At 30.3% G+C, this 288,358-nt stretch overlaps 3 protein-coding genes across 8 annotated transcripts in view; 2 read left to right on the forward strand and 1 right to left on the reverse strand.

Moving 5' to 3' along the window:
- The first annotated feature begins 8,091 nt into the window (after positions 1–8,091).
- Positions 8,092–119,836, forward strand: LOC107452224 (uncharacterized). The gene is made up of 5 exons (XM_071182492.2): positions 8,092–8,190; positions 39,133–40,495; positions 110,210–110,298; positions 114,829–115,021; positions 117,418–119,836. The coding sequence occupies exons 2-5, from the start codon at positions 39,598–39,600 to the stop codon at positions 117,717–117,719; spliced, it is 1,482 nt and encodes a 493-aa protein (XP_071038593.2). The 5' UTR covers positions 8,092–8,190; positions 39,133–39,597; the 3' UTR covers positions 117,720–119,836.
- Positions 119,837–188,839: 69,003 nt separating this feature from the next.
- On the forward strand, positions 188,840–248,812 carry LOC107452230 (sialin). Of its 5 annotated transcripts, XM_087161483.1 has the most exons (12): positions 188,840–188,975; positions 192,008–192,108; positions 224,034–224,109; positions 224,906–225,120; positions 226,162–226,395; positions 228,527–228,710; positions 235,327–235,454; positions 235,542–235,691; positions 238,580–238,712; positions 242,352–242,507; positions 244,560–244,645; positions 248,382–248,812. In XM_087161483.1, the coding sequence occupies exons 3-12, from the start codon at positions 224,076–224,078 to the stop codon at positions 248,589–248,591; spliced, it is 1,530 nt and encodes a 509-aa protein (XP_087017609.1). In that variant the 5' UTR covers positions 188,840–188,975; positions 192,008–192,108; positions 224,034–224,075; the 3' UTR covers positions 248,592–248,812. The 5 variants fall into 5 exon arrangements, with proteins under 5 accessions (XP_087017609.1, XP_042906680.2, XP_015924060.3 ...); XM_043050746.3 differs by lacking the exon at positions 192,008–192,108 and having other exon boundaries at positions 188,871–188,975; XM_016068574.5 differs by lacking the exon at positions 188,840–188,975 and having other exon boundaries at positions 191,552–192,108.
- Positions 248,813–272,909: 24,097 nt separating this feature from the next.
- The window catches only part of LOC107452228 (thyroglobulin), a 32,659-nt gene continuing 17,210 nt past the window's right edge, over positions 272,910–288,358 (reverse strand). For both annotated transcript variants that reach the window (XM_087160387.1, XM_087160388.1), the window contains exons 2-3: positions 276,068–276,201; positions 272,910–273,135 (exon numbers count right to left, since the gene is read on the reverse strand). In XM_087160387.1, coding sequence (XP_087016513.1) covers positions 272,987–273,135; positions 276,068–276,194 — 276 coding nt within the window. In that variant the 5' untranslated portion in view covers positions 276,195–276,201 and the 3' untranslated portion in view covers positions 272,910–272,986. The remainder of the gene's footprint in view (positions 273,136–276,067; positions 276,202–288,358) is intronic.

A 288,358-nucleotide genomic window follows, 5' to 3' on the forward strand; every position in this document is an offset into this window, starting at 1 on the left:
TCAATATTTCAACGCTTTTGAAGAAAATAGACTTCAATATATATTTACCTCGATCAATGGATAAAAGTCATTACAAGAGATAAAATAAAAATGCAAACGGGTTTTATAATTTACCTTATAAAATTCGAAATGCGTTAAAATGACGCGTCTCGTAAACCTAGTGTTAATAAAATTGCTCTACACCAGTGTAAAACCTATTTGTTATGTCTCGTAACACTTTCCTATATTTAACTCTTAACGGACCAATGCCGCCATTTAAAAACGCGTAAAACGTAAAAGGAAACTAATATGATTTTATTAATTTTATCACATTTTTTGTGATTATACATGCAATGGATTTCATTATAATTAATATTATAATTATAATTAATATTGTAATTAATCTTTATAATTATAACTGGTGGGAAAAAAACTTAAAGGTTAATAACCGTACCGTTAAAGGTTAAAATAAGATATGATGCATTTTTTGCAGTTTTGATCTAAAAAAACAAAAATAAATAATAGATGAAGCGGTTAATCATTCTTAACTGTCAACCTGAAAATCATCCTTCTGTACCTGAGACTCTTGTTTCATATTTGTATCTTTATCTGAAACATCACAAAAGTATATCCAATTTTTAATTTTATCCCTGTTTTGGTGAAACCTTGCATTAAATAATACATTAAAAATTAGTTTGAAATTGAATTTTTAAAAATAGGAACCTTATATAAATTTTTTATAATGTATAAGAATAATTTCAAAACAAACGAAGACAGACGAAGTGATGCAATCTCAAAACGTTTGGTAAATTCCTTCATTCAAATTGCAGAGAAGAAATATTGAACTAGATAGTATTTTCTATTTCCTTAAGTCATATCATAATTTAGCGCCTAAGGAAGAAATGCATATTCCAATAAATGTATTCTTGATATTCATCGGAAATTGAAAATTCAAGCATGTGATCATGTTTGGCAATCGACCAGAAGGAACTATAAGCGTGGAAGCGAACTAGCTGGGTTTTTTTAAAATCTAAAATTGAAGGGGAAGAAAATTTTACCTTGTTACGTTAAAATAAATATTTAATATTCTTATCGAAAATCACATGAAACCGATAATTTAATGCTGAGGGGATGAGATCTAACTTTCCAACTTTAAAACGCAATAACGCGAACATTATTTTGGACATAAAATATTTGTTGCTGCACGGTGTGCTTAATAACAACGGAATACCTGCTTTCTTAGCCCCTTGGGGACGGGTGATTCAGAAAAGCATTCGTACAAAATCAGAATCAGGATGTAATTAAATAAAAAACGGTAACTTAAATGTAGTCGTTGCTAATTTGACAGACTTACTTTGTTTTTACTTTAATTATTGTTAGTTTAATCAAATATATAATCAATGTTAGTACAAAGTATAACTAAATAATTTTATTTTGAACTAAAGTAATGGTGAATTAAATAAATCAAACAATTATAACTCCGCCCACAAATAAACTGCTAAAGAAATACTTTGCTTACCAGTTTTATCTTTTTACCCTGGTTGATACGGTTTTATGCTGGCACGTATTTGTGACAGTCGGCGCGAAAGGGTTAAGCAATGATTGGAATTTTGCGTACTAGTACAAGCTTAACATACTTAGTGTCAGCTACTATAATTTTAGCAAAATGTTTCATAATGTGGTTAAAAAAACTAAAGGTAATGTGTAGGTTGTGGGTATCTTGCATGTGGTGATGTATCCTAAAAGATACCTAGAGTCTGAAGAGGTTAAATATTGTGGTGAGCTCCCATTTTATTGTCACTGGTGTATCCAGGGAGCAACCCACCAGAAGCTATGGACAGCCTTGTATGTATCAAACAGCTGTGCACCTATATTACCATTGTTTTTTCTGCATTAATGTTTGTGCTATCAATTTACTATCCATGTACTGTATGTTATGTTACCTAGCTATGTCATTAACTGATCTTTTTGAGTCATGTCAGATCCGATAAATCAGCCAGAGCCCACCAGGGCTGGTACTGGAGTTACCAGAACAATTATAAGTCTAAGAATTGCTAAATTTAACACAGAGCTGTTTGCGCCCTAGAAAAGCTCGTAAAATCATTTCGTATCTAGTTCAGTTTAGTAAGAAAGAAAAAGCTTGGCTACTAAGATTAACTGAATGCTATTACGTACATATATAAAAATTTCTTAGGGCTTAGGGGTGATAGGGGCGTCAAAAATTGTAAAAAGGTGACAGAAGCTACTTTCATCTGTAATTATTTTATTTATTGTATAATTCAATCCTATATACCTCCATAACATACATTACGAAATTATTCATTTAAGAAGGGAAATTCGTTTATTCACTTTTAATTAGAAGTTGAAAGTAAACATAGTAGTAAAAATATTTTTCTCTTTTAATTGATTTTTGCTATTTATTATTCAATAATTTTAATATTTTTAGATGCCTGTCGCATCTCTGTAAGCTGAAAATTAATTGAAAGTTAATTCTCTGTAAGCTGAAAATTAATTAGCTGAAAATGTCTTTGTAATCATGGATATTTGTGCCTGGTAAACACCCGTCTCGCAAAGATCTCAGTGCTGACATAAAATATCCACAGTGGTAGACGAATCATGGGTTAGAGTCCCCTTGCCGTCAGGCTAACTGTTGTCGGCTTTCGCGGTTATCCTCTCCATATAACGCAAACGCTGGTTAGTTTCATAAAAAATACTTTCACGAAGGCAAATTGCTTCCACTACTTGATCCAATGGTTCCCTTGTCTTCTGGATTGGATTTAAAATTACAAGGCTACGGAGTAGAAAATAGGTAACTGTAAACTTAGAATTGGGACGGTAGTGCAACGACGGTAATAAAATAAAATAAAACTTATTTGCGACCTTCATATAGTCAAACAGAGATACACATGCTTAATCAAGCATGTGTACAGCAAAATTACTATATATAAAGCAGATAAAAATTGCACAATGGAATGACTGGGTTTTAAAATAATGGTATAAGTCCCTTTAGACTAGATTATAACTAAGTAGCTAATGAATTTCAGAAATTAAGAATTTATTTTTTCTTGTTTTTTATGAATTCTGTATTTTTCAAAAGTTCAGATTAAAGAATGTTATTCGGAATTTCTGAAAGTCAGATTTGTTTTTTTGTTTTTTTTGCTTATAATACTGCAGATTGATTAACATATATTGTTAAGGACCTGAACTGATAGAGTTTCTGAATTAAAAATGGTTTTTAAGTATTTCTTCTCATTGATAGTTTTTAAATTATATATTTAATATGAAGAGAAAAAGAAATCATTCTGGACCTGAGATAACTTTTAAATCTGAAATGAAAAATGATATGCAGATGCTATAATAATCTGCAGAATTCACTGCCGTGATGGATGATTTCTGTTTTTGGGCTTACGAATAATATTTGAATTAAATTTCTAAGTCTTTCTATGCTTTCTTGTTTATTTATGTTTCATTTCTCCACGCTGAAAAGAAATACCAAAGTGTAAACGAATCAAAATATTAAGCAATTTATAAGTCTTCATTTCTATTGCTTTAGATCAATAATGTATGCATAAACTATTAACTAATTCGATTTTAAATTTATTAATGTCTGAATAATCTTGTATATAATATATATTTGAATATTGATACGAAATTTTATATTTTCAAAGGATCAACAACAATTATTGAACCTAACATACGGCGTTCTTTAATATAGTGAGCTAAATCTAATATTTCCTCTCGAAATGATTTGAATAATGGATGCATCGAGTATCAAGGATTAGTTGTCACTGAATACACGTCAAATATAATCTTAGTTTAGAAACTTGTGGAATGCAAATCTAGCCTTAAACTAAGTTATTTGAAACTTCGCAGCAATTAGTATTGTTTGCAAATATCAGTGTACTGTAACATAAATACATAGGATGAATTATAATTCATCGTTAGCATGCTTTACGAGAATGGATTTTCCAACTGGTAGTAAATCAATTATAAATAAAACGATCTTATTCAAAATTGTATTTATATATTCAATTTAATATTAAGCTTTCATATATTTATTGTAATTATTTATATGTAGTGGTGGTCAAACTTATTTAAAATTATTATTCAAAAAATTTAATAGAAATTACACGAGATTCGCTACCACTTTAAATATAAAATGTTCGGCAAAAACTAAAACAGGTGTACCACCTATGTAACGACAGAGATGCATATATTTTAAAGTGGTAGTTTATCAATTATGATTCGTGGTTTAATAAATTCAATTTAGTAGATTTTTATCCACCACTATTTCTAAATAATTCATAGGCTTATATAATTCACCACTTTATAGAATTTACGTCATGCTATACCTTTTAGAAAGCAAGCAAAAATAGTCAAAAGTTTGCAAAATTTACTTTCTAGTTATTTACCGTTTTTTTTAATTATTTTGGCGTGTCCGGAGCAGTTGGCATCTCTGCTAATATGCTTTTATATATTTGTTGTAATTATTTATATGTAGTGGTGGTCAAACTGATTTAAAATTATTATTATAATTCAAAAAGCTTATTGAAATAACATGAATTTCGCTATCACTTTAACACGTTCACGCCGGGGTGACCCACCGATGGGTCACGCTAGATTGTCTCATCTTGGCCGCGCACCGGAGTAAAAACTGGTAACAATAAATTTCATTATTTAGATTTTTTCCGGGAATAATAAAAATCCATAACTACCAATTGTTTTTAACGGATGCAATTTTTATATTGAATTGCTTCTTCGCCGTGATAAATTTCCTTACAGTGAATTGTTATTGTGGAGAATAGATTAACTCCTCCCGAATATTATCTAATATTGAAATAGTTCTTTTACCTTCTACCAGTATTTTCTCTTTTCCCGTACCAGTATTTTCACTGGCGTGAACGTGTTAAATATGAAAATAAAATTGGCAGTTGTGTATACGTTTCAGAATTTCCACTTCAGTTCACTACCACCAAAGAAAGCATTTCTCACGAAGCTCAAATGAAGGGCATTTATACGTAATTTTGCTTTGTTAATCATTTTTTAAAGTAATGAAAAAATCTGTTAAGTTCGAAACCGTAATTTAATTTTTTCGCTTATAGGCTGATAAATTAAATACAATTTGTGCATGCATCACATTTGCAATGATTCTGATAGTTAACAACTCTCTTACACTGTGCATTATCGTAACGGTATTTTAATGTAATTTTACACCAAAATATAATAATTGTAAGACGGTCGATAAATTTCGACACTGACTTATATTATTTATATTTATATCTATTTATCCATAGATTATAAATTAATATTATAGAATGGGATACCTGCAAGTGACGTCCTAGATATCACAGATTGTCCAAGTGACGTCATAATAAAGTCACAACAGTCATAGTCAAAGGTTAAAAAATCAGTCAAGTCAAAAGTCTTCGAAAATTATCAAATTTGGACTATTGAATGCACTAATTTTCGTGACGGGTACTTATTGAATTGTGTTTACTAAAGTATTTTAATAATTGATTTTGTAATATCTCGCTGTGGTTACATTATTTTTAAACCATATTGGTAGCTGAATGAATAAACAAGTTAATTTAATATTAAACTAGTTTTTTCGCAAATGAGCTTTCCTTATTTCTACAAATTCCGAATACGGATGGTGTGAGTTAGGCTAACAGACTCCTCACAAGTTAGCTTAGGTGAAGTGACATGTAGTATACAAACTTTTGAATTATATGCGGGGAAAAAGATACTTTGAATATTTTGAATTTGTATGTTTTGAATTATATTATATGCAGAGCAGCTGTGGTTCAGGGGATAGGGCGTTCTCCTTCTAATGAGGTGAACCAGATTTGAATCTTAGCGTGGTGGTCGACACGAATTCTGATCAGAGTGCTGTCGTGAAATATCTTCAGTGGAGTGATTATGGGTTAGAGTCCCCTTGCCGTCAGGCTAATCGTAGGAGGTTTTCGTTGTTTTCCTCCCCATGTAATGCAAATTCGGAATTGTTTCATCAAAAAAAGTCCTCCGCGAAAGCAAATTTCTCCATATACTTGATCCAGGAGTCCCCTTGTTTTCTGGATTAGGTTAAAAATTACAAGGCTACGTAGTTGAACATAAGTAGTCGTTAACCCAAAATTGGGTCAGCTGTTCAAAGACGGTTAGAAAATAAAATAAAAATGTTAAGTGCTGAGCTGTCAGCTTTCTGCGCTTTTTGTAAAAATTTATTCTAGTGGTAGCTATGTTTATGTTTAAATGTATTATTCATTTATCCATTTAAACTTATTTTTCACATCACTACAAATAAAGGATTTAAAAGTTCTTTTGCAACTTTCATCCAGCCCTTTCATGATAAGGCTTTTATAATTTTGGTAAAATTACCAAAAATTCTAAAAGCTTTGATTTTATAATACCTACCACTCTTTAAAATATTTTGCTAAAAGCGTAGTTGTTTGCAGTTCTGTATATGTAGTGTTGGGCAAAATAGTTTATCAGATTTAGTAAAACCAATAATCATACATTGAAGCATAAGTTTAGCTACCACCATGAAAAATTTGTCTGCAAATTGAAACAGATTTCTGCTTCTACTGTTTAACGTGTTGAATGCCACGCTAATTTTACAGGGCTTGCTCGTCTGGCCACACAATAAATAACCACAAACAAAATTTGCAAATATAGACAGATTTTGCTAGTTTATAAAAGGCTTAGCATGACATATCTATTCTGTTTAGTCTAGCTGGGCTCCTGAGGCCAATAATGACTCTTTTCCCATTCATCCTGTAATGAGAACTTAAGCAAAAACAATAGGCATATTACATGAAATGCAACAACTAAATGACACATGTTAAGGTAGAGAAAAAAGAATGGCACTTTGCCATGGTAATAAGAAACAAATTATTGAATGTATAGAAAAATACAATATATATATTTACAAGTAAGGGAACAATATTTACTAGAAGAATAACTATTTACAAAATATGAAAAGAGTTAGCAAAATTCAAGATAGGAAACGACAAAATCATAAAAAGAATTCATTAACAAAAAAGTGCACCTCTGTTAAAGTAGAGACAAAAATCTACTAAACTGAGTTTATTAAACCAAGAATCACAATAATTAAGTAAATTTTGAATACATTTTCTGCAATTCCATAAAAGAGTGTAAATTTTATAGTTCTATATCATGTTATATGCTGTCAGCCAGCTGTTTTTCGCGGCCTATGTGAAAGGTCAGTGTCAGCAAGCGGTGGCAGACGCAGCCTAAATGTAATTTCAGTGTCAGCCACCGGTGGTTGACGCGGCCTAAATGGAAAGTCCAGTGTCAGCCACCGATGGCTGACGCGGCGCTCAACGTGTTAAGGCTTTCACATATTGTTTGCAGCGAATACCGTATTTAACCTCTTGGGGTCGGGCGAGTCATACATACATTCGACCAGAATCGAATCAGAGTCACTACAGAAAAAAAAATTAGCAGCTCAAATCATTTGGTGAGCATTTGGGGATGGGAATCCTTCAAAATGCACCAACTGTTTATATGTAAAATCTCTCAAAACATTTGTTGATAAAATACTGTTTTCATTAAGATTAGAATAGAAGTGCTTTTATATTTTTGTCCAACTGCTGCGTATGTCAGCTTTTGCCTGATCTGTGTTCAATACGTCGTTTTTAATTTACTTTTTTTTTACTGTGGAATATGAGTTAGTATATCGTATGTTAACTGAAAAGAAATTAAGTTTTGATTGATTTAACTGAACTTATTTTCGTAGAAAAGAAAAGAAATGTAGTTCACATCAAAGTGAGTACTCATGTTCCCCTATACCAAAACACAAAATTAAATTCAAAACATAATTTTTCAATGAAAAAAGTTTCACTTTTTTTTTCTCTTTGAATAACTTAAGTTTTCGAAAGAAAAGTTTCTTTCAAGTAATAATGTTTAGAAAATAATAAAAAAAGCGAAGCGAAGAGAAGCAATCCGAAGGAAAAAGTGATTGAAATTGTTCCAGACTCCTCTTTTTCATTCCAGAAATTCTTTAGCGATTTCGCGGATCGTGTGAGGGATGCGATGACGTCATATCACGTGACTTCAGGAGTCCGAGGCAAGGGTAAGCGAAGAGGGATTTGTTCAGAATATCATTTGTGCAGCACACGAGAAGTGTGTCAGCCCACGATCGGGATTAGCTATAGGATGTAATGCAAAATCAGTGCAACATTTTACAGAAATGTAAGTTATTTTAATTTCAGTCTATTGTTGCAATGTTTTCGAAAATGATTTGTGAGAGCGCAGAAATTAGCAATGCAACAGTTAGTTTAAATTAATTTTAATAAAGAGTGAAAAAGAGTTAATATGCAAGTAGGAAAAAAACTTAACAAATATGTAATTAAAAACTATTAAAAAAGTTTATTTTTTTTATGAAAAATTTAAGCATTTCATTGTACATTTCTCAAACTGTTTTACAAGAAGAAGGAAGGAATTTTTATTTCAAAATAATGATAAACCCAGCTTAAGGAAAGTTTAAAACAACGGCATACTAAAAATTACTCTTATTTTTATAAAAATATGTTTAACATTATTTTACTATAGTTTAAAGGTAGGAGGCGAATTTGTATTTTATCTTTGTGTTTTGAACTTGGGCAAGGCGTTAAGGTAGTTAAAATGTAGACAGACTTTTCATTTTTTATTAATTGATGAACAATCTGAGGAAAAAAATATAAAAAATAAAGATTATAACTTATGAATTGGTTGTAGGATCTTTGTTTAATAAAAGACTTTCAGTTATCATACTTAATAAAAAAAAACTATAACAATGTGCATACGTTGACTGCAACCTTGATGGAAAATACTTAGTTTGAAGTAAAGAAATATTTTTCCGAGGAAACGAAATATTTAAAAAAAAAATAAATGAATAAAATTTTTAAATAATCGAAATCGTATTTAAAATTTAAAAAATTAGGGATTCCTCACTGGGAGAGAAAATTAGGGAATTACTAATCATTTAAGCAAAGGTTTGTCATGTCAGCTTTTAAAGATTCTCCAGTTAATTCCACAGTGCGGAATAAAATAAGAGAATTACTAATCATTTAAACAAAGGTTTGTCATGTCAGCCTCTATGGATTAACCAGTTAATTCCACAGTGGGGGATAAAATAAGAGAATAACTAATCATTTAAACAAAGGTTTGTCATGTCAGCTTCTAAGGATTAACCACTTAATTCCACATTGGGGGATAAAATAAGAGAATAACTAATAATTTAAACAAAGGTTTGTTATGTCAGCTTCGAAGTATTAACCAGTTCATTCCACTGTGGGGAATGAAATGCAAGTCGCATACCTGCCAACATTTAATCCCTTCCATTATCATTTTTCCCAGTGGTATTAAAATGGAATTAAAACTTCAATTTTAAGCAAACAAATACGCTGCATTTGAAAAAACTTAAGTTGACAACCATGATAGTAACGTATATTATTATATGTGCTTCATTTTTGTAAGAATAGTGGTGCTCAAAATCATTCAAAAATTAAGTTTATAAAAGAAAAAAATAGTATATATTTACTACCACTTTAAATATGAAAATAAAATCTTCCGGAAAATCCAAAAGAGTTGGTAGGTATGAAATCGAACGTAGGGTGTGTGGCCCTGTTATAAATTTTGCGAAAAACATATAAACGATATTTTATTTTAACAATTACGAAATACATGCAGAACTGTCCCCTTACGAAAATTTTAAGGTGCTTTGATGTATTGCAAACATAACCTCATTTTCTACCTCAGTTGATATACCTGCGAACCTCAAAACATCTTATTATTTTGTAAGTTTTTTTTCTTCTTTTACCCAACATAAAGAAAATAGTGAAGTACCCGGTTGCACATAGCCTCCAGCATGGCAGCGGGTGCTGCAGCTTATTACAACATCTGCAAATTATTTTTCTTTCAAGTTTTCTTTTTATTGCTGAAAAAAAGAAAGAAAATTTTATAAAATGGGAAGAACTGCTGACACCCCTTTTATTTTTAAAAAAAATCTCCAAACTTGTTTTTGATAAAAAATTAAAAAAAAAAAATGAATTGTGAGAACACCTCAAAGAACAAAAAGCAAAGTCTTTTTTTCCATTACTTGATTACAAGCTTAATAGTTTAAGGACAGATTCCATTCAGAATCATTCAGTAAAATTCAACTTATATTATATAAAGTTTGTATGAGCAATTTTAGGACCTTATGTTTGCAAATTGAGCAACTTGCATACTTGCCAACTTTTACGCATTTGGCGTAAAATTTTATTTCTATGTTTAAAGTGGTAGTGAAATGTATGCTTTCTATATAGTCCTTGCATTTATGAACTTAATTTATAATATTTTCAATTCACCACTATTTTTAAAAAAATTAAGCATATACATTAATATGTAATACTGTTCTAGTATACCGCATAAGCTTGTTCATAATACAACAAATGATTCTGCCTAAAATTGTAATTTGCATTTCATTTTACTACCACTGGGGAATATCATCCTTGAAAGGATTAAAAGTTGGCAGGTATGAACTTGTATGTTAGATATAACTGAATTTTCATTTAGATAATCTCTGTCTGACTGCGTGCAGGTCAAAGAAGAATTTGAATTTTTGAAGATACTGCTGTAAGCTTTAGCAGTAAATTTTGCTAACGGGTAGATGAATAGTTAATATTTAAAATAGTAAGAATTTCTTTTTCTCCCTTCAAACAATAAATGAACTCGTTTTGCTACCATTTTTTCTTCTTTTTCGTTTTAAATTTCAACCCTGCTTCAAACATTTCAAAAGCGAGTAAAAGAAACCGAATTGGTATGTTTTTGTCACTTAACCCTTTCGCGCCGACTGTCACAAATACGTGACAGCAAAAAACCGTATCAATCAGGGAAAAAAGATAAAACTGGTAATCAAAGTAATTCTTTAGCAGTTTATTAGTGGGCGGAGTTATAATTTTTCGATTTATTTAATTCACCATTACTTTGTTCGAAATAAAACTATTTAGTTATACTTTGAATAAACATTGATTATATATATGATCAAACTAACAATAATTAAAATAAAAGCAAAGTAAGTCTGTCAAATTAGTAACGACTACATTTAAGTTACCGTTTTTTATTTAATTGCAACTTGATTCTGATTTTGTACGAATGCTTTTCTGAATCACCCGTCCCCAAGGGGTTAAAGCAGAAAACTACGTTTTGAACAATCCCTCTAGTATTTGAGGTTTGTGCAGAATATTTTTTGAGTTCTAGTAAACCAAAGCTAACATTTTAAAAAACAAAACGAACTTTAACAGAACTTTTTTTGAAACCTATGAATAAACTGTTTACATAGTAATTTCAATTGTTTATAGATGATTTATGAGCAAATGTTTTTTTAATTCTAATGTATTAAATTAATAATGTATCACTTCCACCACCAAGAAGAATATTTTCTGAAAGCACGGATATTCCGTAATTGCTGGTGGATACGGCATAAATCGTATTGTCCTTTTAAAATATTAAGCTGTGAGGCTTTTAAAATGTATAGAAGGCTGCGAGTGATCCAGAAAATAACATAAAACTGGTAGTAAAATCAGTTTATATCAGCCTCTTTTTCTGTTGGAATAAAATGTCCAGGGATGCCAAGACTCATTGCAAGTATAACATCCATGCAGGACTATTTCTTACTTGGAAAAAAGGAAATAGTGGTCGATAGTTCATAATTTAAAACAGGAATGCCAATTTTTTATGCTTTTTGGAAAAACTTCATCTAGTGTAGGCTAAGTTTATTTTTTAATCTATGATTCTTTGTTTAATAAATTTGATTTACATTTATTTTAAACATACCAGTAGATGTAAATGATGCATAAGTTTATATCTTACACCACGTTGCTAGTTTAATTATTCGATTTTCAGAGATGCCAACTTGCTCCGGACAGCAAACATATATTTTAAAGTGGTAGTTTATCAATCGTGATTCCTGGTTTAATAAATTCAATTCAGTAAATTTTTATCCACCACTATTTCTAAATAATTCGTAGGCTTATATAATTCACCACTTTTATGTAATTATGTCATGCTATACCTCTTAAAAAGCAAGCTAAAATAGTCAAATATTTTTAAAATTTACTTTGTAGTTATTTACCGTTTTTTTTTAATTATTTTGGCGTGTCCGGAGCAGTTGGCATCTCTGGATTTTGTGAATTCTCATTCAGTTGTAAATATATAAATGATAATTTTTTTGGTTTTGTAAATATATTATGTTATTCTTATGTTATACTGACTTTTCTCGTATTCGTACCTGTATTTTATCAATTCTTTTCTGGATCCTTTTGTTTTGTATATATCTTTCATATAAGTTTACTTTTACCCCCGATTGCATACTTCCGTTGCCGTTGGCAAATATTTTCAGATAGAGAGGCAAATGCCGCAAGGCAGGTACCTCGCTCAATACCCTCTCAATGAAGTATTAGTCCTCTATTGTGGTGGAGCATTTAAAATGTTGGCAAAATAACCAAATCAGTTTCTGATTGTGTCTACTACTTGATTAAGTATTTTGCACTAAGTATGGTAGTCAGCAGCAGTGCTATAAGTACTGTGACACACTGAGTGGCTTTATTTTTGAAGAGCTAAGTGTATATACCTGGTTACTGATCTTTTCAGAGTGGGTATAGTTTCCACACAACTACATGTAAATGATTCAAAAGTGTTTTAATTTAAAATTTCACGAATGTTTTACATTGCAAAAAAATATAAGGATGTAATTTATATTTAAAGAAATTATGAGATGTGCATCCAATATTTTAAAAAAAAGCCCCTTTCTTAGGATATTAAAATGAAACTGCAGCTAAAACAAGAAACTGTCTTTACATTGTCAGACAATGCAGGTTATCGCCTCGGAGCTTTAAATTAACTGTTAGATAAAAAGAATTGTAAAATTACTACTTTCCCTTAACAAAAACTAATAAAAGGCTTATTTAATACGAAAAGGGAGTTAAAAAAATCCAAAACTTCATTTCACCAGAGAAAGTAGGGATTATAATATCAAGTTTCTTATTTTTACTCTTCTTTCAGAAAAAGCATATAAAAAAAGGGAATTCAATAAGGGGAAAAAAGAACTCTACTCATACTATTTTTACGAAGAACATAATATTTTGTAATCTTTGCTTTTCGTTTTTTAAATGCAGCTCAAGTGCTTGAAAGCATATACCGAGGAAGTCTATTTTTCAATAAGTGTCAGTTTCCCAGTATCTTTTCACAGAATTTTTTCTCCGAGTTTTATAGGATCTAAGAGTTTGCATTTCAACTTCTATTTGTCTTCATCTATGTTTGAAGTCTGTTATGAAACTTTTTAAGTACCAAGAAACCGAAAAAAAGTAATATTTTCAAGTAACTTTTTCGCTATTCTAGAAATTGTTTAGTAGTAAAAAATATTTTATTTTATTCACCAATAGAAACGATGGGCGCAACATTTAAATGATATTTGTTAAGGTCATATTGCCTGTAATAAATAAAACATTTTTCTCATTAAATTGCGTATACGGTTCGTAAAATTCGACGTCTTTTTTTTTTTTTGCTTTTTCTTTGCTGTTATAAATCCACAGATGCCAACTTGATATGCTTTGTAAAAAAAAGTATTTTTTAGTGGTAGATTAATTTGAGTTATTTTTAATTTGGTAATTTTCATTTTAAATTTTTTCACCAATACACATCAAAAATTCGAAAAATCACATGGAATGCAACTTCACATTGGAACTTATGTGTGGTGATACTTTTAAAGAGTGAGCACAATTATACCAGGGATGCCAACTGCTCCGCTTTTTGGAAAAGTTTTAATAAATTGGTGGCGAATTAAATAGTTAAACTTGAAGAATAAGGATAATTAGACCTACTTTTTAAAAGAGTAGCCCTGAGATGAATGCTTTACTTGCTTTATTTCACGAAAACTGGGCTCCTGGGCCGCGCAGCGCCCATATCCCATACATCATGATAGTATAAAATACATTGGTTTAAAAACATATTGGGTTTAGCGACCTTGTGGTAGCTATGTAGGAATAAAAATACATTACTTAATAAATTTAAAATTGGAGGTTGAAGTTTACAAAATTACAGTATTTCTTATCAATTTACAAATCTGTTGAAAAGGTGTTTATATATTTATTAAGATAAATTTTAAGAGTTTTTTAGAGTTCAAATGAAAGTTCAGATGTTTGGTTTTGTTGGAGCTGTTTTTTAATCAGTTCTGAACTATGGTTAATATTCTGATGAAGATTCACATATGATACGATGATACACTGGTGGTAAATACACTGATCGATGATTCTCTTCTCGATGATTCACTGTGGATTCTCTGTGATATGCTCCGGATGATTCAGATGGTGTTTAGCAAAAGTGAGTTCTCAGTTGGGATCGAACCGGAGATCTGTGGGACTGCAGGTGGGTGTGCTATCCACCACACCATGGCACTGTACTACTATTTGTGTTGGTAGTGATGATAGGATGCGTCGGATGAGAAATGTGCTGCTATAGGTCTGTATTGTCGGTCTTTTTTGTGCTTTACAATCTACTGCTTGGTTGTAGAAATCTGCATTCAGCTTGTGGATATGTTCAGAGAGAAGAGGAATTTTGAGATCCTTATGTATGTTTGCCTTTCGAATAAACCATCTGGCTCGGGTGACTTTTCTTAACATTTTATTCTGACCTGAAATGAATGCAACAAAGATGCATTTCATATGATACTTTGAATTTTCGGTATGTAGTGGTGGAAAAATAATTGAAACTGAAAAAGACTGAACTAGAAATAAATTAAATTTCGTTACCACTAGAATTTTTTTTTTTTTTTTTACGAAGAATGGAAACTAATGGATGGAATGGAAAACATGATGCAAGTTTTTCTTGTAAGGAAGAAAAATATGCTTAATCCAATAACATAGTGCCAACTGTTTCGAATATGTCGAAATATTTTTGAAAAATGTGGAAAAGTAAAAACCAAAATTTGAAAATTTTCGGTTGAGTTTGCCAACTTTTTAAAAGGTTCAACACGGCTTTTCTGCAACATACTGACGTTTCACATAAACCTTTGAATTATTTAGAAGTAGTGGTGGGTAAAAACCCGAATTAACCATGCCAAAAATCATACAGTCAAGGACTACCACTGGAAAATATTCATGTGCAGTTCGAACATCACCTCCTACATCTGAAAGCCTCCACACGCTTACCTATAAGTAGTCTGCCAGAGAGTTTAAAAAGAGAATAAGTTGTGCGCATGAACCTAAATTCTGTTTTAAAAGTACTTGAGAGAAATTTATCATATATATTTGAGAATTGAATCTGTAGTGGTTGACAAGTAAATAAAACAAACCAATTATATTCTTAAATTAAAAAAATTTTTAGACATATATTTGCTACCACTTTCTAATTTTTAATAGATTTCATATTAAATAGTTCTTTCGGTGTGTAGAACTTCAAAGAGGACTGATAAGATTATCTACCAAAAACTGCGTGGAGGCTTTAAGTTATACTAGAGCTGCCAACTTTCTGTGCTTTTTGGTAAATTTTAATCCAATGGTCGCTAAGTTTATGTTTTGAAATATTATTCTTTGCTTTGTAAATTTTATTTAAAGTTGTTTTTCATACCACTACATGTGTCTTACACGCTCGGATGAAACATCATTTAGATCTCTAAAGACAAGGCTTATAAAATGTAAAAAGCTTTAGTTTTTAATCGTGTACCACTCTATAAGTTGTTTTGAAGAGAAAAGAGCGTTGTAGTTAGCAGCTTGTTATAATGACTAAATCCAAAACAACGTTACTTGCACTTTTTCTTCAAATTCGCTAGCAAGTCCCTTTAAACGGCTTAAAAATTCTTCTTAATTTTGTTATTAACATGATCACTTTTGGCAGTAAGCCCATGATTTAATAAAAACGCAAAAAACTAAATTGAACAAACGCTTAAATCGTATCATTTTTTTCAAAATTTCTATTTTGTAAAACTTTTTTAAAATTTACCGTATTAATATCCTTCTAAATTAGCTTGAATCAAACTTAAAAAAAACGCTTGTTTTTTCATACCTCCATTACCTATAACAGCTCGATTGATTACAACCATTGTAAATTATTGCAATGATCCTAAGAAGTGTTATAACGAAAAATGGAACAGTCGTTGGGAATAGACACTTTACCCGCAACTTTTTTTAGTTTTTTTTACATAAGTGTGGCGCTTTTATGTCGTATCGTATAGTTATTGTAATTAAATTAAATTAAGGAAACTTATTCGTCTTAAATTTAAACAAATAATATTTTATTTGTAATCAAACCATTTTATCAGTAGCATTTACAATTCAACCAATTTAGCATTATAACATAACTATTTTAGTGTTAGCCTTTACAATTAAACCAACTTAGCATTACAATATTAGTGTTAACATTCTTTTAGAATACAAGGAGAGATAGTTTACTCATGGTGATTTCCTTTCGGTATAAGCATAGGGGTAACATTGTAAGATTTTAGCCTAATTGTTTATTTGAATTACTCTATCAGTATTTCAGTTACTATTTGCCGATGGAGATTTCCCACGGTAGTTTTATTTAATCGAAAACTTTGACATGTTCTTGAAATCTAATTTTCGCCCTTTCTCTTGATTTTAATTTTGAGTGACGATAAGCGTCACATAAAATTTTTGACCGTATCTTAAATTTCTTCGCGTCTCTGATTTCTAATCTACACTCGGTTTCTCTCTGTAGGCTAAAATTTTTGTGCAATTTAATAATAATTTAATCATAAGAATTTTTTTAAATTCACTTGAGTGAATACCTTGTTTTACTATTCTCTGCTACGTAGGGAATGGTGGTAGATAAAAGGCAGTAATACATTTCCGTATATGAGACAGTACTGTAAGGTCATATGTTTTTTTTTGTCTTATATGTTATTTTCAGAGGAACAGTCAAGTATTTGTTTGTAAACCTATAATTTCTTTAAAAACTTAAATGCTCAAATGAAAAATGAACTAAACTACATTATTTTGAAAAACATCTGCGACTTTCCGAACAAAACTAATTTTAAAATTTAAAATGCCTTCACCCGAATTAAGTACGATCAAGTACTTGTAAAAGTGCAGCAAGGAATTTGCTTCCCAGTGTAATCTGCTTTTAGATTTTTATGAAAACCTTTTTTTCTAAGTTTCAGTGACGTAAAATAAGTTTTAAATTTTTTTTCAAAGTTTCTAGCACGTTTCTAAGTTTTTTTTCTAAGTTTACATTTTAAGTATCAATGTGGAAAGAAAATTATAATGAAAGGATTGGAAAAAAAAATTCTATACCTAACTTTTGACAAAAAATTTATAGATAAATAACTCTGCAAGACAAGAGTTAGGAATAAAATCAATTTATTGAAGTAAAATTTTTTTTATTAAGAAAAGATTCCAGTTATATTGAATCGATTCATTTCGGGGATTAATTCATTATCTTGTTACTGAGAGTAATAAAAGTATTGAAAAGTTAATTAAAAGTATTGAAAAGTTAATTAAAAGACGGATCATTTGCAAAGAGCGTTACTGAGAAGGAAAAAAAAGAGTAAAAAGTTATTGAAAAGAAAGTTCTAGCGAAAAACCCCTGAAACAAAACTCTCTTGTTCACTATCATAATAAAATTCATTCTCTTAAGTTAACTGTTAAAGCGAATCATTCGTAATGAGTAGTTGGCGTGTTAAAAGTTTTCCTAGAGCATTTTAATTAAAACTTTAGGAAACTATCTTGATGTTAGCGAAACTATTATAATTCTGTGTTCAAGTTTCTTAAATGTTATACTTAAAGCTCTAATTGGAATAAGGAATATATTAAAATCTTTAAATGTATAATCAAAACCTTAAACGAAATAATTAATATATGCAATATATTAAAATAATTTATGAAAATTCATATAATAAAATTAAGTACGATTTATTTTTAAAGAACCCAATACTGAATAAAATGGTTAATAAATAACTTACGAAACTGGGCTGCCAATTTTCTACCCTTTTTGTAAAAAATTATTCTAGTGGTTCTTAAATTTATGTTTTATATTTATTTTTTGAATTTATTTTCCACACCGCTGCACGTAAATGATCTAAAAGATTATACGCAACGCCACTTTTTTTTCAAGCTCGATCGTGGTAAAGTTTTTAAAATGTTGGCAAAATTACCAAAATTGTGAAAACTTTGGTTTTTAAATACCTACAACTCTATAAAATATTTAACAAAAAACTTAGTAGTTGACAGGTCTGATGAAATTGAAAATATTGTTTTTGGCTGTGCGGCGGAACGTAAAAATTCCTATTTCTGTCGCTATAAGAATTGTTTTTTTAAGCAAAGTGGAAGGATACTTAATTACCTAAGAGAGATTTGCCAATTCAGAAGTTCTAGCTCTCGAAATTGTTTTAAGTGTAAGGTGATCAGCAGTTATAAGCAACGGTTCTTCAACCCTTTTGGGACGGGCGAGTCATAAATGCGTAATGAATCAGTATCAGGACGGTAAAATATAAAAAGCGGTAGCTTAAATATGGGCATAGCTAATTTGACAAATTTAATTTTGTTTTCACTTTAAATCTAACACATCCACTGCAAGTCTGTTAAAAGTATAACTACGCAATTTTTAATTCGAACTAAGTAGTGGTGTGAGTTAAATAAAGCAAACAATCATTACCCCGCCCACAAATAAACTGCTATAAAATTGTTTTTATCTTTTTTTAAACCCTTATTGTAGCCACCCTGAGAATGCCTATATGATTCGCCCGTCTCGAAGAGGTTTAATTTTGCTATCACCTAACGCAGATATGCCAACTTGCTTTGCTTTGGGAGAAAAATATTTTCAAGTGGTAGCAAAGTTAAAATTAGTTTTAATTTGGTAAATTTCGATTTGTTTTGCCGCCACTGCGTATTAAAAATATTAATCTTCGTATAAAATACATTCTTGTAGCAATCACATGTGTGCCATTTTTATGGCCGTTAGAAATAAAATGTTTCTAAGAGATAGTAACATTTTGACTTTCTAAGACTTTATTTTAAAGTTTCCAGAAAGTATTTTTAACCTTCACGACGAATCAATAATTTGAAAAATATGAATATTTGATCGATTTGTTAGCTTGTTTAGCTCTTAACCTTTTCGGGACGGGCGAGTCATAAATGTAGTGGATCAGAATCAGGATAATCGAAAATAAAAGGCTGCAGCTTAAGTTTGGGCATAGCTAGTTAGACAGGCTTATATTTACTTTAAATTTAACACATATCCCTGTGTGTTAAAAGTGTAACTGTACAATTCTTAATTAGAACTAAGTAGTGGTGAATTAAATAAAGCAAACTATTATTACCACGCCAAATAAACTGCCATAAAAATAATTTGGCTACCAATTTCATCGTTTTTACCCTGATTATCGACACCCTAAAAATGCATAGATTACTAGCCCGTCTCGAAGATGTCAAAAGTTAAAAAAAAGTTCAGTCCTTAGAAAATATTTCCAATTTTATCCTTTTTTACTACCACTTTGTAATATTTTTTTCAGTGATCGTACAAGTTGGCAGGTAGGCAATTACCGGATGCCACTGGCGATTAAAAATGTAAACAGTGGTAAAAACTCAATTAATTTTTATGATAATATTTATTCAATCGTAACTACCGCTAGAACTTACGTTTTAGAACGAAAACAATCTTTGTTTTCACTTTCAAAAGTACAATACTGAAAATTGTATACTATGAAAAGTTACAAATTTTAATCTTTTTCAACAAAATTTTGAATTTTATTTGTAACGACTTTTAGCATTTTAAGCCATGCTATGCAATTATAGGGATACCAACTGTTTCGCTTTCTGCAAAAGTTTTATAAATCTGGCACCAAATATAATAGCAAAACTTGCAGCATAGGGATATCTACGCTAAATCTTTTAAAAGTTCACCATGAGATAAATGTTATTAAGTGGCATTTGATATGATATTTTGAAATTTGAAATGTAGTGGTGGAAAAATTAAAATTATCGAAATTTCAAAATGAAAAATATTAAACTAAAAATAAATTAAAGTTACCACTAGAAAATAATTTCAAGTCGGCATCTCTGCATTTTTCTCGCTGTCGTCTCCTTTATTCTACAAGTTTTTTTTAATCCACTAACAATTAATTAAAACTTTTGCATAAAGTGAAGCAGTTCAGAGATTCCAACTGCTCCGGACAAGACAAAATATTTTTAAAAACGATAGAGAACTAAAACCTAAATTTTGCAGGTTTTTGGTAAATTTTGCCGATTTTTTAAGATGCTCAACACGGTATAACTACTGCAAAGGGGCGTATAACTTAAACCCTTCAATTATTTTGAAGTGGCGGTATGTAAAAACCTATAAATCGAATTTATTAAACCAAGAGTCTAACATTAAAAGACTACCACTCGAAAATATTTATCCGCTGTCATGACAAGCTGGCATCTCGGGCTGTTGGTATCCCTGCTATTATACATTTTGTTGCATCCTCATCACGAAGATTTACCTGGGTGACTGAGGCCATCATGAAGTTTTCCCGCTAGGTGGTACATTTTGGTACTTGTTTTATTTGCATTTCCGACATTCATAACATACCTTTCTATTGTTTATCTATTGTGGTGGTCAAAATCTTTTCAAATCGATTTCTAAAACTAAAACCCAGCTTCCGTTTTAAATATTTTGGAAAAATCTCTATCTAAAAGTCGAAGTTGGCAGATCTGCTTAAGATTAACCTAAGAGAATATTTTGTTTGTGCTAGCTGCCATTTTGGTTTCTGAAATGTGCCTAAGCACATCCATAATTTAAAATAAAACAAATTTCGAAAGAAATGTATAATGCATTACAGGTCTGACAACAACTACGCTTTTCGTAAAATATTTTATTGAGTGGTGGATATTCAAAAACCATAGGTTGCAGAATTTATGGTTATTTCACTAACAATATAAGAGCCTCACCACAATTGAGCTGGAACAAAGTGGCGTTGCTTTTGCACTTTTAAATCATTTATTTGTAGTGGTGTGGAAAACAAGTTTGAATGGATAAAAAATACTACATTAAAACATTAACTCAACTACCACTAAAAATTTTTTTTACAAAAAGCGTAGAAAGTTGGCCGCCCTGGTATTAACTATAGAATTACTAGTCTTAATTTATTTATCTTAATTTTCTTTTTATTTATTTATTTTTTTTTCCAAAAAAGAAAGCCCCTTAAGTAGAAGCCTTGAAGTCCAATGGTTTTTCAATGTGTAAACATTAGTCGTACACGGATCTATCAAATTGTATTTTAATTTATTATCGCAATTTCTTGAATATTAATATTTTATTTTTCCATCTTTTTGAGGGAGAATCCCAAAATGAGTGTTGTGAAATATAGAATTTTTTTTTTAAAACTAATGTGTATACATTGGGGTACTAGCTTCTCTTTCCGTTTTTAAAAATCACAAATTTCTGATTTTTTTTTTTTTTTTTTTTAGAAAGAAAAAAAAAAGAATTGGTATATAAAAGCAATTAATTTATCATGAAAGATAAGATTATATCATTTGCACTAGATAATGCTATAGATAAAGGATAGTATATAATTTTTTCTTTTTTTTTGTGTGATGATTTCGTGTAAATGAATGAATGTGTATGAATGAATGCGTGTAAATAAATAAGTGAATGCTAAAGTGCAAAAATTTATTTATTATTCCGGGGCATAGATTGATCTGAAAATATAGTTTTTTTGTGTCCAATGCGCAAAGTAAAAATCGAAACTCCCGGAATAACTTTTGATCTAATGATCGGATATTCCCGCATTAGTATTCAACCTTAATATTGCGAATGCCTGACCTCAAATATTATCAAGTGCAGACGATATTTTAAGTTACGAGATCCGACTCAAAAAACGTATTTTCTCCGAATACCCCTTTTTTCGACAGAAATCGGACAAATAGTTCTCAAGAAATCAAGTTTCGAATGTACGTCTTTTTTAAAATTCGATAGATCTGAAATTATTCGACCAACTGCATTAAAATTTTGTATTTTGCCATTTTAAACTACATTCTCTACAATGACGCAAAAGTTTTTAAACGTTACTATTCAAAATGTTTTAGACTATTAATAAATAAAGTATCAAAAAGTTATAAGTATGTATTAAAAGTTATACTTGGCATGAAATTTTCTTTGACTAAACCGATTCTCCATTTGTATACAAAATTTCTTTGATTTGCTTAAAAATAGGCCTGTGTTTTCGAGATAGCAGTCCCCCCCCTCTATTTTGAAGGTCAAGAATACGAATCCAACGCGAAAAATTTATGTTTATTCATTGGAAGTAGGTTTTTCGTCTCATATTTCATAGCTGAAAATATCGCTAGTACTAATTAAGTGCCATATTTGATGTCGGTTCCTAGAACCATGAGGATTTTTTTTCTTCTAATGCCCGCCTGTGTTAACACCCGTCAATTCAGGCATCTATAGGGCGATTTTGTTGATCTCTGTTACAGGGACACCATAATAGGTGGGCCAACGTCGCTCCCTCAGTAAGGACAGATAGTACAGAGAAGGAAAGAACATCCATACCTTGGTCGGGATTCGAACCCAGAACCTTTCTGATGCAAGGACAGTTCCCTGCCCCCTACACAGGTCGGTCGGCTAGAACCATGAAGATGGAGTCCTAGAAAATGAAGATCCGATCATTAAATTAAAAGTAACACTGTTACTAAGCTATTAAAAAAAATACATAAATTCATTTCAAGTTTATAATTGGTTTCTTGAACTGCCGTGATTTTACGATTGAAAGACTGAATGATATAACTTCGATTTCCTAGCCAAATAATTGCGTCCGCAGAAGCACTATATAAAATTATTTCAGCCTTACCGAAGACAAGAATTCACAATTAATTAAATTAGATTAGATTCACCAGAGAGATAAATTACTTTCCTGAAATATTCCACGTCTCCTGCTTAGAGAGTGATTAAAATTTAATTTATAAAATCGAAATTGTTATCGAATTACATGTTGCACACTTACAGATTTATTACGATTTAGACAAAAGTTTTTTTTAAACTATGTTAACATTTTGAAGGAAACAGGAAACAATCTTTGTATTGGCTACAAAAGTTTTTGAAACTTTTACGCAGCTAAACTGTTAGTAAATTTTAAAAATTATGATCAAATCTTATAAAAATTAATGCCATTTCTTTCTATGCAAAAATTGCATCAACCGAATTAATGGAGAGAAATGTAAAGCTTGTCTCTCTTTAAAAAAGTAGATTTTCCGATTACTTTTTTCTAATTGTTACCTGCTACATTTAAATGTATAAGCTAGTGTGCTCATTTTGAAGTGCGGCTTATAAGCTCATGTCAAGACAACAACAAATAGAAGAAGTTAAAAGTATGTCACAAGGCAGGATTGCCAAAGGGAGCCTAAAATGAAAAAAGTGGTGACTGATAAAATTCAGCATTTTATTAATAAACATCAAAATTAGCTACTTTTTCTAGCACATTATTTTCAACTTACTATTGAAGGCGTACTTAACAACTCTCACTTCATCATCTAGTGATAACCTTTCGGTAGCTGGTACTACTGGTATACAATACTCAGCGATCTGGTCTGATCTGTTTGGTGAAGCTGGGCGCCTAAAACCTAAAAGGCCATTTTCCCATTCATCTTGTAATACAGATGCTTAAGATATAAAAAACTGTGTGGATGGCTGGAAACACAAATGGCACTAAATGAAACAAAAAAAAATGGCACGTGCCATGGTATTAATTAGAAAAGGACATAAATATACTGTTATAATTATATACAACAAAACAAATAGAATTATTTACCCTTATTTACAAAAGTATTTGTGAGTATTACGACTTGAGAATGCAAGTTGATCTTAAACTTGAGTTAAATCGAAATTCAAACTATTTATGGCTCCTTCAGTCTTTATAGGCATTCAACCTTGTTCAGTCTTTTTGGTGTTATTATTGTTATTACCCAACAATGTTTCAGTTTTTCAGTTGCTATATTATTTTATGATTTCGGTCAACAAAAGGCTCTTTGCTCCAATTTTTTAACATTTTAAAAATTGCTCATATTTTTCCTCAAAAATGTGGCGAACAATCAATTAATCTGGAAAACACCTTTAGAACTGGAATTTCATGACCTCATTTAATTGTACATTTGATTTTGTAACAAGCACTTTAATGTATTTTTAAATCCAATTAACTGCTAAATTGATATAATATTCATTTGTTTTAATCACGCCAGCGCCACCATTTTTTACTATAAATAAAAGCAGTACTTTGCTCACTATTAAAGATAACAAGTAACAAAGCAGATGAACAAAATGATATAAGGTGTTCGAAAATCGATTTATGTAATAGCTATGGTGTGCTTATCCCGAATTCTAGACACACTGTCTGCCTTCGCCACTACAGTTTATATTCCCATCTTTTGAAATGAATGGTGTCACGTGACCAGTTTGTCACAAAAACCTCCAGTGTGAACTATAAATCTAGTCCATACCTGCTAGTAGAGCAAGCTTTTTAGTTTAATGGAAATTCAAGATATACGTCCAATATGCAACAATGTATACAAAATTACGTGACTCCTTGCGGCTCTTATCTTTCAAAAATTACTCCATATATTATTCATTAAATCTGATTTTCAATGATTTTTATAAATCAAATGACGTTTTACGAAAATGAGATTTCATTTGACTCATTCATTATTAATGAACTAAAGTAAGCACTTTACGTCTTTTATGTTTTAAAACTCAATTACTGATGGGAATGCCAAATCCAAAACCCAAGATATTTATTCAATGATTGGGTAATGTAGACGATTAAGTGACTTTTCAGAGAGTGCACTGTCAAACAAAATAATAGCATTTCATGAATTAATATGTTTTTTTCAGTTGTAGAAAGTTTTTGGCTGTTAATAATGATAGTTTAGTAAAAGTAGCTTTTCAAAGATTTTAATTTTTAGCCACTGAGAAGTTCTGAGTGTTATTAATTTCTGTTTAGTTAAAATTGCTTTTCAACGATTTTATTTTCATACGGAATAACAACAGTCCTTGAATTAAAATGTCAGTGTTTAGCTGTTGAGGATCTGTGACTGTTATTAATATCTGTTACGTTAAAGTGCTTTGCAAAGACTTAATTCTCATTCGAAATGATAATATTGCATGAACTGATATGTAGCTAAATAATTAGTTGTTGAGAATCTGCGTCGGTTATCTATCTATTTGTCTATATCTAGCGTTTTGATGTATTTTTAAACCTAACTAATTTCTAAATGAATATGATATTCTTTTATTTTAACCCTCAATGTGCTACCATTTTTTACATATAAAAAAGCAGCACTTTTCTCACTAATGCAGATAGCAAATAACAAAACAGATAACACTTTCAGAACTGAAATGTCATGCCCTAATTAAATTATACATTTAATTCCACAAAAGCGTTTCGATTTATTTTTAAACCTAATTAATAAATTATTTTAATCATACTTGTGCTGGAATTATTGTATGTATACAAAGGAAGCACTTTGCTTACTATTACAGATAACAAAGCATCTAACAAGCAATAACAAATAACGAAACAAATGAAGTGATAACTTAAGCAGATAACAAATTTATGTAAGGTGTTCGAAAATCAATCCATGTAATAGCTATGGTGTGCTTATCCCGAATTCTAGACATACTCTTGCCTTGTCTACGACAGTTTATATTCCTATCTTTTGAAATGAATGAGGTCGCGTGACCAGCTTGTCACAAAAACCTCCAGTGTGAACTATAAATCTAGTCTACACATGCTAGTAGGTGTGGCCTCAGCAATCTTTTTAGTTCAATGGAAATTCAAGATATTCGTCCAATATGTAACAATGAATATAGAATTACGTGACTTCTTGCGGCTCTTATCTTTCTAAAATTACTCCATTTATTATTCAATAAGTCTGATTTTCCAATGATTTTTATAAATCAAATGACGTTTTAAGATAATGAGATTTCGTTTGACTCATTCATTATTATTGAGCTAAAGTAAGCACCTTACATCATATAAGTTTTAAAACTCAATTATTGGTGTGAAAGACAAACCCCAAACCCAATATAGTTATTGCATGGTTGGTGGAATGTAGACATTTAAGTGGATTTTCAAAGAAAGTATTATCAAACAAAATAAAAGCCTTTCACAAATGAATTTTAAAAAAAGAATTTGTAGAATATGTAGAATAGACTTGTAAAGAATATGTAGAATTTACAGCTGTAGTGAGCTTGTGGCTATTATTAATATTTTGTTAAATAAAAGTGACTCATCTCATATCAAATAACAATATTCCATGAATTAAAATGAAAAATTTTAGATGCTGAGAATTTGTGATTGCTATTTGTAACATTTTATGTATATTGTGGCAAATTAAATTATGTATTTGCTAAGATGGGATGATTAATTGCGGTAATTAAAGGGTTAAGAACTTAATGGTTCTGGAAATATATTGATGGGAACCCCAGAATAAAAATGAAAAAATTGAAATAGGATGGAATCGTATTTGCATATTGAATATACCAGTCATTGAATGGAGCAAAACAATTATCGATTTCAAAGTAAATAAAAAACAAAGCAAAAAATTAAGACCTAAAATAGAATCAAAAGGAAATTCGAAATTAAGGGGATCATGTATGTTTACGAAAAGTGGTAGTACAAGTCAGTAATGCTGTAACCCAATAGGTACGATGGTCACTCTAGGTAAGATTGTCATTGACCAGATTGGTATTTGAAATTTGGGAAAAGGTAGACGTAATAAAATAATCAAGATTAAAGGTTTACGATCATAAGAAAATGACTTGCCTTATCTAAATAAAAGCATAGCATTGGAAAAATCACTAAATGTTTCCAATTGAAAACAAACATATCCCCTCCCCCCTCAAAAAAATGTAGTCCCCACGTACAGGCGATATTGAAAAGAAAAATAATTTATTGCAGTTTGAAAGCTTCTTATTCACGTCTGACAAGGCTTATAAATGGGCGCCTATTTTTGAGAGCTTGAAACACTTCGCCTGTTATTTCCAACTTGTATTTTTTTCTTTTTTTTTGACGCGAATGAAGCTTTTCTTTTATCAAGTAACAATCATGACCAATTTGAAGAAAATTTGACGAATCATTTTTGATTTATCTTTCTTTTTATTTCAAAAATACTATATTTTACTGTCCTGATACTAAATACCCAATATTTATATTATTTATAATCAAAATCTGATCTTCTAATTATTGTCTTAATTCCCACATCACTATTTTTTTTTGATGTGCTGCAGGGATGCAAACTGTGCTTTAAGTAACATATTTTCTGAAGAGATACAGAATTAGAAACAGATTCTTGCAGATTTCATTTTCGTTTAATAATTCTGATACTTCTTTAAGAGCCTCACTCCGATATGACTGTAATACAATAGCACTTTGTATGAAAGTTTAAATTATTTATATGCAGTGTTGTGCAAAAATCACTGTAAACCAACTTTAAATAAAATGATAAAAATTTAATAAATTCTAAATTTTGCTACCACTATAAGAAGAAGCAAGTACTAATCGAGGTATGATGGCATCACGGAGGACCGTTCCATGACTACTGAATAAATGTTTTTTAGTCACAGAATGCGATAAAAGTGGTTGAAAGTTTATTGCAAATAATAAAGCTATTATTTGTTCCCGCAAAAAAATATTTTGTTTATTAAACTCCAATGATTTTTTATTAAAAAACTATAAGCCAAGTAAAAACTATATATTTTTAACATCATCATTAAAATTTCATTATTAGTGTTTGAATTTACTTGTGACGACGAAAATCCTAGTTTTCATTAATGATTTATATTTAATTAACGACTTTATGCACAGTTCTCTAGTTTTCTGTAAATATTTTAACACAGCTGGAATCGAATGAATCTCGGTTAATCCTATCGATAAACATTGAAAATTTTTTTTTTACTTAAGCAGCACGCTACACGACTGAGGTTGTATTATGTTGGGCACGATTCAAGCGCAACAATCTCATGTTCGTTTAAATATCCCATTAAGCACGTCTCAGGGATCAGGTAGATGAAACTTTTCTGAAACGTTTGGCTGACGGTCGGGGTTTTGAGGCGATTACAATCGACTTGATTGGCTCGTTTCCAAGTGAATCTGATATTCTTTATGCTGGGTAATTGAAGAGGCATAATTGTAATTGTAGTGCTTCACGAAAAGAAGAAAAATCTGTTGTCAGCTGAAAGTCAGATTTATTTTGTGTTTGGAAGAAACAAATTTTAAACGATGTCAAATATCTATCGTTTATTTAATACGAAAAAGTACAATTGAACGTTATATTTGTTTTGTGTTGGAAACTAACTTTAAACAATGCCAAACATCTATTGTTCATTTAATACGGAAAGAGCAGCTGAAAGTGAGATTGGTTTTGCGTCAATAATAAATAAATTTTAAACAATGCAAAGCATCTGTTGTTCATTTAATACGGTATGAACAGCTGAATATCAGATAGGTTTTGCGTCAACAAGAAATAAATTTTAAACAGTGGAAAACATCTGTTGTTCAAATAGTGCGGAGCGTCAAACAGGCTTGGTGTCAATAAGAAATAAATTTTAAACAACGCCAAACATCTATTGTGCTCTTAATACAGAAAGAACAGCTGAACATCAGGTAGGTTTTGTGTCAATAAGAAGTAAATTTTAAACAATGCAAAACATCTATTGTTCATTTAATACGGAAAGAACAGCTGAACACCAGATAGGTTTTGCGTCAATAAGAAATAAATTTTAAACAATGTCAAACATCTATTGTTCACTTAATATGGAAAGAACAGCTGAACATCTGATAGGTTTTGTGTCAATAAGAAATAAATTTTAAACAATGCCAAACATCTATTGTTCTCTTAATACGGAAGGAGCAGCTGAACATCAGGTAGGTTTTGCGTCAATAGGAAATAAATTTTAAACAATCCAAAACATCTATTGTTCATTTAATACGGAAAGAACAGCTGAACAGCAGATAGGTTTTGTGTTAATAAGAAATAAATTTTAAACAATGCCAAACATCTATTGTTCACTTAATATGGAAGGAACAGCTGAACATCGGACAGGTTTTGTGTCAATAAGAAATAAATTTTAAACAATGCAAAACATCTATTGTTCATTTAATACGGAAAGAACAACTGAATGTCAGATAGGTTTTGTGTCAATAAGAAATAAATTTAAATGATGTCAAATATGAATAGTTAATTTTTCATCGAAAGCACAGATCAGTGTCAGATTTATTTAATTTTAGTGAGAAACCGTGTTTAAATGTTGTCAAAATTCTGTAGTTTATCATGAGAAGTGCAACTAATTGTCATATTAATTTTGTGTTAGAAAAAAAAAACGATACCAAATATCTATTGTTTTTTAATACGGATAGAACAATCGAACGTCATATTTGTTTTGTGTCAGTGAAAGCAAAATTTTAAACGATATCAAATATCTATAGTTTGTTTCTTGGCCAAGGTTTGTTTATTACGCAAAGCGCAAACGAACGGCATATTTATTTTGTGTTACTAAGAGCTATATTTAAAATAATTTCTAATATCTATCGTTTATTTGTCAAAGAAACTACAAATAAACATCAAATTTATTTTGTGTTGGAAATCAGTTTTAAGCCAAACATTTGTTCAATTGATACGGAAAGAACAACTGAATGCCAAATAGGTTTTGCGTCAATAAGAAATAAATTTTAAACGATATCAAATATGAATAGTTAATTTTTCATAGAAAGCACAGCTGAGCATTAAATTTATTTAATTTTAGCAAGAAATAGTGTTTAGATGTTGTCAAATATCTATATTTTATTTATCACGAAAAGCGAAACTAATTGTCTCGTTAATTCTGTGTTAGAAAAAAGTATTAAATGATGTCAAATATCTATTCTTTTTCTTTTCACAAGAAGAACAGCTGGTCGTCAAATAGGCTTTGTGAATGTTAAAAACAAATTTCAAACGACGTCAAATATAATTAATTTGTTTATCATAAACAGCGCAGAGGAACGTCAGATTTATTTCATGTTAATAAGAAGCAATTTTTAGCAATGTCAAATATATTTTATTTATCATGAAAAGTGCACCTAAACATCCTTTTTTTGTGCTACTAAGGAAAAACTTTAAACAATGTCAAATATCTATTGTTCATTTAATAGGTCGTGTCAGCAAAAATCAAATTTCAAACGATGTCAAATACGATTAGCTTGTTTATCAGGGAAAGCGTAGCTGAACTTAAGATTTACTTTTAGATGTTAGTAAGAAACATTTTTAAACGATATCAAATGTAGATTTTTTGTTTATCACGGAAAGTGCAACGAAACGCTATATTTATACACTGTTTGTTAATAACAAATGTTTAGCTATGTCAAATATGAATAATTTGTTTATCAATGTAAAGCGCAGGTGAATGTCACATTTGTTTGATGTTGGAAACAGTTTGCAGCAATGTTAAATATTTGTTTTTGTTTCAAGAATGACAGCTTTGTTTTAGCACTCAGAATCAAATTATGAATGATGTCATATATCTAATATTAAATAAATACGGGAAGAACAACTGAACATCATATTTATTTTGTGATAGTAAGAAGCAAATTTTAAGCAGTGTCAAATATCTTTTGTTTTCTTATTTTCAAATGGGTATTCATAATATATACTCTCTCTCTCTCTCTCTCTCTCTCTCTCTCTCTCTCTATATATATATATATATATATATATATATATATATATATATATATATATATATATATATATATATATATATATATATATATATATATATATATATATATATACAGGGGTCTGTCTAGGTTTTTCTGACAGGTACCTATTTTGTGAAAATTTAGACGTAATTTGTGAAAAATTAAAAATTATATTAAAAAATCAACACAAAAATATGGATTTATCGTTTCTTAAGGGATACAAAAATGAAATTTTAAGAAAAAGTATTTTGTGAAACTACCGTTTATATATATATATATATATATATATATATATATATATATATATATATATATATATATATATATATATATATATATATATATATATATATATATATATATATATATATATAGAGAGAGAGAGAGAGAGAGAGAGAGAGAGAGAGAGAGAGAGAGAGAGAGAGAGAGAGAGTATATTTATATATATATATATATATTTTCCATAACGAAATTTCTTTTTGCTACGTCTTGGTAAAATTTAATTTATTTAGACAATTATCAGCGCCGAAATATGTCTTATTCTTGTAAAACGATTATGACGGATTTCTCAAACTCCGCCGTGTCACCTTCTGTCCAACACACCTTCTTCACTTCCTAGTTGGAAACTGACCCACCTTCTCCAAGAATGTCCGTGGTTGGTTCTTCCTTCTAGCTCATACTTGAAGATTTCGAGGTTTTCACTAAAAAATGGAAACATTTTGTTAAGTCCCTACTTTTTCTCGATTTTCATCCCCCAGGTCACAGTCTTTAATGTAGTTAATTGTTAATTGACTGATTGATACGGTTAATTGAGGCACTGAGAACATGGTTGTTAAAGATTTGGTTTAGAGTTGGCTATCGACTATTGTTGCATCCTTAGGACAAAAACATAAATATTAACAGTATTATTGACAAAACAAGCACCTCAAACAAGTTACACTATAGAATCGTTAGTCACAGCACAGTTTTTATTTATGAAAACACTTAACATCTATGGCCTCACGGACAGTTGTCAGTGCTGCCGGGCCAACTGGTTACTCCTAGTGACTGGTGAGCAGGTCAGTGGTGAGGCGTGTGTGGTAATCAGCCACGTTGGCTGCCATTGTGAGCCAGTCCGTGGTTGATTTCGGGGTGTGCATGTTTATTGTGTTAATGTTTATAGCATCCATCAGGGTTTATGACGTAAATGCTACGGTGATTACAATTACATAACAAACATGTGCAAATACAGGACAAAGGAAAAAATACATAGCCACATTACAGAACTTTTTTTTAAACTATACATATAACATTTATTACCCCACGGACAACACCTGGTGTTGCCGAGCTCACTACCTGGTATTTTTGAGCGGGTCAGCTGTGGGGCGTGTGAGTTAATTGAAAATTTGTGTTTGCGCAACCGTTCAGTATTTTGTGTGTGTGATATGTGACCCCATTAGTTCTCTAATTGGGTATAGTTAATAGTGTTATCTAAAGTTATAGCTAGTTTTAATTTAGCCTTTTTATCACTGTTGGAATTAGTTGTTATTGGTCCTGGTATTATTGTCAGATCGATAGTTTGAATTAGTTGTTAGCTGTTTTGTAGTCAAATAGTTAGTTTGAGTTCTGTTTTAGAATTGTTAACTATAGATAATTAGGCAGTAACGTTTTAAGTTCTCATATTATTGGTCATGTCTCTTGCTATGCCGAGAATGTTTATTAATTTCTGTTTGATTAGTTTGTTATTTAAGTTATCAGCAAATTTAGCTTTACTGATTGCGTTCGGTTCTTTTAGATGGAAAGTTTGGGTTAGTGAGCACTCACGTCCAGTCAAGATGTTGTGAGACTTAAAATGTTGGTAAAATTACCAATTATTCTGTAAGTTTCAGTTTTCAATTTTCTACCACTCAAGAAAATATTTTGCAAAAAGCTTAGTAGTTGGCAGTCCTGTGTACATACTTAATCAAACTTGAAACGGAAGAATCCACCAAAACTAATCGGTTACATCTATATATTTTGACCTGTCACTTTTTTTCATAAAGGCACCTTTTGCATCCTTGTATAATGGGGCGTATTTTCTCGCTTACCGAATTTTCCGGTTGGCCTAATCAGGACTACCAACTTTCTACGTTTTTTGAGAAAATTCCTTCCGTTGGAAGCTAAGTTTCTGTCTTAATGTATTTTTTGTTTTGTAAATTTGATTTAGTTATTTCCCAACCTTTACATGTAAATGAAACAAGAGTTTATGCTCCAGTTATCTTGTGGTATAGTTTTTAAAATATTTACAAAATTACCAAGAATTCTGAAAGCTTTATTTTTTAATTGCATACCACTTTGCAAAAAGCGTAGTAGAATGCAGCCCTGTTATATTAATAGAGGAATTAATATTACTGATCTTTTTAAAGTTCATTTTTTAGAGCTGTTAATAGAAAAAAATCCATTTAATTTGATGGTCCTCATTACGAAGACGATTATATAGGCGATTCATATTAAAGAACAGACATCAGGAAAATGTACTCTGTACAACGGTGGAATTCGAATCCTCTACCGTGATCACCATTCTAACATAACAAACGAATATTATACAGAACGAAAACTATTGAATAAGATATTATTGTGATTGTTGATAAATTGCATTGGAGAAACGAAAATAGTGACTGAAATAAAAAAAAATAAAAAATAGTTAACTTAGAAAAATATTGCCAAAGTACATTTAAGCAACTTTGGCAATAATTTTGGCAATCAATATTTTTTGAAACATTTATGTAAAGCAGGATCTTACTATTTAATTTAATTTACCATTAATCAAATGTTTTTTTTTTAGGAATTTTTTGTCTGAGAATAATTTGATTATACTCCTTACAAAGTTAACTTTTATCGTTACAATATCTATGACATACTGTTTTCCTTAATTTCTAACGGTTTTGCAAATTACGCTTTTTCGCTAAATTTGGCGACTTTTTTATGTTAAAAGTAGTACTTAATAAGAATGTACTTAACTAGATTATAACATAATCTATTATATATAATTCTCTTACGTGGCTCCCAAATTTTGGCTGTATTTCTTTCCGCCGGTGGCAACGTTTGCTTTGTTTTGAAAACACCAAAGCATTCTGCCTTTTAATGATGTGTTTATGATCTAATATATATAATTCTCTTACGTGGCTCTCCAATTTCGGTGGAAGTTCTTTGTACAACTAAATAAGATTCTTTTCACAACAGTTAAATATTTACTTTATTTTCTTCATTCATAGAGAAAACAGTCGGCAAAGAATTCTGTTAGGTTAAAAAACATTTCGCTAAAAAAATAACGAATTATAAAAGAAATAAAAATAAACAACTTAAAAAATAAAAATGCTGTTGCCAGCCATAGAATTTTTTGAAAGTTAACTTAGCAACATAAATCAAAATGACATATAAGCGCAACTAGATCAAAATTATGATACCTGAGCGCTTGACGTAACAAATTCTTCAATTCTATAAGTGTTGTATCGCCAAATGCCCAAATTAACAATTGTGTTCTTAAAGAAATTCTATAAAAAGTTTTAAATAAACAACCTACTTCTACAACTGCTTCTTGAAGAACTTGGCTCATTGATTAAAAATATTGTTTTAATTTTATAGTACTAACTTTACTTCTACTTTCATTATTGCTATGACCCTCTTTCATTACATTTTACAACTTCATGCTAATATTGAGGACTTTAAGTTGTTTTGTGGTTGAATGCTGAGATTTAGAAATGTGCACATAAAAAAAATAATATTTAGAGGTTAAGAGTTGCCGCAGTAAAATTTGAATTGTTGACATTGAACTTAACAATGGAAACAATCGTTTTTGTGAAAAATTGAATTGTATTGTTGGCATCAAAACTAAAAATATTGTGTTTCAACTTAACAATACAACCTTAATTTATATTTTAGAATTGCCTCGGAGAAATTTGAATTGTTAGCAATGACTTAAACAAAAAGTTTTATTTTAACTGACAAGTACTATATCATAATTTTAATTTTTTCTATGACTATACTCATTTTCTTACTCTTTTCTTTGTTTTTCATAAATTTTATTTTTTTGTGATAAAATGAAAAACTTATAGTTGTTCTGCTTCTGAACACTGATGAAAACAAGATGATGGGCTTCATGAAGAATCAAAAATATATACATTTATTTTACAAATTCCATATTATTAAGGTGGCTCCCTTCAGAGAATTAAAAATACAAAATTATCTTCATCAAAGCCGATGCTTTACATCCGGCGTTCAGTTCAGTGGCAGACTACTATTTCATATTGTTTTACAACACATGGCTTTAGCCCTCTGGTGGGAAAGACTTTAAAACAAAACTTACAACAGTTACTTTTCTCAACAACTGAAATTTAGAATAGTGTGATTAAGAAAAATATGTGAACTGTTTGCAATTTCAAATTAATATTGAAATGTACAGGTTTAGAATTTTCTACAGTGAAAAGTTTTCGGAACTTCAGTATTCAAAAAAGTATACAAAAACTAGACGTTACGTATCCAATGAGCGAGCAAAGCAAGCATTGGATTGCGAAGCAATCCGAAATGAACTGTGAAAGCAGTTCCGGGGGTTGGTGAGCGCCAGCGAGCAGGGGGCGAAGCCTCCTAGTTTTACTAAATAATTGTAAAATGTAAAACAATATTCTCTTCTCACATTTATTAATTTTTTTTTCTTTAGAAAATTTCCTTCAAGGCCGAAATGCTTTATTCATGTAATATTACCGAAAAATAATGACTTAACAAAATTCAGTGTTAACTCTAATATAATAAACATTTTATTTATTCAGTACCTCATGATTAATGGTTAAGAGCAAAGATATTTGATTGAACTTTTGCAATTATTTCTTCACCTCTTGCGATGCATAAAACTTTCATAAACTTGATCGAATAAGATATTTAAAGAAAAAGAAGAGTTATTGAGAGTTATTAATAGTACCGAAAAACCGTGGCTTAACAAAATTTGAAGATAGCGAGAATCTAACAAACATTTCATTTATTCAGTACCTCATTATTGATGGTAAAGAGCAAAGATATTTGATTCAACTTTTGCAATTTTTTCTTTACCGCTTGCGACACATAAAACTTTTATTAACTTGATTGAGTTAGGTATTTAAAGAAAAAGAAGAGTTATTGAGAGCTATTAATAGTACCGAAAAACCGTGGCTTAACAAAATTTGAAGATAGCGAGAATCTAACAAACATTTCATTTATTCAGTACCTCATTATTGATGGTAAAGAGCAAAGATATTTGATTCAACTTTTGCAATTTTTTCTTCACCTCTTGCGACACATGAAACTTTCATTAACTTGATTGAGTAAGATATTTAAAGAGAAAGAAGAGTTATTAATAGTACCAAAAAACCATGATTTAACAAAATTTGAAGAAAACGAAAATCTAACAAACATTTCATTTATTAAGTACCTTATTATTGATGGTTAAGAACAAAGATATTTGATTGAACTTTTGCAATTTTTTCTTCACCTCTTGCGACACATAAAACTTTCATAAACTTTATCGAATAAGATATTTAAAGAAAAAGAAGAGTTATTGAGAGTTATTAATAGTACCGAAAAACCGTGGCTTAAAAAAATTTGAAGATAGCGAGAATCTAACAAACATTTCATTTATTCAGTACCTCATTATTGATGGTAAAGAGCAGATATTTGATTCAACTTTTGCAATTTTTTCTTCACCTCTTGCGTCACATAAAACTTTCATAAACTTGATCGAGTTTATTTAAATAAAAAGAAGAGTTATCAATCAAATAAATTTACGACTTCCTTGTGATAGTGAAACTCATTTCAAACTTTACTTTGGTGGAATATAGGAATGATTAATGTTGGAGAAGGAAATAATCTGTTTTCTCTTCGGCTTTTATCTCCCTCGATAACTGCATATTGTGTTAAAGTGAAAGTTCAAAAAACTTTATGATCTGCGAGAGAGGAACACTTATGGTTCGCTAAACTGAAAATCAATATCGATTCGAAGAACTTTATTTGTATTGCCTTTTTTTTGCTTAGTTCCTGTCGTATCGTTATACTAAAAGTGGATAAAACTTTTTTCATCGCTTAATATGGTGTTTCTGCACCAGAGTTTGAAAGATCGCTATGTTGTGGTTGTCAGAATTACTAAGTGTAGTCTCAGAAAATTCTGCATTGTAAAAATAATCTTCGTCTTCATTGAAAACATTCATTTTGTTACTCAAAATAGAAAAGTTAATCGAAGAAAGAGGTATGCCAACTGCTCCGTTTTCAGAAAAGGTTTTACTAAATTTGCAGCGAATTGGATAGTTAAGGACCTTTTTCATAAAAATATTATCACTTCAGAGCAGAGGGGTGAAATAATGGCGTTAAAAAATTAGGAATACAGCAGAATTTTTTTTAAAACCATTTTTGTACCTGGCGATTATCTTTTGTTCATTAAATTCTTTAATCTATTATTTTATTGTAGAGCCTGTAACTCACTCTTGTAATCATTTAAAGGCGAAATTTGAATTATTAAAGAATCATCATTTCTCTATTTCCATGATTTCTTTTAGTTGTTAGATAGCTTTAGTTTAAACTTATCCTAGATTTTTATTTATTTTTAATTGGCCAAGTATGTATTGATAATATGATTAAAATGAGTATGTATCAGTATGAAATTTTAAAAATTTATTTATTATTATGCTGCGCAAGTCTTTAATGATAATATGATAAAAATGAGTAGGAATAAAAATGTAATGATATGTATTGATAAAAATTTATTTATAATATTTCGCAAGTGTTTAATGGTAATATGATTGAAACGAGTATGTATCAGTATGTAATGATATGTAATAATAATATGTAATGATAAAATTTTTAATATTTCTCAAGTATTTAATGATATGATAGAATAATAGTATGATAAAAATGAGTATGTAATTCAATCAAAAATAACTTTGTCAAACTAATTTTGTAAGCGTTGTAAGTAAAAATGCTGGTTTGATCAGTGTATTATTAAATTCAATATGCGCAATCAGTATGGGTCAATTGAATAAATATTTTAAGCAAATATTGTTTAATTTTTTTAATGAAAGTTTGTAATTTATTTTTAATTATAAAATTTTAACTAAAATGTTGAAATTTCTTTTAAATCACCTTATATGTAGTTGATATTACAACATTTATTAGATTTTATGAGTTAGGGTTCAATAAATTAGCTTATATTGTGAAATGGTAAAGAAGTTAAGACAATTAGATATCCCATCATCTGCTGCATCAGAAAGCCTCCACACGGTTTTCCATAAGTAGTCTGCGCAGACTATTTAAAAAGCAAACCAGTTGTGCTCATGAACCCAAATTCTTTTTTAAAAGTAATTGAGGGAAACTTATAATACATACTTGAGAATTACATTTGCGGTGATTGACAAGTAAATAAAACAAACCAGTCATATTCATAAATTAAAATTTTTTTTGAGATATAATTGCTACCACTTTTTTAATTTTACTAGATTTTATATCAAATGGCGTATCTCCATTTGTAAATTTCGTATTTGTCTGATAAAACTATCAATTACTGGGGTTTCCAACTTTATTGAAATTGTATGTGAGACTCATTTACGTTTGAAGGAACATAAGACATTAACACGATTGATTTTTTATTTGAATAAGTGAACAAATAGCCTAATTTCTCGGCAAGTAAAACCTGAGAAATAAATTTTTTGCACCCTTGGCATGTTAAATTTATACCACCAAACTATTCCGAATTTTCCCGAAGATTTTATTTTCATATTTAAAGTGGTAGTAATTATATACTATTTTTCTTTTATAATCTTAATTTTTAAATGATATTGATCACCACTATTCTTACAAAAATTAAGCACAGATATTAATATAGGTTACTATCATGGTTGTCAACTTAAGTTTTCTCAAATACAACGTATTTGTTTGCTTAAAATTGAAGTTTCAATTCCATTTTAATACCACTGGGAAAAATGATAATGGAAAGGATTAAAAGTTGGCAGGTATGTAAATTTTACAGAAACGGAAACATTAGGGGTATTTTAAACCCATCTATATTTCTTACGAAAATTGTCCGCAAAAAAATGACAACTGAAAAATTTTAGTTCTCGCGTCACAAAAAAAGGCTTCGCGGGCGGCCAGTTGGTAACCACTGATCTATAAGAAACAATTGTATGTACTTAAAAATCTAAAAATAAAGCTATCAAAAATTTCAAAAAGTGTAAATCGCTGTGTCAGTTTTCAAAGCTTATGAGAAATTTTGTTTATTTTGGTTTAGTTTTTTAAATATCTATTATAACCAGTGTTCTTTTTTCATTTGTTTACATATACCCTAGGTAAAACGGTTATTGATGCATCATGAAAACAAAAATTTTTTAATAAACATATTTCGGGCTCTTCTGATGCAAAAGTTTTTAATTGTTTAAAACGTGTTATAAATATAATTAGTGACTAATAAAATATTTTATTTTCAGATTCCTTTATAGATGTATCAATACAGCAAAAAAGGATTTTAAAATTATCCTACGCCTGATGGCTTTATTCTCCAAAGAAGATTTCTTTAGATATCTGATGCTTGACAAAAAATGTTGATTTAGAAATCTAAACTAAAATGTGACAAAAATATATAACTAGATGTTACAAAAAAATAAATAAACAATCTCTATAGGGATCAGTCTAGCAATGGGCACCTCCAAAGAGAAAACCTTTCGAGCATAATTCATTAAAATTTATTTATGTCTTGAATTTTTTTTTTAAAAATTAAATGTCAAAGATTAAGCAGTACAATTGTGTTTACTTTTGCCGCTGTTGAGGCGTGAATTAACAAGTCTTAAAATAAATCGAGTTGAAAGACCACTGTCGACTGTCAACTAAATATAGATTCGGGACATCCCGATATAGAACTTCCTCGTCAAGACATTAATTCAACGTACTACAAGATGTTGGATGATCAAGATATCCGAAACCTGGCACCAAGCCCATCCCACCACGGAGTTTGTCAAAAGATCTCTGACGCTGACAACAATGTGTTCGACGATGTGGGAGCCTGCACGCCGCCTGTGTCTCCCAGGACGGGCCCCATGCCAGGTATTATTCTCACAGTAGAAGGTGAAGCGGACTCTTCCCCAGATGTTGCCAGTGTTGTTGGGAGACACGGAAGTCGAAGTAAAACGCGCCAAAGCCGCAGAGTGCATCAACATCCAGCCAGAAGTCCATCTAGCAGCAGGATGGCGATGCAAAATGGACATAACAAGCTCAGAGAACCTAGCTATTTATCCAGCAGTGGGGTCAGCAGGTCACAGTCAATGAGAACAGCTAGAAGACCTCAATCTGTTGACCCTACGCACAGGTTCAGGCAAAGAATCCAAAGCATTCCCAATGAAATTATTGCTTCGGCAGATGGGTTCAGCGGTCAAAGGCTAGCTTCGAACCAGTCTTTACCATTACCTGGTGATGAGTCTGATTTTATGCGATTGAGAAATTTTGCAGTTACCAGTAAAGGACTTGTGAATCGAGGAGACTCTTTCAGGTCAAAATCCAGGTCATCGCATAGTGTAGCATCGATGGGTGGTAGTGGACAGTTACCGGTTGATACTAAGCAACAGCCAAAGGACGACTCAGTAATAAATTATCCGATTGCATCTACTTCTCAGGCTGATCCAGTTGTACCAGAGATGGCGAAAGAAGAAGTTGTTGAAGGTGCAACTGCCATGCCAGAAATACAGAAGTCAAATAGATATAAAGTGTTAGTTCTCGGTGCGCCAGATGTTGGGAAAACAGCTCTTATCAACCAATTCATGACGTCGGAATACATATGTGCATATGAAAATTCCCAGGGTAAGTTGTTATTGTTTATTTTTACAATTTACAATAAAAGGCACATGATCTTAATGTATTGCATTATAAACTGAAATGTATTATCGTCTTCTTCTTACCACTTCTTACCACTTACTTCTTCGTACCACTTTCCACGTAGCAAAGAAATGGAAACCCTTACAAAACTCTCTCACGTGAATTTAAAACAATTTTAGTAACATATTGTTGAATTGCATAAAAACTGTAGCTTGTATAAGGAAACGAATTGTAGATTTTAAATCAGTGACGTAAATGTTTTCAAGAATAGTACAGAAATCTCTTGAAACAGAAAAAAGAATTGTTCCTTAGTGTAATTATTATTATTATTATAGGACTTTGAGAAATACATGTCATAAAGACATTGTGTGAGCGAAATTTCTCTTTTACTGTTTATGAAACATTAAAGCAACTCTTTTAAATCACTGCCCATTTTATCCTCTTCAGACCTAAGGTACCCGTTTCATGCTTCACCAAATACAGGGTACTCACTGCATAAAGAGAATCAAAAAGTGTTGACGAACTTTTCTGAATATTGCCCAAAATTTCATAAAGTAAATCACCAAATATTGTTGTAAAATCAGTTTTGAAGTTTTTGCCCTATGATTAAAAAATATTTTTGACAGATAAAAATAATTGTCTAGCTAATAGATATGAAACCTTCAAAATATGCATATTTTTGAAAATTTAGCTACCACTTTATAACAATTTCCAGGCTGTGCTTGGTCGAAATATATTAGGTCTGACACAGTTTTAAGTTTAAAAACTTTTCTACGCACTTTTATGAAAAAAGGCCGTTATAACAATAAATATTTTTCCCCAAAAATTTTTTGTCTTTTAATGAATAATTTTATACCATTTAAAGTCATTTAATCTTTTTGCTTTGATACACATCTATAATTATGGCTTCATTTTCAAAAATCTACCTCATTGATACTTGATCCCCAATTAAAAACTTTTTTTGGGGGGTGGGGGTATAAGTTTGAAAACTTTTCTACTCACTTTTACAAAAAAGGCGATTATAACAATAAACATTTTTTCCCATTTTAAGTTTTTTAATATTTTTGCTATGATTCACTTCTAAAATCATGCCTCCAATTTTTAAAACATGTACCTAATGATCCAAGTTTCTCTTATTAAATACATTTTTTTTCCTAATTTCAACTTAAGCAACTTATTTGTAAAGTTTTTAAGTATACTCATATAACTTTGTTGCTTCAATTAAATTATTAGATATAAATTTTCTTACATACAAAATTGTGTTATTTTATGTTATTATTAGTAATGTTGTTTATTAGTGTTATCAGATAGATTGCGCAATCTATAGCTTGCATTTTTTTATTCAGCTAATGCTGAGTGAAATATATTTCGAAATAAATTCAGAGAATTATATTCTAGATTTGAGCGATAGGATATCCGATCTTAATTACATTTTAATAATATTTTTTTGAAATACTAAACAAAAGAAAAAAGACATAAACCAAACAAATATTAATAAACAATATATTTAATACTATACTAATATTAATAAACAATATATTTAATAGCTAAAATTTAGCGTAATGTGAACTGAAATTTAAATAATATAAAGTTCTCGAACAATAATTAAAAAACACATGTTCAATTAAGTTGTAAGGTATATCAGTTTATCAGCAAATGTTTGGGAAGATTACTTTAATGAAAAATAATTTACTGTAATTTAAAAATGTAAATAGTTCTTAGATACCAAATTAAAAACTTTATAAATTTTAATGCGTAATTAATGCTAATTTCTCATAAAATTTGCTATGGCCTAGATAATTGGTGCCCAAATTGTGTATTACGCGAGTGATTACGCGAGTTCTTTTCATAACAAGTGATTATTTTTGAAACCTCTGATTATATTCGGTTCCAACCTATAATTCTCAATTTATTTAATCTTTTGGTAACCTTTAAGAAATTATTTACAGGTAAAATGTAAATATGAAGGAAATAGCAATTTTTTTAAAAAAAAGGATATTTCTAATAATATATTTAGTAAATTATGAAAAGAGCAAGCATTTATTAAATATTGCATTATTATTACCCCTATCTCGCTTTTCAAATTAAAATAAAAGTTTTTAATTTAAAAAAAAAGTCTCCATAATGACCATTTTCAGCGCTTGTAGCAGATCATTTCTGTTTTCACATCGGAGTAAACCATAATTCGAATTTTTTATTCATTTTCGACACATTTTATTTTATTCAAACTCATAATTAGTCTACTCTAAAAATTTAAGAGCAAGGACAAAAAATATGACTGTCGGGTATATAACCTTATTTGAGATAATTATGAAGCGATGAAAAACCTTCATTCCTTTAATTTAAATGAATATTTTTCTCTGTATAAGTAGTATTTTATAGGTTAATGCGTTTGCAATAACTTTAATAAACTTTACTTATTAAGTCCGGGTTCCGCCGACGAAAGGTTGGTTATTTAGGGTTCCGAGGGAAAATAATCTAAACCTCCGTTTCAGATTATTCCTAACACCTCATGCATACCTGCCAACTTTTGATCCATTCTATTTTTTCCCAGTGGTAGGAAAATAAAATTAAAATTTCAATTGCAAGCAAAATATAACGTATTATTTGTCGTGATTATTAATCGCGAGATTAACACAGAGATGCCAACTGCTCCGGTCACGCCAAAATAATTATTAAAACAGTATACAACTACAAGTAGATTTTACAAACATTTGACTATTTTTGCTTGCTTCTTAAAAGGAATAGCATATCATAAGCATTATAAAGTGGTGAATTATATAAGCCTACGAATTATTTAGAAAGAGTGGTGAATAAAAATCTACTAAATTGACTTTATTAAGCCAAGAATCACAATTGATAAACTACCACTTTAAAATATAAATTTTCTGTCCGGAGCAAATTGGCATCTCTGTTAACACATATTAAGGTATATGCTTAATTTTTTTAGGAATAGTGGTGATCTAAATCATTTAAAAAAAATATAAAAGAAAAAAAATAGTATATATTTACTACCACTTTAAATATAAAAATACAATTTTACGCCAAATGCGTAAGCGTTGGCAGGTATAGTTAAATGTATCATAGTTAAATATTAGTTATAGTAATAGTTAAATGTATCATAAATAAGCAGAGATGCCAGCTGCTCCGGACACGCCGAAATAATTAAAAAAACGGTAATTAACTACAAAGTGAAATTTGCAAACATTTAACTATTTTTGCTTGTTTTTTAAAAGCTATTTAAATAGCAAGCACATTTTTATTGCTAATTTCTTTACCTTTAATGTGGTGAGCTGTATAACCCTATGAATTATTCAAAAATAGTGGTGGATAAAAATGTACTAAATTGAATTTATTAAATCAAGAATCACAATTGATAAACTACCACTTTAAAATGCATATTTGCTGTCCGGAGCAAGATGGCATCTCTGTATAAGTAGTAGGTACAATGCGACTAAAAAAAAAAAAAAAGCTGAAAACTGAATAAGGGTCAAATTAATTTTTTCACTATATTAGAATTAAAGTTTAAAAAATAATTTTGGCTCATTGTTTCAACAGAAAGGAAAATACGAGGAATAATTATAATATATAAGCTTTTTTAGAAGACAATACAATTATATTGAGGCACATAAATATTACCGAAAAAATGTTAAAAAAATATTTTAAAGTCAATTTTGTTATAGATAAATCATTTTTATCAATTTCATTATCAAAACCTCTCACTGTTTCGAATCAGTAAGTGATTATTAGAATTAGTAAATTATTCTGATTTGAATCAACAAGTGATTCAAATGAGTAACTGATTCCATTCAGTTAGTGATTCGAATTACCAAAGTGAGCTTAATCTATTAACCCGTTTTGTCCCGACTTTATATATTGAAATGATACAAGAAGTGGTTTTATGGAAAAGGAGGTATTATATATTATCGAAATTAATTGGTTTTTCTACTGTTAGGCATTCAAAAAGTCTTTGATAGATCAAAAAGTACTTGCTCTTTTTAATTCTAAATCTAGTCAGAAATAACTAAATCATTGTGGTATTTGAGAATCTTTTAATTCACCCCGATAAATGGCAATTCTGAAAAAAGTTTCCCACCACAATGAATGTGTTTGAAAAAAAGGAACTGTCCTATATATATGACGCTGGGCGTTAACCGGTTAATTCGAATCAAATTGACATACCTGCCAACTTTTAATCCTTCCCATTTTCATTTTTTCCAGTGGTACTAAAATGGAATTAAAACTTCAATTTTAAGCAAACAAATACGTGGTATTTGAGAAAACTTAAGTTGACAATCATGATAGTAACGCATATTAATATATGTGTTTAATTTTTGTAAGAATAGTGGTGATCAAAATCATCTAAAAAATAAGTTTATAAAAGGAAAAATAGTATATTCTTACTACCACTTTAAATATGAAAATAAAATCTTCCGGAAAATCCGGAAGAGTTGGCAGGTATGAATTGAGGTAGGAAAATTGTTTCACTATCATAATTTCTCTAGGTCAGTGATTCTCAACCACTGTGCCGCCAAATATTAGAAATGATACAATAAAAATTATAATGCTTTTTTTATTGCGAGTAAAGTTTAAAATTACGAAAAGTTTGCATATATATACTTTTTATAATTTTTCCAGACTTTAATCGAGTGAACATCTTTGTCGACGATTGTATTATCTCTGACAATCTTAAAATAAATTTAAGTAAGAAGGAAGCGTTTAAATTGTCTTTGGCAATTTTAAAAAATGTTGAAATAAGTAGAAAGTTTAATGACTATTAAAGTTATTAATTAACAAAAGAAAGAAAGCTAAATAATAACTTTCAAACGTAAATAAAAGCTAATCATTAAAGTAAGTTATGCAATTAATAGTTTTAAAGGAAGTTAACATAGGATAACTAACTTAAACTAACAGTTAATAACTGTAGAAAACAAGCTAACCATTAATAATTAGCAAAAAAAATAACAGTTATCTACTAATTAATAAAAAATGAGTCGAAAGAAATGATTAATCTCTTAATAAACGTGCTTTTGTAGTATACTTATTATTTTATTTCACTTTCAAAATTATTATCACAAACTATTTCACACAGTGGTATAGCATATATAGGTAAGTAAACAAATTTTAAAATTTTTTTTGTCATTGTGAGCCGTCTAATTTCGAAATCGTTAAAAGTGTGCCGCCACAAAAAAAAAGGTTGAGAATCACTGCTCTAGGTATTCGTGACTAGATTTGGTAAAAAATAAAATGAAATAAAATAATTACATACCTGCCAACTTTCACTCTTTCCGAGAATGGATTTTCAGAGTGGTTGTAAAACAATAAACAATCTAACTCAAAAATATATTTATGTTTTGATCCCGTTGAAACTCGCTTCCGCAAGGATTATGCTTTTATATATTTATTGTAATTATTCATATGTAGTGGTGGTCAAATTCATTTATAATTATCATTATAATTCAAAAAGTTAATAGGAATAACCTGAGTATTGCTATCACTTTAAATATGAAAATAAAATTTTACGGAAAATCCAGAAGAGTTGGCAGGTATTTCATTGTAATAACAGCAGAAAACATTCGTTCAATTTGAAAGCCTACATCATACCACTTTTTTTTATTAACTTACTTTTTGTGACAATTTAATATAAAAAGTCAGAAAATATAAAGACAAACAACAAAGGTATTATTGGCTTAATTTTAATTAAATATTTTTTTACAGAATTTTAATAATGTTCTACCCACAAGAAAAACATCCTGCAATTGAGTAGAGTACAATATTAAATGGATTTTAATAATAAATTTGAGTTTTTTTATTATCCTGTATTTTATATTCCTCGTGTAATTTTTTGAAAATAATTCTAAACGGTTTTAATAAATTTATCAAAAAGAAATAATCCCTTTTTTAAAGAATTATTTCTTAATTTGAGGTCATCTCTAGGGGAAATAAATTGAATTTATTATATTTTAAAGTTTGTTGACTTTTAATGACAGTAAATTTCGTAAATTAAAAAATGGTTGAAATGTCCTCTTTAAAGAGGGAGAAAGAGAAAGTTATTAAAAATTTCTTCTTTTAATGTCGACTCAGTTTTTACGTACAACTTATTAGTTGATCGTTTGCGGAGATTCAACAACACTTCTCGGATAGAAAGTGGTGCCAAAATTAATTTACTTGTAGTACGTTTTTTGAAGTTCTTGTGAGTTAATACTTCGGAAGTGGCCATTAATCTTATTTTGATTGCAGTAATGGCAACAATTTTTTAAGGACAAATTTCATTAGAGTAACGAAATTGATTTCTGGAGTAAACTTTATTTCTTCTGGAAACTTTAACTGTCAGAAAAATCGATGGCATAGTTAAGTCTAATTTTTAAACAGGTCTTTTCTAAGACTTATGAAGTCTTATTCAACATAATTAAATATCTGTCATTCATTTTAAATATTTTCTAGAACTGATCATGAAAAATTTCTTATTAATCTCGTCAATTGTATTTTGCTAGTCATTTACATATATTTTCTATAATCAAAATTTATATATTTACTTTTAAAATTTTTTAAAATATATACGATTTAAAAGGATTTAAACTACCACTGCATTTAAAAAATTTAAACATATATATTTTATACCTACATTTACTTTAATATCCATAATTAAAAAAATCATGATAATTTGTATCATGATAACCAATTAACCCTTTAACTTGTACGCTCGAGTTAATTCGAGTGCGGTAAACAGGCCAAACTGTGCTCACTCGAGATAATTCGAGCGGCGTTGTATTATATGCTGCTATAAGCTTTCGCACTCGAATATAATCGAGAATTGAAAATAAGAATGTGAAAGCTAAGAAAAGAAATCGTTTTATTGATATTTACATAGCATTGTAAGCTACAACACTTATTTATTCAAGAATAAAATATTATATAGCCTTTTTCTATGGAACAAAAGCGCAGTTTATCAAAATTGTCCACCAAAAGAAAAGACAATGTTATACAGTGTGTTTTTTACATTAAAAAAAATTCATTTTTTTCTTTGGCCGGTTTTTTTTCCAAAAAATCTGTGCGTTAAGGGGTTAAGGATGGAAAGATAAAAGGTGCCTTCGGGGCCGAAACTTCTTGAGAAAACTTCAAAGACGACATGCTTGTAAAAAAAAAAATTCTGTGATGTTTTTGACCTACTAATTCCCCGATATTCGTGCTGTCTTTATGGTTGTGTTGTCCTTTCTTTTTTACATTTACTTATAATTAACTACCAATTTCTCAACCACCTAATTTTAATTAGCTTTCGTTGATTTTAGAAATATTGCATGATGTACGGAGGTAGCCTCTTTGAACAAGGCACTCGCTGGTCTCTATTCCTAGTTTCCTCAGTTTTTGAGTGATGTTTAGATTTTTAAAAGAACCATCAGCTAACAATTTTAATTGAAATGGCATTTATTTGCCGTTATGACTGCATAAGATTGACTGGTATGAATTTATGTAGTTTATTTAATGGTGCAACATTGTAATGCCGATTCGAAAAGAAAACTTCGTAATAAAGAAATTCTTAAAAAAATATTAATAAAAAATTCAATATCACTGCTTTCAAGTTCTCAAATAGTAATAATCAACGTCTACATTTACGTTAAAATTGTAATTATATAATTGATACATATATATATAAGTATTCCTATTTACTCATAACAAGTCATACATCCCAAATCAAAGCACATATATTGTATTGCAATTTTCGAAATTATTTCTTTAAAAAATTAAAGTTGTATCAACTTTCATGTAGTAACATTTGTTTCCTTGTAATTTATTTTATTAAATTCGCAGATATGAAAACAAAATAAGTATGAAGTATTACATAAGGTCAACTTTAGCTAGATTATTCCAAAAATAAAATTCCAATTCCTCTATTCTAAGAGAAGGCTATTTTTGAATAGTAGTTTAACTACATCTAACTTTCGAGGGTATATTTAAAAATGGAGTTAACCCCACTTTCAAGTTCATCCAGTAATTTCTATCTCGTTTTAAAAACTATATGCTTGCAACTTAATTCTGTTTCTAAACCAGGGCTTTCCAACTCATATGATGCCCGGGCCCGCACTTAAAAACACCAGTCAAATGAAGGGCCGCAACTTTATCAAAGTTTTATATAGGACTCTTTTATGTTTAAAGGAACATTAAATATTACAGTCAGATTTTTATCAAATTGTACTTAACTCAAGTTGTAAAAAAGTATTTTTTTTTTTTTTTTAATTTAAACGACTTAAAACTCCTCATGTACCACAAAGTATAGCATGAGGCTTACAGTTGTAAGTAAAAAACAAAAGGAGAAAAATTTACAAATTTACATTAGAGACAAAATTCCGCAAGGCCGCAAGACTGTAAAAAAAAAAAAAAAAAAAAAAAAAAAAAAAAAAAAAAAAGTATAAAAGTAAAAAAGTATTGAATTACAAATTAAAATACGAAGTTGATTTTTAAAAATATTTTATTGCACATTAAAAAATTCTGGCCACATAATTTACAAATGCAAATAATTTTGTCCCAAATGAGTGGTTTCAAAAAGTTAAATGGGAGAATTTCTTCGAGAAAATTTCTGATTCGCATATGCTAAATTATATTCCCCAAATACAGAAAAAAAAGTAGAAAAAAAAAACGAAATAAAAAAGAGCAACACACATGATTATTTTTGTATTTGAACAAGTATTTTCTTGGATGCAAAACCTAAGAAATAACTTTTTTGGAACCGTTACTATGTTAAATTTCACAGAAACGAAGAAATTAGGTTTTTTTAAACGAATTAAAAGTATTTTAAACACATATAGAGAATTACGAGAATTGTACGTAAAAAATGACAAATAATATGTTTTATTTCGTGGGACACAAAAAAAAAGGCTTCGCTGGCCGGAAGTTGGTAACCACTGTTCTAGACCATAAATACAACAAATCAGTCAAAAAGGGAAAAATAATTATAAATAATTAAAGTTTTACGGCTCAGATTGAACAAATACGATGACCTAATATTGAAATTATATCTGTATAAAGTATGTGTAGCTAAAATGGCTGTTTAGTCAACAATTATAACAATATCAAATAATTGATGACTAATTCGTCAAGTACATAAATCAGAAGAACATTTCCCCGTGGGCACAATTCGTCTCGGCGACAATTCATAGTGAGCACAAATCGCCGTGTGATCAATTCTTCACAGGCCTAACCATCACCTCCTACATCAGAAAGCCTCCTCGCGGTATCTTATAAGTCAGGGGTTTCCAACTTACATGAGACCGCGGGCCACTATTAAAAACACAAATCAAATGGCGGGCCGCAACTTTATCAAAATTTTATGTAGGACTCTTTTATGTTTGAAGGAACATTGAATATTATTGTCAGATTTTTACCAAGTTGTACAAAACAAAAGTATTGAATTACAAATTAAAATAAGAAGTAGATTTTGAAAAATATTTAATTGCATATTAAAAAAATTCGAGCTACAATAACTTTAATGTGCACCCATGTATTAAACAATTAATGTGCAACAGATATCTAATTGTTAAGATATAAAACTTTAAAAAGGTTGGTATATTAAAACTTACATAGTAGCACACAAAATGTTCAATCACAAAATTGAGGTTTGTCTGCTGCAACCAATAGAGAATAGATATTTACATTTTAAATTTAAAATTTACAAATCTGTGTGTAAATATTTTCGTCCAAAATGAGTGGTTTCAAAAAGTTAAATCGGAGAATTTCTTCGAGAAAATTTCTGATACGCACATGCTAAATTATATTCACAAAACACCAGAAAAATGAAATAAAAAAGAGCAACATACAAGATTATTTTTGTATTTGAATAAATATTTTCTTGGGTGCAAAACCTGGGAAAATTTTTTTTGCACAGTTGGTATGATAAATTTCACAGAAACGAAGAAATTAGGTTTTTGTTAACGAGAAAAGTATTTTAAACCCATATAGATTTTTTACGAAAATTGTCCGCTAAAATATGACAACTAATATATTTTAGTTCGCGAGCCACAGAAAAAGGCTTCGCTGGCCGGATGCGGGCCCCGGGCCTCCAGTTGGAAACCACTGTTATAAGTAGTCCTAGCAGATTATTTAAAAAGCGAACCACTTGAGTGCATGAACCCAAATTCTATTTTAAAAGTACTTGAGAGAAATTTATTATATATATTTGAGATTTGAATCTGTAGTGGTTGACAAGTAAATCAAACTAATAATATTCAAAAATTTAAAAAAAATATATAGACTTATATTTGGTACCACTTTCTAAATTTTAATATATTTGATATTATGTATATAGTTCTTTAACTCTTTGGTCTACCTTTATAGTGATCTGATCGGACTACCTACAAAAAACCGTGTGGAGGCTTTCAGTTATAGGAGGCGATGGCCTAACTCGTCTTAACGACTATTCTCCATGAGCACAATTTTTGGGGGTTTCGACATTTACACTGGTTATCATAAATTAAGGAAAAATCACAAAAATAGCGATAACTCTTTCAAAAGTAAGCCAAACCGTGCAAAATTTGCATATGTTGTCCACTAAGAGTAGCTGAGTAAAATTGCAATATGCAAATTAGTGGCGCTGCACTCGGCTTACGTCATCTGCCTGGAGCATAAAAGTCCAAGTTTGAGAGAAAGCACACAAATTTTACTGTGATTGCGACATTGAAAATCTGAGATAGCCAATTCGTAATAATGACCTCTAGGCATCATTTGCCTGAAGAACTACGATGGAGAGCCATCGGGAGACTAGAGGCAGGGCAGAGTCAATCAGAAGTGGCCAGATGGCTAAATGTGAGTCCATCTGTGGTTCATAGACTTTGGAGGCAATTTCAAACCACAGATTCGGCATCTAGGAGGTTCAGTCAAGGACGGCCAACTGTTACGACCAGTGCCGATGACCGATGTTTGACATTAAGTGCACGCAGGAATAGAACCGCTACTCCGACACATCTTAGATCCTCTCTTGCTGCAGCCACCGGAAGGTTGGTGTCAACGTCAACTGTGCGCAGAAGGCTCCACGAAGGTGGTCTGTATGCGAGACGACCAGCCATTTGCGTGCCGCTCACATCACGCCATAGGAGAGACCGTTTGCAGTGGGCCCGACAACATGTCCACTGGACGTCAGATCAATGGAGGCCTGTTCTCTTTACGGATGAGTCCAGGTTTAGTCTAGAAAGTGACAGTAGACGTTATTTGATATGGAGAGAACCTGGGACCCGTTATCATCCATCAAACATCCGTGAAAGAGATGCATACGGAAGAGGCAGTGTCTGTGTTTGGGGAGGCATATCCTTAGGAGGGCGCACATACCTCCATGTCTTTCCAAGGGGAACCGTGAATGCTCAGGTTTATCGAGACAACATCCTTGATGCTTATGTGCGCCCATATGCCGGGGCAATTGGTGATTGCTTCCTGTTACAGGACGATAATGCAAGACCACACAGAGCTCGCATTGTTGATGATTATCTTCAACAGGAAACAATTACTCGCATGGAGTGGCCAGCTCGATCCCCGGACTTGAATCCTATCGAGCACGTTTGGGATGCTCTAGGGAGGCGTGTATCTGCCATCAATCCGCCCCCTCAGACCCTTGCCACGCTTGCAACTGCTTTACAAGAGCAATGGCTCTCACTTCCTATTGAACTGATAAACCGCATAATTGAAAGCATCACACATCGCTGTTTGTGCTGTATTGCTTCTAGAGGCAATCATATTCCATATTAAAGGTACTTTTTCTATTGCAAACCGATACTTCCAATTTGTTTATTTTATACATGTGCTAATTTCTATACTACTATTAATGTCTGATAATTTCTTTTTATGTTGTTTAATACCTTACTATGTGTTGTATATTGTGGGTAAGTTTCATAAAATTCCATGTGTAATTTCTTGAGTTATCGCGATTTTTGTGAATTTTCCTTAATTTATGATAACCAGTGTATTTACGAAGACAAACCTCTTGCAGTGTCAACGAAAGCTAACTAAATGATTGATTAGTTGGTTGCTCTAAAATTACGAACGTTGCTAAGAGACGAACATGTGATTTGTTAACAAAAGGGCGTGGCTGTATGCTTGTACAGGGTTCCCACGGTCCTTAAAAAATTTTGTAGTGGTAGTAAATTTTAATTACGGCTAGAAGATCTCTCTCACTTTGGTATACCATGGTCGTTAAGTGGTATAAAAGCTGGTATTTTCGTGCCTGTATACCTTCTTTGGAAAACAATTTTTTTAGTGATGGTCACTCAGAAATTAAATTATCTACGATTATTTAAATTTCAATACCTCTTTTTGAAAGTTACAAGGCCCGCGGGAAATATGTTGTATAAGGCAATAAACTGGAACTAATCGATGCGACTTTAATTTAGACTCCAGTTTAATAATATCGTGAAAAAGATATATATTTGATAGCAAAATAATTTTAAACTAGCATTTATCTTATCTATGCAAAATATTTGTATTGGTCGCAACATATTTGTCGCAACAAATATAATATTCTACCCATCGTCCTTGTTGTTCAAAATATTCTACACTGTCCTAGTAAATTATTTTTAAGAATAAAATTCACTAAAACTAATTTTTACTAATTATTTAATTCCAGGTTTTTGGAGTTTGAATTTTGTTTTATTTTTAAGAAAAGAAAAATGTACTAAATTTAAAAACAAAATTAAATTAAAGAAATATTTACTATTTAGCTACCACATACGAAAATTGAAGACTTTTACGATAGACAATATAAGCGTTAAATCGTTTTCGAATATGAGACCGATAAAAATTTCAAACAAAAACTTTCTTAAACAAAACGGGAAACAGAATATTCCAAATATTTATTTATTTTTGATTTAAAGATCGGATTTTTACGCACTGCGACGCTGTATCAATGATTCAAGAAGTAAACTTTACATTGAACTGATTGAACTCTGCAGCGATAAAGTATAAAATTTGCTTGAAAACATACAGTAAAAGCTCGATGTAACAAGTACGGTTTATTAACATAAATCATCACTTCCTACATCTGAAAGCATCCACACGGGTTTTCATAAGTAGTCTGCGCAGACTATTTAAAAAGGGAACCAGTTGCGCGCATGAAACTAAATTCTATTTTAAAAGTACATGAGAGAAATGTTTCATATACATTTGAGAATTGAATCTGTTGTGGTTGACAAGTAAACAAGACAAACCAATCTTAATCATAAATTAAATAAATTTTTAGACATATATTTGCTACCACTTTCTTATTTTTACTTGATTTTGTAATAAATGGCTCTTTCGTTAATTAGTTTACCTTCATAGTGGTCTTATCGGACCATCAACAAAAAACCGTGTTGAGGCTTTCAGTTATAGGAGGTGTTGCATAAATTCGCTATCCGATAAATGTTTCACAATAATGATACAAATATTGTATATTTATAACGAATTAAAAATTACTAACCTTCCGCTATTACGACGGAATTTTAAGGAAAATACATTTTCCTGTCGTTTTAGTGAGAAATATTTTGCGAAGAAGATTTTACTTGAAGTCCTTTTTATTTATTTCTGACATCAATACAGAAAAAAACGAAACCTTATAATTTCAAACCATTATTTAAATAAAGCAATGTTTAATAAATCATTTAACTCTTTCAAAGATTGTGATATAAGAACTGTTCCGCTTAAAATAAAAAAAAGTAAGGTGAATATTCATACGATGAACACAATTCAATTTAAATAAACACAATTAAAAATGTCTACCCCTGCGAAAATCTTCTAATCTGTAACATATTATATTATATTGATAGCATAACAACCTGGAATCTCTGAAAAATGTTCAAACTAAATCATAAAATCATTAGCATTTATGATCAGTTCGTAAGTATTCAAATGTAGCTACTAATTTTATTTTATAACCGTCGTTGAACAGCCGACCCAATTTCATGGGTTTACGACTACTTACGTTCAACTCCGTAGAGCCTTGTAATTTTGAACCAATCCAGAAGACAAGGAAACTCCTGGATCAGTACCCCTAGAGGTATTGATTTGTTGTGGGAACATGGAGGACTTTGAGACTCGACAGATTTAACGTGCATCAGTCACCATTTACTACACGGGGAGTCTTCGGCCGGCGAGGATCGAACCCACGACCTCTTGGATATGGGCCCAGCGCCCTACCGACCAGGCTATCTCGGCCCTAGCTACTAATTTGGAACAGATTAAGGATCATATAATATCATATCATGTTATTTTATATTATTAGGTCTACCAAAAAGAACTGACCTTGAAAGTATACGCAACATTTTGTAGTAATGCAAAGGGTTATTGGTATTTATGGTTATGGGGTATTTACACTTTAACTGAAAGGTAAAGGTTTAAAAAGACATAACATATATATTGAAAAAGAATACGAGCATATGTGGCGTAACTACCACTATAAATATTAAATACTAATTTACTAATATATAAGACATAAAAACTATTGTTAGCCGCCTCACTCAAATGAATGAGTTAATTAAAGCCCCTAACGGGGCCGAAAGTTAGTTAACCACCTCGCATAGGCATTTTAAGTACATTTCAATAGATGAAAATTGAAACTTAATGGTGATTTGCGGACGTGAGCACGAGAACGTGGTTCACATTAAACCGTTGATTAGCTTAAAATATAGCGTTCAAGAAGAAAAAATCTGGTGAAGTAAATATAAGCCTCCTGGTTAATAAAACAAAAATTGAAAAAATTAATATAATGAGGAAATATGGTATAAGGAAGAAAAAAACGGCATAAATCAACTAGCGATAACCGTTAATCGAATTCTACCACAGATAAAATTTTGGAAGGGGTGTAATAACTAGCACTATAAATATAACATACCAATTCACTAGTATATAAGTCATGTTAACTTGATTCAATCGTGAGGTACATTTTCATAGATGAATGTTGTCAAAGTCGAAAAATAAATCCCCACACATGCGTATTCGAAATTGTAATAAAAGTATCCGACAGAACAAATCAGTGAATCTGAAATATATATGGCACCGAACCACGCAAGTTGTAGTACTGAAGCGACAGTTTTTTTAAAAGTATAATGCTTATTTAAATTTCAGCAAAAAAGCTTGCATCATTTCAATTCTCGTAACAGTTTAGTACATTAAAACTTCAACCAAACATCAAATAGGATTACATCATTTCCATTTCCCGTAACGGGTCAGTACATACCATAAAATAAAATAAAAAAAAACCATCTTAGCAAGAATCTCAGACATTCCGAAATTGTCTGATACTTTTAATTTTTTTCTTGATCTCGTTGTACTGTTTTTCTATCACTGCTTATGTTAACTGCATACCTGCCAACTTTTAATCCTTTCGAGGATGATTTTCCTCAGTGGTAGTAAAATGAAATTTTAATTACAATTTTAGGTAGAAACATACACAGTATTTTGGAAAAGCTTAAGCAGACAACTAAGACAGTATTACATACTAATTTATACGTAATACTGTCTTAAAAATTTTTAAAAAATAATGGTGGTCAAAAAGATTATAAATCATTAAGTTTATAAATGCGAGAAATATATAGAAAGCATACATTTTACTACCACTTTAAATATAAAAAAATTTTTTTCCACCAAATGCGTAAAAGTTGGTAGGTATGCATATATGACTCACACTTCTCGAAAAGATAAATAATGTATGTGTAAACAAAATCATTTTACATCAAAAATTACATTCAAAAAGCATAAAAAATACCATTTTAAATATTAAACCAAAATTTATATAAAAATCAAAACACTGTGAAGTTATTTATATCTATTTTATCCAATTACAAAAATACCTAAATATATCCAGTTAAACCATTACCTCCTACATTCAAAAGCCTCCACACGGTCTTTTATAAGTAGTCCGCGCAGACTATTTAAAAAGTGAATCAGTTGTGCGCAGAACCCAAAACCTTTTATAAAAGTAGTTGAGAGATATTTATTATATATATTTGAGAATTGAATCTGTAGTGGTTGACAAAAGCGAATAACGCAAACCAATAACATTCATAAATAAAACACATTTTTAGTCATATATTTGCTACCACTTTCTTATTTTAACTAGATTTTGTATTAGATGACTCGTTCGGAAAGTGAATATCCTTCACAGTGGTCTGATCGGACTACCTATAAAAACCGTGTGGAGGCTTTCAGTTGTAGGAGGTGTTGGTTAAACTGGATATATTTATAGGGCTCTAATATTTAAGGGTAAATGTCGTACCATTTTATTTTTTAAAGGCACCTTTTATATCCTAGAACAAATGGGCGCGTTCCGTTGCGAACAGACTTTTCTAGTATACCTAATATATTATATAATATATTTTTATTACTTTCCAATATTTTACATTTATATTCGTAACTTGTTTTTAAGGGAACATTCCTATAACGAAATTATACATTCTCGTGATTTGTATGCTTACGTATAGTAACTATTAAAATTGTGTTGAGTTTTTTAAGGATGAAATATTATAGAGTTTACAAGCTGCACGAATTTTCCAAAACTTGAAACCCATTATTTGTTTTACAAGATCAGACAAAATAGTCCCTGACAAATGTGACAGTTTCAAATGAAACAACAGATGTTTATAAAACTTAGTTTCCGTCCGAAATGTTCCAAAAGGATCGTTACTATTCTTCTCATTATGTGCATTTCGAATAGGAGCATATCCTTTGCTTCATTTGCATGCGACACAGTTCTTTCCAGTCGAGAGGAAATAGCATTTATTGTATTCTTCTGCGCATTAATTCTTAGTTTTAAATATATGTTAGATAATGTTTGAAGTTGAGACAGATGCATACATTTTATTGATTTGTTTTCGAGTGTGGTTGTGGATCGTATATTTTATTGACTTGAATTGTCTTAAGATAAAGGTGATCACATCAACTGATGAAATAATTACGTATTTTACGTAACATAGTGCTAGAGGGAATGTTTATTGATTGGTGAAATACATTTGAATGAGAACATGTAAAGCATAGTTATAGCAAATATATTAATTTCGTTAGAGTATAGCGGCTGCTCGAAAACATGAGCACCAATTTGAAAAATCAATGTAATAAAAGGAGATAGAAGAAGAATTTTATAAAAAGATTTTCAGATCTAGTCAAATAAACAATTTATATTTAAGAATTATTTTATTTTATAGCGGGCGTTGAACAGCTGAACCAATTCAGAGTTTACGCCTACATATCGCTGGTTCAAAACTAAAACGACACATCTGCAAACGTATTATGCCAGCAGATGTGTCGTTTTAGTTTTGAACCAACGATATGTTCAATTCTGTATCTTGAAATTTTGAGCCCCATCCAGAAGACAAAGGAACTTCTGTATCAAACGTTTGAACAAACTAGCCATCGAGGGAGGACTTTTTGATGGCACTAACCCGCATTTACGTTACATGGAGAGGAAAACCCCGAAACATCTCACAGTTTGCCCCGTGACGACTTAGCCATGATCAGCGTACCACTTAGGATGCTTCACCGGTGAAAGCCGGATGCGAAATTCGTATCGACCTGACATCGCTGGTATTCGAACCCGGTTCACCTCATTGAAAGGCGAACGCTCTATCCCCTGAGCCAGCGTAAGCCACAGTGGGGAATTGGAAGCAATAGTGAGCTTAACCATCTAATTATATACACATATTTTTATGACTCCCCCGTCCCGAAAAGGATAATGTCCGATCCTAAACAGCGGTCTATATATGAAAAACACCAAAACGAAAAATGTCGTAATTTATATTTGTTTATACCAGGCAGATTTTTTATTCTATTACTTGCCACTTTTTATAACTATGTACTAAAGATAAATTAAATCAATAGATAAATTAAAATAATTGATTTCTTATCTTACTGGATCATAGATGTTAACTGCTCTGCTTTCGACAAAAGTTTTAACCCTTTCCATTAAAGAGGTGACTGTTAGTCACCACTGTCGCCTGTAAATTACCCACCACTCAAATTACGAAATTGTTTTCATGTTAATGTTTAGTTACCACTTAATTCAGTGATCTCCGGCTGTAATATGTTCAGTTTGTAAAAAATCTTTCAAACCGTTAGTGGTGGCGTCCATTTTTTTAACTGATGAAAGAGCTTCGAGGACAAAGGGTTAAAAGTGTCACTACGAAATAACTGTAATAAAGTTACATTTCTTATAATATTTTGAATTTTTGATAAGTAATGGTTGAACAATTACTTCAATTCAATAGAGTTAAGCTAAAATTAACTTGAAATTCGTTACCACAAGAAAATATTTTTTTTTAACTAAGTGCTGCAGGTTAACATCTCTGTAATCGATCAAAAAAAATATTTTATATATGAAAATCACCAATAGGAAAAAATTGGTATTGCATATTTTTTATACCAAGCGGATTTTTCGTTCGATTACTTACCACTTTAGCTTTTAAAAAGCTTTGATTTTCGATCTAAATTTAAATATTTATGTCTCTGATAAATTACCGCAGAGAGAACTACCTTGTTTTTGAAAAATATTTACTGTGAATAAAATTCGTGTTAAAAAAAGAAAAGTTTATACAAGGACGCTAGGCTAAACCAAATTAAATTACTTACTTGGCAAATCGCGATTTAAATAATTTTAAATCACAATTATTAAATTAAAAGATAATTGATAAATCTATTGGGTTGATGCATAAGTTCAAGCGCTTTTTCTTTTAATTTAAAAAAATTGAGTTGAAAATGAAATGTATTGGCATAACCTTTCGTGTTATTCGAAAGAGAAGTTTTCGCTCTATAAAATAATGTATTTCACTTTTTTGTTAAATTTTTGTTACTTTTTAGATCATTTAAATGGAGTGTCAAGTCGACAAAAACGAGCATTTCCGACACCACCCTCTTTTTGCGTTCAATCGAGGCGCCAAAGCTACAGAAGCTGCTATAGAGATATGTGCCGTGCGATTTCAAATGATTTACGCTGCGTTTTGTTCAATAATGACGTCAAATTACGGCCATGGTTGGACGTTTTTTTCGAGACGCTTCTGGGTGATTTCTACCGAAGAGGCATCGAAAAATTCGTTGAACGTAAGGAGAAAGTCGTAAACAACAACGGAGAATACATTATTGATTAAATTGTTGTTATTTTATGTCAAAAAATAAAGTTATAAAAATTTTTTAAAAAAAAGCAAAAAACGTGGGAACTTCTGCATGGTCCCAATATATTTCGGTTAAGAGTCGAAACAATTTTCTGGTTAATTGGGAAAATTGACTGCTATACACTTAGGGTAAATGACATCAATATGAAAATAAATATTAGCAATTTTTTGTAATACAGTATGATCCCAAAATAAAAAAATTTAAAGAGTGAAGAATGTTTTGTACGATTATTTTAATTTCTGCGAATTTTTTTATAAAGTTATATTTATAAACTCTTACGTCCCTCAAAATTTTCAACAAGATTTTAAATTTTTCAGAAAATGTGGCTACCCTGTGGTAGCTATTAAATGCTTATATTTAAATATAAAGTTGTGACAGCAAATATTCTTCACACGACACTGGGGGAAATAAAATCTGATAATGGCTTTCAAACTTTTTTATCCTAATCTCCTTTTTAAGTATTCAGCTTGAACACGTTCTTCAGCTGACAAGATCGTGGAATCTCTATGTTTATTCTAAAATTCAACCTCATTTTCTTTTTTTTCTTCTTCTCAAAATCGACCAACACTGCAACGACTGCTTATGGAAGTCCTTTTTCTACTATTTTCTTTCCAAAGACTTTTTACTTTCAACTAGATTTTTAGTGACGTAAAAAGTAAAAGGCTTTCGAAGCTGTTCGTAGAGAAAAAAGTTCGAAAAATCTCCTTCGAAGTAGAATAAGAAAGAAGTGAGAGTGAATGAAGAGTGAAAGACGACGTGATTTGAAAGCAAGTGAATTTGAAAGAAGCGGCAGGTGTGAAAGGACGGCAGCATCACTTTAAATTTGAAAGAAATCACCAGAAGATTGAACGATTTTTTTCGTTTTCTCTAAAGATATATATGTATGTAGTTGGATAATTGAAAAATCCGGTTCTTTCAAACTGTTGTCATTTGCTAGGCTTATCGAAAAGTTGCCTTCAAGCAAATAGCAAAGTAACGGTGAGTTTGTTAATAGTTATAGTGCTCTCTGGATAATTTTTTCAATCCATCGTAATTTCAAATTTTTTAACCCTTTAATGGGCCCTTTATTTCTAGTAAAGGTAAATTAAAGTTTTTTTGGAATTGAAATTGTTTTAAGAACAGTAACTGATATAAAAAAAACTTATTTAGTTTATAAAAATGCCGTTTTTTTGGTGGTAAATATATTTAACATGACATATTAGGAACTTACTGACTTTTATTTTTCTTTATTTATAAAATAAATTCCTTAAATGCTACAAACTTCAAAAAGAATTATGCATTTTATAATTTTATACGTTTTTTAAAAGTGACAAATGGTTACCAATTTTATTCAAACTCACTTCACAAAGCGGAAGTTATTGAAAAATGGAAACCAAAATTAAAAGTGGTAAAACCTGGTGGTAAGATACTTACCACGGCCTTCAAAAGAGTTAAGTCTTATAATTTTTGCGCAGAAAGACAAAATGTAACGTTAAGTTTAGCGACGAAAACAGGAGCTTCTGCAGAGCTTACGATTTTTCAATATATAAAGATGTATAGCAATAAATAGAACTGATATGTTAACACACTAGAATGACATAGGCAAAAAGATTTCAACATTATGTTTAATGAAAAAATTATATTAAATTTTACGATAATTAGTTTTGGTAGTAGTTGTAGTAATTGAAGTAATAATATTAGTTGTAGTAATTTTAATCATGAATGAAAAGAAATTAACTATTGTGTCCATAAAATGGTAACTCAACTTACCTGGCCTCAATAAAAACTAGTTGTAAGACCATTTCAAAGTCATTTGGTTATAGGCAGAAGCAGCTCTTATTTATTTTAGCACATCGCAATCAGGCAGTCTAACCAAAAAAAAAAAAAAAATTAATTATAGCTGTTATACATTAAATTTTTTAAAAATGGTAGAAAGGATTTCATGAAAGTTGGAACAAACAAGTCTTTATATAGTAACAATTTCAATTTTTAAAAAAAAATTATTACGAGCGATTGAAATACTGATTGCATATAAACGGAATCATTCATGTTTGTGGTAATCACGAATAGATAATTTATTTCTTTGATAAACAGAGCGGAAACCAAGTAGTTTTGCTATCAATTTTTAAACTTTTACATGGATTGCAGAAGTTTCAAAAACGTATTTTAATGTGACTCGCCAGCAATGTGTTAATAAAAATAATTTGTAAATATATTGAAAATCATAATTTGACCAATGATGAACATTTTGGCATCAAATTTTAACAACCAAAAAACAGATCACTTGATTATAGGGTGAGGCTAGCTACAAATTCTTAGATTTTAAATATCAAAATTCAACAACCGAATAACATAGAGATGCCAACTTACTATTTTTTTACTAATTTATTAAGACTTTCGTAGACTGTAGGAGCAGTTGGCATCCCTGGAATTTCAAGCCATTTTATTATGGTTTTAGACTAGATTCAAAATCTAAACATTTTAAACTTGAACGCCACGCTAATTTTACATGGCTTGCCTGTCTGGCCCAACGGTAAATAACTTCAAACTAAATTTACGAATATTAGACAGATTTTGCTTGTTTTTGAAAGGGTTTAGCAATTATGTGTTTCTAATACTCTTGGCTTCGCCGGCCACCGGTGACCCCCAATGACATTCAACGTGTTAACCCTTTGCACTCGAGAGGTGACTCTCTTCGCCAGTCACCACTGTCGCCTGCAACTTACTCCCCACTCTCAATGTGAAATTTTTTTCATCTTAATGTTTAGTTACCACTTCATTCAGTGATCTCCGGGTATTATACGGTAAGTTGTAAAAAAAACTTTTAAAATATTAGTGGTTGCGTCCAATTTTTTAACAGCTGAAAGTACTTCGAGTGCAAAGGGTTAAATATAAAAATTCGATAATCAAGAAACAGTTCCAGGGATGCTACGGGCGTATTAAAATGTAAAAAGGGATAGGAGCTCAATTCACGTTTGTTAAATTATTCATTCTTAACTTCCGCTATGACTTACATAGTAAATTATTGACATTTATTATGAAAATATTCTTTGTAATTATTGGTAATAGTAATCTGCTAAAAATATGCAAGAAAAAAATCCAAATTTTTTCTTTTATTATAAATTTTTGCTTTTTATTAGTCATCACTTCTTACATTTTTTATCCCCCTGTAGTTAATTTGATTACAGTTTTAAAATTACTACAAATACTAAACATTTTAAATATGAAAATTTGATAACCATTCATGCGATTATAGTTTGAGGTCAATTATAAATTCTAAACATTTTAAGCTAACTACAAATACTGAATATTTTTGACATCAAGTTAAAAAATATTATAAATGAAGAACTGAGAAAGAATATTGATTATATTTAAGCGAACTAATTTATGAATAATACGAATGTGCGATTGAATAACATTAGGCAATATTTGATTACTTCTTCATAAAAGGTAAGGAAATGATCTCGAAAATTCGCCCAACTGTTCTTTTTAATATAATGGTTACCTTGGTAACGGAAACTGCATCATTTACTTTCGATATCGATTAGATAATCACTTTTCTATTTTGTCATCGACATTTTTAGTATGGATGCTTTAAGATGCCAAATTATCACTAACAAAGAGAAATCAGTAAGCAAGTGTTTCTGATTCTAACAATTCGAAAAATATGTTTAACCTCTATGAGATTAAATGATAGTTAAACGCTATTGAATGCTCATGAAGTTGTTGAGCAAAGGTTCGTTTAAAAATATTATATTAGAATATATATATTGTGTATATATATATAAATATTTTTGAAACTTGGTGGCAATAAACAACTAAGTTTCCTCGACAGAAGGTTACAATGCATGCTTTTTTGTCTCTTTTCTTTTATTTTTAAATCATTTCACGTCGTTGATCATTTTTGTAACATTTCATGAGTATTAAAATAGGTATAATATATTCATTCTATTATTTTATACAATTATTGCAACATCTCAATATAATTAAGGAAAAATAACATAAAATTCCCAAAAGTATGTAGCGTACTTAAAATTCATTTAGAGCATTTAACAATAAAACTACAAAAATCGTCAATTTGTAACGGTTATCAAATTTATTCCTTAAAAATTGTATTTTTCTAATATTTTTTATGACTTTTATAACAGCTATATAGTATATTATAGCAGCTATATAGTATATTATAGCTGCTATAGTATAGTATAGCAGCTATGTAGTATATTATAGAAGCTATAGTATATTATAGCAGCTATATAGTATGTATAGCATATATATATAGCAGCTATATGTTCGAATCTAATATTCAAATTTTATTCAGTGATTTTTACTTTATGATCTCTATAACCTATACTTATTTGAAAAAAAAACTTCGATAATTTAACAGTTTATAATAATGTGTTGACGATCTATACCAACGCTGCTCATATTTTTTTCGTCTATGGACCCCTTATACGGCGCAGTTTCATTTGGAGAAATCCTGATAGCCGTTAATATGGTTCATTAGCAGCTGTGAATCTATACAAACCATAAAAATATTAATTACAGTAGAGTCCCGATAATCCGAGCCCCGGTAACCCGAGTTTCCGCTTTAACCGAGCTATCGAATATTTTAAGGATTTTTTTGTTTTAGTTCATTTTTAATAATAAATAGTTAAATAGTTTTAATAATAAAAGTTAAATACAGCCGAAAAACAAATCTGAATTTTATCTTCCAAGCACTCCGGAAAACAAATTCTAACAACTTGATCCGATGAAATAATCGTTAATATCGTCAATAATGAAACACATAAAAATCTCTCACACAGATGAACTTAAAGCTGTCGAAAATGCTACTGAATGCATAGAACAACAAAAAGAGGAGACAGCAGCCTTCCTGTTATCCCTAAAAAATGGCGAAACATTGCTGCAGAAAAGCACCAAAGTTATGTAAAACAAAAAACGATTAAGGATTTTTTTTAAGTAAAAACTCTTTAATTCTCGCATAGTGTACTTTTTCAAGTAAGCTTTTTAATAATAATAGGAATTATATGTGGTATACTAGTATAAATTTTATATTTTTTAAATAAATTACATTTATACCAACTCTTTTTCTTTCTTTTTTTATACTCTTCGCTTTAACCGAGTTTTTCAGTTATCCGAGTTAGTCGTGGTCCACATTAACTCGGATAATCGGGACTCTACTGTATTTTAATAAATATTTTATGTAGCGAATGAAGATTTTTCATTAAGCAGTTAAAAGTTTAAAAAATAGGTTTTCTGCTGAATTTAAAATCAGTGGAGCTGCCTCTAGTCTAGTTCTGAATTTGTTTTTGATGTATGCATGAGTTGAAAATGATAAAATAAATGAGTTGATGAGTTGAAAATGAATGAAATACTGAAAGAAATATGGTAGAAAAATTCCTAACTATGTTTTTTTTTTAATTTATAAAAAAAGCCATTAAAGAAACATATTTTTCTTGAATCTGATTATTTTATTTAGAATTGAAAAACTAGTGCAATTTTTAATGCATATCCTTTTCAAAATGCATTCTATACATTACACGTTTTTTAAATTTTTTTTAATAAAAATTTTGCCGTTTTTTTGTTATTTCGTTTATATTTTACTTAAGTAAGTGCACAAAACTAACTTAAATACTAAACAGATTATACATATTTGGTTGATATAAATAAAATTACAGGTTCCACGGGTTTTTACTGGTTTAATAAAAAGTCCTATCTCTAGGAATCCTAGGGTTCCGAGGAACACCCTTAGGGAACAGCTTATCTGTATAAGTATGGATGTATATAAAATTTAGATTTATTTATAATTCGCCTTCAAACATTATTGAAAGAAATGAAAATTAACTACTGTCATAGTCATTTGGTTGTACGAGACCTTTACGTCCTGTGGGAGGCCTTTTATCCCTCCATCATGTGATACTTTATCTTGTAGTAGTTTTATCATGAATTAAAGAAATTGTGTCCATTAGTCTTCAACAATCCTGGCCTTAATAAAAACAAGTAGTAAAACCATTTAGTTTTCGTGAGAAGTAATACGCTCTTATCTATTTTAACATATTGCATGCGGGGAACTTTTCAAACAAAATGTATTACTGTTGTTACAGATCACATTAAAAAAAAATTAGACTTCATTAAAGTAGGTACCAGTGTTGCCAGAACTTAAGATTAAAAAGTAGCGAATGTGAGCTCCAAAAGTAGCGGATTCGAACATTTTGTAGCCCAAAAATAAATCATATATATATATATATATATATATATATATATATATATATATATATATATATATATATATATATATATATATATATATATATATATATATATATATATATATATATATATATATATATATATATATATATATATATATATATATATATATATATATATATATATATATATATATATATATATATATATATATATATATATAAATTTATTTACTGCACTAATTTATTTGGCAATATTTCTGTAAAACAGCACCGCTTGCCAGAAAACACTAAAATTATAATAACATTGGCTAGCTCGTTTTTTTCCAGCTTTTTTAGGTGTAAAAATCAGTCGGAACTGTCTTCGATATTTTAATGTTGGTGCGGTCTTTGAGCTGCATAAGAATACTAAGAGGTTTCGACCTCAGCTCGCTTCGTTCCCCAACCTCAAGAACCTTAATTACTCGCACATAAAAATGTTCTCACTAGCTAATTTTTTTTAATAAAAATTATCTCGCGTTTCGAGGAAATTAAAAATAAGACCTAACTAGGACACAATCTCCAACAAGAAATTCAGAAAAGTTCAACTTCATGGGCCTACATCTGTGTGTATTTAAAAATAAAAGGCAAAAAATCTTTTTTTGATAAGCAAAATAATGTATTTAATCATTTCTGCTCTGAAGTTCGAAACAATACAAAGTGCAAACATTCAGCTCGCAGATGAGAAATATGACTTTGCTTTTCTTTGTAACAGCATCAATAATTGTTTCAAACTCGATTGAGAATAGTTTTGATAGTAATTTAGTGAACAAATGAATATTTTGATTTGGACCACGTATGAAACAGTATTTTAAAGCGTCTACGAAGCAACAAATATTTTTAACTAATTTTTTTTTCATTTATAGTAGCCGCAACATCTGTTGTAAAGTTTAAAAAAAAAAAAAACAATGATAAAAAGATAGATTTGCACTAAATGCTCGTAAATATTTTCTTTTCTCGCAGCTCGCCTTAGTTGCTGTGCTTACTTTACTTGCACAGTGAAACCTGTTTAAGTTGACTATCTCTATAAGTTAATCACCTATCTAAGATTTTGATGATCAAGTGCAAAACTGGTAAAAACAATTTATTATCATTTTTATAAGATGACTTCTCTTATAGAACCATCAAATTGTAGTTCCACTTCTGATCAGTTTACAATAGTTTCTCTGTAGTAGCTTTAATAATTTTCTAAACTCCTTTTATAACACGCAGCATATACATTACCGTGTTTATCATTTAAAGTAATTATCTTTCCTAGTTATTTTGCAATTACTATAAATGTTTCGAAAGGTTTAAAATGTTGACATTTTCGAATTAAAAAAATTGTCGTTATTCAGTTTTCCTGATCCCTAAGTGCATTATGTTTCAATTAACTTAGTCATTTATATTCATAATTTCATTGTTATAGTTAATTATTATTTGAAATTTCATAGTATATATTTTTGTTTTAAAAACAAAATCCATCTTTTGCGTTTCATCGTCATCATTGGGTGGGCCTTGGCCTTCTATGAAATATTTCTTCATGTCGTTCTCCTTGATGCCAATTATGATTATCATTTGCGTTTGGTAATACGAATTTTATTTTAATATGATTACTATCCAAAACTTAAATTTTTATTAGTTTCATTTATTTATTGCATATTTGGCAAAATGAGGTGAAAAATAATAACTGTAACCATAGCAATACATATTATAGCTTCCTTTAAAAAAATAATTTCATCATTTACAACGGGCAAATCTAAGCTCTAGAGCAGGGATGGGCAAACTTTTTTGGTCGAGGGCCAAAAATCGAGAAAAAAAATTTTTGGTGGGACAAATAAAACTTTCAAAATTTTAAAAAAAAAGCGATATACAAATTTTAATTTAAATATTTAGTGAGATGAATGAAATTGCGATTTCGTTTTTAAAAGTTCCTTATATTAAGGTTCGAAGCGAGATGTTTCTATTTTGCGGAACAAGGCTATATGCTTTTCTGTTAGTCCACTTCTGAAATGATTCTTTCTAAGGTTCGAAGTTGAAAACTCTTGTTCACATATATAAGATTAAGCAAACATAGAGCTGATTTTCTGGGCATGAAATATTAAATTTTGGAAACTAGCTTTTGGTAATGATTTGTAAAACTTTGGCATATTTAGAAACAACTGCTTCAGATAATTGTTAGATTGTCGCTCGTTGGATCTTAAAATGCGTAGTCTGCCAAATGTGAAGTACAATTTACCTATATTAGATTCCTCGAGAAAGACAAACGCTAGTTAGAGCCAATCTAAGACTATTCTAAGACTATTTCCATCAATTTATGTTTTGTAGAACAAAAATAGAGAAAGTAAAAAGGTCATCAGTACTTCGTTAAAAAAGGAAAAACAGAAATAATTTTAAATAGTTGACAAGAAAATGGATGTATATTGTTTATGTATATTGCCACTGATCGGCAAATTAAAATTATATCCGCGGGCCGGATAAAACCTTCCGGCGGGCCACATTTGGCCCGCGGGCCGTAGTTTGCCCATCCCTGCTCTAGAGAGATATTAAAATTTTCCTATTTTTCGTGCAACTGTGAATAGATCGTGATTTACAAAAGTGAAATGAATTCACTAAAAAGCATTTAACAGTACGATATTTTTTGGAAACTCATTGTCATTCACAACAACTATTTTCATTCATCAGGTAAAATGACTTTGGATTTAATTTTTCTGAGTTTCAAAGCGAGTAACGTGATTTTTTTTCTCCAGAAGATAAACGATTAATAATAGTTGGAGTTAAAAAACATTTTCCCCATCATACTCTCCGTGCATTTTTCCATATATATCTTTGCGATTTCCCGAGTCTACGATTTGAAACATAAACATGGAAAGATTATAGACTCCATCAGTAAAACATATCAAGAATCCAAAACTGAAGCGAGAACGTTTTCAACAACAACAACAAAAATGTCCTTTTTAAAAATGGTAAAGAAGCTGCAAACTTTCAGAATCATTTTATAATGGGAAGGGAAAAAATTAAAAAATACATATATATTTCAGTAAGGAAAAAAAGTAGCGCATATTTAAGATTTGTAGCGTTCGAAAAATAATAAGTAGCCCAAAAAGTAGCAAGTAGCGAAAATTCAATTTTCAGTAGCGGGGACTTTTAAAAGTAGCCCAATCCGCTACTTGTAGCCCAATCTGGCAACACTGGTAGGTACAAACTTGTCACTATAGTTACAACCTCCATTTTCATAAAAATTACGACGACCGATTGCATACCTGCCAACTCTTCCGGATTTTCCGGAAGATTTTATTTTCATATTTAAAGTGGTAGTAATTATATACTATTTTTTCTTTTACAATCTTAATTTTTAAATGATATTGATCACCAATATTCTTACAAAAATTAAGCACATATATTAATATGCGTTACTGTCATGGTTGTCAACTTAAGTTTTCTCAAATACAGCGTATTTGTTTGCTTAAAATTGAAGTTTTAATTCCATTTAAATACCACTGGGAAAAATAATAATGGAAGGGATTAAAAGTTGGCAGGTATGCGATTGTAATAACGATTACGTATACGGTCGGACTTCTATTTAACGAACTCCTATTTTGCGAATTTCTCTATTTTGATTTTTTTTTTCTGGAGCCAAGAGCATTTTGGCAATTTCATCGTAAAATAACTTCCAAACAGCGAAGTAAATTTTCTATTTAACGAAATTTTCGTCGAGATCCACTTCCCTATTTCCCAAAATATTTCGGAATATTTCAAACTTGTTAACGCATTTCATGGGGGAAATGACCTTGAATTGATTTCCGAAACCACTTAACTTTTAGAGAAAGCGGCAAAATTTCTTTCCCTTCACGTTTTCATTTCAAACGAAAAACTCAGAGAAAATTAACGGATTTTATCAGAAACAATTAAACTTAAGAACGCATGTGGTAATGTAGTTTAAAGTTACTTTTATAATAAATGCAGCTATATATAATTTTATACATAAATTTAGCTTTTTTCAGTTGAAAATGTATGTAGTATGATAGTGTAACACTGGATAATGTTTTGCTCTGTTCTTGCTTTCCATGCAGATTTCTTTTATGATTAAGATTTGTAAAATAAATAGTAGATACTAGTTTACAAGATAAAGTTGCATCAAATGCTTTTTCATTAATTTCGTCTGTATATGAACTAAATACGTGTTTTCTGTCGTTTAAGTATTTCAAAAGGTGATTTTCTACGTAACGAATTTTCCATATAACGAACTTACTATCGGGATTTAGCGAATTCGTTAAATAGAGGTTCGACTGTATAATGGATAATTTATGTTTGTGATAATCACGAATGGATAATTTCTTTAAAAAAACAGAGCAGAAACGAAGTAGTTTTGCTACAACTTTTTAAACTTCTGTATGCATTGCAGAAATTCCAGAAAAGTATTCTTACGTGACTCGGTTGCAATGTGTTAATTATGATTCATTTATTACATTTTAATAATTCTCAGGCAAAAAAAAATCTCATCTATGCGTTTTAACTCATAAAAAAATCTTGGTTTTCAGTGAAATTTTAATCTTTCCGAAAACAAGGTATAGTGAAATGATTTTCTGACCAGTTTTTGTTTTATTCCGTCTTTGCAGAAGTTAGAATTTTGCTATAAATTAAAGATCTAAGTGGATTAAGCATGTAAGTGGCATTTTCAGGGGCATTTATTAATTAAGAAAAATAATATAAAAGTGGTCGCATCAATGTAATTAATCTGTTTGATGTAACAGAATTGTTTTTTAATTTCACTTTATTTTTAATTTATCTTATCATTGTTAGTTTTGAGCACGATTGTGCGATTTTTATCTCAAATTAGGTGGCGGTAATTGAAATAAGGCATAGATTTGTTCGTCCCGCTTTCTTATAAGCCTATAATAAAACAGTTCAGATACTTCTGTTTCCGTTTTACCCTGATTATAGCCACTCTAAAAGTGTCACCTGGTTCATCCACTAAGCCAGGGGTAGCGAACCTTTATACATCAACGTGCCATTTTTCTAAAAAAATTTTTTAATGAGGTCATAGACGTGCCGTCAAATAATTTTGACTTCGTGATTTTAGGGAAAATAATAATACTAAACACTATCAACTCAAAACTCTTTATTTACATTGAAATAAAATACATTTTGCAATGTCTCAGTTATACGCATAATTCAACTTAAAGTAACATCAGTGTGACTTCTGTTGTTGCAGATTAGATGACAAATAACTTATATTAGGTTGTAAGATGTTAGTTTAAGCAGGACTCTTAAATTATTTTTTTTAGTTATTTATTGTTAGCTTGTTTTTTATGGTTATTAATTGTTTTTTTAGCATTAATTGTTAATTTTTTTTATTAATAATTGCTTATTATTTCGATTGTTTTTCGTGAATTTTAATTAAATTGTTACATATGCTTCAATTGTGATAGGTGGCGTGCCCAAAATATTGTGTCGAGTGCCATAAATGGCACGAGTGCCATTGTTTCGCCATCCCTGCACTAAGCTATGGAATTAATGAGTTGTTACATTTTTGCAGAATTTAACGCGATTTGATTAGATACATTTACTCATAAGTTGCAGGGACAGGAATGATTAAAAATCTGTCAATTTGACAGGTGTTGCGGAACTCGGTATATATTAAACGCAGATATGTTTAGTGCTAAACATACATGCCTTGCAAGTCAAGAGCGGTAGTTCCCAATTTTTTTTCGGGGGGGGGGGGCTATGGCTCCCTAAATATTCCAGCTTCAGTTGATGGAGCCCTGAACTTATAAGTTAAATTTGTTAGCAGATGTAAAAATACAAATCAAAGATTACTAATTGTTTTAAAACTATTTAAAGTGAAGAATCGAGTATGTTCATTATTAACCCGTTTTGTCCCGTATTTATAAATTGAAATGATACAAAAAGTGGTTTTATAGAAAAAGTGGTATAATATATGATCGAAATTAATTGGTTTTTCTACTGTTAAGGCATTCAAAAAGTCTTTGATGGATCAAAAAGTACTTGGTACTTATAATTCTAGATCTAATCAGAAATAACTAAATCATTGTGGTATCTGAGAATGTTTTAATTCACCCAGATAAATGAAAATACTGAAAAAAGTTTCCCACCACAATGAATGTCTTTGAAAAAAGGAACTGTCCTAAATATATGACGCTGGGCGTTAACCGGTCAAAGTAATAAATGTTTTAAAATTAGTTTTTTTTTGCCCTGAAAAGTTTTTTTCCCATCCTGTACAATTTACTGGGCTGTAGCTAGATTTCGTTATTGATGTATTCATAAAATGAAAATGAATAAGCAGAATTACGATTTATAATCTTTAAATAATGTTAAAACATTGAGAATGGTTATGAAAGAAAATATATTGAATTTCTTTTAATTTTAATTTGTATTAAAATTTTGAAGGAAAATACTATCACAATAATACATTTTTATAATTTATCTTTGGATTTTATTTTTTAAATTTTGGTATTTCTTTTTTTATTTGTCTTTTACTTTTCATAAAAAGCATTTACGATTTCTTAAAAATAACTATAATATTAAAAAAAATTATGGACTTTTGATAGGGTATAAATATAATTACAGGTTTCAAAACTTAGTATTGGTTAAAAAAAGAGTTTTAAGTCTGGGAACCCTTGTGACACTTTTTTGGATATTTAGAGTTCCGCAAAATACCGTTTGAAAACAGCTGGTCTAGATCTTTCCACGGAACATTAGGGTTCCGTGGAAAGATCACAGGAGTGCAGTGAGTAATGACTTCTTTTTAACCAGCTATGGTTTTTTTCTTGAAACCTGTATTAGGTTTGTATCTAACCAATAATTTATCACTTATTAAGGTTATTTTTCTGAAATTATTTATGTGAAAATTGCATTAAGATTGAATTGCTGAACAATATATTTACAAACTATTGCATAAGTATTTCTCATCAAACTTTGAAACTCAAAATAAAAGAAAAACAATATTCAAGAATAAAGTATATTTTCTCTCTGATAACCTTTCTCACAATTTACAACAGTTTTATTTCAAAAACTATAATTCATCTTACTTTGTTCAATTTCAACTAAAACGTCAAGAACTATTGGACTTAAATTATACAGCAAAAAACATATCCTCCGCAGACTTCCGAATTCGAATGCCTAACATAAAACCTAGTTTTAAAACTTATTGATGAAACATTGAAAAAATTTCAATCACATTAAATTTGTCTGAATAATTTTGAAGTTATTTTTTTCAAGTCTGCCTATTTACACCAGCTAATAATCTTTTTTTTAAAGCCTGTCTTTCACAAAAAAAAGTTCGATCGTTTTAGGGTACCGTGGCTAAAAAAAATTTGGGAACTACTGGCTAATGTAGTACTCTAAACCAGAAGTGTCTAAATTTTTTTCAACTTCAGAACCTTAAGTGATCAAACTTCTTTCGGCATAACCCCCATCTTTATAATTAATAAAGTATACAAAAACAATGTAAAATAAAGTATATAAAAACTATTGCGAGTTCATTAACCAATAAAAAGCTACCTTAATTTGAAAATATTTAATAATATTATGGATTGTTCATTGTTTTGTTCATTACTTAATAAGTTTTATATTCGACAGTTGATTTAGCATTCCTGGATCTCTATCTAAATTAGTTTTAACACGTCGAATGTCATGGAGGTCACCGGTGACAGCCACTGAGTTTGTTGCAGTGCCACGGGTGTCACCGGTGACCGTCGAAACCAAGATTATTAGAAACACATAATTCGAGGAAATTTTTCATTTTTTAATATTTTTATAGTTACTAAAATGGTTTGAAGAAACTGCAATATAGAACACACAAAAATAGTTTTATTTATATACACACAGAGAAGCCAACTTGCTCCGGACAGCGAATAAATATTTTCAAGTGGTAGTTTATTATTTGTTATTCTTGTTTTAATAAATTCAATTTAGTCGATTTTTATCCACCACTATCTCTAAACAATTCGTAGGTTTATATAATTCACCACTTTTTTCAGTTAGGTCATGTTAAGGCTCCTATACTATCAGAGCTGACCTATCAAGCAATATTGGAGCAAACAAGTTCGTAAATCAACGTTATTTTAGTATTCGTTATGTTAATACACAGATGCCAACTGCTGCAGACACGCCAAAATAATTTAAAAAAAGGTAAATAACTGCAAAGTAAATTTTGCAAATAATTGACAATATTTGCTTGCTTTTAAAAATGTAATCCATGTTATAAGTACTATAAAGTGGTGAGTTATATAAGCCTACGCATTGTTTAGAAATAGTGGTGGAAAAAAATCCACTAAATCGAACTTATGAAACCAAGAATTACAATTAATAAACTATCACTTGAAAATATTTATTCGCTGTGCTTATGTTAGCTCTTTGCTCCAACAATAAATGATAAGTCGGCCTGTCTAATTCAGGGGCTCTAGGTCATGCTAAACCTTTTACAAAACTCGAAACATCTGTCCAATATTTGCAAATTTAGTTTGTAGTTATTAATCGTTGGGCCAGACGGGCAAGCCATGCAAAATTTGCATGGCATTCAACGTGTTAACCCTTTAGTGGACCATTTACTTCTAGTAAAGATAAATTAAAGAATTTTTGGAATTGAAATTCATATAAGAATAGTAATTGATAAATATATAAGAAAATAAAAATTCATTCAGCTTATAAAAAATTAGTTTAAATCTTAATGGCATTTTTTTCGGTTGTAAGTATTATTATCACGACCTATCAGGAACTTATCGACTTTATTTTTCTTTATTTTTAAAATACATTTTATAAATGCTACAAACTTCAGAAAGAATTATGAATTTTATAACTTTTATACGTTTTCTTAGACTAAAAAATGGTTGCCAATTTTATTCAAACGCACTTCAAGAAAGCTGGAGTTATTAACAAATGGAAACCTGAATTATAAGTAGTAGAAAATTGGTGGTAAGTATACTTACCACGACTTTATAAAGGGTTAAAGGTGTTTTTGGTGTAAATAAGCTGATAATGAAATAAATAATCTGAGTTTTTGTTTTTGAAATAAAAGCTAAGAGAACTACTATGTTGGGAAACATATTTCTGTTTTAATCAATCTAGTGACTTTATTTTGATTAGAAAAGCGTGATGGGAAATACTAATGCAGTTTTTCATATCTGCAGTTCCTTTTCATAATTTATTCAAGACATTGTGGTTAGTAGAAAGGTAATTTTAAATAATTCTACTTCTTTTTCATTGGCATTTAACTTTAATTTGATGAAGAGAACCGAAATATTAAATAATAGATTATTAATTAGATATAATTATAAATACAGATTTCAAAAATGATTAATGTGCGGAAAAAACAAGAACTTGCTCTCGAAACCCCTTTTACCTTGTCACGAAACCCTAGGGTTCCGCTGAGCACCATTAGAGAAACCGCAGCTCTTAACTAAGCACATTTTGAGAAGAAACCCTTAGAAACATTTTATTTGAGGACGATTCTTTTAAGTACGGTTTTGATGTTTTCAAACAGTAGAAAGGGTTTGAAAAATTACTCCATTAATCTCAGAAAACATGTTCATCCTTAACCACAGTGATGAAATAAACATTTAATATTTGTATTTAAAACGAGGGATGCCGCATCTATATCGCAATTTTCATTCGAAAACATAAAAATCGGAAACTTAATTTTTTAAATTGTATTTTTCTTGAAGGACAATTATATTATCGTTTTCCTTTATTTACCTATTAATGTAATACCCCCCAAGATAATGTGATTGTTATATAGTAAGGATAATGCCTGTATAAACAAAGTGGTAGTTAGTACATATTTGTTTTTATCAAAGTGGATATTTTTTTCTCTTACCTATCATTTCATCGTTAAAAACACTGTGACTTCAGATAAAGAATAAGTATTTACATTATCATAGACTATGGTCAGCAGATTTAATTTGTTTACGCAAAATAAATCTTAATACTGAAACACATGTGTTACCACTTTTTTTTTCTTTCAAAAACAAAATCGTACTCCAAAGGCTGTGCAATGCGTGGAGGTTGCAGGTTCAAATCCAGCTGTTACCCTGGATTTATCTTGGTGCTGTCCTTCTAGGCTACTAAGGTTTATAAACCTAAAATGAGCGCACAATTCAAAAAACATCGTATGCGTGTAACGTCAGATTTTAGGGTAAATGGCTTGACAATCAAGATGGAATTTTAAAAAACTGATAAAAAAATTATTTTAAAATAAATCAGTAGCCTTATCATACGAAAATGCCAAATATATAAAAATCTCAATTTTGAATTTTTTGTCTCTTATTTTTCTATTGCACGGGAGTATATATATTACTCTATATATATACTCTATTACCATACATTATTCTAAAGCGTTATTTTAAATTTAAGGTATTCGACTGGGTTAAAATCGGCAATTTCAGTTTTTGTTATTGTCTAAATTTGATGATTTGTTTATTAGCTTTCTGAATCCTTTGACATTTAATGCTCCCTTATTTTTAGAATCGAAGTAATAGTTGTTTTTTTGCTGCTGAAAGACGGAACAGAATAGCAATTACATACTTTAAATGCAATTTAAGAAAACGTTCATTTTCAAAAAATGTCTTTACGCTAACAAACACAGTTAAATATGGAATGTTTTACAATTTTGTATGTAGAGTTTGGATAAGGTCAACTATGTTTTGAATTAAAAGCTAAGGTCTAAATGTGAATTTATTATTTTTATCTTACTTTAAGTAAGAATGTTTAGAATTTTCATTTAACACGGTCACGCTATATTGTCTCATCTTGACAGCACACCGGAGTAAAAACTGGTAACAATAAATTAAATTTTTTAGTTTTTTTCCGGAAATAATAAAAATCCATAACTACCTATTGTTTTTAACGGATGCAATTATTATATTGAATTGCTTCTTCGCCGTGATAAGTTTTCTTACAGTGAATTGTTATTGCTGAGAATAGATTTACTCCTCCCGAATATTATCTAATATTGAAATAGTTCTTCTACCAGTGTTTTCTCTTTTCCCGTACCAGTATTTTCTCTGCGTGAACGTGTTAATGTTTATCATACTTGCCTCTTTCCCTGAATTTCCGCAGAAATTTTATTAAAAAATCTAAATTATTAGCAATATTTATTATAACATGTTGCATGCGCTTTAGAAGTATCCGCCAAGGATGAAATTAATGTCTTTGAGCTCTTTTATTTAAAAAGTTTTTGAATTGCTTCTTAGCCGTGATAAATTTCCTTACAGTGAATTGTTATTGTTGAGAATAGATTAACTCCTCCCGAATATTATCTAATATTGAAATAGTTCTTCTGACAGTATTTTCTCTTTTCCCGTACCAGTATTTTCACTTTTCCCGGCGTGAACGTGTTAAAAAATCATTATTGAACTATATATTTAGTTCTATTTCATTGTATATTTTGAATTTTTTAAAGACTTTAGTTCTTAGACTTAGTAGAACTTGCAAGACAATTTGTTGTAGAGCTGTTGGCATGGTAGTTTTTATGCTCAAATTTGTCCATATTTTGAAAGAATATTTAAAAAATGTTTAATGTTTTCGTTAGATTTATAATGTTAGGACCCCTGCTTATCAAAATAAAAATTAAAATATTAATTAAGGCTATTTTCAACAAAATTTAGTGCCGAACGGATATTAAAAATTAGTGCCCATTACTCTAATCAACTAAGTAAAATCGCAATTTTCGTACCACTTTTCTTAAAGATATTTTATTCATGCAACATCTGAAAATATTAAAAACTGTAGAATATATCTGCATCTAATTAAAAAAATTTTAAAAATCAATATCTTTATTAAATCAGAAATTTTTTTACGTATGAACGTAACTTAATGTGTGTAACTGGCATCAAAACTTTCATACCACTTTTCTTAAAGATATTTTATTCTTGCTACATCTGAAAATATTAAAAACTGTAGAACATATCTGCATCTAATTAAAAAAATTTTAAAAATCAATATCTTTATTAAATCAGAATTTTTTTTACGTATGAACTAAACTTAATGTGTGTAACTGGCATCAAAATTTGTAACTGGCATCAAAATTTTCATACCACTTTTCTTAAAGATATTTTATTCTTGCTACATCTGAAAATATTAAAAACTGTAGAACATATCTGCATCTAATTAAAAAAATTTTAAAAATCAATATCTTTATTAAATCAGAAATTTTTTTACGCATGAACGTAACTTAATGTGTGTAACTGGCATCAAAATTTGGGTGTGTTTATTTCTAAGGTTCGCAATGCCATTTGAAATTTTAAAAAAAATTCACGTTCGGAAAGACTCAAGTTTCGAACAGTTTTCTAAAACTTAACTTCAAATATATTTCCAACTTTTTTCGATCGCATTTCTAAACAGCATTCTTTATATTCAAATCACAAATCATTTTACCTATTTCCATTGGAAATCCAATTACAAATTTTTAAATTAGTGTTGGACGAGCGTCTAATCTAATTATAGAAATCCAATTTGTCCATTTCTCATCATCAAAAAATGTACTTTTTTTTAAAGTCGTCGACAAATATTTTAAACTGAAAAAAGCATTTCACATTTCCTTATAACTTCATTAATGTCTCATTTACAGGTAAGCAAAGCGGAGACCTTGATGGTTTTTGTAAAAGCGAATTTATAAGTTTTTTCTTCATTAAATTAGTTTTATGCGTTTAAAGCGTGAAAAAAGTTAATAACTTTATGTAGAAGCGTGGAAGTTTTCTTGTTTGAGATTCAAGTTCATTTTAGGAAATTACTCCAAAAAGAACTCTAAAAAGATCAGAAAAAGAATCTTAAGAACTTTTTCAGCTCTGGAAAGTCTTTGTGTGGAGATAATGTAGACAAATTGATACATATATATATATATATATATATATATATATATATATATATATATATATATATATATATATATATATATATATATATATATATATATATATATATATATATATATATATATATATATATATATATATATATACAGCAAAATAAATAAATACAAGAAAACACGAAGAAAGTTAAGAAAAACAATAAGTTTCATTTATTACGCATAAGCTGCAAGTAAACAGAACTCATTAGATAAGTTCGAAATGAAGATAAAACAAAGGTAAATTATAGACATGAAAAAAGGGGGGAAATAATAATAAAGAAAATGACAAACAACTGATTAAAAAAAGGAAAAAAAAGGATTAAATTTTTTTAAAAAAACCGGAAAATAAGAGATATAATCTTTTCATCAGCCCACACGATTATATCCGCAAAAAAGAGTGCTTTCACGCACTCTCAGAGAAAGCACTCTTTTTTGCGGATATATCGTGTGGGCTGATAAAAAGATTATATCTCTTATTTTCCGTTTTTTTTTAAAAATTTCTTCCTTTTTTTTTCTTTTTTTTAATCAGTTTGTTATTTTTTTATTATTATTTCCCCCCTTTTTCATATGTCTGTAATTTACCTTTGTTTTATCTTCATTTTGAACTTTTTTAATGAGTTCTGTTTACTTGCAGCTTATGCTCAATAAATGAAACTTATTGTTTTTCTTAACTTTCTTATATATATATATATATATATATATATATATATATATATATATATATATATATATATATATATATATATATATATATATATGTGTGTGTGTGTGTGTGTGTCAGTACTTATTGACAGTTATACCATATATTTATAGATTATAAAATATATTTGCCATCATATGAGCCGGTTGAAGGCATAACAATTAAGAATACGATATAAAGTTTTGTACAAAAATAATGCAATTAAAAAAAGAGTTTAAAAAGATTAAACAGCTCTTTGGTTATGAGGCTACAGTGCACAATGTCGAAATTTTTAAATCGTATTACCTACTTCATTTTTTTATAGAATATAGATCTTTGAATTTTATAGCTTTAAAAAGAAGGTTCAAATCATGTGTTTAGCAAAATCGTGGCAAATAAAGTCGTAGTTGAAGAGAGCACGTTGCAATTTGCAATTTTCTCTTTGTCCATCAAAGCTTGTTTAGAGAAAAATCGCTGGCACTTCTAAAATTCGTAAAAATACTCTCCTTCATCTACATCTACTGCCAAGTGTTGTCCATGCCAAAAACATCGTTGTAATTTCATCTTCAATATGATTATCCCGTATAAGTGAAAGCGTGAGTATTACGTTTTGAAATGGAAAAATATAGGAAAATTTCAAAACTTAGTCACTGTAACTATAAGCACGGTTCGTGCTGTGCTTAAACAATTTAAAAAGTGCTGTGAAATTTTTAATAAAAGAAATATAAATTTCGTTTCATTAGCTTTCAATTTAATATTAAAAACTGACAAGTATACTTTGATATACTTTGAAATTTTCAGCGCAGTTGTGTACCAATTTCTTAAAATATAAGCTACTTTTAAAATTTTATTGTATCTTTTTAAAATTTTTAAGTACCGTGCGAATCCTGGGCAACTGTGAGTGTTGCATAATTTTTTACCACTTTTTTTAAGGCACACACCTTATAATTTCATAATACATAATTTTATTTTGTGCTTTCGAACATGAGAGTTTCTAGAGGTATGGTAATTTATTTTCCTACGTAGGAAAACAAAAATGTTAGCAAAACAAGAAAGAGGAAAATAAAAATTTTCCTCTCTTTTGTTTTGCTACCATTTTCGTTTTTAACCTTTTCTCTAGAAATCAAAATCTTGGTTAAGCCGTTCTACAGCAAATGTTGCTTGCAACATAACTTTGATTAGTTATTTCCATTGGTTTGATTCCTTTTTTGATTTCCAAATTTTCAAACTATTTTTTGGGGGATTTTATATTTTAGTACAAATATATTTCCAATAAGCTAACATATTTTTTTAAATAACTATTATACTGCTTTTCATCATTAAAAAATACGAAAATACATTGTTGCTTTTAATTAGAATGCCAGAAAAAATACATTTAAGGAACACCGGTATCCCATCAGCGTCTAATGGTTAGACATGCACTTTGAAGTACGAAGCAAAACGCCTAAAGTCATATGTTGTTGTTGTTTCTAATGCCACTTGCCACAGGGTCAAGCCTGCTTGATGAAACCGAGCAGATTTAAGGCAGAGTGCGCATTTCTTGTTTTTCAGTGGTGCCATCTATGGCCAAGAATTCGACTTCAGCCATAATCATACGTCGCACCCGTTTATAGGGCGGACCCATTCATACATCCATTCATTCATCCACAGATCGTAATTTTGACCTGAATCAGAGAATGATCGATCTCCAATCCAGTACCCCCAGAGGTATTGATTTGCTATGGGCAACTGCTATGGGCGACTTTTGCGACTCGACAGATTTAACGTGCATCAGTCACTTTACTATACGGGAGTCTTCGGCCGGCGGGGTTCGAACCCACTAACTCTCGGACATGAGTCCAGCGCCCTACCGACCAGGCTATCCCGGCCCAAAGTCGTATGTTTAACAAACAGTTTGTGGTAGAAAATGAAGTTAAATGAAGACATATAACCTCGAGTCAAATTGTCACATTTTATTCTGACGTAAAAATAATACGAATTAATACGAATTTAAAAAATTTTCTTGAGTTACATTTTCCTAAAAAATAGCTATCGACTACTAAGTAACTCTTTTCAGGTAAAATAAAAATTCTCTAAAAATGAAACAGAGGCTCTTCTGAAATAACATTTTTCTACTCATGTGGAATAACCCAGATACTTTCAATTCAGAGAACATATTTGAAGAAGCTCTCATGGCTACTGTGCATCAGCTAAAATAAAAAAGGAAGGGAAAAAAAAGTGTTTCAGAAAGTTTCATTCCAAAAAATAAAATAAGAGAAAAACGTGTTTCTTTCAAAAAGAAATCGCATTCTCACACCTCTTGAGGAAAAGAAAAGTACTTCATAGTCTCTGAAAAAGGACTTGTGTTCTGGAGAGAGAGAGAGTACTATTGAAATTTACTTACTTCACTTCGTGACAACTCTCTAAGGAGTCATCGCAAAAACTTTAGAGCGTTCATGCAAAAAAACGTTCGCTTTGGAAATTTCTTATTGAGTTTTTTACAGTTTCGAAAAGTTACAAACTTGTCTAGTAGGTTTTGTGTAACTAGAGAAATATATGTTAGTTTAATTTCTTTTTATTTATCTATGTCTAAGGATTAGGAAGTATTTTTTGTTTCGTTAGAATTTGCGTATCAGTAAATTTTGCTAAATTAAAGGTCACTACCAGCCACAGTTAGACTTAATGTAACAAAATGGCGTTTAAAAACGTTTGCCAATCGTCACGGGGCCACAGAGTCACCCTTAACAAAATGGCGATTTAAAAAGAATGTCAGCCAATCGTCACTCGACTGCCAGTTTATAGTCTAAAATGATTCCCAGGTGCATATTTTTATATATAAATTTGGGGAGTCGTGGTGGCTCAGGCGATAGAGCGATCGCCTTCCAATTAGATGAATCAACTTCAAATCTGAGCAATGGTTGGTCGATATGAACTCCTCACCCAGATCGCAAAGGCCACAGTGCTGGCATATATTATCCTCAGTTGGCATATACTATCCCCTATCGTTAGGCTAACCATGGAAGGTTTCCTTGGTCTTTCCTCTCCCTGCAGATGTGGGTTAGTTCCATCAAAAAGTCATTCACAATTTCTTCTAATACTGATACAGAAGGATTTGATACAGAAGTTTCCTTGTCTTCTGGAATGGATTCAAAATTGCAATGGTAATCGTAAACTCAAATAGGGCCAGCTGTTCGACGACGGTTATAAATATAAATAAATATATGCCATGGTTACCAAACTGTACCACTATTGCAAAATGGCACCACTGTTACCAAAAGGCTGACGCTGGCTAATTACGGAGCTCATAACGTACAAGAAATTTCCAATAATTGCGTGCGAGCTTTGGTGACTCAGGAAATAGAGAGCTATCTTCCCAATAAGATGGCCCGGGTTCAAATCCCAGCAACGGTTGGTCAATACAAATCCGTAAATCGGCTCGCACCGACCACAGTGCTGACATAAAGATATTCTCAATGGTAGACGGATCATGGGTTTGAGTCCCCTTGCCGCTAAGCTATCCTTGATAGAATTTCGTGGTTTGTCCTCTTGTAGCGTGCTCTATGTTCCCTCTTTAATTTAATTTCCAATCTCTTGTATATATATATTTGTTTTGTGGTGAGTGGCATCATGTCTTTGTTGCTGTTCCAAAAAGTGTATTAAAAAAAATTGTTAGTGTTTTTCTCTTATTCCTGTCGTTATTTATTTTACTATTTGTATTCTTGCTAAGGATTGAAAAATATTGAAGGGAAAATTATTCAGCCTAAAACTGCCCCTTCACTCTCTATATGACGCATATGAGTGCTAATTCCATCAAAACGTCGTCCACGAAGACAAATTTCTCCCAATACTTGATACTTGTTTTTTGTAAAACAGATTTAATTAAAAATTTAATTTTGGTAAGCATTCGTCCTAAAATTATAAATTTAAAGCAAATGTTTAAAATTTGTAAAATATTTTTCAAAATAATCACAATTTAAAGTTTAAAAATTATAAAATTTTCATGTCACGTTATCAGTTCTGCAACCATGTTTAAATTTCAAAAAGTTTTTTTTCTTGATCAATTATGTGATTACCTGAGCTTTTTAACAAAAATCTGAAAAAATCAAATATTCTTGCTTAAAGCTTGATAAAAGAACAAATTTACTCTTAGACCTTAGCTTTTAGTTCAAAAGATAAATAATATAATACAAAATCTATGTGTAAAGATTGAAAGATTTCTATAAAATAAAAAAAAAACTTTTTTATATACTGTGTGCTAGCATAAAAATTTTTACAAAATCAATGGTTTTTAAAAAATGTATTTGAAATGCATGATATTTAGAAATCTCATTTATACAAATAAAAAAGATTAAAATACCCAAAGCGTTACAAAAAACAATGTATGTCTGTTCAACGAGAACTGATAGTGAAAGTAAACAAACCAGGGTGCTATTTGGCGCAATACCGTTGTCTGCTTGGCGCTGGAATAATGACAAACAGCGCCTATCATTCAAGCAAAAACTCTGATTTCTTAAAGGGTTGTTTGTTACGCCGTGGTGTCTTTTTGCAGGTGTTTCATGAGGGATAGAGAAAATAAAGTGATGAATTTAAGTCTTCCTAAAAAATCTTACATAAGTAAAGCTGAGAAGGAAATAATATTAAAAAATTTATGAAACAGAAGTGTATTCAAAACCAGATGTTCCAATCATTGATGTGGCTGACCATGCAGCTTCTGCATCGGGAGTTAGCACAGCTTCTGTTTTCAGAATTATTAAAGACTATAAAAAAGATGGTATATTACATTCACCGAAGAGGACTAAATCTCGTAAAACTTTTTTGGATGACATTGATGATTTCGACAAAAATGCTGTCAGAAGAAAAGTTCATACTTCTTTCCGCCGTGAACCTATTTAATTCGAAGTTTACAAACTGCTTTTTTTTAATAGGTTAAGTGGGTATATTTTTCTTAACAAAAGATTTTGTGAGACATATAAAAAAGTTCCAAGTTTCTTTTAGTGTAATTATTTTCGTAGTACTTCCCTTAGAAAATAAAGATAACAGTTTATAAATACAAATAAATACAGTTCCTTCAAATATGTTTTTAAATCAATCGGTGAAGCATAAAATTATTTTAAATATTATTTAACTTTCAATAAATTTTAAAAAAAATTGTAATTATGAAAATAAAGAGTATTTTTTTAACATATTCTTTCAATTCTATAACACTTTTACGATGGAATTATAAAAGTTATGTTTTGCATAGATATTTGTGCAAAATATATTAAAACTAATGTAATTTAAACTTTTAAAAAAAAATGCATTAAAACTATTCTCAAAATAAAATTAGGTGTTTACTGAAACAATTAAAAACTTATTTTCCTGTAAATATATTAATTTTGCACTTTCTTATCTAATTTTAAGGTATTAAAAACCGAATATCGTTTTCGTTTTTCTATAAAAGCGAAAGCTCTGTTGATTCAAGCGAAACCGCCCATTCAGCGAAGAAACCGTTGAAGTGGCAAACGTTGGCGATCAGACAGTAACCCTTATGTTTACTTGCACTATCAGTTCCATAATCAGTTCCATGATCAGTTTCAACTCTATGATCAGTTCTCGTTGAACAGACTTTATAGTTCCGTTTCCGAAATTTTATTTCCGGTTTCTGTTTCGTTTTCCAGCCTACAAAAAAAAAGCATACCACTCTACATTTCCAGCATACCATTCTAAAAATGGGAGGACAAATATTTAAAGGATAATAGAAAGCTAGTTAACTAAAGTTGAAAAGCAGGTAATGAAATTTATAATAAAATTATAATAAATAAAAAAAAAATTATACAGTTTATTGTATGGTCAGCTGTACTCGAAGAAAAAAAAAACACTGAAAATCCCAACTGCTAATTCGAACAACAATCGCACTTAATTTGTCTACCTCTGGGTAGGAATTCCTGCCAATACACGATAAAAATTACTCAATAAAAGTAAATACAAATTTTCGTTGGAATGTTAATAAATATCAATTCGTACTTCGATACAAACATTTGATTTTCTAACAAATGTTATGTATGCGTAGTTATGCATGCGTTCTAACAAATATCATGCATGCTTTTTTTTTCCGGGAACCTTTCTTTTCTTTTTCTTCTTCTTTTTAGTAACTCCTTTTTTTTCGTAAAAATCCATTTTGTGAATAATAACAATAACATACCATTGTTGATTTAAAAAGAGATAATTTTTTTAGTACATTCCCAGTTAAATAGATGGCGTAAATAATGAGAAGATCGTTTTTTGTGTTCTCTTTTGTTTTATCCGTCATGTTAGTCAGTTGAATGAGTGATTTTATTATGAGAAAATATTCCGAAGGCATTAATAATTTAGCGAGTGCCTTGTTAATGGCTTTTATGACATTTTTTAATGCCTTTCTTACTTTTCAGTTTTTTTTTCATAACCAATTATTTCGAAAACTTGAAGTATCGATAACTTTATTTTAAAAACTCTATTTATTGTACTTAATAATGGGAGTTCATTTGAATAGCATCTCTTAGCTAAAACATTAGTCCTTAATATAAGTTTAAAAAATGATAATCCCTAGAGGCCTGATTTTTGATGATCGAAAAATAATTAAAAAAGTACTTTAAAGTAACAAAAATTGGCGATAAAAACTCCACAAAATATCTGTAAAATGAAATAAAAATATTACTTTGTTACTGAAAATTATAAACGTTGTTTAGATTATCTATATAAAAGTCATCTTCTCCCAGTAGTGATTGCTCAGACATAACATAAACAGTCATTTTTCTGTGTAGAAATGTGCTTCTCTGAAATTATTTCTTTCTTATATTTTTATTTTTTTTCTCGAAAGTTCGACTTTCTAGAGAAATATTTGGTAGATGTTACGCTTTAAATAGTGTAGCTTTGTTAAAGATGAGTGAAAGTTCTAAGAATGAGCTAGCACTTGCAAAGATTTAGAAAAAAAGGCCTAAAACTAGAAAATTAACTGAAAATCTTTAAAAAAAAGTTTTTTATCTGAAATTTAAAAAATAAGCCTATTAAGTAAATCTAATTAAAAAATTTTAATTGGTTAGTGAATTTTTCTAATTGGTGGTATTAGTGTTTATGTTAAATTGCGATATACGATTTTACTGAAATAGATTTATTCTGAATTCTCAGAAAATATTATTTTTCATGGTAAAAATTCTAAGCATACATAGCTCACAATTGACAATTTTAACAATGAACTAAAAAAAATTCTTGTTTTAAATAAAATGTAAGAATACAATTTTAATTGGTGACTAATACATTGATATACTAAATCCGTCTAATCATGGTGATGATTATATGAACACTTCATATTAGTTTTTTTTTCTGTCTCAATTAAGGATGTTCAAATAAATGTTTGTACTTGTATTGATCATATTTTCTTTCGTAACAACAGTCTACTTATTGAAAATGTCATTACTGCTCATTTAATCAATAATAGCTCTAATCACTACCCTACAATAAGTATTATTGTATCATTACAAATGAACATTAGATAAAAAAAAATTCATAACTTCAATCTAATTAAAACATTTTTTTATAAATTAACTTTTGATTTAAAGGGAGCTGATTCTGAGGTCGTAAATTTTCATTACAAATTATGACCTGACAAAAACAACTTTAATTTCAATCGAAAGGATTATAATAATAATAATATAACCAGATATAAATAGAATAGAAATAAATTATGTAATGGAAATAGAATTTTATAAATAGATTATAAATAGAAAGCAAGAAATCCATGGCAGAAATTAAATGTATAAGTATTTACGATATTCCAAAAATGTAACTTAAAATAATAATGTTAAATGAATTCCTATTGTACTTCACTCATTAGAACAATAATTTTAATATTGAAGTCATGTAAAAAATACTCTCTTTATAAAAATGTTTATATGTTTACATTTAAACTGCACTGGTGAAATAAATTAATAGAATTTGCATATTTTATCGAATTTCAGGAAAAGAACTGAACTGAATGTAAAAACGCTACTTCTAGACAAAAATGCAAATCTAGTACATCAAATACGCAATTGTGCACGTGTGTGTCGGCGGAGCCAGAAGAGAAAGATTCTTTATAAGTGTGTGTTAAGTTGCAGTTTGTTTGCGAGCACACATCGGAGAATTTCTTGGTGTTATTTTGGTGTTAAGTTAAATTCAAATTGTAACAGGGTACGATTGTAACAGAGCAAAAATTTCGAGTGTCGGGTTCTAGATTTGGTTCCTAGGTGGCGAACAAGGTGTATTTAATAAATTTACATGTACACCCCTGCTGGCAACAATTTTTATGTACTTTTGAAAGAGTTACATCACAAAGGATATTTTCACGCTACGTAAGCACTTTTTTTGGAGATTAGAGTATTATATTGTAACAAAGTAATTTCGTTTAAACAAATAAAAATTATTGACCGAATATGTAAGTGGACACCTTAATTAACATTTCAAAAAAAAAAAGAAGATTAGTTTTGTTAATCAACTAGCATTGTTTTTAACAAATGAAGCTGAAATGGCGTCTTGGGGACGATTGTAACAACTGAAAATAAATAATCTTATGTTTACAAACCATTACTTAACTCTTTAAGAACCAGCAATAGTTTCCTATATCATTTATATTATGTTGCATGTGCTTTATTTTATTTGTCACTTTTCACAGCATAAATTAAAATTTTTAACCCCTTAAAGTTAAAAGTTTAACACTTTAGGTCTCTGCTCATTATTATTTTTACCCCTAACATATCACTACTATTTCGATCAATAAAAAATATATCACAACTATGATAATATGTATAATTAACTATGTCTTAGTTGAATTTATGAACTGTTACAATTGACCCCGTAAGTGGGGACAATTGTAACAAGTGCACGACTGTCAAAAATTGTTAATAACTAATATAATAACATTTAAAATAAGGTACTTTTTATTTTTTTTTCTAGTAGAGGATAGTCTACTTTACTCGTCTGTCAATTAATACTAATAATATATTGGATTTTTTGTTAGTTAAAAATAGTTAGGTAAAAAATGTTACAATTGACCCCACTCTCCCCTAACAATGAGTAACCACCAATGTTTCGTTAGTGGAATGAGGTGGGAAGGCACAAAAGCAGGCCAATCTCAATTCCAGATTTGTAAAGAGTTTTATTTGACGCCGAGTGTCGTGTGTAACTTATGGAAACAGTTCCAGGATATCAAATCCATCAAGAGAAAGCATGAGCAAGGTCGTCCGAGAGCCCCGACGGCCAGAGAAGATTCCCATTTGTCCACTATAGCTAGGCGTAACAGAGGGGCTACAATTTCTGAGCTCTCTCGTGAATTGTATGCAACCATATCAAGGGTGACTGTTTCCAAACGACTTCATGGGAGAGGGTTGTTTGCAAGAAAACCTGCTGTTAGCGTCCAGCTCACTTCTACAAAGAGGAGATTCCGTTCAGCATGGAGCCAGAGAACATAGAGATTGGAGTATGGATCAACTGGCAACCGTTTTCTTCACTGATGAGTCTCGGTTCAACCTAAACACAAATTCTAGATGTACGTTCATTTGGAGAAAGTCAGCGACCTACCTACCCTCCTATGTCTGCGAAATCGACCACTATGGCGGAACAAGTTTAACGGTCTGGTGGAGGCATCATGTTTGATAGCCGCACACCTCTCCAAATATTTGAAAGAGGCTCTAATACTAGTTTAAGAGATAGGGATGAATTCTTTCGCTTTACAGAGGTGCAGTTGGTCCTGAGTTCATTTTAAAGGACGATAACGTGAGGCCACATAGAGCTCTTCTGGTCATCGAATTTCTAGAGAAAGAGGATATTCGCCGGATGGATTGGCCATCCAGATCTTCAGACCTCAATCCTATAGAACATGCCTGGGACTATCTGGGGAGGACAATTGCAACTCGCTGCCCCTCTCCGAGAACCATCCAGGGAATGAAAAGAGAGTTGCTGAACGAGTGGGACCGATTGCCACAGTAAATAATAAACTGCCTTATATCAAGTGTGAAATCACTCTGAATGGCTTGTATATCTGTAAGAAAGGACCCATTTTTTTAATTCTGCAACCGCTGTTTCATAGTTCCAACACGAGTGTTAAGCACGATCATGGGTGTGTATTACAATTGTTGAATGGTTATTCGTTTTGTATTGTATGTATGTACACATCAAATTTCATTAAAATTGGTCCAGTAGTTCTAGAGATAATCAACCAATTCTGAAAATCCTTTTAATTTCTTAAACCAGTGTAATTGAAATTCAGCTTCCATTTTGAATTTAAAAAAAAAAAAGAATTTCTTATCCGTATAAAAGTTTTTATTGTAAATATTTGATATAGAATATACAAATGAATTACGTAACTGAAATAAAATCGAAAACGAAAACCATGTTAATGCCACTAATTATCTTTTTATAAAAATACATACCGTCCTGAAAGGATGACTGGGCAACATCGAGTTAGTAGACATCTGGAAATAAAACTTTAAATCCACAAAAGATACCTACTAAAGATTTTTTATTGCAATGATTGAGAAAGTAATATATTAATCCTTTCGGGCCGACTGTCACAAATACGTGCCAGCATAAAACCGTATCAATCAGGGTAAAAAGATAAAACTGGTAATCAAAGTAATTCTTTAGCAGTTTATTTGTGGGCCGTGTTATAATTGTTTGATTTATTTAATTCACCATTACTTTGTTCAAAATAAAACTACTTAGTTATACTTTGAATTAACATTGATTATATATATGATTAAACTAACAATAATTAAAGTAAAGTAAGTCTGTCAAATTAGCAACTACTACATTTAAGTTACCGTTTTTTATTTAATTACATCTTGATTCTGATTTTGTACAAATGCTTTTTTGAATCAACCGTCCCCAATGGGTTAAAGAAACACTAGAATATAAATGTATATAATACTAAGTAGTTTTTTGTTATGTAAGCTTTAGTCTTTATAAATAACAATTACGGATAATTACAGTCCCACATAATTACAGTTCTGAATTTAAAAACTTATAATAATTAACTATCACCATGATCACATAATTATAATTTTGCTTTTCAACATTTTATATGATAAAAGCCAAACATTAAATAATCAGTCTACCAATTTTTTATCTTTTTAAATAAAAGAGCTCAAAGACATTAATTCCATCCTTGGCGGATACCTCCAAAGCACATGCAACGCGTTATAATAAATATTGCTAATAATTTAGATTTTTTAAAAGACATTTCTGCCGAAATTCAGGGAAAGAGGCAAGTATGATAAACATTAAGCAAGTTATTTTGAAGTAAATAATTGGAAAATTAATCTCATCCATTTATTATTTTATCTAGTGTTTAGAATTTACGAATATCAATGAATTTGTGAATAAAATTAAAAGCTAATTCGACATTTTGAATTTAATTAAAGGTATTTGTTTGGTATTATATGACTTTAGTGGAATTGATTATGCTCAGATATTAATGGTTCGAATTCGTCAGAGATAAATTTTTAATTTCCAAATTTGAAACCGAGTTTAAATTCGATTGTTAATTTTAGATTAAGAGCTTAACAATCGGCAGAACCTATAACTAGATTTCATGAGCCTATTAACACTATTCTAAATAGCTAGACAATTAAAAATATTTCGCTCAAATCTTTCGCCGCATTTATCGCATAAAATATATTCGAGAAAAAATAGAAAACTTTTGACAATTTGAAGCTTAATTAATTTCCATAAGGAATACAAAATAGACTAGAGACATAATTAGAAAATCGCAGTTAATTTATGTATTTTCAGCTTTTCAATCTTTTAGCAAATTGTTTGAAGTTAATAAATACGAATTCAATTTTCTGCTTTGAATAAACAGATCCTTCTAATCCAAAGGGTTTTACACAAAAGATTTTAATTAAGGCCAGATATTTGCGAGGATTTAATTGAAACATATTAAAATTGAAGTTATTCTTACCTTTCTTTAAATATAATGTGTGAATATGTCATATTTTTAATTAAATAAACATTGTAGTAATTGGATTAAATCAGATTTGCTGAAACGTGTTTTATTAATAAAAGTTAAATATACTGTATTATGAGTAATGATGTTACAGGATGTTCCTTGGATTACTAACATTTTCAAAATTAAAAATCTCGAATGGATAAATGAAAACAACCAGTTTGCTAGAAAATTATAAAAAAAGGTTATATAGAAATTTGTTCACAAAAGTTACAAAAAGGTGACACTGTGTACTGTTCTGAGTTCTTAAAAGGAATATAAATACCGTTGAACTGTAATCTAACTTGCCATATACCAATACCAGAATACCGTTTGATTCTAAAGTTAAAATCTCCTAATCCAGTAAGTCAACAAACTTTCACGTTTGAACGCTAGAGCTCTGCTCATCATTGACTTGCAACGGCACCAGTTAGCAACAAACGCACGATTTAAAATTTCCGATAATTTTTTTTCTCTTAAATCATGCGGCCTCAGGCCTCGTGCACCTTCCCTCTCACCGCGAAGATTGAGCTGGTATTATTTGCGACATTGTATGGCCTTAACATATCGTATCTTAAATTGAAGTCTATTATCGCCATCTTTTTTTAACGATCCTTACTTAGCAGAGAAGTAGGGGCAAGTAGAATTCCTTCAAAAAAAATTTTAAAAACATTGGTAGTCGTAAACTCAAAATTGGGTCTGCTTTCAACGGCAGTTATAAAATAAAATAACAGTAAGAATGTATTTAACACGTTGAATGACTCGCAAACTTTCGATATCTTGCCCGTCTGGCCACGACAGTAAGTAACAACAAACTAAATAGGCAAATATAAGACAGACTTTGCTAGTTTTTTAATAGGTTTAGCATGACGTATCCATACCCTCCAACTGCTACGGAATTTCCGCAGTTTCAGAAATCTTCTTTTCTGACGGTAGCAAAATTAATGTCTTAATATTTAAAAAAAATTAATTTTAGCGTAACTTGTCCACTATTACTTATAAAAGTGCAGGCCATATGGCTAGATTCTTAAGTTCTGATAAAAGTTTTATGAGAGATCCATTTGCTTTAAAAATTTCTACTTTGGTTCGCTACCACTAGAAAGAATTATTTTCAAAATCCTCATAAGTTGGAGGGTATGCGTATCAGAAAAAAGTGGCGCATTTTATAAAACTACGAATTGTTTAGAAATAGTGGTGGATAAAAATCTACTAAATTGAATTTATTAAACCAAGAATCACAATTAATAAACTACCACTTGACGATATTTATTCGCTGTTCGGAGCAAGTTGGCATCTCTGTGTATATAAATAAAACTATTTTTGTGTGTTCTATATTGCATTAATTTCTTCAAACCATTTTAGTAACAGTAATAATATAAAAAAATTAAAAATTTACTCAAAATGTGTGTTTCAAATAATCTTCGATTCGACGGTCACACCCGAGTTGCTACGAACAAACTCGGTGCCGGTCACCGGTGTCATGGACTATCATAAGTTGCAGTAGAACATAAGATACTCACGATAGTGTGAAAATTCGATCTCACCAGAAGCATATAGAAAAAATTAAAGCGTGGTAGTAATATTAATATAAAAATGAATTTTATTACGTTTTTCACTACCAGAAAGTGAAGTGAATTGATTGCAGTAGACGTGGGACTAGAAGCTATTCTATCCGAAGAGGATTATGGTGACCTATGGATCTTGTCTGACAGCCGTAGTTCACTCCACCATCTTAGTAATTGGCCTCTTGTGGGCGATAGGATCAGCACCTCTATCCTGCTTAAATTAAAGCTCATTTCCCTTAATCATGATGTTCATTTGCAATGGGTGTCTTCCCATGTGAATTTCCACGGGAATGAAATGGCCGATATTCTTGCTAAGGAGGGTTGCAGGATTGCAACAACTCCCCTTTCCACGCTTACTTTTTTGGAGTTATATTCTCTGGAAAAATCAAAACTCTCGGAGGAGTGGAAAACACCCCCAAACCATAATTGGTACAAGGGATCAAAACCGGGTGTGTCCCTTGACCTTCCGTGTGACAGACGTACCCGGACTGTTCCAACAAGGTTTGCCAGCGGTCACATCAGGTGTCTCACTTTCAACGAGGGCAGGAAAACCTTCGTCACTTGCACCAAGTGCCGAATTCATCAGTCTTCTCCTGAGCATCTCTTGGATTGCATGGGACTCTCTAAGGAGGATCTCTTTAGCATCCTCTCCTAGTCTTCGACTTCCTTTCAGTCAACGAACTCGTGGATCTTGTCTGACTCCGCCAGACAGTGAGGATAAGCAACAACAACAACTACCAGAAAGTATTTCAAAAAAAATTTGGTAGTAGCATTATTTTGCTACTCTCTGCGAGCTGAAGTTTTATTTCTTATTCCGAACTGAAATCTAAGAAACATTCAAGCGTAAGCATCAAATGTTCAAAGGACCTGGCTTCAAGTGTACAGTCATCTTAAGATTACCCTACACTGTAGTGACGGCAACTGGTATCTGGACCTGGTCCCGCGCTTCTGTTAACTTATAGTAAAAAGTAATTGTAAATTAATATTAGTATATTCTTACTTACTTGTTATTATCTTGTCGCTTATTTTATACCTTGAATCAAGATGGTATTTTTATTCGTATGTGGTAGCAACTACAGTTAATCAATTTATTTTTAAGAATAAATAACTTACCACTTTTTTCGCAGTGGGACTTTTTATATCAATCCTAAATGTTGCGTTTTCGCTACTGAGGACCCCAAAGAATAAAACATAATCCGTAATTTCTCTTCAACAAATTGAAAATCGCAAAACAAGTTGGACTTTCAACAACTGAAGTTATTCAGAGTCTTTTCAATATTTATTTAAACTTGTCAGCTAAGGGCACTCCAAGAGGAAAAAAAAGCATTGCCGTTAAATTAATATTTTTATTAGATTGCAATTATCTTTTTGAAGCAGATTAAGCAACGATATTTGGGAGAGAAAAAATCTTATATTTTTAAAACTTCATTGATTTTGGACTAAAAATACATTCTTTTTCTTCCAATATAAATGATGACGTTCACAAAACTAGCCAAAAAAACAAAAAACATCACTGATAAAAAAAAAAAGTATTAAGCCAGTCTGAAATGTCCTTAAGGCAACACGAGGAAAAAGAATGGAGTATTACTTATGAAGTCTTTATTTTTCTAAATGGGTTTCTACATTCATTCTATTCAGACAAAACTCTTGATAATATTCGAAAAAGAATTGAAGTTATTTTCATTAAGTATTCAGTCTTTTTTTTTAGTCACACGCATGGAATTTTTCACCTGCCAATTTCAACAAGAGTTTTTTGACACGTGACCGCCAACTATTATTTTTTTATGTGTGTTTTCGTACGAACTTATGATATGACAATTAAATTATATATTAAGTTGATTTTTTTGCAGACTTACGTCAATAATTTTCATAATTTTATATTTAATTATTTCTGATATAATTTACAAGTAGTGGTGTTCAAAATCATTCTAAATAAAATTTATCTATCTCAGAATTAAAGTATAATGCATATAGATAACTATCACTTTGAATATGAAATTAAAATTATACGAAATGTCCACAAGCGTTTGTAATTACAGAAGTTAATGGAGACACTTTTATACCAAGTCAATGTAAAAAAATGTCCTTTTACAAGCAAATGTTCAAAAAATTTTGCATGCAGTATTGGCAGTATTGTTGACATTATTTGAAAGATCGTGATTGAACATTTTCGAAAAAGTGTCACTTTTAAAAATAATGCAAAATTTTCATCGTTAAAAAGAGTTATGGATAGTTATAACTTTTTTTTGGCTTCATCTGAGGTATTTAAATAAGTAGAAAGTATTGTTGTATCATATTTATAATGATTTTTTTTTTAATTAGAGTGGTAGAAAAAAATTTAAATAATTCCCATGTTTATTTTCATCGATGTAAATTTTTCATAATTAAAAATGACACTAATCCTAAATCTTTAAACACAATCTTTCAAATTGTGTCAGCAGCTTGACCATGCAAAATCTTTCGAAACATTTGCTACTAAAAGAGGGCTTGTTTACATAAAGGTAGTATAAAAGTGTTTCCATTCTTTTCATCAATCCCTGTATGCATCTGGCCGATACGAATTCTATCCCCTGCTCGCACTAACCACGGTGCTGGAGTAAAATATCCTCTGTGGCAGACGGATTATGGGTTAGAGTACCATTGTTACCAGGATAACGGTGGTAGGTTTTTGTGATTTTCCACTCCACGTAAGCGCTTACGCTTGTTCCATCAGAAGGACCTCCATTAATTTAAATTACTTCCAAATACTTGATTTTGGAATTCCCTTGTCTTCTGAATTGGGTTCAAAATTAGAAGGCTGCAGAGTTGAACATTTGTAGTCGTAAACTCAGAATTGGGTCGGATGTTCAACGATGGTTATAAAATATACAATTATCTATGTGTGCGTGTTCGGCGTCACAAGGGATAGAGAGTTTGACTCTTATTGAGGTGATCTATGTTTAAATCCCAGCTGTGGTTGGTTGATGCGAATTCTGCGCCCTACTCGCACCGACCACAGTGCTGACGTAAAATACAGAGTTGTTAACTACTACGCTTTGTGCTGGGACATCACCTCCTACATCAAAAAGCCTCCACTCAGTCTTTTATAAGTAGTCCGCGCAGACTATTTAAAAAGTGAACCAGTTGTGCGCATGAACCCAAAACCTTTTATAAAAGTAATTGAGAGAAATTTATACTATATATTTGAGAATTGAATCTGTAGTAGTTGACAAGTGAATAAGACAAACCAATCATATTCATAAATAAAACAAATTTTTAGTCATATATTTGTTACCACTTTCTTATTTTAACTAGATTTTTAAATACATGACTCGTTCGGAAAGTGGATATCCTTCACAATGGTCTGATCTGACTACTTACAATAAACCGTGTGGAGGCTTTCAGTTATAGGAATTGAAAACTAAAGCTTTCAGAATTGAACTATTGGAATTACTGACTACCACAAGTGATTGACTAGTTGTATGGGTCATTTGACTTATGGTCAATTCTTTTTTACTTCTGATTTTGTATTTTTCCAACTTTTGCTGTTTACTGGCACTATTTGGCAACTGCTGCCGCCTGCCCTTATTTGTATTTTAGTATTTGATTTTAATAAATGCCAGGGGGGTATTTTGCCGGACCTCTCGGCCAGCACGTGCTGGTGTGGGCCAGTGCTTCCTCTCCTGGGGGAGACTGCTGCGGAAGTACCTCGAATACCCTTAGACCTGGGGGAGAACGGGAGAATTATTCCTTAGCACTCTCTACCTAGCAGAGAAATAGCGTCACTTAGTATTCAGTCTAGAAAATTTTATAGCATACTGGTTCTAGACTATATTATTAAATTGTATAAAAACTGTAGCTTGTTGAGAGAAACTGATAGGAGATTTGAAATCAGCGACACGAAAATATCTAATATCCGTTTATAAATCTAATACATCAAAAAATGTTCCCCATTGTAATTTAAAATATATTTTTCTGTTTGTAGATAAGTTTTAACCAACAAAAAATATTCTAGTTATTATGGATTTAAATAATATTTACTAATAAGTTTTACTAGTGTTCTGAATCGTTACTGATAATAAAGAATATTGGTGATAATTTTATATTATCAGTAATATTTAATAATACTGATAATCTTATACTGATAATCTTATTATTATCAGTAATATTTATTTAAAATAAGGACACTGCAGCTTTGATTTATGACATTTTAAAATAATTTATTCTTGTCTAGAAAATATGAAATATTTTCGCAACGTGCTTTTCAAAAGAACATTAAAAGAATATTTTCTTAAGAGCTAAAGCTTAAGCGGCTTATGTTCTTTTGCATTAAGCTTTTTGTGCGGATTGCTTAAGTGGTTCCAACAAGTTTAGCAAAAAAGAAAATTAAATATTTTCCATTTGAAATAGGATTATTTTGTTGCCTGAGGAGCACGAACCTAACATAGCATTCTAAAAGACGTTCCTACTTAAATTTATTATCTTTTCTGTAAAAAAAATATTATTTTTTATTCCTTTTGGACTGAACTCCAGCTCTTCGGAAAATAATTACTGAAATAATTCAAAATTGTTGAATCAGTATAAACATTCGTTTAATTTCTTAACGCAGCAAGAAAAGCTATTATATTCCCTGTGTAATATAGTCAAACGTAATCTTGCTTAATGACCGTAACGAGAGGATAAAGTTAATAACTTCTTTCGAGTTTTATTACCAAAAAATTCGAAATCATTCCTTAGGTTAGAGATATTTATATTAGATTGCTTTTTTAATTATATTAGCAGTGAAAAAGGAGATCGGTTTTTAACTTCCTACACTCATTTTAGTGGATGCAAATTTTACGTGGGTAGGACATCATTTACATCAAAATTTTTTTAAATATTATCAAACATCAAATCAGATATCAAATTTTGCCGGCAGTTTTGCCAGGTAAACTTTCAAAATATGTGCTTTTACAGGAATTTTTTTTACATAGAGTAAGTAACGAAGTATTCGTAAGTTATTGCAAATCATGCAATAACTCAGAGGTAATTAGTACAAACATTAAGTTATACAATGTAAGCTTTTAATAATTACATTAATATTTTTTCTACCACTGAAAAACATTGAGCTAGAATGCTTTATAAGACATCGCTACAATATCCCCCTCCAGAAAAGAATGAAGTTGAGTGAGATGCCAGAAGCATTTACGTAGGCGTGCGTCATCTGAAAGACAGTGGTAAATCATTATTTTAATATTTTAAATGAATTGAAATAACCTATGTAATATCAAAAACAATATGCCGATAAAATAATAAGATCAAGAAATTTCAAGAAACATGTAAAAATTATAAATCGCATGTTAAATTCAAGTTTCTTTTTCAACTCGGTATTTTCTAAACTGAGAATAATAACGACATTCAATTTGGTAAAAATGAGGATTTGTTTGAAAATATAAGCATTAACTAAATGAAATAAATGCTAAGTGAAATAGTGAACAATTTAGGCTTAGCATAAATTTTTCAAATTTGTTGCGTGTTGAAAAGAACTAGAAAATTACCCACGAACAAATCACACCCAAGATGCGTGTTAAACTTACATTTAAAGATACTGATATTTGTTTAATATATTCGGGCAGCGATGTTATTACATAAATTTGCATAACGTGATCGCCATTCTATTCTTCAATCAATTACTTCAAATTGAGAGAAAATAAAACAACACTATTTGAAGTAAAACTCGCCACACCTCTGAAAAGTAATTTATGAAACTCTTTATTTTGTTAAACAGTTTAGTTTTCGAGATTTCTTGCGTTCGTTTATTTATTAACATTTTTCGTGTTTGGGTAGAATTTTACATGCAATAGTTATCTAGCGAACATTATTTCATTGGAATAGCTTGAAGAATGTCACCAACGGGATTTTGAAGGATTATTTTTCCGCAAGGCCATTATTTCTATCGTGCTCAATATCTCTCAAAGGTTAAAAAAAGAAACTTGTAACTGTATATTAGTTTTATAAATGTAATTAAATGTATCCTTAATACAACTTAAAAATTTATTTTTAGCTGTAACACGAAAAGTATGTTTTTGTAAAGTTGAAATGTTATAACTAGTTATCGTAAAGATATATATATATATATATATATATATATATATATATATATATATATATATATATATATATATATATATATATATATATATATATATATATATATATATATATATATATATATATATATATATATATATATATATACACAAAGAAAAGTTGAAGAAACTAAGAAGAAATTGATAAAGCAAATGTTGCGTTGATATATTTTGCTTTCGCTAAATGAATACAATTCTAGAAAGCACTTTTTGAGTGGATATAATCGTGCGAGCTGATGACGAGATTATGTCTTATCATCAGCTTTGTGTTTTCAGCTTTTTAAATTTTTTTTAAAAATTATTTTAGTTATTTTTATTTTTCTCTTTTCATAAATCTTTATTACATTATTTCCATGTTGTCACTACATTTTAATTTAATTAGAATTTTAAAGAAGCCGTATTTTTAAAATTCGATTTCTCAGAAACTATTCGACCAATTTCTCTTTTTACTCTCTTTCTGACAACCAACTAAACACCATTCTGCTAGGTGACTTCAACTATAAACATATTGACTGGGGTGTAGATGCATCAACACAAAAGGCATCGCTCTACGTGAAATTTTCAAAAAGCTTCAATCGACTGTTTTTGCCCCACCCCCCAGAAGATCATACCTACGTACCATATCAGTCTACTCACCACTCGGACATTCTCGATCTCATGATCACTAAATATGATCACTCCTTTCTCCTTTGATGTCAACAGCGACCACTCAAGTGACCCTCTCCCTGTCTTGATATATATATATACCACCCATCAAGGTCTTTGTAAAACTACTAATAATTACATAACTAGCTGGACGCCATATAAAATGGTTCATTATTACTCTTAGCCCCGTAAATGGCCATAATTATGACAATCGTGGTATGGTCTTGCTTGTGCACGCTCCTCTTTTCCTATTTTCTTTTCTTTTTTTTTTTTCTTTTTTTTTTTGTCACTAAATCTCATTTCAACTAGGCATTTTCAATTTCGCCAAATACTTATCGTCTTCTAACTCCGACAAATCGGTTTATTGCCACCTTCGGCATCAGACATCGAGCTCATGCAATCTTTGAGAATAGTGGATTATTTTATTCGCCGTTAAAGCTCAGTAAGTAGGTAACATCTCAATAATAATACAGATCTGCCAACAGCTATGCTGTTTATTAAATGTTTTGCAGAGTAGTAAACAAGCGATTCCCAAATGGTGTTCCGTGGAGGAGGGAAAGTGGTTCCGCGACTTAATACTTTTTACAATCAGTTATGAGTTTTGAAACCTGTGATTGCATTTAAATGTTACCTATAATTCATAATTTATTTAATCTTACGGTAGCTTTTATGAAATTACTTCAAGTAAAAGGCTAATGAAATGGAAATGAAATTTCTTTTAAAAAGGAAATATATTTCTCATAGCAATGTATTGGATAAATTATGAAAGAAGAAGCATTTATAAAATATTGCATTAGTATTTTCTGTCGCGCTTTTCAGAACAAAACAATATAATTCTGTAATTAAGTAATATGCTTCCATAATAGCCTTCTTCAGCGTTTAAAGCAGTTCTTTTAAGTTATTATTTTGAAGTTAAGCCACAATTCGGCTTATTTTAATCCCTTTCATCTTATGTATATGCATCAGAAATAAATTCAAACCTTGGCTAGATATAGCATATAAGGACTGCAAATTTAACTGTCGAACATAAAAACCTAATTTAAGATTATTAATTATAATCTTCATTCCTCTAATTGATTATTTTAAATATAGTCTTTTATAGATTATAACGTTCACAATTACCTTAAACTATAATCATTAAGTAGGGGTTCCGCCAAAAGAAGGTTAATTATTTAGGGTTCCGTAGTCGAATAAATTGGGAACTGACAGACAGTTGAAAACTAAAGGTTTCAGAATATTGTATAATTTTTGGAACGTTTTAAAAGCCTTATTACGAGTGAGCTAGTATAAATAACGTTTCATATGAACTTTTTAATCATTTACATGCAGTGGCGTGGAAAATAACTTTGAAAAAACTTACAAGACAAAGATTAATATTTTTAAACATATACCTAGCTACCGAGAGAAGAAATTTTCCCAAAAAGTGTAGGAAGTTGGCTGCTCTGAAAATGTATATTTATATTTTTTTACCACCAAAATGTAAAATCTTTTCGAAAGTCTCATAAGAATCCGGATATTCTGAGAAAAGAACTTTCTAAAATTGCTAGTTTCAGCAACAAAAAAAAAAGAAGAAAAAAAAAAGAATTTAAAACTAGATTGCAGAAAACGGGAAAAGAAGTAAATGTATAATATGAAAAAAGTCAAAATAGTATTTTTATATTCGTCAACAGCAAATTTTTTTTAAAATATAACAATATACAAAACGTTTACAAAAGTCAGCTTACTGTTAAATTTTTAATGCAGAATTTTCGTGGCAGCTTAAATGACTGGAAAGTTTGGTTAATCCTAATAGTTAAAAAATAACGTGGAAACTAAGAAAGGAAAAAAAATTTAAAATGCATCATCCATAGCAATTTTTAGATGCCTTCAAGAAAATTTAAAATAAAAAATATTATAACACATCCCTTCTAGATTTAAGTACGTAATTTTCAGGAGAAAAAAAATTCACGGAAAACATCATTATTTTTTTTCACTTTTGCGTTTAATGTCAGGGTAGTTTTAACGTTAAACGAGATAAAACTTTTGCGAAACTGAATTTTAAAAACAATTAAAGCAGGATTAATTTTTTGTTGAAAGAATTTTTTTTTTGTAAATCAAACTTAATTTATGAAGAAAAGTGACATAACAAAATGTCGTTAAACGTTTTTATCAGCATATAATTATAAATTCCGTAAGAAATATGTATATGTATAAAAATACATTCGAATACACCAAACATGAATGTAGGGTATTAACCGAAAAACGTTACGGAAGCAGTACATTTAGTTAACATGTTCACGCCGGGAAAAGTGAAAATATTGGTACGGGAAAAGAGAAAATACTGGTAGAAGAACTATTTCAATATTAGATAATATTCGGGAGGAGTTAATGTATTCTCACCAATGGCAATTCGCTGTTAGGAAATTTATCACGGCGAAGAAGCAATTCAATATAAAAATTGCATCCGTTAAAAACAATTGGTAGTTATGGATTTTTATTATTCCCGGAAAAAAACTAAAAAATGAAATTTATTGTTACCAGTTTTTACTCCGGTGCGCTGCCAAGATGGGAAAATCTAGCGTGACCCACTGGTGAGTCACCCCGGCGTGAACGTGTTAAGGAACAAAATTCAGGGATTGAATTAATTTAATAATGATTTTTTTCCCTTCATGCTCCTTACCCTATAATATTGATATATTTTGCTTTGGCCGTAGTATGCGCAATGCTGTGCTGTAATTCATTGTATAAGAAAGCACAGTTTTTGAGGTTGTAACTGTGTGAGCTGATATCAAGATTATATCTTTACGTTATTTTCTCTAAATTTGGTTAATTTTTTTATTTCTTTTTATGCTTTTAATGTTTTTTTATTTTTATATTTGGTTAAAATCTTTTTCCTATTTTGTTTATTTTCTTGCTTTCTTTGAATTTTTAGTTTATAAATATATAGATAATATATTTTAGTTTAGAATCCAATTTGTTCGAAAATTATTGCAATGAGATACCTGCAAATAACGCAGTGTGGGTATCTCGATCCTAATTGGTTGTTGAATTTGTTTAAGTTAGCAACTATTTTTTCCATTCTATTTCGGGTACGCCAAGCTTGTTAAGTATCAATTCTCTTAAGTGGCAAATTCTATATTCTTTCACAAAAATTCAATTCTTTTACTATAGATTTCTTCTTCTTCTTCAGGAGCGCAACAGCCCTTACTAAACACAAAACCAGGCACGAAGCCATGTAGAACATAAACAAACTAATTATGAATCGAAGTTACCAGGCACAAAAAACAAAAATATATCACGATTACAATAAGATTCATAAATAAATAATAAACCTAATTCAAGTAAAAGATGTAGACGAGAAAGAAATATATTTCAACATATTCGATGTGGGATACGGTGCTTTATTTAATTAACTTCACATTAGCTAATATTCTAAGTTATGTGGAGAAACTTAGCTTAACTTTAATACGCTATTTTGCTGATAAAGCTGGCGCTGACATCATAGGTCACGTGTATGGGTACGGAAGACTTCTTGAAACGCAAGTACCCAATTACTGCTGCTTATAAACGACGCTTATAACACGCTTTTGCTTGTAACACGCTCATTTTGCTTAGAAACGCGAAATGTTAGTCAAAACGGTAGATACAATTCAATGATTAACGAGATAATAAATAAATAAAAGTGAAAAGAGTTTCTACCACGTTCTGCATTTTTAGTCGTTTGTGACTTCCCTGAAAGAACAACTTTTACGTTATACATTCTTAGGCCTACCTTAGGATAACTCTTTCAGAGATGCCAACTTGCTCCGGACAGCAAATATATATTTTAAAGTGGTAGTTTATCAATTGTGATTCTTGGTTTAATAAATTCAATTTAGTATATTTTTATCCACCACTATTTCTATACAATTCGTACACTTATATAATTCACCATTTTGGAGTACTTATGAAATGCTATATATTTCAAAAAGCAAACAAAAACAGTCAAATATTTGCAAAAATTACTTTGAAGTTATTTACCGTTTTTTTAATTATTTTGGCATGTCCGGAGCAGATGGACTCTGCCTCTTACACTCTTAGGATAATTTTTCATCGCATGGCATGTTACCCCTACCATATTGGCACGAAAACGCTGAACATATGATATGCGGCGACGATTGAGAATGGGTTAAAGTGATTTTTAAAACATAATAATCTAACTAAACGGAATTTAAGTACGATAAAATTTAAAATTATACGCTAGAATTAAAATTTAAAGCAAACTCAATTTTTCTTTTTTGAGGTGCTAAATTTAATTTTTAACACATTGTACACCGCGCTAATTTTACGTAACTTGCCAGTCTGCCTAAACGGTTAACAACTACAAACTAAATTTTCAAATATTAGACAGATTTGGCTAGTTTATGTAAAGGTTTGGCATGATTATTATGACAGAAGTGGTGAATTATATAAACCTATGAATTGTTTAGAAATAGTGGTGAATAAAAACCTATATAATTGAATTTATTAAATCTAGAATCACAATTAATAAACTACTGTTTGAAAATATTTATACGCTGTCCGGAGCAAGTTGGCTTCTCTGTGTATACAATTAAAACCATTTTTGTGTGTTCAAAATTGTATTAATTTCTTCAAGTCATTTCAGTAACGATAATAATATAAAAAAATTAAAATTTTACTCGAATTATGTGTTCCTAATAATCTTGGTTTCTCCGGTCACCAGTGATCCCTGTGACGTTACGAACAAACTCAGTGCCGGTCACCAGTGACCCCATGGCATTCAAACGTGCTAATATGAAGTGTAATGCCGGAAAAAAGACTATACTATAAAGTAAAATTATTTTTGTAACTTAATTTACCTTTAATATAATAATTTCCATTTTTAAAAAGAGAAAATATTTAGTAATTTATTATTTTTTATGTTTGACCAGCACAGACAGAAAAATAATTAAAAATATTTTTTATTGAACATTTAACTATATTTAACTTTTTCATCTTATTCCTAAATTTATCTTCAATTTTAATTTGCCTTTCATTGCAATTAAGTAATTTTTTTCAATTATAAAACTACAGAAAACATTATTTGGCTTCTAGCTAATGCAATGTAAAACAAAATTTAATGATTTGTGCAAAAAAAAAAAAAAAGTTTGAAAAAAAGAAAAACGTTATGTTCTAAATTATCCATGAGAAAGTTTCGACGGTAAAATAATAAATCTTAGTTTTTCAAAGAAAATCAATCCAACTCATTATGAGAAAACAATGAAACTGTGACAGATGTATCAAAGAAATTTACCGAACAAAGTGGATTGTTATTTTTCGAAAAAGGAATAGTTCCGTTTTATATCATAACGAGATCTTCTTTTACAACAACAGAATCGCGTAAAAGAATTATTCTCTTAAGAGAAATTAATTAATTACTAGGAGCATACTTATAATTAAGACTGAAAGATGAATTTCAAAATTTTAAATTACATGTGTTACACTTTTCAATAAAAGAAAACTAAAATATTCATTTATAGTATGTAGAACTGTGCATATCATTAAAAATTCCAATCATATTTTTGAATATAGGTTTAGAAAAAAAGCAAATTCCCAAGCAGCAACTCTTTTTGAGATGAAGCACTTTAATTCCACAATCGAACTAATCTAGCTTGGTGGTACTTCCTCACTTCCCCTTATATATATATATATATATATATATATATATATATATATATATATATATATATATATATATATATATATATATATATATATATATATATATATATATATATATATATATATATATATATATATATGCACTCGGTATGCACTTGGTTACGATCGTGTATCAATTGGTAAACATTGTAAAGCAATACGTTAGAAATACGTTAAAAAACCACAGTGAGTCTAATAATTTGCTCGAATTATTTTAATAAACTAATATATTAACTGATATAATAAATATTCTATCTTTATATAATATATCGTCTATCCAATTGTCGATCGTCTAATTTAACACACAATCGTCTTTTGCACCCATAACAGGAGGTTTCACTGTATATATATATATATATATATATATATATATATATATATATATATATATATATATATATATATATATATATATATATATATATATATATATATATATATATATATATATATGTATGTATATTCAGGGTCAGGAGATTTTTTATATACTTCTTATTTGTATTTATTTTTAACGTATTGCTTTACAATGTGTACCAATTTGGGGGATAAATTTCATTTAGAGATTCTATATATTTTTTTACCATTGACTGAACCAATAAAAGCCTAATTGAGCAGTGCAGTTTCATAAAATTATTAACTTTTTTTTTTTCTTGTTACAGTTGAGAAAATTTAACTCTTATATTACTTTTTAAGTTGCCTTATAAAATTCTCTTATTTCAAAGTCGTTATGGGTAGAAAGTCAATAGACGGCAATTTTTCGATTTTATCTTAATTTTTAACCCTTTCGCGCCGACTGTCACAAATACGTGCCAGCGTAAAACCGTATCAATCAGGGTAAAAAGATAAAACTGGTAATCAAAGTATTTCTTTAGCAGTTTATTTGTGGGCGGAGTTATAATTGTTTGATTTAGTTAATTCACCATTACTTTGTTCTAAATAAAACTATTTAGTTATACTTTGAATTAACATTGATTATATATATGATTAAACTAACAATAATTAAAATAAAAGCAAAGTAAGTCTGTCAAATTAGCAAAGATTACATTTAAGATACCGTTTTTTATTTAATTGCAACTTGATTCTGATTTTGTACGAATGCTTTTCTGTATCACCCGTCCCCAAGGGGTTAATGGTCGAAGAACTTTAATGATTACTTTTACTCTCGTAACAAAATAAGTTTGAAAGAAGCGAACCATGACGTGTTGAGTTTTTACTTAATATCAAAAAATAAAAAATTTTACTGTGACATAAAAAAAAGTGTCCCTGCATGAAAGTTTCTTGAACACTGAGGATTAAATTGCATATTCTTTTTTTTAAAATATTACTTAAGTTTTTTATGTTTAAGTAAATTAAAAATAGTCACAGATGCCACGTGTGCCTTAAGCTGCAAAAAAATGGAGTCTTAATAAACAGCAAAAATTTATTTAAATTAGATAAAAATTATAATTTTTTTCTAGTATATTTTTTTCAGTTTACTCCTGACAATGAATTCAAGGAATATTTTATTTTTTAATATTTTTTTATAACCGCCGTTGGTGTTTTGTAAGAGTCCAATTTGTTCGAAAGTTGTCGTAATTAAATGCTTTTTTGAGAAATTTTTCTCAGTTATTTTTGTTGAACATTGCATTTTGCTTTGCTGCTCAGATTTAGAAATTTGAAATTACGAAGATGCGTTGAAAAATGTTCAAGAAGTTCTAAGGAATAAAAAAACACAAGATTTCATTATTAGTTCGAGAATTAGAAACTGCTAAACTTGTACAGAGATGCCAACTTGCTCCGGACAACAAATATATATTTTAAAGTGGTTGCTTATAAATTGTGATTCTTGGTCTAATAAATTCAATTTAGTAGATTTTTAGCCACCACTATTTCTAAATAATTCGTAGGCATGTATAATTTTACGCTTCATAATAATTATGTCATCAAAAACAAACTGTTCTCTTTGAAATTTTCCCATAGTCAAAAGCGCAAAATACCTTGATCTGGTCATTAACAGTAAATTTAATTGGAAAGATCACATCAAAACAGTTATCAACAAAGCACGAGCAGCCTGCCACAGATTACAAATCCTCCTTCAGAACCCCAAAATGGAACTTAGACTTAAACGTATACTCTACATCTCAAAGATCCGTCCCATCCTGACTTATGCATCTCCAGCTTGGTGCAACATCTCCACATTACTCCTTAAAAAACTCAAAACATGCCAGAACAAAATCCTCAGGAAAATAACAAAAGCAAGATGGTTTATCAGAAATAAAAACATACATCGCGACCTCAACATAGATTCTTTAGATCATCACATTGCAAAGCTAAATTTCAGATTTTTTGAAAAAACATAAACTGTGACACCGCAGGATTCAACGAACTTTTTACTTTTGAAAACTTAATCGAAGACATAAACCTCAGGCGATTGCAGCTTACTTTTGTAGAGACGTAATTTTATCCAAAATTCAAAATATTTAAATTCCTTTTACTTCAATTGCATTCCAATTACCAGAAAGAACCACCCTAAAGATCACAATTCAAGACGAATGGGAAAAAGGCCGCTAACGGCCCCAGGCGCCCAGATAAATATTGATGATCATGATGAATACTTATGACATGCAAAACCTCTTAAAAAGCTAGCAAAAATTTACTTTGTAATTATTTACCGTTTTTTTTTTTTTTTTTTTTTTTTTTTTTTAATAATTATTTTGGCTTGTCCGGAGCAGCTCTTCAGTAAAAAAGCTATGTTCTTTTATCAATATCAACTGTCCAATGAAATGCAACTACTAAGTTGAAATTTTACTTCTGAAAGTGACCATTTTGAGCTTTAACATTAGCGAGAGTATTTTTTTTCTTCTCTTTTTTCAAAATTTCTATTTGTTCGAAAATTATCACAATTTTTTTTTAATTTTCTTTTTTCCTTCTTTTTACAATAATTATTTATTCATTTATCCATTGTTCAAAGAAAAAGTTTTCTCTCTCGCAATTTTCATTTTATAAGCTTGCTGTTGATTTGAAGTAAAAAGTAACAAAAAAAAGAATAAATTAAAATAAAAAAAGAGATTAGATATTGCCAGATTTAACATTTCCATCGAAATTTTTAAAAATATGAAGTCTGAAGACAGATATAAACTGTTTCCGATATGAAAACAGTTAGATGATTTAAGGTTATCGTTGAACATTGTTAGCAGTTAAAATTACTTCTCATTATTACTGTTTATTGTGTCGCATATTCTATATACCTGAGTTCAATTTTTTTTTCCAGATACATTTAATTGTTTTTCAAATCCAGATATCATTTCATTTCGTTGCTATTAACCTATGAATAAAATGTGCATGCATAAATTTATAATTATTAGATATTTTCTAAACGAAATGATATTTTTTATCTACTTTTAAGAAGATCAAGGTCCAGGTCAAGCGATTTATGTCTATTAAAGCTGATTCTAAGAAAAAACGAATTTATGTAAGGACAGAAACTGTTTTCCCCAGCACCACCGATCTTCACTCCGTAATAAATCTCGGGGAGACCAAGGTACCGATTTTCAATATAATTGATTTCCCAAAATTTGATCATCCCTCAAATATGCAACATACAGCAATCCAATCGTAATTTGCGTATAAAATAGACATAAACATCCCACTTCCTTAAGCCTTTACCAATCCTTACAGTAGGTGTACATGACATCTCAAAACCATTCTCTCAACAGCCCGTTGTGAGCCAGGAGGTCACGATGGTTAAAGCTCCACAATTTTTTGAACAATGGCGTGATTGTGGTCAACATTTAAGGTCTGGTTTCTTAGGACAAGCGCCTTATCTGGGCGTCAGCGGGACGTCAACGTCACGCTGACGCCAACAAAATACTGGTTTGTTAGCTCAAGGCCTGGTTTCTTAGAACTAGCGCCTTATCTGGGCGTCAGCGGAAAGTTGACGTAGATCTGACGCCAAAAAAATACTTTTTTGTTAGCTCAGCGTGAGCAGTCGGTCCAACGCAGACATTATCTCTCATTGCGCATGCGTTAATAACGTAAACAAATATTTATTTTGAATTTGCATTGATTTTGTTATTGTCGACCAGTGTTTTAGAGAACAAATAATGACTTTGTCCAAGAAAAAACACATTATAGCTGAGCTAAATGAAGAGTGCTATGTTTAATGAAGAAGCTATGTTTAATGTCAAAATCAAAATCTTGTCTGATTTCAATGTGCTGTTGGATGTTGTCCGCCATTGCTTCTGTGGTTAACGTCACGTTGTAATCCAACTGCAGTTGAGTTGGACGGCAATTGTAGTTCAAGATGAGCGTTCGATGACGTATACTATCAAACTCACAAATGGACCAATCAGAAGTTAGCGCTGATTTCCAGCTGACGGCGTCCTGTCCTAAGAAACCAGGCCTTTAGGCCTCTTTACAGAGATGCCAACTGCTCCAGACAAGCCAAAAAAATTAAACAAACGGTAAATAACTCTGCACTATTTTTGCTTGCTATTTTGAAAGGTATAGCATAACATAAGTACCATAAAGTGGTGAATTTTATAAGCCTACGAATTATTTAGAAATAGTGGTGGATGAAAATCTACTAAATTGAATTTATTTAGCTAAGAATTGCAATTGATAAACTACCACTTTAAAATAGATATTTGCTGTCCGGAGCAAGTTGGCATCTCGGTCTTTAGGATAAACTGGTGCCCATCGATCTGAAGCTGAGAGGGTTTCAAGTTGCCACTGGGAACGAACCCAAGATCTTTACAATGACTCTTCATTACGTGATATCCCTGTATATAAGAAATACTCTAATAAGAAATCTTCCTAATGTATTGATTTTATCTCTTTGCAGAGTATTTATTTAATTATTTATTTGTTAGGAATTGTTGTGTGAATTAAAAATTTTCATTTCAGATGAAGAAAATGAAAAATCGGTTGGCGTGATTCTAAATGGCTCCGAATCAGAATTAGTATTTTTTGAGTATCAGTTTGTTGGAGATAGTGTGAGTATAATATTTTATTTTTAAAGTTTTTACGAAAGGCGCAAGTTAATATTTCTTATCATTTTTTAAGAAAGGTGAATTATAATAATTATTATAACCACTACATATAATTAATTTAAATAAATCCATAGTTGTCCAAACATCCAAGCAATAATCGTTTGAAAAATATAATGCGTTTAAATAGTTAAATTTGTTATATGACTACCACTACAAGAATTGTAACTGGAAAATGTAAGAAATGGTACACTGATCGTTGACGCTCATTACCATGATTTACTTATCAATATAAAATCTATGAAGGGCTGTTTCCTACCTGGAAAAATATTTTATTCAACCAAAAGAGATTAGTGGTTGAGATTGAACCTGGAAGTTGAAAATATTCTCCTGACGTTTACTGTAAAAGTACTTGTTTAGGTATCTACCTTTCGGCATTTGCATATTCATCGTAGTTAATTGCCAGTAGGCAACGCAAGAAAACATGTCTGAATTATACAATATTAAAAGAATAATTACGTATAGAAAATATTAAAAAAAATTTTTAAAGAGCTGAAAGAACAAAATTGGGAATTTGAGTGCAATGGATATGTGTATATCACAGAAGCATCGTAGATAGGATTCTCATGCGTCGGTGTAATGATACTCGCTAATACTTCTTTCAAAAAGAAAAAGATTGGTAGCGTATAATATTTAATAAATTATAAAAATATGTATAATTAATTTTGGCCTGCCAGGTGGCCGAGCGGTTAGTGTTCCTGACTGCGAAGCTAATGCCTGTGCAGAACTGCCAACTTTCTAGGTTTTCTGTAAAAAAAATTATTCTAGTGGTAGATAAGTTAATGTTTAAATGTCTTATTTTTTTATTCATTTAAACTTACTTTCTACGCCACTACGTTTAAATGATTTAAAAGTTCATATGAAACGCCTCTTTATATCAACACTTTCCTGGTGAGGATATTAAAATGTTGGCAAACTGACTTTAAATTCTGAAGGGTTATGTTTTCAGATGCCTACCACTCTTTAAAATATTTTACAAAAAGCGTAGTAGTTTGCAAACCTGGCTGTGGGCTCGAATCCTGCTCAGCAGGCCTGAAAGCGAGACGGAAAATGGGGAAAACTGGCGGCAAATCTATTTCAAAGCAAGATCATTTACGTTAGGAATAAATACATTCTTAACACTAAACAATTCATTTTTATTATTTTTTTCTCTGTGAAGAAGCAATTCAATAGATTAATTGTATGTGTTAAAAATAATTGGTAGGTATAGGTATTTTATAATTCCCGAAAAAAAGGCAAAAATGAAATTTGTTACCAGTTTTTAATTTTTTCCGTTTTGATATGTATGGACAGCCCTGCTCAGGGTATGCATACCTGCCAACCTTCACTCTTTCCGAGAATGGATTTTTAGAGTGGTTGTAAAACAATAAACGATCTGACTCAAAAATATATTTATATTTTGATCACGTTGAAATCTGCTTGCGCAAGGATTATTATGCTTTTATATATTTATTGTAATTATTTATATGTAGTGGTGGTCAAACTCATTTATAATTATCATTATAATCCAAAAAGTTAATTGTAATAACCTGAGTATTGCTACCACTTTAAATACAAAAATAAAATCTTCTGGGAAATCCGGAAGAGTTGGCAGGTATGCATATGATTTTGAAAATTAAAGAAATATATACATGAAGAACAACTACTTTTCTTAGATCTAAGTAAAGACAAATTTGAAAAATTATTGCTTGGAAGTGAGCCGTGTCTGAAAAGTTTTACTTCTAACTCAGAAAAACGCTGGTGTCTCGTACTGTATTTCATAACTATAAATTATTAAAATGCTAACTTTAACACTTTTTACTTATTTTGACCTAAATTAACCCACAATAATGAAAAAGTATTAAATAAAATTTCTTCGTCAAAGGGTTGAAGAGGAAATCCTAAAATATACCCTTTCCATAATAGGTACGAAAAGTATTTATTTGAGAGAAAATCACTCTAACTCTTAATACGCATATTGTAAGCAAATGCAGGTTTTCATTTTCCTTTTTTCATTTCACATTTAACTAATTTTATCATTGCTATTTGAGATATTAAAAGCTCTTGCCGCTGCTACCAGCATTTTAATTCAGGCAATCGATTTAATAGTAGTAGCAACATTTATTGCGTAGAATTTGTTTCGAATTATGTTATAAAATTTAATTTAAAAAAAAGACATTAAATGCCAATATATATTTAGTCACATTGTCACAAAACAGCAGCTGCATTATTTCTGCAGATGTACTATTCTCTTTTTAACAAACATCAAAAAATGTTAGTTTCTTGCACTGGATTATATCCTGAACCCTTTTATTTTTATGACCTTCGCAGCATAACCTATTCTCTAAATCCATAGTTTCACTTACACAACATCTGTCTCCAATTGATCCCGATTACGGCGCCTGGCAGTCTTAATTTATTTAAATCCTTTTCTTCGCTCTCGTCTCCATCAGACTTAAGATGCTCAGGGATTGACGTGACTTGTTAATTGCCGCTGTTGAAAGGGGAAAAAATGAATCCCAGTATCGGGCTGAGGGATCTGACATCTCTGGAAGTTGAGATTCTATTTTAGGGTGTATTGACTGCATTAGAGGTAAAAGGGTTTGTTGATAATGGGTGTAATTTACTCGTGGGGCATTAACCTTAAAGACATCAATGAACAAAGGGAAGCTTAAAAAATAGAACATAAAGACGCCATTTATTCATTAGTTTTCTTGTGCAAATTTATCTAAATTAATGGCAACAAAATAGCACTATATAGTTTAGAGCTGAACTCATTTATTAAGAGAGTACTTTTTTCGCGACCAAACTCAACTATTAAAGAGATCTATATGAAGAAAGAATATAATTATAAAAAAATAGTTATATAGTATATTCTAAATATTTACTTTGCTCAATAGTATATTTCGGAGATTAATTGTATATGCACTATTGTTCGAGATTTTTTTTTTTTTTGCATTATTTACGACTAATGAGTTTTTCAGTAGTATCTATTACGGTTTTCGTCAGTTTAAGCAATATTTCAAGTATATTTTTAAAAACCGAAACGCAGGCAAATGTGCAGAAATAAACCATTAATATTTGCTTTGCTCAGCAGAATATTTTGGAGATTAATTGTATATGGCACTATAGTTTGCGATATTTTTTTTTTTTTTGCATTATTTACGTCTAATGAATTTTTTAGTAGTATCTATTACGGTTTTCGTGAGTTTAAGCAATATTTCAAGTATATTTTTAAAAACCGAATCGCAGGCAAATGTGCAGAAATAAACCATTAATGTACCAAAATTATTAATTAATTAGTTTTATAGCTTTAATTTTGAGAGAAAAAAATCTGCGAGGGAGTTCTATAAATTATCACTCGCTACTTCTCTAAATCTTATGTAGTAACTCACCTTTATTTCTCTTATTTTTTAAAATATATCGTTGAATATAATATTTCTACCCATCCTTTTATAAACAAATGCAATTTAAATTTTTTTTGCATAAATAGCTTAAATTTACAAACTGTTAGGAAATTTATTTTGTTATAAAAATTAATCTTACACAATAAGCATATAATCCCTACGCAATAGAATACATTGTAAAATTCATGATCTAATTATAAAGTTTGTAATAGATATTTTTATTCCTAAAATGGTAGCTTTTAGAGAAGGAAATTTTTACTCAGTTTAAACTTGTTTTAAAATGTATATATTACTATTATGCTCATATTGGTTTAATATTTAACTCACACAATTATGCAGACTGTGTCTCAAAAGGCGATGATAGAGTTGTATTAAAAATACATATTTAAGTAATTTGTTTTAGGTAATTTTTTGAACATAAATTGACTTATAAATTAAGCCAGAAAACTATCCTTCGTTCAATATCAAACATGTTCTTTCGTGCAAAATGTGTGCATCCAATTATGGTCAAGTATGTGTTCTAAATATGCTCACTAGTAAAATAATTCTCTGTTTGGTGTTAAATACAACCACTACAATTACAACCATTTTCAGAACATTTAGTAGCTAGTTCTTTTTGAAGATATTATTAACCTTTTAATTAACCCCTTGGGGACGGGTGATTCAGAAAAGCATTCGTACAAAATCAGAATCAGGATGTAATTAAATAAAAAACGGTAATTTAAATGTAGTCGTTGATAATTTGACAGACTTACTTTGCCTTTACTTTAATTATTGTTAGTTTAATCATATATATAATCAATGTTAGTTCAAAGTATAACTAAATAGTTTTATTTTGAACAAAGTAATGGTGAATTAAATAAATCAAGCAATTATAACTCCGCCCACAAATAAACTGCTAAAGAAATACTTTTATTACCAGTTTTATCTTTTTACCCTGAATGATACGGTTTTATGCTGGCACGTATTTGTGACAGTTGCCGCTAAGGGGTTAAGGCCCGTAAAAATTTTCTTCCGATTCTGAGAATTTAGTTAAAGAGCGTTTCTCTGTAGTATTATTATTGAACTTATTTCTTTTTCTTTATTACAGAATAAAAATTTCACCGAAGCGTTCGGCCCTGATGCTTACCTGGTGGTCTATTCCGTTAACTCTAAACGAAGTCTTCAATCTGCAAAAGAGATTCTCAAGTTGATTCATAAGTGGGACAACATTGATATGAAAGCTGTCATCCTAGTCGGTAACAAGACAGATCTTGCACGACATCGTGTCCTTTCTACAGATGGTAAGTTTTTTTAATCCACGCGTTTACTACTGATTTGCGAATTGAATTGAATTAAATATCGAATTTAATCGGCCCTAAAAGGGATACTCAGTGTCAAACGATGGATTTTATTCACGCGGGATTGCCACGAGCGATTAAAAAATGCAAAAAAGTGGTGACTTGTAAAATTCAAAATTTTATGAGAAGATATTAAAATTAGCAACGTTTTACAAAATATAGTTTTCAGTTTACTATTGAAAATTAATGGAATGAATGCTTTTGTGTTAGGAAAGAATACTTTAAATTGCAAGTCACTGTGGTAGTTACGATTGAATAATAAAAAAGATAATAAATAAGTATCCAATTAACATTCTAAATCACATAAAGATTACGAGAGGGAAATTTATGAACTATTTATTATGAAAATCAATTAAAGACAAATTTGTCCAAACATTCAAGAATGAATGTAAAAACTTTATTAGCTCATCAAATATTAAAATTAAATAATTTTTGCGAAATCGGAGTAATTTGACTGATGCCTGACGTTCTAATAGTACAAGGGAACAAATATTTTTGTTGCCGTTATACAAGGTCTGATCTTAATTCCAGAGCGTGAATTTCAAATCTAAAATTAGTTTTCTTCATAAAGCTAAAAAAAATTTTTAAATTATATTTTTTGAAGAGTTTATTTTCTGTCTGAATGTACAAGTTTATAAGGAACATGCAGGTTTATATACGTACATATACACTTGTCAGCTACTTTGAAAATAACAGTTTTGGCTGCAACAAAAAAAATTAACTTAACGTATTGCATTATAAACTGAAATCTATTATAGCCTTCTTCCTACCACTCCAAACGCAGGAGAGAAGTGAAAAACTGCATTTGAAAATCCTGTTTTTATTACAACTACACTTTTAAGTTAGTTAACACGTTGAGTGCTGCGTCGGCCATCGGTGGCTGACACTGGACTTTCCATTTAGGCCGCGTCAGTCACCGGTGGCTGACACTGAAATTACATTTAGGCTGCGTCTGCCACCACTTGCTGACGTTGACCTTTCACATAGGCCGCGAAAAACAGCTGGCTGACAATGTATAACATGATATAGAACTATAAAATTTACACACTTTTATGGAATTGCAGAAAATTTATTCAAAATTTACTTAATTATTGTGATTTTTTGCTTAATAAATTCAATTTAGTAGATTTTTATCCACCACTATTTTCAAGCAATTCGTAGGCTTATACAATTCACCACTTTTATCAGATATGCCATGACAAACCATCTAAAAAAATAGCAAAATCCGTCTAATATTTGCAAATTTAGTTTGTAGTTATTTACCGTGACCAGATGGGCAAGCCATGTATAATTAGCGTGGCGCTCAACGTCTTAATATTTAAAATTTTATCCCTTTAGATAATGACTCATTAATATTAAATCATTAACTTCAATTTTGAGCTGTTATTGGAAGACTCATTTAAGTAACAAACTCTCTACGAGGGAAAAACACCTATAGGGAAAATATTTTACTTAATCGCCCTAGCTCTAACAACGCCCTATGCTGAACTGAACTGAGTTCCTGAGGCCGCTCACGGCCCTCTATCCATTCACCCTGATCGTAATTTATGTAGTGGTTCGATAAGATGGTGGGAATAGAAGTAAAAAAGTATTCTTGATAACAAATAAACGTTTAATTATGACTATGTATTTATATACAATGTGGTGATAAAACCCATAGTGTAATAAATATAAAATTTAAGTTCTTGAATAAAAAGTTCAGCTTAAACAGAAATACAGCTTGTATAATGAAGAGGAGAATCTATACATAATAGCATACCTGCCAACTTTTAATCCCTTCCATTATCATTTTTCCCGGTGGTATTAAAATGAAATTAAAACTTCAATTTTAAGCAAACAAATACGTTGCATTTGAAAAAGCTTAAGTTGACAACCATGATAGTAACGCATATTAATATATGTGCTAAATTTTTGTAAGAATAGTGGTGATCAAAATCATTTAAAAATTAAGTTTATAAAAGAAAAAAATAGCATATTTTTACTACCACTTTAAATATGAAAATAAAATCTTTCGGAAAATTCGGAAGAGTTCGCAGGTATGTTAATAGTGATGCCTAGAATATGATGTTTCAATGCAATAGGCTTAAAGTCCTTGGCATCTATCAGCTTTTCAAAGAAGCTTTCGTTGAAGTCCACTGCATAGCTTTCCATCATCAGCTTCCAATGGTCGTTACAAGTTTTATATGGGGAAAAAATTACATAATTTCTAAAATATACAAGCATGATCTTTTAAATTGTGCTAATAGTTTTGTCATGAAAATTCTTCCAAAACATTTGCTATTTTGACCAACCTCAATATTTTTTCTTAAAATTCTAAATGCACTTTTGATTTTTCATAGATGGACGTTCTCTAGCTATTGAAGAAGGGAGCAAATTTATAGAAACTTCAGCAGGCATCAACCATCATGTCGACGAACTTTTGGTTGGCATTCTTTCTCAAATACGTCTGAAACTGTCTTCCCAAGAAAGAACTTTGCAGAAAAGAGAATCTGTAAGCTTAGGATCTGGTGTGGGTGGGACCAAAATTCGTGGTGGTAAATGCCATGGGTGTGCAGGTTGCAAAGCCAAGGGTCTTCTTAAACGAATCTTGAAAAAAGCTTGCTCCAAATCGAAATCATGTGACAACCTCTTGGTGTTGTAAAGAATATTCGTTCATATTTGTGTTTCTGAAACTAATCTAATTTTCTTATTCAATTCATCAAACATCGCAGATCTACTGAACCAATGTACTGTTGAACTTTTATGGTGTTTTTTAACTGCATTTCTTCCAGGGAAACGAAATATTAGAACTGCGTAGCGCATCACTCAGAGAAAAGTTAGATTCTTATTGTTTATCTGGGCACCAGACGAAAATATTGAAGATTCGTTCAAAAATCTCATGCAACAGAAAACAAAACCAAAAAAAAAAATGTTTCATAATGTTATTATTTTAATTTCAGTAATATTTTTATGCACATATTTATGAATATTTGTCTAAATAATTTTTACAGGATAAAAGAATTACTTTCTTTAACCTTAGATCGCTTTTTCCTAGCACGATACGACACTGACGAACGATATAGGATCTAGTAAAATGCATTGCAGAAGCATACGGGCTTTCCCACGTTCCGATACGATAATATTTCTCCGACATAGCAATATCGTTTATGTAAACGACATGTCTTATGAGCACCCACGTATCCCAACAAACCTTACCGATATTTATTTTTATTTTTTAACTTTTCAATTTGGTTTTACTCTTTTGTTTTATATTTAACTCAGATATCAGTGCAAGTTAATACTGTTATATTATTTATTTTAATATAATTACAGACAGTATAATTATTTTATTATCCAATATGCGTGAAATTGAGCTTTAAATCTGTGATTTAAATTTGTGTGAAAACGTGATGTTGCAAAAGATAAAATGAATTTAAATGTTTTCAATTTATAAACTACAGCAGTGCGATTCCGCAAGTAAAACTTCTTTATTCACCATTTTAACGATGATTGTCATTTCATATACACAGATGGCACTACTACTAGCTTGAGTTTTCAACAAAATAATATAAATTAAATAGTTTGCCGTCATTAAGAAAGTAAGAAAATCATTTTATTTTCTTCTCAGTTAAAAGATTGCAATTAATTTCGGTCAGCAGTCATTAATTACGGTGAAGTCGAGAAAATATTTTCTTCTCAGATTCCTGAAAAAATTTATTCGACTCCGACTCCGTATTTTATTTTCTTCTCAGTTAACAGATTGCAATTAATTACGGTCAGCAGTCATTAATTACGGTGAAGTCGAGAAAGTATTTTCTTCTCAGATTCCTGAAAAAATTTATTCGACTCCGACTCCATATTTTCTTTTCTTCTGAGTTAAAAGATTGCAATTAATTACGGTCAGCAGTCATTAATTACGGTGAGGTCGAGAAAATATTTTCTTCTCAGATTCCTGAAAAAATTTATTCGACTCCGACTCCATATTTTCTTTTCTTCTGAGTTAAAAGATTGCAATTAATTACGGTCAGCAGTCATTAATTACGGTGAAGTCGAGAAAATATTTTCTTCTGGTTGCAGCAAAACTTAGTTAATTAACCTATCCACTTATTTAATTTAATAAACAATTTATTTTCAGGAGAACAAATTGTTTATTAAATTGATAAGATGAATATACAATTTGATAATAGATTTGGCTTTTGCCTAATCTAAACTAAAAGTATAATTTACAGGTTATGGTGTGCCGATGTTTTTACAACGAATTTCTGATGACTGTGGCGAAGTTTTTATTAATTTGGCGAACTTCTCATTATGACGTATTTCTGATAACGTGGTGAGGAGGCATGACGAATTTCGTAAATCTTCATCTGGTACTCAGCTGAAGTTCCATAATCTGACGGTTTACAGTTAGTTTAACTTCAATAAAATTTCATCATATTACTAGTTTAATTATTTTAAAATGTCCATTGGTTATTAAAATCAAAACATATTCCTTACGATTTGAAGAATTTCGTTTCCCTGAAACCGTAGAGTTTTTAATTACTTAATCTAGTTTCATTTTCATAACCTGGATGGAAGTCATAGTTTATAGAAACAAAATAAATTCTTTGTAAACTATATGCTTGTTTTCTTAAAACAGGTTCTCCGCAGGCTTAAAAAAAAATAATTTATAGCAATAAAGAGACGAATTTCTTATCATCATTCATTTTCCAAATCAGACGAATCATTAGTGACCACAACCACGTATAACGTTTCAAATGAAACATACCTTTCAAAAAAAAATTTCAACTAAAGCTCTGAATTATTAAATTGGTAATAAATTTTTGTAAGCTTTAACGTGACTTTCACTTTCCAGGATTAGATTTTTTTAAAGCCTGCGGAAACCCTGGTATATACTTTGAATGTTAAATGTAATTCTTTGGTATTTATTACATTAATTGCGATTAAGCAAATTTTGTAACACTAAATGCTATACTTATTTTTTTAAAAAAAGTTCATTTTGTTTTATCAATTCAATTTCTAATTTAACCAATTCTTAGTTCAATTTTACTTCAGGAATTTAAGGATAAAACAGAAAAATACTACTTTATCATTAAAAATAAATACTCAACTGGTTCATGGAAAACATTTAAATCTTTGTAATTAAAATCATTACATAATCATTGTTAAGTTGCAGAAATTTTTTTTAAAAATAAGTTCCTTAGTGCGAGTTTTTTTAGGCAGAAGGTAATTTATAAACGGCTTCTTGGTATGCATTTTTATTCTTAATTTTATTTTCGCATATTCACAATAATATTTGTAACATGATTTTTAATCTAATTTTCCTTCTATATTCAATGCTATGCCTTACTGTAAATGAAATGATACTTTAAAAAAAAATACATATAAAAATCGTATAGTGAAGTGAAATATTCACCTCGAAATGTGTGAAAATTATGTTTCTATAAGAGTACAATTTTCATACGCTTTTTTCGCATTTGCAGATAAATTTTAAATTTAGTTGAAAATTAATCAATATTTCTCAATTCATATTTTTTTTCTTCATTTTTTAGAGAAATATAGTTTAAATTAAAGTCGAAGCTGAAGTGATATTGCTTTCAGACCATTAATACTACGAATTTGCTGGGTCTAAAAATATTACATTAAAGTCGTCCTTTCATATGCCGACCGGCCAGTGTCAGGAAACTGGCCTCGTATCAGAAAGATTCTGGGTTATAATCCTGGGCAAGGCATGGACGTTCTTTCATTCTCTGTACTATCTGTCCTTACTGTGGGAGCAACTTTGGCTCAGCTAATAAGGTGCCCCTGAAAAAGTGGCCCACAAATCTGCCCTGTGAATGCCTGTAGGACGGAATATGATTCCTCTGGCGGACATTGGAAAAAATGTAGCATTTGCATCTTTTCTTTTCATTTTTTTCAATTTAATTACATTAGTACAAAGGAAAATTGCTAGAAACTAATGCAGTTTGCTTTGTTTATTTTTCATTATTTTGTTCACATTTATGTAATTATACGCCTTCCTCCACTCAGAAATCACCATTGTCTTCCAAAAGAAAACAGCACAATTAACGACTGTCGTATCTCCTTTTCTAAAACTGATAATCGTGAAATTTATTCTATTAACCAAGATAAATGGAATAAAACTCCACTTTTACGCACTTTTTCTAATAAAAAATCAGTGAATTTCTTCCAAACATGGAAAGAAACTTTGAACCACCTAAGACCAACTAAAAATTTGAAAATGTTTCTTTAATAAAATGCGTATTTAAAAAAGTTCCTTTTCGATAAATACTACAAGTTTAATATTAATTGTTTATCTAACAAACCCCATTAAACATGACAAACTAGTGTCTGAGCACATAGTAAGTTCAATCATAAAATATACGGCGATTTGTTAATTATTTTAGCAGCTTAATAGTTGAAGAATTTGTTTTTCGAAAATATGATTTTTCTCTTAAAATCTAAGTTTGATTATTCACTGAAATATGGAATAAAACTCCACTTTTACGCACTTTTTTTTTACCACCCAGCTTGGGCCAAGATAGATACAGTTTGTTTTGAGTAAACAGGTTTAGCGAAAGTTATCTGATAAGAATTTTAAAAAGGGTTAAAGCAGATGAATATAAAAAGATTCGCAGTAAAATACGTGTTCAGAAATGCAGCAACTGTTATAGGGTCATCATCATCTGAACTGCACGAAATGTCTCATCTTCTTGCAACAGGTCTTGCGCAAACTGTTGTCCTTTCTGCTTGTGTAATACATCAAGAGAAATGTGTAATTTCAGCACGATGTCGCTATTTGTTGACTTTTACCTACATGAGTAGATTGGTCGAGTTGTACCTGTTCTTTGGCCACAACGATTACCAGATCTACACTGTTTAGATTTCTTTTCTTTGGAGTCGCTTGAAAAGCACCATCTATGATATCTTTGTTTACTTCGAGGTCGATCTCGTCTCTAATTTGGTTGTTGTACCAAGAGATGAGATGGAAATTGCTAGTGTTTTTCTTTCTACTGCATTTCATTTAATGCAATGACGATGTGAATCTATATATAATGGTTGGTTGCCATTCGCTTCCTCGAGAACTTGGTATGACATGTTGATTTATTTAAAGGCTTTTTCTGATTTTTCTTATTGGGAATCTGCAGGATACCAGGACTTAAACGTTTCGTTTTCTGTTACGCCTTGTACTGCGAATACTTTTATATGCTCTTTAAGCCCCTTTTAAATTTCAGCTTAACAGTTTGCGATCACTACAATCGCTCATTCATTGACGATTTAGCCCTCATTCAAGCATTGTAGACTTACAACAGTAAAAATGATTACTAACCATGTTTAATAGTTTGTAAAATTGTTTCAAAATTGGAAATCAAACTATAACTGTAAAGTTTAAAGTAAGCTCCAGGTTTTGTAGCAGTCAAAATATTATCCCCCACATCAGAATTAGGAATTCAAATTGGCATTTGTTTTACTTTACCGGATAATTTAATAATTCTTAACGAATTTTGAATATAATTTTTTTGAATATAATGTTTTTTTTTTAGTTTACATTATGAACTAAAAATTATACATTGAAAAACAAATGTTAAATTGAAAAAGGGGATTATTTTCTGTTGCTATTCTTTTGTTCAGAGAACCATTATTTTTTTGCTTCCATATCAAATTATTTTATTCCAATGACTTGAAAAACAAACTAAATGACTTTATCATGACCTCAAAATTTCCCAACTGTAACAAGAAAAATTGAAAGTTAATATTTATTTATCAAGCGTTATCCGTTAAATAGTTTTTTATGTGCTTAGTCACGGTTTAAATAATTTAATAAAAATTTAAAAAGAAACTTCCATGGAATTCTCTCTTAACCCTTTCGTGCCGACTGTCACAAATACGTGCCAGCGTAAAACAGTATCAATCAAGGTAAAAAGATAAAACTGGTAGCCAAAGTATTTCTTTAGCAGTTTATTTGGGGGCGGAGTTATAATTGTTTGATTTATTTAATTTACCATTACTTTGTTCAAAATAAAACTATTTAGTTATACTTTGTATGAACATTGATTATATATATGATTAAACTACCAATAATTAAAATAAAAGCAAAGTAAGTCTGTCAAATTAGCAACGACTACATTTAAGTTACCGTTTTTTATTTAATTACAACTTGTTTCTGATTTTGTACGAATGCTTTTCTGAATCAACTGTCCCCAAGGGGTTAAAATCCTTTAACATGTTTCCCAGTTGTTACTATTTTTATTTTTTCTCTGTGTGGGAAAAACATATTGTAGCTTAAAAAAAAACTTTTTTTTGAATTGTTGTAGCTTTTTTTGCAATATTTATTAGGATTTTTGTGTTTCCTTTGCGCAGCATTTACAAGTTCGCGTAAAACCTGAAATTTTTGTTCAGTTTCTTTTCTGAAAATAATATTTTTTTTGATAAATTACTAACATGTGAAAACACGTCTACTTTAATCACATATATAGTTGCAAGAAATAATAGTATTGTACGGAGCACATGGGTTGATTTCAATTGGAGATGAATAAAAGAGACCATAGAACTATACAAATTTATTATCAGAATCTTTTAGAAAAAAACGACTATTTTTAGCACTCATTTACAGCTCAAATAACAGTCTAGTACACAACATATCACAGGGTTTAAAATTACAGGTGTTTAATTGAACTCACAGAGCAAAACAGCATTGTTATCACAGCAGACTAATATTCTCTACTAGTACTACGCTGCAAGGCACATTCCTATTTATATAGGCTTGGCGTCGAAATCTCGGAACTTTCTATATATTTTAGACGATTCTTCCTTAAATATTGGTCCTATCACTTTCTAACTCAAAGCGTTCAGAACTATTAATTGTTACCAAAATGGTCACTAAGTCGACAAAAATGTCGCCATGCTGAGTCTTTCATCCCAATCAGAAATACATTAGGCGTTATTTTCGCTCTAAATTGTTAAACTGTCATTTAGAATCTGTCTGAGATATTTAGCCTCATAACGAAATAATAAACAAAATATTAAAGCACATTTGCAAATACTTAACAGTTTTATCTTTTGGTTTCTTTTGTTTCAATTAAGAAATTTCGATTCAATCAGATCTTACGTGTTAGATTTTAGTTTGTTTAGTAGTTAATCCTCCCACTCATAAAACACTTGAATTAATCTAAATATTAAAAAAATATTCCCCCTCCCCGAAAGAACAGATTATTATAAATAGCTTTTGATTTAAAGATAAGGGGTTGGAAACCTTTAATCGAAAGATAATTGTGCATTTTTAAAGCGTATAATTTAACCCTTTTCACATTTGAATAATTTTAATCAATATACTTATCAATAAGTGCCGTTAATAATAGTGAACACAGTTTTTTTGTTCTCCTATGATATATTACTGTCAAATAAAAAGACTCTAAAAAGTTGGTAGTGGTTTAAAAAAAAAAGTAGTTGAAAGTTTAAAGAAAAAAATATTAGTGGTCAGTAAATATGTATGACAAATATATCCTCATATCTTACTCCCATGTGTCGAACTCCTCCCATGTACTATGTACCTCTAAAGTGACCAACGAATTTAAAAATCAAGTAAAGAAAAGTGGAAAGAGATAAAAACATGCGGTCTACAACGTTCTACACAAGAAACCAGGTATTCATTCACATCCAATCCCAAAATTAATTTCAAACTTCGTTTACAGATGGCACTGTCAACATAAAAAAGTGTTCAAAACAACCACCATTTGACTGAATGATATTGAGCAGTCTAAAATCAAAATTAATCTGCATCTTTGTAAATATTTTCAGTTAAAATGATCCGACATGCAGCATAAAATAAAGTTATCGATTTTTCCAATAAGAAGCGCCATCTGTTTATAAAGCTTTTAACTAATTTGAAAACTTGGTTTGAATAAATGCACCGGTTTTTGAATCCGAAATCAGTAAACAGTATATTTCTATCTCCTTCCGCTCTATTTACTTATTATTCAGATTGTCGATTATTTATGAGATTTTATTCATATAATAACAATACTAGAAAATTCAAAATTTGAGATAAATAATGTGAACAGAATTATCATCTATAAAAAGTTTGCCAATAAATGAAAATGAATTAATTTTGCTGTATTTTAAATCTCTTTATTTTATGTCTGTAATATATATTTGTTTTTGTTCATTATTATTCTGTGTAAAAAGAACTATGCATAAGATTCAACGAATATATCTTATAATTAGATCATTTATTAGAACATATATTAGATCTTAGAAGTAGTGCATATGAGAATTGTATTAAAACTGTTGACATGATTCGTTATATGAGTTAAAATTGTACACATCTATCGTCATAAAGTATTAGAAAATTAGAAATGTTTAATTATTAAAACAAATCTACGAAGAAATTGTATTGAACAAAAGGACCAAAATAAGAAGACAATGTGAAAACATAGAGCCAATAACTATCACAAGAGAAAAATTATTTTTAACGATTTAAAATATTTTGGCGATAAATTCATGACATTAGTAAGGGTAACACATTTTTGTACTATAAAAATTTCAATACAAAAAATTTTATACTGTATTAATGTTTATCTTGTTAAATCATTTGTTGTATAAAGACTTTGAATAAATATTGTATGGAATTATCTTCGTTTTTCTATAGATGTCCCATTATTTTTGTCATACCTTTCAATTATTTTATATACACCGAAGAGCCATTACATTATGACCACCCTCCATCTGCAACATTGGGCTCGCCCAGGTTTTCATGGTTTCTCTCCCAAGAACAATGTTTTCATGGAGCACATTAGGACCCATAATCCTCATAGAACAATCCCTGACGTCTGTAAGCTACTTGAACATAGTTCACCCATTCATGGCAACAGTTTTTCCTGTTAGGGATGGTGTTTACCAACAGGATAATGCACCATGTCATAAGGGTCGAATCGTCATGGATTGGTTCGAGGAACATTCCAGTGACTTTCAAGTCATGTCTTGGCCCCCAAATTCACTTGACCTTAATCCAATAGAGCATTTGTAGTCTTACTTGGAAAACCAAATTCGTGCTGCCACGCTACCCCCTCGCAATGTGAGGGAATTGCAGGACCAGTTGGTGAGAGCTTGGTACCAGATACCTCAAACTACCTATCAGCACCTTGTGGAATCAGTGCCACGGCGAGTGCTAGCAGTTTTGAGGGCTAAAGGTGGTCCTGGATGTTATTAGCAGGGTGGTTATAATGTAATGGCTCTACGGTGTACATATTATGTATATATGAAGTAATAATATAAAAGCCTTTGAACTTAACGTATTGCATCATAAATTAAAATGCATTTTTGCCTTCATCCTACCTAGCAGAGAAGTTGGGATCCCTTCAGTGAATTTTAAAAAAATCCTGAGTAGGAATATATTATTCAATTGCATAAAAACTGTAGTTTATAGAGAGAAACCGATTGCAAATTTGAAATCAGTGACTGAAAAATTATCCAAGATCTATTTAATAATAACAAGCAAAAAAAAATTGTTTTACAATGTTATACATCGATTAACAAGTAATGGTCCCTGATATTTTACTTTTTCACCAAGCTAGCTAAATGTGAAAGTTTTGCCACATCCCAGAAAAACAGGTAGAAAAGTATCTTTACTTACTTTATTTAAAAACAACTGGGCACCTGGGCCGCGCAGCGGCCCCTATCCCATTCATCATGAAATTACAAAAATGAGTTAAAAATATTTTGAATATAAGCAGTCGTTGTGGTAGCTTTACAATAATATTACCATGATTAGAGAAAATACAAACTTGAACAGAGATATTTACAGTAATTGCTATGAAAAAATGTACAGAAAATATAGCCTTGATTAGAAAAAATTACAACTTGAACAGCGATATTTACATTAATTGCCATAAATATGTACAGAAAATTGAATATGAGCATTAATAAATGATGATTATATATATACAAAAGTCGTGATTCATGGACGTGAAGATTTTACATTAATTTTGACAAGCCTTAGTGGCGCCATCTAGTATGATCAACTTTAATTTGAAAGGGCAGTATGCAGTATTTATTTTAATAATCTGTATAGAAAATTAGAGTTCTGAATAATAATAAGAGTTCAAATCAATTAAAAAAAAGATGTTACTGCGCAAGAGTGGCGTTTTCCATAATCCTCTGAAGCAGTTGAAGCACTTCTTTATTTTTTAAAAGTTCTTGCAATTCTTTAATTATTGTAACCAACCTTTGAGCAAGTCCTGCTGTTGGTGGTATGGCACGTGTTCCCCTCCTGCGGGGACGGGCTCTGCACCCCGTGTAGTTGGCTGTATGAGAGTCTCCGCAGTTGCTACACTTAGGTGGTGTATTTTTATCTTTTTGGCACTCGTATGATCGATGTTTGGCGGCGCACTTAACACATCTTGATGGTGAATTACATGATCTTTGACTGTGTCCAAATTCTTGGCAATTGTAACACTGCATTGGATTTTGCCCGCCTCAGAACCTTTCAATACTGACCGGGATATTTTGTATATTGGTGATAGAGAAAATTTGTCGATTAACATCTGTTTCTGTGAGAATTGTGAGAAAAAGTGGGAGAAGCCTGTAGGTCTCGCCCACTTTTCTCTTAAACTGAATTATCTTTTGCGTTATGATGTCTGACTTTGCCAGTTCCTGGGAGATATGATCAGTATAAAATCCAACTGGAAGACCACGAATAAGAACTTTTATATGCTTAATTGGTTGAACTTTAGCTGGAGTTGTGGGTGGATCTACAGTTGAACTGGAATCCTCCTTGGGTGGAGCTAAGTCAGTATCAGATGTAGATTCAGATGGTTGTAAGGAGGTGGCGGTATCTATCGGTGAAAAATGCTTACTATTTGTGGTCATGATTAGATTTGCTTCAGCTTTTTTGGCATTATTTTTCTTTTTCTTCTTCTTCAAAGGAGGTTCTGCAATATTTTTGGTTGAGCTTTCTGAATCTATGGTTGACTCATTCCCCGTCTGTTCCAAAAGTTGACCGCCTTCATAAGTTTCCATATCAATGATATCAATTGGTGTTGTCGGTATTTCGGGCCTATTTGGCACAGGCATGAGAGACTGCTCCAAATGATTTAGTTTCTCAAGTAGTTCTTTATTTTTCCTTTCATCTTCTTTAATTCTCCTTCTCATGTCTTCTAACTTTTCAGTCATTTTTATTTTAAAATCCGAGCATTCCTCATCCGTCGTTGAACCACGTGCAGGTCTTTCGGTCAGCCGCTTTCCGCCACGTCCGTGGTGGTGATACGAAGCCATTGTTGCGTGTTTGCAAGTATTAACTTCAGCAGTGATGTTAACGTAAATAGAAAGCTACTATATCGGGCAGAATCGTTTAACTTAACTTGCATCTACTTATACTCTTAAGTTAATTCAGAATTGGAAAACATACATGATTGCAAGAGTATGAAATAGATATTACTCACTCAAAAGACACCAATGAAAATCCGAAAGTTCTACCCAAGCATCATATACACAGAGATATCATTAACCGAAATCAGCATTCTATGTGGTAGCTGCACTACTTCAGTGACCGCTTCATGACATCGATTTCTAAACAGTCAAATAATATCTAGTTAATGGACATCACATTCCACGTCGCCATCGTTTAACCAGCGGAAAAGTATCGAAGAAACAAAAAGTTTTAACTCATAACTATTAGCTAAAAGTATTGGTAAACTTGTTCTCTTATAAATTTTTTCTTTCTGTTATAACAACTGATTCCTTTTGACGTGAAATTAAATCCCTAAAAATACTACTACTACGTTCCTGTATCACGAGTAATAAATTTTTTTCTGACTGGATTGCATATTCACAGAGATACCAACAGCTCCGGACACGCCAAAATAACTAAAAAAAGCGGTAAATTACTACAAAGTAAAATTTTCAAATATTTAACTATTTTTGCTTGCTTTTTAAAAGGTATAGCAAGGACGTAAGTACTTTACAGTGGTGAATTTTATAAGCCTACGAATTATTTAGAAATAGTGGTAGATAAAAATCAACTAAATTAAATTTATTAAACCGAGAATGATAACAGATAAAGTACAACTTTAAAATATATATCTGCTGTCCGGAGCAAGTTGGCATCTCCGTATTCATCACTTAACTACCACTTCATTATTTATCTATCTTCCGGGTAGGCCCTTTCGGAGAGCTCCCTCATATAAGCTAACTTCAAGTGGAAATTGCCTTCTGCAATTAACTACTTAAATAAATACATTGCATGAAAAAATACATTGCATGACGTTAGATCCAAATATAAGCATATTGTTAATATATTTTGGTAAACAAGACTACCTTGTTTAAAAGAAATAAATCTCAATTATGAGACGCTCGAGCTACCATTTCTTTCTTTTTTTATCAAAGGAACGTTCCATTAACCCCTTGGGGACGGGAGATTCAGAAAAGCATTAATACAAAATCAGAATCAGGATGCAGTTACATAAAAAACGGAAACTTTAATGTAGTCGTTGCTACTTTGACAGACTTACTTTGCTTTGACTTCAATTATTGTTAGTTTAATCACATACAGGTATATAATCAATGTTAGTTCAAAGCATAACTAGTTTTATTTTGAATAAAGTAATGGTGAATTAAATAAATCAAACAATTATAACTCCGCCCACAAATAAACTGCTAAAGAATTACTTTGATTACCAGTTTTATCTTTTTACCCTGATTGATACGGTTCTATGCTGGCACGTATTTGTGACAGTCGGCGCGAAAGAGTTAAGAGGGCCTAAAGGCCCTCTTAACTCTTTCCTGGCTTAACAGGCTTAACTTTCTTAACAGGCACAAACTGACAAGAAGCACGTTTTCTTCTCTCAAAAAAATGTTAATCAAATATTTCATAGTAAAGATTTGTTTTTCAAAAACAATATGGCAGAGATGTCAATTTGCTCGTCAGCTCCTACATCAGAAAGCCTCCGCACGGTTTTTATAAGCAGAGATACCAACTTGCTCCGGACAGCAAATATATGTTTTAAAGTGGTAGTTTATCAATTGTGATTCTTGGTTTAATAAATTCAATTTAGTAGATTTTTATCCACCACTATTTCTAAATAATTCGTAGGCTTATATAATTCACCACTTTATAATTCTAATACCATGCTATGTCTTTTAAAAAGCAAGAAAAAATAGTCAAATACTATTTGCAAAATTTGCTTTGTAGTTATTTACCGTTTTTTTTTAATTTTTTCGACGTGTCCGGAGCAGTTGGCATATCTGTATAAGTAGTCCACGCAGACTATTCAAAAATTAACCGGTTGTGGGAATGGAACCCATATTCTATTCTAAAGTTGACGGAGAGAAATTTATCATATATACATGAGAATTTAATCTGTAATGGTTGACAAGCAAATAAAACAAACCAATAATATTCATAAATTAAACATATATTTAACATATATTTGCTACCACTCTCTTATTTTCACTAGATTTTGTATTAAGAGGCTCTTTCGTAACCTGGGTTATGTTCATAATGGTCTGATCCGACTACCTATAAAAAACCGTGTGGAGGCTTTCAGTTATAGGAGGCGTTGGATTATTGCGAGAGATAAAAATGCAAAAAGTGGTGACTAATAAAATTCAAAATTGGAAACATTAATGGAATAAATGTTTTTATATTGGAAAAGAATACTTCAAATTATGAGTCACTGTGTTAGTTACGATGGAATAATAAAGAAGATAATAAATAAATATACCTTTGTCTTCTCTGATATGCCTTTGTCTACTATAACAGAGATGCCAACTTGCTCCGGGCAGTAAATTAATATTTTGAAGTGGTAGTTTATTAATTGTGATTCTTGGTGTAATAAATTCAATTTAATGGATTTTTATCCACCTTTATTTCTAAATAATTTGTTGGATAATATAATTCACCACTTATAAATAGAAAGCAAAATTTAGCTTGTACTTATTTACTGTTTTTTTTAATTATTTTGGCGTGTCCGGAGCAATTTGCATCTCTGCTATTTTAGCAAGAAAATACAGTTGCCAACTAGTTAGGTGTCTGATAAAGAGTTCAGAGAGTTGTAGCCTTCAGGAATGCCAACTGCTCCGCTTTCTGCGAATGTTTTAATAAATTGGTAGCGAATTAAATAGTAAATCTTGAAAAGCAAGGATAATTACGCCCACTTTTTAAAATAGTCACCACGAGATCACTGCAATAAAGTAGCATTCCATATGCTACTTTGAATATTCGATATGTAGTGGTTGAGAAATTACTTAAAATGAAAAAAACAAAACTAAAAATTGCTTAAATTTCATCACCACTTGAAAAATATTGTTTTCAAAGCGGAGAAAGTTGGGGCATCTCTGTATATTACCTAAGGTATTAAACGTTTAAAAAGTTAAGCGTTTTTATCAACACGCTTAAGGAAAACAATATTAATGCAGAGATGCCGTATATTTTAAAGCAAATACATATTTTAAAGTGGTAGTTTATCAATTGTGATTCTTGGTTTAATATATTCAATATAGTAGATTTTTATTCACCACTATTTCTAAACAATTCGTAGGCATATATAATTCACCACTTTATTGTATTTATGTCATGCTATACAATTCAAAAAGCACGCAAAATTAGTCAAACATTTGAGAAATTTAATTTGTAATTATTTTCCGTTTTTTTAATTATTTTGCGTGTCCGGAGCAGTTGGCATCTCTGTTAATGTATCTTATATACATAGGTTTGAATTATTAATTTGCTGTGGTAAGCAAACCAATTTGAGATTTAATTTTTAAAATAAAGATTTTTAAGTTTAAATATTATTACTACTAACACTACGAAAAAATTTTTAAATTCCGTACAAATTGGCTTCTATGAGGGAATATTAAATAGAATTTTATTCGCTACCACTTAATTTTTACTAATTTACATCGCCATCACAAGAGATCCAAACTAGCATTTTATTAACTACTTTGGGAATATATTTTTTTGTTTCTTTTATAACCTAATTCGTATGTGGGGATTTCAAATCTGAAGTTTTTGTTCCTAAAGCTGCAGATTTCTTGTTCAAAATTATATTTTTGTTTCATTTTATTTTGCATCTGAATGTACAGGTTTGTGTAGAGTGTATAGTTTATATACGTACCTATGCAATCGTCTGCTTCTTTAAAAATGACATTTAAAACAAAAAGCACGTGATCTCAGGTGTCACCCCCTGTAAAATATTAAATCTTAGACTTAATATCATTTTTTTTAAAAAATTATAATATGAAACAAAAATACTATTCAGGTATTTATATTCATTCCTTTCATTTTAATGTGCATTAATTTATATATTTTAATACAAATTATTTCAATTTATAAGGAATTAATAATTGCGGTGCAAAGGTGGAATTTAAAAAAAAATACTAAATTGGAACATTGTGTGCGTTTATCAACATACAACATTGCAGTTCATCTCAATATTACGTGAAGATAACTCGCTTTCTTAGTTTAATTATACTCAAAGTTTAGTTAATTACTATTATTATTTGTAAAATAAATTGGTAAATTTCTTATCAGAATATTTGCCATGTAATTCATATAAGCCCCCACACGATATTTAATAGGTAGTTTGATCAGACCACTGTGAAGGTAAGCTACTTTACGAAAGAGCTATTTAATCGAAAATCTAGTAAAATTTAAAAAATGGTACGAAATATATTGCTATTTTTTTAAATTTATAAATATTATTTGTTAGTCTTATTTACTCGTCTATCACTACAGATTCAATTCTCAAATATATAAGTTTCTCTCAATTACTTTTACTACAGAGTTTGGGTTCATGCGCACGACTGGTTCACTTTTTAAATAGTCTGCACAGACTATTTACAAAATACCGTGTGGAGACTTTCTGATGCAGGAGGTAATGGTACAACCCATTCTTGAATGAAATGCCCAAGTACTTAGACATGCAGAGATGCCAACTGCTCCGGACACGCAAAAATAATTTTTAAAAAAACGGTAAATAACTACATGGTAAATTTTGCAGATATCTGGCTATTTTTGCTTGCTTTATAATAGGTATAGCATGACTTGAGTACTAAAAAGTAGTGAATTATATAAACCTGCGAATCATTTAGAAATAGTGGTGAATAAAAAACTAGTAAATTGAATTAAGTAAACCAAGAATCACAATTGATAAACTACCGCTTTAAAGTATATATTTGCTGTCTGGAGCAAGTTGGCATCTCTGGACATGTTGACGATAATTATCCCAATTTCAATATAACCATCAGTGTTTCAGACAGCATTCCTTTTATCAGTAAACTTAGTAATATATTTGCTTAAAATTAAATTTTCAAAAATTATTATTCTTTTCTTATTATCTTAATTCTTTTCATTATTTTTTTTTCTTTTCATCAGACAACTTAGTAATATATTTGCATAAAATAAAAGTCTTTTAAATATTGAATATCATTAAAAATTGAAGAATACCAAGCTGATACTTTTCTTTGAAAAATATTTCCTTTTTATCAAGAAACAGATTTGTCGAAAAGAAATGTAAAGATGGAATTAAAGCGATGGGTTTTTTTTTTATCACATCGCGTAACACAAAAGATTATTTCAAAATAAATTAACTCTAATGTTCTAGAATGAAAGTAAAAATTAAAAGATAGATAAATATTTTTTGAGCAATATAAATGCAAATTAAATATTTCAATTAAAAAAAATTGTATGGGGTCTAAGAAGATTTAAAATAAAGCAAATGCATTATAGCTCAAAATAAGATTCGGCTCTCAGTTGGGATTCAGTTCAGTATTTTTTTAACTTTAAGACATTTATATTTAGTGAATTATAAGAGATTTTTGACTTTAAAGTGGTTTTTAAACACTTTTTTAGGCTACAAAATATTAGAAAAAGAGTTTAAAAAATGTAAAGAGTTTAAAAAAAAGTCCACGTTTGGATTTCGCGAGTTGTAAATAGCATTAAAACTATCGAGATTTTAAAAGAAAAAATGTGGAAATAAGTAGCCAGTAAACCAGAAAAAAAACGATTGAAAAATGATTTAAATTGATGATGAAATCCGGCGTAGAAGTCAATGACACGTCAAAAGTAATGACTAAAATTCATTATACGAAAATCGCAAGTCATTATAATTCCGAAAACTAAATGTCAAGATTATCGAAATCCAGTGGAAAAGCGTAACAATAACTGATAAAAGAATGATTAAAAGAAGAAAAAAATTTATATTACCTAAGAAATCGGTACAAATAAAGAGCATGAAGAGTAATGATTAAAATGTCTTTTACGAAAATCGCAAGTCATTATAATACTGGAAAACTAAATATCAAGATTATCGAAATCCAGTGGAAAAGTGTTGCAATAACTGATAAAAGAATGATTAAAAGAAGAAAAAAAGTTTTCAGCTTAGCTATGAAATCGGTACAAATAAAGCACACATTTAAAAGTGTGATTCGAGTTTCGTATTAATACACATTGAAAATATCGGGATTAACAAAGTCATGTGGAATTGCTTAGTAATAAATGCTTGGATCTTTAAAACTTTGGTAAAGATACTATCGGAATTTGAAATTAAATTTGGTACATAAAAAATTTAAAGCACACATTTTAAAATTTAAGATATTTTTTATTTTCTAAAAATCATGCGGCCTCAAGTCTCGTGCAACCTCCTCGCACTGCGGGGATTGAGTGGGTATTATTTGCGCCACTGTATGGCCTTAACGTATCGCTTCTTAAATTGAAGAATATTATTGCCATCTTTTTTAAAGATCGGAGCAGAGAAGTAGGGACACGTAGAATTCCTTCAAATAAAAAGTCTTGGTTAGGAATATATTATTAAATTGCATAAAAATTGTTGTTTGTAAAGAAAAACTGATCGCAGTATTGAAATCAGAGGCACGAAAATATCTAAAATACGTTAAAAAATCTCATGCGACAGAAAACAAAAGACAAGCTCTCTTAACGTAGCCACAATTATTTCGTTTCACTTACGTAAATGCTAATCATGAAGCAAATGTACTAACAGTTTTTGTTGTTTCAAACTAAAAATAAGAAATCTCATACAACAGTAGTTAGATAGAAAGGCAGCTGTTTCAAAGTTGGCTAGTAGAAAGTTAGATAGAAAGGCAAGTTGAGTACCGTGGTGAACCGAATTGGAATCCCAGCAATGACTGGTACATACGAATTCCGAAACTGACTCGCACCGAGCACAGCACTGACGTAAAATATCCTCAGTGGTAGAGGGATCATGAGTTAGTCCCCTTGCCATCAAACTAACCGTGGGAGGTTTTCGTGGTGTTCCTCTTTATCCAACGCGAATGCCGGTTAGTTCTATCAAATAGCCCTCCCCGAACAACATTTCCCCAAATATTTAATCCTAGAGTTCCCTTGTCTTCTGGATTGGGTTCAAAATTACAAGGCTGCGGTGTTGAACAATGGTAGTCGTAAACTCAAAATTGGGTCGGCTGTTCAACGGCGGTTATAAAATAAAATAACACTAAGAATGTATTTAACACGTTGAATGGCTCTTTAATTTTACATGGCTTGTCGGTCTGGCCACAACGGTAAATAACTATAGACTAAATTTGCTAATATTAGAAAGATTTGGCTAGTTTTTTAAAAGGTTTAGCATGACATTTCTGAAAAAATTGGTGAATTATATAAGTCTACTAATTGTTTAGAAATAATTGCGGATAAAAATCAACTAAATTGAATTTATTAAACCAAGAATCACAATTAATAAATTACCACTTGAAAATATTTATTCGCTGTCCGGAGCAAGTTGGCATCTCCGTGTATATAAATAAAACTATTTTTGTGTGTTCTATAATGCATTAATTTCTTCAAACCAGTTTAGTAACGATAATAATATATAAAAAAATAAAAATTTACTCGAACTATGTGTTTCCAATAATCTTGACTTCGCCGGTTACCGGTGTCCCCGGTGGCGCTAGGAACAAACTCAATGCCGGTCACCGGTGACCCCCATGGCATTCAGCGTATTAAAAACTAAACGCTATTAAGTTTATGAGTAAAGTGTTGTTGGCTGTGAAACCGAACGAGTGAAATAGAGAACGGCCTGAGTCAACGCCTCCTATAACTGAAAGCCTTTACACGGTTTATTGTAAGTAGTCCGATCAGACCTCTGTGAAGTTAAACCTCTTTCCGAACGAGTCATTTATTACAAAATCTAGTTAAAATAAGAAAGTGGTAGCAAATATATGACTAAAAATTTTTTTTATTCATGAATATGATTGGTTTGCCTTATTCACTTGTCAACCACTACAGATTCAATTCTCAAATATATATGATAAATTTCTCTCAATCACTTTTTATAAAAGGTTTTGGGTTCATGCGCACAACTGGTTCACTTTTTAAATAGTCTGCGCGGACTACTTATATAAGACCGTGTGGAGGCTTTTTGATGTTGGAGGTGATGCCTGATTACCAAATGCGTAGTCTTATTAATTAAATAGTAAATGTTTTTCATTTTTGGGCTCTGATGAAAAATTTCCTTGTTGAACTTAGGTTGTTTTTTATTTTTTAATTCTTGTTTAATTCTCGTTCCATTGCAGACATTCCATGACAAATGTTCTATAATTTATAGTGCTTCCTAAGTTTCCGTTTTAGTGAAAAAATAAACAATAACTGAATGCTCCATTTATAATTTAAAAATTCCCATTTCCCAGTTTCGTTTTTATAAGCCTCCGAACAATAGTTTTCTTGGTTTACAGCCGTTTCCGCATAATTATAATTTTCTAAAACGGGATTTTAAGCAGGAAAAAAAGAAAGATTTATATATTTTTTTCCAGAAAAACGAACTATTAGCTTTAATTGAGGATCGTGTTTTTTAAATGCTTTGTTACTAAATAACTCGAGGTAAAAAGAAAATATGCGCTTGTGAAATTACAAAGGAATAACTGGAATAGAATTTTTTAATTAGAAAATAAACTGAAATTTAATGTTTCGCAGTCAAATTTTTTAATTTCTTAAGACTCTACTTATGAATTGTGACGGTTGTCATTATAAGAATTTTTTGTTGGTTTAAAATGGTAATTAAATGTAACTCGGGAATAAGGAGCGAGCAGTCAAAATGGGAAGAAAAAAAAGTTTCATTTTGTCAAGTTAAGAAATTAAATATATATGAAATCTGAGAAAAGTATTTCCAGCTTCTTTAACCATGATTATATTTCTAAGAAACACATTAACTCAAATTAAATAAAATATTAGCTTATTAATTTGCTATGTTTTCCGGAAAAAAATTAAACCTCTTGCTTTATCTACAACTCCTACTTCTACAACTTTTCCTGCTCCAAGGTAGTGTATCTTTTTGTGGGAAATAGCATTTGGCGAATTTTCCATCATGTTTCTTTCGTTTATCGCTTGCAGTTGTGATTTTTTATTGTCATCTTAAATTCATTGTTAATACGTAGCGTTAAACAACTGAATAAAAATAGCATTCGTTTATGTATAGCTATATTAATTGTTAATATGTTCTACAGTTATTTAAAAAAATGAACTTAATCAATTAAAATTATAAAGTTCATTAGCAGTACCTGTTGAAGAAATTTCTTTGAAATTCTAATATGTTTTATAGTTATTTAAAAAAAATCAACTTCATCAATTCAATAACAATCATTAAAATTATTAAGTTCATAATCGGTACCCGTTGAAGAAATTTCTTTGTTGCTAGAGTTGCACTATTATTTGTTTATAAGATTCGTTTTTTTTTCACCGGCAAAGAGAGTATTGCCCAAGTCGCTCTTATTAATGCTCAACTGCATACCTGCCAACTTTCACTCTTTCCGAGAATGGATTTTCAGAGTGGTAGTAAAACAATAAACAAAAAACATTCTGACTCACAAATATATTTATATTTGAATCCCGTTGAAATTAGCTTGTGCAATAATTATTATGCTTTTATATATTTATTGTAATTATTTATATGTAGTGGTGGTCAAACTCATTTAAAATTATCATTATAATTCAAAAAGTTAATTGGAATAACCTGAGTATTGCTACCACTTTAAATATGAAAATAAAATCTTCCGGAAAATCCGGAAGAGTTGGTAGGTATGCATCTGGTTCAAATCTCTGAATAGGGAAAAAATATGCAGGCAATATAATACATTAATTAGGTAATTTACAGTCAGGGTTCCTGCGAGTTAAAAGGAGTAGTAGCTAAGGTTTCTCATAACGACTGAAAAATATTTAACTTCGGCAGAGATACCAACAGCGGATAAATATTTTCGAGTGGTAGTGTTTTATTGTATGCTACTTGGTTTAGTAAATTCGATTAATGGGGTTTTTATTCACCACTACTTCTAAATAATTCAAAGGCTAATCTGATGTTCTACTTTATTACAGTTAGGACGAACCAATCTTAACCTACGCCTCACCTGCCTGGTCAACCATACCCGATCACCTTATGAAAAAATTAAATTAGTGTCAGAATATAATTTTAAGAAAAGTCACCTGCGCTTGGTGGTTTATTCGAAATGCAAACATACATACACTCAAAATTCCTCTTCTCTCTGAACATATCCACAAGCTGAATGCAAATTTCTGCAACCAAGCAGTAGATTGTAAAGCACAAAAAAGACCGACAATACAGACCTATAGCAGCACATTTCTCATCCGACGCATTCTATCATCTCTACCAGCACAAATAGTAGTACAGTGACATGGTGTAGTGGATAGCACACCCACCTGTAGTCCCACAGATCTCCGGTTCGATCCCAACTGAGAACTCACTTTTGCTAAACACCATCTGAATCATCCGGAGCATATCTCAGAGAATCCGAAAAGAGAATCATCGATCAGCGTATTTACCATCAGTGTATCATCGTATCATATCTGAATCTTCATCAGAATATCAACCATAGTCCAGAACTGATCAAAAAAAAGCTCCAACATAACCAAAAATCTGAACTTTCATTTGAACTCTAAAAAACTCTTAAAATTTATCTTAATAAATATATAAACACCTTTTCAACAGATTTGTAAATTGATAAGAAATGCTGTAATTTTGTAAACTTCAACCTCCAATTTTAAATTTATTAAGCAATGTATTTTTATTCTTACATAGCTACCACAAGGTCGCTAAACCCAATATATTTTTAAACCAATGAATTTTATACTTTCATGATGTATGGGATATGGGCCGCTACGAGGCCCAAAATCCCAGTTTTTGTTAAATAAAGCAAAACAGTTAGGACGTGTTGAGGCTTTTACAAAATTAGTAGAACTAACCGAAGCTCTGCAAATTTTACTTTGTAGTTCGATATACTGCTTAATTAAAATATTTCGAGAATTCGAAACAGTTGCAAACTGTGCTTTAGATTTTCTTTTATTTTTAGAATCATACATTTCTTCAGGGCTAAAGAGAATAGAAGGGCTGATTCACTCCTTTGAAGAAATTCTCGCCGCGCCAAACCTCCGATTTTCTCCAGTGACGTCACAGTGGCGCGAAGCTTGGACTTTTACTTCAAGAACGGAGCGTTCGTTAATGTAGAAAACCACTAGAGGTTCGAGAATTTATTATATTAGACCGGGAAACAATTTTTTTGTGATATTTTTTAACGGTTTTAAGATACTTATGCGCCGCTGATTTCAAATCTGCTATTGATTTCTCTCTACAAGCAATAGTTTTCATTCAATTTATGAAAATACTCCTAATCTGGATTTTTTTAAATTCACTTGAGTAAATACTAAGTGCTCCCACTTCTCTTCGACATAGGGAGTGGTAAGAAGAAGGTGAAAAGATACAATTCAGTTTATGGTGCAATACGTTAGAGTCATATGTGTTGTTTTGTCTTAAATACTGTTTTCAAACGAGCATACAAATGTACATTTACGTATATAAATCTATATGTTCTTCATATACTTGTATGCTCAGACAAAAAATAAACTAATCTAGAAACATCATTTTGAAAAGAATGTGTAGCTTACCGAACAAAAATAATTTCAGACTGGAAATTCCCACACCCGAATTAAGTAAGATCAAGTATACTTGTATCAATACAAAACTTCTACAAAACAATTTCTCACTGTTATTATCACCAAAATAGAGTTGAAATAAATAACTTGTTTTACATGACTGTTAAGTGTAATTAAATGATATTTTTCAATTTAATAAGTTACCAGAAAATACCAAAACACAAACCACAGCAACCTATCTCTGTAATGATGCCTCTCTTTCTCCAAGATACAGAAAAAGAAAGAACTTCATAAATATAGTTGCAAAATGCCCATTTTCCAATTCATTTGCATTTCTAACTAAACTAAAAATATCATTTTGAAAAGAATGTCTAGCTTACTGAACAAAAATAATTTTAGATTTGAAATACCCGTACACGAATTAAGTAAGATCAAGTATACTTGTATAATGCAAAAAACAAATCCCGGTGTCATTATCACCAAAATAGAGTTGAAATAAATAACTTGTTTTACATGACTGTTAAGTGTAATTAAATGATATTTTCCAATTTAATATGCTACCAGAAAATACCAAAACACGAACCACAGCAACCTATCTCTGTAATGATGCCTCTCTCTCTCCAAGATACAGAAAAAGAATTTATTAATATAGTCGCAAAATGCCCATTTTCCAATTCATTTGCATTTCGAACACTAAAATATCTATCACTACATATCCATGAAGAATAGGAATGGAACCGCAAATATGGTAAAAAAATGGAGAAACTTATAAATTCTGTATACTTGTTAGACTGAAGTGTTTGCAAGACCGCCTGTGAATTTTGTGCACCTTAAATTGTGCCTAATTTTTGATGCATGTAGTGGTTATTTTGAAAATATTGCTTCAAACTTATTCTCAGTTAGATGCAGCATCTGTTAATGATTTTTGTAACTGACTTTCAAGCATGGAGAGGAAAATAATTGTTTTTTTTTTCATTATAATGCACTTTTCACATTTACACGTACTTTTTCCTCTTCCGATTTTCTTTTAACACGTTGAATGCCATGGGGATCACTGGTTACCGGCACTGAGTTCGCTCGTAGTGTGTCGGGGGTCACCGGTGACAGACGAAGACAAGATTATTAGAAACACATAATTCGAGTAAAATTATTATTTTTTTATATTACTATCGTTACTAAAATGGTTTGAAGAAATGAATGCAATATAGAACACACAAAAATAGTTTTATTTACATACCAACTTGCTCCGGACAGCGAATAAATATTTTCAAGTAGTAGCTTATTAATTGTGATTCTTGATTTAATAAATTCAATTTAGTATATTTTTATTCACCACTATTTCTAAGAAATTCGTAGGGTTATATAATTCACCACTATCATTAGATATGTCATGCTAAAGCTTTTAAAAAAACTGGCAAAATCTATCTAATATTTTCAAATTTAGTTTGTAGTTATTTACACTGTGACCAGATGGGCAAGCTATGGCAATCAACTTGTTAATGATTTTTTAAATCTTCGTCCGTTTCTAAAACTCTCAGTGCCTTTCTTTATACAGCTGTAAAACATTTATTAATCTAGTTAATTTATTTTAAACAGAAACAACTTAAACTAATGTATATTAATAACAGAATTTTGTACAAATTATTTTAAATATAAAAATTTCTTTATTGTAGCAGGCTATCATTTTTTTTCTTCAGTTACTTTTCATAAAAAATGCATTCGAAAACTGAACGAAATTTAGATATGATACATTTCTTAATCCAAGCAGAAACTGCACGTTCATATTGGATTTTTAAGAATTAGGGTTTTGTTGTATATAGACGAACAATTGACCTTTACGTATCTCATAAACGCACAATAATGAGATAATCAAACGTTTATAAACATGTTTAATGTTTTGTATGCAGTGGTGTTCAAAATCAATTTAAGCTAAAATTACAAATTCAATAAAGGAATAAAAAACACACATTTCACCACAACTTTTGATATAAAAAAAACAATTTTAGGAACAGTGCTTTAAAATTGGAGCTATGCATGCACATTTGATTGCTCCTTTGAAAATAGCTCTTCAGACTAAAAAAAAATCTGATCTTACATATAATATCATGAACTAAAATATATTATTGACTTCTTTGTACCACTTTCTGCGTAGCAGAGAGGGGGGGGGGACACATAATATTCACTCGAGTGAGTTGGGAAAAAACCATATTATGGACATATTATTAAAGTGCGTAAAAACTGCAGATTGTGGGGTGAAATCCATTGCAAAATTGAAATCGACGACGTGGATCCGTTCGAAAACCTCACGTAGCAGGAAAAAAAAATTCTTTCTCTAGGTTATTCGAAATATTTATTTTGATTAATTATTTCTATTTTTTTAATTCATTTTCTTCGCATACATATTCACAATCCATTCGCCTAATTGCATAAACTGAGCGACAGCTTGACATATAAACCATTATCCAGAATCTCCAAAAGTCTCAAATCACAGCAGAATGTCGCATAACCTTTAGAAATGATTTCGAACATAAAATGAGAAACACTTTTATTAAAACCTATCAAATGCCTCTCAAAGGCTTCGACGGAAATATTCTCTTAAGAAAGCACCTACATCATAAAAGTTTTGAAGTGGAAATATTTCGACGGAAACTGCAATTATTCTTCACTAAACACAATGCGGCACACACAAAGTATTTTTAATAAAAGGTTTTGCTTATCCAAACATGTTTAGGAGAGTTTGGAAAAGAGACCCAAACCGTATTCAGGAAGACGGAGAGAACGCGAAATAGCACTTAAGATTAACGATGCATGATATTCAAAAATATTTTATCCTTTTGTAAAATGCGAAATAAATAACCAAGCAAATTTGGGTAAAACTGTTTAAAGTTAGCTTTGCAAGGGAAATTCATTATCCCATTTATGCTTTAGGTCTCGTTTAAAAGGACAGCTTATTTATTTTTTTTCTCTAAAATGTAAGAAATACTAAAGAAAGCGTTTCGCTTTTGACTTTTAATACAAAATGTATTAATATTATGAAGTTTTTATTTTGTAAAGACATTTAAACAAACATAAGCATTTTAAATGTATAGGCAAATAAAATGGAGTTTAGTATGAACCAAAATAAAAATTAAAATATAATAATATATTTTGAAAAAAATATTTTGATATTTTGAAAATTAATCCGAAACAATTAAATGGTATGCTTTTAGAAAATAACAAACAAGAAGAGGTAAACTGTCTTATGTGTCTTGGATGTATAATTAACATCAAAGTCTCTCATATTGCACGTAATCCCTAATATTGCACGTTTAACTTATACTATGATTCATAGGTTTGCTCACATAATACACGTAGGATGATATGGTATTCCCAAAATACACGTAGGGTAATATGGTATTCACTATTTACTAAAATGCTGATTCGCAAACTACACCGCTTCATAGATTCATCAAGTCGTTGGTTCACTCAATTATTCATGATTACTCAAACATTCGCAAATTCACTATCATGGCAGTTCAATAAAACTACAATTCAATCATCTATCTACGTCGTTGAACAGCCGACCCAATTTTGAGTTTACGGCTACCAATGTTCAACTCCGTCCTTGTACTTTTGAACCCAATTCAAAAGACATGGGAACTCATGGATCAAGTATTAGGAGAAATTTAAAAAATTAGGAGAATCCTGTAACTGAAAGCCTCCACACGGTTTACTGTATATAGTTCGATCAGACCACTATGAAGGTACACCAATTAGTGAAAGAGCCATTTAATATTAAATCTATTAAAAATTAGAAAGTGGTAGCAAATATATGTCTAAAAATTTGTTTAATTTATCAATGTGATTGGTTTGTTTTATTTACTTGTCAACCACTACAGATTCAATTCTGAAATATATATGATAAATTTCTTTCAAGTACTTTTAAAATTAAAACGACCAAGGACACGCCTACTTCTACAGCCCACAGACTTGTTAGCCTCATCAGTGAACTTAAAGACTTGCTGAAGGACCAAGACGTACTGCATCTTCTCACAACTTTAATCCAGGGGAATTCCCCATACAACTGATGTAATACTGAATCAACTCATGCCTCACCTCATCATGGACTTATTATCTGATCCTAACTTAGAACTTTGAACTGTATATGACCTCTGGACTAAATGCCAAAACAGTATAGATGAATCGGTTAGAAGCGCTTCGCGCTTAACACCGAGATTTCACTCATATCAATCAATCAATCAATACTTTTAAAATTAAATTTGGGTTCATGCGCACAAGTGGTTCGCTTTTAAATAATCTGCGCAGACTACTTATAAGGAACCGTGTGGAGGCTTTCTGATGTAGAAAGTGATGAACTAACCCGCATTTGCGTTACATGCGTAGAAAATCCATGAAAACCTCACATGATTAGCCTAATGGCAAGGGAACTCTAACACATGATCAGTCTACCACTAAGAATATTTTCCTTTAGCACTATGGTCGGTGCAAGCCGGGTGTGGAATTCGTATCGACCAGCCATCACCGAGATTCGATCCCGATTCACCTCATTGAGAGGTGAGCGCTCTCTCCCCTCTGCAACCACGGCTCCGATTCACTCACTTGTAAAGCTGAAAAATTAATGCATTACTGATTGTTCACTAACTTATTCCGCACTTTATTAAATAAAACTGATTTTTTTCAATAAGGTGTCATCGGTAAATTTTCAGTTACGAGAGTAAATTAAAGGCACAGCTACGCGTTTAAGAAAATGCTTTTACCTTGATAAGCACAGATGAAAAAATAGTTATATTACAATGAATAGTGTATTTTTCAATTCATTCTTCTAGATTTTAAATACCACTTCACTTCCCATTTCCTCCAAAACCTTTATTCCAGCACTTCATAGCGTTACCTCAAAAATCACCATATACAAAATGGAAAAGTGTTGTAAGTGGCACAAGCTTCCGAGCTGTACTAAATTGTGTCCATTAAATACACATAAAAAACGAGAAAATATAACAAATCTATTAATTAGAAATGGTGGGGCCGGGATAGCCTAGTTGGTAGAGTGTTAGGCCCAAGTCCGAGAGGTCGTGAGTTCGATCTAAATGTGTAGTAAATGGTGACTAGTACAAGTTAAATTTGCCAGGTTACAAAAGCCACCATGTTCCCATAACAAATCATACCTCTGGGGATATTAAATTGGAGATTGATCGTTCTCTGGTTCAGGTAAAAATTGCGATCGACGGATATATGAATGGGCTTACCGTCTAAACTGGCTATGACGTGTGTGGCTAAAGTCGTATTCTTGCCCTAAAGTGCGCCACAGAAAACCAAGAAACCCACTCTCTGCCTTATATACGCATGGTTCAACGAAGTTGTTTTTCAGGTACTGGCGTGTAACGTTAAAAAAAACATCAACAAAAATGTTTAGACAATGAACCATTAACCCTTTCGAACCGACTGTCACAAATACGTGCCAGCATAAAACCATATCAACCAGGGTAAAAAGATAAAACTGGTAATCTAAGTAATTCTTAGCAGTTTATTTGTGGGAGGAGTTATAATTGTTTGATTTATTTAATTCACTATTACTTTTCTCAAAATAAAACTAGTTATACTTTGAATTAACATTGATTATATATATGATTAAACTGACAATAATTAAAGTCAAAGCAAAGTAAGTCTGACAAATTAGAAACGACTACATTTAAGTTACCGTTTTTTATTTAATTACATCCTTATCCTGATTTTGTGCGAATGCTTTTTTGAATCACCCGTCCCCAAAGGGTTAATGCCGGGTCTCTAAAAGTGGCCCATAAATTAAAAAAAATAATGTGAAAAAGTGGTAGTATATATTTACGTATGCAAATTGAATATTTCTTTCTGTTAATTATCACTTTCGTTTTAAAATAGCACGTGTCTCGACTTCTAATCCAAACATAAATGTTATTAATATTTTATAGTAGAAGGAGTCATTTTATTTTTTTAGAATAAATCCCAGTAAGAAAACAATCGAGTTACCACTTTTTTCTTTTTTCAAAAAAGGAACCGTACTTTTAAAAGGACACTAGTTAACAAGTTAAATTTTTGAGCTTTTTCTTTTTAATTGAATACTCATTTTGAGTAGACTCTACTTTGTTTTTAGCTGAATCTGCTTTCCGTCTGAAACGCTCTTTCACCATTTTGCACTCGGTATACTTCAATATTCTTTTTGAACTAACGTAAACAATTAATTAAAATACATTGTATAATGTTTTTAAATATTGCCCAATGTATTTTAATAATTTTTTTAAATATTCAATAACATACCTGTCAGCTTGCACGGTCGTTGAAAATGATTTTTTAAAGGGGTAGTAAAACAAAAATTAAGTTTGGAAAGCAATTCCAAAAACAAAACTATTTAGACATCTGTAAGCAAATTAGCAAACAAATCGATCTTATCTACATATTTTTTTAAATTATTAATTGATCGTGATAGTTTAGACAATTTTTTCAAACTTAAAGATTTAAAATGCCGAAACGCTAATGTTGCTACCACTAAGAAAACTATTTTTTAATTGCTGCACAAGTTGATAGCTGCATAATATTAATGTAGCTACTAATTTATAAGATAAAATTTTAGAGTGGTGAATTTCGCTGTCCACTCAGAGGTGGCAGCTTAACGCAAAAAGTTAAAGTCTTTCTCTTTAAACGTGACTAGCTTTTTAACACATTTGAATGCAACGCTAATTTTACATGGCTTGCCCGACTGGCCTAACGGTAAATAATTTAAAACTAAATTTTCAAATGTTAGACAGATTTTGCTAGTTTTTTTAAACGTTTATGATGACACATCTGAAGAAAGTGTTGAGTAATATAAGCCTACGAATTGTTTAGAAATAGTGGTGGATAGAAATCTACAAAATTGAATTTATTAAACCGAGAATCGCAATTAATAAACTACCACTTGAAAATATTTATTCGCTGTCCGGGGGGGGGGCAAGTTGGCATCTCTGTGTGTGTAAATAAAACAATTTTTGTGTGTTCTATATTGCATTAATTTATCAAACCATTTTAGCAACGATAATAATATAGAAAAAATAAAAACTTACTGTGTTCCTAATAATCTAATTATGTATTTCTAATAATCTAGTCTTCGCCGGTCACCGGTGACCCCCGTGGCGCTGCGAACAAACTCAGTGCCGGTCACCGGTGACCCCCATGGCATTCAACGCGTTAAACACGCAAGTCGAGCTGAATCCAAAGTAAAAAATTCTCTGACGAAATACTTTGAATTAAAAGAAATATATCCCTTGATGATATTCCTGCTTTAGAGATAAAATAATCATTCTACTTCCCTTTTAATTTCATCAAGTAACCACGCGAATATTTTTGTTTGATGGTGATATTTCTTTATTTTAACGAGTCATTATTTCAGTTAATTCAATAGTTGTCCAGTAAAATTGTATCGCTCTTCATTCAAATCCCAGTTCAGAAGAAATTGTCTCGCTGCTTCGAAATCTCATTTCATGTTTTCGGAAACCACAGATCGCAAAGTAATTACACAAGAATATGCTCTGCGATAGAAGTCTTTGAAGTTGTCTATTTTTAGGAAATCTTCAGAGGCAGGAGAATGAATCGTCAGAAATTAGTTTTTCCCCTCAGAGAGCGGAAATTCAAGGGTTTATGAATATGAAAAGGAATTTATTTAAAGCCCCGCTAGCTTTTGTTAAGATGCATTCCTTTGGTATTATTACATTGTAACGCAACTGTTTTCTGGATTATACTCTGGAACTACATTGAATAAAGAAGAACCTTATTTTGCAGAATAAAATAATTTTAACCTTATGAAGAGTGCTCTAAAATTCATGCAAGATTTGAGTTTTGTGACATTTGTTCAAAGAAAATTTTTAAAAAAAAATTTGTGACAAATTCAGAGTTTTTAAAAATTGAACGCTGCACTATTTCAAGGCATTTCAGTATCACTAATTGTCATGCAAAATTTCGAGCTTTTCGAGAAGACAATTTGATCAAAACTTTAGAAGATATCCATACAACAATCTGACCTTTGAGATATCTATTTAAATTATTTATAGTCGTTGAAATAATTCTTCTAATTCTAATGTAATAAAGTTTTGATATATCTTTGCTATCACTATTAAAAATATTTTCTGAAATTATGAGTATTCTGCAGTAGTTGGAAAATATGCAGTCCCGTCAAAAATTTCTTGCTGTCTTTAGCCCTTTCGCGCCGACTGTGACAAACACGTGCCAGCATAAAACCGTATCAACCAGGGTAAAAAGATAAAACTCGTAATCAAAGTAATTCTTTAGCAGTTTATTTGTGGCGGAGTTATAATTGTTTGATTTATTTAATTCACCATTATTTTGTTCAAAATAAAACTATTTAGTTATACTTTGAGCTAACATTGATTATATATGTCAGTGTTTCCCAAACTTATCACTTTTGTGTACCCTTTCTAAATTTTTCGTTACGCTGTGTACCACTAATAAAAAAAATTAATGTATTTTTTTAAAAATATGTTTACTTTTCTTTTTTGGTAAAAAATTCTTAAATTTTGGTAAAAAATTCTACGTTAAGGATAAAAATTATATTTTATTAAAATAATCAAAATAAGTAGAATTTATTACAAACCTTCACTACAAAACAATTACACAAAACTTAGAAATCACAACTGATTGTAGATATTAACTGTTAACTCTGCAAAAAATAGTAAAAGAAAAATACGTAATCGTAAATTTTAATGACTGACTTTGTTTTTAAATTAAATTTTTTGAAATTTTCGTCTGTTGCAAGATATTTCGCATAAGAACGCGTACCCCCGCTAAACTGTTCCCGTACCCCTGGGGGAACGCGTACCACACTTTGGGAAACACTGATATATATGATTCAACTAATAATAATTAAAGTAAAAGCAAAGTAAGTCTGTCAAATTAGAAACGACAACATTTAAGTTACCGTTATTGGTTTAGTTACATCCTGATTCTGATTTTGTAAGAATGCTTTTCTGAATCACCCGTCCCCAAAGGGTTAGAAAACGGTAGTTAATAAGTATCTCCTATGTTATCCGTTATGGCTGTTTTTCGTAAGGTTCCATCGTAGTATGAAATGATGCTTTTCTGCGAATAATATTCCATTTTTATAACTGCTGCGACTTTACAACTGTTACTCATGATTGTTAAGTTAAGTTTAGCCGGCCTAAAGTCAGCGTTGTCTGCCCTTATTTTGAAAATGGTGCCTGGCGTCAAATTGGAGAAAAGTCACAGTTTGGGGAAAATGAAAAGCTCCTGTGGTCTAATATTTTGATATATAAAAATTTACTCCAATGCTCTGCATTACCTGGGTTTATAAAAATTTGCAAAAACGGAGTCTAAGGCAATGATTTTGATAATTTTCATCTAGGTAGAAAAATTGGAGATTTTTTTTAAAAATTCAATATTTTGTTAAATATTTAAGTTATTTGTTCTGTAGCCCAGAAAACTCTTCACGGTAAGATTATAGATGTAGCTTAAAATCATCGATTTGTTTCAAGTGTACGGCACTTAAACTACGGCTTTTCTATTTTCCTGTCCGGAGCAAGTTGACATCTCTATGATGAAGACGTCTGAGACACGTCAATTATTGTTTTGACATAAGAAGCAAATGACGTCTCCCAGACGTCTTTGTATGTCAAGGGTCTAAACAATTACAAACAAAAGGTAAACCTTTCGCTTGGGTGATTTAAATCATACAAAAATCGTAATAGACATGCTGATAAAGCAACAATTTGATAAAGACCCTTAGTGGGACTGGCATGCCAATACTGGCTTACAAAAACACGGGGCAGCAATGCTGTAGGGGTCTTAATAAAATTGAGATAACAGGAATCAAGCATAAATGCTTAAACTATAGTACCACTCTAAATACAAAAATAAAATATTTTGGAATACCCAAAAGAGTTGATAGGTATATAACAACAGCTGGTCTAAACGATAATATATATTCAGACAGAAACAAGCAAACACTTTACATAAGAAAATCATTTTATCACAGTTTGATAAAATATCCAAGATTTTATTACAGTTATAACTACATAGGACTGCTTCTCACACCAGTAAAAGTAAATAGATATAGTTTATAGTTAAGAATAGTAAGAGCTTATTTAACTCCTTGAAATTAAGCTTGAAAGAGCTTATTTAACTCCTCATTAAAGAGAAGAGCGGTAATTAAAATGATTTTACTACCAGTTTTTTTTCTCTTTTCCGCTTAATTTTTCAGTCCTAAAATGTATCATTATTTGTTTCCTTTTATCACAAATTTTGAAATTTCGTAAGGTTCTTGAGAACTGTGTAACATCTCGAACGTTACAGTAATGACGAGTATTTCTCGAGAGAATTTTTTATTTAACTCAATTAGCGAAAACATTTGATAAAAATGTTTCAGATATAATTTTGCATACGTGAAGCGCAACTACCACTACAATTATTAAAATTTTCTTAACTAATATATAAAACACATTATCCATTAGCGTATCACTTTACCATTATTTAAGCTTTTAATGTGCTCTGCTACAAAGAGCATGCATTTACTCATCATCTGTCAAAGTCCTCATACGAGGTGCTTTTGATTTGAAAACGGTTAAAAAATTTCCGTATCCAGTCTCCATGTTGGTGACTTTCAAATGTGATATAAGACGCTTATCTCTACAGAATCGCGCACGTGGATAAAAGCACGTACGTATAGTTAGGTGGATGATTCATAGTGAGCAGTTAACTTGCAGCTTGTGACTGCGACATTGTCCACCTCGAGCAGATGCTATTCACTCTTCATCCCACCAACGGAAAACCTTTAACCTCTTCGAGACGGTTGAGTTATAAATGCATTCTCAGGGTGTTGATAATCTGGGTAGAAAAGATAAAACTGGTAACCAAACTACTTTTATAACAGTTTATTTATGGGCGGAGTAATAATAGTTTGCTTTATTTAATTCACCACTATTTAGTTCGAATTAAAAATTGTATAGTTATAATTTTAACACATAAAGATTAGAGAGATTTTCGATATTATATTGAAAGCGAACAGTCATGCCTCCCCGAGAGATTCTCTCTTGAGACTTCGTGGAGTGAGGTTGTTTTATGACTGAGCTCCAGTGCTGAAATGTCTTCCTATCATAGATTTGGACGAGGCGGCAAACGAATGTTTAACTCAAAGCCTCCACCCATCTTAGACCATGATGAGATCAGAAAACAGTGTCATGGATATGTTGATAAAAAAGCTACCCCTGACAATATAGATAAGATGATCGACTTCTGCAGAAATGCCATAGATGAGTACGACGGATATTGTAAACGCGGCAACAACGACACAGCGTACGAGAACAAGTTCAGAATGGAATATCAACTCGAACGATACCTGATGATCAAAGAGGAATGGACTGCAAAGGATCCAACCAAGAATGATGAAGCCGAAAAGATGGAAACTACAATCACTGAGACCGTAACTCCAGCGCAGACTGAGCCTACTTTGATACCGGTAGAAACGAAGGATATCCCAGTGCCTGAAAACATCGACTGCACACCCAGCGTAGAGTCTACAGAAACTCAACAAAATCCTCCTGCTATGGAAACAACAGAAACTCCGGGCTGCCCCGAAAAGAAGAAAAAGTGAAAGAAGAAGAAGCTCAAAACTTGCGTCAACACGGCGATGCAAATCGACTTAGAATCTGATGGTGAAAGAAACCACCCCGACCCAGCTAAAGCTCCCGCAACCCCTGCGGCACCAGTACCGGCGGAGACCGAGGAAGAAGCCGAAGCCCCGGCGACGGTGGACCCTCCCACTCCAAATTCATCTGAAAACAACTCTTTGAGTAGAAAACTAAAGACCCTGATTAGAGGATTGAATATAGACTCCGATTTACAAAAATTGGAAGAACACCTGAAAAACTTTGGACTTTCACCAGAGAAAATAATTCAACTCAAGAGAAGGAGTGGTCAGGAGCTTAGGCCCCTCCCACTTTTTCTGGTTATCCAATCAGACAACAGTGAATCCAGAAAAATATTCAACATCAGCTCAGTACTTGAAAAGAGTGTGAGAATAGAACTCTTTCGTGGAGGAAGATTCCAGATACAGTGTTACCGGTGTCAACAGTACGGACATACACAACGAAGCTGCACTTCTCCCAACCCTGCCTGCATGAAATGCGCCGGAACACATCTCACGTACCAGTGTACGAAGCCCAGAACAACTCCTGCCTCCTGCGTCAACTGTAATGGTGAGCACCCAGCCTGTTTTTCAGGCTGCGGTGCAAGACCCAGGAAGGTGCCGAAAAACAGAAAACCACGCCCAGCAAGAGCCACAGATAGAGCCAGCAGATTCCTGAACCTCTTCAGAGAGATGAAAGAACTCCTCCAGGACGAGGAGCTAGTTAAGCTCCTTCGTTCCCAGCTTCCTGAGTCACAGAAATGATTTGGACTCAATTTCACTCAGGATACTCCCTGTCCTGGTAGTCACAGCTCACCGCTGTGAATCACTTTTTATTTTACTTTTCTTTAGGTACATATGACATCACAACATATGACTAACCCAGTTTAGATGAATCAGTTAGTGGCGCTTCGCGCCAAAACACTGAGATACCACCTATATCAAGCATCAAGCTTAAAGATTAGATGTGGTCTTTGGTTTCGAAAACGACTTCTTTTTTCGTTGGATCTGTGATTTTTCGATGTCATGATAACAGATGTTATGTGAGAACCTGGCGATCTGTGGTAGAACTTTCGGATTTTCATTGGTGTCTTTTGAGTGAGTAATATCTATTTCATACTCTTGCAATCATGTATGTTTTCTAATTCTGAATTAACTTAAGAGTATAAGTAGATGCAAGTTAAGTTAAACGATTCTGCCCGATATAGTAGCTTTCTATTTACGTTAACATCACTGCTGAAGTTAATATTTGCAAACACGCAACAATGGCTTCGTATCACCACCACGGACGTGGCGGAAAGCGGCTGACCGAAAGACCTGCACGTGGTTCAACGACGGATGAGGAATGCTCGGATTTTAAAATAAAAATGGCTGAAAAGTTAGCAGACATGGGAAGGAGAATTAAAGAAGATGAAAGGAAAAATAAAGAACTACTTGAGAAACTAAATCATTTGGAGCAGTCTCTCATGCCTGTGCCAAATAGGCCCGAAATACCGACAACACCAATTGATGTCATTGATATGGAAACTTATGAAGGCGGCCAACTTTTGGAGCAGACGGGGAAAGAGTCAACCAGAGATTCAGAAAGCTCAACCAAAAATATTGCAGAACCCCCTTTGAAGAAGAAGAAAAAGAAAAATAATGTCAAAAAAGCTGAAGCAAATCTAATCATGACCACAAATAGTAAACATTTTTCACCGATAGATACCGCCACCTCCTTACAACCATCTGAATCTATATCTGATACTGACTTAGCTCCACCCAAGGAGGATTCCAGTTCAACTGTAGATCCAGCCACAACTCGAGCAAAAGTTCAACCAATTAAGCATATAAAAGTTCTTATTCGTGGTCTTCCAGTTGGATTCTATACTGATAATATCTCCCAGGAACTGGCAAAGTCAGACATCATAACGCAAAAGACAATTCAGTTTAAGAGAAAAGTGGGCGGGACCTACAGGCTCCTCCCACTTTTTCTCACAATTCTCACAGAAACAGATGTTAATCGACACATTTTCTCTATCACCAATATACGAAGTATCCCGGTCAGTATTGAAAGGTTCCGAGGCGGGCAAAATCCAATCCAGTGTTACAACTGCCAAGAATTTGGACACAGTCAAAAATCATGTAATTCACCATCAAGATGTGTTAAGTGCGCCACCAAACACCGATCATACGAGTGCCAAAAAGATGAAAATACATCACCTAAGTGCAGTAACTGCGGAGACTCTCATACAGCCAACTACACGGGGTGCAGAGCCCGTCCCCGCAGGAGGGGAACACGTGCCATACCACCACCAACAACAGGGCTTGCTCAAAGGTTGGTTACAATAATTAAAGAATTGCAAGAACTTTTAAAAAATCAAGAAGTGCTTCAACTGCTTCAGAGGATTATGGGGGAAGCCACTCTTGCACAGTAACATCTTTTTTGACTTGATTTGAACTTCTATTTGAACTCTTATTATTATTCAGAACTCTAATTTTCCATACAGATTATTAAAATAAATACTGCATACTGCCCTTTCAAATTAAAGTTGATCATACCAGATGGCGCCACTAAGGCTTGACAAAATTTATGTAAAACCTTCACGCCTATGAATCAGGACTTTTGTATATATATAATCATCATTTATTCATGCTCATATTCAATTTTCTGTACATATTTATGGCAATTAATGTAAATATCGCTGTTCAAGTTGTAATGTTTTCTAATCAAGGTCATATTTTCTGTACATTTTTTCATGACAATTACTGTAAATATCTCTGTTCAAGTTTGTATTTTCTCTAATCATGGTAATATTATTGTAAAGCTACCACAACGACTGCTTATATTCAAAATGTTTTTAACTCATTTTTGTAGTTTCATGATGAATGGGATAGGGGCCGCTACGCGGCCCAGGTGCCCAGCTGTTTTTTAAATAAAGTAAAGTAAAGTAAAGATTAGATGTGATAGCAGACATGCCAACTGCTCCGGACGAGACATAATTATTTAAAAAACGGTAAACAACTGCAAACTCAAATTTGCAAATAATTGTCTAATTTTGCTTATTTTTTAGACAGTATAGCACATCTAAAGTAACACAAAGTGGCGAATCGTATAACCTTTCGAATTACAGTCGGACTCCGATTTAACGAGCCCCTATTTAACGAATTTTGCGATTTAACGAATTTTTTTTCTATCCCAGCAAAAACAGAGTCAAAAACCCCTAATTAACGAATAATTAACCCCGAATTAACGAATTATTTCAGCATCCGGAGAAAATATTTTTCATTAATTTTGATCAGAAAAATATTGCATTTTTTTGTAATTGGCAGATTCTAAGGGGAAAAAAATCTTTCCTGGGAGGAATAAAATAGAAAAAGTGCATATTCGTCTCAAACAAAAGAAAAGCCCGCAACAGGGAAAAACGAAATTCGTCGTGGGTAGGTGGGCAGAGTCAATAAGACATTACACTTGCAAGGTCATTTTCCGGGGGTTTGTCACGTGGACTATGAGTCTAACAGGAAATTCCTTTCTTATCTTAGATAGTCGTTTATAACTAGTAATTTTTAATAATACATATGTACAAAAAACAATTTTTTTTGAACCCCGATTTTACGAATGACCCCGCTTTAACGAATAAAATTTCCGGTCCCGATGAATTCGTTAAATCGGGGACCGACTGCGAAATAGTGGTGGATTAAAACCTAATAAATTGAACTTTTTAAGCGAAGAATCATACATTAATAAACTACCACTCGAAAATATTTATTTGCTGTCCAGAGCAAGTTGGCATATCTGTGATAGATTTAAAGAAAAAAATAAGTTTGTCAACTTAGCTATGCTCAAACTTAAGCTACCGCTTTTTTTTTTTACTAGCCTGATTCCGATTCTATATGAGTACAATTAGGACTCGCCTGCTGCGAAAAGGTTAAGCACTCGATTGCTCAGGAGAGCTCATAACCGTGAACCTATTAAAGATATCGAAACCAGTGCTTGAATCCTGGTGATCTTAATTTAGCCCTTCCAGCTGCTCGCAAAAACAACTATGAATCAACTAGTGGTATCCGTTCATCGAATTCTATCGCGGATAAATTTTGGTCAAGAGTACTAGTACTATCAGTACAGTTATTGAATTCTTATTTATTAGTATAAAATACAAGTGGGTTATAATAATATGTATATCTGTCGATAGATGTCAGTTGTCATTGTTGATAGCCCTATTGAACAGGAAATAGAAACTGTCAGAGAGATAAAATGTAGGCTAACTTGCCAGATCTTTCCATTTTATTTAATATTTATATTCGAACTTTTTTTAATTAGACTGTTAAGAAATTTTACAATCAAGATTGACTTGCGTTTTAACAAATTTTGTTTACCCATTAATTCTTTTCAAAAAGTGGTAGTAGCCAACCTGAAAACTCTTCCGGATTTTTCAGAAAATTTTATATTTAATGCATAACAAAACTTTGACATTCCCGCTTAATTCTTGTTTTAACGAATTTGATTCCAGGATGCCAACTGCTCCACTTTTAGCAAAATAATTTAAAAAGTGGTAGAGAATAAAAACTATAAGTTACATATTTTTGCCGATATTTTAAAAGGCTTGCAATAAAATCATTAGAACAACTTAACACGTAACATGAACATTCGAAAAGTTTAAATGTAAAAGTGGACAACACATTTGTAAATGGAATTTACTAATTCCAAAATTCCCGCAGATTGTTCTACCACTAGAAAAATATTTTTCTTAAAGCAGAGAAATTTGGTATCCCTATTACAGGTGACTATAAATGTAAGAACTTGTAGAAACTCTATTTGCTTTTTTTTAAATTTATTATCTCGTTAATTATTCTATCGTAACTACTAATAGATCTTACCTTTCGAATTATTCATAATTAAAATAAAAAGAATTCCTGCGTTCCCCTTTAATAAAGTACTAAAAAATATCCTGTAAAAATGTTTCAAATTGTAAATTTTTTTCCTGAAATTTTGAATTTTAATAGTCAGCACTCTCTGCATTTTTATCCGACCGTGGAAAACCTGCTGTTAAACTACCACTACATTTAAATAATTTAAACATAAATAAAGAGGACCAGCTAGTTGCTCTAGCATACCTGCCAACTTTTAATCCTTTCCATTATAATTTTTCCTAGTGGTATTAAAATGGAAGTAAAACTTCAATTTTAAGCAAACAAATACGTTGTATTGAGAAAACTTAAGTTGACAACCATGATAGTAACGCATATTAATATATGTGCTTAATTTTTGTAAGAATAGTGGAGATCAAAATCATATAAAAATTAAATTTGTAAAAGAAAAATAGTATATATTTACTACCACATTAAATATGAAAATAAAATCATGCATTCCATTATTACCCCCATTGGAAGAATCTTACTGTTAGCTAATGCTTAATCTATAAAACTGACTGTGTGAAAATTTTTATACAAAATATAGATTAATATTATACTTAATGCATTATGGTAGATTGAATTATCTGGTTTCTTCAAATTAAATCATAATATTAAAATTACCCCTTTTTTCATTTTTGAAAAAAAAAAACATATTATTTTGAGAGTTGAAAGAATTCAAAAGTGTCCGCCCAAACTGAAATGCTTTCTCCCAAACAATGCTTCTTCAAAAACGATTATTCAGACTGAAGTTTTATTTTTTTTTAAATATTGCATACCAGCCAACATTTACTCTCTCTAATAAAGATCTTCACATATATCCTATTTATGGTTGAAAACGAGATGGAAAAAAAAGGAAAAGCTGGCAGCAAATCCATTTCAGTTATAGCTAATGTTTTGGAGGAGTAATTCTATTCTTTTCTCTAAACTATATAACAATATCTACATTTACTCGGGAGCTTACGATGTATGGCGTATTCCCAGACTTTTCCTTTTAAATAAAGACCTAAGGATCCCACCATAATTTGGTAGCAAATTTGTCCGTAATTTGTTAATGTTTTAAAAGAAGAAGAAAATATCACTTGAAAGTTCATAGTTTAAACTTGGTTTACCTGAACTAACTTTTTTCCTACACGTTAAATTTTAAATTAATAGTATAGCATACCTGCCAACTCTCACTCTCTCCGAGAATGGATTTTCAGAGTGGTTGTAACACAATAAACGAAAAACAATCTGACACAAATATATATTTATATTTTGATTCTGTTGAAATTCGCTTGTGCAAGGCCTATGTGAGGTGTGTATCTAAGTATCGGCCCCGAAGGGGCCCTATCTCATTCATCTGAGTGTTGTGCAAGGATTATTATGCTTTCACATATTTATTGTAATTATTTATACGTAGTGGTAATCAAACTCATTTATAATTATCATTATAATTCAAAAAGTTAATTGGAATAACCTGAGTATTGCTACCACTTTAAATATGAAAATAAAATCTTGGGGAAAATCCAGAACAGTTGGTAGGAATGGTATCGGTAAAACAGAATTTGACATGAAGCATTTCACCTGCTGTAGAGTGACCTCGTAAGGTTCCTTGTTTCATTAACACGTTCACTCGGGCTGACCCACCTGTGGGTCACGCTAGATTGTCTCATCGGGTGGCGCACCGGAGTAAAAACTGGTAACAAATAAATTTCATTTTTTCCGGTAATAATAAAAATCCATAACTACCAATTGTTTTTAAAGGATGCAATTTTTATATTGAATTGCTTCGTCGCCCTAATAAATTTCCTTATCTTAAATTGTTATTGTTGAGAATAGATTGCATATCTACCAACTCTTCCGGATTTTCCGGAAGATTTTATTTTCATATTTAAAGTGGTAGCAATACTCAGGTTATTTCAATTAATTTTTTTAATTATAATGATAATTATAAATGAGTTTGACCACCACTACATATAAATAATTACAATAAATATATGAAAGCATAATAATCCCTGCGCAAGCGAATTACAACGGGATCAAAATGTAAATATATTTGAGTCAGATTGTTTATTGTTTTACAACCACTCTGAAAATCTATTCTCGGAAAAAGTGAAAGTTGGCAGATGAGATTTACACCTCCCGAATATTATCAAATATTGAAATAGTTTTTTTACCAGTATTTTCTCTTTTCCGTCCCGCTTTCAGGCGCAACACCCGGCGTGAACGTGTTAAAGAACAATGACGACGTGGAGGGATATAAATTTAAAGTGGCGTGAATATGTACCATGATTTTCACAAACTAAAGTCGTGAATTTTTTGATTTATTCGAAAAGTGCTAAGAACTTGATAACTTTTTTTTTATAAATTGCTATTAACATTTTAATGCTAATTTATGTTCTTCACAAGTTTCAAAATTGACAATGATCCCTAATACTTCCTCATTCCAAATTAGTTGCTTCATTTAGATCGAAAATTTTTGTTCCAAATTAGTTGCTACATATAACAAGTAACAGATAAATGTTTGAATGTGATTGACACAGAAATTCAGGCTATTTCTTATAGATGTTATATTTTAATGCAAATAAAATTCCGGTAAGCTAACAAATTTTTTTCATAATTGTTAGACATTTTTTTTAATTAAAAAGAAAAAAAAATCGTACTTTTTTTTATAATTAGAGTGTCTAAAAAATATATTCATAAAAGGGACACCGGTGTTTCATCTCAGAATGAGAGATTTGAGTTTAAGAATGAAAGATTTGAGTTACTAGTCTTTAACATTTTGAAAAAGAGACATATTCCAAAACTGGAACATTGGCCTTTAAGCCATATAACCATATAAGCAAAATTACAGATATCATAAACAGCTGTCTCACACTCAACTACTTTCCCACCATATGGAAAAATGCAACAGTCATCTTATTTCTTAAGAAAAACAAAAACCCAAGCTGCCCTGAGAGCTACCGAACAATAAGCCTCCTAAGCATAATCGGTAAAATATTTGAAAAAGTTATCTACAATAGAATAAAACCTCTCTTAACAGTACTACCAGACGAACAATATGGATTCCGGGAAAAATTAGATACACTTAAATAACTACTCCGAATAATAGATTATACAGGCAGAGCACTAATAAACAAAGAAACTATAATATTCCTTATGATAAATATTTCAAAAGCCTTTGACAAGGTCTGGCATACTGGCGTAACATACAAATTAATGCAGCTCAACTTCCCTCCTGGCATCATAAAACTACTTTCCTGCTACCTCAACAATAGAACCTTTCAAGTCAGCCTCCAAAACCTTAAATCAACAAAAAGAAGTATCTCAGCGGGTGTCCCTCAGGGCAGCATACTGGGTCCGATTCTTTATATCCTTTATACCTATGACTTCCCAATAAACAGAGACGACTATAACAGCATCACAGCATATTATGCAGACGATACCGGAATAATCATCATATCGCGAAACCCAAACTTAGCACTCCTTAAACTGCAGGATCAATTAATAGAAATAGAAAACTGGTGCCTAAAATGGAAGACAGCAGTAAACGCAGAAAAATCTCAAATTCTAATTATACAAAAAAGAAGAAAAACAATCCAGCAAAACTGTCAACTGAAATTATTCAACACCCCCATACCAATAGTAAAAAAAGCAACATATCTTGGACTAATTATAAATAATTAACTCTCCTGGGCAGACCACATCAAACACATCAGAGAAAAAGCAATAGCAGCAACAAATATTATCCAACCACTGATTTATAATCCAAATGTTTCTTTACAAAATCGCAAACTTCTATAAACCAGTATGATCAGACCAATTCTAACATATGCCTCTCCTGCCTGGGCCACAATACCGGATCACCTCATGAAAAAATTAAATCAATGCCAAAATAAAATCCTCAGAAAAATCACCCGTGCCCGTTGGTTCATTAGAAATAAAAATATCCATATTGATCTCAAAATTCCTCCTCTATCCGAATACATCAATAAATTAAACGCAAACTTCTACAGACAAGCCGAAGAATGTAAAACAGCCAACTTCAACCAGATATTCTCCTTTGAAAATTACAATAAAGACTCCCACCTCAGACCAATAGCAGCCTTCTACTCATCAGATGCCTCTTTTCATCACTATCAACTAAAATAGAAACAAACAATCATAGCCGAATGGACAGAGTACCCACCTACAACTTCAAAGATTCCAGGTTCTACCCCAGTTGACAACACTTTTTCAAAATAGCTTCTGAATCATCCATCCTTTCAAAATAAAATCCGGATCATCAGAATCATCATAGTGCATAAATCATCGATCACTGTAAAAACCATCAATCCTCACAATTCATCCTGCACCTCATCAATTGTGTGACATCCTGCAGTGCATCCTGATCAACCGAGAATAAAAATCAAAAATATAAACTCTGAACTCAATAGAACTTTAAAAAACCTAAAATAATAAAATGTGCAGTATAAATTAATAGAAATATCCTCCAATAGAAATTATCACCATGTAAATAAATAATCACAATCATAATTTCAAACAATGTATGTAATTTCATTTTTAATATTTATGTTATTTTTTTGTTTTGCTACCAGAATGTTGCAAAATCCAAAATGTTTTTATACAATGTTGTTACTTCATGATGCATGGGTTAGAGGTCGCTGCGCGGCCTAGGGACCCAATTTTTGCTTAATAAACGTATGGCCTTTAAGCATTAACAATTAAACATAAATAATTAATTAGCCTTAAGCATTAACAATTAAACATAATTAGAAATAAGAGCGATGAGTAAAAAATTTAAAAAAGAGTTTTCAAATTACTTGAAACAAACTGTAAGTGAGAAGAGTGGGCGAGTGATTTAGGTTAAATTTTGAGATTAAGAATATCACTGGCAGTTTCGTGCTCCGACAACATAGAAATATCTCACTGCTAACATATAAATACTTGAATAAAAATATACAAATTTGAAATAACAGTCGACGTGTTTCAAGAGCTCAAAAATCGGTGCCAATTTTAAATTCAATTTTGAAAATGCCAAAACTATTTCCACCTCGGTTACATCAATATCATCTTGATGTCTTAGAATCTTGTTTTATTCATATGAATGCTGATTGCCTTGTTAAGGACATTAGTTCCTCACAACTCCTTGGGAATACATTTTACGCCGATTTGCCCATCTCGGTCACTGTGGCTCTTCTTGTTCAGATTTTTATCTTTTTTTTCTCTCTCGGCAACAGTGATTTTTCTAGTTTTGCTTCCAGTTGTCGTTGGTAACTTTATGTTTTATAATTCAAATCACTTTTGTTTCTTTGCATTCACGTCTGACCTGAAGTCTTGAAAATGGTCACCTATTTTTGAGCGCTTGAAACATGTCGAGTCTATTGTCCATATTCTATTTTCTTGAAGGGAATGAAGTTTTTAATCAAGTAATAACTTACAGCTTTTGTTTCTTGGAATTATTGTAGATACTTGATTGGATAAATGCAAATTTTAATGGAATTAGAGCATCAAGTGACTCAACTGCAATTGTGTAAGCGTACATTTAAGAAAAGAAATCTCTTAAACACTAATACAAACCCCTAAAGAATAGGGCTATAAATTAGTTCACGCATTTCCTTTTTATAAGTTTAAATTTCTTCTTCGATGCACAAATATTCCGACTTATGTGTGCTTGATTCGAGATCCCATGTATTTTTTAAGATTAATTACAGATACGATAGCAGAAGCCCTTAGGAAATATATATATATATATATATATATATATATATATATATATATATATATATATATATATATATATATATATATATATATATATATATATATAATATATATATATATATATATATATATATATATATATATATATATATATATATATATATATATATATATATATAATATATATATATATATATATATATATATATATATATATATATATATATATATATATATAATATATATATATATATATATATATATATATATATATATATATATATATATATATATATATATATATATATATATATATATATATATATATATATATATATATATATATATATATATATATATATATATATATATATATATATATATATATATATATATATATAACGTCGTTGCCGAGTGGAAGGATTAAAACAGGTCATAGGTCGGGAAGGAGGGTACAAAATTTATTTATTAATTATTAGACAAGAGCAGTCATGAGAGTGAGTGAAAGTGCACATGAAAAGTTGCGCTCCTTGGTTATATGTTAGGGAAAATCTTGCAAAGTAAAATCCGTAAAATGTCTTAATTTAGGGAAAGAGGGAAATCTTGGTAGTTGCTATTGGTTTATGAAAGAGATCGCGCGTTTCCCACACAAAGCAAGGGAAATATGTCCTGCTCTTAATTAAATGCATACTTGAGCCAAAAATAGATTTAAGAACAGGATGTGGCTTTTAAAAGTGTGAGAAAGTATTTCGTTTAGAATAATTAATTAGGATGAAGTTTTATAGCAAAGAAACTAACATAAAAAGATTAATTGAAGCTTTTTATGTTACATATATATATATATATATATATATATATATATATATATATATATATATATATATATATATATATATATATATATATATATATATATATATATATATTTGTAACATAAAAAGCTTCAATTAATCTTTTTATGTTAGTTTCTCTGCTATAAAACTTCATCCTAATTAATTATTCTAAACGAAATACTTTCTCACACTTTTAAAAGCCACATCCTGTTCTTAAATCTATTTTTGGCTCAACTATGCATTTAATTAAGAGCAGGACATTTTTCCCTTTGCTCTTGTGTGGGAAACGTTCGATCTATCTCATAAACCAATAGCAACTACTAAGATTTCCCTCTGTCCCTAAATTAAGACATTTTACGGATTTTACTTTGCAAGATTTTCCCTAACATATAACCAAGGAGCGCAACTTTTCATGTGCACTTTCACTCATTCTCATGACTGCTCTTGTCTAATAATTAATAAATAAATTTTGTACCCTCCTTCCCGACCTATGACCTGTTTTAATCTTTCCACTCGGCAACGACGTTATAAGTCGCCAGGATTGAACGGTCGGGAAGGGGTACAGTTCGTACGCTACATTAAAGATACTTAATATCTCATTTGAAATTAAATAAATCAACTTCGGAAGAGGGTACATCAAAAATATGGAATAACTTCAAATCATTTTTTCAAATGGACATTTGGTAAATAAGCAGTCAAATTCTTCTTCAACTTATGGCAATAATTAATTCACCCAGTATCTTCTACAAAAAATAAACTCTTCAAACGTTTTGTTTATTATAAATGATACCTACTCTCAGTGAAACAAAACAATCATTGGTTTTCCATGTATATGCTGCATATTTTGTCTACGTTCCTGAGACTACTAGAAAGCTGAGCTTCAATTTCCTTCCTTGGACTAAAAAGAATAACTGCATCGAACTCCTGATAATTAAAATGTTTTTATTGAAACCCTATCCCTTTGAGAAAGCGTTGATTTTGCCACTCTTAAGTGCTGAGCTGGATCTTATCGTCGATGAATTGTTTTCACACCCCGGAATGGTTTACGATGGTCTCCTTAGATGTTCAACATTCAAAAGAAAAATAAGCTTCAATTTCTTCGTCACTATTGGTGTTAATTTACGATTCATCTTAACGAAGAAACAAATTTTTTCCCTAGCAGCTCACGTCTTTGGTTTTGGAATTGTGTTTACGGAATTTCAACGCATTCCCATCTCTGTTGTGGTTTTCAAAATATCTCGGACTAATTCGAACTTTTTCAGGTATCCTTTGAGTTAAAGTTTTTTACATTTCTCATAAATCAATTTCTTAAATGATTATGATTTTAATTTTTTCTCATATTTGATGTTTCAAAGTGAAACTACTTTTTATATATTGATAGTATTTACTGTTGAAATTTTTATTTCTTTAAATTTTTATTTTCAGTTAATTGATTTATTTGATTGAAAAGTGTTTCGAGAAATTATTTTCATATTGTTTTATGTGTTACAGCTTCTATGATTTTTTGAGTAGTAGAAATTATATTTTTGTTTTACAGTGATTAGGATTTAAATGAAAATGCCATTTAAATTTTTTTTTTCTCTTCATAATGCAACTGCAGTAATTATTGAAATTTAATTTAGATATATGAATGCAATTACGGTGTGGCAAAAATTAGATCAAGAAATGTTAAAACTATTACAAATAGTTTGGAAAAATGAATAAAATACTTGTTGTTAGAATTTAAATTGAAGTGCAACCAGACATTAATGCTTTAGTCCAACGTTGGTAATAAGTTGTAGCTCAGACATTTCCATAGACAAACAACATAAAGATAGGAAAATGATCAAAAAAATTTGAAAAGTAATAGTAACCAAATTCACTTCAAAAACACATTTAAAATAGAAATGAAAATATTTGAATTCCCTAACAATTGTGACAAATTAAATTACTAATTAAGATCTCTGCACAAAAATTACTTTAAAAAATATCCAAACTAAAATTTTGAAAAAAAAAAAATATTTATGTCCAAAAAGAAAGATAGAAATAAAAAATAAATAAATAAATAAATAAATTTTGTACCCTCAAAAAAAAAAAAAAAAAAAAAAAATATTAAAATTTTTTGTGGATATTTTGCTATTAAAGTGATAAATATGTAAGGTAAAAAATAAATAAGATGAAATTAAGACAATACTGAAATCTTGGACTTAACAATAGCAACCACTGTGTCATTTTTTTTATTTTGTTTTCAAACAAGGTAAACAATACTCAAGTCTAATTCCAGATTGAAATTTTTCTTGTAAAAATGTTTTTTGTGTTTTACATTTTAAATTACACATTTTTAACAAATGTTTATAAATTTTTGTCATGATGATTGAAGAGTTAACTTAAATAGTGTTTTTACGAAGAATTCTTATAGTGAAAAAGCTGTGTTGTGACCTTTAAACAAAATACTTTTGAAATTGAAAAAGCTGTTAATTCAGAAAAAAAAACTGTTGAAAATGAAAATTTTAAATTCGCTGATAAAGCTACTACAAGTTTTTAATTGTGTTAAAATTTTTACAATGAGAACATATGTAAATGTTTTATAATTTATATTACTTTTATATATTGTTACCATTACAAATTTGGTTATTTTATTTGTACTTCTACCATAGGGAAGATTTTGCAAATAGATAATTTCAAAATTTTTGGATTCTAATTAGACATTTTTGGCGAGGGGGGATGTAACATAAAAAGCTTCAATTAATCTTTTTATGTTAGTTTCTCTGCTATAAAACTTCATCCTAATTAATTATTCTAAACGAAATACTTTCTCACACTTTTAAAAGCCACATCCTGTTCTTAAATCTATTTTTGGCTCAACTATGCATTTAATTAAGAGCAGGACATTTTTCCCTTTGCTCTTGTGTGGGAAACGTTCGATCTATCTCATAAACCAATAGCAACTACTAAGATTTCCCTCTGTCCCTAAATTAAGACATTTTACGGATTTTACTTTGCAAGATTTTCCCTAACATATAACCAAGGAGCGCAACTTTTCATGTGCACTTTCACTCATTCTCATGACTGCTCTTGTCTAATAATTAATAAATAAATTTTGTACCCTCCTTCCCGACCTATGACCTGTTTTAATCCTTCCACTCGGCAATGACGTTATATATATATATATATATAACAAAGGTTAGCGTGGCATTTAACTTGTTACCTTTACTACTGTAAAGCTGATGGCAAAAGTACAAAATCCAGCAGCTATAACGGACTAGCATTTTCTTTATTAGGTCTAAATATTTTTATATACATATTATCTTAAGAAATATATACATATTATGCTTAAACAATAGCTATAAGGAAAGCATTTATAATGAAAGTGCGTTATTTGTTTCAATATTAGAGATAGATATTTTTTTGAAGAAAACTTATGATGGAATTATATTTGTAAATACAAAGACTGGAAGATTTGGCTGCAATCCAATTGAGAGACCTTTTCATTTTGCTGCGAGAATTTTAAGGCATGCTTTATAATTACATCCCGTTGTTATATTTCTATTAAATCGTTGATAGATTACGTTAAATCGGCAGGAGACTGAATATTGGAATGCGGCTTTATGTCTTATCAAATCAAAACGCAAGGTATGACACGTAAGAACATGTTTTCTTTTTATTATGTTTTAACCCTTTAACGGGCTCTTTATTTCTAGTAAAGGTAAATTAAAGTATTTTTGGAATTGCAATTGTTTTAAGAACAGTAATTGATATAAAAAAATAATAACTCATTTAGTTTATAAAAATGCCATTTTTTTGGTGGTAAATATACTTAACATGACCTATTAGGAACTTACTTTTATTTTTCTTTATTTATAAAATAAATTCCTTAAATGCTACAAACTTCAAAAGGAATTTTGTATTTTATAACTTTCATACGTTTTTTAAAAGTGACAAATGGTTACCAATTTTATTCAAACTCACTTCAAGAAAGCTGAAGTTATTGAAAAATGGAAATCTAAATTAAAAGTGGTAAAACGTGGTGGTAAGTATACTTACCACGGCCTTCAAAAGGGTTAATAGTATTTGGAACTACTTAAAACCCTTGGGGACGGGTGATTCAAAAAAGCATTCGTACAAAATCAGGATCAGGACGTAAATTAATAAAAAACGGTAACTTAAATGTAGTCGTTTCTAATTTGACTGACTTACTTTGCTTTTACTTTAATTATTGTTAGTTTAATCATATATATAATCAATGTTAATTCAAAGTATAACTAAATAGTTTTATTTTGAACAAAGTAATGGTGAATTAAATAAATCAAACAATTATAACTCCTCACACAAATAAACTGCTAAGAATTACTTAGACTACCAGTTTTATCTTTTTACCCTGGTTGATATGGTTTTATGCTGGCACGTATTTGTGACAGTCGGCGCGAAAGGGTTAACTGCAATAAATACTTACTTTTTAAATAATAATATATTCTGAATGTTTTTAAAGTTTGTTGAACAGGGATAACAAATTTCATATTAAACAATTTATTTCTATATAATATCTAGATATAAAGTTATTCAAAATAAATGTTTCAAACTAAGATTGTTTCCTTTAATTAAGAGAGGATATTTTTAGAACGAAAATCATTGTTTGGTTATCTTATCTAGATTGCAGAGGAAAGGTAAACCATTCGCAAACATTTATTTATTTATCAAAGAGTTTTATCGAGTGCAATAGCAAAAGTAAAAAAAAAAATTAATTACAAGGTTTATTAATTCAGTAATAATTTTTAAAATCTTTCTTCTAATAATACGTCGCAATATGAAGAGAAAAAAATTTGAATGATGAGAATAACAAAATTGTAACAATTAGACAAAAGTAAACAGTTTTTTTAAAGTAATTAAAACACTCACTAATTCGGAAATCGTTTTCCATTTTAAAATCTTTCCTCTATTAATACAAAGCAATATGAAGAGAAAAAAAAAATTTGAATGATGAGAATAACAAAATTGTTACAATTCAACAAAAGTAAACGGTTTTTTAAATGTAATTAAGGTGCTTACTAATTCAGTAACTCATTCCATGAATTAATCTATCCGTAATTTTTGTTTCTTTGTGCTGTTTCTATGTTTGTATTGTCCATTCTTTCTCTCTTTTTCATTTCGCTTATTTCTAATTATCAACTAACTAATTTAACTAACTACTGTTTAACCTATTGAGTCAGTAACTACGACATAATTACTGAGGTGGCCTCATTGGCCGGGTATTCGTGAGAATTAATTCTTAAAATAATTCGGAATTAATTATTCTTCCACTGTTACGATAGATTTTAAGACATAATAAATGGTAGCAATATTTACTGACATTTATTACCACTAGAATGCCCAATGTAGTCATTTTGACTGCTTTTTAATTTCAATTAGAAAAACAATGACGCATATAATGACACAATTTCTTAGAATTCTGTGACTTTTCTAATTATTTTTATTGTTGATATTTACTTATAAATTGCTATATAACTGAAAATAATAGCAAAAATATTAAAAAATTAATTTTAAGCAAATTTATTTATTCTTTAGTTATTCTTTCACAACGCAGTCATTTTAACTGCTTTTGGGCAATATAGGTATTTCGGTCTTTCTAGTGTTAATAAATAAATAAAAAAAAATAATAACATTGTTTGTAATCCAACCTATTAATCCCATGTTAAATTTTTTAACTTTTTAATTACATTCCATTATTTTTGTTTGTGTTGTTTTTATGTTAGTGTTGTCCTTCTTTCTCTTTCCTTCACTCCTCTTAGTTCTTTTTTTCACTCCTCTAACAACTAAATACTATAATTTAACTAAGACGATTTCTAAATAGGTATAGTGATTAGAGAATTCTGCCGTAATTTAGAGAGAAAATAACTAGCACCCATTGTATTTCTTAAGAAAGACTCGATTAGGTGACACTTTTGTCAGCTTGGCGATCATTTTGGCAACAAAATGGCAGTTCTGAAAATTTCGAGTTTCAAAGCGATAGGAACAATATTTACGAAATTATCCGAGAAACGTCTCGAACAGGGGTTTCCAACTGGCTACCCGCGGGCCGCATCCGGCCCTCGAAGCCTCTTTTTGTGGCCAGCGAGCTCAAATATATTAGTTTTCATAGCGGACAATTTTCGTAAAAAATCTATAAGGGCTTAAAATACTTTTCACGTTAAAAAAAAAAATTACTTTTTTTGTCATCTGTGAAATTTAACAAACCAACGGTGCAAAAAAATTTATTTCTCAGGTTTTGCATCCAAGAAAATATTTATTCAAATACAAAAGTAATCGTGTATGAAATTCTCCAATTTAGCTTTTTGAAATCACTAATTTTGGACGAAATTATTTACATTTGTAAATTTTAAAGTGCATAAAAGAGGGAATGAATATCAGGTTTTATTTAAATTCCTTGAATTGAATATCGCATGAGCGGAAAATAAAAAAAAATTAATTTCAGATGCTCGAGATTTTTTTAGTTGTTGCTATAATTCCTAATAAGTCGAAATAATGTTAATTTATCACAGAATTAAACTTGAAAGTAAAAAAACTCTTGTCACTAAGTTTCAGATTAAAAGAAGATTAAAAATTATACGTAACAAGCATTATTTGTAATGTTTGTTATTTTTTTTTTCATATTAAAAAAACTTTTATAAAAATCTGACAGCAATATTTAATGTTCCTTCAAACATAAAAGAGTGCTATATAAAATTTTGATAAAGTTAAGGCCCGCCATTTGACTGGTGTTTTTAATTTTATTTTATTTTATGACCGCCGTTGAACAGTCGACCCAATTTTCGGGTTTACGACTACTAATGTTCAACGCCGTAGCCTTGTAATTTTGAACCAATCCAGAAGACAAGGAAACTCCTGGATCGGTACCCCCAGAGGTATTGATTTGTTATGGGAACATGGAGGACTTTGAGACTCGACAGATCTAACGTGCATCAGTCACCATTTACTACACGGGGAGTCTTCGACCGGCGGGGACCGAACCCACGAACTCTTGGACATGGGCCCGGCACCCCACTGACCAGGCTATCCCGGCCTAGTAGCGACAATTGGTGTTTTTAATTGCTGCCGGGGCCTCATGTAAGTTGGAAACCCCTGGTTTAGAATCATACCGAACTGAAATTTAGTCGCCAAGCCTATATCATAACTGCCAACTTTTACGCATTTGCGTAAACTTTTACTTCTATATTTAAAGTGGTAGAATAAAGGTATGCTTTCTATACGTTGCTTGCATTTATAAACTTTATTTGTAACCTTATTTAACCACCACTATTTTTTTTTAAATTAACTATATATATAATAATATGTAAGAGAATTTTCCCCTTATTGCTTTATCTATATAAAGCATGCCTGCCAACTTTTAATCCCTTCCATTATCATTTTCCCCAGTGGTATTAAAATGGAATTAAAACTTCAATTTTAAGCAAACAAATACGTTGTATTTGAGAAAACTTAAGTTAACATCCATGATAGTAACACATATTAATATATCTGCTTAATTTTTGTAAGAATAGTGGTGATTAAAATCATTAAAAAATTAAATTTATAAAAGAAAAAATAGTATATATTTACTACCACTTTAAATATGAAAATAAAATCTTCCGGAAAATCCGGAAGAGTTGGCAGGTATGTATAAAGCATTATGTTACTGCCGCCTCAAGTTGTATTTTAAATTCCATTTTAATACCACTGGGGAAAAAGCATCCTAGACAGGATTAAAAGTTGGCCTTACAGAATACAGAGCAGAGCGTTTGAGTCTGCTCGCAACTGCCATACTGTTCTGATTTGCGAGTCTAGTAAGTTATTTGAACCGTCTGAGGTTTCAAAGCCAGTGTTTAGTTGTGTACTACACTGTTATTTAAGCTGTAATTGAGCGCTAGAAATAACTGCATATTCTGGAAATTTCTGCTAATAAATTTTTGAATTCTTAAGGACTGTCTTAACCATCTCCAATCAAAACAAATCCCTATGCTCGATTCTTCAAGCATATTAATCAGGTTTTTCAATATGCTACATTTTCAAATGCTACAGTGTGCTACCATTCCAAGATCCAATTGTCAAAACCTTAATCTTTCTATCTCGTCTGAGTTTAATTATTACTTTTACTTTTTGGGATTTCTGTGTTTGTGATTTTTGACGCTATAGGACAGTTAACCCTACTCTCCAACCTGGGAATTAGGGGAATAATTATTTAATTCGTCATCAGGCTTTAAAAATGGTTTAAACACTCTAGTTTTTCGGAAAATAGTAGAAATTTTTATCAGTGATCTTTAACTTCACGATTTTTAATTTAGGTTTGAGATAATATGGTAATAAATACTGATTGTAATTATAAGGAAGTAACTCAATTTCGTCAAGCACAGAAGTACCTTTATAATGCAAGCCCTGCAGTAAAACTAAAGTGAACGAAAATTTGAAAGGCGTTGAATTTGCTGCGGCTTTAATTTCGCAATAAATCCTGCTTGCAACAGTCGGGAAATTATTGAAAATAGTATTGTAATCCAAGTTCAGTTACAATGTGAGAATTCTGGCTGCTCTTTAAACTGGTTAGAAAATGTTGGTTACCATATAAATTCCAGTTGACAGTTATAGCGTGAAAAATTCTGCTTTTAAAAAGCGTAAAATGTGGCGGGTATGCATGTGATTAAACAACAAAACAGAAATATACATCAAAAACACGATATTTTCGATTTCTTCTTCGTTTATTTATTCTTTAAATTTCTCTTACACATTAAATAAGTTTAAGTTAGAGCATATGGTCTGAATAAATAATAAACATAAGCCTGATAATGACCATAAGAAGCAATAATGATGCATCCAAAAAATTCGACGATTATTTTATTTTTTCGATTTATTTATTTCGATTCGATTCGATTATTTTAATTTTTTCACTTTGCAGCATTAGCCATATTCAGTCCACTTAGCAATAAATCTAATTACTAAATTGATTCTTTTTTAAATCGACACACTTGAAACTGGAAAAAAATTATTGCGATTTAACTGGCCTATTATTTAAAAAAAAAGGTTCGCCTACCCTGTTCTAAAACAACATGGAATAAAATCACTCATCAATTTATGAAATACATTAATGAAATCAACAATTAGGTCGCAAGTAGAATTACTGCCAACTGATTAAAACTTCCAATCCAAATTTGCTGTTCCTGAAAAGGTTAACACATTTGATTAATTATAATTTAAACTATCATTTTATTAATATCGTTTGAAAATACAGGAAAAGAAAGGCTAACTATCGTATTGCATTTTAAGTGATGGTGAAAATTAGTTGAGTATTTATCAACAATATCACTTCAATAATTATTTTACTACCACCAGGAAAAAACTTTTTTTGCAGTTCTGTTAATGTGGCAGGTATGTTCTAGATGTACTAGTAAGCATTTTGGACCCAGCTGGTCATCTTCCCCTTGGCACATTTTCCAGCAATGCCGTTGTCAAAGATGGCAAGCAGTTAAAAAATCACATCTTTGGTTATACTTGACCGATTTATAAGAAACTTGAATCTTGCACATTAATTTTCACTTAATAAATAAAATAACGCACTCAAATTACTCATGATATGTATTTTGCGGACATTATTTTTCAAAATACAAGAAATAAAAAATATTTATTTAAGCGAAATTATGATAAAAAATTTTTTTTTACCAATGAGGAAGAATATGACATTGAAATAAAGTGTCGTCAAGTGTTGTAACCAGTTTACTATCTTTCGCAAACCACGATGTTTCGGGCAATTTTGAATCTATTGTCAGAACTCTCTAACTAAAGTTAGATAACAGGAACTCTGCTCTAAAGGCTGAAAAAAATATTAAAATAAATTATCTCAGCTTTTAATTTTAGTAAAATAATTAATCTACCAGGATTATATTAATATTTAAATTTAATAATATTTCACCAACTGAAAAATATTGTTTATGTGCTGGTGGAGGTAGAACTATCCAGAACGTTAGCTTTTAGCTAATGAATATTTAAAAAAAGAGCATAAAATTCCTTCGAAGCAGATTTTACAGAATTGTCAAAAGTTTTTTATGAAAGAAAGTGGAAGGTATATATCCTGTAACTGAATGGTAATATTCTAGTTTAAAAAAATACAGTATATATGGCGTAAAAAACATATGCATTGATATTCAAACTTGTAACATAAGTATCCAAAAGAACAAAGCTGTACATAAGATATTTACATTTAACGTTAAACGCACTATCACTTTTTTTTTTCCAAGAGCACCTTTTGCATCATTTGATTATGAGGCGTGTGTCACCTCAAAGACTCTGTATACAAACTGTTTATATATTTGTTTTGTTCAGGGACGGATTATCCATTAGGCCATGGCCTGGGGCCTCCTTAAAAAACATTTTGAAAATAAATTTTAAAAAATTAAGAAAAACAATGATTTTTAGAAAAAAATCAATTTCAAATATATATTATTAAAATACGATAATTATTTTAGTTCTAATTTAATAAAAAATTTTCAAATTTAATAAAAAAATTTTAAATTTAATAAAAATGATTTCAAAGCCTGTGTCTAGTTGTCTACTACACTATTATTTGAGCTGTAATTGAGTGCTACAAATAGCTGCATTTTCTGCAAGATTCTGCTAATAAATGTTTGGTTTCTTCAGGACTGTTTTAACCATCTCCAAACAAAATAAACCACTGTTCTTGATTCTTCAAACATCTTAATCAGGTTTTTCTGAAAGCTACATTTACATAGGGGGCAAACATTCCAAGATCCAATTCTCAAGACATTAATCTTTTTATCTCGTCTGGGTAGAATTAGTACTTTTACTTTTGGGGATTTCTGTGTTAGTGATTTTTGAGGCTGTAGTTGACCCTGTGCTCCAACCCAGGAGTTAGGAAATAATTATTTAATTCATCATCAGGCTTTAAATATGGTTTAAACATTCTAGTTTTTCGGAAAATAGTAGAAATTTTTATCAGCGATCTTTAACTTCACGAATTTTAAGTTAGATTTGAGATAATATGGAGATAAATACTGATTGTAATGATAAGGAAATGACTCAATTTCGTCAAGCACAGAAGTACCTTTATAATGCGAGCCCTGTAGTAAAACTAAAGTGAACGGAAATTTGAAAGGCGTTGAGTTTGCTATGGCTTTAATTTCGAAATAAATGCTGCTTGCAACAGTCGGGAAATTAATGAAAATAGTATTGTAATCCAAGTTCAGTTACAATTTGACAATTCTGGCTGCTCTTTAAATTGGTTAGAAAATGTTGGTTACCCTATAAATTCCAGTTGACAGTTATAGCGTGAAAAATTCTGCTTTTAAAAATCGCAAAAGGTGGCGGGTGTGCATATGATTAAACAACAAAACGGAAATAAACATCAAAAACACGATATTTTCGATTTCTTTTTTATTTATTTATTTTTCAAATTTCTCTTACACATTAAATAAGTTTAAGTTATAGCATACGGTCTGAATAAATAATAAACATAAGCCTGATAATGACCATAAGAAGCAATAATAATGCATCCAAAAAAATTCGACGATTATTTTATTTTTTCGATTATTTTATTTCGATTCGATTCGATTATTTTAATTTTTTCACTTTGCAGCATTAGCCATATTCTGTCCACTTAGCAATAAATCTAATTACTAAATTGATTCTTTTTTAAATCGACGCACATGAAACTGGAAAAAAATTATTGCGATTTAACTGGCCTATTATTAAAAAAAAAAGGTTCGCCTACCCTGTTCTAAAACAACATGGAATAAAATCACTCACATACCTGCCAACTTTTACGCATTTGGCGTAAAATTTTATTTTTATATTTAAAGTGGTAGTAAATATATACTATTTTTTCTTTTATAAACTTATCTTTTAAATGATTTTGATCACCACTATTTTTAAAAAAATCAAGCATATAGATTAATATGCATTACTATCATGGTTGTCAGTTAAAGATTTTTCACATGCACCGTATTTTTTTGCTTATAATTGAAGTTTGAATTCCATTTTACTACCACTGGGAAAAATCATAATGGAAGGGATCAAAAGTTGGCAGGTATGCACTAATCTATTTATGAAATACATTAATGAAATCAACAATTAAGTCGCAAGTAGAATTACTGCCAACTGATTAAAACTTCCAATCAAAATTTGCTGTTCCTGAAAGGGTTAACACATTTGATTAATTATAATTTAAACTATCATTTTATTAATATGGTTTGAAAATACAGGAAAAGAACGGCTAACTATCGTATCGCGTTTTAAGTGATGGTGAAAATTAGTTGAGCATTTATCAACAATATCATTTCAATAATTATTTTACTACCACCAGGAAAAATCTTTTTTTGCAGTTCGTGTAATGTGGCAGGTATGTTCTAGATGTACTAGTAAGCATTTTGGACCCAACTGGTCATCTTCCCCTTGGCACATTTTCCAGCAATGCCGTTGTCAAAGATGGCAAGCAGTTAAAAAATCACATCTTTGGTTATACTTGACCGATTTATAAGAAACTTGAATCTTGCACATTAATTTTCACTTAATAAATAAAATAACGCACTCAAATTACTCATGATATGTATTTTGCGGACATTATTTTTCAAAATACAAGAAATAAAAAATATTTATTTAAGCGAAATTATGATAAAAAAATTTTTTTTACCAATGAGGAAGAATATGACATTGAACTAAAGTGTTGTCAAGTGTTGTAACCAGTTTACTATCTTTCGCAAACCACGATGTTTCGGGCAATTTTGAAGCTATTGTCAGAACTCTCTAACTAAAGTTAGATAACAGAAACTCTGCTCTAAAGGCTGAAAAAAGTATTAAAATAAATTATCTCAGCTTTTAATTTTAGTAAAATAATTAATCTACCAGGATTATATTAATATTTAAATTTAATAATATTTCACCAACTGAAAAATATTGAGAATGTGCGGGTGGAGGTAGAACTATCCAGAACGTTAGCTTTTAGCTAATGAATATTTAAAAAAGGAGCATAAAATTCCTTCGAAGCAGATTTTACAATAGTGTCAAAAGCTTTTTATGAAAGAAAGTGGAAGGTATATATCTTGTAACTGAATGGTAATATTCTAGTTTAAAAAAATACAGTATATATGGCGTAAAAAACATGTGCATTGATATTCAAACTTGTAACATAAGTATCCAAAAGAACAAAGCTGTACATAAGATATTTACATTTAACGTTAAACGCACTATCACTTTTTTTTTCCAAGAGCACCTTTTGCATCATTTTATTATGAGGCGTGTGTCACCTCAAAGGCTCTGTATACAAACTGTTTATATATTTGTTTTGTTCAGGGACGGATTACCCATTAGGCCAGACCAAGCCATGGCCTGGGGCCCCCAAAGTTTAGGGGCCTCCTTAAAAAAAATTTTGAAAATAAATTTTAAAAAATTAAGAAAAACAATGATTTTTTAAAAAAAATCAATTTCAAATATATATTATTATAATACGATAATTATTTTAGTTCTAATTTAATAAAAAATTTTCAAATTTAATAAAAAATTTTCAAATTTAATAAAATGATTTCAAAGCCTGCGTCTAGTTGTCTACTACACTATTATTTGAGCTGTAATTGAGTGCTACAAATAGCTGCATTTTCTGCAAGATTCTGCTAATAAATGTTTGGTTTCTTCAGGACTGTTTTAACCATCTCCAAACAAAATAAACCACTGTTCTTGATTCTTCAAACATCTTAATCAGGTTTTTCTGAAAGCTACATTTACATAGGGGGCAAACATTCCAAGATCCAATTCTCAAGACATTAATCTTTTTATCTCGTCTGGGTAGAATTAGTACTTTTACTTTTGGGGATTTCTGTGTTAGTGATTTTTGAGGCTGTAGTTGACCCTGTGCTCCAACCCAGGAGTTAGGAAATAATTATTTAATTCATCATCAGGCTTTAAATATGGTTTAAACATTCTAGTTTTTCGGAAAATAGTAGAAATTTTTATCAGCGATCTTTAACTTCACGAATTTTAAGTTAGATTTGAGATAATATGGAGATAAATACTGATTGTAATGATAAGGAAATGACTCAATTTCGTCAAGCACAGAAGTACCTTTATAATGCGAGCCCTGTAGTAAAACTAAAGTGAACGGAAATTTGAAAGGCGTGAGTTTGGCATGGCTTTAATTTCGCAATAAGTCCTGCTTGCAACAGTCGGGAAATTAATGAAAATAGTATTGTACTCCAGCATAGAGGTTCAGTTACAATTTGACAATTCTGGCTGCTCTTTCTATTGGTTAGAAAATATTGGTTACCCTATAAATTCCAGTTGACGGTTATAGCGTGAAAAATTCTGCTTTTAAAAAGCGCAAAAGGTGGCGGGTGTGCATATGATTAAACAACAAAACGGAAGTACACATCAAAAACACGATATTTTCGATTTCTTTTTCATTTATTTATTCTTTAAATTTCTCTTACACATTAAATAAGTTTAAGTTGGAGCATATGGTCTGAATAAATAATAAACATAAGCCTGATAATGACCATAAGAAGCAATAATAATGCATCCAAAAAATTCGACGTAAATTATTATTTTTTCACTTTGCAGCATGAGCCATATTCAGCGCACTTAGCAATAAATCTAATTACTAAATTGAATCTTTTTCAAATCGACACACTTGAAACTGGAAAAAAATTATTGTGATTTAACTGGCCCATTATTAAAAAATAAAAAAAGGCTCGCCTACCCTGTTCTAAAACAACATGGAATAAAATCACTCATCAATTTATGAAATACATTCATGAAATCGACAAATAGGTCCCAAGTAGAATTACTGCCAACTGATTAAAACTCCCAATCAAAATTTGCTGTTCCTGAAAGGGTTAACACATTTGATTAACTATAATTTAAACTATTATTTTATGAATATCGTTTGAAAATACATGAAAAAGAACGGCTAACTATCGTATTGCGTTTCAAGTGATGGTGAAAATTAGTTGAGTGTTTATCTGCAATATCACTTCAATAATTATTTTACTACCACCAGGAAAAAACTTTTTTTGCAGTTCGTGTAATATGGCAGGTATGTTCCAGATGTACTAGTAAGCATTTTGGACCCAGCTGGTCATCTGCCCCTTGGCACATTTTCCAGCAATACCGTTGTCAAAGATGGCAAGCAGTTAAAAATTCACATCTTTGGTTATTCTTGACCGATTTGTAAGAAACTTGAATCTTGCACATTAATTTTCACTTAATAAATAAAATAACGCACTCAAATTACTCATGATATGTATTTTGCGGACATTATGTTTCAAAATACAAGATATAAAAAATATATATTTAAGCGAAATTATGATTAAAAAAAATTTTTTACCAATGAGGAAGAATATGACATTGAACTAAAGTGTTGTCAAGTGTTGTAACCAGTTTACTATCTTTCGCAAACCGCGATGTTTCGGGCAATTTTGAAGCTATTGTCAGAACTTTCTAACTAAAGTTAGATAACAGGAACTCTGCTCTAAAGGCTGAAAAAAATATTAAAATAAATTATCTCAGCTTTTAATTTTAGTAAAATAATTAATCTACCAGGATTATATTAATATTTAAATTTAATAATATTTCACCAACTGGTAAATGTTGTGATTGTGCTGGTGGCGGTTGAACTATCTAGAACGTTAGCTTTTAGCTAATGGTTATTTAGAAAAGGAGCATAAAATTCCTTCGAAGCAGATTTTACAGTATTGTCAAAAGTTTTTTTAATGAAAGAAAGTGGAAGGTATATATCCTATAACTGAATGGTAATATTCTAGTTGAAAAAAAATACAGTATATATGGCGTAAAAACATGTGCATTGATATTCAAACTTGTAACATAAGTATCCAAAAGAACAAAGCTGTACATAAGATATTTACATTTAACGTTAAGCGCACTATCACTTTTTTTTTCCAAGAGCACCTTTTGCATCATTTGATTATGAGGCGTGTGTCACCTCAAAGGCTCTGTATACAAACTGTTTATATATTTGTTTTGTTCAGGGACGGATTACCCATTAGGCCAGACCAAGCCATGGCCTGGGGCCCCCAAAGTTTAGGGGCCTCCTTAAAAAAAATTTTGAAAATAAATTTTAAAAAATTAAGAAAAACAATGATTTTTTAAAAAAAATCAATTTCAAATATATATTATTATAATACGATAATTATTTTAGTTCTAATTTAACAAAAAAATTTAAAATTTAATAAAATTATTTCAAAGCCTGTGTCTAGTTGTCTACTACACTATTACTTGAGCTGAAATTGAGTGCTACAAATAGCTGCATTTTCTGCAAGATTGTGCTAATAAATGTTTGGTTTCTTCAGGACTGTTTTAACCATCTCCAAACAAAATAAACCACTGTTCTTGATTCTTCAAACATCTTAATCAGGTTTTTCTGAAAGCTACGTTTACATAGGGGGCAAACATTCCAAGATCCAATTCTCAAGACCTTAATCTTTCTATCTCGTCTGGGTAGAATTAGTACTTTTACTTTTGGGGATTTCTGTGTTTGTGATTTTTGACGCTGTAGTTAACCCTGTGCTCCAACCTAGGAGTTAGGAAATAATTATTTAATTCATCATCAGGCTTTAAATATGGTTTAAACATTCTAGTTTTTCGGAAAATAGTAGAAATTTTTATCAGCGATCTTTAACTTCACGATTTTTAAGTTAGATTTGAGATAATATGGTGATAAATACTGATTGTAATGATAAGGAAATGACTCAATTTCGTGAAGCACAGAAGCAGTGGCGTACGCAGAATTTTTTCAAGGGGGGTGTTTATAATTTTCTGAAACTACTAAAAGAAATTCGAGTCAGTAATAAAGCACTATTATTTGCCTAATTTAGACAGCTAGACAATTTCGACTTTTTATTTAGAAAACATTGTTTAGTTAAATTTTGATTTGATTTTTTAAGTTTAAGAACATAATGTAATACCTTCTAAAAAAATCCAATGTCATATGGGTGGGAAGTAACACTTTGAGGACCACTTTCACATTCATCAGATTTTGTTATGCTAGAAACGTTTTCTTCAACGGAAGTATCACATTTCTGTACAGCAGAAAAACTTTCATTGGTACTAGATGCTATCCCCTCACTAATTTCAGGTCGCGGCTTTTTCTCAAAATAATTAAAAGTTGTTAAATTCTTGCGTTTTGACTTCCTAAAGATCCAAGAACAACAAATATATATATATATGGATTGGTACAGAAATATCCGCTATGCTACGATCTTAAAGTTTCGAGTTGGAATGAATAACTTCAACGAGCACAGTATCTCCAATGGTATTGTTACTGATTTCTTCACTAGTCGAAATAGTGGCGACGACGGGTTCGGCGATTGAATGAAATTTTTGTTGAGATAAATCAAAGCAGATTTAGTGACAAGCTCCGAAAGACAAGCGGCGGAGGTAACTCTTAGTCTGACTAATTAACTCCACTGTACTTCGTTCCCCCTTTTATATAATTTTTCACCGCATCTCCAAAATTCTCGAATTGTCTCAAAGACGACAGAACGTCTAGGATTCCAGAATCATCGCGTAAAGACCTCGCGAATGACAGCCAGTCTCGAAAACTATACTGGTAGGACAGAAAGGAACCAGGCCGTAACAGTATCACGTGAATTTGGTTTCAAAAGTACAACCCTATTATAGTAAATGTTTTTTCAGTATTCTGAGAAATACCGTGAGAAAAAAAAAGTAGGCATAAAGCAGATAAAAATATATGGTCTTAAAAAATAATAGCTCGCATAATTTCAACTAAAATTTTTATTTTTGCCATTTTAACTGAGCTCAAGGGGGGTGTTTAAACCCCTAAACCCCTCCCTTGCGTACGCCACTGCACAGAAGTACCTTTACAATGCGAGCCCTGTAGTAAAACTAAAGTGAACGGAAATTTGAAAGGCGTGAGTTTGCTATGGCTTTAATTTCGCAATAAGTCCTGCTTGCAACAGTCGGGAAATTAATGAAAATAGTATTGTAATCCAGCATAGAGGTTCAGTTACAATTTGAAAATTCTGGCTGCTCTTTAAATTGGTTAGAAAATATTGGTTACCTTATAAATTCCAGTTGACGGTTATAGCGTGAAAAATTCTGCTTTTAAAAAGCGCAAAAGGTGGCGTTTATGCATATGATTAAACAACAAAACGGAAATACACATCAAAAACACGATATTTTCGATTTCTTTTTCATTTATTTATTCTTTAAATTTCTCTTACACATTAAATAAGTTTAAGTTAGAGCATATGGTCTGAATAAATAATAAACATAAGCCTGATAATGACCATAAGAAGCAATAATAATGCATCCAAAAAATTCGACGTAAATTATTTTTTTTCACTTTGCAGCATGAGCCATTTTCAGCGCCCTTAGCAATAAATCTAATTACTAAATTGAATCTTTTTCAAATCGACACACTTGAAACTGGAAAAAAATTATTGCGGTTTAACTGGCCCATTAATAATAATATAAAAAAAGGCTTGCCTATCCTGTTCTAAAACAACATGGAATAAAATCACTCATCAATTTATGAAATACATTCATGAAATCAACAAATAGGTCGCAAGTAGAATTACTGCCAACTGATTAAAACTCCCAATCAAAATTTGCTGTTCCTGAAAGGGTTAACACATTTGATTAACTATAATTTGAAGTAATATTTTATGAATATCGTTTGAAAATACATGAAAAAGAGCGGCTAACTATCGTATTGCGTTTCAAGTGTTGGTGAAAATTAGTTGAGTGTTTATCTGCAATATAACTTCAATAATTATTTTACTACCACCAGGAAAAAAACTTTTTTTGCAGTTCGTGAAATGTGGCAGTTATGTTCTAGATCAGGGGTTTCCAACTGGCGGCCTGGGGGTCGCATCCAGCCCGCGAACCTTTTTTTGTGGCCCGCGAGCTAAAACATATCTATTAGTTGTCATTTTTTTGTGGACAATTTTCATAAAAAATCTTAATTGGTTTAAAGTATTTTTCTCGTTAATAAAAACCTAATTTCTTCGTTTCTGTGAAATTTAACATACCAACAGAGCAAAAAAAATTATTTCTCAGGTTTTGCATCGAAGAAAATATTTATTCAAATGCAAAAGTAATCGTGAATGTTGCTCTTTTTGATTTCACTTTTTTGTATTTTGTGAAGATAAATTAGCATGTGTGTATCAGAAATTTTCTCGAAGAAATTCACCGATTTAACTTTTTGAAACCACTCATTTTGGACTAAAATATTTACACGCACATTTGTAACATTTAAATGTTAATATCTATTCTCGGGTAACTGCAGCAGACTAACCTCAATTTTCTCATTGAACATTTTGTGTGCTACTGTGTAAGTTTTAATGCCAACCTTTTTAAAGTTTTATATCTTAACAATTAGAATCTGCTGCACATTAATTGTTTAATACATAGGTGCACATTAAAGTTATTGCAGCCCAAATTTTTATTATTTATTTAATATTTTTGAAAATATTGTTAATGACAATTAAATATTTTTAAAAATCTACTTCTTATTTTAATTTGTAATTTAATAGTTTTGTTTCGTAGAACTTGGTAAAAATCTGACAGTAATATTTAATGTTCCTTCAAACATAAGAGTCCTACTTAAATTTTGATAAAGTTGCGGCCGGCCATTTGATGTGTGTTTTTAGTTGTGGCCCCCGGCCTCACGTAAGTTGGAAACCCCTGTTATAGATGTACTATGTAGATGATGCATTTCTAGATGTAGATGATGCATTGTGTCTAGATGTAGATGATGCATTTTGGACCCAGCTGGTCACCTTCCCCTTGGCACATTTTCCAGCAATGCCGTTGTCAAAGATGGCAAGCAGTTAAAAAATCACATCTTTGGTTATACTTGACCGATTTGTAAGAAACTTGAATCTTGCACATTAATTTTCACTTAATAAATAAAATAACGCACTCAAATTACTCATGATATGTATTTTGCGGACATTATTTTTCAAAATACAAGAAATAAAAAAATTTTATTTAAGCGAAATAATGATAAAAAATTTTTTTTTACCAATGAGGAAGAATATGACATTAAACTAAAGTGTCGTCAAGTGTTGTAACCAGTTTACTATCTTTCGCGACTACGATGTTTCGGGCAATTTTGAAGCTATTGTCAGAACTCTCTAACTAAAGTTAGATAACAGGAACTCTGATCTAAGGCTGAAAAAAATATTAAAATAAATTATCTTAGTTTTTATTTTTAGTAAAATAAATAATTAAAATTAATCTACCAGGATTATATTAATATTTAAATTTAATAATATTTTACCATACGCTCTAGCGAAGATTCGGCATGCTGTTTGTTAGATTATCCAGAACGTTAGCTTTTAAGTTAACTATTATTTTAGAAAAGAGCCACTGAGAAGTTCTTATGATGTTAGTGCATATCAGATTTTACGGTATTGGCAAAAGTTCTTATATGAAAGAAAGTGGTAAGGTGTATATCCTATAACTGAATGGTAATATTCTAGTTTAAAAAGATACAGTATAGGGGAGAGTCGGGTAGCCCCGCCCACTTAAGGAGTATTGCTTATATTTCTGTATAATATTGAGTAATAATCAATATTTTTGTATGTTTCGATTGTTTTATCATCTAATTAAATAATGCGAAAAGAATAAACCAAAAAAAAAAGTTTAACTTAAAAAAACATGTGTTTCAGCTCTTTTCAAAATGTGTCGGGTTGCCCCGCCCAGTCACGAAAATTATGTTTTCTGACTGTTTTTTCAGGTGTAAATTAAAATAACCAATGTATTGACAATAGGTAAACCTCGTTCATCATTTTTATCACAAAATTATTTTATTTATTACATATTTATATACTTTTAGTGAATTCTATCATTTAATAACAATAATTTAATAACAACAATATTTGTTGTTAAAAATGCATATAACATTCAAATTTGAAGCAATAAAATAATAATCTTTGCAACCGTACATTTATCGACGAAATAAAATTGGTCGCTGATACCCGACATTCATGTGAGCGGGGTTACCCGAAATCCAATTTTTTTGTAAATTTGTAATTACTCGAACAATTTTTAACATGTAGACTTCTTTCTTTGTGCAAATTAAACTTAAGACTTCATACTTTAATGCTGTATGTATAGAAAAAATTATTCTTTTAGTATTAAAATGAAGTTTAATTGAAACATTCAACCAATTTTTCTTAATTTCTTGACTACTGTTCCGCATAAATACTTGAAACTTTGAAAATAATCTTTTTTTAATATAACAATTAATGTCCGATGGCCCATTGACTTGAAAAAATATTCTATACACATAAAATTGACAGTGGGCGGGGCTACCCGACTCTCCCCTATATGGCGTAAAAAAGCATGTGCATTGATATTCAAACTTGTAACGTAAGTATCCAAAAGAACAAAGCGGTACATATGATATTTACATTTAAGGCACTATCACTTCTTTTTTCTAAGAGCACCTTTTGCATCATTTTTATTATGAGGCCGCGTACTTTCATCGACGGAATTTTTTGGTAGATCTAATAATAGTAACTACATTTACGCTTCCAAATCAGCTTATCTGATTTATAAAACCAAAATTATATAGGGTGCTTTTTTTTCTCTTTACTATTCAAAAATTTTAATTGAAATGCTTACCAAACATGTGTATAATTTTAAATATTGATATAAATATAAAGATTGGTTTCAACTTTTAAACGTATATGCTCATTTACTTAATCATGCTGTCTTTTAGTTCTTGAACAGATCTAATAAATCTAAAGTTTTTTTTTAACTTCCAATGCGCTCCTGGTGAATGACCTTTCGGCAGATTTATTGGCCTCTCTTTCAGGGGTACCATATTAGGTGAGCCAACGTTGCTCCCACAGTAAGGACAGATAGTACAGAGAATGAAAGAACATCAATGTGTCTTTCCCGGGATTCGAACCCGGAACCTTTATGATACGAGGCCAGTTCCCTGACCCCTACACAGGCCGGTTGGCATTAAAGTTATAGTACTTTTTAAAAGTTTATTTTTGTTTTAAAATTTATTGTTTACTGTTTTAGATTTAATTTTTCTGTTAATTTAAAAAAGTTTATGACATTTGAAGTTTGTTTCGTTTCTGGGGAAAAAAACTTTTAAAAACGAAATTCATTGGATCGCATGATTAATATTTGCAAATAAGTGCACATATTTATTTTGAAAAAAATTGCTAATTTGATTTATTATCCATGAGAGGACATATTGAAATAATTAGTACTAACATTTAGCATACGTTGCGCTAACATTTTAAAAACAAATTCACCAAGGTACCAAATGAACGTGTGAGAGACAAAAATTAAATCCACTCTCACTTGAACAATAGGAGTTTATTATGCTTACATAGCTCCTGAATTTTTGACTGCACAATTTCAAATCACGAAATACTTGAAATTCAACTTATTTAGCCACAAACGGCTAGTGTTTATAAAATTAATGATTAAAGATAGAAAGACGGAATCCAATGCAAATAATGGCGCTATCCAATTTAATAAGCGAGGCAGATATTAACAATATTCTAGCTGGAGATTATTTATTTTTGAAAAATTGTGCTTTTTATCGTTTATTTATTTATTTTAAGCGATAATATTCGAAGTTTAAAGCCTAAAAGACAGGTATACAAACGCCTCCTATAACTGAAAGTCTCCACACGGTTTTTTATAGGTGGTCCGATCAGACCACTGTGAAGGATATCCACTTTCCGAACGAGTCACTTAATACAAAATCTAGTTAAAATAAGAAAGTGGTAGCAAATATATGACTAAAAATTTGTTTTATTTATGAATATTATTGGTTTGCCTTATTCACTTGTCAACCACTACAGATTCAATTCTCAAATATATATTATGAATTTCTCTCAATTACTTTTATGAAAGGTTTTGGGTTCATGCGCACAACTGGTTCGCTTTTTAAATAGTCTGCGCGGACTACTTATAAAAGACCGTGTGGAGGCTTTCAGATGTGGGAGGTGATGGGTATACCCAGCAAGCAGAATAGGTCTGTAGTTTTACAGCCCGAAGTCGGCTATATTGGCAACCGTAGGTTATATTAGTAATACTTGAATATTGAGCACCAGCTGTGATTCGTTAGGCGTCATTGCAACTAGAATCCTGAGTATTGACCCCTAAAACATATATGAGCATACTGGCTTGCAAATCAGTTTTACTGGCTTGCAATCAGTGAGCATAAGCAATATGCAAAGCAATATAAGCACTGATAAGTGCTGTTCCGTGATCGAAACGGCCACCATTTTTGGTGACGTCATTGCCGAAAAATGTTTTTTTTCTTCCAATGCCCACCTGGATTATGACCTAGGTCATACAGGCACTTGAAGGGCAGATTTGTTGGCCACTCTTTCAGGGTCACCTAAGGCTCTGATACTATCAGAGCTGACCTATCAAGCAATATTGGAGCAAACAAGTTCGCAAGTTAATGTTATGTTAGTATTGTGCTTATGTTAGCTCTTTGCTCCAAAAATAGATGATGAGTCGGCCTGTCTAATTCAGGGGCTCTAGGGACACCATATTAGGTGGGCCAACGTTGTTCCCACAGTAAGGACAGATAGTACAAAGAAGGAAAGAACATCCATGCCTTATGCTCGGGATTCGAACCCAGAACCTTTCTGGTGCAAGGGTAGTTCCCTAACCCCTACACAGGCCGGTCTGCTTGCCGAAAAATGCACCAGGGGACAGATGTCTACCCGAGTTCAAAATACTTACCAGGACACCTATTAAACATTTCAGCAAAAAAAAATCCTCTATACAAAAACTTCCCTTTGAATTGTACTCAGGTCCAGAGCAATATCTGACCTTTAATATATATGTTCGTTTAAATTTTGTGTTATTATGTTGAATGCTTTATACGTCGTTGTGTACAAAATACTTTTAGTTTTAATTTATTAAAATATTAACATTTATATTATTACTATCAATTAAGCAGGGACGCCAAATACTTTAGAAGTAGAAAAAACACAAAATTGTGGTTTAACTTTTTTGCAATTTAAGAGGTTCACCACGGTGGTGTTTTATTTAAATATTTAAGTTATTTATGCACTGTGGTACGTAAAATAACATTATTTTAATGTTATTTTGCTCATTTGTTTTAATAAAAGGAAAACAAAGATTTAAACATAAATTTTGATTCGACAAAAGTTTCCCACAGATGATACAATGTAGCATTTTTAAACTATAGTGATAGAGTTTCTGGACGCCATTTGGGGCTAATGCGTAGTATTCAAAATCCTGTAATAACCAAATAATATTTCAAACATTTTATCATACATAATTTAAGCACTCGATGATTTTATGAGCAAAATTCGCAAGAAATTTTCCTTAAAAGTTATAAGAGCTCATATCATTTTCCTCCAAAGATGAGTATTTTCCTAGATCAAGAGCGTTAGTTTTAAATGTTTATTATGGTAGCAAATGTTTTTAAAACATTTTCATAACTCTAAAATAGAAAATAAATTATATATTCCGAATTTCAGCTTCACTTGAAGTCTGTATGTTGGCAAGATTACGAATAATTGAATTCTTTATCAAAATTTATTTATCGAAATCTGGTGCAGTTGTCTTATTTTATATATTATTTTAAATGTCTTATTCTTATATTTTCTAAATATTTTCCTCATTCTAAAATGGAAATTGAATTTCTGAATTTCAGCATTATTGGAAGTTCAGATGAGGGCAAAATCGTAATTGATTTAATTTTACCAAACGTTTTTTTTAAAGTCTGGTGATAATTCAAAATCTTTTCAAAGAGCTGTGGTGGTTCAGGGTGCTCGCCGTCTAATAATGTGACCCAGGTTCGAATGCCAGTGATGTCTTGAAAATACGAATCCCGCACCTGGCTCGGCCTTGTCACAGTACAATGCTAGACGGATTATGGGTTAGAGTCCCCTTGCCGTCAGGCTAACTATGGTAGGTTTTCGTGGTTTTTCTCTCCATTTTCTGGTTAGTTTAATCGAAAAGTCCTCCACAAGCGCTAGATCGTAACAATGCTTGATTCTTTGTTTTCTAGGTTGTAGGTAGAGTTCAAAATTACAAGGCTACTGAGTTGAACATTGATAGTCGTGAGCTCAAACTTGGGTCGGCTGTCCAAAGTCGGGTATAAAATAAAATGAAATATTTTTAACCTTCTAAAATAGAAATGTAATTACAGGTAGTAAGCATCAATATAATTGGAAGCTTCTTATGAAAGGCAAAATTAAGGTCTAGAGAATTTTTATTATCGAAATAATTTTTTGGTGTCTAATGCCAATGTATTGTTTATAATCCTTTGTTAATGTATGTTTTGTTATAATCCAAAATATTTCCAGCATTTAAAATTGAAGATTGCAGTACAGATTCTGAACATTAGAATCATTTAAAGTTTGTAAAAGAAATTTAAAGATTGTTTGTAAAAAATTTCGAATCAGAAAGTAAATCGCAAATGGTAAAAGTAGGTTTTTATAGTTTCCGTCATTTGAAATCTCATTCGACCTTGTCATTTAAAAAAAGAATTTTTTTTTAAAAATAATTGTTTCAAAATAGTGTATTTTCATCTTAATTTTCTTTTTATCAAAGAATTTGTGTGAACAAGATGATAAGGAAATTATATAATTGAAGATGGTGATTTATAAGACAGAAATTAGAAATAACACAATGTTGTCTCTTGTCAAATTTAATGCATGTAAGTTGTAATAACGCATAATTATATTACGCAGCAGCCGCTTTATTGCTTTTGCAAATGACTTGAGCACCCTCCCTCAATTAGTTAAATGAAATTACAACTTCCTTTGACGTTGGGATTCTTACGTACAAATCTTAATTTTCTCTCGCATACGGCGACCTTTGTTATTTTGTATAAAATTCTTTCAGCAAATCTGATTAGAGAATGAAGTTGACATTCTGACTGATGATGAACATTTCGTTAAAATTTACAAAAAGGTGAGATTTTTTTTAAAATGTCTTAAAAATTAGTTTTGATGCATGCTTGTTTTGGAAAAACAAATAAACTTCATTATATTTATAGAAATGATAAGCTCTGAAATATATTTCTTTTAAAAACTCGTATCGACAACAGCGCCATCGCTGTTTGGAATGTTCAATTTTATGTTTTTGTTTTGTTTTGCAAAAACTATAAGGCTTAGAAACTTAAAATAACAAGGGAGAGTGGTAAAATATACAAGTATAGTGAAATGGAGGGAAAAAATGATATTTAATAAGTTAATTTACTAAAAAATTTGAAATAAAAAATATCACGGGGGCTCTGCAGCCCTCAAAAATGCAAATACAGACTTAAAATTTTCTTAAGTCCTATTTGAAAAATGAAATTCCAATTATTCGAAAGTTATTGTATTTTTAAGTAACCTTTTTTGGCCAATTTATTTTCTTTTTTCTGCATTAATTAATGACTATATATCAGTTGTTTTTTGGAAACTTTACCTTTCACGAGATCTTTTTCGTTTTATAATTTTAAGATGAATTCATGTCAAAAGTCACAAAACGAGAGATAAAGATTATATATTGCCAGATATGACATAGTAATATTTATTTAAAATTTTTTTAAAATTGTAGGAAACTTTATTCACGGTTCAAGACAGATGAACGGCTGACCAAATACATAGCTGCCAGCCACTACGGTTTTTGCAAAATATTTTATAGAGTAGTAGACAACTGAAAATTCACAATTTCTGTTATTTTGGCAACATTTTAAGAGCCTTACCACAAAGTGACGTTTCATATTGGCCCTTGAATCATTTGCGTGTAGTAGTGTGGGAAATTACTTTAAATCAAATTTATAAAATAGAAAAATATACATTAAACTTAAGCGTAGAAGAAATTTTCCCCAATAGCCTAGAAAGCTGGCAGCTTTGCTTATATATATTATTGTGTTATGTTGAACACGAATATGTTGTTTCTACATAAGAAATTTCAAGAATGAAATGATTAAATTGCTTTTTTTTAATTCCTTTTTGGTAGAAAAGAATATAAATTTTTCTTTGCTTCTTTCATCTAATTTCACTGTTTTAATCTAATATACCTGGGTCATATTAGCTATTGAACTAGACATATAACAATTTTTTTCCTTACACATTTTCTATTGTATATATAGAATATTAAAAATTTAAAAAACTTTTTCAGGAGCTATTCGACTGATTTTGTTCTAATTTCATGCTTTGCTATGTAAAATTACATTCTTCAAAATGATATAAAAATTGTATTCCTTATGACTAAATTTTTTTTCGATTATTATTAAATAAAGTAATAAAAAAAATATTTACGAAAAGCTATTTTTTGCATCTTTAGATAAACTAGTCTTATAATTGTGTGTAAATAATTTAGAATTCACTTGAAAAGTTCGCGACATATGGCAAAATAAGCAAGAATTAAAATTAATTTTAAAGGATCCAAACTTTGGAGTGCTCTTCTGAGCAAACTATGGGAACCATATTTCCCAGATTGCGGCTGCCCCTATATTTTGGGGGTCAAAAATCCGAATCCGTCAAAAACAAAGTGTGTTTATTCAGACAAAATACTTTTTTGCGATTTCGCAACCAAAATATCGTTAATAAGTATTATTAGCTCATTAACTAGCATACTTGCGCGACTTATTAATTAGCATACGTGAGGTCACACCCTTAAACCATTAGAAGTGAGTCCCAGAACGTGAAAATCCGATCAAGAGTCAGTCAGGGTAGTCCGTTTTTCGGCCCACTATGCATCTCAGATAAATAAATAAATGTTTCATGTTGGCAGTACGCTTAGTTAAATAAAGAATATTGATGGTAATGGATATTCTTGTATTTCATACCTTTAACAGAAATATTTAAAAGAAAAAAAAAAATTTTTTTTAAATTTTGTAGTAAATATTTAAAAAACAAAGTATACTATGAACCGTTTTCAACTGTTGAGTTATGCCTGAAAATTTTAGAAAGCTTTTTTTCAAATCATCATAGTGAGTAGCTGATAGTATTTTGTATAAAGTAATAAAATTGAAACAAACCAAATGCATTTTTTTTCACTTTCCTATTTTTAAGAGATGGCCGGCCGGCCGGTGTAGGGGTTAGTGAACTGCCCTTGCACCAGAAAGGTTCTGGGTTCGAATCCCGGTCAAGGCATGGATGTTCTTTCCTTCGCTGTGCTATATGTCCTTACTGTGGGAGCAACGTTGGCCCACCTAACATGGTGCCCCTGAAAGAGAGGCCAACAAATCTGCCCTGTAAGTGCCTGAATTGACGAAAAATGTTAACACAGGTGGCCATTGGAAAACAAAAATAAAAAAAATTTTTTTAAAGATTAATACATAATTAAAGTTTATAAATTAAAATAAATATCTCTTAAAACAAAGGCTTTCTATCAGTTCTGTACTTAACATTTAACAAAAAATAAAATACTAATAAAATGCCTACCATCACTAAATCCTATTCTGATTTAAACAACAAAACAACAAGTAAAGAAATAAAAAAGGCGAGAAAAAAAAAGAACCTAAAACTTTCCGCTTAATAGTTTTCCCCGGAACTGTCGCGCCCATTCCGCATAAGATTAAAATTAACCCAATTCTATTTTTACTTATAAATTCCATCCCGACGTGAATGAAAAAGATCCGCGCAGACACATCTCATTTTCGAACAACAATACGAACGCTAAAGTTTTTATTGATTAACGTATCGATAGAAGAATTACTTCATTCTGATTTATTGTACCTTTTAAATCAATCAACTATTCAGTATTTAATTCTCGTTCCACTAAAAGAACAAGTAAGTTGACAACATGACAACACAGAAATAGGTATTGCATCATACACCCGTTGCCAATTCTCCGTCCGGAAATTTGTGCTATTTTTTCTCGCAGGTGAAAACCGGTCTCCATCTCTAAAAGTTTTGCTCAGTTGTCAACCTAACTGTGAAAACAACACGTGAAACAACACTTCGAATTTTAAAAATGTTCCATATTTTAAAGACTATTTATTCATTTAGATGAAATCAGCATCCCAAAATTCGATTGTTTAAGAAAATCGATATTGTTCACTGGATTTTTCTCTATTGGATATTTAAAAGCTTTTGGGATTTAGAAGGAAGTAAGCGTAATTTCTTTAATTTATTTTTAATTACCAGTTCTTATTACTTTATTTTCAATTATCAGCTCTTATAGTAAAATCTATAAATCGTATTAAAAGTACAGAAATTGGACATTGTGAAATTAAACAAATTACTTTCATGTTTATATATTTTCTAAAGCCTAAATTTACTTCATATCTTCTTGTCATTCTTAAATATGCCATCTGACTTTTATATTGTTTTCCATTATATCCAAATTATTTTTATTCAATTTGAAACGTTTGCAATATTGACATTTACAATATTTTTATGATATTATTATTTACAGAATTGAAATATTGCTAAGAAAATGAACTATTATTTCTTAAAACAAATAAAAGGTTTTGTTTAAAAAAATTTTATTTTGGCTATTTTCCGTAGTAAACTGTTTAATATTTCGAAAAAATTTCTATTAATACGTTCGATGCCGATCACGCGATATAGCGAGACGAAATTCTTCCTTACAGTTGTGTCAATAAAAAATTGCATATTATTATCCAACTATTTTTGCAGAAATTTGGTTTTCATAGGGCAATAGCATTTTGTTAAATAAAATAAACGTATCGTAAAATTTAGAAACTAAAATTGTTTCTAAAATTAAACTTTGATTTTATCTTTATAAATTATCACCCTTCAATGATGAAGAACCACCACCAGCATGAACGTGCTAATTTAAATTATATTTATTTTTCTATATTTAATGCGACGCTACTTTTTCTTAAATCAATGTACGCTTTCTCTCCAACTTTCCAGATTTTTTTTAAATATATTACCTATCCAGTTTTAACTTAAACTGAAGATTTTAAAACAAAAAGAATTTTTATCAAACTTTTATTAAAACTTATTGCCATAATCCTGACTTCTTCATAATTATTTAAAATTATCTGTATGTAAGATAAAACTCGTTTATTTCTATTAAAAAAATATATTCTAACATTACCTTTTCTATGAAAATGAGAAATATGCTCGAAAACTATAAAAATTAATAAATAATTTTCCAGAAAATGCTCCAGCAGTTTTAATTGCAACAATGCTTAGAGCTAAATCTATTCGAAAAATTCATATTTCGTTCCTTCGACACGGAAGCATGAATTGAAATTTATTAATCGCAGACGGAACACCCGTGAATAGCTTCTGAAAGTTCGAAAGTACTTTACAGTGGCTATGACCGGCGCCTCTTTATACATTTTTTTCTTTTGTCGCTTTAATTAGTAACAAAAATATTTTTTGGCATTTTTTAATAATAAGCAAAAATCTAATAATTACTAAAAAAAAGTCTGTTAGATTACCGGAATTATATTTTTACTAAAATATAAAATCTAAAAGAACAATTTGAGAAATTTTTCTTTCCTTCATTCAAAACTTTATCTATGATTGATTTTGTAAATAAAAGAAATTTTTAATGATAAACAACTGTTTCTCCTTATTCTAAATAATTCAAGCAATTGCAAATTTGAAAATTTATTTTTAAGTGAGGCGTGTTTGAAAGATTTTGCCTTTAACCCTTTCGCACCGACTGTCACAAATACGTGCCAGCATAGAACCGTTTCAATCAGGGGAAAAAGATAAAACTGGTAATCAAAGTATTTCTTTAGCAGTTCATTTGTGGGCGGAGTTATAATTGTTTGATTTATTTAATTCACCGTTACTTTGTACAAAATAAAACTATTTAGTTATACTTTGATCTAACAATGATTATATATATGATTAAAGTAACAATAATTAAAGTCAAAGAAAAGTAAGTCTGTCAAATTAGCAACGACTACATTTAAGCTACCGTTTTTTATTTAATTACATCCTGATTCTGATTTTGTACGAATGCTTTTGATCCTAGGGGACGGATGATGCTATCACCCGTCCCCAAGGGGTTAAAGCAGAAAAAGACATTGGTGTTTAATGCTGTGATATAATTTATAAAAAATATATTTTCACTTATTTTGACCTAAATTAATATAAAGTAATGAAAAAAAAGGATGAAAAATATGTTTAATAAAAATTTTGCGTCAAAGAGTAAACAAAATTTAGGGTCGATGTGGGTGAGTGAGGGCTAATATGTTCCCTGCAGCTGTTGTGTAAATTTCAGGACTCTGCTAGCTCAAACGGTTCTTAATTTATAAGAAGACGTATTTACTTTGATCTTTTAATTATAGATTGCTTGCAAACAAATCGATAAAAAAAATTTTTTTATTGCTTTTACAAAAAAATTCTTGCTTTTTTTTTAAAAATTCTTTGCAGAACTGAAAAATGTTTACTAAAATTTCAGTCGAGGAACAACTAAAATTCCTAAGGTTTCAACTGAAATTCCATATGAATTTGGTCATCGTATATATACGTGCAGAATGTAGTGATCTACTTTATATTTTCAGGGATGAAAATAAAGTAGCCAACTCCTCCTCTACAGCAAAAAAAAAACTATAAAGCAAAGAATTTAAAAATCAAAGCTTGTTGAACTGAATTTTACCATCAATTCAAAAACTCAAAATAACTTAAACAAAGAATCGTTTTATACGAACTTTTGAGTTATGTGCCTTAATCAGTGCCCAAATGAATAAATTGAATTTATTAAACTTAGAATCGTATATTTAAACATAATTTTTTTGAAAAAATAACACTAAGTAGAGCAAGTAACACAAAGTATTTTTGCTTTTTCGTTCTTCTAAGACTTTCTTTAAAAACCACCCAGTTCGAGAGAAGAAACAAAATTTTTGTAGTTTACATTATTGCGTGGTCCTCCAAAGTAATTCAAGTGGAAGTAAACTAATTAGCAAACCAAGTTGAAATTTCTTTGTTTTAACAACCACTTAAAATTAAATGATTTTCTTCATATAAATGTTAGATGTCAGTGTCTGCATTTCAGGTACTAAATTACCGTAACTTCTCGTATTAAAGTTTTAAAAATAATAAATACATTCATACCTGCCAACTCTCCCGGATTTTGCCGGAGATTTTATTTTCATATTTAAAGTGGTAGTAAATATATACTATTTTTTCTTTTATAAATTTAATTTTTAAATGATTTTCATCACCACTATTCTTACAAAAATTAAACTTATATATTAATATGCGTTACTATCATGGTTGTCAACTTAATTTTTTTCAAATACAACGTATTTGTTTGCTTAAAATTGAAGTTTTAATTCATTTTAATACCACTGGGAAAAATGATAATGGAAGGGATTAAAAGTTGGCAGGTCTGCACATTTAATGATTTAACTTGTTAACACTTAAATTATTCTGCCAAAACCACTGCAAAACCTCTTATTCACAAAGACAGGGTTGCCACAGGCGACTAAAATGCAACTATTTTTGGCATGAGGCGACTATGGCAACTTTTTTTTTGCCTGAAAAGTCTAAAAAGCAACTATTTTCAAGAAAAGGAGACTATTGGGAGACTTTTCTGTACTCCTAGAGATGCTTTTTTTCAAGCATAAATTGGTGAAATATCTGCGCCCCGCTGGATAGTTCCTGAACACACTGAACTTTTTTTTCTTAAAAAATAAAAAATGTTAAAAATTTTGAATTGCAAATTTGAGTCTTCACTTTTTAATTCGTTCAATCGGCACAAATTCCATTGTAAGTCTATTTCATTTCTCGATCACATTTTCAATGATTATTGCTAAAAACTTCTGCATGATTTTTTTCATTTTAAAAAAAAAAAATTTTTTTTTAAACGGTATTACAATGCATGAATTTCGAATTTTAGTAATCACTTTTCATATATATACATATATATATATATATATATATATATATATATATATATATATATATATATATATATATATATATATATATATATATATATATATATATATATATATATATATATATATATATATATATATATATATATATATATATATATATATATATAAACATTTATATGAAAATTTATTTGAAAATTATCATATTTGCCACCAACTTGACTGAATGGATGATGGTATATAACAATTAAGTCATAAACAAAATTTTAGTCATATTTTTGAAGAATTTTTGTTCTTATTAGGCAACTATTTTCCTAGTTTTTGGGTACTATTTTCATGCTTTAGGCTACTAAAATCAACTATTTTGTTCATTTTTTTCTCTGGCAACCCTGCAAAAATGGGTGAATAAAATAAGCCCATAAAGGGGTTAATATATCTTATTAAAAGCATTCAATAATTAAAATCTGGACTCACTCACTAGATCAGGTGAACTAGGAGGATTACTTCTTTTAACGGTATTCTGGGAAGCGATACCTTTTTAACCGTATTAAACGCAGACTTTCTATTTGAACTTCTATATTAAGTTAACATTATTTTCCTAAGCTCTTTACCCGAAGAAGAAAAAGAAACTGGTTCTTATTTTACGTTTGTATAGTTAGTTATCTGTCTGTTATGTCGGAGAATGTAATTCGTTTTCAGTCTGAAGGTTATCCTCAACTAATAATTTTATAAATAATCTTCTTAATGCTTAATTTCAAGTACCTGGAGTTCCTATGTAAATAATAAAAGATTTCCTATCTGTATAAATACGACGGTTGAAATTAGTTTTCTTACACGTTCTTGAGCAAGTTCCAAAATTTTTATTCTACAATGCGCGAAGCTGCACTTAATCTCCTTTAAATGTGTTTGTTTTTATTTTCATTTCACATTTAGTTTCGGTTCTGCCCTATGGATGACATTAAACAAAACAATAGATTTGGCACAGCTTTCACAGAAGCCTATTTGAGAATAATATATTCACTACTTTGACTAGATTCGCTACTTTCTCTCGGCGCCACAGAAGTCAGAGAACATATTTTAATTATGAGTTAGTAACTTTTTTTGGATTACTTGCATTACATTATTAACAATTTGACTTACATTTTGTTTCTTTTGTAATTCAGTACTTTTAGTTAACCTCTAATTTGCATTTAAATTCTCTTAAATGATTAGTTTACGTGTAGTGTAGTAAAATTATTTTTGTTGAATATTTTTTGTTTCCAAATTAAGATTACGGAATGATTAGTTACATGCTTTTTATATTTTTAAATTTCAGTTTTTAATGTATAAATTTAGTTACAGTGGGTCAGTATATACCGGAGTAAGTTGCGAAAATAAATTTTCGTTATAGTTGATTACATATTCGCCTCATTCGAAACAAATATTTAGAGATTGCTAGCGTGTCCTTTTTTCTAAAAAATTGAAAATGGATACCTTATTATTTCATTCTTTTTTTTTGATTTTCAAAACAAAGAAACTTGGTTGCATCATCAGGGATCTGTTTAGAAGAAATTTGGGACCATTAACGGACCCTTCAACAAATATCTTTTCATAAAAACGGACCCTTCACAAAATATTTTAACTTTAAACGGACCCTTCACAAAATAATTTATTGTTTTGGGGGGAGGGGGAGGGGGAGAGGAAAGACATGTAAACGAACCAAGTTTTGTCTTCGGCAGACGCTTCTTCCTTTATTCGTCCGAAATGAATATTCTGCGTTCAGCAGTATAGGCTAAATACCAAATATTTGTATGTTGCATCCCTAATTTAGTAGCACCAATATTGCTGTTTATCTTTTAAAATTTAACTTTTTTAATTATAATTTTACAGTGTTGAGCATAATTTTGTATCTCTTTACAATTTAAAAACTCCTTGAAGGAGTTTTTTGCATTAACAGGACCCTATTTGCACAAATTCCCAAAAGCAGAACCCTGGTTGAAAGAATGTGACTTAACGTTTATTTTATATTCACAAATTACGAGTAATTTTTTCACAATTTTATGAAAACGGACCTTTCACAAAATGTCTGGACAGACCCATGATCATAATATATGACTAATACATACTAGGAGGTTCCATCCCCTTCTCTGAAACTGCTCCATCAGCTCCTACATCAGAAAGTTTCCACACGGTTTCGTATAAGTAGTCTGCGCAGAGTATTTACGAAGTGAACCAGTTGTGCGTATGTTACCAAATTCAATTTTATTATAAAAGTAACAGCGAAATTTATCATATATATCTGAGAATTGAATTTGTAGTGAAAAAAATCAATCACATTCATAAATTAAACAAATTTTAAACATATATTTTCTACCACTTTTTTCTTTTTATTGGATGGCTCTTTCGTTAACTGATTTACCATCATAGTGGTCTGATCGAATTACCTATAAAAAAAACCGTGTGGAGGCTTTCGATTACAGGAGGCATTGAGTGCTTCCACAGCTCTTTTAGTATTGATTTGCCATCCGAGCAAAATTTGCTCCCTCACTGAAAACTAATGTGTTTTCATCTTACTTTGCATAAATGATGGTACTCATTTTTAATTTCTAAAAATCTAAAAGAAATTTATAATCATCCGTGCTAAGGACTTCAGATTACCAGCCAGTAATAAGCCATATCTTAGCCAAAGGCAAATCTTAATAAAGTTTTAAGATTTATTTTATTCCCACAGAAAACTTAAAGTCAAAATATAAATGTACTATAAATTGAACTATTTTAAAAATGCAAATTCCAATCAAGAGTCATTTTACAGTTGGGAGGGAGTAAATAAGTAATGAATGGGGGAGGGGATCAAAAATGCAGATGTCTTATAGTCTTGGAGGAATAGAAATACGAATAGCTTGGTGTTAATTTTTGGTAACTTCTTAGACAAGAACAACAATAAAAGGATAAACCTGAAGAAGCAACATTTGATGTTTTTATTTATTCCGACAATCTTTTAAATATATTTCATTTTAAATAAAACGTTTCATTCTTTTAACTCTTTTAGTTTTCAATAAAAGAATTTTCGCTTATTTTTAACTGTCGCCATTGCAATCATTCAGGAAAAAAAAAAGCATCGCGGTAGAAGATAAATTATTTAAACAATTAATTCTTTTTAAGGTTCTTATACTACTTAATGAGATTTTTTAACGAAATTTAAGAGCGGGTTTCACACTTTAAATGTTAGCCGTGTGCAGGTTATACTATATTTAATCATTGAAAAGTGGTGTTCTATAAAGATAAAATCAAAGTAAAATTTTCTTACTGTGGCAGCCGTTTTAAATTTTAACACAAATTTATTTTAATAAACAATATGTTATTGTTATCAGAACACATATTTATTGGAAAAATAGTTGGATGATAATATGCGTATGGCTACAACTTAATCTGCTTTATTGACACAAATTGTAGGAAAGAGTTTCTGACATCGAACGTGTTAATCTGTATTTTACTTTTTTTTTTCTCCATTTTTTTTCTTCCTTTTTTTATGTTTACATAAATTTTTGTTGCTTACATTATCTGGACTTGTTATGATTCTAATTAGTTATACGACACGTCTAAGGGACATTACTACAATCGAATAAAAAATACAAGATTTGTTTCAGAAAAACTCATATTGATGTAATTTTCAAGATAAAAAGGAATGTATATTTTACTTTTCGGTTGAAAAAATCGTTCGCCAATACTTTCGCCAAAACACAATTTGTTTCGCCGAATTTGCAATTTTATCGCATATGGCGAGGTGGCGAATGCTTAGCACGGGCCCTGAAAATATAATACCCATACTCAGTAGCACAAAAGAAAATACCATTTTTCTTATGGAGGAGCCTATTTGCATCTAAGTGCATGCTGAATGTATGCCAAGCTCTCAGCGCGAACGTATATCAAATGTCGCCAACAATTCTACCGTTGCAAAGTCTTTTTGCTTGCTTTAAGTTGTGTGAGATGAGAAAAATAAAACTTGTTGAATATTTTTTTTTTTAAATTAGAAAGTTGTATCACATTTAAATACTACTTTTTGTTCGCATTTAGAGAAACGGATGAAAGAATAATCAGACCTGCAAACTTTTAATCCCTTCCATTGCAATCTTTCCCAGTGGTATTAAAATGGAATTAAAACTTCAATTTTAAGCAAACAAATACGTTGCATTTGAAAAAGCTTAAGTTGAATGCATATTAATATATAAGCTTAATTTTTGTAAGAATAGTGGTGATCAAAATCATTTAAAAATTAAATTTATAAAAGAAAAAATAGTATATATTTACTACCACTTTAAATATGAAAATAAAATCTGCGGAAAAATACGGGAGAGTTGGCAGGTCCAGGTATGAATAATAATTATTGTTAAACATTGATAGCCGAAACCCCAAAAATAGGACGAAAAAGTGATAAAACTGGTAGTTCAACTATTTCAATAATATCTTGTGTTTAGAAGGGAGAAACTGAGCTCTTACTTTGCTTAATTTGAAATTGTTCATCACCATTTTCTTTTCTCAGCGGAGAAAAAGTCCCACTTATATGATATAAAAGTTAAAAAAAATCTTGGTTGCCAAGGATATTTTACTTTTGTCAAAAATACTAAAATTATTTCCTTACCAGTTTTTGCTCTTTTCTGTCTTGATATAAGTTGACTTTCAGCCCTGCAGATGTTGATTGCTTGCTATATAAAATATAATTGTTTGGCGATTTTTTTTTAACTGTTTGCCGATTTTTTTTAACTGTTTTTTTTAACTGTTAACAATTTTTCTTCCTAGTGAAATGAGTAAAACCAAGAGACATGGCTAAAAATTGATAAATATAAACAAATATTGTCATTGAGGCATCTTTATTGAGCCATCTAAATTATAATATTGTAGTTTATGCTTCAGCTTGAAAGGCATATTCGATGTTTTCTTTTTCTCAAGCTTATGACTGCTCACTTGCTTGATATTTCAGTTTTCCATTCTTTATTACCAACGCTTCAAAGAAATTTTGACAGTTTCGTGACAATATAGCTAAATACGTAGTGGTATATAAATTTTTTAAATACAATTTTATTAGAACAGGAAACAAATACTACGCAATTAATGTTGCTACCACTGTTAAATCAACTATCGGAATTAAAATATTTGCAGCAGTGAAAAGTCCTATTTAATTTGTAAAAAAATTTCAATTTTCAATGATAAAATTAGTTAAATCTCATGCACGAATGAAAAATAAAAATAAAAATCTGAGAGTCAAATTCATTTGAATTAAATTACGCAGTCCTTTTGTGATTAAATACTTTAATGCAAATATTCTAATACAAATAAATACCTTTCGTACTTAAAGCTTTTTTTTTTAGTATTTCTTTAGTAGTCTTTTAATGCAGAATTTTTTAAAGCTTATTTTCCATACTTTTTTATTAATTTGCATGAATAATTTAAGTCAAAATAAAAGAAAAGTTATATTTAGCATTTTAATAATTTATGCTTATAAAGTACAGCATGATACACAGATGTCTTTTTCGACGTTAAAGGTAACATCTTCCAAATAATAAATTTTCAAATTTGCAGTTATTTATATCTAACAGAAACAGTTATATATCACCAAAAAATTTCTTTAATTTACGTATTCCGAAATTGATAAATTTTTGAATCGAAAAAAATGTTTTCTACTTTTTTTGGATTTTATATTTTAGTACAAATAAAATTCCGATATTCTAACAGGCATTTTTTAGTAGCTATTGAACTATTTTTTTTATAATTAAGAAATACTATAACATATTTTTGCTTGTAATTAAAGGGACTGAAAAGAAAATTGTATATTAAAAACACCGGTCTCCCGTCTGCGTCAGAGTTAATAAAAAAATTATATACTTGTTCTTTAACAAAAAGAAGAAAAAAATCATCTCATGACTTAAAAATATAACAAATAATAAAAAGAAAAAAAACTGAGAGATCTGAAGAAACACATGTCTCATGTTCAACTATTTTCGTCAGACCTTGATTATTCAGATTATAATTCATCTTGACAACTCGGATTGCACTGTTTAGCATAAAAATATGACAAGCAGAATTTAAACGATCTCTTATGTCGTCTACTGTTAGAATGGAAATTAATCCATTTATCCTTCTCAAAAATTTTAATACATGAACACTCTATCGTCTACAAAAGAATTTCATTATTTTCAGAAAGTCTTATTCAAAGTGGTGGCAAGATAATACGTTATTTTTTAACACGTTCACGCCGGGTGTTGCGCCTGAAATCGGGACGGAAAAGAGAAAATACTGGTAGAAGAACTATTTCAATATTAGATAATATCCGGGAGGAGTTAATCTATTCTTAACAATAACAATTCACTGTAAGGAAATTTATAACGGCTGGATGCTGGATGCTGGATATTGGGGTTATCTCGGTGTTTGGCGCGAAGCGCCACTAACCGATTCATCGATTCTGTTTTGTTGTATTCTGGGAGGTCCTATATATCTTTGAAGTTGTAGTATGTTGTAACAACAAGTCAAGTCCTTAAGGAGTAAATCTTTAGTTTTGAAGGGAAAATCATCTTTGGATTGGGGAGATCCCCTTGAGTAGAGTTGTATGATGAAGTTAATAGTATTTTGATAGTATGCAGTCTGAGCATAAAAAGGCGGTAATTGGGCTGAAATTCGAATTATCACTGATTATATCAATATCGAACAATTTATTGAAATCCGATGTGGTGCATGTCTTTGCGTCGCTGTAAAATTTTGTGGTCAATTTAGCTATAAAGCAATTGATATCATCAATGTTTAAGTCTTTTCTGAGCAATCTATTGCTAATCGCCCTTGGGGCGCCAGTCATTGTGCGTAAAAATTTACCTTCAGTTGTTGATAGCTTCTTTTTTAGGTTGTTGCTTATGGTAGTGAGGGCTGGGCAAGCATACGTAAGAATTGGTCGAATCGCTTGTATATAGATAGTTCTTTTATTTGCTAGATCAAGCTTTGAATTCTTATGCAGGAGGACTTTGAGCGCAAAAAACGCTCCTCTGGCTCTTTTGATTATGTCGTTTATGTGAGTACTCCAGCTCAAATTATATGAGATCGTGACGCCGAGGTATTTAACGTGTTTCACTGGTTTGATCTCAGTATTGAAGAGATAGATATGGGGAGTATTTTGTTGTTTTTTCTTACTATTTATGATTAAGAATTGACTTTTGTCGGGGTGTAGTTTTGTGCGCCATTTGCTGCACCATGTTTCAACTACTTGTAGTTTATCTTGTAGCAGGGTAATAGCGCGTTTTGTATTCATTGACTTAGTTATGATAGCCGTATCATCAGCATATAGTGCTACAAACTCGTTTAGGTTATCATCATTAGTCGGAAAATCTGCAGTGTACAGGATGTACAGAACAGGACCCAGAATTGAACCCTGCGGTACACCCGCGTAAATTTTTTTGTAGTCAGAATAATTATTATTTAATTTAATTCTAAATTCTCTGTTAATTAAATATGAACTTAACAGCCTTAGTATTTCAATAGAGAAGCTCATATTGTTTAATTTTACAATTAGACCCTTATGCCATAGTCGATCGAACGCTTTCGCGACGTCGAGCAGGATAAGGGCCATTGTTTCATTTTTATATTTACCATTGCTAATGAATTCTAGTAGGTTAATAATTTGTTTGGTGGTAGACAAATTTTGTCTGAACCCGTACTGTTGTTTGGGTAAGTTATAAAGGTATTTATTAATTCTACTGTAGATAAGCTTTTCGTAAACCTTTGATAGCGTAGGCAAGAGACTAATGGGTCTGAAGTTACTTGGATTTGAAGTATCTTTACCCGGTTTTGGAAAGAGAATTACATCTGATTTTTTCCAGCAATCAGGAAAATAGCAGTGGTTGAAGGAGACGTTAAAGATGTTACTTAGTATTGGTATTATATTTGGAGGGGCATTCTTAAGCATCTCATTAGTAATATTATCATGCCCTGGTGCCTTTCTATTTTTTAATTTTCTAATGATATTAATTATTTCATCATCGTTAGTATTCTGAATGCCTTGAGTAGAACAGGGAGTGTTCATAATTTTTTGAAATTCCTCTTTAACATACTGATCATTGTAGGGGCAATAAGGTTCGGCATTTAAAGAAAACTGATCTTGCATGGTTTTAGCAAACACGTTGATTTTATCATTGTCCGTGTATACTATCGTATCGTTGTTCTTTAATGGAAGATTTGTTGGTGGTGCCTTTTTTAGTGCTTTAGCCATATTCCAGAGGGAGTTATCTCCTGTATTTAGGCTTGTCACTTTCTCGTTCCAAATTTCATTTCTGTATTTCTTGCATTTGTTTTTAATATCCCTTGTTAACCTGTTAATCTCCGTTTTATAAACTGGGTTGAGGGTTCTCTTATAAACTTTTTGAAGTTTGTTTCTATATCTGATAATATCCTTAATATAGTTAGGTAATTTTCTGTTATTTAGGTCTTTCGTTCTTTCAGTAGTGGCTTCACGCAGGGCATAATTTAAGTCCTTAGTTAGAGTCTCGATATTATCATTAATATCAGCAATTGTATCAATATTGGATGGGGAGTTGAGCTTTTTTGAGAGGATGTTGTGATATAGTAACCAGTCGATCTTTTTAGTCGTGATGATGTTTTCCGTTCTGGGTAATGAGGTGGAGATAAAAACAGGAAGGTGGTCACTGCTTAATTCATTTATAACATTCATGGCGAATGGTGTTACCATATTTGTGACCATAATATCTAATATATCAGGTTTGTAACCTGGGTATGGGTGGTAGTGCGTAGGTTCCAGTGGAGCATAAATGGTTAGTCCTAGGCTTCTGGTGATATTATGCAGGTTTGAGCCTTGTTTATTATTTGCATTACACCCCCATATCTTATTCTTTGCATTAAGGTCACCCAATAAAATTGTGTCCATGTTGGCGTTGAAGATGTTTCTGAAAAAACTTTCCTTTAGTTCGTTATTTGGTGGATTATATAGTGTAGTTATCTTGATATTTCGATCATTGATTTGTAATATGATCGAGGTTTCATCGATATTGTCCGTAGTCTTTAAGTTGTATACCGCCGATTTATAAGCTCGAGTAACATATATAGCAGTGCCTCCACCGTAGTGTGAGAGGTGATCGCACCTGTATGAATTGTAGTTAGGAATTCGCAATTTTTGACTTGGTTTTGCGTGAGTTTCTGTGATTGCGATGATGTCTGGAGAATATTCAATTACGAAGTCCAGAAGTTCAGTCATTTTATTGTTAATACTATTAGCATTCCAAAGAACTATATTGAGACTAGACGATATGTTGTTTCTATCCATTATTTTTGTTAATTTTATTTAAGTCGGTTCTCTCGTTATTTTGAGATTCAATATTTTGCTCGGTAACTTTGGAGATGAGAAATGTTAAATTTTTTGAAGCTTCAATAGCCTGTTTTAGTAGATTTGGTAGGCTGAGTTCATCTTTAGGCAGAGAATTTTTGACTGCATTAGCATAGCTATTAGTATTGTTATTCCCTGTTATTCGAACATTAATTTGTCTCTTTACTTCCATCGGTCTTCTCCTAGATCTTTTATCTTGTATTTTCACCACTATTTTTTCAAATACGGGGCATCGGGAAAAATTGGCCGGATGTTCTCCTTTACAGTTATAGCATTTAACCTTTTCAAATTTGTTTGGGCAATCTTTGGTTAGATGGTCACCTGCGCATTTCACACAGTGGGCGGGATGTCGGCAGTTACTTTGTCCATGAAAGAAACCCTGACACCTGTGACATTGTGTCGGTCTTTCTGCTTTTTTATACTCTTCGATTTTAGGAACTACATTTGCTATGGACCTTATATTATAAATTTCCCTGCTTTTTTCTGTTTTTAGTAGGTCTACTATATAGACTGGGAGTTTTGTTTTAACTCCTTCTCTCCAACTGAGTTACATGTAGGACATTAAGTTCATGAGACTGTAGTTCTATTCTGATATCTTCAGGGTCAACTTCTTTTGGGACACCTTTAATAACTACTCTCATATTCCTTTTTTCGGGAAGAGAATAAGTGTGATAACTATAGTTACATTCCTCTAAGGCGGTATTAATTTGATTCCTAGCTGCCATATTGTTAACTTTAATAATAAAGTTTTCTCCATTCGTTTTGCCTATAAATCCTTCTATGTTTTTGTCTTTAAGTTTTTTGTTGAAGGCGGGCCAATTGAATGATTTGTCTTGAACTATAAATGGGGGTGGGTCCATGGTTTTCTTAGCTCGGATAAATTCTGAGGTGTCTTGGGTATTATCTTGATCTGTAACATTAAGTTCCATTTGATTGCTATCATTTTCGTATTCGGTATGATTTTTCTTAGTTGGGGATGGTGGCGTTGTCTTAAATCTTTTTGTTTTTGATAAAGAGATATTATTTCCTCTGTAATTTTGGTTTAAAGTATCAGGAAAGATAGTGTCCATATTGTTATCCAGTGAGGCATTTAGATCAAAAAATGGGATTGAAGGAAATTGATTTTTATTATCTTGGGCGAAAGTATCAATTTTTTCCGTGGTGGTTTCTGAGAGGACATTAAACAGGGTATTTTCGCAGGATATTTTATTTTTGAGTTCGAGATATTTATTTTTGAATTCATTATGGTGGTCATTGATTTTATTCAGGGTCTGTGCGACTTTATGGCCTAGGTTTTTAAAATTAGCGGCATTTCTCAGTAGCTCAAGGGTTTCGATTAGCATATTTTCAAAAGGTATAGCGATATCATTTATAATGTTCAAATCTGAATTTTCATTATAGATTAAATTGTCCGAGGTGGCGTCGGATTCTAAGTCCGTACAATCTTCATCTGTCGACTGAACTGTATTTTTCAGACGATTTTTCCGCTTTTTCTTTTTATTCGTCTTGCCGGTGTTAGGATAAGTTAAATCCAAGATATTTTTGGAAGGGGTGCTTCCCTCTTTATCAGTGGCGTTAAGATCGGCATTTGTATTTTCAATAATAACTACAGCGTCCATAGGACTCTCGGAGATAAGAGGTGAAATCGTAATTTGTTGGTCCTGAAAAGGACCATTTTGCGATAAATCAGTAGGTGAGGCCATGAATCTCTGGTCCCACCCAGAATCGACTGATGTTAAACTATATTCCTCAATAAATACATAAAGAGAAAAAAAAACTTACTTAGTCAATTTTCAACTAACTAGCACAGATAAGATCGGGACAAGCCAATCCTCCAAACTCGAGTCTCTGGGCCGAAAACTGAACATCGACTCTGCCCATCAATTTATAACGGCGAAGTAGCAAGTTAATATAAAAATTGCATCCGTTAAAAACAATTGGTAGTTATGGATTTTTATTATTCCCGGAAAAAAAAACTAAAAAATTAAATTTATTTGTTACCAGTTTTTACTCCGGTGCGCCGCCCTATGAGACAATCTAGTAGCGAGAACGTGTTAAATAAAATAAATTTAAAAGAAATTTGAACTCAGCTACTTGTGTAAGGAAATATTTCAAAGGCCAGATGAGATCGCTATGTTCTTAAGCTATGATAAAAGTTCTATTTGCTTTAAAAACTTCACGTTTGTTTCACTGCCACTGGAAAAAACAATCTCCCAAGCCCTCAAATATATGAGTATATACATACCTGCCAACTTTTAATCCTTTCCCCCAGTTGTAGTAAAATGGAACTTAAATTACCATTTTAGGCAGTAACTTATTGATAAAGCTTATACGGAAATCTAAATTATAAGGCATATTATTATATATGCTTACATTTTTTAAAAATAGTGGTGGACAAATAAGGTTATAAATTGAGTTTATAAATGCAAAGAATGTATAGAAAAGCATACATTTTACTACCACTTTAAATATAGAAATACAATTTTGTGCCAAATGCGTAAAAGTTTACCGGTATGTATATGCATAGCTGCCAACCTCTACGTATTGTCCATAATATTTCATTTTTAAATATTAGTGAGTAATAAAATTTTTTGTTTTGTTTTGTCAGCTATGCTGCTGAAGTTACTGACAATTCCTGTGAAATTTATTTGAAACAAAAATCTTGTTCTCGCATTTCCAGTTTATTTTTTTTCTTATTTAATTAATTATTTATAACGTTTTAATGTTTAATAGTTTAATATGTATTTTATCCTATGTGTTTCCCAAACATTCATAAGTTCTTTTACCTTATAAAATAAAATTCGTTAATGTAAAAAAAAAAAAAAAAAAAAACTTAAAATGACTCCTAATCCTCGGTATGCGATGCGGTTGAAATGATAGAATAAAAAATTGTTCCAAATCAGAGGAGGGGAGGAAACCTGTCTAATTGGTTTTTATGATTTAAGACATTTAGAAAAAAAACGCAACTAATTACGATATACCAAATAAATAGACTTTTGAGTTTATAATTGAGGAGAGCTATCCATATGCATCTGATTTTATTCTCATTAATGTGTAATTAAAATAAATTTAGCAAACTTATTTTTTTACTCAAATATTAAAATGTTTTTGTTTTCGATTTGCCAGAGACTGAAAATTTATTTAAATTAATAAAATTTGCAATGAGAGTATATATTTTAACGGCGAGCACTAAGGAAAAACCTTTAAAAAGTGTAATCGGAAATGGAAATGTTTTTAAACATCATGTTTGATAAGTGTACTGAAAAAGATATGTTAATTTTTGTCACCAAAACGAAAGAAGTGGAATTGTGAATGTTGATAGAAGTTTATTGTGAAATTTTGCCCTTTTGGTTTTTGCTATGCGAGAAAATTTTTATAATTTTTTTTCTTCTCATTTTTAGTCTACTGAACAAACTTGATATTTAAAAAATATATACATTTTTTTTTCATTTTTTTCTACATTTTAGTTTTGAGTCTCCTAGTTTGTTCAGGCCGAAAATAATCAAAATTTTGTTTGGCGATAAGTTCTGCTGATAGTAGTCAGAAAGCGTGTCAGAATTGTGATTTCAATCTGTACAGAAAATCAGTTAAAAATTTGAGCATTAAGCTAGTCAAAAAGTGGTAAAATTTTAATTTAGGGATGAGATTGGCCAAAAGGCAGAAAAGCTGAAATTCCACACGAGTAAATTTTACGCGCGTGAACTCGTTTAATAATAAATTCCAGACAATTTAAGATAATAAACAACAAAAATTTCTATTTTAGTTTGAAAAAATTACATGATAATCAGCAACTGTTCAGATAATTATTTTTTATATGATCAGAATTTCACATTTTATACCATAAATAACAGCAGCATTATTTTTTAAATTTTGGTGCTGCGTTAACTCTTTTTCCACAAAAAATTTAATCATTTTTTAAGTGATTGCTTTTGTTTGCTACATCTTTTTGAAGTTATACTTCTTATGCGACTTCCAACGAGGTTGCGTTAAACGTTTAACGCTACATTTTTATTGGCCGGGAAATCACGTGGTAGAATCCAGTTATCCCTCATTCATTTCCATATTGTTTTGGTTCTCACTGGCATAAAAATAATAAAAGTATTGTTTTTCTATTAATATTTTTTTAGTTTGATTTGATACACATATAATTTAATAGGATAGTATTTTTTATTTTCAAATTTAGTGGATAACAATTGTAAAAAATGAGTGAAAACAATCCCACGCACACTGCGATGAATTTAAGGTAGTGTCAAGGTACGTCTCTTGTGAACATCAATTGATTGTTAGGTTTTCTCTTTTGAAATTACATTATGACGCATTCACATACATTAATACAAATACATTTTCCATGGCGAGACGATGAGGCAACCACAAGCACTTCCACTGGTTCAAGAGGTCCACGAGGGAAAAATGCACAATATTACCGTTATTACAGAGCACGGAAGCGAGCGGAGCAGGAAAAAGAGTCGTTGAATGGAACTAGCGATCCATCTACGACTGCTGATTCTTCTACAATTAACGTTGCAGGTTACGAAGTTTAACTTCTTCCGCGCAAAGGGACTCCGCGCACTATTTTTCTTTTGTTATTTAATTTGCTGCAAATGCTTCATGTTTTACAAAACAAGCAAAAAAAAATCCTTTAACAAGGTCTAGTTTCTCGTAATTGCAGCTCGTGAATGAGGAGAAACAGATTGGTGTTTAATTTTGTCGTTAGCCCATCTTCAAACATCTTTTGACAAATCCTATTCTTTCTTTCTTTACCTGCCTGTGTCACATTTTTCCTTGCAAGCACAGAATGTAAGTTTTGAATATGCCTATATAAACTAATAATTGTCGATAGAAAAACTATCACATTTATAGTGACTAATTAAAAAAAACTTACTTCTTACAAGAATTGCGATAAATGATTTTAAGATCGCGTGAATACAATAGCGATCTTGGATTTTGAAATCGCGTGAATACAAATATCGATCTTGGATTTTACAATCGTGTGAATATGAATCACGATAATGGATTTTGAAATCACGAATACAAAACTCGATATTCGATTTTAAAAATGAAAAAAAAAATGCGTCATAGAATTTTTAAATCACGTAAATACAAATCACGATTCATACTTTTTAGATCGGGTAAGTGCGAACTACATTATGTAATTTTTAGATCGCGCAAATACGAATAACGGTGTATAATTTTTAGATTGCTTGAATGCGAATCCCTGTGTCTTATTTTAAAATCACGTATAAATACGAAAATTGATGTTTGATATTATAACCGCTTGAACAAGATTTTGATACATCAACCATTTTGAAACATCATTTGATACAGTAGATTTGAACATACTCAATTAAACGCTTCTCAACTAGCTATCAATTAATTTAAAAAGCGAACTTCTTATAGTGCAATTGGAAATGCAATAAAGATTTTTACTTCAGTATAAAAATTAAATAATAGCATTTTTCTAATTAATAATAAAATATTCAGACTAAATCTCTAAAATAGTTTCAGAGTTGCGTATGACCCTGTCGACGAAATTACCCTGTCGATGAAATTACCAAGTCTATGAAATGACCCTGTCGACGAAATCACCTTGTCGACGAAATGACCCTGTCGACGAAATGGCCTGTCGACGAAATGAACCTGTAGACGAAATGACCCTGTCGACGAAATGACCCTGTCGATGAAATGACTTGTCGACGAAATGACCCTGTCAACCAAATGGCCTGTCGACGAAATGACCTAGTCGATGAAATGTCCTGTCGATGAAAAGAACTGTCGATGAAATGAACAAAAATGCCAAATTAATTCGAATAATTGGCCAAAATAATTCAAGATTTTTATTATAGCACAAAGAATAAGTTTCTTGACCGCATTTTTTCTCTTGTTATGTTATGCGTCATATTTTACTAATTAAAAAAATCAAGAAGTTTTTTAACAGTGAAAATATAAAAAGCGATAATTCGAGTATTTGGCCAAAATAATTCAAGATTTTATTTTTGCACAAAAAATAAGTTTCTTGACCTCTTTTTTTTTCTCTCGTTATGTTATATGCTCTATTTTACTAATAAAAAAAATCAAGAGGATATTCTTTAACAGTGAAAATACAAAAAGTGGATTTTAGCTAAAATAATTTACAATTTTTTTATAACACTAAAACAAAATTTTTTTATTTCAATTTTTTTCTCATTACATTAAATGTTATATCTTTTAATATAAAAATATCTAAAAAGGGTTTCAATCAAAATGTCAAACATTTAAATTTATGTATAAAAATATATCTTTGACTTACACAAGCCTACTCTAAAAAAAAAAATAAAAGATATATTTTAGTTTGAGATTCTTTGACATAGCATTCATCGTCATCGTCAATCATCATCGTCGATCAACAAGAATAATAAAACAACTGAAACATTTATTCGTCGATTGATAAATTTATCGTTAACTGCGATAGAATCAACGCGAAAGCAATAAGCCTTAGCTCACAGCAGACGTTTATCGCTTTCATAATATTGAAAATATTTTTTAAGTGCCGTTGACTCATGGAACTTAAGACTGTCTACGAAATGGTAAGAATTGATTTTAAAAAGATAATTTTACTGACGTTCTGTAGAAGAACTTATTATAAAACCTTTATCTTCTGTTATATTGTAAAATATTTTTATAAAATGTCTATATCAAAAGTTTATTATCTTCTTGAGACACATTGGTACGTGTATTTAGCAATATTATTAACCATTAAATAATTTAACCATTTACCTGCCAGGCTGTTATTTTATAGTAATGGGAAAAGTGCCTTTGAGAAAAATAGAATTATTATGGGTGCTGCATTGCGCAGAAATGATTGTGCTGCGGAAAAATTCCGGATTTTCCCCTAACCACGATCCGGAAATTTCCTGAAATCCAAGATCAAGAAGTTTCAAGAAATCATCGATTACATTTATGTATAAAAATTTTAGATATTTTATTTAAAAATATTAGAACTAGAATTTATACTCGGCATCTCTTTCATTTGTAAAACTTTTTTCTGGTAGAATAAGCAATGTCATTAGAGAATAAAGTAAACGTATACACAATTATTAATTTAAATTATGCTGCATGTAATTTATTTGGAATTTCATGTTGTGAAAATATCAATGATTTAAATTTATAACGACATAAATTTTTTGAAATGCTTAATTATTGATTTTATTCAAGATTTTCAGGATTTTTGAGTTGGGCTCATAATTACCCCAGAGAATTTCGTAGTTCATTTTAAAGTGTAGCGTAGCTTAGACAAACTTTATATTAATTATTTATGAAAACGCTGAAGAACAAATTTTTTGTTGCATTTTTACAAATGCTTAAATACAAATGCTTTCATAATTTAGGTGTGGTAATTTTGAATCAGAAATTAGTTTTTGCTCAGAAGTTGAAGATTTTTTTTCAAAATGATATTTTTAGTTTTTTTTTTATTCTGTCTGAGTGTACAAGTTTATGAGAAACGCGTAAATTTATGTACATACATTTTACACTTGTCCGTTGTCTTGAAAACAACTTAAACGTATCGCAACATAAACTGAAAGATATTATCACCTTCTTCCTACCACTCCTTACGTGTCAGAGAAGTGGGTACTCTTTCATTTAATTTTAACACTACTGTATGAACGAAATAAAAATATTTTTAATAGATATGATTACTTCAAAGTAAGTTTTTTTTTTTTTTAAGTTTAGCTACCACTTTAAAACAACTTCTGGATCAGTCTTCTTCTCTAGTTATGCTAGCTGGGCAACGCCTCCTATAACTGAAAGTCTGAACACAGTTTTTTGTAGGTAGTCCAATCAGACAACTATGAAGATAAACCAATTAGTGAAAGAACCATTAAATTTGAAATCTATTAAAAATTAGAAAGTGGTAGCAAATATATGTCTAAAAATTTATTTAATTTATGAATGCTATTGGATTGTTTTACTTACATGTCAACCACTGCAGATTCAATTCTCAAATCATACCTGCCAACTCTTCCGGATTTTCCGGAAGATTTTATTTTCATATTTAAAGTGGTAGTAAATATATACTATTTTTTTCTTTTATAAACTTAATTTTTACTTGATTTTGTTCACCACTATTCTTACAAAAATTAAGCACATATATCAATATGCGTTACTATCATGGTTGTCAACTTAAGTTTTCTCAAATGCAACGTATTTGTTTGCTTAAAATTGAAGCTTTAATTTCATTTTAATACCACTGGGGAAAATGATAATGGAAGGGATTAAAAGTTGGCAGGTATGAAATATATATGATAAATTTCTCTCAAGTACTTTTAAAATAGAATTTGGGTTCATGCGCACAAGTGGTTCGATTTTCAAATTATCTGCGCAGACTACTTATAAGAAACCGTGTGGAGGCTTTCTGATGTAGGAGGTGATGACCTGGGCCGCAAAGCAGCCCTTACCCCATCCATCCTGAATTAGCATTGTGTGAGTTCTTTGAGGTCAGTAGGTAGTGTGGTAGCTATGAGGGGTCTTCAGTTCAGTAGAGGTTAAACTATCTAAATAACCTCCTAAAGAAGAAATTAAAGAGTGGTAGTTTTATTAATATAATTTTTTTTAATATTATTATGTTTTAAACTACCGATGCGTAATTATGAGAAAAATTAGATATTCTGTACGTAAAATATAATCTAAAGTGGTTTAAATTATCTATTTTTGAAAGATATAAAAATATTTTGTCCATGAATAAATATTTTTAACTACAATTCAAGATTGCTCGTTGAATATGTATAACTTTCCTATGCCAGGAAAATTTGCTACCTCTGCTTGTCTTTTTAGAGCCTTTAACTAAGCGTAACATATTCTAGAAAATAGAAAATTCAGTAATCAGTTAGAGAATAGAACAGAGAAACGTTCAGTAATCGGTCAGAGAATCGTTGGAGAATAGAATAGAGAGACGTTATTGAGTAATCAATCAGATAATTATTAATTATTAAATAAAAATAAAAATTATAACGTGATACACAGTTCGTAGAAATGCAGCTTGAATTAAAGCATTTGCTGAGCACTGGAATTTTCAATGCATTTCGCCGTGTTTTATTTCCATTTTTTTTTTTTCATTTTTTTTTTTTTTTTTTTTCATTTTGTTCAAAATTTATTTTTTGAGTGCTTTTCAGCAATGATAATTTTCACTTTTTACTTTAAGTAAGGATCATAACCAATAATTTATGAGCAATAAGAAAAATATAATTCTTTCTCGAGATTCTTTCATCACAAGAAAGCTTTTCATTTATTATAAATGTCGAAAGAAAAAAAAATAGGATGTCAAAATTTTTAAAAGGTTTGCTTTATTCTTTATTTTTAAGCTCATTACGCCAATTATACACAAAAAAATGCTTTGACTAGTAATTAGTATCCAAAAAGATATCGGTAATTAAAGTTTACGAAATGGTTGGCTGAATGATAAAAAAGTATTAAAAAAAAATGAATTTTAAGCAAAAAAGAATCAACAATATAAGAGAACGTGAATTTCTTTTTTAATTCATTCAATGAATATTTTATCACTTTTAGATTAATAATTTGAAAGCATAAATTATTTTTTATAAATGTAATAATAAGAAGCAAAATTTTAAAAAAAATATGTGCTTTTACTAGTTTTTTTTTAATACATAATGAATTTGCTTTTATGAGAATAAATTTTAAACATTTATTTTGTTTGTTCATTTAAATTATTTAAAGGAAACGTGACAATGCACATTCTTATGTTTTGGCTACATGCCAAACGATACTTTCATTTTACTATCGAAATCAAATCATACATGAATTATTCACTGAATATTTTTGATAAGAATTATATTTTCGATTCAACGTAATGTATGTTTCCAATCCCGCTACTTGCTTTCATTTTTTTAATAGAAGTTATCCATTTCCATTACTTGAATTTAAACTAAATATTTTAATTTTATAAGTATTTTGAAGACTTTAAAAAGTTTAGATCATGAACTTTATGATAGACAGCTTTATTTAAATATCTAAATCGTCACTGTTGTCCCCTGTCCAACTTAAAGTTATTGTAAGTAATTAAAATGTGTATTAAAAAAAATCGTCTTTTTTTGTTGATCTTTCGAAATGTATTTTATATTTTCATACATTCATGCCATTTGTTCCGATGCTACAATATTTTTTTTAAATATCTTGGTTCATTATATTAATGTAAAAACTTTTTAAGAGACCAGTTGTTTTTACTAGGTTGCTAATGTCTGTAACATATCTAGCCACTCGAAGTCCGTAAACTTGTTCCGCAATGATTATGCTTAGTGTTTGAATTGGTGAGAAAATTCTGCTCGTAATTTTGGGTTTAGTTGCCATATCTGTAACATATATAGCCACCAGTAAACTTTCCCCGTAATGATTATGTTTAGTGTTTAAATTGGTGAGAAAATTCTGCTCGTAATTCCGACTTTAGTTGCTATATCTGTAACATATATAGCCACCCGTAAACTTTCCCCGTAATGATTATGCTTGGTGTTTAAATTGGTAAGAAAATTCTGCATGTAATTCCTGATTTAGTTGCTATATCTGTAACATATATAGCCACCCGAAGTCTGTAAACTTCCCCCGTAATGATTATGTTTAGTGTTTAAATTGGTAAGAAAATTCTGCATGTAATTCCTGGTTTAGTTGCTATATCTGTAACATATACGAAGTCCGGACCACACGAAGTCCGGAAACTTTCCCCGTAATGATTATGTTTAGTGTTTAAATTGGTAAGAAAAAATCGGCACGTAATTCTTCGTTTAGTTGTTAAATTTGGGATGAAAAGAGAACATTTTGCTGTGTTTATTTTCGTAAACACGCGTTTCGAGCTTTCCACATCTGAAAGTTCACGCTTCGAGCTGTCCATTTCCAACAGCACTTCTTTCGGAGCCGTAGTGGCTCATGTGATAGAGAATTCGCTTCCCAATGAGGTGACCCGGGTTCGAATCCCATGTATGGCTGATCTATACTAATTCCATTCCAGGCTCGCACTGACTACAGTGCTGACGTAAAATATCCTCAGTGGTGGACAGATCATGGGGCTTGCCGTTTATTTGACTGTGGGATGTTTTCGTGGTTTTGCTCTCCATGTTACACAAATGCGAGTTAGTTCCACCATAAAGTCTCCCACGAAGCAATTTCTCCCAATACTTGATGCCCCTTGTCTTCTGAATCGGGTTCCAAATTACAAGACTACGGATTCCAACATTGGTAGCCGTATGCTCAAAATTGGGTGGACTGTTCAACGACGGTTATATGTAAACACTCCCTTTCAAACTATGTCCATTTTCGGTAACACGCATTTCGAGCTGTGTTCATTCTCTTAAATACGCATTTCGAATTGAGCCCATTTTCTTAAATACGCATTTTGGGTTCTGCATGGATTTAATGCGATGTTACTTTACATGAGTTTATGGGGAATATTCCGTTCTTCAAAAAAGAAACAAAATGATTACTCAAAAGTTTAATAGGTTTTTTTTATAATAGAAAGACTATAGTTTTCTTTAACACAATGCATTAATAATAGGTTTATATTTTGATTTGATTCTATGGCAGTGTTCTTGATTTTTAAAGCTGAAGTGAAGGATAAGAAAAAGAAATATCCATTTGCCACAAACAAATATATTGCTACCACTTTTAAGTAGAAGCGCATATAACATCATGACAACATTGAAATGACGATATTAATGAGTTGATTTTACTATCGGTGTTTTAATTTTTACAAAACAAATTGAAAACGAGAAAATTTGCAGTACCACTTTTTTCATATTTATTTAATAATAACTAAAATAATCATCATCTTGCTGTTTTAATTGTTCCCTTTATTATGTATAAACTTGCGACTTATTTTTATGTATGACTCAGACTTGATTTTATCAATTATTGTTCATTCTGAGATTTAACTTAATGTTAACGCAGCACCTCCCTTCCCTTCCACCACATATTATCCAATTTAGATGAAAGAGCAGATATCCATACATGGATAGGTACTCTGAAAAAAGTTGATTAGTTAGTTAGTTAGTTGCTGTTTTAATATAAATGACTGTAAGCAAACGTTTAAACTTCATCAATATCCCAGGGATGTCAACTACTCCGCTCTTTGGATAAGTTTTAATTAATTCGTAGCGAATTTAGTAGTGTTTATTTGGTAAAGATAGTTATGCTTACTCTTTGAAAATGTCATCACTACATAACCGCTAGTCGATCCCATCCGTCATGAATTAGTTTTAAAGCTTATTTTAACACTGTATGGTCTGCTATACGTGTGGTTGCTCGAGGAAATTAAAATAATTGGAATTTATAATTAGATTAATTGGAGCGAAACAACTGCTGTACAGTTGCATTTCACGATACTTTAAATTTTTTATATGTAGTGGTGGAATATTTACTTAAAATGAAAAATACTAAATAAAGAATAAGCTAAATTTCGTTACCACTAGAAAATATTTTTTGAGGCATCCCTGCTTTCCACATAATATATATTTCACTATCATAAGAAATTTTATTGTTAATATTTTTTCCTCTTGTCTTTACTTCAATCACTTTTTTTTCCTCTTTATATAAATGGGGGGAAAAGTGGAACGAAGACATAAATTCTTCTCGAAAAGATAGAGATAACGGAAATGGCGCCTTGAGAAGTAATTTACGCAGCTCAGACTCTGAAGATGAATGTCTCACCCACGTGGTACGGATAGAAAAGGCCATTTTTAGTTTTTTCCCTTTTTTTTTCCTTCTTGTTTCGGGAAATGCTGTCAGAAAAAAAAGGTTAAGAGCAAACTAGACATAAGAGAAAAGCGTGTTCAATTTTCTCAGCCACAATATGTGAGTATAAGTTGGAAGAGATATTAGAAAAAAACTACTGCTTCACCTGTTGCTTCAATTACACGTAAGGCATTGAAGAACTTGAAAGGCGATTGGAAAATTGCATTACTTTTGTTTGTCCATTTATGCGTTTTCATTTTATAAAGGAAATGAAATAGGTGACTCATTTTTTTTCTACTTAACTCAAACTTTAGGAATTAGTTCGTTCAGTCCAGAATGACTATTCGAACGCTGAATTTTCAAAGTTGTGGTGAAATAGAGAATCGTGTAAAAAGAAATGGTAAGCAAAATCCTTATTTTTTTATTTTATAACACAATGCTCTTTCTCCTTAAAGTTAAATTTGGGTAAATGAAAGTATTTTTGGAATTGAAATTGTTTTAAGAATAGTAATTGATATAAGAAAGAAAAAGCTCATTTAGTTTATAAAATGGCAATTTTTTTGGTGGTAAATATATTTATCACGTACGACCATATATTACTTATTGACTTTTATTTTTCTTTATTTATAAAATAAATGTTATAAATGCTACAAACTTCATAGGGAATTATTTATTTTATTACTTTTATACTTTTTTTAAACTAACAAATGGTTACCAATTTTATTCAAACGCATTGCAAGAAAGCGGAAGTTATTAATAAATGGAAACCTGAATTAAAAGTGGTGGGAAGTATACGTCCCACGACCTTCGAAAGGATTAAAGAAGTTGTTTTACGCAAAATTTGTGCAAATATTGTTATAATTATCTGTTTTAAGCCCTAAAAATAAAGATATGACAAAATAATGAATTGAATGGTAATGACCATATGCTAATATAAAAATATTAGTTGGAATATTTATGCAATGTATAACATTCAACATAATTAATTAGTTGGAATATTTATGCAATGTTATGATTCAACATAATATTTATATTATGTTAGAATATTTATGTTATGATTATCGGTCTTACGTCCGAAAAATAAAATATGTCAATTTCCTTATATAATAACATTAGCTGGAATATTTTTGCAATATAAACTGCGGGCAGTCACGGCAAATTTTAACCTTTTCGTAAAATTTTATTTTAGTGGTAGCTAAGTTTATGCTTTAAAGCAGTGATTCTCAATCTTTTTTTTGTGACGGCACACTTTTAACGATTTCGAAATTTGACGGCACACAATGAAAAAAATTAATTTATTTACTTAACTATAATACACTGTGTTAAATAGTTTGTGATAATAATTTTGAATGTGTCACTGTGTTAAATAGTTTGTGATAATAATTTTGAATGTGAAATAAAATACTACAAAAGCACATTTATTAAGGGATTAATTATTTCTTTCGACTAATTTTTTATTAGTTAGTAACAGTTATTTATGTTTTTTGCTAGTTATTAATTGTTCACTTGTTTTTTATAGCTAGTTTTTTTGCTGATTAATTTTAATTCTTGTCAACTAGTGTTTTTGCTGATTATTAATTGTTAGCTAATTTTTTGTTAGTTTTTTTTATAACTTTTAATTGCATAGCTTACTTTAATGATTAGCTTTTATTTAAGTTTGAAAGTTAATATTTAGCTTGCTTTCCTTTGATAATTAATAATTTTAATGATCATTAAATTTCCTACTTATTTCAACATTTTTTAAAATTGTCAACGGCAATTTAAACACTTCCTTCTTATTTTAAGATTGTCAGAGACAAGACAATCGCTGACAAAGATGTTCCCGCGGTGGTTAAAGAGTGGAAAAATTATAATATATATATACACTTTTCTTTAATTTAAACTTTACTCGTAATTAAAAAAGCATTATAATTTTTACTGTATCATTTCTAATATTTGGCGGCACATTTTAAGAATTTGGCTGCACACAAAAGTGCCGCGGCACAGTGGTTGAGAATCACTGCTTTAAAGTATTATTTTTTATTCATTTAAACTTTTTTTTCACATCACTGCATATAAAGGATTTAAAAGTTCATATGCAACGTCACTTTGTTTAAAAGCCTCTCGTGGTGAGGCTGTTCAAATGTTGACAAAATTACCAAAAATTTTGATAGCTAAATTTTAAATAACTACCACTCTATAAAATATTATGCCTAAAGCGCAGTAGTTGGCAGGCATGTATAATATTGTTTAATTTTGTTTTAACATAATATTTATATTATGTTGGAATAATGATCATGTTGGAAGATTTTTTTTAAAAAATATCAAGCTGAGAGGTAAGTTGCAAATAAATATTCTTTCAAAAAATGTTTAGTTGCATTCAAGATTAATGACAACTAACAGAAAAGTTTGTTTTGCATCTTTTTTAATACGTGATTCTATTAAATTATATTTTTCATTTAATTTTAATTGTAATTTAGAAAAAAAATGTTTCTTTAGTTTTATGCGACTACATAAAGTTTATCTTTTCTTACAAAACTTCTGTAGCATGTCTTTATATAAGTAGTAATTAATTTCATTTTTACTAATTCAATAGAAATGCATTTATATATATTAAAAAAACAATCAAAGATAATAAATAAAAATGTAAAATAAAAGAGCAGTTGTAACAATGAAACAGCCTTAAGTATGACTATTGCAAAACGAAACGTTTTGATTCTGCAATAATGCTGCATTTATTTGTAAATGGAGGTATTTGCTACAATAAATAAATACGTAATAATATAATAATGATATAACTAGCGTAATAATATAATATTAAACTTTAAAAAAATTTAAAATTAAAATAACTAGCGACTTTTTTTAATCCTTACTGTGTGTCCATATAGTGAAACTTCTGATTTTTAATAAACATATCAATCTTTTGAGGGGCATAAATGTGGATTAATTTGAAAAACTTGTCTTTATCTACAATGCTTCGAAAAACTAAATAAATGGATCTGTATATTTCTTTTCAACGTTTTTACTTCATTTCAAGAAAATGAACATTTATTATATAGATGAAAAACCAAGAGGGAACCTTTCAGTTGGAAATGATGTGTATTTGGGCTTAATAGTGTAAAAAGCGCCATTGACCGATTCTTCGAGTATTTTGGTTCTATGTTAGCAAGTCGTGTAAATAGTAGATTTACTTCACTTCGCTTATCTAATGGAGCTGGAAACCGGAGCCAAACATGGCCTTTACCCACTCATCGTATTCATAATAGTCAGTAAGGTAGATAAACTATGTATAAAAAAAATACATTTAGGAAATAAATATTATATTCTAAGTTGAGTTGATGATGATGAAGAAGATCTAAGCTTCACGCTTTGAAAAGGACGAAGTTGTGATAGTTAAAGTTACTGGGTGAAATTCAGCGATCCAGAATAAAAGTAGATTCATGGTCTAGTTATAAATTTGTTGAGTTGAAAAATAAAAACATTTAGTGTTCCAATACCAATGATATCAAAAAATCTAAAAGAACAAAACCTCGTCAGTAGTAGAACCTCTATCAGGAACTCACTTTTTTCCAGGCGATTTCACAGATTAAAAAAGGAAAGCAGATTGACTTCGCATAAACATCCAAAGAGTATTCACTGGAGAGTTCATTTACCGAATTAAAACTAGAATATGTTTGTTAAGCTTAAAAAGAACGCTAATTTTTCCCGAAGGTTTTCTTGTTTGTCGTAACAGAGAAGATGGCAAGGAAAAATAAATTTAAAAAAAAATCCCGATTGGAGCTCACTAGTTTATTGTCTATATTATGCAAATTTTTTGAGTGTGGTTAAAAGACTCTGGGATTTGTCAGTCACACAGTAGTGAGTCCACCACCACATTTGTTCCAGACTCATTTAATTGAATTGCTTTAATTCGAAATAGCGAGATGATACTATCGTATTTTAGGTTTTGAATTGATTAAGAGAGACTATTGATCGAGTGCGGAAAAGGGTACCCGTAACGGTATTTCGATGACTATTGAGCGGGCGGTTCGAGTTTAAAAGCTTGAGCAATATTCGAAATCCTCGGGGCCAGGATAAAGGAGAACGGTTGGAGATGCAGCTATTACTAGTTTTGTCAGACTATCTATAGTTTCGTTGAGTAGTACACCAACGTGAGCCGGGATACAAGCGATCGAAAGGGATTTTACTGTAGAACTTGCTGAAACAATAGTTTTCTGTAACAAGAAGACTAAGAGGAAATTTGTGGGTTGTTGAGATTAGAGTTATAATTGCAGATCTGCTGTCTGATAAAATTACATGATAGAGATATTCGGTGGTAAATTTTTTAATTGCTTGTCAACTAACTAAAACTTCCTCAGAAAAAAAAAAGCAGGATTCATGGGATCGATTTGAGAAACATAACGTGTTGTTTTTTTTTTAAATTTATAGCCGTAATGTTATTGTTGGATTTTGAGTCATCCGTATTTAGGATTGTAAAATTATTCCAAAGAGTATGGAGGATTCCCACAGAGAAAAGGTGGATCTTATTAAGATTTTCCGTAGCTTCATACGAGAGGTCGTTTATCTGTGAGAAAGACCATTCGTGGTTCGTGATCTCTGTCAAGGTTCAATCTTCCCCTTCAATTTTGCCAGTTACAGTTAAAGTAATTTTGTCTCAACGCAAGTATGTTTAATAGCTTTTGAAAGAAGAGCACGTTTTTTTTTTGTTATTCAAAATCCCCTCAAAAAGTCACCAGAAAACTGTTTTTAATAAAATAAAAATAAAAAATGAAGTAAAACCCTAAATGCTTCTTTAAAAGAATGTAATTTTATACATACAATTGAAATTTAATTCAGTAGCTTAGGATTTATTCGAGTTCAAAGATGTCCGACTTATTTAAGAAATGAAACTTCCAGAAATTTCTTTTGAAATTTTCTGAGCATACGAATAGAATGTAAAAGGCAGTTTACAAGAAAAATTTATCATTCGCGGACTTCCATATTTTGAACCTTTGAAAAAAAATTATCAGTCTCCTCACTCCTACATTTATTATCTACATTTATCCAAAACAAATGCTGATTGATTTGAAAATAAATACTAACACAAATTTTTATTACTATTTTAGTTTTAATATTGCTTTAATTACTAATTTAAATTATGAATAAAAATGTTATAATTTAATTCAAACAATTAAGTCTTTGTTATAAAATCTTTATCAAGTCATATCAAAAAGTATTTTTTGGGGGACGTAGCACATGATCTAGATGTTGGAGGAAATTTTAAAGTGGCCAATTAGGTCTGCCGCGTTATTTAACCCCTTGGGGACGGGTGATTCAGAAAAGCATTCGTACAAAATCAGAATCAAGTTGTAATTAAATAAAAAACGGTAACTTAAATGTAGTTGTTGCTAATTTGACAGACTTACTTTGATTTTACTTTAATTATTGTTAGTTTAATCATATACAGGCATACCCTCCAACTGCTACGGAATTTCCGTAGTTTCAGAAATCTTCTTTTCAGTTGGTAGCAAAATTAATGTCTTAATATTTAAAAAAAATTAATTTTAGCGTAACTTGTTCACTATTACTTATAAAAGTGCAGGCCATATGGCTGGATTCTTAAGTTCTGATAAAAGTTTTATAAGAGATCCATTTGCTTTAAAAATTTCTACTTTGGTTCGCTGCCACTAGAAAGAATTATTTTCAAAATCCTCATAAGTTGGAGGGTATGTACAGGTATATAATCAATGTTAATTCAAAGTATAACTAAATAGTTTTATTCTGAACAAATAATGGTGAATTAAATAAATCAAACAATTATAACTCCGCCCACAAATAAGCTGCTAAAGAATTACTTTGATTACCAGTTTTATCTTTTTACCCTGATTGATACGGTTTTACGCTGGCACGTATTTGTGACAGTCGGCGCGAAAGGGTTAAACGTATATGCACCTAATTTCGTACGGAATGTGAATTGCAGATTTGTATATGGTTCATACACACATACATATAAACATTCTGCTTTATTAATTACATAGATATCAACCGCATAATTTTTTAATCATTCAAATTCTTGATGTTACTATTCTAACATAAAAGAGGAAGAAAATAAACTAGAAGTAATTGAATACATCTATAGTACAATAGATAAATTTCACTAAAAATAGTTTTTTTTTTTCAGGATAATTCTAATCTGATTTGAACGTGACAATTGAAATTAAATATGGATGGAAAAAATTTCAGTGGTCGGAAATATGGTAAGCATTCAAAATGTTTAATATTATTCATACAATGTCGCATTATTAAAAATTTCCGAAGCAGTAGTGCTTTTTTTCACAAGTAGGTTCCAGAATTGCAATATTGAAGTAATTATCACATTTGATAATAAAACAATGTCCCTCTAGCACTTAATCATAAAAGGACATTCCTCTATTCTGAGAGAGGAGTGAAAAGCAATACAATTTTGTGAGAACAAAGTTCAAGTTAATTTCATCCATGTATTATCATTCTGAAATATCTTTCATTTAAGCTGATCTTTATTTATATCTGACACAGGATTCGTTTTTTTATTAATCAATGCATTATTAGACTAATTCCTAATGGTTGTGTTAGCATTCACCAATTTGAGAATTTATTTTTTGAAATTCTTTTTCTATCCTTTTGTAAATCATAACAAATTTTACCGAGATTTTCATATGAATTATTTTTCTATCTTAATACTATAAAATACAAGAGTACTAAATCGCAGTTTGTTTGTTGAAACTTATTCATTGTTTATCCTGTATTGGGAAGAAGATAGTTGTTGTCAATTTCATGTATCTTACACGTTGTTGGTGAACTTTTTGTATATTTTAAATGCAGCAGAAAATGAGCGAGTAATAAAATAGGCCTAGCTTGAAATGTACCTTTTAAAAAAAGGGCGTTGTTTTGGAACTATTTTAATGCATCCGGAATTTCTATTCCATTCTATTTAATAAGAAAAATAAAATCCCAATTATGTGCACCATAATAGTTTTTAAATATTTTGAGTGTAATATGTTTTTTTTTCCCCAGAGCTTCCCGGAATGCGGTATATCTTCACAGCCGTAAGCTTCCTGGGATTCGTAGTAAATTATTCCATAAGAGTGAATCTCAACGTAGCTATTGTGGCTATGGTAAACAACACTGCTGTTTATCACCATAGTGGTGTAAATCACACCGTAGAACATGAATGTAGCATAGAGAGGGAGGCACTGAACCAGACAACGCCGGTCAATGAATTCCGAAGAGTAAGTCGTATACTTTAGAACTTATTCTGATATTCCAATAATTTATCAAAAATATTGGAATTGTTTTTTTTTAAAACTAGTAAAGTAAGTACTGTGGGGCTTTCAGGTGAACTCCTCCAATATCTGGGACTGTCTGCTGCTGTAACAAGTGAGAGCACATTTTAAATGGGGGTGCAGTGAAAGAATGAAGGTGTCGATTGGATTACTTACTTCGACCTATGCCAAGATTAACAAAACTATTCACCTGACACCCCTATACGAATTGACTTTTCCTCGTAACTATAGTACCCACCACGACGCGAGACGGATGTCTGGAGGAGTTCTCCTGAAAGCCGCACTATAGCGTATTCAACGAGAAAATGTAGAATGTTTAAAATGAAGATTTTTTTACCATTTTTTTAAATAAAATTAAATTCTTTTTAATGAAAATGGAAACTTGGCACATATCTTGTAACATATTTTAGGGAGTAGCTTTTGATATCAATATTTTTTTTTTTTTTTAAGTATTGAAATATGAAGTTTTTTTTTTAATTAATGAAATATATGGTCGACCGAGTGGACTTAAAATTAAACCTAACAATTTCAAAATGCTGAGTAAGTTTAAAGAAGAAATAAAAAATTTATACGGAATTCTAAAATTTCTTCTCTGCAAATATGTAAATTGGAATCCAATTCAAAAGAATTCTTGTTTTCAGCATTGAAACAAATTTGTCTTCTTTCCAAGAAATAAACGCAGATCAAAAGGCACAAACAAAAGGTACACCATCGCTCGTTGGCTCTAAATAATCATTTTCGGTTCTTGTGCTTCTACATTCAACTCAATTGGGAGATAAAAAATAATTGTTAATTTCAGCGTTAGTAAATTTTTGTTTTAATTACTAAAGATGAAATTTTGGTTTTTGAGTGGATGTTATTTTGAGAGAGATACTTCACTACTCCAACTTGCATTTCTTTTTAAGTTGTATTTCGAAACAGGTGATACTATCTTTATCCACGATGTTTTTGTCTCATATTACTTTATAAGCTGTGTATTTATTTCAGGAAGGAGAATTCAATTGGTCACCCCAAACTCAAGGTATCATACTTGGTGCTTTTTATTACGGTTACTGCATTTTTCAAATTCCTGGCGGTCGATTAGCTGAAGCTCTAAGCGGCAAATGGGTATTTGGAATTGGTAACCTGGTTCCCGCTCTGCTGACTTTGCTTACACCAATGGCTGCACGTTATGGTGTCGGAGCGTTGATTGCTATCCGAGCTTTGGAAGGGCTGTTTCAGGTATTTTTTTCTTCATTATTTGGATTAATATGAAAATAATCTACATTTTCAAACTTTATTTTACAGCCCATATTTTAAGAAGTTTTGTTTCATTGCTCTAGCTGAAAAAATATCTTTATAAAATGGAAGGAACATAAATAAACTAAACGAATTTCTTTATTCTGCAAGCAGCAATCTGTTTTTGATAAAGTTAATTTTTTTCAGTTTAATTTTTCCTTACTGTCAAACTCATTTATTTCGAATAAAATGAGGAAGTTTTTAATGGGCTGATTTAATATTAAAAACCCTACATTAAAACTCTGCTGATACGAGCATAGCTTTTCATAATTACGTTGTTATGAGGAACTTTTCATAAATTATTCAAATTCATTTTATTGCAGTTTGGGGAAAAAAGTATATGTCTGTTCTTCAAAATTTCGTTCCTTTTGAATGATTTTAAAAACATCCCTTCAGTTCGGTTTATATGAAAAGTGAACACACATCAGCTATCTTGAACAGAGTGAAGTTTTTAATTTGTTTTAAGAGAATTGAATGATTGTTTAAAACTATAGAGCTATAGTTGCAACTTTTTCCAAGAAATTAAGAAGGTAACTGCAATAACAAACAGAAAATTCTTTTAAACAAACAATTTATTAGTTTTTATCCATCTCACTCGTTAAACAAACAATTAATAAGCTTTCATCTATCTTACTCATTAAGCAAACAATTTATTAGGTTTTATCCATCTCACTCGTTAAACAAACAATTAATAAGCTTTCATCTATCTTACTCATTAAACAAACAATTTATTAGGTTTTATCCATCTCACTCGTTAAACAAACAATTAATAAGCTTTCATCTATCTTACTCATTAAGCAAACAATTTATTAGGTTTTATCCATCTCACTCGTTAAACAAACAATTAATAAGCTTTCATCTATCTTACTCATTAAGCAAACAATTTATTAGGTTTTATCCATCTCACTCGTTAAACAAACAATTAATAAGCTTTCATCTATCTCACTCATTAAGCAAACAATTTATTAGGTTTTATCCATCTCACTCGTTAAACAAACAATTAATAAGCTTTCATCTATCTTACTCATTAAGCAAACAATTAATTAGGTTTTATCCATCTCACTCGTTAAACAAACAATTAATAAGCTTTCATCTATCTTACTCATTAAGCAAACAATTAATTAGGTTTTATCCATCTTACTGTCAAGCAAAAATTAATTAGTCTTTATCCATTTTACTATTAAGCAAAAAATTAATTAGTCTTTATCCATCTTACTGGTACAGTACTAGTGTTCAGAGAGGAAAACAAAGAGACTACAATACCAAGTATCAAACCAAAAAGTAGTGCCCAATCGGCAACTAATGACATGGAAACTTTAAACTTATTAATATTATCTTATTATTAAATTAGAATTTTTTGACCGGTTAATATTAGGCTCAAACAAAATATATAATTAGGAATAAAATATAAGTTTCAAAACGTTCTAAGTACGAAATTTTAAATCATGGAAATTTAAATATTCTTCGCATTTAAAAAATATAACAATATTTTGTTGCAAATAATAAACTCCTTACCTTAGAGAAATTTCCACTGAGACTACATAAAATGGGATGTAATATTTGAATTTAGAGTTTTTTCTTCTTTTTTAAGAAAGAAATTAAATTGGATTTCTTCTCCGGCTGGAATTACATTCCTCCTTTCTGGGACATTTAATAGAGAAGTTTCCTTGGGTATTCAAACCACTCTGCACGCAACCACTATGCAAACCACTATGTTTCTCTTCACTCGTGTGTATGCATGTATGTTCCAACTTAAATATAAACATATACATAATTAAACTGATACTGAATGCGGAAGGCACAATTAATTGTAACCGCTTTCACAAAATCACCTGTTCGGGTTGCTGCTATTTTTTAAATATTAAAGCTACATAAATTTTGTTTTATGGAAAACTGTTTTTAAATTAAGTTTCATTAATTAGCATAAGCAATTATAAACATTTATGTGGGGTCTTCTTTTTAAATGAAGAAATGTTTTGATAGGATTTTTATAATTAGAAATACTATATACTATATGTTGATCGTATTATATACTGATGAAAGTGATGATAGACTATATATAGTTTATTTTTAGGGCGTGTCCTGCCCTGCAATGCACACAATGATAGGACGATGGTTACCAGATTCTGAAAAAAGTTTTTTGACAAGTTTAATCTATTGTGGAATTGCAACTGGCACAGTTGCGGGCATGAATATTGCAGGCCTCTTCTGCAATTCAGATCTATTCGGAGGATGGCCTGCTGCATTCTACATTATAGGTTAGTCGTGCTTATGGCTTACACTTAACAAATTCAACAACCTATAATATCAATTGTGACAATTATTAAAAATAAATTATCTAAATTATGTATATAGGTTTCTAATTATATATTATGTTTCTAGATCTAATTGTATACTATGTTTCTAGATCTTATTATATACTACATATTTCTAAGTTATAAAATATATAAGATATGTTAAGTAACTGTCTGAATGGAAATGTAGGCGCAAGGAAATAAATAACATCGCACCAATATTACTAAAATGTTGCGAATTTAGTAAGCATAATAGAAACAAAAATATGAAACAATTAGTTTGTTTTAATAGATTGTTTACTTTTAATCTGCACATTTTTTATCCTGCGCATTATTCAGTTTGTTTCAGATTTTCCATGACAAAGTCAAAAAAATTTAATCTGTTTTGTGGCAGCAACGTGTATAAGTGTTTCATAAAATATTAAGGGGTAAGACGCTGCTCGCTGCACACATCAGCTTATTAATTTGCCATCGTTGTCTCTTTAGGATTGCTTGACAAGTTGAGATTGCTTGCCGATTGGATGCTTATTTGCTTTAGTCTAGCATTGTATGTAAGCTGTTACTCTTTTTAAAATTAAGTTTAGAAAATAGGCAACATATATATATTGTGAAATCTATGATTTATGAACAATTTATTCGATTTTTATACGTTATGATTTGACTTATATGTATTTCGATGCTACGAGAAAATAAATTGCATTTGAAACAAATAATTCATAGAATATCCCTATCAATGCAAATATAATTGTCAGTGTATCGGGATCAGAGCAGTTTAATGACTTTTATTCCAACATAAATTATTAAAATGCACAAAAAACCAAAGAAAAATGCAAGGAAATTGAATAGAAAAGCAGGCCGATATAAGTTGATTAACGCTACTCTCTCTTACATTAATATTGAAGCATCATTAAAACAAAAATATAGCTCTAAATTATAACTGAAGTTGTTATTGTAGTTCACGTTGCACTAGAGCTGCACAATGGGGTCTGGGAAGCATCCCTGCGGATGATCCGAAGACATGCCATCACGATTTTGTTCCTCCGCAGAGGGGATAGTGACCTGCTCGGACACTTAACGATAGAACAGTTAAAAGGACCAATACCGCACATCCTCAGATCCTTCGCAGACTGATCCAAGTGGTCAAAAATCCGCACTCTGATCGCAGCCAGTGATGTTTTACTTCGGTGATCTGCTGGGTACATTGTCTTAATGATCAGTACACTACGGGATGAATTTTTATTCAGAAATTTGCAGTCATTTAAGCTTAATTGTGCTTATGCCTGCTCAATCTCAACCTATTTTTGTTTTCAGATCTCTGTTACCAACACAAAAAAAAATCTTTTTTTTTTTTTGCAGTTTACTCATTTGTGTTTTAGATGATAAACATATTGTAATACTGAAGGACAATGACATCATCCCGTCGTTTTTCTAGTCTCCTGGCCCAACGGCCCCCAGGGCTATCTAACACTTACAGGAAACAGTTAATAAAATAGATATGGGAAAATTTAGCCCGACCCGCCCTTATTTAGGGCATACGGGTAAATGTTTATTAAAATCAAAAAAATCCAGAAAACAGTACAAACATAAAATACATATCACGCATGGCAAACAGCCCATGTACATGGCAGACGCAGAGCTGCAAAAATCATGTAAGGTGATAAAACATTAAAACAGCAATACATTAAAAGTGTCAGTTAAGAGAACAATTTAAAAGATAAACATGCAAAATTCCCAATGAACAACATAGCATATTAAAACAGTACTTTTAAAACCAATTAAATAATACAAAAGTAATTACAATAAAATTGGAGCAAGTAGAAGAGTTTATAAAAAAAACAAGTTACAAAACTATACCATCAATAAAACTGAGACACCCAAGCTGGAACGAGCAGGTTCCGAGACCACTAAAGACCATCCCCCTATACATCCATTAAAGTTTTTTTAATGATCTTTTTTATGATATTTCTACAAGTCAGGTTAGCATAGCATTGATGTTAACTAATATTATTAAAGTAATTGCCCCGGAGTGTCTCGAATTGAGAACAATTCATTAAGAAGTGATCAATAGATTGATATTCACCGCAGTAATTACATTCTGGAGTTGTGTGTAAAATAGATATAAAAAATTTTCACGCTACGCTTTGCCTCTGTTATATTTTTGTTTAATTCTGCAGGATTATATTAAGAACGATGATTATAATTTTAGCATGATGGAATGAAATCCTTCTCCCTGAGTGTGATTAATTCTAAAGTTTTGTGTTTTTTTTTTTTTTTTTTTTTACTTCATTCGAACAAAAATTATTGAATAAAGTTAGGATTGCATGAATTAATATTACTGTTTTGAAATTTTTTCATATTGTTCATTTGTGTAGAAACATAAAGTTTTCTGATCCAATTCAAGTCTCTTATTTTAGAATTCAGTTCTATTATTCGTAAAAAGTACTTTTGTCGTATTTTTATTTACTCTTGTTTATTTCATTCCTTTATAAAATAAATTCTACTATAAACAGAAAAAGAGAAGAAATCTACATTAATAATGCATTTCTGAAATTTTTTTTCTTTGTATAATGACATTTATATAAACATATATCAAACATAGAAATATAAATTTAAGGAAAAATGAGGAGAAATCCAAGCAGAAAGAGAATCGTACGTTTGTCCTGGATTACACCAAATGTTTAAAGAATAAACATTTAAGCATTTTATTCACCCAGTGTCCTAAAATGACAAACAAATCAAACCCGAAGTCTGTCAGTCGTCTAATGACGTCATAGCAACTTGATCAATGTAAATCATTAAATTCGTATCATTAATAGGAAGTTATTAACGCCTTTTACTGTACTGCCATTTGCTAATATGAGAACTACTCCTTCAGGAATAAGAAAAATAAAACAAATAACCAAACAATTAGAAAGAACTTCTTAGATTTAATTAGAAATGATAGAAACGATTTACTCGTCAATTTAACTAGTATAGTTAACTTTTTTTGCCACAGCGATTCGTTGCAACCGCTTGAGCCAGTGTTGCTATTTTGACCTTCATTGTAAAAAACATGTCTTTTATAAGCTTTTATATATTAACTTTTTAAAAAGTTTAAAATATGTATTACATATATTTTTTTAAACATTAGAGTAGAAATTCTTCGTATATTTGTATATTTCTCAGGGATAATAAGATAGATTTATAAATTCAGTTTGTTTCAACTCTAGTTTCCAAAGCGAAATTATTACTACTGAATTAGTTTTGTGACAATATCGCATTAATGTTTTTCATATTATAAAATATAGAGAGCTTTTTAGAATCAACAGTGTTATTTTATTGTCCTGACCTGATGTAGAAAATGATTTCACATTTGACGTGAAAATTGCAATTTTAAACAAACTGTAATTTAACGTTTATACTGAAATCGACTGAAAAAAAAACTTATCAAAGAGAGTTTCCTAGCCTTAATACCAATACCGTTTCTTCGGTATGTCATGATATTATTTTATTTTTCCTCATCCCTATCATTGCGTCAAATAGTGCGATCTATGGCGGACGTAACATTGTTTATGCCAGATAAATGTCAACTTTAACCTCAGATATCAAAGTTCCCGACTTTTTGTTTTTGTGATTTATGATATGTTTAGTAGGAAGAATTCTGCAGAGATCGTAATATAACCTTGAGTGTCATTGCATAGTTCGTTAAATGAAATTATTTAGCGTCTTGATTACGTCTAAGTAAATAAAACTTTAATTGATTTATTCTTTCATCTCAATGGTTAATTAATTTAACTGTGTAGAAATAAATGCATGAATACGAATTAAATAAATTGCATAAATCTTGAAGCTCATTTCTTTAAAAAGTATTTCAGATAAGGAAAAAGTAAAATTGTTTGGTACACAAAAGACCATTTCTAAGAAACTCAAGGGTGAAAATTTCCAAGGATGTGTAACTTAACAGTTTTTCAAATTATCTGTGTTTTGAAAATCAGATTTGCCTCAACGATATTACAGGAAGACCTGTATAATATACACAAAAGCGCGAGCGCTGTTCGTCTAAAATTTGTCGTCATTGCGGAATATTTACTATTACAAAAAGAGAAAATATACACCTCTTCAAAGAAAGTTTGTCTTTTTCGAATTCCCCAGACAAAAAAAAAATTTTTACGTTTTTTCGGACCAATGCAAACGCGATTTGAAATTATTCACAAAATTTAAAATCACACGTCTAGATTCCTATTTACGCGATTTATGGTCTCGTTTCGTATTTTCTCGATTTTATATCAAATATCACGTTTTGTATTCACGCGATTTATGATTCGCGATTAAGTGATTTAAAAAATTATACATCAGTATTCGAATTCTCGAGATTTTAAAATTAAGTAGCAAGATTCGTATTCAAGCAATTTCAAATCAAACATCGAGATTCATCTTAACGCCATTTTGAAATAGATCATCGAGATTCGTATTCACGTAATTTTAAAGTCAATCATCGAGATTCCTATTAACACGAATTTAAAATAGATAAACTAGATTCGTATTCACGTTATTTAAAAATCACGCACTGAGATTTATATTCACACAATTTAAATAAATAAATAAAATGTCGCCTATTTATTTTTATTAAAACGTTCATAAAATTTTGTGGAAAAATTCTTCTTGCATATATTTTTTCCTTGCGCAAATGCCAGGTATTTTTTCAATTATTTAAAAAGTGTTTTTGCGCATAACATTTTTCGATTTCTATTTTAAGCTTTTTTGTTTTTTTACAAGACTTGTCCCTGTGGTATGAATAAACATCATTAAACAATGAATTCAATGAATATTAAACATTTTTTTTAAAAAACTCAGTGGTTTTCATACGAATTTAGCCAAAATGAGATGAAGGGGTTGAAACTAGTTACAGGAGTTAATCAATGCGTGCAAAATTTTTTTTACTCTGAATATAAGTATGTTAATAGAGGACGCTAATACTATATGCTAGTATTTATACTAGACATGCTAACAAATGTGAATTTAGAACATATATGAAGCTAAAATAGATCCAATTCATAAATTACAGTTTTGATGTAATCAAGGAATCACAAACAGTTCTATAAATTACACTAAGGGAACAATTTTTGTTTTTTTAATGTTGCATGATATCTTTGAACTTATGTTCGATACTTTAGTATTAATGATTTTAAATCTGCAATCATCAAAATGTGCAGTGAGCCAAAAAAAAGAAGAAAAAAAAGAAAGAAAACGGATTAGTCTGAATAACTTTTCATCTGATGATCGGATCTTCACGTTCTAGGACTCCATCTTAAAAATCTTAAACATACGACATTTTTAAAATTTCGATTTTTCAGGAAATATTCATCCGATTTTGCTAAAATTTTGTATTTTTCCGAATAAAGTTATGTACTTTAAAATGACGTAAAAATTGTATACTTTACAATTTAAATTTTTTCCAACTGTTAAATAAAATAAAATGTAATAAATTTTTACTATTTTTTTTTTTTGCAAAGAATTATCCTTATGTAAGCAAATACAAAAGCACAAAGGCGCGTTTTTTTTTTTTTTTTTTGTCTAATTTCGTAAACTGAAATATAGTCTGCACAAATTAAGTAGAATATCTGAGGTCACCCTCTTGAACCATTAAGATAGAGTAGAAAGTGAAGATCTGATCATTAGATTAAAAGTTATTTAAGGTGGTAAATTTATTTTTCTGCCGCACTGCACAAGTTTAGAATGTTATATATAAAAGAAGATCACATAAATAATGCGACAAACTTCTACAAGGGCTAGTATTACATAGGAAATGAATGGATTAAATTTTACAATAATGCATGTCCGGAAATATTGCCATAAACCTTTATGAGCACTTTCCTATTATAAATTGTTTCTTCGCGTGCTTTAGAACACGTCATAATAGGGGAAGCGTCCCTAACCACGTGCGATTACATTTCCGGGCAAGAACGACGTAGTGCTCTAACATCCCTAGAAGTTTTTTGCAACATTTAAGCTACCGCCTGTTGTATATACCATTTTTAAACTTGTACATTTCGACCCAAAAAAATGGACTAAAAGTGACATTTAAAAAATCTAGCTATAGGAGCAAAGCTAATCTTAGATTTGAAATCTCAACACCCGATGAGGCAAGATCAGGAATTTGTATTAATGCAACAAAAAAAATTGTTTTCCAGTGTTATTGTTGAAAATTTGTTTCCAGTGTTTCTCAGTGGATGTTAAAATGAATTATTTAATGCAACTAAAAATTTCTTTGAAGATAATTACATACCTTAATTAGTATGTTAATCTTAACTTTAAGTTTGTAAAGGGTTTTTAGTTTCTATTCGGTTTTAAAGTATAAGGAAATATTCCGCTTACCCTGAAGAATCTATTCTCATCTAATTTACTTCGCACTTTATTTATTCTAGTTTTAAGAAATATTTATAGAGTAAATATTAAAAGTATTTACTCTGTAAAGATTTTTTAAAACTAGGAAGACATTTTTTCAGAGTATATTTTTGCTGCAAAACATTTAACATTCCTAAAGAAATATTAATATTAACTGCGTAATTTTCATTTATAAAAATAAAATAAATTGTTTTAGGTATTTTTGGCTGTGTTTGGTTTGTACTTTGGTGTATATTCATTTCCGATTCTCCAACATCACATCCATGCATTACTGAGGAAGAACTAGATTACATAACATCGAATCAGAAAATAGAAAAACGCAAAGTATGTTTTCAATTCGTTTTTAAAATGTGTATTTAGTCATTCTGTTTTATTTGAAAAAAGTTAAAATTTATGAATCTTTCTCTGCAGATTCCTTCGACTCCGTGGCTCAAAATATTGACTTCTGTCCCAGTTTGGGCTATAGTTGTGGTGCAAGTAGGTGTTGATTGGTGCTTCTACACTCTGCTGAGCGATTTGCCAACATTTTTTGCCACAGTTTTAGGATTTGAAATTGAAAAGGTGAGAGTAGTTCTATGAGCTTATTCGATATACTATCTAATATCTTGAATGCATTTGTATAACTCAATTTTCCTGTTCTCATTAATTTTGGGTCAAAGTGTTGAAAAAGTGAGTAGTTCTATGAGTTTATTCTATATACTATCCAATATTACGAACTAGGACTGGGCTATAAATCGATATATCGCGACATATCGATTTAACGCCTATATCGGCAAACCGATACAGCAGAAATCTGATTTAAGCCGTCGAGTGAAGAAGACGATATAACGATATAGCGATACACGCAAGGACTTTCTCTTACGTTCCGATGCCAACTCGCGCTGTGGAAGACGATATTGTTTCGTTATGTTGAGACGGCCTTGACTGATGAGCGGTAGAATCAGAATCACTTTTGAGACCTTATATCGTTATATCACATGTTCGTTTTCGCACCTTCGCGATTTGAAATCGTTTCTTGTAGATTATTTTCAATGGGATTAACTTCGTGATCGCCGTCGTAACCTTGTTCTGAACGCAATCTATTATTGAAAAGAATTTATAAAGAAAAGTTTCTTCATTAATTAGGTAAGTTTTTTATTTATTTTCTGACAAAACTTTTTTTATATTTTTAAATGTGAAAATTATCGGAAATCTAATTTAAGGCACCCATAAGGAATTAAATTACAAAGTAAATAAATTTGTTAGGTTATTTTTTTACTTTTTTTAAATTTATTAAAAACCTTTAGGATAAAACTTCTAATAACTTAATGGGCTTCTATTACTGATTTTAAATTTATAAATCTTGAGTTGGTTTTATTTTTAGAAATAAAGTTAAAACAAAACTTATTTTTTGGACATAAGTCTTTTGGACATAAACTTTATTTGTTCAAAAGAATTTGAAAAGTTTGCGAATTTTATTCATTTCTTTTTTTTATTGTTATCAATTACTACTTCGTTTTATTAGAGAGTAAAATCATTATTTTTTTTTAATTTTCGTTTTATATTATTAGTTAATTAGCTAAATATATTACCGAATATCACAATTCTTTTGTTTTTATTTTTAAGAATTTAATTAAGAAACTTTGCCTTACTTTGTTTTTCGTTCATAATTCGGTCATTATTTAATTTAATTTAATTATTTATATGAAATAATAAAAATAGTGTTTAAGAAGCATTTTTTTTCTAAAATTTATTTAGCTCTTTGTTTTAAGCATACAAATAATTTTTTAACGAACTTATTTTTTAAATTTTGTTCCTATGCTGTTAGGTAAATATATTGATAAATTTCACTTTTATTTATTTTTTTATTTTTAAACTAAGAAATCTTTTGTTATTTGCGTGATCATTTTTAGAAAATATAACAAAACTTGTGTTTACTTCTTCATTAAGAATTTGAACATTACGATCGAACTTAATAATTCTGTAATTATTTACGCATAATAGTACAAGCAAATATTGATTTGTTAAAAAAAGTTTCTTTTTTAAAAAAAAAAAAAAATATTTTTAACACTTTGTTTTAAGTGTATAATGAATTTCTTAACAAACTTTTTTTTTAATTTTTTAAATTTTCTTTCAATAATTTCAGCTAGATATCTTTATAAAATTCCCTTTTTATTTTTAAACTGAGAAATCTTTCAGAGAACGAAAATTTTAAGAAATTATTACAAATCTTATGTTTACTTTTTAGTTTAAAATTCGAACCTTTTTAATTTTAAACTTCGGCTTTTAGTCAATCTAACTTTTATTTTAATTAAAATATATTTTGAAATTTTGAAATCAGCTTTTGTTTAATAACAATTTTTTTTTTCATTAAGGGTGTTTTAGGGGTGAACTTAAATTAAGACTGCTTATACCTTATAAACGATAAAGAAGTGCAAATATTTCATTCTGTATCTACACACATTCTTTCAATAAATATTTTAAGTAAGATTTGTACATCTTAGTCAGTTTATTTAATATCTTTCTTTAGCAAAACATATATATTTTCAAATTTATAAATTGATTTAAATCAATATGCGTATGAAGTCTTGATAGAAATCTGACTTTCTGTGCCTTAAAGTAAATGAAATTCAAAAATACTATATCGCGATACATCGCTATATCGCGATGCAAAACTGACGATATATCACGATATATAATTTCTAATATCGCCCAGTCCTATTACGAACACATTTGCATAACTCAATTTTTATATCTACTTTCTGTTCTCATTAATTTTGGGTCAAAGTATGCTTTGAAGTATGGTAAGCGAAAAAAATTATAACCCTAAATAACTTTGATTTTATCGATAGGTAATATTTTAATTTTTACTATTTAAAGGAAAATATTAAAAGTTTAATGGACTAATTTATGAGCACTTTCTATTAATTATGTTAATTGTTTGGCTCTAGCCGCAATTTTAGTTATGAAATCATTTACAAAAAGCAAAGTTTCTCTAAATAATCAAGCCTTTTTTCTTCGTATTTGATTTCTTGATAGTTATGATGATAAATTAAATAGTAAAAAGTATCATTCCGATAGTAAATCAGGAAAGAAGTCAAAATTTTGATTCCTTTAATGTTAATTTCACTTTAGCACATTTCTTCATAGCTCATAAGTTTAGGGCTAAATCAAAATATTTCTTCACACAATTATAAAACTCGTTTATTTAAAAATAATTCCTCATAAAACGAAAATTCATTTATTTAACCAGGGCTTAAAAAAAAGGTCAGTTAAAAAACAGTGTTTAAAAAACTGAATATCAGTCAGTGTTTAAAAAACTGAATATCTTTTTTATAAATTAATCTGAATTCTAAAAATATTATATCATAAACATTAATAGAAAAAATTGTCCTTGTAGAAGGTTAATCACGGTAAGCTTATAATATGCTTTATCATTGTATACCGTTTAAAAAATATTTATTTTTTAGAATGCATTTTTGTCTTCGTTTCCTCACGTTCTCTATGCTATTATGGCCCTCTCAACTGGATACACTGCTGATGCCTTAATACGAAGAGAGATTGCTACGGTCAATTTCATTCGAAAATTCTGCACTTCACTTGGTACATTTTTAATTTAATATTTGATCGGAACTATTTTTTTTCTAACTAAGTATTAAAATCTGATGATGGTGTAGCAGGTTTTTAATTGCTAACGGTACATTTTCATTGACCGAGAAGTCATGTGGTAGGATTCGGTTTTCTCATATTGATTTATATAATTTTCATCAATGTATTGATTTTCCGTAAAATATTTTTGTATCCCAAATTCAAATGCAACCTGTAATATTTATTTTTCTTATTCCATGCAGCTTTAATTACGTTTTTGATTTTCTTTGACTTATAAATTAAGGGTTTCAAACTAAAAAGGATGTTTTTTTTATTACAACGTAATTCTGTGATATTACTTTATTAACGCTGCATTTTAAGGTAAACTTATTTGAATTGATGTTTCAACTTATTATTCGTTTTATAATTATTGTTTTTTAAGTTGTTTATATTCATATGCTGTTATAAGTTATCGTCAAAGAGATTCGTTAAATGGTTTAGAACTTAACGATCAGCTTCATGCACAATGTGATGCATGCACGAATTGTATTTAATATGGTAATTTCAGTCTGGTAAGAGAATATATTAAATTGCGGTTATGAGTTCATCGAATTTAGTTATAATAATATGCCTTGAATTTCAATTGTTATTTTTTTAAAAAAATGACCACTAAGAAAAAATATTTATGTACACTAATAGATTTATACGAGATCTTCCATATTATTTACCAATCAATAAACATTTAATTTAAGAAAATGAATGTTGAACGTGGAGTCCCAAGCGTAAGTAAACAGAATTTGTTAGAATACATATATTTTAAGGGAATAATTTCAACTGTAGTTGAGAAAACCGTTTTGCATTAAGAAACGACAATTATTGCAAATCAATCATTGGAGTTGGTGAGTTGCAGCAAACAAGGGGCTTAGTCTCCTGGTATTCGAAATTTTCTTAACACGTTGAATGTCATGGTGGTCACTGGTGACCAGCACTGAGTTTGTTCATAACTCCACGGGGATCACCGGTGACCGACGAAGCCAAGATTATTCGAAACACATAATTCGAGTTAATTTTTAATTTTTTTATATATTATTATCGTTGCTAAAATGGTTTGAAGATATTAATATAATATAGAACAAACCAAAATGGTTGGTTTTATTTATATACTACAGAGAGGCCAACTTGCTCCGGACAGCTAATAAATATTTTCAAGTGGTAGTTTATTAATTGTGATTCTTGGTTTAATAAATTCAATTGAGTAGATTTTTATCCACCACTATTTCGAAATAATTCGTAGGCTTATATAATTCTCCACTTTTATCAGATATGTTATGCTAAACCTTTTAAAAAACTAACAAATTCTGTCTATATTTGCAAATTTAGTTTGTAGTTAATTTGCCCTTTGGCCAGACGGGCAAGCCGTGTAAAATTAGCGTATCATTCAACGTGTTTCAAATAATTATGAAACTATTTAACATCATACAGTGTGCGGCTAAAGTTAACGCAAACTTGGCATTCTTCTATTAATTTAAAAATAATGATAATATTTCCCCAATTATTTTATTGCAACTATAATAAACAGATATATGAAAAGTCAAAATAAGAAGAAAAGCAATAACTAAAAAATTGAAACAAAAAAAAATTATCAAAGTTGAACTTACCCTCAAAAGTTTTGACATATGAGTCGTTACATGCAGATTTGTAACTAATTACTCCAAACTCTAAGGTTTTTAAATTTTTAGCTCTCATAATAATCTCTGGATGTAACTTTTAAATTTCATTTAAAATGCGAAGATATATGCAAATCACTCACGAAAAAATTCTCGAGTTAAAATGGGTGTTTCAGAAATCTGAATTAAAATAAATTGTTCAAAGCGAGGTATATCACTTGAATACCATAACCATTTAACACGTTGAGAACCACGTCAGCCATCAGTGACTGACACTGGACTTTCCATTTAGGCCGCGTCAACCACCGGTGGCTGACACTGAAATTAAATTTAGGCCGCGTCAACCACCGGTGGCTGACACTGAAATTAAATTTAGGCCGCGACAACCACCGGTGGCTGACACTTACATTACATTTAGGCTGCGTCTACCACCGTTTGCTGACACTGTCCTTTCACATAGGCCGTGAAAAACAGCTTGCTGACAGCGTATAACATGATATAAAACTATAAAATTTACACTCTTTTATGGAATTGCAGAAAATTTATTCAAAATTTACCTAATTATTGTGATTCTTAATTTAGTAAATACAATTTAGTAGATTTTTATCCACCACTATTTTTAAACAATTCGTAAGCATTCCTCAGATATGTCATGCTAAACCTTTTATAAACTAGCAAAATCTGTCTATATTTGCAAATTTAGTTTGTAGTTATTTACCGTGTGGCCTTCAGCGTGTTTATGGTGAACTTAAAAAATAAAAAATGGTAGCAAATATATACCTTGAAATCTGTTTAGTTAATGAATATGTTTTTTTTTGTTGTTGACCACTACACATTAATTTATCAATTGTATAAACAATAAAGTAATATAATTTTTTTTCGGGTAGTTCAGTTTTTTTAAATATTTTTATTTCAAAACGGTACTTACTTAGAAAACACGACTCGTATAATGTTTGTTATGCAACGCTTACCAACATTTAATGCGTACGCTTTGCCTCTGCACTGTGCCACCGTTCAGTGGCATCTCTTCAAGGGAGCATACTGCTGCAACGGAAGAGTTAGTTATTTACGATCCAACTAATAAATTGTCGCGTACTAAGATAAGACGGTAATGTTAAGAGGGAATATGCGAAAACGATTAAGCATACATTTTGTTTGCAAATTTAAATTCTTGACATTCAAAATATGGAGATTAGATGCAATCTGTAAAATATGGGCGCAATAGTCAAGAGAGCAATCAAAAGTTTGTGCCTTTGATCTTAATTTCAATATTTGGGTATTTAGCCCTATCTCTCGAACTTTATAAGATAATTAAAAAAAATGTACGCTAACATTTATATAATTCGTTTTTCTGAAAATAAGTTATTTCGAAATAAGATTTTTGAAAGTTATTTTTTAGCATTTATTTTAATAATTCCAAAAAAAACGTTTTCATTTTTGAATTTTAAGTTATACAAATTCTTATTTATTTTTTATACTTTATTATAAATAATGTAACACAAAATTTCAACGAAATCCGTTATGCTGTTCTTGAAAAAAAAAATTTAAAAATTATGGGGATAAAGCGTTCGACAAATGTCCTGCCTATACAATTGTGACTATATTTTCGACATTTTGGCTGCCTCCCAAACGCATTTTTAGAATCCAGAATCCAAATTCGTCGAAAAAGTGTGCTTGTTTAAAGCAAATGCGTTTTTGTGTCTGATTTTTAACATAAGATATCGTAAAATATTTTAGCATATTTAGTCTCTCGAATCATTAAGTATTGCAAGAAAATCCAGTCATTAGATGAGAAGTTGAGGTGTTCATTCTTTTTATCACATACAAAAAAAGTCATGCATGTTATGTCATGCTGATTCAGTTAACTTCCTATTGATGCTAAACTAATAGATCAATGAATGCGTCCTGGATGTTTTAGCCAGGCAATGTTAATGTCAATTGTTATGCAAATTGAGATATCCGAATAATACGTGAATCCTTATTTCAGCTTGTCTGGTGCCAGCAGCAGGATTGATCGGTGTTTGCCTTGCCAGATGCGACGTAACCATGTGTGTGATCGCCTTGATGATATCTGTTGGTGCTATTGGATGTTGTTACAGTGGATATATGCTGTCACACATAGATTTATCTCCAGAATATGCTGGTAAGCTCTTGTGATTTCACGCTTTTGAAAATTATCCAATTATGACAACGTTGCTTAAGTTTCCTTAGTTCCAAAGTTTCTTTTACGTATCGTTAATCTTTATCAAATTTAGTTAGGGACTCATAAGGAAAACCAAAAAATGTATGAAGTTTAACGCTGAAAAAGAGAAGAAGGTTCAAAATTATTCAAATAAAGAAACGATATTTTTTGTACTGCATAAAGATTAAATAAAAGAAAAACGTGAATGAATTAAGTTCAAAGGAAAGCATAAAAATGGTCATTACTATAATTTCGACTCTACCTCAGTGGCTAAACAGTAAAATGTAAACCGAATTGTTTGTTTCGACGCTGAGGTAAACTCTTTGTTTATTCCACCGTAATTATGGTATGTTTATTTTTAAATTTCCTAATGCGCACATTTTATTTTATAACTGGCGTTGAAAGGCCGACCCGATTCGAAGTTTAAGACTATCAATGTTCAACTCCATAGTTCAGTAATTTTGTTCCCTATCCTAAAAGCAAGGAAACTCCTGCATCAAGCATTGGGAGAAACTAAGACAATTCTTACTCGATCCGTCTACCACTGCGCCGACGTCGGTACTAATCGGGAGCAGAATTCGTGTCAACCAGCCACCAAACCTGGGTCACCAGCCACCAAACCTGGGTCGCTTCATTGGAAGGCGAACGCTCTATCGTTTGAACTACCACAGAAGCCTAATGCGTCTATTATCTTCTTTAACAAGTTAGTTTCCATACCGTATTTAGTATGTATAATGTTTACTGTGCATGGTACGTAACAATACAATGAACCTAACACATGTATTTAGGAAATCAGAGACGTTTCTTTAAAAATATGAATTTTATGCTGCTCTGTTGTTTTTCTTACAATTTGAAGGAAATAATTTTGTAAAGAAAAAAAATTATGCTGTATAGTTTTTCCACGGAACTTAAAAAATTTTACAATGATTGTAAATTTACTTTAAAACTAAGATAATTTTTTTTTTTTTGAGAGAGAGATAAGCTAACATTTGTAAGTGAGAATTTCTTAACAGATATATTTTATTTTAAAAATAACATAAAGTGGTCACAAATGTATTAAATTATTAGAATTCGTCTACCTATTTTTATCAATTTTTAAGGTCCATGCGGAGCTGGTGGTATGTACCATTGATTCTCTTGGTTGAGTATTAAAGTAATTTGGTGAGAGACAAAATTATTTATTTATAATTTTATGGACTATCTTCGAAAAAGTTCTAAAAAAATATTTTCGAAAACTTTTTTGTGTATCTTATACGCTAAATACAAGTAACTTAAAACATTTTCTGAACATTTATACATTTTCTTTGTTTCGCTTTGTGAAAAAAAATTATTCCAGAAGTAGCTTAATTTGTTTTAATAACACCAATCAACAATTTTTTTTTCTGTTACATAATATTTTTGAACAGATCTTGAATATTTTTTTTTCAAATCAGATATTGATTTCTCTCTACCAGCCACAGTTTTTATCCAATTTAAGAATATAGTCTGAACCAGGTTTTACTAAAGTTCACTATGTGACCCCACTTCTCTGCAATGTAAGGGATGGTAGAAGGAAATTGATAACACGAGTACAATCGATATATTAATACAGATACCACTAAATATATCACTACACATATCACTACATATACCACTACATATATCACTACATATACCACTGCATATACCACTACATATATAACTACATATGCCACTACGTAAATCAGCACATATATCACTACATGTAGATATCATTTTAATATGCATCTAAAATGTCACTTCACTCCTGGAACTTCTTAATGGGTCTTTACAAAGTTAAAATTGAACAGAAATTCGTAATTTTCAGTATTTAATACACTACCACGTTTTATAAAATATTTTGCTTAAAGTCGAGTAGTTGGCATTTCTTACTATACTACTGCGAAAGGTGGTCTTGAATGGAATATAAAAAATAATGTTCAATAAGTGATTCAAGCGTGTATTTAAATCTTCAATAATTATTTAGATTTGAAAATTTCAACTTTTTCTTTTCAGGAACATTGATGGGTATAGCAAATATGTCATCCGCACTTACAGGATTCTTGGCTCCGTTAACAGTAGGCATTCTCACAGAAGAGGATGTAAGTTGAAATATGTTCCATTTTATTTTACAGAAAAATAATTCCTGTTTACTATCAATTTTGTTAACATCAGCATATTTTTGAGGGTGTTAGAAACTCTTTCATTAAGCAAAATACGAAACAAATCATATAAATAAATTAAACATGTCTATAAAAGCATAACACATTATTTTCAAAAAGTATATTACCACACCATTAATATTCAGCTCTTGATCTCACCTCAACGTTCCAAGAATAAATTATGGGTTAAAAACGAGCCGCATTTTATAACCGCTGTTGAACAGCTTACCCAATCCTAAGTTTGTGACTACCAATGTTCAACTCCGTAGATTTGTAATTTTGAAAGCAATCCAGAAGACTAAGGAACTCCTGGATCAAGCCTTGAGAGAGTCTTCGTGGAGGACACTTTTTGAAAGAACTAACCAGCAGTGTTGGAGATGAAAACCTCCGCCGGTCAGCCCAACAGCTAGAGAACTTTAGCCCATTATCCGTTTAATTTAAGTTAGCATTGTGGTCGGTGTGAGCCAGTAGCAGAATTCATATCGACCAACCATCGCTGGGCTCCAAACCTGGGCACCTCATTGCAGGCCAGCGCTCTATTTCCCAAGCCACAACAGCTCTTGCCCATTTTATTTTATTTTATAACTGGCCCTACCCAATTTTGAATCTCATTGTTCAACTTCGTAACCTTGAAGTTTTGAACCGAACTCAAAAATCAAGGGAACTCCTGGATCAAACATTGGCACAAAATAGCTTTCGTGGAGGACTTTTTGATATAACTAGCTCGCATTTGCGTTACATGGTGAGGAAAATCACGAAAACCTTACAGGATTAGCTCTACGGCAAAGGGATTCCAACCCATGATCCTTCTTTTACTGAGGATATTTTACCTCAACACTGTGGTTGGTGCGAGCCGGGAGCAGAATTCGTATCTACCAACCACCTCTGGGATTCGAATTCTTGTCCAATTTATTGAGGCCGCGCTAAGAGCATTTGTCCAAAGAACAAGATGCAACAAAAAAAATTGAAAATCATAGTCTCACTTCTAGTTCTGGATTCCCAGTACATTTCCACCAGAGCAGATTTTGAAATGTGCGATGCTACCAAACGATACTTAATCTTCATGCCTGCCAACTTGTACGATCTTTGAAGAAGATTTTGTGAAGTGGTAGTGAAACAACAATTAAGTTTAGAAGAATTATCAAAAAATGAAACTAATAAGACATTTATAAGCGTAATTAGCAAACAAAAGGATCTACATATGGTAGTTTAAAAAAAAATTTTTTGGAACTTTGAATTTCAATATGGTATGCGCCAAGCCGTTAATGTTACTATCATAAGAAAAATATTTCTCAACTGCCATACAAGTTGGTAGGTATGTTTCTACAGGATCGTCGAAACCCTCTGAAAGGTGGTGTTAGTAAAAATTGTTCCACTTCGATCAGGCTGGAATGATGCTGACTGGGGACGTATAGTCTTTAAAGACGAATCCCGCTTCCAACTGTGTCCTGACGATCATCGAAGACGTGTCTGGAGACGAACAGGGCAGAGGGGGGATCCTGCCTTCACTATTGCACGCCGCACCGGCCCTCAACAAGGCATTATGGTCTGGGGTGCCATTTCCTTTGACAGCCGGACTCCTTTGGTCGTCATTAGAGGTACACTTACTGCACAGCGGTACGTCGACGACATCCTAAGACCTGTTTTGCTACCATTCCTTTTGCAGCGCAATGGGCTGGTTTTTCAGCAGGACAATGCCAGACCTTATACTGCACGTGTTGCCTTGAACTGTCTGCAAACTTTTCAAACTCTTCCTTGGCCTGCCAGATCACCAAATCTCTCTCCCATCGAGCATGTCTGGGATATGATGAGAAGGCGATTGCATCTGGCACGGAATGTTGATGACCTCGTTCGACAATTGGATCGAATTTGGCTGGAAATACCGCAAGAGACCATCTGGGAGCTTTATCGGTCTATGCCACGCCGTGTGGCAGCTTGTATCCAGGCTAGAGGTGGGTCAACACCTCATTGAACTTGTTACTGTAACTCTGCAATAAATTATCCAATTGTTCTGAAATTTTAATCATTTACTATTCTGTACATTGTCTTCCTATCCACCAATTTTCGTTTCAATCGGACAACTCCTTCTTGGTTTGTCGATTTTTTGTTATAGAGTGTAGTATTATTATACAATTTTAAAATTCCTAATGTGAGTACTAATTAATAAGTAACAAAATTTTTTAATTTTAAAGTGGTGACTGTTGATGATGCCTCCGAGGGGACAATCCAGTGCAAAGGGTAAAATTTTTTTAACTTTGAAAAATAGGAAAATTTTGGAATGCGATTTTCGGCGACCACATTTCTTATGACTCTTCTTGGCTAATTTTTTTTTTTTAATTTTTCTTCCCCTTTCAAGCGTTCAGAGCAGAATTATAAACTAAACGAGAGCCAAAAATTTTACAGAATATCTAAGATCGTGCAGAAAGAGATATTTTATTAAAATAAGCCATAAACATGTTTGCTAATTCTATAAGATCACAAACAGGAATTTATTTAAGATTATTTATAACCCTGTATAGTGTACCAAAAAAAAACGAACCACTCTGAATAACTTTTTTTCTAATGATCGGATCTTAACGTTTTAGGACTCGATCTTAATGGCTCGAAAGGGTGACCAAATATGCTAATTAATAAGAGCAGACAATACTTTAAATTACGATATCAGGCACAAAAACAGATTCGGATTTCTGACTTCCAAAATATAGGGGGTAGTCGCAATCTAGGATATATGGTCCAAAGTTTTGACCCTTTAATGTTTATTTTACTTTTTGCGCATTTGGCTATATCTCGAGAAATTTTTAAGCGAATTAAAACATTTTTGCTCATTATTATGAAATTCGTTTATCGAGAAATAATTCAAAACAAAAAATTTACTTTTTGTAAATGGTTATTAGATTTTATTATTTATTCAATAATTGTCAAAAAAATTTTGAACTGTAAGGTAAACAATTTTAAAAATTTGCAAAATTTTTAAGGAATATAATTTTACAGGGCAAATACAAAATTTGAGCAAAATCGGTTGAATAGTTCCTGAGAAATAGAATTTCAAAAAAGTCAGACATTTAAAGTTCGATTTCGCAGGACCGATTCTGCTCAACCGATTTTCTTTTTTTATTCAACCGATTTTGATCAAATTTTGTATTCTTCCTGGTAAAATCAAATTCTTTGAAATGGTACGAAAATTTATATATCTTACAATTAAATTTTTTTATACCTTTATTAAATAAAATAATAATTTTTAGTAAATATTTATAATTTTTTGGCATCAAATTATCTTTGGATAATTGTGTGGAAAAATTTTTAAAATCGCTTAAGAATTTCTCAAGATATAGCCAAATACACAAAAAGTAAAATAAACATTAAGAGGTCTAATCTTCGAGGCGATCTCTCGATCCAACCGTTAGGAACATATTTCTCAGATTGCAGCCCCTATAATTTTAGGGTCAGAAATCCAAATCCGAAAAAGAAAATATATGTTTATTGAGAGAAAGCACGTTTTTATGCCTCATTTCGTAATTTAAAATATCGTTAATTTGAGGTCACCCCTCGAGCCATTAAAATTGAATCCTAGAACGTGAAGATCCCATCATTAGATCAAAAATTTGTAAGGGTGGTATTTTTTTTAGCACACTGTGCTACAATTGTGCCTAACTAATTTCTATTTGTCTTATTTTAGCAAAGTCTACGCCAGTGGCACACAGCATTTGGCATAACTATCATCATCCTTATCATATCTAATTTAGTATTCGTTTTCTTCTCGTCTGCACAAAAACAAGACTGGCTTTCTACAGACCCGAAGAACAACGCAGAGGACATGACATATTCTTCACTCAAACAAGACAACTTTTTAAACGATTTCAACTCGAAAGAACTTCAAGTGCTATGAAGTGTGACATAAGGTGTTCATCAATTCATTTCAAGATTAGGAAATTGTGCTATTTAGTATATCGATGTTGCTCTATTTTGATTTTTAGATGATGTGCAAATTATTCATCCGTGTAATTTGGTGTGCATGGAGCTGCATTTAGTAACTTTTTTTTAATAGCACAGTTTTATTATTTTGTGTCTTGGAACCAGGGCTTGAAAAATATAAGACCCAACATGTCAGGGGTATGTTTTATTTCACGCATGTAAATAGTTAATCACATACCTAAAATACAGATTAAGCACCCTTTCAAATTTTGAAAGGATATTCAAATATTGACCAAGATATGGATCAACGTTCTACCGAGAACGTTAATCGAAATGTCGACTCCCAAGAAGTTGACATCACTGAAGGTTGCGTCATTTTTTTAAAATTGTAATAGCTGCAAGTTCTTCCGGATTTTATATTCAAAGTTATAGTAAAAACTTTGCCCTTCTATTTTGTTCATTTGTTTATAAGTTTAAATAGGAATGATAATATCTACAGCTACTGATGTATTAATGAAACATACAAAAACACGCTAATCTAATCACATGCTGGTGGGATAACGCTCCTGCAATGTATAAAAATATGATTGTGTATAGTTGTATTTTTAATTTCATTCTATTCCCATTTCGTACAATCATTTTCCTAAGAGCATAAGTTGGCAGTACAAGGCTCAAACTATTCTTATAAAATTTAAGTGTAGCATCATTATATTATTAACCCTTTGCACTCGAAGTACTTTCAGCTGTTAAAAAAATGGATGCAAACTTACCTTATAATACCCGTAGATCACTGAATGAAGTGGTAACTAAACATTAAGGTGAAAAGAATTTTCACATTTAGAGTGGTAACTGACATGTCACCTTTCGAGTGCAAAGGATTAAAAAAGTTCCAAATTTTTTTTTATAAGCTTAAAATTTAGTATTAAAAAAGCAAAAACTGTGATTTTATTACTAGATATGTTTATCTGAAAAAATTAAGAGTTGTGGTGGGCGCGAATTAATAAGAATAAATTTTATTTTCTAACTTGCTACCACTTTTGATATTTTTTAAGGTCACAACGAGCCCTACAGGTGTACTACTAACACGTAGTTTAAATGAAGATTCAACTCTAATCTGATATAACAGAATAATATTGATAAATTCATAATATAACTTTGCAATCTTAGTACGAAAGAAGAGTTGAGTGGATGAACCAGGTAAGTGACTTCTTCCGAGAGGCTAAAATCACGGTAGGAAGAAAACAAGTAGTGCCCGAACTATTTTGTTAAAGATTTTGTGGAAGATTTTTTTAAAGATTTTGTGTGCTTACACTTCATTGCCTTATTTTATTTACCACTACTTAATTTAAAATAAAAATTATAAAAGAATAAGCGAAACTTACGGAGTTTAGGTAAATCAAATTTTCAATGAAATAAAATTCAACTATGTTACCCTATAAGCACACTTTACAAAAATTCCAACTTGCTCAGAGTGGTAGTCTCTTACACGATATTTCTTGAATTAGTAAATTCGATTTTTAGGTTTTTCATTCTTATAATAATTCAAAGGCCTAAGTGATGCACCACTTTTTTATAGTTGGTGTGTTTAACCACTCAAAAAATTAATAAAATTAAATGAAAATATCCAAATTTCCGATTTTAGTTTTCTACCTTTTTTTTTATAAATATTTTGTTGAAAACTGAGAGCAGATTTTATATATTATCTTCCCTGATTAATAAATACCTTTAAAAATGCTACTTACCTTTTTACATAACCACTATGCACTTTCAATTTCATTCAATAGAAGATGACATCAAGAAGTATGACGAGCATATTAAAAATGCCAACAAATATTTGGACTGAATATATTGTAAAGAAGTCAGTAATATACTTGAAGTGGATATTACTGAATATTACATAGTATTAGTAAATGGTTAGAAAGAAATACAATTTTTTATGTGTGTGATTGATGTATGCAGCTTTCCAATGACTTATTGTAAAATTCTGGCGTACTTTTATTGTAGTAGTATATGATTGGATTGATTTTGGTTCGGATAATCAGTGCTCTACTGTATTAGAGAATATATTTTATGTCTTTAGCCATTTGCCGACGTAGTTCTGGCTACATTAAGTCACCAAATGCAGGCTTACCCACGACTACTTTTTTTTTCAAAATATTTTATAGATTGGAAGACATTTAAAAATCAAAGTTTTCAGAATTTTTGGTTATTTTGCCAGCATTTTAAAAAAACTCACCACAAAAGAGCCAGACTTGACTTGATATGGTTATTGGTGATGTATCTGCCAGCTTCAGCTGGCACTACATTTTTAAATCTGCAATTTGCCCTAGGGCAACTGGGACTAAATAGCAAAGATATTTGGAAGTAAAAGATATAAAATAGGATAAAATGTATAGAAAACTTAAGTATCAAAGAATGAATATTGAATTAAATTGATTAAATTCAATATTATATATAATTGTTAATTAAAATTAGCTGTTCCTGTAATGGTTAAGAATTGGAAACCAGATATTAAGGTAAATCTGATAGAGTGTAATATCTATTTCTTTCTTTATCTAATTTTTTTTAAATTGTCACTATAATATTCTTTTTTAACTAGCTATGCTAAGAAGAAAGGAAAAGAATCAATGGTTTATCTTTAAAATCAACATGTTACAAATTTGATCGTTATGTTCGATAATTAAAAGCATTATTTTAGTTTAGCAATAAATGATTACCCACTACACTTTAAAAGCTTTAGGAATTAAAGTGAAGATATTTTAACCAACAATATTGTGAAAATCTTATGTCAAAGACTTAGTCTCATGTAATCTTATAACTTATGATTTAGTTTAATACTTAACTCTTATGCTAAACAGTTATGTCAAGAAAGTTATGACAAAGCTTTTTCTTCGTGATGAAACTGTTTTGTAGTTATTAAATATTTTCTAGAATGGTGTTATCATTTACCTAGAAGAAAATAATGCCCGGAATTATAATTATGATTTTTTAGACAAAATTTTATATTAAAATATCAGGTGGTTAGGAATATGCTCTATTCCTTATAACAAGTTAAGATATTGCTTAACCTCTGTTTGTTTTACTTCCTGTTACTGCACAGTGATCTCTGTATAAATAAGAAACCAGAAATAAAATATTTCAAAACATTATTTTTAATAACAGCGTTGTTTGCACCCTGTAAAAAAAAAGAAAACTGGGATCAAAACCATTTCATTTCTAGATAACTTAAACTTAAGGCTTTATTGCTACAATAATTACCTTTCTCCAGATAATTCTTTTGTGTTTGTTGAAACAAGTATTGGTAGTAAAGGGCATTTAATTCCCTCCGAAAAAAAGGTAGATATGAACTGGATTTACAACCAATTTTTACTATTTTTTCCAGGTTACCAACAACCTTTTAATAAGTTTCTAGTAGCATATTTATCGAATTTTTGTGTATAATTAATATATATGCAAGAATACAAAATTTGTAGGCTATTTGTGAAAAATTATACTAGTGGTAGCTAAGTTTATGGGGTTCATTTTATGATTCTTTGTTTTTTAAATTTAATTAAAAATAATTTCCGAGTCACTACGTTTTTTTATTTTTAGCAAAGAAAAGTACTGATAGATTTTCAATGACCATAAGGGAGTAATTGCCACCACAAGCTACTACTTTGGTTTACAAATGTAACTAAATTATAATTACTATTCATTTTTAATTGATCGGGGGTAAAATAATGCTACTAAATTCTATGTAAACTTGTTGAAACGATTGCATAATTGCCAACAGCTTGGTGAGAGATTTATCTAGAATATTATTTTGATTTCTTGACCTTGTGCACATGAGTGTCAGAGCAGATTATCCGATTAGGTGGTCAAACAAACACGGAACCCCCTAGTGTATTCACTCATTTTTTCGACTTACTAAAGGGATGAAAGACACTCAAGCTTGCCGCAGCTGTGGCTCAGCCACTAGGCCTCTAATTGCTACTTCTCTGCCACTTTATTCATTGAGGACTTCTGAGTTTAAAAAAAAATCGTAGTTATAGTAATATTTATAGTTTATGCTAAAATCTTAATTTTAAATCTTAAATTGTTTTACTACCTCGACAAATAATTCAAACCTATGTATATAAGATACATTAATATGGCTATTGTTCTTATGCATATTAGTGTAATAGCTTAATTTAGAAAAAAAATTTAATGCCATAAATATTAAACTGCCACTCTCTAAATCTTTCTTAACAACTGTACGAGTTTGCAGCTGTGCATGAGCTCACAGTGATATCAAATCGCCCAGGACAGCAGATAAGTATTCTCTAGTAGTAGTCTTTTTAATGTATGATATACGCCGCTTTGTTACAGTTAAGCAGGGAGCCATGTTGAGCACTTAAATAATTTTATTTTATAATTCTCTACCTTTTTTTTTTTTTAATATTTTGCCGAATCCCAGAGATGCCAACTGCTCCGGAAACACCAAAATAATTAAAAAAACGGTAAATAACTATAAAGTTAATTTTGCAAATATTTTGAATAATTTTGCTTGCTTTTTTAAAGGTATAGCAAGATTTGAGTGCTTTAAAGTGGTGATTTGTATAAGCCTACTAATTATTTAGAAATAGTGGTGGATAAAAATCTACTAAATTGAATTTATTAAACCAAGAATCACAATTGATAAACTGCCACTTTAAAATATATATTTGCTGTCGGGAGCAAGTTGGCATCTCTGGAATCCTGAGCAGTTAGCACCACTGAATAAGCTTTTCACTGCCTTCTAACCACAAAGACTCAATGCAAACAGAACTCAAGTTCATGATGAGTGGGATAGTAGTAATGTAATACCTTTAAATTTATTTATTTTAGTATGTGATTCATTTATTCTTAAGAAGTGGAAATATTTAAATTGTAAAGAGCAAATAACTACTTATGTTAAAATGCATATAAAATATGCAGCGTTGATGATAAAAAATTCATTTCGTGTTTTGTATTTATAATTTTTACTCAGAATTTCTTTATTTTATTTTTATTTGTTGTTATTTTACATTCTGTTGATGAATATATTGTTATATTTTATCTCTCTTGTTAATTTCTCATCATTTTAAAAAACGAGGCAAAAAAATTATAGGAAATTAAATTATATTATTATTTCAGTTTTTTGTTCGTATTTTTACTTTTGGTGATTCTACATTATGATTCCAGTTTTTTTTAAGTTGATTATTTTTGCTGCTTTTACAGAAAATAAAATGAAATATTACATTTTATCTTTTGTTCTTATTTGATTTCATTGTTGTTGTTTTTTAAATTATTTGTTTGAGCGTAATTTAATTTTATAAATATTGCTTTATTATCCACTTGTATATATTGGAAATAAAATAATTAGATGAAGAATCAAAATCCATTGTTTTGTGACTCACTCTTATTGTTTCATCAATATTATTTGGAAATTATTTCGAAGGAAAGAATGCATCGCAATCAATTGTGCTCAGGTAAAATTTGCTAGTTTTAATTTTGTATCTTTAATGTTTTTGTTATGATTTGAAAGGTTTTAATTGTTTTACAATACATTTTTGTTCGAATTAAAAAGAATTATTTTTGATATATTTTCCGTTACGTTTACTGAAATGAAATATGTACATACTTTAGCTTTAAAAAATTATTTTTTCCCTTTATTCAGAACCAAGAATGAATAATCATATTAATTTTGAAGAACGATTTAGTTTCTTCAAATTAAACCCGATGAATTAAATATTTAGGCGAAAAAATTTTATTTGTTTATAATTTTACAGAAACACGCCGTTTCTCAAAGGTTTGATTTTCTCCAATTCAAACAAAAAAAATTATATATTTATAATTTTATATCTATTTTTTTACTTTTTATTTTTGATTTTATAAACTTCATTTACAGCATTTTAAATCGTAACTATGTATGCATAATTTAATCTAATATATCAAAACTGATTATCATGTTTTGAAATTAAATATTCGCAAAATTTAATACATTACGCTTACCTAATAACTTATTTCGCTATCACTTTTAATATTATTGGAGTTTGGACTCCTGGATAGGCATGTATGTAGGTTACTGATCTTAAAGCAACCACAACAACTGCTAACCATAATGAATGCTTACAAACAGTAAAAATATCATGATGCAGGCGATAGGGGGTGTTTCGCGGCGAATTCCGCATCCGGCTTGCACCGACAACAGAGATGACGTGAAGAATCCTCAGAGGTATACGGATCACGGGTTAGAGTCCCCTTGCCGTCAGGCTAACCGTGGGAGGTTCTCGTGGTCTTCCTCTCCATGTAACACAAATGCGGGTTAGTTCCCACAAAAAATCATCCACGAAGGCAAATTTATCCCAATACGTTATCCGGGAGTTCCCTTGTCTTCTAGATTGGGTTCAAAATTACAAGGCTACAGAGTTGAACATTAGTAGTCGTTCAAACTTTCGGAGTGCCCCCGGATGCCCCCTTACGGGGGCGGGACGGGCTTAAGCTTGTTATTAGTAGTCGTTCAACGACGGTTATAAAATAAAATATAATCCTCCCAAAAAACCAGCTATAAAGAATTGCGTTTAGTACCTGTTTCTTTCTCTTTTCTGTCTCGCTTACAAGCCTGGTTAGGATAAACTTAAATGAAAAATAATCTGAAGTATTAGTAAGGGTTCTCATCAAATTGGGTCTCATCAAAGGGTTCTCAATCATTAAAATTGCCAAATTCGTAAAAAAATGATATAAATTATATATTTTCGATATATTTATTATTTTTAAACAGCTCTTTCAGTCGTATTATTATTTTTTTTATAATATGTGTATTACACAACCACGTTTAAAATTCTTATTTTAAAAATTATTTATAAACATTTGGCAACTTTTTGTGAAGTATTTTGTCAGAAAATATAAACAAGGTTGACACATTTACAAGGATGACTGAAATAATAAAAAATGGTATAACTCAATTCATCTTTATTTGTTTAACTATTCACTCATAGCTACCACCATAACTTACTTAATAAATTATTTATATTTGAAATATTAACAATTTTTTTTTCATATCATTATTAAAAAACTAAAAATGCAACTCAACAATGAAAGTTGCTAATTTTACTTTTGATTAAATTTTGATATTTATTTTAAGCGACTAGTCGCTCTTAGCATTCCTACATTTGTATTCCAAACACGTAGGTAAACAAGCTATAATGTTTTTTTCTGAAATTCGCTATGTTAAATATTTACTTCCTAGTTCTAAAATTATATTACAGAAGATATGAAGTACTTTAAAAGTTTTAACTCATTTTGTATAATAAATAATAAACTATCTCTCTCGAGAAAAAAAATATTGAAAAAACTTATCGTAGGCGAAAATTCAATTAATAAAAGGATGAACCTTTCGATTAATTGCAACTATGAAGAGAACAGGCTAAACCTTTAGATTCCATCATGAGACAATCTTTCTACATACTTTTTTTTACAAACCGACTTAAGCAAAATGTCTCTAAACTTAATTTAATTGATTCCCTTGGTACCAAATATTTCGTGTCAAACAATGATTATTTATATTTTTTATGTGTATTAGCTGTTAAAAGAGTTCTTGTAAACAGACGTAGTTTGCATAAAAATGTATTAATCAATACAATATATTTGTTAATGACACTAGGGAATCATTTTTTTCGGTTATCTGTTTCATGCGATTTTTTTAACTGATCTTTGATATTTTCACATTGCTGATTTCAAATCTGCAACTGGTTTCTCTCACCTAGTTACAGTTTTTATTTAAAATTAAATTTTTAGTTTATTTTTGTTAATCTGTACAAGTTTTAAAATATTACAAATAATAGGGGATCGCATAAATGTTGCTTGCCCGACTCATGCCCAAAAATTTTGTCATACGCCACTAAGGGCGCTTTCCCTATTATGACTATATTCCCCTGCTTCTTCGTGCGCTTCTGAATAGGCCATAATAGGGGAAGCGCCTCTAGCCGCATATGACGACGTTTTCAGGCATGTTTTTTTGGGGGGGGGGATAACTTTAATGCCCTAAATCCCCTAAAAGTTTGTCGCAACATCTATTCAACCCTATGTTACATATAACACTTTTAAACTTGTTCATTTCGACAAAAAATTGACTAAAATATCATTTTAAGGAAACTGTAGCTTGGACAGAGACACCAATTGCAGGTTTAATATCAGTGCTACAAAGTATCTAACACATGTTTAAAAAAATTTCATGTAACAAAATTTTTTTTCTCAGAGTTATTCATTGAATGCTACATTCAGCCAATTCGAATATTTAAATTTGTTTAAAATGATAGAATATGCTGCACTGGATATTTTAATTACTAATTCACCATGATACCCTGTTTTGATCAAATCTGAAAAATACTTCAAAATGCCCCCAAGATATGGAAGTATTAACAAGTTAAATACACAATTTAAATCCACTCTCACTTGTAAGATATCTTTATGCTTACAAATTGCCTTAGTTTTTGAATTTACGATTTTTTAATTTCGAAATACTTGACATTCTTCATATTTAAAAAAAAAAAGAATGAGCTAGTCGCCACAGGCGGCATGTTTTTAATAAATTTAACTAAAAATTTAAGTTTGATAAGCAATTTCGGCCATCATATTTAGCTTTAATCAGGACTGTTTCCACCTCGGAAAAAAAACTGGTGGTAAAATCAGTTCCCTTTTAAGTTTGTTTCCGCAGGGCGTCCAGTAGTCTCCGAAAATTATTATAGTGGTATATAAGTTTTTGTCATAAAATGTGTCTCATGTTTTTAAAAAGTTAATATGAAACATTCCTGTTCACCACAATAATTAAATAACTCAAATACAGATAAAGAGTCATGCTATGAAAGGTGTGAAAACCTTGTTTCCAGGATAAATAAATGTCTATTATAAAGCAAGACTAAGCTAGGGAACAGTCTTGCATACACAGGTGGGTGACAAAATAATGCGAACGTTTCTGTACTAACTCCATGTAAATAATCGGCCGCAAATGTTTACATGGAAATCTGTTGACACAATTTAACGCTTTCTAAAGTCGTGGTAAGTATACTTACCACCAATTTTTAAATTCCATGTCAGCTTTTCTACCACTTTTAATTTAGGTTTCCATTTTTTAATAACTTCAGCTTTCTTTTTATAAACTAAATGAGTTTTTCTTTTCTGATATCAATTACTATTCTTAGATGAATTTCAATTCCAAAAATTCTTAAATTTACCTTTAGTAGAAATGAATGGCCCACTAAAGGGTTAAAAGAGCATACGACTTGACGTTTTTTAGAAATGGTACATTTTTACCCAATCAGAATTCAAATCGACTACAATAAGTAGAGGAAAGTTGTACCTTCTTTTTAGCTTTAATAACAGCAATTTAAAAATCATTCTTCAGGATTGGTAAATTTATATGGAAATGTGTTTTGAATTATAGTGGCTTTTTAAAATGAGAAAGACTTCCTACACTCATTTTTGGTGAGTCCGAATTTCTTATGAGTAAAAATGACATCATTTCAAACAAAGCTTGGAGCATTATCTTTCAAATTGCGCTGACAGTTTTGCAATGCAAAATTTTCCAAACATTTGCTGCTGAAAGAAATAGTGTTTACAGATAGAGTTAGTGTAAAAGTGTTCGCATTTTTGTTGCCTATCTGTATAGTAACTATTAAAATATCTTGGCAAAAAAAACTTAAACATGAAATAGCTTTACTTCCAGCTTTTTTTTCATCTTTTCCGGTTTACAAACAACTTTCTTTTGCGTAATTTTGTACATCTGAAAAAACAGTGCAAGTGCTTCATGAAAGAATTCGAGCAAAACAGCTTGGCAACTATTTTCCCCCTTCTGTTTATACTATTAATGTTAAGCTAGAATTTCAGAAAACTGATTAAAACTGTTGATTTCTGAAGAAAAAAAATTTGCAAAATTTAACTAATCATTCAAAAATGACAAAATGTCTTATAAGAAATTACAAAAATGGAAGTCAGTTTACTTTAGATAATAAAATATTCAACTTTATACCTTTACTTATTTTTAAAATTTACACTACTTAGAACTAAATATTATCACTTACTAGGTATTGAGAATGCTGTTCGCTTCCGCTGATCAACCCCGATGACTGCATCTCAATAATTATTGTTTCTTGACATAAAACAGTTTTTTTCTGCAAAAATTTAAATTATTCACTTAAAATATGTGTGCAAGAAAGAATTCTATTTTTTTACTCTTGCTTACCAGACCCAAATATTTTTCTTATGATTCTAGTAAGATCTATTAGTGAACGTAAGCAATTTTTAAAGTAAACATTTTTTAAGAATAAAATTTAAAATATATTGTTATAACAAATTTGGTGAACCGTAACTGTTACGTATTTTTATAATAATCTTTAGTCATGTTGTGTGCTCTCAACTTTTCTTTTTTTCTTATTAAATTTTAATGTTGTGTTTTCCAAATCTCAGATTATTTTTTATTATATTATATCACATTATTCCATTCCCATATTCACCAATTCTCAAAGATACAACACGGACGATATATTAAATACAATTTTTCATAATGTTCATAAAATGATTGTTAAGTTCTTAATCATTTAACGAATCTTATAAACTGTAATTTATAATAGTACAAATGTAATTTTCCCTGAGAATGATAATTGTAAAATGGTTAATAAGATCAAACAACGATTTTAATATCGATATCTTTAAATGTAACGTAAAATTATGTTACAGTTATGAAAAAAATTCCCTTAATATTAAACTCTTAAGTTAGAAAGCAATCAAAATCAAAAACATATTAATAGCAGTTCATGTAAATAAATACCTTTAAATTAGGCATATAAAACTATTTATAAGAAAACAATACCTTTATGACTTTTATTAATTTTATGCCGATGACAACCAAAGCAATATGGAAATGAATGTGGGAAAACTAGATCCTACCATGTGATTTCCTGGCCACTAAAAATATACCAACAACAATAAGAAACTGTTTTTGACAATTATGTTTATACTAGTGGGCTGCGCCCCCTGCTCGCTGACGCTCGCCAACCGCCCGTTATTAGTTATTCATTTTTCAATGAATAACTAATAACAATAATCAAACAAATAAATTCGTGATATAAATCAAAAATCGTCAAATAAATTCGTAATATATAAATTCGTGAAAAAAAAGCACTTTCGACAAAATACTAAAATAGACAAAGACTACTCACTTTTGCCTAGCTTAATAGTATGAGATTGCCGCAGATGATAGGGTGAATTTCGGAAGAGATTACATTTGATAAGAATGCTCTCTCTTATTTCTGTTTCCGTTTTTAAAAGTGCTATATGTTGAGCCACCTCAGCTAGATTTGGCATGTGACATTTTTAGCGGCAGTCATTGGTCGATTTTCTAGCGTTGCCATTCGGGGAGTTATAATGAGGCTTTTTTTTGTCGCCGTGTAAGAGAAATATATATATATATATATTATAGATCATTTATATTGTATATATGTTAATGTTATATGTTGATTATATTGTTAACATTACGCGGTATTTAAAATATCTTGTTTCTTCCAAAAATTAATAAAAACTGTCATAATTCTTTTATTACTATTTTCTTTTTGTACTTTTTTTATTTGCTTCGCACAAGAGCTGCACAATGGGCTAATATCGGTGGTCTGGGGTCCATTTTAATGGGAGGACACTTTCACACATCATCCATCTACTGACCAAAGTTTTGACCAGAGCACGATCAATCTCGGATCCAGTACCCCCAGAAGTATTGTTTTGTTATAGGAACTTGAAGAACTTCGTGGCCCCTACAGATTTAACGAGCACCAGTCACCATTTTGTACACGGGAGTATTCGGTTGGCAGAGATCGAAAAGGTGACCTCTAGGACATTGACCCAACGCCCTACCAGCCAGGATATCCCAATCCTCTTATTACTATTTTTATCTTAATAGGACGTTCAACCTTTTCAAATTTACAAAAATCTCAATTTTGAACTTTTTGAAGATTTGTTTTTATTGATTTCGTTTATTGCTTACGTAGATTGCATACAATATAGGAAAGATGAGAAACTATTGCATTTTTTGTTTTAATAATATCACTCTCAACCTGAATAATTAAAGCTGGTATGTGGGAAAGCTTTCTTCAAAATGCGTTTTCAAGTTAGCTATCCTGACGTAATTGATTTTCTTAGAAATGTGATACACTTCCCAACCGAAGAACACTATTCCCTTTGGATATCTTTCCTCAAACAAAATCTAAACCGCATTTCCGAAGATTTCTCGAAGAATAGCGCTTACAACATTTACTCCCAAGAGATAAAGTCTGACATCTTTATTTCTTCAGGTAAATGACAAAAAAATCTGTCTTAGAATGTTCATATATTCCCTAAAAGCTCTTTTTTTTATTTTTATTTATTTATTTTCTCATCTCTCTTCCTTGCATTCGAGTACAAAAAGAAATTGAAATGTTCCCAATTTTGCATAAATGTTTTGCCATTTGCTAAGGAAAGTAAATGTTTTTCTTTTTCCTTTTGAAAATCGAAAAACATAAAGATTTGTTTTTGAATATGGAAAATGATGTTTTTCATTGAGCATGTAATAAACTTTCGCGTCATTTTTTTTAAAAAATAAATATTTGACTTCATTTCTCATAAATAATACATCAACTACAGCTACAATTTAGTTCTGGAAAATAAAGTATTCAGACAAGCGTTTTTCAATATTCTTGGCAGGAAATTAATATGAATGTTTTTTCTCCCTTTCGTACTTTTTCCCATCGGCAATATTGCAGATAGGTCTCATAAAAAACAGAATACTTTATTTTTTTTACCTTACCTTTAAAACTTTTCAAAGCAAAGGGTTTTATCTTTAGAACATTTTATGTCAACTAAAGATTCTTAACCCTTTTGAAGGCCGTGGTAAGTACACTTACCACCACGTTTTACCACTTTTAATTTAGGTTTCCATTTTTCAATAACTTCAGCTTTCTTGAAGTGAGTTTGAATAAGGTTGGTAACCATTTGTCACTTTTAAAAAACGTATAAAAGTTATAAAATACATAATTCCTTTTGAAGTTTGTAGCATTTAAGGAATTTATTTTATAAATAAAGAAAAATAAAAGTCAATAAGTTCCTAATAGGTCATGTTAAATATATTTACCACCAAAAAAATGGCATTTTTATAAACTAAATGAGTTGTTTTTTTTAATATCAATTACTGTTCTTAAAACAATTTCAATTCCAAAAATAATTTAATTTACCTTTATTAGAAATAAAGGGCCCATTAAAGGGTTAAGATAATAGTTGGCTGGCCTACCAGCTACTACGCTTTTTTGCAAAATATTTTAAATGTTTTATAGAGTGGTAGGCATTTAAAAATCAAAGGTTTCAGATTTTTTGGTAATTTTGCCAACGTTTTAGAAGCTTCATCACGAGAGAGCTAGGTTTATTGCCCACTGGGTAACGAGAAGAGAGTAGCAGTTCTGGCATTTTCTGCGGCCAATGGGTCTTCGTCCCAAGTGCCCGCCATTAAAAAAAAAAGTTTAGAATTTCTTCTTTGAAGTAATTTTCCACTACTACATATCAAAGCATATTAAATGCAACTTTATGGTATTAGTCTGGAGGTTACTCTTTTTAAAAATTAGTCGTATTTATCATTAATTTACAAGTATTGCTATTTAATTAGTTACCAGTTTATAACAGTGGTTATACCAAATTTTAACTGTGGTTGAACATCCGACCCAATTTAAGGTTTACGTCAACCATAATTCAACTCCGCAGCCTTATAATTTTCAATCCTATCCAAAATGGAAGGGAATTCTTGGATACATTGGGAGGTTGTCGCGGTGTTCTTCTCGATGTTACGCAAAAACGAGTTAGTTTCATCAAAAAGTCCTCCACGAAAGCAAAATTTCTCCCAATACTTGATCCAGGAGTTCCCTTCTCTTCTAGGTTGGGTTCAAACTTACAAGGCTACGGAATTTCTTAATAGTAGTCGTAAACTCAAAGTCGGGTCGGCAGTTCAACGACGATTATAAAATAAAATAAAAATGTAGTTTTTGTTAAAAAAAAAAAAAAAACAAATTAAAATGTAAGTCATGAATCATTACGGTTGAATAATTCAACAAAATAAAAATAAAAATGAAGTGAGCTTCTACCACCTTTTACATTTTTAGTATCCCGTAGCATCCATCCATGAATTTTACATTAATAATATATTAGAGTGGACGCAAATGTTTGCAGTCTAAAAAAATTTAAAAAGTGGTGGAAAACTGTTTATGAGTTTATCTTATATCGGCTTTAATTTTGCGTTGAATTTAGAGATTCATTTTGTCAGTTGCAACATTGATATCAAATTTGCTGCGATTTTTGGTCGAAAGTAATTAGTGTTACATTTTTGATATATTGTGGAGGAAAAATTACGAAAGGAAAATTATTTAACACGTTGAGCGCCGAATCAGCCATCGGTGGCTGACACTTGACTTTCCATTTAGGCCGCGTCAACCATCGGTGGCTGACACTGAAATTACATTTAGGCCACGTCAACCACCGGTGACTGACACTGAAATAACATTTAGGCTGCGTCAACCACCGCTTGCTGACGCTGACCTTTCACATAGGCCGCGAAAAACAGCTGGCTGACAGCGTATAACATGATATAGAATTGTAAAATTTACACTCTTTTATGGAATTGCAGAAAATTTATTCAAAATTTACTTAATTATTGTGATACTTAGTTTAATAAATTCAATTTAGTAGATTTTTATCCACCACTATTTTTAATCAATTTGTAGGTATATATTATTCACCACTATTTACTGATATGTCATGTTAAACCTTTCAGACTTGCCAACTTGCTCCGGACAGCAAATATATATTTTAAAGTGGTAGTTTATCAATTGTGATTCTTGGTTTAATAAATTCAATTTAGTAGATTTTCATCCACCACTATTTCTAAACAATTCGTAGTCTTATATAATTCACCACTTTATAGTAGTTGAGTCACGCTATACGCTATACGTTCAAATATAGTCAAATATTTGCAAAATTTACTTTGTAGTTATTTACCGTTATTTTAATTATTTTGGCGTGTCCGGAGCAGTTGGCATCTCTGACCTTTTATTAAATGGCAAAATCTGTCCATAACTGCAAATTAAGTTTGTAGTTATTTACCGTGTGGCCAGACGAACAAGCCGAGTAAAATTAGCAACGTGTTAACTAAAAATAACTTAAAATTCGTTACCACTAGAGGATAATTTTTTACAAAACGGAGAAAGTTGGCGTCTCGTAAGTGGCAGCGAATTAAAAAGTAACAATTATTGAGTAAATGGATAATTTTGTCAATTTTTAATGGCTCTCCACGATGTAAATACAACAAATTTATGTTCTATATGAGGTTTTGAATTTTCGACTCGTAGTAGTAGCAAAATAACTTAAAATAAAATTAAGTAAACTAAATATAATTTAAACTTCACCACCACTTGAATATAAATATGTTTACAAAGCGAAGCAAATTAGCATCTCTGTATAAGTTTCACTCCAAAAATGATATTTTGTTGTCATAAAAATATTTTGAACCATTTCTATCTATTGCTTCATTAGCAGTTTACATTAGTTTAATAATGTGTTTTAAACTCTACTCGAGTCACCTGTCGAAAGTGACAAAACTCATTAATTCTAAAGCTTTAAATTAAACAGGAATGGAAGAAGGTACGTTTTCAGTTATTAATGTCAAAATTATAACTGTCATTCATTACTTTTGGGAAAGTCATTAACGGGGAAACCTCTCCATTGAGTTGAAGTGTCTTGTAGCAGTAGGTTCTACTTAATTTACAGTTCGACGCTTCGCAGTCTTGTTAATTGGTTTTCGACATTAGTTGATCGTCAAAGAGACATAAAGATTGTTCTCTGGAATAGGTTTCTGAGAGACCTGTTAGCGTGATTGCAGGAATAGTTTTATTTATTCTGTTCTCAAGGAAAAATAAATACTGGGATTCAATCATTCTCTATCAAATTGAGAAATGGTTGAAGGAGTCAAGCCTTATTTGTTTTCGAATTCTTAAAAAAAATGGTGGCGAAACGACCGAGTTTTTAAAAACTTCAAATAAAAATATGGACACGATGTTTTAGGTTAAAGTTTTAAACAATTAGTTTTATGATTAAGAAATAACTTACATTTAAAATTCTTCTTAAATAGCTTAATAAAACTAAATACAATTTATTTAAGCTTTTTCAATTTTTTAGATCGCAGAAACTCAAACAGGTTACAATTAAAATGGTTTAATTTCTATTTTTAATTTTACTTAATTAACACGTTGAATGATTAGCTAATTTTTCATGGCATGCCCGTCTGGCCAAACGGTAAATTACTACAAACTAAATTTGCAAATATTGGACACATTTTGCTACATTTTTAAAAGGTTTCGCAAGATTTATCCAGAGATGCCAACTACTCCGGAGACACCAAAATAATTTTAAAAAAACGGTAAATAACTACAAAGTAAATTTTGCCAATATTTGACTATTTTTGCTTACATTTTAAAAGGTATAGCATGACATAAGCAGTATAAAGTGGTGAATTATATAACGCTACGAATTATTTAGAAATAGTGGTGGATAAAAATCTACTAAATTGACTATTAAACCAAGAATCACAATTGATAAACTACCACTTTAAAATGTATATTTGCTGTCTGGAGTAAGTTGGCATCCTCTATGTAACTGAAAAGGTGGTGAATTATTTAAGCCTGCGAATTGTTTACAAATAGTGGTGGATAAAAATCTACTAAATTGAATTTATTAAACCAAGAATAACAATTAATAAACTACCACTTGAAAATATTTATTCGCTGTCCTGAGCAAGTTGGCATCTCTGTGTATACAAATAAAACTATCTTTGTGTGTTCTATGTTGCATTAATTTCTTCAAACCATTTTAGTAACGATAATAATATTTAAAAAATTACAAATTTACTCGAATTATGTGTTTCTAATAATCTTGGCTTCGCCGGTCACCGGTGATCCAAATGGCATTCAACATGTTAAATAATTTGTTTTTTGGTAAAGAAATAACTTACATTCAAAATTCCCTTAAATAGGTTTATGCAATTTGCTTAAGTTTTTTGAATATTTAAGATCGCAGAAAATCAGGCAGGCTTCAATTAAAATGGTTTTAGATTCTTTCTTTAGTTTTACTTCATTAATTTTGCTGTTATAATTTTTTTGGATTTACTTAATTTACAGTTCGAAGTTTAGCAGTCATATTAATTGTTTTCGACTTTAAAAAATCGTAAAAGAGACATGAAGATTGTTCTCTGAAATAGGTTTCTGAGAGTCCTGTTAGCGTGATTATAGAAATAGTTTCGCTCATTCTATTCTCAAGAAAAATAAGAGCTGGAATTAAATAATTCATTGCAGGAGTAAGAAATAGTTGAAGGAGTTATTGGAAGACATTCTACAATATTTCTTTAAACGCTGAAAAATATAAATGGTGACATAACACTCTACTTTTCAAAACTTTTCTCTAAGAATAGACGCGAGGGACAATTGTGATTACAGCAAATTATTGTTAAGGAAAATAATATTCCTTAAGAAGACGCTATACAATTGAAAAACAAATTCAAGTCCAATCCTGTTTCATCGCAATTGGTATTTATAAAGTTACTAGAAACGAAGTGATTTCATATAAATCTATAGTAAACTCTGACGTTTCAAATGCTTAAAATTATTTAAACTAAAAATAGCATTTTGAAAAGAATGTGTAGCGTTCGAAACAAAACAAATTTCAGATTTGAATATGTAACTAAATGATATTTATATATTTTATATGAAATAGTTACGCAGCAAAAATATTTTTTTAAATTCTAAATTGAATGTGTTCTCTCTCACACAGAGAAAAAAATAATAAATAATTTTAAATCTGGAAATTATTAAAAAATTTAATAACGAAAAAAATGTTCCAACCGTCTAAAAAAAAAAAAAAATTATGAAATATATTCCGCTATTTGTTATCATCCATTTTTCATGAAATTCTAGTCTTATAACCAGTAAACAAAGTGATACTACTAAACATACCCTCCAACATATGAGGATTTTGAAAATAATTCTTTCTAGTGGTAGCGAACCAAAGTAGAAATTTTTAAAGCAAATGGATCTCTCATAAAACTTTTATCAGAACTTAAGAATCTAGCCATATGGCCTGCACTTTTATAAGTAATAGTGAACAAGTTACGCTAAAATTAATTTTTTTTAAATATTAAGACATTAATTTTGCTACCGTCTGAAAAGAAGATTTCTGAAACTACGGAAATTCCGTAGCAGTTGGAGGGTATGCTACTAAATAACGAGATTATATAAAAGGAGAAAGAGGCGTCACGTTGATTGCTAAAGATTAAAATTGCAATTTGTCTGTAATGCGAGTATGAATAGCCACTTAATTCTTAAAAACCGAAATTAAGCTGTTAAAAATATTTTAAACATTTTACTCTTGAAAAGTGTTAGATGATTTTTTGTTGTTACCTTTTTGAATAAATTCCTCATTTAATGTAATTTTTATTTTATATTTGCCTGATAAAAAACATATTTTTTGCTTAAAATCAAAACTTTCCTTATGCAGCATTGTTAGTTATGAAGAAAGGAAAAGAAATAAAGAAAGGAAAATAGTGCTAACTTTAATAATTTCTTCTCAAAGTACTTATTACGTCACATTATATTAGATATTTTTGTTCAATTTCCTATCTCGAGAGGTAATTTTAAGTCACCGAGATTCAAAGTTACTGCCACTTACTTATAAATGTTTTTAGAAACATTTATAAAATGCTATTTTTAATCAAATGAGTGATGATAATGATAAACAAACAAAAGAAGACAGCAAACTATAACTTCATTCAGAGATAAATCAGGTAGCAAAACCACTTCATATCCAGGTTGTAGAGGCCGGGATAGCCTGATCGGTAGAGCACTGGGCCCATGTCCGAGAGTTCGTGGGTTCGAACCCCACCGGCCGAAGACTCCCCGGGAAGTAAAGTGACTGATGCACGTTAAATCTGTCGAGTCGCAAAAGTTCTCCATATTCCCATAACAAATCAAAACCTCTGGGGGTACTGGATTGGAGATCGATCGTTCTCTGATTCAGGTCAAAATTACGATCTGTGGATGAATGAATGGATGTATGAATGGGTCCGCCTTATAAACAGGTGTGATGTATGATGTGGCAGAAGTCGAAATCTTGGCCATAGAACACTGAAAAACACTGAAAAACAAGAATCGCACACTCTGTCTTAAATTTGCTCGGTTTCACCAAGCAAGTTTTTCTTTTTCCTTGGCTAGGCAGACTATTCGACCTACATTCAGAGATGCCAACTTGCTGTGGACAGCAAATAAATATTTTAAAGTGGTAGTTTATCAATTGTGATTCTTGGTTTAATAAATTAAATTTAATAGATTTTTATCCACCACTATTTCTAAATAATTCGCAAGCTTATATCATTCACCACTTAATAATATTTATGTTATGTGTGGTCCGTGGATCGAGATTCAGACAGAAAGTAAAGGTTTATTAACAAAAAGCAAACAAACACATACAAATTTAAAAAGAACGCCATCTGGCGGTATAAAAAGAAAAAGACTTCGTAGCTATCCTTCCCAGGGAATGACAACAATCTCCCCCTGCGAGAAGGATTTTACTTTTTAACACATATAACAATATACACATAAAAAATATTAATTCTCTTAACATAAATTTCAAATTAAACTTATTTTTCCCAAAGAAAAAATTAACTTCTCAAAAGTTACAGCTTTAGTTAAAAAATCAGAAATATTATCATTAGTATTCTTATAAACAGTTTTCAATATTTTATCTTCAATCATATCTCGCACAAAATGAAATTTAAGGTTTACATGCCTGGTTTTGTTAGAAGATTTACCATTATTCAACCAGTCAATAGCTGCTTGGCTATCAGAAAACATAGTAACAGGAGCATCAATAAATTTTTTACAGTTCAACTCATTTAACATATTTATTATCCAAGTAAGTTCTCGAGCTGTGTCAGCTGCAGCAAATAATTCAGCTTCACATGTTGAAAGTCCTACACATCTTTGTTTTCTACTTTTCCATGTTATAAGAGAATTACCTATCATAATTACACAACCTGAAAAAGATTTTCCTCCTTCTGCATTGCCCCAACTTGCATCCGCACTACAGTTTAAAATACCAAATTCTTTACTATAAAACAAGACTCTATCTTTTGAACAGTTCGAATATTTCAAAACTCTTTTAGCCAAAACGTAATGCCTTTTTTCAGGACGTTTATTAAATTGTGATAAATAACTAGTTACAAAAGCAATATCTGGTCGGGTTCTATTTGCTAAATATAAAAATTCACCGACGATTTCCTGATAATCAGTTTGATCTACTAAATCATCAGTAGGATTAAAACATCTATCTTCACCTTTAGTTACGGGAATATTTGTTTTCTTGCAATTTTCCAAACCATATTTTTTCATTAAAGTTTCAATGTAATGAGTTTGAGATAGACCAATTCCGTTTTCTTTTTGTGAAATCTCAATGCCTAAAAATTTTGAATCATTAGTTGTTTCTTTTATTTCAAATGTTTGATTAAGTTTTGAAATAATTTCCTTGTATAATTTCGAATTATTAGAGAATATTGCCAAATCATCTACGTATACACAAATTGCGAAAAAATCATTATCATTAATTTTAGTAAATACGCAATTGTCAGATGCAAGTTGAGTGAGACCAATCTTTTTAAGTTCATTTTTTAACTTTATATGCCAATTTCTACCAGATTGAGGTAGACCATAAATACTTTTATTTAATTTACACACTTTATTTTTACCATATTTATCTTCAAAACCTGGAGGTATTTCCATGTATACAGTTTCATCAATATCACCATATAAATATGCAGTTTTAATATCAAAAAATTTAACAAATAAATCCAATTTTGCTGATAAAGCAATTAATAACCTGAATGATTCAATATTTACCACTGGTGAATATGATTCAGAATAATCAACATTTTTTATTTGATTAAATCCAGCTGCAACCAGTCGCGCTTTGTAAATTTTGTTATTATTGTCATTTTTAATTGTATACACCCATTTACTTTGTATTATTTTTTCCTTTTTAGGCCTCTCAATTAATTCAAAAACCTTATGTTTCTCCATCGAAAGAAGTTCGTTTTCCATTGCGGTTTTCCACTCGGAATATTTATTACTATTTATCGCCTGGTCATAATTTTGAGGAATAGATGATCCTTTCAAGGCTAAGTTCGCGTTTGCGGATATTTTATTTTTAATTCTTTCAGAACGTCTTAATGCAGGAGTATTTTGATTATTTTCATTTTGTGAATCAGCACTTTCTCGAGAAGATTTATGAGAAAAAGAATGTTCACTGCTTGATTCAGTTGGAGGGGAGTTTTGGGTTTCAGTTTCGATCTGTGGTAGAGGCATATTAAACTGGGTCAAATCTTTAATGTTCCATATGCTACATTCATTTTTATTTGTTAGAAATTTACTTCCTCTTAATGATTCGTTAAATTTAACAGATCGCTCTTCAATTACAATATTTTTATCGACATCATATATTCTATACGCGCGCCTTTCTCTAGAATAACCGACAAAAATCCCACGTTTTCCCGGAACATCAAATTTATTTCGGAATTGTTTAGGTATATGAAAATAAACGACGCATCCAAATACTTTTAAGTAGTTAAGTTTCGGTTCTTTTCCTGACCATATTTCAATCGGAAGATTCTGTTTATTTTTACGCGGTGTAAGATTAGAAATGTGAGTGCTAAAATTTATTGCTTCAGCCCAAAATTTTAATGGTAATTCACTTTCATATAATAATGTTCTAGCCCTTTCTACTAATACTCTTATGGCTCGCTCAGCACGTCCATTTGACGAAGGATTATACGGTACTGTTTTTTCATGTATGATCCCGTATTTTTCTAAAAAACTATCAATCTCGTTATTAACAAATTCTAGACCGTTATCTGTTCTGAATCTTTTGATTTTCTTATTCATTAAATTTTCATACCTTTCTTTAAACATACAAAACATTTCAAATACTTCATTTTTATGTTTCAAAAAATAAGAAAAGTACATCCCAGAAAAATCATCCACTAGTACTAAAAAATATTTTGAATTTCCTAATGAATCACAATTTATAGGGCCTGCAAGGTCCGCATGAATTAACTCTAATACAGAATTACTTTGTGCAATATTAATTGTTGGATGACTCTTATGAGTTACTTTACTTATATCACAAGATTCACAATGATAATTTTCAAAATCTTTAAAATTTATGCCAATAACATTTTGCATTTTAACCATGTATTGTGGATTTAAATGACATAGTCTTTTATGCCATATATTATAAGTATCCAAATTACTTACTTCATTACATTCTAACTCAGAATTATTTACATCATTATAATCAAAAAATTTAGGTGAAATGTTATTACATGGTTCCATTAAAATTTCAAAACGATTGTTTACTTTTACAGCTTTTAAAACACTGCGATTATCATTAGTTAAAATCAAAATATCATTACCATTGGATTTAATTTTATAACCTTTATCAATTAATTTAGATACTGAAATTAAATTGTTTCGTAAATCTGGTACATATATTACATCATATATTGTTAGATTTTTACTGCAATTATCAACTGTTGTTGTAGCTTTTACAATACCAATACCTTTCGAAATTAAATTTGACTTCTTACCTGCTAATTGTATTATTCCATTAACATGATTTAAGTTTTCAAAAAAGTTTAAATCTTTTACCATGTGTGAAGTAGCACCAGAATCCAAAATGAAAACAGTTTTGTTTTTACCGGTAGCACTTGAATTTATTTGGTATTGTTCTTGTTCTGCGGTAAGTGCAAAATTTTCACTAGAATGTTTATCTTGATTTTCAAATGCACAATGAGCGTTACAGTTTTTGGTTTTGTTCATACCCGATTTATAGTTCGAAAATGTTCTTTTCTCTTGAGATGTTGGGTTTCGATTTCCCTCGTTCTTGCTTCGGAAATAGCAGTCTTTAGCTAGGTGATTCGTTTTATGGCAGATGAAACATTTCTTCCTGCTTCTATTTTCATATTTATATTTTACTCCGAATGCTTCTGTTCGTCTGGGAATATCATTTCTTAATTTTGATAAGATGTTTTCTTCTTCCCGCAGTATTTCTAAAATTTCCTCCATTTGTCTTTCGCGTTGGGTTTTCAAGATCTCTCTTATTTTTGCAAATTTTCCTCTTAATCCTCTAACAGTATAATAAACAAGTTCTCGTTCAGAAATTTGCAGTCCAAGTGATGAACATTTCGTTTTAAGTCCTCGTGATCTTGCAATATAGTCTGACACATTTTCATTTTCTTTCATTTCAAGATTTTTTATTTCGTTACTTGCATCGATTTTTCGATCTTCTGTTTTACCAGTAAATGTGCTTTGAATTTTTTCCCATAGAATTTTAGCAATCGTTTCGTTTGCGAACTGAAGACTTTGGTCATCAGAAAGCGATAGTTGTATGTATGCAACTGCGTCATCATTGTTTAATGTCCATTGTTCCCGCAACTTTGGATCAACGGGGGCTTCTTCAGTTAGCACATTAGCAATTTTCTTAAGTGTCAGCAAAGCCTTGACTTTAATACTCCACTGATAGAAGTTATCACTGTTCAGCAGTGGGATACTCGGCAGATCCCTGTTCATTTTGATTTTGGAATCTAAACGATGTAAATCACGGCGAAACTAAGTGAAACTTTTTACTGCGTCATAATTTTCAAAACCACAGCCATGCTGCCAACTGTGGTCCGTGGATCGAGATTCAGACAGAAAGTAAAGGTTTATTAACAAAAAGCAAACAAACACATACAAATTTAAAAAGAACGCCATCTGGCGGTATAAAAAGAAAAAGACTTCGTAGCTATCCTTCCCAGGGAATGACAACATTATGCTATACCCCTTAGAAAGCAAGCAAAAATAGTCAAATATTTGCAAAATATACGTTGCAGTTATTTACCGTATTTTTAATTATTTAAGCGCGTCCGGAGCAGTTGGCATCTCTGTTCAGTGTTCTACACATTATTGTTTGTATTTAGGTTTTGTTAGCTGTGATTTGATCAATTATTTGCCATTCTTGAGTGCACACCAAAACAACCATGCATACTATGAATCACTGCATAGTATCCGTTTTCTTCTCGTGTATTGCTATTAATTTCTATCAAATGATTTGTCATTGTGCAATGCAAAAGTAAAAGCTTTTTTCAAAATTTAAAAGAAAAACATTGAGTGAATCACTAATTCAGAAATATATTTATTACGCTTTTAATGACAATTTAAATATCAAACATAGTTCAAATAATTCAATGTTCTATTGAGCATTGCAGTCTGGTTTAGACTTTTGAGATTTAGTCAGCGAGTTGCCGGATTTGTCAGCGCACCAGCACCATCCCTGCCTGCACTGAATCGGGGCATAGTCACCATCCTTGGTACATTTAGGAACGAATTCTTTTGGGTCACCTGAATTATTAAAAAAAAATCAAGAAGAGAGAAGAAGAAGAATTATCACAATATATATATGCTTCACTTTCTTTGTCTAGTCTAAAACAGCAATATACTTAAAAACTAATTCCAGCAGCTTGCTGAGGCACATAAAAAGGAGAAAATATCCTGCTTTTCCATTACGTAAATTACGCAGGAAACTGCTGTATTCGATATGCTATACCTGAAAAACAACCTACAGGGTTATCAACATACTAAGATTTAGCAGAACATCATATGTACTAAGATCTAGCGCATACGAAGCAACGTGACAGTAAGGAGAAATGTCATCTGTAAACAAAATGCGTCAGCAGATTTAATCTACATGGATGATATAAATGCATTTTCAACGGTATGTCTTAATTAATAGTACAGTTTTGTTTATCAATCGTTTAAAAATATAGAAATTTTCACAATCCCTCACCAAATCCTTAAAGTGGTTGGGAGGAGAGGAGGATGCAAACCCGTATCAAACCTCTACTGCTATACCCCTAGCGGCTATATTTTGTTTTTACCTTTATACCAACCTCCAACATATATATATATATATATATATATATATATATATATATATATATATATATATATATATATATATATATATATATATATATATATATATATATATATATATATATATATATATATATATATATATATATATATATACAGTGGTGGCCAAAAGTGTGAAGATTTTTTGGAAGTTTCGTGTTTTTCAACTTTGTGTGCTGGTAGAATATATTCATTTTCACACTTAAATACAAACGTTTATATATCAAATTGAAGGTAATTTAATGTAGAATTTAATAATAAATACAGTATTACAATATATGTATTACAAAAAAAAGTTATGCAACTAATAGCAAGATCTATCTTAGACTTGTATTTTTTTGAAGTGATACTTACTCAATCAATACTTAGTAGGATAACCCTTATTTTTTAAGACAGTTTCACAGCGTCTTTTCATCGAGTGAACGAGTGTTTGGAGTTCATCTTTCGTAATCACATGGTGCCAAGAATCAATTATAGCTTAAATAAGTTGTCTTTTATTGGATGGACGTTATTTTCGTACAAGAATTTTCAAACGTCGCAACAAATTTTCAATTGGATTGAGATCAGGGCTGTTTCCTGGCCATGGTAATATATCTATACCTTTATTTTGAAACCATGCTTTGCATAATTTTGCTATGTGGAAAGGAGCTGAATCCTGCTGAAAAGTAAATGGCACGTTGTTGGGGAAGAGATCCCTGATGGAAGTATCAATTTTGGTTTCAGGACAGTTTCGATGTATTTTTTTGCATTCAGGATGCCATCAATCACTTGAATTTGATCCACACCATCTGCAGACATACATGCCCAAATCATGACATTTGTTGGGTTTTTTGTAGTTGCTTCAATGCAATCAGGAGGAAGTGCTTCACCTACTCTACGTCTCACGTATTTTCAACCATCACTACCAAGGAGCGATATTTCACTCTCATCGCTCCAGATTACTTGCTTCCATTGATTTTCTGACCATTTAATGTGTTCTTTTGCCCACTTAACTTGTTTTTCACTTTGCTTTTGATTTAAGTATGGTTTTTTCCTCGGAATTCTAGCTTGTAGTCCAATTCCTGATAGCCTTCTTGAACTTACTGCAATACCCGCTGCATTCATTTCACATCTAATGGCATCTGATGAAATTTTTCTATCTTGAAGGCATAGCCGTTTAATTTTTCTATCGGCAGTAGCTCTTGTTCATTTTTTTCGGCCTGATTTGGCTTTACTTTTCACTGATTTCGGTTTTTCATAACGTAAGCAAAACTTTCGTACACCAGAATAAGTCACTGAACCACCAACTTGTCTTGCAATTTCAGCATAAGAGAGGCCATTTTTTCTCAATATGACAATTCGTCTTCTTTTTGTAGATGTCCAATTAGTTCTTCTTGTTGATGACATTGTTTAAAATTAGTTTAATTTTAAAAAAAACTTTAAATATTCAAAAACAGCAATACTCTATTTAATTGTACTAGTATGCATCATTCCGCAAAATATTTCCACAACAATTACTCTTTTACCATCCAAATAACCTAAACTATAGTTACAGACATTTGATTGGTCCTAAGAACAGTATTTGTGATTGGCTAGTACGCTTTTATTACAAAACACGTCATTATTCAAAACGATTGTGCTTGTTTGTTCTACTAAAATGAGCATAACTTTCTTTGTAATACAGATATTTTAATTCTGTTTTTGTTATTAAATTTTACAATAAATTACTTTCAGTTTGAAATATAAACGTTTGTATTTAAGTGAAAATTAATATATTCTACAAGCACACAAAGTTGAAAAACATGAAACTTTCAAAAAATGTCCACGCTTTTGGCCACCACTGTATATATATATATATATATATATATATATATATATATATATATATATATATATATATATATATATATATATATATATATATATATATATATATATATATATATATATATATATATATATATATATATATATATATATATATATATATATCGGCGAATCTCAGGAATCATTAACCTATATGTCTTCAAACTTTTCTTATAAATATATAACATAATAAGCGAAATTTAATTCTAATAAAATTACTGGAATAACTATGCATTACTAACTTTAAGATACGTACAGTTTTGATCGCGAGTAACTCACTTCAAGAAAGCTGAAGTTATTGAAAAATGATAACCTAAATTAAAAGTGGTAAAACGTGGTGATAAGTATACTTACCACGGCCTTCAAAAGGGTTAATTACATAATTTTGTTAAACAAATCCATGAAAATCCCGCTAATATCACCAATTGAATTTCAAACTACTTAGAGCACTCAAATTTCTACTTCTTAAATAAAATAAAATATCATGTTTGAAAGAAAAAATATTAGCCCATACCAGAGTCTTTGGCCATTTTTCTTTGCACTCTACAAGCTGTTACTTTTGCTTTTGGCTTTTTAGTCATTGCGGCGAAAGTAACTGCAATCAAGCTGAGAACAAGTAAAAAGTAGAAAACTTTCATCATTGATTAGCTGAAAAATATTAGCAGATATTATCAAACAAGTTTAAATAATGAAAGTTTTTATTATTACAATCCCTTACGAAAATTTAAGGTATATTTGAGGTGTATTTAAGGTTGCTGAGAAAACAGCAATAAAAATTATACCTCGTAAAGGTTGTAATTAAAGTGTACGAAGTTGTTTTACATATACTTCAGCCTATTTTGAGGTTGTTTAAAATCAACTTCAAATCAAACAGGCTGATGAGGTGATTCTCAAGGTATACCAGGTTGATTTTCTCACACTTGTAACTAAAGAGGTACTTTTGAGGTATAAATTTTTTTACCTTATTTCAACTAAAGAGAGTGAGGTATTTAATGAGGTATATGAAGTCATTTTATTTATACCTAAGCTCATTTTGAGGTTGTTTTAAATTCACTTCAAATCAACCAGAGGTGATTTTTATGGTATACCAAGTTGATTTTCTGATACTTGTAATAAAAAGGTATTTTTGAGGTATAAAAAAATTTACCTTATTTCGACTAAAGAGAGTGAGGTATTTACGAGGTATAAAAAATATACCTTTTTTCAACTAAAGAGAGTGAAGTATTTATTGAGGTGTATGAAGTCATTTTATTTATACCTCAGGTTGTTTTAAGGCTGCTTAAAGTACACTTCATATCAACTAGCTCACTTCCCAGAGTTCCGTGCTAGCCGGCAAATGACGTGTGTGGTTACAATCGAAAGTTTCCTCGAAATTCGGTAAGTGTGCTTGACATTTATTAATTTAGCTTTATCACTTTTAATCAAATATGCTTCAATTTTCAAACTTAAATGTCATTATTTTTGTTTTAAAGACGCGTCCTGATCTTGCATTATTTAAGTCGGAAGATATTCTTTGAGGCTATTGTTGTAGGCTTAGCAATAAGACAGAACAATCGAAATATTTCTCGTCGCTGTTTAGGGTAAGGTTACTGGTGAATCCTTACAGCAGGTTACGCACAGTATATTTTATTGTTTGTAATTTATTCAAATGTAACCTATTCTTTTTGTTTTGCCTAAATGTATATGTTTTAACGCAGCAGTATACAAGCTCCCTTATGAAAATTTAAGGTATATTTAAGGTCGATTTGAGGTATTTTTGAGGTATTAAGGTTGTTTTGAGGTATATTTGAGGTATATTTAAGGTTGCAGAGAAAACAGCAATAAAAATTATACCTCGTAAAGGTTGTAATTAAGGTGTACGAGGTTGATTTATAGATACTTCAGCTTGTTTTGAGGTTGTTTAAAATTCACTTCAAATCAACCAGACTGATAAGGAGATTTTTAAGGTATACCAGGTTTATTTTCTTACACTTGTAACAAAAGAGGTATTTTTGAGGTATAAAATTTTTTACCTTATTTCAACTAACGATAAAAAGGTATTTATTGAGGTACATGAAGTCATTTTATTTATACCTAAGCTTATTTTGAGGTTGTTTTAAATTTACTTCAAATCATCCAGACTGATAAGATGATTTTTAAGGTATACGAGGTTGTTTCTCTTACACTTGAAACAAAAGAGGTATTTATGAGGTATAAAAAAAATCAACCTTATTTCAACTAACGAGAGTGAGGTAATTACAGGGTATAAAAAATATACCTTTTTTCTACTAACGATATTGAGGTATTAATTAGGTATAAAAAATATACCTTATTTCAACTAAAGAGAGTGAGGTATTTATTGAGGTGTTGAAGTCATTTTATTTATACCTAAGCTTGTTTTAAGGTTGCTTAAAGTACACTTCATATTAACTAACTCACTTCCCAGAGTTCCATGCGAGCCGGCAAATGGCGTGTGTGTTGACAATCGAAAGTCTATTCGAAATTCGGTAAGTGTGCTTGACATTTATTAATTTAGTTTTATCACTTTTAATCAAATATGCTTCAATTTTGAAACTTAAATTTTATTATTTTTGTTTTAACGATGCGTCCTGATCTTAAATAATTTAAGTTGGAGGATATTCTTAGAGTCTATCGTTGTAGGCTTAGCAATAAGAGAGAATAACCGAAATATTTCTCGTCACTGTTTTGGGTAACATTACTGGTGAATCGTTACAGCAGGTTATGCACAGTATATTTTATTGTTTGTAGTTCAGTCAAATAGAACTATTCTTTTTATTTTGCTGAAATGTATATGTTTTAACGTAGCAGTATGCACGCTGATTAATTGAGAAAAATGTTCACAATTTCTCTTATAAATAAATCATTGAAAATTGAAAGATTTTTAAAATAGCAATTTTGCTTTGAAATTCTACTATAGCTGTAAGCTTATTGTTTGGATATTTGTTGCAAAGTTTATATTATTGTTTATATATATACAAAGTTTATATATATATATATATATATATATATATATATATATATATATATATATATATATATATATATATATATATATATATATATATATATATATATATATATATATATATATATATATATATATATATATATATATATATATATATATATATATATATATATATATATATATATATATATATATATATATATATATATATATATATATATATATATATATATATATATATATATATATATATATATATATATATATATATATATATATATATATATATATATATATATATATATATATATATATATATATATATATATATATACAGTGGGTAAAAAAAGTTTCCGTACGGTCACTAAATTTAAGAATAAATGAGCATAATTTGTGAAGTATTGCATTTTTTCCTTAAATACTGTCTATATGTGTTTAGTATAAGTCTATAGAAAGAGATTTTTGTAAATTTTCATTTTTGCAAAACGAGAAAAGCATATTATTTGCAATATCTAAGGTAAATTGAAAATTGCAGTGCAAAAAAAGTTTCCGTACGCGTTATGCAAATTCTTTCTGACGAGTTTAAAACAGGCCCGCAGTAAATCTTTGACGTTATAAAGTTAATCGTTAAAGTTGATCGCCTCAAAATGGAAGTTCCCAGAACTATTCGGAAGTCCTCGGGAGAATTAGTGATTAAATTGCGAATGGATTATCCATGAAAAGGATTAGTGAAATGACTAAAAAATCGAAGTCTACAGCGCAATATATCATTGAAAGATATCGTAAACTTCATTCACTTGAGGATAGAGATCAATCCGGGAGGCCGTCCAAATTAAATCGCGTGTATAAAAGAAACATCATACGCCAAGTTCAAGAAAATCCACGAATTAGTGCACTGCGGTTGGCAGCTGATTTAATAGTTAGTAACAACATTAAAGTCTCAACTCAAACCGTGAGAAATGTCGTTAAAAAAAGTGGTTATCATGGACGTGCGGCCCGGAAGAAACCCTATATAAGTTTGTGCAACAGGAAAAAGCTCCTCGAGTTTGCAAAGAAGCATGCAAGCAAGCCATTATCTTTTAGGGAATCATTCTTTTTAGTGATGAATCAAAATTTAACATTCATGGGTCAGATGGCCGAGTTATGGTGTTGAGAAAACCAACCAAACAAACAAATGATAACTAAGAATTTATGAGGAACTGTGAAGCACGGTGGTGGCGGTTTTATGGTGTGGGGGTGTATGAGTGCTGCTGGAGTAGAAAATTTGCAATTCATCGTAGGAACTATGGATCGATTTGGATATCTGGATATTCTTAAACAAAATGTGTTATCCAGCGCAGAGAAACTATCTCTTGGAACTGGATTTACTTTTCATCAGGACAACAATCCTAAACACACCTCTAAGATTTGCCAAGAGTAGTGCCTTTACCATCTTAAACAACAACTTCATTGCCTTCCTCAGTCACCCGATTAAAACCCCATCGAGCATTTGTGGGAAGAAATTGGCCGACAACTTAAAAAATATGACATAAAAAACAAAGTTGAACTGAAAAGTGCCGTTAGTAGCATTTGGTGTAATATTTCTCCAGAAACAACAAAAAAACTTGTAGGGGTAATGCCAAAACGTCTAAGAGAGGTGATAAAGGCCAAAGGAGGCCCCACTGATCATTAAATGCATTTTTGTAAATGTATTTTGCATTTTTGTAAACTTTTTTCGTGTGCTAGGGCACCGTACGGAGACTTTTTTGTTCCATGTTTACGGCATTTTTTGAGTTTTTAATATTTATTATTTAATTTTGTCAGTATTATCATCCTTTTAATATGAATAAATATTAAATAATATTAGTTTTAACACATTTTTAAGTTTTCATTTTTATCATTATGAATTTTGTGTGACAAATTAAACTTTGATTTGCACTCGTTGCTGCGTACGGAGTGTATATATATATATATATATATATATATATACACATATATATATATATATATATATATATATATATATATATATATATATATATATATATATATATATATATATATATATATATATATATATATATATATATATATATATATATATATATATATATATATATATATATATATATATATATATATATATATACATATATATATATATATATTAAATATATATTGTACATATATATACATATATATATATATATATATATATATATATATATATATATATATATATATATATATATATATATATATATATATATATATATATATATATATATATATATATATATATATATATATATATATATATATATAAGCGCAAAATGAAGAATAAAACAAAGAAAAATTATAGACTTATGAAAAAAAAAGGGGGGGATAATAAGTAAAAAATAACAAACAACAGTTTATATAATAAATTTGGGAAAAAAAAAGAAAGGATGAAATTTTATTTAAAAAACCAGAAAAATAAAACCGGGGAAAAAAAAAACATATAATCTTTTCTTCAGCCCACACGATTATATCCGCAAAACAGACTTAAACAGACTTTCCTTAACTTTCTTCGTGTTTTCTTGTATTTACTTATTTATTATATATATATATATATATATATATATATATATATATATATATATATATATATATATTTACAGAGCTTATCCGCTTATCCACAGTTTCCCTGATATTACTGAGATTGCCTAGGCTGTAAATAGCACATGCGCTGCGGCGGTGAAGAAGAGACAAGCAAGCTACTGCTCAATCTTCCCCTAGGACCAGAGGCGTATCTATGGAAAGAAGCGCCTATGGCAAACCTCTTACTGGCGCCCTTACTAAAATATTAAAATGCTTTTTTTTTATACAATACAAAATAAAAGCATTGTTTGAAGTATTTAACTCTTTTGACAATATCACAAAAAGATTAAATTGAATTTAAAAAAAAAGTTATAAATAAATAAATATTAAATATAACAATAAAATTATCTCTTTTTAATTGTTATGCATTCACGTGTATTCGAAATCCTCATCGGTAAGAAATTAAAATACCTTTTTTATCATAATTATAGAAGATTCTATTGCGTTTTTTGAATTGTCAAAAAAAATTCTAAGAAGTTGTTTAATTAAGCACAATTATATTTTAAAGTTTTGCAAATATAATTTGGTAACAGAATTACGTACACACAACAAATGTAGCTCTGAGTTAAAGAAGAACTATAACATAACCGGATGATTACTCAACATTTTCAAAATTAAAACTGAAGGAAATTGATTTTTTTTTTAAATAATCACGCATTGCTAACATCAAAATAAAATCATCGCGATATAATAAATTCATTAAAGATTACAGAGTAAATAATTACGATTTGTTATGATAATTACGAATAAAATAGCAACAATTAAAAAATATATATTTTGATTAGTTTATTTACTGTTCAATAAAATAAAAAAACCGATGCTCTTAATATAATTACATTTTATAATCCTTATATAAAAATAGATAATAAGAAAAAATATACACACAATTACATACAAAACAAGACTTAATAACGACAATAATACATTCTTTATTGAGAAATAAATTAGGGGAAGTTGACGATTAGTTTTAAGAATATCTAGAAGTAATTCTTTTGCTAACAGTAAAAAAAAGGCAAAGAGTAAAGAAATAGACCAGAATACATTCTAGCATATTTAATTAAAAAAAAAACAAATTATGAAAAATTCTCTTCGCATCACAATGGAACAAATTAAAAATAAAGCAAAATATTAAACAAATTTAAATTATAAATTTTTAGGCGTTCAGTGCGCAAAAAAATAAATAAACGGACCATCCTGATAACTTATGATCTAATGATCAGATCTTCACTTTCTTCTCATCTCAATGGTTCAAGGGGTGACTTAAAATATGATAATTAATAGGTGCAGGTATGATATTTTAAGTTACGAAATCAGATACTGAAACGTACTTTCTCTGAAGTTTCTGTTTATACATGCCATTTTTTCGACGGATTTGGATTTCTGAATCCCAAAATTTAGGAGGTAATCGCAATCTGAGAAGTACCTAGAGAGATTTTCAAGCAAAGTGAAAAAAAATTTCTGCGCAATTATAAAGGTCGTTTATAATTGTGTAAATTAAGTTGTTTTTAAGGAAAAAGAAAAAAATATAAATCATTGAAATATTCGAGAAGATGACTTTTTGCATCTTTATGGAAATACATTTCTAAATATATTCTTAAAATAAAGATAATTATTTAATGAATAAATATTATTGTGATTATCACTTTACTGATAACTTTTTCTTTCAAGTTACTAAACTGTTGTAATGATTGGGTTATAAACTACACATTATAACATTAATATTATTTTGCTACCATTTTCTTTTGATTATAAGAAATAAATACAATATATAAATGGAGGACACTTAATAAACCCATTTGAAAATAGTATACCAATTTTTTTCAAGCAATGTGATATGGGATGATATAAATGTAATGTAAGTGACATATATTGTAAAACACTTGAAAATTAAAAGAATAGTATTTATATAAAATTAAAAAAGTAGTATTTATTTAATCTATTTTTTATTAAAAAAAAAGGGAAGAAAATGGCAATCTGAAAAAAAGAGAAAAAATATAGGAGAAAGATTTGCGAAATTTTGTGGCCGAGAAATAAAGAAGAAGTTGATTCAATTTCAAAGTCAAAGACAGTTTGATAAATATTAACTGAATATAATTTAAAAATTCAGAACAAACATGTCTTTAAAAATTGGAAGAAAAAATTTCAATTTGTAAGTAGAAGGATTATTGCAATTCACATTTAAAGCATTAAAATATAATTAAAATTGTGAGTGAATATACTTCTGTAACTTAGAGTACAAAAAAAAAAAAAAAAAAAAAAAATGCCAACAACTGACGATATGCTTCCTAACCATTCAAAGGAAAAAAAAAGATCAAACTTTTACAAGAGGTTAAATTCAAAATTTATCTATTAATAAATAAAAAGAAAAGCATGTTACTTTATGAATGTTACTTACTTATAAGCAAAAAATTATTTACCTATCGCAATAAATTTTCAGGAAATTTAAAAAATTATGTCCCCAGTATCATTTGAAATTTTAACATTTATCTTTTTTTTTTACTACATATTAATTTTAATAATAAAGCATTAACGAATATTTAATTATACAATGTATAATTATTACTAAAAAAAATTCCTTGTGCATGTTAAATTTTTTTCATATAAAACAGCAATAATAGAAACTAAAAAATATTATAAATTCTAATTTATAAAATTAAAAGGGGGGAGAGCCTAATGTCCCTCTCGATCTATATATAGAGAGAAATGCCAACTTGCTCTGTTTAATGGGAAACTTTTTTCTAGTGGTAGCAAAATTTATGTTTTGTTTCTTGGTTTATGCAGATATACAATTATTTAATTATTAAATTTGATATAAAATTATTTTTTAAGCCACTACGTATGTATAATTCGAAACTTCGTGTTAAACACAATTTCATTCCAGTTATCTAGTGGTAAGCATTTTAAATTTAACCAAAATTATCCAAACTTTTGCAAGTTTTGGTCTTTAACTTTCCACCACTTAATAAAATATTTCTGAGAAATCTCAGCAGTTGGCATCCCTTCACATAGACATCATTTCTACAAAATATAATGAACGCCTATAACGCTAATTAATAATTTATGCGTAATACATTTATTTAAATATTTAGGAAATGATTACTTAAAATCAAGGAAAAAAATCTTACCACTTAAATAGTTGAATGAATTGAAACCTATCTGAAAAAGCTGTAACCTATCAAATTAGATTATAAAATTCCAAAATAGACTATAAATATTTATTTTCTTGAATTAAATTTTGAAATAACAACTAGAACGAGCAGAATTTTTCATAGGAGCGTGAACACCTAACAACTTACAATTACGTCTGTCTTTATTTTTCAAAATAGAGGGGTGTACTAGGCACCTCCCATTTTTAGTATTTCACACTTTTGTGGAGGTGATTCCCACCATGGATGACAAATATTTCCTGTTTTGGAAGGATTTACGCTAATTTACAGCAGGGGTTCTTTTTGAAATCTATTCAACAGATAAGAGATTTTAACCCCTGATGAAACTGAAGATTTACAAGCTTGAGACACCCTATGGATTTTACATTTCTCTGTCCTCTGGTCATCACCAAAGATCTATCTCTGCCTGAAGGGGTTCCCTGATTAATTGCCTTTTTAGAACGACTACAATCTTGTAATGTGATACGAAGAGAAGGAACAAATTCTTTTCTCTTTGCTTGTGGTAGTGAAAAAATAAAGAAAATAAAAATTTATTCAGGGATCATGGATTCTCTGCATTCTGGTCTTTCACTTAACTTTTCTTGTTTAAGAATGGGGGACTTCTTCAAAAGAAAGAGTAAAGTTACAGTGGGATGCACTATGGGAGGTCTCACTTTCCTTTAGATAAGGAGAAAAAGTTTCTTTACATTTCTCACCCACTTTTGAACATCCTAAAATTCGTTCGTTCGCCTTTCATTTTCTTTTAGTTTCTTATATTGTTACTCAATTTTTTCATATAGATAAATATTTTAAATTTAAGGATTCAACTTCTTTATTATAGTTTAATTTTAACGTATGGTATTTTCAAATATACATAAATAATATCAAATAATCTAAGTCGAAAGCATTTTTTTAAGTAAATTATTTTAAACTGAAATGAATATCAAAGTAAACTATTCAAATAAAAATCAATAAATATTCTTAGGATTTGTTTTCTTTTTTTATTATTGAAAAGTACATGATTTTAAATAAATACGTTATGCATTGCCGAGGAAGAAGAAATTTGATATATCGATATATTTACTACTCAAAAGCTATAACATCATACATAGCACAGGCTATATAAACCTTTGAAACATGGCATAACTTGCATTAATACATAATAATAACATACATTCTTAATGCTAGTACATATTCCGTACTTTTGTAATAGAAAATATTTTATTTAGTTAATTATTTTATTTTTATATATAACCATGATTGTGCGTTCTAAAATAATCACACTATCACTTATATACAAAACTTTATTTCTGTTGTTAATTTTCACAAACATGAAATTAAAGTGAAGCAGCATGTAACGGTTTAATTATAAATTAAGTTTATTTTTAATTCAGAACTTTAAATTGTTTTACATTAAACACATTAAATGTATAGAATATTTTTGATTGATTATTATGAATAAAATAATAATGTAAAATAAAATAAACACTACGTTTTTCAAAGGAGTGGAAACAAACCGATTTTTACAAAAAAATGCGAAATAGTTGAATTAATAATAATAAAAAATGGGGTAGATAATAAGAAATCTTTTATTAATTCATGGAGAACTGTCTCAGGTTTCTCAACATTCTACGAGATAGAAAAAAAAGAGTTGTTTGTTATTTTTATTAATTACTAATTTCGTTTATATACTGAATTAACTTATTGTATTCTCCATAAAAATTGGTTAAAGTTCGATATTTTTTTTTTTTAAGTGAATATTAACTTGACACCCACAGTGAAAATATTTTTATTAAAAATTTAAAAAGCATATTCGAAAACATTGCATAACACTCGGAAAGTTTGAAAATAAAATTAGGTTATATTTTATAGATTTGAAAGGGGGGAAAATAGCTTGTTGGTCAGGAAATTTTTGAAATGAATTTTTAAAAATGAAATACCAGGAATTATTTTAATTTTTCTCTAAAATCGAAAAATACTTGATTAGTCTTAAAAATCATTCACAGAGTTAATTGAAAAATTTTGATTTCCACCAGATTCTGTGCAAAAAGTGTTAAATTTTGCAATTATATACATTTATTTATTTTTGTAAACTTTACTTTAGTTTTCTTTAAGAAAAATATTTTATTTATTTATATTGATCTTCTTAATTATATTTAAGGAGCATCCAAAAATATAAGTACTTAGGACCTCTGAGGTTCTTAATCCGGCCCTGGTGATAACTTAAATTCTTTCTATTACAGCTTTGACTTGTTGTAAAGCAATGTTAAGCTACATTTTCGAAAATTTTAAATGCATTTGAAAATATATATGTGGTTAAAAGACTTTTAGTAAAAGGATTTTGATGAAAATTAAATGGGGATTATTTAGGAAATTCTCTAAAATTAAAAATATTTTAATTGGAATGTATCAAAAAGTTAGCAACGAGAGTAATAATTATTAAAAATTAAGCATTATTCTTTAAATTATGATTTTATAATTAAAATTTTGTTTTTGCCGAAATCGTCGTAAATATAACAGCAGAAAGGACAAAGATATTTTTTTCAGTTACTTATTTTAGTATTTATCGTGAATGTATTCATGAGCATTAACAAATTATATTTAACCTGAATTGTTTGACGCTTGTCACCTACTTTGTTTTACGATTAGCGGTTCCCTTTCATACTTCACTCCCCCAGTGACAAAAAGAGTTCCTCAAAAGACGATGTCTTCTTTTCGAGCCCACATGAAATGGTTAAATGTTGTATACTTTATTTTAATTCCCCCTCTAACTAACTCTCTCTCTCTCTCTATATATATATATATATATATATAAATTTAAAAAAAAACACATAATAAAATTTTTAAGTAAAAATATCGTTGATGTTGATCGATTTTGCGCCTTTTTGAAATAATGCGCCCATGGCATTCGCCATACTTGCCATACCCTAGATACGCCACTGCCTAGGACAGGGGTGGCGAACCTTTATACACCAACGTGCCATTTTTTCTAAAAAGCTGTTTAATGATGTCATTGACGTGCCGTCAAGTAATTTTGACTTCGTGATTATTGGGAAAATAATAATACTAAATACTATCAACTCAAAACTATTTACATTGAGAAAAAAAAATACATTTTGCAATGTCTCAGTTATAGGCGTAATTCAACTTGAAGTAACATCAGTGTGACTTCTGTTGCTGCAGATTAGATGAAAAATAACTTATATTTGGTTGTAAGATGTTAGTTTAAGCAAGACTGTTAATTTTTTTTGCTAGTTACTTATTGTTAACTTGTTTTTATGGTTATTAATTGTTTTTTTTAGCATTAATTGTTAATTTTCTTATTAATGGTTGTTTATTATTTTGTTTGTTTTTGTGATTTTTAATTTAATTGTTACATATGCTTCATAATGTAATAACATTTGTGTAATAACAATTCATAGTGCAATAACAATTGCGATCGGTGGGGTGCCCAAAATATTGTGTCACGTGCCATAAATGGCACGCGTGCCATTGGTTCGCCATCCCTGCCCTAGGATATAGTTCTGAATTTATACCTAAAAGAAAAAGTAATCTCTCCTAATAAACTACGGAATTTATGTAATTGTTGATAAGAATAGTTTGCTAGATATTTGATAATTGAAAACTAGTAACTGTACTGGCTCACTTCTTCATGTTTGATCACAAAACTGCTATTTTTCTCTACATGTTATTTTTTTTAAATTTACTCACATTAATTATTTACTAAGCAGATTGTTATTACTTATTAGAATATTGGGCAGAATGAAATTAAATCCGATTTCAAGTTTGTATGACAATTTGTTTCAAGGTTATGAGCTTTTTCATGCAGCTGTTTATAGTTTACTACTTCAAAAATGTGCGAATTTCGGAAATCTTAAATATTTTAGAAATAAGTCAGTATAGTATGCAATTTTAATCCTGAATTGAATAAAATCAATTGCAAATAAAAACATTTATTGTTGAAAGTAATATGCATTATTTTGAGTTTCATCCCATGGGATGTGTATTTATATTTAAACAAATGTTTGTAACAACTAACTATTAGTTTTATTCTGTTAGGTATTATAAGTTA

Source organism: Parasteatoda tepidariorum, chromosome 4, assembly GCF_982258835.1.
Source record: "Parasteatoda tepidariorum strain Cologne lab strain chromosome 4, Ptep-v5.0, whole genome shotgun sequence".
NCBI lineage: Eukaryota > Metazoa > Arthropoda > Arachnida > Araneae > Theridiidae > Parasteatoda > Parasteatoda tepidariorum.

What these genes read in the sequence shown, in the direction of transcription:
- LOC107452224 (XM_071182492.2), top strand. Translation starts at nt 39,598, where the DNA reads ATGTTGGATGATCAAGATATCCGAAACCTGGCACCAAGCCCATCCCAC. An exon ending in TGCATATGAAAATTCCCAGG is followed by an intron (nt 40,496 to 110,209) that starts GTAAGTTGTTAT and finishes TTTTCATTTCAG; the next exon opens with ATGAAGAAAATGAAAAATCG. An exon ending in ATCAGTTTGTTGGAGATAGT is followed by an intron (nt 110,299 to 114,828) that starts GTGAGTATAATA and finishes TCTTTATTACAG; the next exon opens with AATAAAAATTTCACCGAAGC.
- LOC107452230 (XM_087161483.1), top strand. Translation starts at nt 224,076, where the DNA reads ATGGATGGAAAAAATTTCAGTGGTCGGAAATATG. An exon ending in TGCTGCATTCTACATTATAG is followed by an intron (nt 228,711 to 235,326) that starts GTTAGTCGTGCT and finishes AAATTGTTTTAG; the next exon opens with GTATTTTTGGCTGTGTTTGG. An exon ending in GCATTCTCACAGAAGAGGAT is followed by an intron (nt 244,646 to 248,381) that starts GTAAGTTGAAAT and finishes GTCTTATTTTAG; the next exon opens with CAAAGTCTACGCCAGTGGCA.